Raw genomic sequence first — 288,358 nt, forward strand, 5'->3', positions numbered from 1 at the left:
TTCTGGCCTTGTCCTCTCATTCTAAATTTTGAGGTAAGCCTTAAACGCCCACATTTTCAAATTACTTTAAAAATGATATTCAGTAGTAAATAGACCACAGTCCTTTTCCTCTAGTAAACAACAGAAAATTTCCAGGGACGGTGTTGTTACTCCAGGTGCCTATAAAAATCTACATGATCAAGTAGTTTGTTGTAGTGACATCAGATCAGTAAGTTGAAGTAATGAGTACAGAAGCTCCTATTTCTGCACTGGGTGAACTTCAAAACTCTGTTTTGTACTAGTCTGCTAAACCTAATGTCAAAGGTCCACTCCTTTGTTCAGACCCAAATGCTTCCACATCATCAGGAATATTGTCAATGACTTCAGCAGCAAGAATGGGATTTGATTTAGTCCCTTTGTTTTCTGGTCACACCTATATGTTTAACAAGGAGATGTACATTTCTTTCCAGCATCATTTGTGACATTTATCCTTCTGAGAAACTACTATACACAGAAGAAGCAGTTTGTTTATATGATATGACTTGACTTTCAAGATTCTCCTAAGAACTGAGTTTGTGACTCAACACACTTGTGAATTTCAGAGATAGGCTTTGTGCAATGATAACTGCTGAAATTTGTAACCAGCCTTATTTAAGATCTGTTTAAAAAGGTCACACTAAATTTCTAAGTAACCCTCAGGGAGATGGAATTTTGAAAAACAGAAAAACAAGAAGCATCAGACAGCACGTGATATTAAGCATGTGTTATCAAATACGTCATATGTGTTTCTGTTCTCTTTCTAGGTGTGGGTTTTTTAAACAAAGTATTTTTCTGGCATTTTAGAGTGAAATTCTTCCTTTCAGTCTATAGCAAATCTGAGGATACTTTTCTGCAGTTTCCACATCCAGAGGCCAAATTCATGCCTGAAACTATGCTCCAGCTAGAGACCATAACTAATGGCTTCTAAAAGGACAGAGATTCCCACTATACTTGATGGATTTAGGATCAGATTGCTCAGTGGTACTACTGCATTGTGCCAATCTTCTGTATCAAGAGGTATGTTGCGAAATCATTTGAATTTTCCAGCAAGTATTGTTAGCTATGGCTTTATTTTTTTATTCCTGTTTTGCTTTGGGAATAGGTAGAAATGCCCAACGAAGACATATTTGCAAAACAACAAACGATTGATCAAACAAAATTTGCTTGTGAGACAAGCAATTAAGCACCTCTTATCTGCAAGAATTTAGTTTATATTTTAAAATGTCTACATCAATCCTTATAAGTACAGGAAACTTAATTTTCTACAGGAAGCTACAGTTTTTGTACTCTGATTTTGCTTTTTTGTCATTCTGTGCATGGTGCTGCACAATTCATTGCATGTCATTGTAAAGAAAATAGACTGAAAACCTAACAGGCTGGTTGGGCAGATACTGTGCAATACACACTATGAAGTGCATAAAGCTTCTGAATATACAAATTAGAACATTTTGTTGAAATTATGCCCTGCATGTCCAAGAGAACAATACTATTTCTGAAGTCTTCTTAAAAATATGGACCTACGCTGTGGGAAAAAAATTACTTAATTTAGAATTAATCTTTGAGCCATTTTGAAAGGGGTTTGCTAATCAGAAATTATGTATTACTTGTTCTCTGTCAGTGTATCCATGATGGACATTATTTAATTAATTAGTAGAGGTATTCAAAATTATGAATGGCTTATAAAATGGAAAGTATGAGTACTTCTGTCTTCCTAGAGATTAAAATCCTAGTTGAAGAAATGCAATAGGGAAGTAAATTAAAGCAGAGTGGGATCTGACTGCAAATAATGTGAATGCATTTCCTGGTATTAGTGGTGTATCTCAGTTACTTGTAAAAAGTATATGTATAATAATTGGTTATTGTGAAAAATGTGAAATGTTAATTCATGTTCTTATAGTTAATGACATATTAAAAACTATAAGTTACTGTATAAGTATATGTGATACATGAAGACGTGAGTCCCAGCATGTCCTGTAACATTATGTTAAGACAAAAAGCAGGTACCACCCCAGGTCCTTTTGTTCAGAAATAGAGAAAGGATGAATGGAGAGCTCTGGGAGGAAACTCGATAGAGATAAGAAATTAGCAGGGCCATCAACACAGCCAGACACCTCCCTCCTCGAGCATCAGCGACTGTAGCAAGAATCATCGACAATATCTCGACCATTCATCAGCCATGGAGACCTATAGAAACTGGACATTAACATCTGAACTGAGAGAGAGAACTCTTTTCAGCCTAGCCGGAGACACCCATGGACTTGAATAGCTAGCATGAACACAAAGGAAAATATGGGGAAATATTGCCAAGGGCAGAATAAAGTGTATATAAACCAAGCGATGAAACGGACAGATTTGTGAACCTAAGGGGGGACAGCAGGCGGCCAGGCTCTGTGTCCCAGTTCACCCTTGACGATTCCCGGGTATAATCGTCAACTATCTCCGCTTTTGGTGGGTTTACCGAAATTCTGTAATTCGATCTTTTGTTAATAAACCAAATTATTATTTTAATCGGAATATTGAATTGGCATTTATAATAGTTATTTAAAGATCGTAACCTATAACTTTCTTAGGCATTAGCAGCCAGAAAGTTGAGATGCTTAACAGTAGACATTCAGATGGACCTAAGACCTGCCCAAGTGTGATCAGCAGCAGGATGGACCTTAACTTTCATGAGACCAAAAAGGCTTTGGGTATTTGATGCTGCCCAATGTTGGCATAAGATGCATAGTCTGACATCCAAGATAAAACAAAACAGTAGAGTTGAAAAGAGAGAAGGTATGACAACTATTGACAATTTACAATCAATAATTCATTAGCTAGGGCAATATATAGAATGTTAGATACCATTCTCACCTGGAAAGGGTTGAGCTTGTTTAATTGATTTGAACTTGTGTAATTAATAAAATGGACTTCAAACTATCTATTTTTTGCACTCAGATTGTCCCAGCACACTTCATGCTTTTTGTAGAAGGAAACATTTCAACACAACTCACAGCATATGGTTTTACCTCTACCAGCAATGTGTGATAGATGATTTTACAGCTTTGTATTTTTTCTGGCTCAACTTACATTATGCAAAGTTTTTAGGAGTGGGGGTTTTTTTTGTCTTATTCTGAAGCCCACATGGTAACAAAGCACCTAGATTTATATTAAAATGACTGCCTTTTCTTCTGTAACATATAGGTGACATTTTATAAATATGATGAGATATTTTTGTACTGGAACAGTGTCGTGAAGCTGTGAGATTGATGAATACAGAAGAGAATCACCTTGTGCTAAATTAATTTAGTACATAATTTCTTACACTTTTTGTCTTCTGACCTTGATTGTATGTAAATCTATCTTAACGTGAGGTATGTTCATGACCTGCTAATTTTTAGAATGACCTAAAATATAATGTATTTATTGAAAATCAAATATGCATAAAGGTCAGTTCTCCATTCACTCCAGTCATAGCTCTATTCTTCTTCCAGTAATCTAAAGTCTTTCCACTTCAACACTTCACTGAGATTTTAAGGTAGAATATGATTTTTTATTAAGGGGTTTGTTTTGGTTTTGGTTTTGGTTTTGGTTTTTTACTTGTGGACAGAAGTTCAACTATGTCAGTAAGTCTATCTCCAGCAAACTGTATACTTTGAAGCAGCAGCCTTCTTTCATCTCTTATGACATCTGCATTTTGGAATGTGCACAATACCCAGATTGCTGACTGCAGTGTGGGTGTGGAGAACATCTGGTCAACCAGCAGTCTCTTCTCTTTTTATGAAGTCTTGGGAGCTAGATTTTTTTTTTCCTTCATTTCCTCCGCCCTCTAATCCTCCTGTTCTCTTTAAGTTCCATAAGATTTTTATTGTCAGACCACTATATAATGTCTATCTAGTACATAAAAGATAAGAACACATCTCTGGATAAGAGCTTTGTAAAAGGAAACCTATTAGCTATCTACCCTTCCTCTATTTATGTTTAACAATATGTCTTAATTAGTAAAGGGAAGGGTTTGGTAACTGTTTCTGCAATACCATTTATACATATGATTTCATTATGTATGTCTGATAGCAAAGAAATGTCTCAATTCAGTTGACTTCCCAGCAAAGCATTTATTTCCCCTTTGGTTTCCAAATTTTACCTACTTTCAAATTCAGTTTGTTCCATCCCACTCAATTCAGATTGCCATCTCAGACAAGCAGCACAGGGTAGCAGTTGTGAGGAATCCAGTTGAATTTGGTTTTTGTAAGCCTGCACATGTGGCGTATGAGTCTAAAGAGCTAGAAAACACCTGACATGGTCATGTCTAGCCCCAAACCAGAAGGAGGTCTGCAGGAAATTTTCATTAAATTGTGTTTTTACAGACAGTTGACAATGCTGAGATTTTACTTCTTGCGTTTGAGAAAGCAGTGATTTGCAATTTTTTTTCAATTAAGTATTATATCAATTGACTTAATTGTAAATCTGAATATTCTTCCTCTGAAAAACAAGAACATATTTAGGAAATTCTACTTTCTCTTTACGTCAGAAGTTTATTGTACATAAAATTTCAAGGTTGGCAAAAAGAAGACCAGAGATACCAAAATTAGGGGATACTTTGTGAATGAGGACTTAGCCCTCAACCCAAGATGAGCTATGGATCTCTAGATTTTTGAGAAGGTTTGTGGTTCAGTTTGAGGTTGGTTTTGGTTTTGTTTGTTTTGTTTGTTTTTCTTTGTTTGTTTAGGTTTTTGGTTTTGCTTTTCGGGTTTTTTGGTTGGTTGGTTAGTTGGATTTTTGTCTGAAAAAGGAAAAAGGTTGCCAAGTAACACACATTTTAAAATAGCATTATAAGGGAAGCTTACATTCTTGACAGTTATATTTTGGATGCTATAACCACATGTACTACAAGGAATTACACTAGAAAGTTGGGATTGCTCCATAAAGTGACCAGGAAGCTGAAAGTAGAGCTACTTCAACCACAACTCTGTTTGCCATATTTTGTCCCTGTAGCAAATGCAGCCACCACAAAAACATACAAAAAGGTATGAATTCAGTTAAGGCACTAGAGAAGAGAGCTGAATATGAAGAAGGTGGGAGGATGAAGCGGAAGGGGAAATAAAATACATTCTTTTTGTGCTTCCATAATGTGGGACGATATGGGATTTCCTGAAGCACAGTGCCTTGCAGTTGTTTCTCTTCTGCTTTCTATTGTTTAGAACTGACTGTAGATATTCAGTACATGACTTTTGCCTCTCCCTCCTCTCCCAGTAAAACCAAATAAACATGAAAAAAAAGCAAAGCCTCTAGAATAAACAGCACAAGTAAATATGAAAATTCAGATTTGGTACAGGTTTATAAACATTACTATTTTGCATATTTAGCGCTTGATCTCATTCAAGTAAAACAGTTTCATCAATAATACTAGAGATTGGGATGTAAGTGTAATTCTGTTCTATAGCTGTTAGCTATAGGTGCATATTATAAGTGCATGTTGAGGTTTTTAGTTTTGTTTTTTTTTTCTTTATAAATTTCTAATCTGACTTTCCAGATACCTTGGTATCCATCTTGTGATTGCCAAGTGCAGCTCTGAACCAAATTCTGTCATTCATATGACTATTTTCATGCAGTGCCCTTTGGTTAAGACAGTGCAAACCGCTATGTTTTTAGCAGAAGCCATTAGACTGACCTGACCTCTGACACATCACTGGCTTTCTCCTTGCAAAGGTGATCCAGCTACATCTTTGTTGGTGTTAATTTTTCATTTACAGTGCTTTTGGTCAAAATGCCTTGATGTTGCATTAATCTTGATTAATGCTATTTAAAATATATATACTAAGTTCAACAATTGTGTATTAAAAAAGGGTGATTTCTTCTATTGTGTGACATTGGATATATCTCCTTGAATTAACAGGACTTCAAAATGGTGCACCACCGCTTGTGTAACATTATATAAAAAAGAAGAAAAAGGAAAAAAAAGTCTTTCTGATTGTGAGAATAAAAATTCAGCTTGATGAAAATGCTCTTGCCACAGTCTGAAATACAAGTTACGCTGGTATCAGTGTGTGAGGTGTACAACTCTGGTAAGGAAAAGCTTGTAGTCTTTCCTCCCATCCTCTTTTCCCCATTTTACTTATGTTCTCGCAGCATTTCCTATGCACTTTTGTTTCAGTTTTGAAAGCAGCATGCTATAAAAGCTCACCCCAATTGAAAAGATACCTGTATACATACAGTGTGAAAGGAAGGCCTTCTCTTCCTGCTAGACCTAATCTGATACATGCTACCAGAAAACCCCAAACCTACAAAGAGTTTCATCACCTACAAACAGTTATTAAAATCAAAATTTACAAAAAAGTAACAGCAAGTTTTCCTGCAGTAGTCTGGGGAAAACCCAAACCAAGCCAAAAATCCAATCTGAAACAAAACTTCAACAACAACAACAAAACTCACTGAAACCAAACATGCCAGGACACTGGGCTTGATCAATTCCCCCTTTGTAGACGGGCTCGTGCAGATGGGGAATCTGTAATTCAAACCTGGACAAGCTGCGACCTCTTTTGGTCAATTAACAAAGTGAGCACAAAGACAAAAGAATACTGAAAAGCCTTGGTAGTCATCAATCCGGAAGCAAGGCTGATCTCTCTTCTAAAGCATCTTTAATTTCCTGAAGAAAAGTGTCTACTCTTACACCATATTATTCACAAACAAAACCAGATAATTTTTATCTTGCTATGTACAATGCTACTTTCAAGATGCTATTTGCAAGGTATAAGTACTGAATTAAGAACAGAGAAAATTGAATAGGTGATTCTAATTATCTAAAAAAAAATTGACTTGTAAAAAGTGCAGCTTTCAAGATTAACAGTATCATCGCCAGTACTTTGAGCAATAACATATCTACTTCTCTCTTCCACTTGAATTTTGACACATTTGAGCAGCTGATGAGTAGTTGGAAGATCAGCTTCATTGTTAATGATTAAGGAGTTGAAAGCAGAACAGTAGCCTGGCTCATCCTTCCCACGGCAGAACATATTTGTATAAGCCAGTATCTGTGAGCATTGATGTTTTTATTTCTCATGAGGAGCAAGCTTTTGTGACTGAAACACCATATATTTGTCTATGTATACATCTCACCATCCTCTTCCTCATGAGAATGTAGTAGAGCTTCAGAAAGAATGTTTACAAAATTTGGCATTGCCAATTCAGGTTTTCTCAATCAAAGTTAAGCCAAGTTAATAGGGGGAGCAAAATATGCCTAGCGAAATGGGAAGAGAATTTGCAGTGGCCTGAAGACAAATACATGCATTGTGCAAAATCCACATAGAATTTTGATGTTGGGAATTTGGGGGGATAGATTGTTTATCTTTCTGTCCTAGATTTGTGAGGACATTGCAGTGGAAACTGCTTTCTTATATATGGAAGGAAAAGTTTCAAGAGTACAGAGAATACTTAAAAAAAAAAAAAAAAAGTTAAGGGAGGCACATCCACGAAGATGGGGCAAGATACGGACCGAGTCCCTGTCCAGAGACCTACATCTTGGCAAACTTGGCTGGGGTGCTTAAGTGTGTGGGTGTGGTCATGCACATACATTTCCCCCCAGACTTCCTTGGAAGCACACCTGTCATGTGAGCTGTACACGGGTGACAAGGTAAGCTCCGAACCTGCGGGCGGGCGGGCATGTGCGAGCCCGAGCACGTGAGCACCTTCGCCAGGGCCGGGGCGCTCAGCCCCAAGATGGACAGGATTGTAGCTAGGAGTCCAAAAAGGGGCGCTGTTCGCGAGCTTCTCTCGCCGTTCTCGGTGCCAAGGAAACACACACGGTCACGGGGAAGCGCACATACATAGAGAGACCACTTTTTCTTGAAACCAGAGACACACGACCCAGTCTCCCGCTACAGCCCTACCCCTCACAGCTGATTTCTAAAACTGCCCATAAACCCCCGGCAGTGCTGTGTCCCCCGCCTACTCCGTCTGCACCGCACCGCCCTCATAGCCCTGCGTGACCGAACCCTGGATCCGGCGAAGGCTGGCGCTCCCTGCCGCGCCGCGCCGCGCCGCGCGTTATTCATGGCGCGGGGCGGGCCGGGCCGGACCGATGACCGTGGCACTATATAGGGTGGACGGACGGCACGGAGGATAGTCGGGTACGGAGTGGTGGGGAGTCGAGCAGGGCAGTGCGGCTGGCAGGCCGGGAAATAAAACGAAGGGAACTTCCATTTTTCTTTCCTCCCGTCTCTATTCTTCCCTTCTCGGTACTTTCTCCTTCTTTTCTGAAACGTTTTTGGACTAAGTTTTCTTCAGACCGTCTGACGGTCTGGGCTTGGCTTTTTTGGTTTTTTTCTTTTCACTTTTTCAAAGGGTTTTATTTCCTTTTTTTTCTGAGTGTTGTGTGTGGCAAAAATAGAGAAAAGTTACTGTCGAGCCCAGTAATTCAGGCGCTCTGCAGGGAGGAGGGGGAGAAGGAAAAAGTTGCCTTTGTTGCTCGTGAGCTTTTGCCGCTTTGATGTGACTGCGGGCAAGCGACTGCAGAGAAGGCCGGTGTGCGAGTGCCGGCAGCTCGGCTCCCCGCCTCCTCACGCCGGGAGGCTTGCGAGCGGCACGCGGCTCCGCTCCCCGCAGCCCCTCGGAGGCGGCTCGGGCTGTGCCGCGCCGCTCCGGTCCCTCCGCCGCGGCGGCGTGTGAGCACCCTCGCAGGGCTCTGCCCGGCCCCCGCCAGGCCGGGTTGCGCGGGGGCGGCTCCCGGCGGCCCCCTCCGACGGTTGCCATGGTGCTGCGGCCCGGCGTGCTGTGGGCAGTGGCGGCGGCAACAGTGGCGCTGCTGGTCCGGTGGGCGGCGGCGGCGCTGGTGGGGCCGGTGGTCCGCTGCGAGCCTTGCGACGCGCGGGCGCTGCAGCAGTGCAAGCCCCTGCAATCCGACTGCCCCGAACGGGTGCGGGAGCCGGGCTGTGGCTGCTGCCTCACCTGCGCTCTGCGCCCGGGGCAGCCCTGCGGCATCTACACGGAGCGCTGCGGCGCGGGTCTTAGGTGTCAGCCGCGGCAGGGAGAGGCACGGCCGCTGCAGGCGTTGCTCGAGGGCCGCGGGCGCTGCACCAACGCTACGACGGGCGGCAAACTGCGGGCCTTCCTGCTGCCGGGACCGCACGGTGCAGGTAAGGGGCTGCGGCCGGGGTGGGATGCGAAGGGGTGGCTTTCCGCGCGCCGCTCTCCCTCTTCACTGCTTTCTTGTTGGGCTGTTTTGGGGTTTTTTGTTCGTTTGGGTTTTTTTTTTTTTTTTTTTTTTTTTTTTTTTTTTAATGTTGTTGTTTGTTTGGGTTTGGTTTTTTTATTTTTTTTTGGGGGGGAGCGGGGGGCGGTTTGTGTGTGTCGCTTTCTTTTGTTTAAAATTACAAAGGGAGCAGTACAAGCGGGGAGGCGTGGGTGAACTCGCGGCAGGGCCCTGTCTCCGGAAACGATCCTCGCTCGCTGTCCGTTTGCTGCCGGCCCGTGGGCGGGGGGCTCTGCTGCTAGCCACGTAGCCGAGCCTGGGATCGTTTTGAAGGAGGTATACCTTGGCCGAAGTAAAGGACAGTTTACCTCTTCTACATTACTTATGTATATACCGATTTCCTTTAACACCGATGCTGAGCAGCGCTCCTCGCAAAAGAGGCAAAGCTGCTGGTTATTTTTTTTTTTTAATAAAAAAGACTGGGTGGGGGAGGGATTGCATGTGTCTTCTGCGTGTGCATGGGACTGAGGCTACAGAGCCTGGATGGAGAGAGAGAGAGGGTGTAATCTTCGCCGTTTGTCCCCGGTGTACCTGGAAAGAGTGAGTAAAAAACTTCAGAGTGAGGTCTAAGTCCAGCACAAGAGCGTAGGGAAGTCTAAGCACAGAGAAGAAAAGTCAAAACACAAACCACAAATTTTAACATCCCTTTGGCCTGCAAAAGTGGTTATTCAGAACAAAGCGTTTGCACGACAGTGTTTGAGAGGATGTTGTTTTTTTGTCTGTGCTGCAAATAAATCCTTAGTCAAATGAAGGTTTGCTGTACCTCTTCCATGTCTTGTAAGTGATATGTTCACGGAATGGATTTTGTTTGAAAAGGAAGGGATGGTTGGAAAAAGTTCTGTTAGCATGCACATTTTGAAACTTAAGACAGGAAAACTTGGGATTCAGATTGAGAGAGTACAGTCTCGCTATGCAAGCATTTAAATAAACTCTTTGCTAACCAACAGCAAGGACGTTAGTGTTTATTTAATAGAAAAGTATGTTGAAAGGCTTTCCACTGTTTGCATTTTTAAAAAGCCAGATGATTTTCTGCCAGGTTTTAGGGACTCTTTGACTAACCATTCCTTAGGTGAGAGAGTGGCACCAATGCTCCAGTTAACTGCCTCTTAGAATAATAGGAGATACCTTATTATAATTATTTATGTGCTGCTTCCAAGCTGTGACAATTTCAGTGAGAGTTTGGAGACATTAACTGAAGTTTTTAATCTCCTTGGAACACTGAGTTGCTTTCTTCGTCACATGAGTTTGCCTCATCTTGTTTATCCTTGGAGTAACACTGGAAATAAGAAGCGGTACCTCAGTACTTGGGAGTTGGTGGCATTTAATCTAGGGGGTAGTGCTTTCAGCAGGACTGTTAGAGAAGGAGAAAGGGAAAGACAGAGTTGTACTTAGCTGAAAATCTTGCAATTTCAGCTGAATTCTTATTTCTGCATTCTTGGCTGAGGAAGAACTCTGATTTTGAAATCAGTTGGAACTTTTGATTCCTTAAAAAGTGCACAGTAGGACCCTTACAGCTCACATTCAAAGAGTGAAGCTTGCAAACCTGGTGTGCAAGAAGGAAGAACTGCCCAGAACATATATAACTCACAGTGCCCACTTCCTCATGAGGATCACTCCACTCCCAGCTCTCAAGCCAACCCTCCCTGTTATACACCTCTCTGAGTAGGATCACATCATCTCCTTTACATGCAGCTAGGTCCTGCATCATGTGCTATCCTGTTGGTCCTTCCTAGTTCACAGAAATTGCTAGAAGTATAGTATAGGGTAGAGGTATATTACAGTAGTAATTACTGTAATATACTCTACCCTATATGCTATAGGGTAGAATATATTACACTAGCATCGTAACAGAAATTGTAGTTGGCCACTGACTTTCCAGCTGTTTTTTTTGGGCTCAAAAGTGTTAAATAGGAGTGCACATTCGTAACCCTTTAAATTTCTTAAAAAAACAGGAATGGGTAACTCTCATGGCAATTGTATTTCTCTTATGATGATGTAGAACTTGCACATGGCACCAAGTTTTTTGAAACTGAGTTAATCAAATACTTAAACAGTTTAAAATGTGACAATATGACCATTTTAATCTGAAGTGTAACAAGTGCTATTGAACAATGTTGGTTTCTAAACTAAAATGACCAGACATTGTCATGGATACTCAATCCATGTTAGGAATATTTTCTGCTTATTTTTTGGTAGGAGACAAAAACTAACATATTGAACTAGACTGCAGAAAACCTAGATTCTAGGTTTATAACATTTTAATGACTCATTTCTTGCAAATTTCATTGAGAATGGGGGGAAAAAAATACTACTGTTTCAGAATAGGACATTAAACCACCAAAAATATGTTTAAATACTGCTGAGAGTCTGAGTTAAACCCACGAAAGCCAGGAAATTTGCATTTAGGACTTAAACTTCCTTAGTCCATTTGCACTGTGATTTCGATTTTCCTGGTCAGTTATGTCCATTGCCAGCAGTGGTGGCACTAAAACCACCAGTACCAACATGTTAACTCAGAACCCTCTTGCTCTTATGTTCCTTCCCCCATTCCTGTGTATTGGCAGTGTCATTAGACTTCCTGTGTTGAAATATTTAGCATCAACGAACTATGTTCATTGAACATGGACCTTTAGCTCTGAATTTCTCAGCTTTTGTGATTTTTTTTTAATTGAGTCATCAAGTATAATTTTAGTATTGGATCATTGTGTACTCACAATAGATTTTCCTAAAAAAAAATAAAAAGTGGTCAGCAGCTAAGACAGCAACTAGTGGGGCTCAGCTATTACTTAACTGTTAGGAATACCTTAATTGGAAAAATTCCCTGGAGGAAATGCAAGTAGTTACAGTTGGTCTGCAGGAATCTCCTAGCAGAGAGACATGTAGCATAGACAAAAACCTTAGAAGGTACAGGAACACTGAACTTATGAAGTATGTTAGAAATATGTGCTTATTCTGACTTTTTGTGAATGATAGTTTAAAGAGAAAATATTTTTGAAGCTCTAGATGAAAACAGTGTTTGTCCTTGGAACCACTACAGAATGAATGGCGGTTTTTGTCCATTACCTTTAAAATGTTTTGTACAACAAGAAATTATTTTTATTTTAATAGCAGAGAAATGAAAGTGTGCTGTTCTTTCTCTTTCCCGATCTGTGTGTTGAATAAAGTAAAAAAAAAAAAAAAAAAAAAAAAAAAAAGAGCTAATTAGAACCAGGAAACTCGACAAGCTAGAGTTGATAGTGTTAACGTTTTAAAAAAAAAATTACGGCTCTGGGACAGGCAGAACTACACTGCAGCCCATAAGTGCCCAACGCCAGCCACGTTTTATCTGGGGTTAGTGAAGTCGGCAGTGGCGGAGGGGAGGGATCCGCGCCCCAGCGCCAGTGGGGCTGCGGCGGACTGCCCTCATGTGGCGCAGGCCTGCCCCCTGCCGCCGGCGGGCGGCACTGCAGCGGGCAGTCAGGGGCGAGCGGCCGGCGAGGCTGTGGTTCCCGGGGCAGTGATCGCGGCTGGCTTCCCAGTCTTGGGTACAGCCTGCGCAGGTGGTGCGGCTGGGCACTTCGCGAGGCCGCGCTGAGCACGGGAGTGCTTCAGTTACAAAACTCATCGCTTGGCAGCAAAGGTGCTGACACTTGCAGAATGCTACAGAGTTCATATTTTTATATATTGCTATTTTGTAAAAAGGAAAATTAAACACGTAGACTAATCTAGTAGCTTGTTGATTAAGGGGAGATCTCATTGTGCTCTACAGCTTCCTTACAAGTGGAAGCAGAAAGACAGGCACTAATCTCTTCTTGCTTGTGACCAGTGATAGGATCTGAAGGAATGGCATGAAGCTGTTTCAGGGAAGGTCGGAGTTAGATATTAAGAAAAGTTTCTTCACTCAGAGGGTAGGTGGGCTCCACAGGGAAGTGGAGATACCAGCAACACCAAGACTGACAGCATTAAAAGAACGTTTGGACAATACTGTCAGATGTGTGGTTTCATTCTGGGTGCTGTCCTGTGTGGGTCTAGGAGTTGGACTTGAGGAGCCTTACGGGTCTCTTCCAACTCAGGATGTTTTATGTTTCTATGTTTCTATGCCCTTGCAGACACAGCTGGCGGCCAAGTAACATTGTTTGTTTTGCATTTTTTCTTTATGAAGGAAATTTCAGTGATTCAGAAGAAGACAGGAGTACCAGCAGCATAGAAAATCAGGCCATTCCAAACTCTCACAGGGGGCCAGATTCCAAGTTACATCCACCACACATCAAAATAGATATCATCAGGAAAGTGCAAGCCAAAGATACACAACGCTATAAAGTTGAATATGATTCGCAGAGTATGGATACTTTGAATTTCTCTTCTGAATCGAAACAAGAAACTGAATATGTAAGTATTTTTGTAAATAGGAAGGCATTTGCCAGCATGTGAATGTGTGCCTATATATGCATATATATATATGCATGTTGTGCATATGACAAGGTAAATAATTACACTAAATAGCTAAAGAGTGGTAATTGTTGCAGCCTTTTAGGACATTCTGGCAGTTTAAATCTGTTTACTCTGCAAATGCGTACACAGTAAGCAGACCAAGAAGATTGTGTTCAGGAAACACATAGGGCTAATGTTTTGCTTGTATTGATATTACATCAATATAAGCATGACTTTCGCTAAAGTTTCTTAAAGGTTAAAAGTTCTTGTTCCTCCCTGTAATTGTCATACATTTGTGTGAGTGGACTTGGGACAGGTTTAATAGTGTCATCATTAAACTTGGTTGCAAACAGTGTAATTGAGTTGCAATAATGGAAAAAAGATGTTTCACATTGAGTGTAGTGGCCCTGTGTTCATACACTGCCTGGTGCAAATCAAGGGAGATGAATTTAGGCTGAGCTGAGGATTAGGATCTTGACTAGTCAATCAACGTATGACATGCTGAGCACCACCTCCACTTGGAGTTGCTGTTTGCTGCTATTGCCTAAATACAGAGTCTTGTGGTCACATGAGCTGTCATTGCTTCCCATTGACCGTGCCCAGTGAATTTGCAGGGCGGTCAGAGTATCATTAATCTAAGAAAATTCTCTTCCTGGACATCCAGCTGATAACCTGTGCCTTAGGCCAGATGGCTTGAAAAATGCATCTGGATACACTTTGGCATTTTATCAAAGCAGGCATGATGAAAGCAGACATGGCTTCTCATCTTCAAAAGAAGGATTTGAAACTTGTATGAGGTGAAAACCTCTACCTGAAGAGAGTGTGGCTTCTAAGAGAAGCTTCGTTTTTAGTTTTTCATTGATGTCCAGCCATCTAGTTATATCACTTCAATATCTGCCTTCCAGTGTGTCCTCCTCCTAAAAATGTGAAGTAAAAGTACCATCACTAAAAGAATGAAGGTTGATCGCTCTGAGGAAATAGATTCGTAACTAGGATGAGTAGTGATAGTTGGGTCCATGAGCAAAGGTTTACCAAGGCAGCTGGTGTCTTTAAGAACCTGAAATAAGTCCATCAGGGACAGGTGCCTTTGTCAGCAAATGCTCCTCTAGCTGTGTCTGCATGTTAGTTTTTGATACTGGTCTGGCTGACTTTGGAAGCTTCCTTCAAAATAAAAATTTTTAAAAAGCTGTTGATCTTTTTGTAGGCCTAATTTGGGACCAAATCTCTGAATGTTTGTCACTTGAAGTCAGTGCATTTGAGCAGTAAGAGAAGCCATTTAAAGCCCACGTTTAGAACTTGTGAGATTGGTACAGAGAGAAAACGTGAAGGCCACAAGAGAGGTCTTTACTGACCAAAAAACTCCATTTTAATCTCCAGTAGTACTATGGAGATTGCTTTCAGACACTCACAATAAAGGTCCTTTACATGAACAAACTATTAAAACTACCACTTGAAAGTATAAATGGCATTACTTCACTAATTAAAAACAGCACCAAATGAGTGTTTGTGTCAATTCAGCAACTTAAATATTTTTAAACCATGAAACCATGCATAGAAATTTTTTGTATCTCTGCTGAAGAAGTGAGCTGGTGGTGCAGTTCAGTAATACACCCAAATGGCAGTGTAACTAAGTGCAGAGTTTGTAGGCTGTGACTCATGAATCCTGATCCCACTGCTGACACTGACTATCTTCTTGGCCTCTGGCAAAATGTGAAATCCTCTGCTTTTGATTTTCTGACTGCAAAGTGGGGCTCATTATACTTTACTCCCTACCCTGAAGGGCTGCAGTGAGAAATAATTAGTTGGTGTTTGGAACATGCTCTTAGAAGTGCTTCTGGAAGCTCTTTTTGGCTCATTGTCCTAGAGCTAATCCTCACTACCTTGTTGGCAGCCTTTTGCAGATGAAGAAAGTGAGGAAAAAGGTGACGTTCTTATCTAATGAGACTGTTGTGTGCCACTGGTCCTCTGTATGACTGTGTTTATTTGATTCAGCTGAAATTGGGAATTGTTGTCCAAAGTTGAGGTATTTTATATATACATTATGCCAAACCACTTATTTTCAATTGACTCAATTTCATTTAAGCTTTCAAATCCAGCAGAATCACAAAAAATGTCATTGGGGATGGTCTATGTAGTCGAGTATGCCCAGTGGCCTACTTTTTTCTTTTCCCACTTAGTGCAAGGCCAGCTTTTCCAAACTTAAGTTATGTTGTATGTGACTGATTTACATAGTGGTTAAGCCTTCCCAAAGGTATGTGTGACTTTGATTTCAACTGGAAATGCCAGTGTCCCTCAGCATTGCATAGGGCCTTCTGTCTGTGGAAATCAGTTTATCTTGATGTCATGGGTTGGCACTGGCCAGATGTTAATGCACTCATGAATATGTTTTTTCTCTAACAGCTACTGTGGGATGTGATCAGGAACAGAGCAGAGCAGGCTTAAATCTTGAAAACAAAAAAAACTCACTAAAACTTTATTACATTACATAAGAACAGGGACAGAAATACTCTTAAACACACACAGAGACAGAAATAAAAACTTCTTAGAAGATTTCTTTTCCTAGTTTCTACCTCTCCGCACATCACTCTTCATAGACCAACCTTTGGGTTTTAGATCAAACAATCACTACTCAAAAACAAACTAATCTTCAATTCAGCAAGGGAGAGAGGAGTCTCTCTCGCACTACAGACTGTTTTCTAGAAAACACGGGTCTACTCTTTATGTGTTCTTATGTCACCTATGGCACTGCCTGGAGAAGTCTGCCAGGGTGACACTCTCTTTTTCTTATGTCTAGTGCTCTCACTGCTGTCCATAGTCTAAGGCTGCATACAGGGCTCTTTTAAGGATACTTGCATGCCGAGCTCTCTCTTTTTTACTCAGGGGCCGGGGTTCTAGGAGCAGGTCTCCCCTGAGGGCAGAGGGCACTACTTCACTCTCTCCCTCTCTTCTCTGCTTGCTCTACTCTTCAAGTGCCAGTCACTGTAGCAAAAGCAGGGGCAGCTGTATCTACTCAAAAATGCAGTTTATGTTCAAAAGAGACTTAAGTTCAGTCTATGGCCGACATTATGCAAGAAAAGTCTAGCTCAGAAGGCTACTCCTCTCATTCTTTGCCCATCAGGTTCCTTCTAATCGTGCTTTATCACTTCGGTCTCAGGCCGCTTCCTTCTCTTTTTTTTTCTGAAAATCACTAGTCATGAGAATCAATGTCTAAGAATAAAGTTTCTTTCTACTAAGCAAGAATTAACAGCTTCTATCTCCCAGCAAGGGTGCAGGCTCAGGCACTCCTAGGCTCGGCAACCCCCACGTGGCTGGGCACCTTCTCCCAGAGTTTGGGGCTGGAGGGGGGTGAGCACACACAGAAAGCACTTCTACAGTTTTCTACTCCTCCATCCTGGACAGGGCAGCTCAGTTCTAGTCCTGTCCACTCTCTTCTCCTCCCCGGGGCTCCAGCTTACCTGAGCCGACCACGTGTTTCCCCTCCCCCACCCAGCCTCGTGGCTGGGCAGGGGAAGGAGGCCTGAGACATCTCTCTGCTGAAACCGGGATCTGAAAAGAGGCCGAACCCCCTAGACTCCTGCTTTTAACTCTTTGTGTCCTCAGAGGCGTGTCTAAACCTCTGAGTGACTAATCTAGGTGCCAGCAGAAAAGCTGATTACTAATTGGCTTGCTTACCTCTCCCTGGAAAAATTCACTTCCCCCAGCAACCACGACACTTGAATAGAGCAGAAAGTCAGATTTTTTTTTTTTTGGTGAATGATCTGCTTTTTACATATTCAGCCATCTCTTTGTTTTAATGGATTTGTTTTAGTTTGTGCTTTTTTGTCCTTTAAAGATTTATTAACTCTTGAGTGAAAAGGTTAATGGAACTTGTGAGTGAAGTTTCGTCTGTGTTTTCTAATACGTGCTTGTTAACAGGGTCCATGTCGTAGAGAAATGGAAGACACTTTAAACCACCTAAAGATCCTGAATGTCTTGAGTCCCAGGGGCTTTCATATTCCAAATTGTGACAAGAAGGGATTCTACAAGAAAAAGCAAGTAAGTGCAGTGTTTTGATAATTTCAGTGAATGCATTTCAGCTTTTCTGCGTCTTTGTTGAAGGATCTTGCCAGCAAGGTGCATTATGTATCATTTTGCAGAGGAACTAGTTAATTTCCAGTTTTAGGACCTGATCCGATAGTGCTGAAACTTGTCAAGTGGTGATAGTATTTTTATTTTCTGTTGATCATGGCAACAGATTCATTTGAGAAACTTCATACCTAATCACGCATGAGTTGATTGGTGTCCTAGATACTAATGCCCTTTGGTTTAAAAAAAGCAGTGCCTCCACAATAACCCACAGAGCTAATGTTGCAGTCACCATATGACTGCAATAGATCAATGCTTTGAATTGCAAATAGCTGCTTGAGAGTTCCTAGAAGAACTACACTGGATCATATTACATAAAGTAACTTGAGAAAGGTATATGTCTGTCCTTTATGTGCTACACAGGTCGCTTCCAAAATCCAAGTCATATTATCATGAAAATGATACTTCAAGTAGTTACTCTGCAGCAAGGATGGCTTTTCAGCCCTTTCTGGTTCTGGGGTTGTAACCTTTCTTGACAAATGCTGAACAAAACTGGATATTTATGCTTTAGTTGTGTTGAATTGAGCTACAGCAGCATTCTCCACTCAGTGCTGCCACTGAAGTTGTTCAGAATTTGGGGAAGTGCAAGATGTGTCAGGTTCTTTGTTTAGTGTGCACATCCCATCTAATTTCAGTGTTTGGTTAGTGGGCTGCCTCCAACTATATATTTCTTGGGATAATTCCAAAATTTCCTGAATTCAAAGGTTTCTTTAAGACTTTTCTCAAGGACAGATTTTGTTTGTGGACCATCACGTCTTTCCCTTCGGGTTTACATGAATCAGCCTCTCTTTCTCTGGTAACCAAAGGAGTGGTTGACTTGCTAGCTAATGCAGTTCATTGGTTGGAAGTGAGAGGTCAACCTTCGATCAGGCAACCTTATTTTAGGAATGGTATCTTTCCATTTTTTGGTTTTCAACTTTCTTAGAAACAGTTTTTTCCCTTTCTAGTATTCCCTGGAGCTCTGCAATAAGCTGTCAGTGTCAGGTGGGGCATTTATAACAAGGGTGAAATTTCCAGCCTTCCTTTCTGCCGTCAGTTCAGCATTGATGGTGCTGTTTGACCTTTGGTACATACTGATGAGCTTTTCTATGCTTCGCAGCTTTTCCTGAGCAAGTGGTGGCAACTCCCAAGCAGGGGTAGTTTCTTTTTGTTGCCTGGAGCTTTGGGAAGCCTGCATCAGCCATGTTGTGCTCCATGTAAACTAGAAGAGAGCAATGCTCGCTCAATCTGCTTGTTTTCAGAAAAGGCATTGGACTGCTATGCAGAGTGAAACTAGGACTGTATTTTGTGCCTGTGTCATAAAAGTATTTTCTTAGCTGCTCTAGAACACCACATAATTTGACTGTGTTCAAGACACTCAAGTGTGCTGTAGCCCTTTTTCTTCTCTGTGTGTTATAGAAGCCTGTAGACTAGTATTTACTTTGTTCAGTAGATCTTGCTTTCATCTTTCTTCATACTCTGAGGTTTTTGCTTTGTCTGCAAAAATGTGGTGGTTTGCAAGTAAACTCTGGCATTGTGTATAGTAAATCAGATTCGCAGTAAGCACGTAGTAAGCTGGTTTACTTGAAAAGAGGACTGTACTTTAAAGTTAAAGATAGTTTAAAGATAGTTTAAAGAAAGTTTAAAGATAGTTCTATCACCAAGGCAAAAAAAAAAAAAGGAAATACAAAGAAAAAATAGGTATTTGTTTGTAGAAGCTGATTTACGAGACTAAGGCGTTGGAACAGAGCACATAGACACTTTTATCCTCTGTGTATTGTCTGTGCTGCCTGAAACTTTTAAAACTTCCTTAGGAAAGGTTCCTGCACTATATGCAATAGCCCGTCTGGCCAGCATATCTAGAGAATGAAGGGACACTTTCATACCTAGCCAGCCTTGTCAAGCACTGTGCCAATTTACACAGGTCCAGTAGTTTCAATGGTAGTTTGAGATGACTGAGGGTCTTGCAGGAGATGCCCACAAATGGAGCCCCCATGGGTAAACATTCTACATGAAATTCACTTGGGTTGATTCTGTAAATGAACCTTGATCAACCCTGGGAACTAGCCCTCAGAGATGGGGCTTACAGGGGCGGTCTGCTTCTCTCACTGACAAAATACAAACCAAAAACAGTAGTTTCCCTCATAGAATTAACTCTTAGGAAAAAACATCAGTTTGAGAAGTGAATCCTGTCCAGATCAAATTAACTGTCCTCAAGAAATTGTGACAATTGTGTTTGTTTGGTTTTCTTTTTGAAGTATCAACATGTAGGTCTGATATTTTAGATACTGTGAGCAGCTGTCTAATCTCATTAACAGAATGCTGTGCTGTTTTATTAATTACCTTCATGCCATTATTAGCCATGTTCAATCTATAATTGAATTATATTCTATTGTCACAAAATTCAGAATAATAGCTTGGGGAGTAGACAGTAAATTCATTAAAAAATTAATGCTAGCTAGGCATTTTGAATTCTAGAAACAGTTGCCAAAACCACTGTCTAGGATGAGAATGTAGTAGGTTTGGGATGGTAGGAATCTGACAAATTATGATCACACTGGCACCATTAAAACTCATTCAGGAGAGGCACTCACATATTCTGCCTTCCAGGTCATCTAGTCTTCCAGTCAACTTGAAAGCACTTCTCATTACATTTGTAGATATCTAGAAATTTACTTTTCAGGAACAGCCATGGAGAATAATTTGTATACTTGAAACACTTCTAAGAACATCAATTTATATGTCAGGATGTAACATAAAAAATATTTAATGCCTTTTGTTTATATATAAACTTTAAAATCAGACCTACTAAAATTTATAATTCTTTGTTTTAGTCACACATGTAAGGTTGTACTATTCAGCTGTGCTGTCAGATATAGAGATAGATATATAACTGTCTGGGTGGCTGGGCCCAGAGAGTGGTGGTGAACGGTGCTGCATCCAACTGGTGGCTAGTCACTAGTGGTGTCCCTCAGCAGTCTGTGCTGGGGCCAGTTCTGTTCAATATTTTTATTGATGACATGAATGAGGCTTTCATTAGTACATTTGCAGATGACACTATGCTGGGAGCGTGTGTCGATCTGTTGAAAGGGAGGAGGGTTCTGCAGAGAGACCTGGAATGGTTGGATGAATGGGCGAAGTCCAGTGGGATGAAGTTCAGTAAGTCCAAGTGCCAAGTCCTGCCAAGTTTTTCCACAATAACCCCCTGCAATCTTATAGGCTGAGGGTGGTGTGGCTGGACAGTGCCCAGAAGTAAAGGGACCTAGGAGTACTGATCAACAGCCAGCTGAACATGAGCCTGGTGGCCAAGAAGGCCAAGGGCATCCTGGCCTGGATCAGGAATGGTGTGTCCAGCAGGAGCGGGGAGGTCGTTCTTCCCCTGTACTCGGCACTGGTGAAGCCCTACCTTGAGTGCTGTGTCCAGTTTTGGGCCCCTCACTTTAGGAAGGAGTGTCCAGAGGAGGCAACGAGGCTGGTGGGGTCTTGGAACAAAAGCCCTATGAGGAATGGCTGAGGGAGCTGGGTGTGTTTAGCCTGGAGCAAAGGAGGCTCAGAGGTGACCTTATCACTCTCTACACCTTCCTGAAAGGTGGCTGTAATCAGGTGGGGGTTGGTCCCTTTCACCAGGCAGCAACAGACAGAATGAGAGCACACAATCTCAAGCTGCGCCAAGGGAAATACAGGTTGGATATTAGGAAAAATGTTTTTTACAGAGAGAGTGATAAAGTACTGGAATTGTCTGCCCGGGAAGATGGTGGTCACCATCCCTGTATGTGTTTAAAGAAAGACTAGATGTGGCACTTGGTGCCATGGTTTAGTTGAGGTGTTGAGGTGGGTTGGGCTTGATCTTGACAGTCTCTTCCAACCTAGTCATTCTGTGATATAGGGATATTTATGCATAATTAGTTGATACAGGCACATTCCTGTCTCAAGCATGGGAAAAAAGGTTTTGATGAAATTAGAATTATTGTATTGGGCAATCACTGCAATTGCCCCATGTTTGTGTACTGGAGCCAGATACCTAAATGTGAGCTGGCATTGTTCCACTGAAAACAGCTGTGCTTGCCGGGAGCCAGAATGGCCTGAGTATATGTCAATGTCGTCTGTAGTCTGTTCCTGAAGACTATGTTATAGCTCCATGGAGCCCTCTGGACTGACCAGGAATTCAATTAGATACCATATGCTTTCCTGTGCCCCATAAATACCTCTGTGGCATTTCTTTGTGAAAGGAGAGGGGCAGGTGGCATGGAAGATGGCAGCTGGTGTTTCTGTGAGAAGTAATTACTGTCTCCACTGCTTGGGCAGTTTTCCAGCTTTTTAAACTTATGAAGTTAAACTTTTTGAACAGCTGGACAGAGCCGAGAAATCTATGTGGAATACAAAATTTAGATATATATACTTTTCAGTATGACCTGTCTACCACTTCTGTAGGGAGTGTTGGCTGTTTCAGGATAAAAGCATTGCTTTTTGATCAGAAATGCTTTACTATTGACAGCATCACTGAGTGGGTAGAAAAAAAACCACTTGGAAAAGATAAATTGTTTTCTCATAGAGTGTTATTTCAGCTGTAGAATGATCTAAGGGTTTTTCTTTTCAAATGGATTGTCTAGAAGAAGTAAAAAATGGTAGGAAAGGTGTTTCTGCAGATTAATTTCATGTAGTAATTAATTCTGAAAATTGATTGCACAGCCATTAAAAGCAATCAAAGCCTCCAACAATATGAGAACTTAAATTGATCATTTGTTTTGAAAGTGATGCAAGCCTATGAATCAATGAGAGTTGTGTACAGTATTTCTAAAAGGGGAGGCTATGTTACTATTATTAGCAGAAATGTAGTTTCATTGCCAGAGTACCAGGCTGGCAGCCAGGAGTCCTATGCTTTTTGGGCTCCATCTGTGTCTACTTTGTTGGGAAAACAACTCCAGAAGTGCTGGCTCAGTTTCCTTTTTGTAAAATTAAATTGTGCAAAGGCTGTTGTTTATTAATTCCTCTGTTTTGAGCATGAAGAATTTAAGTTATTAAATGTTAATAATACTTAAGCTACAGTCCAGTCCGTTCACCATCAACATCGAATAAAAATTTCCCTTGACATCAGTGGATGTTGAGTAGTCCATCCATGGAAATCCTGGAGAATACATGCAAGTTCTAGTCAGGCTTTTGAGACAATAAATATAAGTTGTAGGACTTATGTTTAAATATTTAGTAATAGATAAGAACTGAAATGCAGGTAACCATTTAGTTCAGTGAATTATTAATGTAGCTTTTCTCTCAGTAGGTTTGAACTTCTTCACCCTCTTCTAAAACTAAGCTGATACGTATGTTAAGCTGGATCTTCTCATCCTGCTGCTGTCTCATTTTCATAGGGCTAATGCAGGACTGCAGATCTGTAGAAGAGAAGACATTGCATTATTTCTGCATTGGGCTTTTTACTTTATCTCAGAAGGGTGGATTAATTTGCAGTTATGCTGAATAACATTACTTAATTTATGGTAAAATAAAATAAACAAGATGTTGACTTGTTTGAAAAATTTGTACCTAATGTGTGGCCTGCTTCCATCTCTCTTTCAGAAAGTCTTAGTGAAGACTGTTTACCCTACTCCATGCTGCCACAAATTCGTTGGCTCGTGGGCCAGTGTGCTGGTGCAGGCTGTCCCAAAGTGATCTATATTCCCTATTCCATCCAAGACAGCACCATTACCTGAGATACTAAACTAGACATGGAAAGCATCAGTCACTTCGAGCAGCATGTGAAGCCCAAAACTTGCTTTATGTTTTCTTGTGTACCTGCATATAGAAAAGGCACTTATGTGAGCCACTGCTATAGCCTCCTGAGACATTGGGCCATGCCTAGAAGACTCTGGAGAGCAAGAAGTGGAGGGATAGTGGTGAAGTTTACCAGATTGTACCACTCTGAACCTCCCACTCTGAACCTCTGAAAACTTGAATTACTCTGAATGTGATCTCAGAGGCAACAGTTGCTCTGCTTGAATAATAGGCTTGACAGTGTTGAGGGACATAAGTAGCAGTCTAGCCAATCTTCCTTCATATTGGCAATGCAATAGATGAAAACGCAGAAATGGGATGTGCTTATGTCACTGCCTCTTTTGTGTATATGTCCTGAGTAAACTGCCACCTTTGTTTGCATTTGAAGCAAATCCTGTATCACCACATCTGAAAACATGAGCTGACAGGGAGGCTGTCTTGACAGTGAGACTGACCATTGCAAGCCTAGTGAGACTCTGGATATGTCTTATGAATGAGTAAAACCCTTCCAAGGTCACAGTGGTACATGGTAATGTAACTGTGTCCAGGGTTACATACTGAATGCAGCCTGCAGCATGTTATCTCCTTTAGTCTAGTTTATGCCATTCTTGGTTCCTTGGGAGGAGCATTACTTACTTAGTATGTAGTAGATTTTATAATGCATATTTACTGCATTACTGCTTCTAAAGAGGTTTAGTGTTATTACCTATTATTGTTTCAGGTTGGTTAGCATTGTTGGCAAATTCCAGCAGCTAACTTAAAGCTAACACATTATAGACTAGTAGATACACAAACTTTTTAATAGGAAAATATACATGTAAAGTTCTAGTTCACCTAGCAGTTTTTGCAATAACTACACTACAGATGGATTATTTATCTGTTAATAAGTGTAAGCTACACTGTTGAATTTCCTCCACTAAACAGAAACCAAGTGTGTTTCTTGCTGCAATGGTTGTCTTTGCCAGACCTGTGCTTTAGTGTAGAACATATCAGCTAAATTGTTTTTCTAAGGATGGGTCCCAGTCACTAGTCCATACTGTTGCACGGTATTCAAAGGGGGCAGCTGTGCTGCCAAATATGATAGGGAGCACTTCATAAGCCCATTTTCTGGTAGTTCATGGTGCAGTTTTATTATAGAGTAGTTAGACCCAGAGGGATTGATGGGGAGAGAAGTTAAGGTACTGAAATGCTTTATAGTGGTAACAAATACTCTGATTCTGTCAGATATGGTCAGGATATTGAAGTGCAGCTATCAAAGGAGCAGGAATCCCTGCTCTCTAATAATATAAGTGTAGAAAACAAAATTCATGCTGAGTGTTTTATTATATTTCAGTGTCGCCCATCCAAAGGCCGAAAAAGAGGTTATTGCTGGTGCGTGGATAAATATGGACAACCACTTCCTGGGTATGATGGGAAGGGAAAAGGAGATGTACACTGCTATAACTTGTAAAGCAAATGAGGGCTGGATGCCATCTCCTTCGGCATCTGTGCATGGCCACTGGACCTCACAAGAGACCTTGGAGGGGCTCAGCGAACACTGTGGGACTGCACTGTGTGTGAAGTAACAAGCTCTGCCTCCTGCAGCAGATGGGGAGTTGCAGTCTCGGTGGATGCTGCTGCAGCTGCACCCTGCCACTGACACACATTGAGTTTCCTATGGAACGTGTAGGGAGCTCTGAATTCTCATGTAAACCTGCACTGTTGATACCCAGAGAGAGAAAAACAAAAGGCACTTCAGAATGGAATCAGGGAGTCTCCACTGACTTTTTCAAGAATGGCCTGTGACCAATTTGATCCCAAAAGATACAGATTTTTTTTTTATTTTAAAGAATTTATAGACATTAAGCTTGAAAAAGTATTAAAAAGAAAAACAAAGCTGAAAAACACACAAAGATTTAAAGGTAAAGCTTTTGTTACAGGTCTGATGGGAAACTTGTCTTCACGGGTAAAAAGTTTTATAAAAATCTTGAAGAACTTTTTAAAGAAATGTATTTCTAAAATAAAGGCATGGCTATTTTTTTTCTGTAAAATATATTATGAATATTCTGTTAGTCTATATTTAATATAATTGGTTTTAATAGATTTTATTTAAATGTAACATATGAATACCAAATATTACACAGTAATTATAGTGTATATGTCTGTATGCAAAGAGAAAGTAAGTATGGAATGATTCACAAATATGTATAGATCTGTATGCATACACCCATGATCTGTTCTAAGTAAGAGAAATGAATTTTTGGAGCAAAGGCAGTGTTTCCAGAAGGGACTGAGTTTTATTATGTGATGTAACTACAAATACCAAGATAATAATTTTTAAAAATTATTTTATTGATAATTCTAATGTACCCATCACTGAATTATGCCACTGGAAAGAATAATAGTCGCACTGAAGCTCTTGGTAAAGATTTCTTCTGTCTGTATATTGCTTCAGTTTGTGCAATAGGGCTTACATTTCCTCCATTTACTGCTCACACTAATACAGAATATTCATGGACAAAAAAATGCCATTATAGTACTACTCTTTGTATTTGGTTATTTATTTTGGAAAGGTGTATTTATTCTGTGTTGTCTTGGTACATTCTACCAAAGCACTTACTCTGTATGAGGAACTCCTGTTGAAAACAATGTTGACAAGATGGGAGGATTGTGGACCCTGTGTGTTGAGACTCATGCATGTGTTGAGACTTCATTTATATGACACACGATTGTTGCTTGGTTTGACTATGGTAGAAATCATTTGCCTGCATCTAAGCATAGAAAAAGAACCATTGGGTTTAAATAGTTTAACACACTGTCTGCCATGGTGTTATATGTCTCTTTAATTGGAGGAGAAGTAATTTGGTTTTGTTGTGGTATGTGATGCTTTCACATAAGGAAGGCTTTGGCAACTTTTTTTTTTTTTGAGGCTGATTGTTTAATATACTTTGTGAAAAATTCTGTATGACAATGAAATCTGGATAAAGAAAGGTGGCCTGTGAAATGTATCATCTCTCTGGAAAATAATGCCATATTTTGTATATGTATTTATTTACATATTTTATATAAATATTTTATATATTTATATAAATATATATTCTTATATGTCTCACTATAAATGTTTGATGTCACTGTAGATAAAAGAAGCCATCAACACTGTAATTTCTTGTTGGATTGGGACCTCAATGAAGACTAAGGACAGTGGGATTTCAGCCAGTGGGGCTAGGTGTTGTGTTGATGGAGGAGAGACTATGGTGCTGAGGAGTGCATTCCTCTCCCACTGCATGAATTACAACCATCTTTGTTCCTGCTAGCAATGGCAAATGTCTAGAAACTTGGATGTGGAAGGGTTTGGATATGCAGCTTGTTAGGATTGGGATAGCCCATCATGTAACTCAGATGTTTAATGCCTTACCCTGAAATGTATTAGCTGAACAGCACTACAAGTGTTCTCCACATCCTTCCAATTTCTGTCTAATGAAATGAGTTCATATCATCATTAAAATTAAAATTTTATAATCTCATGGTAAGAAAAAAATTGTACATGAAGTAGTCCTGATTCCAGGCTAATACAGATTTCCTGACACATGGTTACAGAAAGCTTTGTGAGGTGAAGATTTATTGCAATATTTTTATTGCTGAAGCAGATCTAATGCCTGCAAAAATTTGTTGGCAAAATAATAAATGCTGCACTTTTATTTTATTTTTTTAGAGTTGTAAACCAGTTCTTTTCAAATAATTTCATCGAGAGAAAAAAGTTGTATATACACCAATATTTGGGCATATAATCATAGAGAAGAAAATAAGGGTTGGATTAATTGAAGTGAGTTATTATTTTGCCTCTTTCTTTTTAATAACTGATTTTTTAATATCTGATGAGCCATCTGAAAGTAATCAATTTCTTGTCAAAAGTGATGGCTGTTTTGCAAGGCACATTTTGCAAGTATGTAAGATGTTTTAACAGCTTGTGACAGGCTTTATGATTTGGGTATTTTGTCAAGTATTTTATTTTTTTATGTTTTTCCTACCATTAAAAACAAATAACTATAGAAGAAGCTGGCTAGTAGAGGTCCTTAAGTCATATATTTTATGAAAAAACTCCAAACAAACTACATTTCAAGGAACTAAACCTAATTTAAGCATGCAATCTGTCACATGAATATTTAAGAAATGACATTCAACGCCTTTATTAGTTCTAACGGTCTTCAGTTATGTAACAGAGAAAACACATAGCCATAAGGGGAAAAAAAAATCTCTGTGTAAATTTGTTTTATTTTGCTTCCAATGGACATCTTTAAAACAGAAATTGTTTTAAAATAGCCCCAAAATTGTAATTTGAATCACTATCCTTTTCAGAAGTTGCCTTTTAAGTATTTTTTACAAGCACAGTTACTTGCACTAGTATTGGGTGCTTGCCATTGTCAATCTGATGTCACTGGTATGAAATGCAAAATAACATTATTATCTCTCTCCAAAAGGATAACTTTTTTAAAATTAAAGAATCAGTGGTGGGTTGTTTGTTTTGTTTGTTTTTTTTTCTCTTTTTTTTAGCATTTGTATTTCTGTGAATACAAAGGTCCAATTCAATAGACAAAAGTACTTGTAATTCAAAGATTTTTCTCATGGCTAAGGGCTCCATAATTCATAATTCAAACAAATATATGTATCTGTGATCTACACACAAGCAGCAGAATGTGGGCAGCACAAAGTAATATGTGGGTCAGTATCAGTTCAGAGAAAGAAGAGTTACCTCCAGGTACAGGTTAGAAATTATCCCTGCTAAGAGCTCCAGTGAGTGAAGAATTTCGGGTTTGGTGACAGAAATGAAACTAATGCATTAGAAGCATCCCTTATGTATTGGTGCCTTCACTGTCTTCAGCTTCAGTATTTTATTAAGTGAACTTCTTCAGCTTTTTTCTAGATTTTAATAAATCTTTCAAGAAACTAAGGTGGTCTTAGTTTAAATTAAGTTAATATTAAGAAGCCTCAGAAAAAAATTATAACATTTACACCTCAAATATTTGCATGGCAAGGTGTTATAAAAAGTCAAAATATGTACTGCAAAACTTGCTGAATTCTTCTTGAGCAGGTTTTGTCTCTAGACAGTACATGGGTACCATACGTAACCCAGATGAGTGTATTTATTTATTTTAACAGGTGTGATAAATAGCTGCATAAATTCCTTTAATTGACCAGAATACAAATTAAAGTTGCCTTGCAGGCAGCTCTATTATCTTAAAAACTCTGAGAAAGTTGCCTTTTTTAATAGGTCTGCTGTGCTATAGTTTTTGGAGCCCAGAATATCCTTTTACACCTTTTTGACATGCCTGCTTTTCAGGGCAGTGTTAGCTATTTGTGCACGAGGGAAGGAAGTTTCATTGAATGTCAAAACTACAGAATTAATTCATTTTTAGTACAGTCTGAACTTTTTATGACTAAATTTCACAGGAACCATACACAGTATTATTCCTTGTTGAACTGAGCCCTAAATTTAAGTAGTGTTTTTTTAAACTATTTGGGAAATCATCTTTGTGTATCTCAATTCACTCTCAAACTGTGTAAGCAAGGATGTCTCCACAGAGATTTCACATATTAGCAGTAGGAATTTTATTTAAAGTATGAAAGGCACTGAACAAGTTTCCTGGATGCCAAAGCATATTAGTATACAAAATGAAATGTTTATATATGTAGCTGTTTTCTCTGTGGTCCTGCTGTGCCTTTAGAAATCCTTCAATTCTATTAACTTCTAGCAGAAGAATATGCTTGCTTCCTCATTAGAAAGGGCTCCTTTTTCTTTCCCAACTCCCACTTTTTTTTTTTTCTTTTTTTTTCTTCCCCTTCCTGAGAGATCTGAAAACAAGATCCAAAAAGGATATCCAAGTATTCCAAGGACAAGATTTCTGTAATCAGTAATAGCTTCATCTGTAAGCATGCAAACTAGGTTCAAGGCCTTTAGAAGAGAAGTCCTTTAGTATGTCCTGTGGACCTGGGTATCTTCTTCTAACTAGAACATATTTAGCCATTTGGTTTTGGAGTCTCTATCGTTGGAAATACTCAAAAACCATCTGGACACAGTCCCAGGCAACCATTCCCTGGTGGCCCTGCTTGAGCTGGGAAGGGTGGACCAGGTCACTTCTAGAGATCCCTTCCAACCTCAACCATCCTTTGAGCCAATGCATATATGAGCCAATCAGTAGCAGTTTGGTGTCCCAAGTTCCAGCATGTGAGATTGTCTACACTATGCAATGTATCGATTGAGAAAATGTTACAATTTTTGCCCGAAAGAAAATTTTCTGGGAAAATGGCAAGTAGTACAAATTTGTTGTTCACCAGAAGTTTTAGTTTTAAAACTGCATTTTGTTTACTTCCAGTTCAGATTTTGCAGAAGTAGAAGCATATATACCAGCCTTACAGAAAATCCTATTGAAAAAAGCTTTCTTTTTGCTTTTACCCTGTACATATGTTAAAAAATGCAATTGACTTCAAGGCAGACTGTTGCTGCTGAAAAAATAAAATGGAGACCAGGTATTAGCAAAAGCAGAGGTTAATGCTCCAAATCTCAGTTTATCCTTGCAGAATTCATGTCCTGCTGCTGTATGCATCCTGGCTTTTCACTTCTGCTGACCTATCCAAATTCTTTAAGAGCCTTTCTCTATCAAGGCTTGTTTTACCCCACTGTTCTCTCAATGAGTGGGGATGGAAAGAAAGGTAGCAAAATTATCTCTGCAGAAGGAAGCTGACGTTTCATGAAGAAAAATCTCCTAATCTGAAAAGCTCTAAAGAAAAATACTGCTTCCCATAGCTGTTTGTGGTAACTCCCTCCAAAAGTGGAGTAGTGGAGGGACTTGCTTACGAGAGCCAGGTTCTGTGCATTTCCCTCACTCCGTGCAACTGGAGACCGGAGGTTGTTTTCGCCTGCTTATGCCATATCAAGAATATTCAAGGTGAAACTTGTTTCCTATGTCTACCATGTATCATGTAATTTGCACTCAGTAAAAAAGATCTAACTGAGCTTGGACAGTTGATTATTGTTTTATCACAGGGGTACTGCACACAACCTTCAGCCTTCAGATTCTGCCATACATTTCTACAGCTGCTGTTATCAACCTGCCAGTAATATGTTGCTGATCTTTTTCTGTTCCCTTGGTGGGGCTAAATGGTAAGGGCTCAGCTGCCAAAGCAGCAATAAACAGAAACTGTAGGCAAAGAAAAAATATGAAAGATGATTATTATAGCACCGTTTGCTCTTGGCTGTAGATGCTGAATGTGAGAAATCAGGTAGCAGCACAGTGCCTCTGTGAAACAGTCACATAACATTCTCATATGGGCCTGAGAAACTATGAGGAAAAACAGTCCTTGGAGAGGGAAAACAACCTTTGCAGGTGGTGTTTGTCTAACTTGTTGTTTACTTGGAAGAGACGGTCGAGGAGTATTGTTCCTAACTGTCTGTCTTGGTTTGGAAAGACAAGTATTTGTCATGGAAAACTGAAGTTTCCCTTGGAATGGAGAGTGTAAAACCCCCCCTCCTTCCAAATTATTACAATTTTGCAATTAGGAGCTTTCAGGCAAAAATATGGGAATAGGAATAACAGTTGTTTACTAGGAATATTAAAAAAAAAGAAAAAATACAAATGCAGTAGTACAAAACCACAAACAAGCAAACCAAACAAAAGTCCTAGAAAACCCTGGCAGGGTCAGAGATACTACCTGACACCCTGTTGTCAGGGTGTTGAAAGTCCAAATAAGTCTTTCTGGAGTAACAGATGTTGTTCTCTGGAGTAGAGATGATCCTGTAGAACAAAGGGTCCAGTGTTTCCAAGATGGGTCTGGTCTTCGTCTGAGAATTCAGTAGAAAAGCAGCTGCAGTAGTGTTTGGGGTTGCAGGTTTTATGTTGGTGGAAAGGCTTTGGCTCCTCCCGCTGAGTGGAGCATCTCACAGTGGGTTGAAGTAATCTTATCAGTCATGTGAGAGGCCTTGAATGGCCCATTCACAGGTGATGTCCCTCAGAGGAGGAGGATGGGTGCAGGAAGAGAGAAGAACAATATCCCCCAACAGGTTTCAACAGATGAAAATAGAATACACATTTTTGGTTCCATTTTCTGACCCAAGAGACTGTCCAATGATGGTCTTGTGTTGGTTTTCTAACCAATGAACCTTTACTCTTTTGGAACTGTCTATGAAAGAGGATTTTGAAGAATAAAGAATGCTCTCATCTTTGCTAAATAAGCTGGGAGTCATATCAATATTTCCACGCCATCCTTAAAACAATAACGACACTTTGACCTCCACAGACATCCCACACTAAGATGCTTTTCCAAAGAACCTCAGCATCTCCACATCAGCCTGATGAACTCCAAAGCACTGTCAGTAAGAGAAAGAAAAAATTACATGTCACTATTTGCATAATTATGCAAATAAAAGCCTCAGTATAGGCACAAATAGGCTTCTCTTTTTTAGCTTATGTCTCAGTTGGAGGAGACTGAGAGCAAGAGGAAGAGTGCTTATGCTGTGGTCAGCATAGCAGAACTGCAGCACAAAGGCTGTGCTGGAAGATCTGTGTCTGTTAGTCAGGCACTGGCCCCTGATGGAAAATGTGGCAGATAAGGAAGCAGCAAGGAGTCAAGCATGTGCAAAGCCCCTGGCTTCCCTTGTGTGCCCTTGTCTCTGCTGGGCTGCCCATGCTGTCACTTAGACTTGATAATCCAAGAAGGAGTCTGAAAAGATGAGCAGAAACTTTTTCAAATAAAACAGCCATGATCTGGAATGGACTAAATTTAAATTTATTCATTTAACCTTACTGTAACATCCACAAGCACCTTGCTCCCATATCTTTCTCATGGGATGCTGCCTCTTTCCCTGCTACCCTCACAGTAGCTTCCTTGCAGATGAACTTCACTCTCTGAGGGTGGTTGTAAGTCAAGGGAGGAGAAAAACGGAAAAAAAAGCCTTTGTTTGTTGGCAGAGCTATTTTCATTACTTAGAGTGTAAGTGCTGGTATGTATGGGCTCCTGCTCCACTGCTGGTTTTTTTGGTACTTACTTACTGGTAATACAGAACAAAGCAACTATTCCAAACAAGTCCTTTCCTTCTTTGTCCCCTCCCACCTTTCACCTAAAGATGACTAGGTAATATAGGGTGATATGTCAGTAAGAGAAACCTTCCACTTGCACCAACTCTGCTACTGTTACTCAATATATACCACCTACCCAAATCTCAAAGAGTCAAACACAATTAGGTGTTTGTTAAGATGCTCATGTCCCATTTTCCTGTGCAGTCTGGATATCTGCCCAATTCTCCATGCAATGTACCGTAGCAATTGGTCCATAAATGTGAAATGTGTCAGCAAACAGAAAACACTTGAGACCTGTCTTCAGTGCAGCCTGGAGAGACTGTGTAGGTTGCTGGCTTATCAGTGGAGTGATAGCTGAGGAAAAGTAGACCAACATCAAAAGTGTTGTCTAGAGATACACATAGAACTTGGCCACTCAATTTGCAGCATGATTAGAGAGGCTAGTGAGTAGTTTGGATATTTTTAAAGGCATTTTTTCTTTATCATTTTATTTTTAGTGTATTATTGTTATTATTATTAGTTATCATTATTATGGCTTGAGCGAGAGTTAGACATTGGGGTTGTTCTGCAATAGCAAAGCAATGATGTGTGTAGAATAATAACATAATTCTGAAATGTCAGTGCTGTTAGACTGCCGGTAAAGCACAAGCATCTTTACTTCTGAGAAAAAAACCCTGGTTTGGCATTTTTAGGGTTCCCTTGTAATATCTAGTGCAATGGGAGCTGAATGCTTTCCAGAAATGCATTAAATCCTGTGACAAGTCTCTGCCATGTGCCATTCCTTTTCATCCCACTTTTCTTCTTCCTGAGGAAAGGAAACTATATAATGATGCATTTTCCATTTACCTTTCATTTTTTTTCTCTGTTTAAGACTCACATTAGCAAGTGCAAGATCAAAGGAATATGTTTGTTTGTAAAGTAAAAGGCTAAATTTTCATGTGCTTAATACCTGTTGCATTTTGGACTGTGTCTGCAGGAAGCTGTTCCCTGACTAAGTTTTTCTTTTCCAAAGCATGTGTTCTTATGGTAGAGAAGTGACAGAGATGTTGATAAGCTTTCAGTGTTAGGGTTGGCTGCCCTTCACCACCATTTTCTTTCTCTCTTCCTTTCTCTCCCCTCACTTTCTGCCAGTTCTAGCTGATATAAACGTGTCTCTGCTGTACACTAAAGCAATGAGCAGAACTGGCTCAGGATGAGCACAGCCCAATACCAGGGGACTTTTGGTTGTCTTTGGACAGCTTTGGGGGAAATGGTGGGTAGAAAATGAAGTGACCTCAGAGGACAGTGACCTCATTTCTGTGCCATGAGCATTTTGTAGCTAGCATTAAGCCATGGGCAGGAGGAGGCATGGCTGGAAAAAACTCTGCTGCAGCAAACCTGACAGGGGTTTTTGCATGAAGAAGTACAAACTGGGTAAGTAGGGTTCTCACATGACGTGAACCAAACATCACAGATGCTCATCAGAGACCTTCCCACCAACTGATTTCTTTTTAGGTAGAGTAGGAGGAATGCAAGTGAATATGAAAGGACGGAGTGGAAATAACAAGGATCAGTACATACCCTTTACAATCCAGCTAAACACCAGGTGACCCAAGCTGCTGAGTATCCTGTGGCACCTTCCTTGTTTGCCCACTCATTCCCACCAGGCTTGGCTTGTCAGCACAGAAAGAACCATTGTGGCAGGCACACACTGAAGCCAGCACTGTCAGCTGGCACATGAAAGGAAAGGAAAGGAAAGGAAAGGAAAGGAAAGGAAAGGAAAGGAAAGGAAAGGAAAGGAAAGGAAAAGGAAAGGAAAGGAAAGGAAAGGAAAGGAAAGGAAAGGAAAGGAAAGGAAAGGAAAAGGAAAGGAAAGGAAAGGAAAGGAAAGGAAGGGAAAGGAAAGGAAAGGAGAAGGAAAGGAAAGGAAAGGAAAGGAAAGGAAAGGAAAAGGAAAGGAAAGGAAAGGAAAGGAAAGGAAAGGAAAGGAAAGGATAAGGAAAGGAAAGGAAAGGAAAGGAAAGGAAAAGGAAAGGAAAGGAAAGGAAAGGAAAGGAAAGGAAAGGAAAACTATCAAAACAACAATCACACAAAAAACCCAAATCCCACCAAAACAACAAAATCAACTGCTCCACAAACAGAAAAAAAAAGCAAATTAAAACTGAAAACCTTTCATTTTTCACCCTGATATTTGAAGCTGATCATAAAAAATTAGGACAAAAGCAAGATGTGTCATCTGTGGTGTAAATGTAGTCCAAGTTCCTGGCAGCATTTTTATAGGGAAGATAAAATTCGCCTGCTTTGCTTCCTTGCATTAGTCCTAATCCCAGTATATGGAAGAATCTGGTCCTAGTCAGACAGCTCATACCAGAGCAGCTGAGAAGATGTCTGTCCTGGTGAGTCCTGGCAAGATGTCATTAGGAGGCCAGATTGCAGATAAGGAGGCACTCCTCCCCTGCTACTTACAGTGGTAAGTAAGGGGCTAAAAACTTCTTAGAAATTGACCAGTCATTCCTGAATGTTGTGTAAAGTAACTTCTGCTTCTGGTACTTAACAATTAGAGGAAAGAGTATCTCCTAAACCCCTATCTCCACTGAAAACTCCAATTTTTTTCAGCTAGGATTGGAACCTTCCACCCTGCAAAACACTGGAAGTAGCTGTCCACTGGATTGCTATTCTGGACTATTATTAAATAATAGTCCAGAATAGCATTATTAAATGCTATTATTAAATAAACTATGAATTCTTCCCCTATATATATAACAAAAAGAATCAATTTCTGCTCTTTAGAGATAAACCTTTGCACAAGGTCTATGGGGTGAGAGCAGTCGGAGTACTCATAAGAGTGTGCTGTAGCTGTGAGGCTTTGATTTCCCCTTCTTTCTTCACCATTTTCCCTTAGCAATGCCATGACAATTGTTCAGTGCTGAGTAGATTCCCTGAAAAGGACTCCAAAACTTGCTGCTTCTTCATTATTTTGATACAGCGACTGCCAAGCATTTGGACATAGTGAATGTGGTACTGTAACACAGTTTTAGCCAGGTCTCACAGTAGGTCATTACAGACATTAGTTACTTACAATACCAATACCATTGACTGCTTTTATGTAGTGCTTTCCTTGGGAAGATCTCAAAAGACTTCACAAAAGAGGTCAGTAGTATATCCCTACTTTTAAATCTAGAGTGGTTTAATAGACCTCCATCGGATTGGCGGACATTGGCATGCAGATACAGCCAACACAGTCAGCAAGCACAGTATGAAGCCACAGAAATATGACAGGGACAGCAGAGATCTCCACGCTTTCACTTTGCAGTTTCAACAAGCAGCTTCCCTCTCCCATTTAAAACTCAAAGTTTGTGCCAAGAAATGGCAGGAGGATTTTAGGCTTTCATTTCTGCTAGACTTAGAAAATGGTGTCACTCTTCTCCCCAGCTGTTTTTATAGGAAGGGTTGATGCTGACTGTTTTCAACTGTGGGACTTGTTTACTCTCACATCAGTTTCTCCATGGACAAAATCAACTTTAAGCCAGAATGGCAGTCACTTGCATTCTCTTTTTCTCTGCAATCACTAAGTCAAAGGAACAAGTACGGTAGGGAAATGGACCATATCCCAAGCCAAGAGTACCCTCTTCTCTACTTTTAGAAAAAAAAGTGTCAGGCTGGGTTTTTCCCAGCCTCCTTTTTATAACCTCTGACTTTCTGTGCAGGAAATGGCTCTTTCTAGTCTTGATGTTGTAAATGTACTAATACTGCTGCCTTGGGCTTTTGAGTGGAGAAAGGTATCCAGCTTTCCTATCCAGAAAATTTTTTAATAACTTCCCTTGGAGGCTGCTGTTTTGCCCAAGGCAGAGGCTTGCATGGCACAGCTGGGACTCGAGGAGAGGACAGGCCTAGGGGAATGGGGCAGGAAGACCAAATGAAGGAAACTCTTTGAAGGTAAAATGAGCATGGCATTCAGGAGGCAGATTGCAAGTCTTTTGCCTGTTTTCCTGCTGAGGTCAGACTTTCAAAGGGAAACTCGCAGAAAACAAGAGACAAGGGCAGAGCAGAAGACTTTTAATAGCTCATTTTAAATAATATTGTCAATATTATGAATGACTTACACCTGTCAAAGGTGGTGCAGGATATCATATTGTGTTTTGCCATTTATCCAGTGCACATGTTAAAAAAAGAGATACAAATACTATCTCATCAGGAACTTCAGTATATAGTTTTTTTTAAGAAACAGCTTGGCATTGAAACAGAGGTGCAAAAGTAACATAATATGTTTACAAAACAGGTTTAAAATAAGTTTCTAAGCATGCTTTCTACTGAAAACTATTTTTTAAAGTTCACTTTTGCATCTATAAATACGTAGTACAAAAATGCAAGTTTACAAGCCATTTTTTCCCAATAGCTATGCCATTTGTAGTCTCAAGTTGCAACATTCCTCCAAGGTGATGCATATATTTAAGCTCAATAATATTAAGTATTTAAATATAAAGTTTTGAAGTGTTTGAGAATATAAATTAGTAACAACACATAGAGACAAAAATACATGCAGTGCACAATAAATAATTCATCAGCTTTACACATGTATATAATGTTATACAAACAAAATATACAAGATTATAGGATTTAATCTTGCAGTTGCTTGCATTTGTCACTTCAACATGTAGGCAATCTCAGTGCGGTAAAAATGTTATTTTATGGCGTTACTCATACACTCAAAATCAGGTGCACAAGACTACCTTAATGAAATGGCTCCTGACTGGAATGGTTCCTGACTATAACAGGCCCCACAGAAAATATGATGTGAAAAACCTTGGAGTTTAGTTTTTTTCTTGTGAGCTGACATGCTGTTGGCATTCTGGGTCTCCTTTAATTTCTGGAGATCCAGGAATTCTTCTACCGTTTTTTGGATAGACACACCAGCATACAGCAGATTCTCCATCCAGTGAAGTTTCACACTAGTATATTATTAGAAAAAAAAAAATCACAATAAGTAACTGTAAGATTACCTGTAAGGTACTGCCATCATAGAGATGTTGGACAGAATTAGGATCAGAAGGTGGAGACCTGCCATGCACAAGCTTGTTTTGAATGCAGTGGCCTGCAGAGCCTCTAAAAAACACACTTGATTAGGGAACCAAGACCTTAGCTCAGCTATCACAAGAGCAAGTTCAGATTTAAACTGTCCAGTCCTTGGTAAACAGCAGTAGAAAACAGCAATATCTTTCAGTGCCAGTGTGAGAAGTGCAAGTATGGCAGAATATACAATCTCATAGGGTGAGAGCAGTGATTGAATTGTGCCTCTTCACACAAGGAGACAAATAAGGTAGTATGTTTTTGTTTTTTTCTTGAGGAGAGGCTTAAACAGGTTTCTGTTTGCACTTGATTAGAACCCAGGTCACAGTGTTCATGAGTCACACTGTGATTCCGTGCCTAAAACCAAAGAGTCTTGGTGACAGGTTTATGCAGATCTACAAAATTTGTGTGCACAACCTGTGTTTACAGGCTGTGGCTTGAGTTTCAGAGCTTTAGTTAGTTTTGCAGATTATTCTCACTGTAACTTGCAATAGATTTTTTTGAGAGTATAATGGGAATGAGCAAATAACCTAATCCACAGGTGGCACAAATCAGTATTTTTGTTAGGCTTTCAGAAGGTTAATTTTGCTCCAAAGAGGTTTTTTTTCACTGTCTATGTAAGTTTTCCACTGTCTGTGAGCTAAGAGCCCACTTTTTACATAGTGATTGTTATATATTCAATGGGTTTTGGCCGGTAGTATGGCAGATATTATGAATTAATGTCAACTAAAGATATGCTAAGCAATCAAGTACATGGGAGCAGACAGGGTTAAAATATTTTGGAAAAAGCTTTGAGTGCACCTGTTCTCTGAAGGGAAAATACTCCTGCCTCTATTGCTGACAGCCACTGGCATGCAGCTCACCTTGAAGAGAAGGACAAACCATCTGCTTTCGCTATTAAGTATTCCAGTTTTCACAACCTGCTGCAAACTTGTGAGTTTGGGAGCAGAGGACTGTGAAAGTGTTGGCTGTATCAGGCTAGTCACAGCACTGCTGTGAGCAGAGAGGAGGAAAAAGGCACGCACCTGTTTGCTGTGGTAAAATCCATTCTTGTTGCAGTTGGGCAAGTAAAATTTGTAAATCTCCCCTCTGCTTCTCTGCTGAGCCTTCACCAATTTATATAGGGCTCTGTAGAGCTCCTTCTGACAAGGACCCTGCAAGAATACCAAAATCACAAGGAGGTCAGCTACACAAAAGGAGATCAGAATATAGACAGTAAAAAGCTGAAAATATTTATTAGGCATAAAGTCTGCACTAGACTGTTTTGCATGTAGTTTTTCTTCTTTTAGTAGGAGCACAGCCAGAAAACTCTGGTGTTGCATTCAGACCTTTGTTTTTATTCTTTGAGGGTTTTTTTCTGTTCTCATAAATATGGGGATTTTAGTCCTGAGGTTACAGTCTCTCCTGTTATGGGGAAGTAGATGTTGGAAGACTGGTACGTGAGGTTGGTCACATTTTCCAGGTTGCTGCACCCTTGTGCTCTGTTGATATATGGAGTATAGGTGCAAGACATTGATAGATGGTGCAAGAACAAACATCTGAATGTTATCTTTTGTACAGGACAGAACTGTTGCCAAAGCAACATGGAGAATTCTGTAGCTCTGGGACCAAACCCCACAGTTCTTGGAACTGCGAATGAAGAAATGTTTGCAATATTCACTGTTTGCACAAGTTGCTGGCTCTCTATTTCAAAGTCACAATTTCTGTACATCAATAGTACCTAAAACTTTTAATCGGTACAAGAAAGGAAAAGTGACTGAAAAAATATTTCTACTTTTGAGTGAAAACATAACCTCTGCTTTTGCAAAACCTCCCCATATTATCCTCTCGTATAAGTTGTCATATTCCAGTCTGTGGGTTTATCTGTGGCTCTGGGTGAGAAAAGCAAAAGTCCTAAAAATCAGAACTGCGGCAAATAGCACATGTGCATAACACTTCAAACTAAATCAGTGATTAAATCCCATTCTGGATATGGAATGAAACTTCCTAAGGTAGGGTTGTGATTATTATATTTTTTCTTATCCATTTTGTCGGTGACCATAACGAGCCCAGGTTTCTGTGCTGCCCAACTAAGCCAGCTCCATAATGCAGCAGTGCTGCTGCCTGGGACTGGCCTAACCGTGGTTCTTTGGTGCCCTCAAGTGGAACACAAACCTGCTTGCGAAGGCCCTACGCCCTCATTACCCATTAGGATTTTGCAGTGTTAACTCCACTTGAATTGTTGAGCTTTTTGTCTTTCTTCATGAATGTACTTAATAGTGTTTCCTTGTGATCAGAGAGAATCACTTTTTTTTTTTTTTTCCCCATTGGTATTTTATCAATAACTACATGGAAGGACTCCCTTTTACTTCACTGTGTGTTGGACCAGTGACAAATGTCTTTTCTTAACTAAAACAAAAAAGGAGTCCAAGAATATAACATAGATTCCTGTAAATTAAGGGGCCAGGTTATAATCTGATCATAAATATGGTGAAACATTCAGCCCCTACATGAAGTCTGTGTAGGATACACCTGATGCACACCTGTTATTATCTCTCCAGACATGTTGTCTGTTCCTCAAGCATCTGATGAGAACATTACAAAAGTTGGTTTGCCAGCTATTCAAAATACTGACATCTCAATGTTGCTGCTAGAATTTTTTTGTGAGGCTCTACTGAAATGGTCTCTGAAAGTTTTACAAAGAAAACCCACCTGCTCTTTCCATTTCTTGAGTTCAGATATTCTCTTCGCTTTCATATTTTCATATGCAGTGATGGAATTCCAGGGAATGGATTTATCCTGGCCTATGGGAAACATCAACTGATAGTTCAGCAGCTGATCCTGTGTTATTTCAGTGCTTTCCAAAGGCATATCATCAGGTTCTATAGAATCTGGAAATGAATGATACTAAGGTGAACATCTTCAGTGAAATTTTGCATTTATTTCTCAAAGTTTAAACAGGTGAAGAGAAAGATCAACTAAAAGGTAAAAAAGAGTAATATCTAAGACAGATCCATTACAGTAGGAATTTATTTAGGAATTTATTCCTGTAGGAATAAATTACATGTGCAGCATAGCAAATTATACTTTGGTAATAAATTCATAGAAGGGCTCAGCAGCTATTCTCTAACAAGTTGGTTATTTTATGATCCTTCAAAATTACTTCAGTCCCAAAGATGAAGCTGCAGCCAGTCTGTTAGAGGTGAAAAAACACCATCTTGACTACAATGGATTGTAAAAACTTGGCTAAATGAGAAAACACTGAAGTTAAGCTTGTAATGAATTTAGATTTTTGTCAGTGTGATGTATTTCTGGTTTTATTCATGAGAGGAAATGGTCAAGACCTCATCCCATGGTATCCTGTACTTTGTTCTTGTCTCATAAATAAAAAGGGGTAGCAATTCACAGGAGCCAGAAGTAGCTCATGCTGGCCTGCATTACACCAAACAGCAAAGGACTGGCAGAAAATATTTGGTTCTGCCTGATCACGGCCTTCATGCCAGTGCCTAAATCAGCATGTGTGAACTCTTCCACTGAAAGCAACAGAAGCTCTCTGGAACTGCAGGCAATTCATCATAGGATAATTTTTTTATGAGTCTAAATTACATGCTAGATCAAGGTTTTAAACAGGCAATGGACTAAAAAAACACCCTTTGACAATGTTCAAGAAAAAATGAAGAGAAATTGAGGAGAGAAAGAAAGGAAGAAAGAAAGAAAGGAAGGAATGAAGCAAGCAAACTCTGGAAAGAATCAAATCAAATTAAATGTAGGTAGCCTAAATACGCTGTTTAGTCACTGTTCTCTGCCTCCCCCATCCCTTCAAGTACAAGAGAAACTCCATTTACTTCTACTAATGGCTACTGTTATTTTGAATCAATGATGATGTTTTGTAATGCTACCGAGTTACCTTAATCACCACTTCATGGACATAGCAGTAGTGATGATGGAAATAATAATAATAATAATAATAATATTTTGAAAATGATAAAAATAACACTGAAGAAATTCCTGCCCATCATATAGTCTAAGATGCTTGAGAAGCCATTTTGACTCAGGATAATTTGGCTAGCACTCCACTACTCCAGGTACATTTTGCACCTGAAATGAACAAATGAACAAGGCACAAAGCCTTTTCATGCTCTATCATGACTTTTAGAGATGGACATCACCAAAGCATATAAAACATTTGTCCTACTGCAGCTACTGTCTACTACTGATGAAAAACTGTCTGCACCCTCCCAGATACTTTATTGTAGCTATTCTACATTGTCCCATAACTACGCTTTAGAGTTTTCATGCTTTCAGACTGTAGCATGCCAGCTTGTGACGAACATCTTAGGCCAAGCACCAGGATGCACCTCACCTCGAACAGGGTAAAGCACGTTTCCCTGGAAAGTGCATTCTAGCCTCCCTATTTCTCAGACGCCTGCCTAACTTCGCTCATTGTTCCCAGCTTCTGGCTCCCAGAGCCCGCAGCGCCGTTTCCAGGTGCGGCGCGTCGCTCTGCCGATTACCCCGGCTGCCCTCGGCGAGGGCTGTCCCGCAGCGCCCGGCGCGCAGCTCCCGACCCGGCCCGTGAGGCTGCGCGGAGCGGGGACCCGATGGCGCGGTACCTGCCGGCTCTTCCGTGCCCATCCTTCCGACCTCCCTGGTGGGCAAGCACGTCCCGTGCCCCTGGATGAGGGCGGAGAGGGGCCGGGGCTCCCCCGCCGGGACGTGGCAGCGGAGCCCCAGGCGGCAGCGGGCGGTGTAGACCCCACAGGGCTGCCCTGGCCCGAGGGCGCAGATCTGGCAGCAGTTGCAGCCCGGCTGCCGGGCAGCCTCCGGGCAGTCGGGCGGGACAGGCGGACACAGAGCGAGCCTCTCCGGGATGCAGGGGGCGCAGAGTACGGGATGCGCGCCGCGGGCGAGGCGAGCGCCCGGCAGCAGCAGCAGCGCCGAGAGCAGCAGCGCCGGGAGCGAGCCGCGGCACGGCGCGCACCGCAGGCCACTCATGCCGGTGAGCAGGGGCCGGGAGAGGGCAGCTCGGCGGCCTGGGCAGCAGGAGGCACTTCACATACATTCGGCTTGCCTGGGCCATTTATACAGTGCTTTGCCTGGGTATTACTCTTTAACCCCGAGTTAACTATTATCTGAATAGGAGGACTGGATCGTTTCACTGGCAGTTCAAGTCCCTGGTCACTCTTCCCCTCCCCTTTCACTTTCCCCCTTTATCTATTTTGTTTCCTCCGGACATGCAGGAATGCTTTTATTCCCTCACTCCCACCTCTTTGCCCCAACACAGTTAAGGAAAAATGTGGTGGAGGCTGGAGAGAAAATTGTCAGAAGGGAATGGATGGGTGGCGGATATCCCCTCTGCTTTTGCTCGTCACAAATGTCTCCTGTTCTTGATTTTTCATAAAAATGTAAATGTTCAAAAAACAAGGTGGCTGCAGGTTAGGAGTATACTGACATACTGAAGAGGAGGCCTCAGGGTAATAAAGCCATAGGGATCTTGTAACTACTGTGCACGTGCAAGTATGAGTTGAGTCCTTGCATGAACCTCCAGGAGTGGCTGCGCAGCTGAAGCAGGATGTCCTGTGTCTGGGCTCAGTTTTGCTACTGCTCCTGGGGTGAGAGGAGGATCAGTCCTCAAAACAGGCACTTCAGGGAAACCAGTATTTGTCAAACAGTTCAAAAATAAACGAGATACCTGCTTTTCTGTCTGTCCTTTTAACCCTCTCCATCTCCTCATGTATCATGTAGTGGAGGCATAGGTGGGAATTGTTTTTTTCTCCTCTGCCTGCAACAGTTGTTACTCCAGTGAGACAAAAAGTACTCAAACTTCACTACGCCGAACAGATTATTTTATCTTGGTATTCACGGCATGTACCAAGCTTGAAATAGCACATTCCACTGCAAAGTCTTCTAATACAGCATGATTTTTCGTTTAGTTGGCGGTTTGGTTTTTTTTTTTACATTTATCTTCGTTTGTAAATACATCATTTATGTGAAAGAAAGTGAAGCAGAACTGCAAAGTTTAATGTCATTATTCACTCTGTTCTCTGATATTGATGCCAAAGTTTTTATTTATTATGTAGTGATTTTTACCCCTCTATATTCTTAAATCAGTTCTCAAAAACATTCTCATTGATTACAGACTTGAAACGTTTTCACTTAACTACTTTCTTTTTTTAAAAATTCAGATAATTTCAGGCATCTCTATCTAGATTCACCAAAGTTGAAACTCACTTGCATTTTAAGTACTTTAAAGAAATCTAATTTTACAAATTTTAAGACAATTCTGTGGACTTGGCATGTCGGACTGGGAATAAATTTTGGCTGAAAATTTAGGGCATAACAATTGCAATTAGATTTTTCAAAGTCTTTCCTCTCTTTCATTTCTACTTTTTCTTCTACATCTGTCTTGGAAAACTATGACTCTCCTACCATTCAAAGTAAAGTGAAAAATATACAGAAATATGGCTAATTCCTCTCCCAAAGAGAAAAAAGAAAACCATGTAAAACAAAGTCTCTTTCATGAAAAAATATGAAAGAATACAAATGGAAAGTAAGCCAAGTTGTAAAATGACAAAGATCCAAAGAACTCATATGCATTTGTGTATGCATATGCATGTGTTCATTCACTTATCTATTTATGGATTTTGCTGTTTAGACAGAATTTATTAATAGAATTGAGGATCATCAGCCTATGCTTAAGCTATGCTTAACATAAGCTACTTGCCTCTGAAATTACTGCACTCCAGCCTGCCACTCTCCTGCCTGCAGTTTTTCTGTCTAAAAAAACACGGAGGTGAACTGAGAGTAAATAGCTTTTAATGATATATGTGAAAATATTTTTTAAAAAGGATTTTTTAACTCATCACCACTATTTTTAAGTAACCAGATAAAGGCACAATGCTTATCTGATATACAGGCTTACATAATAAAACTCCCATTCGTTTCAAAAAAATCTCATTTTTCCCATGCACCATCTTGTTTTCAGGTCTTTGGCAAGTTTTTCATTGCTGTCGGGCAGCTGGCAGTATCTGAACTTCTCAGGCAATTCCTAACAACTTGAGCCTTTTACAAGTCAGATCTTTTCAGTGTACCCAGTAAGATAAACAAAAGATAACACTCCTTCCCACAGATTATAAAAGATTTTGAAAGTGGTTTTGGTTTGTTTCCTTTATGGTTCCTGGTCCACTTGAAATCATGGCCCAGCCCTTTTTTACTTGCTATCTTTGGTGAAATCAAATTGAGGAAACCTAAAAGTCTGCTAAAGACTTTGTGAGATGTTCTTCTGTACAAAAGGTAAGCCCATAATAATCAGGCCCTTCATATTTCATTTACATAAATATAATGAACATATATTAGAATAGGTTGTGATAACTTGGGGCAGTGTCAATCAACCAGGCAATGTGCTCATATAGGCCATGGGACATCAATGACATGAAACTAGTGTATATGTTTATGTAGACTCTGTTTGAACTAATATGACAACTCATCTAACCAATCTCCATGTCTGACCCTGACATTGCTTTAAAGAACACAAACAGCTAAGAGTCAGAAGGTTAAAAACATTCATGATGTAAAGTTGTGTTTACCGAAGAATTTTGACAGTAATTTTTAGGTGTTCCAAATCTTGACTCCTAACTTCAACCACTTACATGAATCCTAGGCAAGGGTTACTTTCTCTGCAAGATTTTCCCATTGGATTCTCAATAATTCTTAGTCAATGACCTCACTTTGAATGATAAATAAAGTTTAGGATTTTTTAATTCTTTTTCTTTAAAGTCATATGGAGTGGCTCACAGAATGTTAAGTTTTATATACATTTGGGTACAAGTCATTTTTATCTGCTAATTACCAAAAATTCATGTAACTTGCCAAATAATTTCCCACTGAGACTGCTTATCTGGATATGTTTTAAAAAACCCCAAATAACCAGTAGAATATCCTCATTATCTTTTTTTAGGTAAGAAACAAATTTTAGGCTTAATATCAGAAACCTCTATGATGCACACACACATACCACACCACACACAAATGGCATTAAGCATATGAAGAGAAACAACTGATAGAAATAGAAAATCCCTAGTTTCTTCTCTGAATTTATTCTATATTAAAAATGCTTTACTTCGGCTGTGTAGATTATTAGGAATTCCAGTCAATTGATTGTGCTTAGGTTATGGATGAATAATTTGATTCATACATTTGTTGATTGTTGTCACTTTGTAGCAATGACATATAAGCCATTGGTATTATGTATCTATTCTGATTGGGTAAATATGACTTCTGGAATCAAATTTTGGATGCAGAGAAGGAGATGTTCCAAGTTTGTGTTGCACTACCTTTTGGATGCAGGCTGACTTCTGCTATTTCGCCCCAGCAATTAATTTGGCTAAAAGGTGGGAAATAGCTTATAAATACCCAAAACTAAATCTGCAGAAACTCTAGTGAGAGGCTGTCTCATGGCAAGTCTAGCTAGGGAAGTGCACTTTCTGCATTAAATCATGGGTCATAAAAAAAAAGAGAGAAAAAAGTAGTTTATCTCCTTGGTGGCACCCAAAGTTTCAGTGCACTTAGTAAAACACCTTAATTGCAATGTTATGCATACATAGACCAGCCAGAAAACTATTTTCTAGAAACTGTTGCACTCTTCTGGTAAAAGAGGTTAAAGTCCTTTGTCTTCCTACCATGGGCGAGCTGCTTCTCAGTTTGCCTAGCTGGAGAAATAATACAGAAACATTTTGATTTACTGTTGTATGACAAAGCTGAAAGCAGAGTTGAGAGTATGTTCCAGAGTATGAGTTCCTGTGTGGACAGTTAATATAAAAACCCCCTTCTGCTTCACTGCTTCTGCTATAGTCAGCATAACTAAACCCAGCATTACTAATACCCAGGTAGGGGTATTTCTGTGACCAGCCATGGAAATCAAGGTTTTTCAGTGCCTACTGTGGTGAGCTATAGCTTAGAAGGGACTTTAAAAATGTAAATTACCCCCTTAGCGCCGGCTCCAGGCATCTAAACCAGGATAAGCTGTTTAAATCTCTTTGTATTTTTCAGCTGCTGTGTCTCTCTGGGGCCAGAAACAAAAAAGAACACCACTAACCATATGATACTCCCTTTACAACAGTCCCTGAGGGCTGTAGGTACTGATGGAGTGAAACTCCAGCCCTTACCACCATTAGGTTTAAGTGAAAGTGGCACGCAAAACAACAATGCGGAGGCAAGAGCTCTGCAGTGAAAAGCTGCTCCCCAAAAAGAGGGCAAGCCTGTTTATTTCTTTCATTTTTATATATTTGTGGGTCTGGTTGTGGATTGGCTTCTGGGGTTACTACCCCTTCACCCCACTGTCCAGACCAGCTGTCAACCAACATTATTTTCAGGCTAGAAATATGTAAACAAAGGACAGTGAACAAAAACAAGAAAGGTTGTTTATGTTCCAAAGTGTGAGAAAGTGAAAAACAGACCCTTAATATTGTGCAGAAACTAAAGAACTGACTCCATCTTATGAACAAGTAAAAGGCTTTAAAAAAACTCAGAAAAACCAGGGCAACAGGTTTACTTCCTAAAGTTGTTGCTACCCTATGCCAATAAAGGCAAAGGCAAAAAAATTCCCCAGAGATTTACTATTAAAAAACAATTTAAACATAATAGCACTTTCAAATAGATATTCAAGCATCTCATGTGAAGTTTGAGACAGTAACAAAAGACTACCACTTGCCTTATGTCTGGGTCTGTCACACGGGTTAAATGCCAGAATTCACATGAAACTCTCCTTTCTCCCTGAACTAATACATGGCTTTCCAGGCATAAGCACTACTACATGTAGCAGGGAGAAAAGTAAGCACTACTGATGGAGAAAAAGGGAGATCCTGACCTGGACCAGAGCTATCATAGTCACAGCCACTTGAACAACTTAGAGGAAAAGTGCCTGGAGGACAACACCCAGCAATAATGTATATTGGTTTCTACCTTATCAAGTGCAACAGTGGATAATCTCTTTGACAGTAAATAGACTGTATCTTGAAAGAAACTTACTGCCAACCCAAAACTGGAGAAGCCCCTGATGTTTCAAATTTCTGATGTTTTCTTCTGAGGTTTTATGGAGCCTCCGTGAATATATTTGACTCTTAATACTTGAATATTAAGTGCCATTCTTTCATATTTTCATCTTTTAAAAAAATGCTAATAAAAATAGGAATAGTCATAGGACCCAGACCAGAGTGAGTCAAGAGGTCAGTTTTCTCTGGTCATCTGTCCCATGAAGTGAGAGGCCAAAACTAGGGGACAAACAGTGTCCAGAACTGTGCTTGCTAAAGGAACAAGGCCTGGGCTGCAGTCAGAGAAGAAGACAGCAGCCTGGAATTCTTAGCAAGAGAGCAAGAGGGTTGTTACCAACAGCAAAGTGATAAATCCTGTTAAAACAGGAGGACACCTTTTTCACTATCAATTAAAATTATTTTTCACATTTAGGCTATTCAATTCTGCACTGGTTCTTACAAAAATTAGGCAGTTTGCCCAGCTGCTTTTGTCAGGAAATCTGTCCTTGCCTTTTGTCGTGGGGCAGTTCTGAGTTCAGCAGTATTATTTGTATTAATAATATTTATTGTTATTATATTGTTGACAGTAATACCAATAGGGTTTTTTTCACATTTCAGAGCCTCTGTTGTTTCCTCAGTGGTCAAGAGTCAGGACTCTGGGACTTCAGTCAGTTCTAGAGAGCCTGAGGCTTGCACAGAGAACTGAAATCAGGTAAGCTGCTGCTAGGAGTCAGGTTTGCCTGAGCTTTAGTGTCTGATAGTGTCTGGTTTCATGCTGGTAAAATGCCAAGCACCCACTAAAGTCACTCACTCACTCTCCCCTGCCACAGGTTGTGCAGAGGAGAGAAAAAAATTAACGAAGGGTTCATAAGTTGAGATAAGGACTGGGAGAAAACCCTCCAAGGGCAAAACAGGCTCAACTAAGAGGTATAAAGTGAATTTATTACTAAGAAAATCAGAGGAGGATATTGAGATGTAAAATAAGCCCTTAAAAACACCTTTTCTTACTCCAGCTCCTCCGACAGCACACGGAGACAGGGCATGGGAGTTTGGTCAGTTTGTCCCCTGAGATTTTCTTCTGCTGCTCAGGGAGAGGAGTCCTTCCCCTGTGAGACTGTGGGGTCCCTCCCACGGGAGACAGTTCTCCATGAACTTCTCTGGCATGGGTCCACTCTCACAAGCAGCAGTCTTCACAAAACTGCTGCAACGTGAGTCCTGCCCATGGGCAAAAAGTCCTCACAAAACTGCTGTGGTGTGGGTCACTCTGCCACAGGATGCAGTCCTCCAACGACAGGCTGCCCCAGGTTGCAGGCAGGGGCCTCCTTTCTTCACTGGTTCTCCCACTGGGTCACAGCCTCCTCCAGGCATACACTCACTCCAGCATGAGCACCTCTTCCACAGGCTGCAGGTGGATCTCTGCATTCCCTGTGGATCCCCACAGGCTGCAGGGTCACAGCTGCTTCACCATGACCATCACCATGGCCTGCAGAGGAATCTCAGCTCTGGCACCTGGAGCACCTCCTCTGCTTCCTTCTCTACTGACCTTGGTGTCTCCCATGTTGTTTCTTTCACATGTTCTCACCTGTTCCTTTTCTCTGACTAGAAGAAAAACCTGTGACTTTGTTTTGATTTTCTTCTTAAATATGTTATCACAGAAGCATTATCAACATCTTTCATTGGCCCAGCTTTGGCCAGCAGCATGTCCATCTTCAGAGCCATCAGGGATTGGCTCTGCAGGACATGGTGAAAGCTTCTAGCAGCTTCTCACAGAAGCCATCTCTGTGGCCCCCCGCTACCAAAAACCAGGCCATGCAAAACCAGTCCAAGGGGTTAATACAAATCGTTATTATACCAAAATCACACTGGAGATAACATTGAATGTTGCATGAGTGTTTGCCTACCCACTGTATAAATAATCTCTGCCATCAAACACAAAGATCATGCAGAGTTACTGGATTTAAAAAAAATCAATTTAATTAATATATAATGAAACAAAGCAAAAAGCCAAGATTAGATTGTTAAAGCACTTTGTTACAGATGAAAGCAGAGTGCCTCTCTTTACAAATAAGATTTGACTACCTTTGGTAAATCACTGTGATTTTGCCTTCTGTAACAAAGTCACATGGAAAAGAGTCAAACTTCTAGTGACCCATAGCTTGGTGATGATGGAGCAGTTGTAAAAACTAAGATACAGAAGAATTACTAGATGTGTCAAAAGGTTTTCTCTTGAGGAATCTGATTAATCAAACTGCTGTAGAAATGCTTATATGGATAACTATAAAAGGGGGACTTGGATTTTATTTTTGTTGCTGCTGTAATTACCATCAGACTAGTTGACCATGAAATGGTCAACATAACAAAAATAAACAAGCACCTCCTTCTTTTTAATGTAATTTTCTGCTTTTTCATGTATAGTACATTTCTCCTATGAGTTGGTATTTTTTTCAAAGATATCTATCTGATGAAAAAACCTGCTTCACAGACTTATTAAGTATATGCAAAAAAAGGACATCTTTTAAAATATCAAGTTCAAGACTTATTAGCCTTTAACTCACTGATTTTGCGTTCTGAGAAACTATACTAGCCAACAGACCTTTTTAGTGTCATGAATCTGCTATAGTGTTTTTGCTTCTCTTATTCATCTCTGCTCCAAATGTGATCATTATAGACTTTTCATTTTGCTGGTCTTACACAAGGAATTTGCTCTGTGATTTGTTTTCTTTTATCAATTTTTGTCATCTCCCAGCTGTGGCTAAAAAATCTACTATGGACATACAAGTAAAGGTCAGGATACACTCTTGATTTGCATGCTTGCATTTCAACTTTTGTGGTATAATTGCCAATCCTGTAGTCTTAGTGAAATTTTTCTCATCTACCCAGAGGTATTCAGAATGCCATACAACACTTCTTTCTCCACTACTCCAGTTCCACCGCTTCTTTCTTCCTTCTAGCACAGTTTCAATTATAACACATAGCCAGAGTAGCATGTGTTGTACACAAAGTTTTTGATTGCAATTGCAAGCCTTCTATCTAATTGCAATGTCTTTCCTCTTATGTGGCAAAGCTTCTTGCTGTTGCTGAGCTATGGTTTGTGCAGGTTTAGGGGGGTTTGTGTAATTTATTTCTTCTAGAGGAGTAACAAACGCTAAAGCATCCACGACTTCTGTATGAATACTCTCATGCAACACCAATTTGATTTAAGTGCAAGAAATTTAAGATACAATGAGTTGCTTGTGCTCTCTTGGCTGGGAATTTATACTTTGAATACTGAGAATACTTTGAAACCCGTTTCACCTGGACGTCTTTAAATGCTTTTTCTGGATGCAGTTCCTCTCCAAGTAAATTTGTCAGCAACCATGTATATACTTTCTTTCTTATTTGAATTTGCATCAGCTTTCCATAGTATAAAATTGAATTATTCCATTTCTAGGAAGAGAACCTTTCTTTCCTATCTTAGAGGTATATTTCCTTTCTCCTATCATTGCTGACACATCCTCTTTGTGAGAAAGTGTAAGCTTTAGGAGGATTATGGTATCTGCTTGTGGAAGAAGGTCACTACAAAGGGCAGACCTGCAATGCCATGAAGATTTGAAAGCAGAAGACAGTTATAGTAGGACATGTAGAGCTAGGAAAAGCCAAAAGTATGAAGTAGAGGACAACAAAAGGGATCAAAATGGCAGCAACAGTAAGAAGCAGAAAAGATAGGAAGGATATTTTTCCCCTTTCTTCTTTCCATTTCTCCTATAAAAATGAAGAAATGGGGAAACCACCCCCCCAAATCCACAAGAAAATAAAACCCCACAGATTCAGGACAGTGAAGACAGAACAATCATGCAAGTTCAATCTTATTTTTAGTAAAAACTTAGGCAAAATGGAACTACTTTGACAGGTAACACTTAAAAGCACTGACTTCACAGTAAGGCTAGAAACAAGGGTTACTGCCTTGTGAACTAGGACATTTGGTTTCTAGCTCCTATCTCACATGGGGAGGGGATTTGAAAGGCAATACATACTTCCAGTTTTGTACTGTGGGCTGCTGGAATTGAAATCGGATAGCTAGAACTCCTATCTCACTGTTGTCTGCTATGTGTCTCCATGCACATATACCATTTCATGATGGAGAGGTGGGGCTGCTGTCAGTGCTGCAAAGCCACATGTATGACTAAACTCAGGAGGCTGGCCACTGTCAGGCTCTACAGGATTTGCATGCTTGTTGGGACTGACTGCACGGTTAAGCACCATTTAATTGAATAGGAGCATTAAGTACCTACATAGTAGTAGAAAACCTGAGCAAGGTTTGGACAGGGTAAGGGTGAGCAGCTCAGGTCCAAGTCCTAAGGGAGGTGGTAAGATCTGTGCCTAGTTCAAGTTTTTAGCAACATTTGAAAACATTATCCAGTTGCTTCAACTGCTCTAACTTTTCTAGGTGCTGCTAGGCTCAGTGTTTTTTCACTTGTTTCTAATAAGTTGGAAATGTTGAGGAGGGAGCTGTTTTAATAGGCATGGTGGAATTCTTCAACAGATGTAGCTAAGGGAAACTTTTGTGTTTGTATGTCTTATAGAACAAAACACAACCAAATACAGGTCATTGACACTGTTGTGTGATTTATTACTCAGGATTTTGTCTATAGCAGGAATGTAACTGTTGTAACTTAAAGGGGGAAAAAAAATCTGGTTTTATTTAAAAGTTTTCCACTTTTTCTAGTTATTCTAAAATTGTTCAGCTGTGATGAGCAAAGGAAGGACCTAATTTTGATTTCTCTGTTACATAAATCTAAAATATGTTAAATAGACATGCTAAACATTTTTTTCTCTTCAAACTGGCCTCCTGCAGAAGCACTGCAGCTGGGCAGAGTACTCTCAGCTCTGTGAACAGGAGTATTACCATTGCTTCAGCTGGAACAAGGCCATGCTCATAAATCCAGGATGAAGACATTTCTGTCTCTTCCCTCTGTTCTTGGTAATGTTTTTGTTCTTCTCCCTCCAACATCATGCTTAGTCACCATCAACAGGTAGGTTGTGTAATATCTATTCAGGGACAAGTGTACTGAAAACAGTTCCATGGGACAAGGTCATAGCTTCACTCCAAAAGGAAAAATACTGCCCTAAAAGAACATTGTCAATGGGAAAGCTCTTCTGAACTTACAAATGTGTCAATGTTGCATTTGAAAGTCAGGATGACACCAAAGCTCAAGAGTGTGTTGCAGCTTGGAGTCACATTGATTCTTGCAGGAAATGGGCCTTTTATTTTACAGAACAGGATGTCTTGGAGATCTGGTGTCTGTAGCTGCTAATCTTTTCAGCCTCAGCACCCAAAATCCATGCTTAAGGTCTGTAATAATTAGGAAGATTTCTTTTTTAGAGGTGTTGGATTTTACAACTACCTTTAAGAATTCTCTTTTTTTCACTGTGATGATACTGTAATATAAATATTCATAAAGGAAATTTGTGCATGAAGAGAAGTACTAATCAAACAGTAATTTGCTATTGTTGCCACTAGAGGATGAACATTAAACAGGAGTGAAACAGCATACTAGTAGTGCTCCTCTGAAAGTCTATTCCTTTCAAAGTGTACATATATTGTATGACAGAAAACTAGCTGTATCATGTATCATTTAAACTTAAAAATATAATTCCAGTAGATTTGTGAGTGCACTGGAGAAATGAAAAGAAGTTCAACTCTGTAAACAAAACCACTAGGTGTTTGGTTGTTGGTTTTTTAAAGTTTATTTTTGCCTATGGATATTCTTACATGTGAAGTATAATAACAGCAGTATAATTTTGTAAGTGCAACTTGATACATTTAGTTTCACATTTTCTAACATCCTGATTTTATAAATTAGACACAAACCGTTCTTCGGGAACACCATTTACTAAGGTCTGTACTGTATAGGCTTGGTTGAAGTCCCATGGAATTGTTACATGCAATTAACTGTTGATGATGTGGTTGTAGAACATCAGACACATGTTGCAAAACCCCTGAAGAACCAGTTGATTGTATTAATATTCTCATTAAATACCATAAGTAGTTTTATAACTTTTGCAAACTCATGAACACCTGAATTATTCCAAAACAAATGCTATATATATTTTTTCTATTTTTTTTAAAACTTTCTAGAGAGGAAATAGAAGTAGTTTTCAAAATCATGAGGTTTTTTGCGTCTGTCTGCCTGATACAGCTTGAAAACTTGGAAAGACCCAAACATTAGTTCTCTGTTACCATTTGGTAGAATTTGTTTTCCTCCACTGAGGAAAGTCTTTGGGATTTTATTGGCTCCAACTAGTTCCATGAACCTGACAGGGTGGCAGCCTTGCTGTCTGAAAAACCTTTCCATCATTTACTGTATTCTGAATTTCAGGACTTTTGCATTGCACTTGGAATGAAGCCAAAGATACCTTAGACATTAAGTAGCCATATTCACTGGATTCCTTTTGCATTTAATATAGCCCAAAGCAGGGCCTTAGAAGGAATTTTGTAGCAACTACACTCCTGGCCTCCTAAGGTCTGGAACCTGTCCCACGTGAACTTTCAACTTGGCCTAGCATCATGGAAGGCACCAGCCTGAATAGACAAAGGCACTTTGGATGTGACGACAAAGTCTGAATTTTGGCAGAAGACCAGTGTCAGATATCAGAGGGTATTGGATAGGCAAGGAATCCAGCAGTGAAGAGCAGGCACTAAAGGAGAGAGTCCCATTTAAAAGACTAAAAGACACTAAAGACAAAAGATGTCTTTGTCTCATAAAGAAGGAAAGATCTAGAGGCCAGATTGGAGAAGATATTAGATGAAGACATTTGAAGACCAAGAAGCTGGACAGACAGGAGCCAAGAGTGACTTTGAGAGGCAACAGTGAGAAAGAAAAGCAGAAGCAGTATCAAGACTTCCTGAGACTAGGAGAAGACAGAAGAAGGAACAACTGGATCTGAAAATCTGGGAAGGTACAAATAAACAAGAGGCAGAACTGGGTCATTTGGATTAAGCATTGGGTCATGCAGCCAGACTAATCTGTGCTTTTCCCAGGGGTAGAGGAAGGTTTTATGCTAACCTTTCACTTGCCTGATTTTAGTTCAGCCCCTGGCACAAATCACAGATACTGATGAAATGCCTGCAGGCTCAAGGGGAATAGCAGCACATCTGCAATCATGCATATTTTATCTCAAAAGCATCTTGGGATGTACACCAGCCAGGAGCTCTCTGGTTGCCAGAGGAACCTGGGAAGGCCAGACAAGCAGTCTGGGTAACACACAAACAAATTCCAGAACATTAACTAAACATGAAACCAAGTGAGCATGACCTGGCTCCTGACCTGAAGGACAGCACCACCCCACTGCCTGGCTACACAAAAAGCCAGGTCTGAGGATAAGGCTGTTCTCCTGAGAAACTGAAGAATTTCGCTTGAAGAATCATTAGCAAAAACATCCTAATTCTTTTCAAAGCCTGAAAGAGGTTGTAAAACCACAGCTCCACTCTTACATTTTGGAGTGTAACACAGATGCTATTGATTGGCCCATCTCATAATGTTGGCATGTGACATACTTCTCCTTCTCTGCCACCTTGGATGTGAGATATTAGAAGTTATACTTTGTGGGAAGGAAATGCAAAAGTGTACCTTGCCTCCATTCTGAACAAGCAGCTTATTTTAAATGGGACTCTCTCCTTTGGGGTAATTAGTGCCTGGAACAGCTGCAAAACCAGTATAAGCCAGGAAAGTGCACATGCTGGAGCCACACAAGTGCAGAAATATGTGTATATAGGTGGTAAATCTGTTCTGGATTCCTGCTGCTGACATACTGACACTGTACAGATAACTGAGAAGTGATAAACTCTGCCTGTTTAATCTAATGTTTAAATAACAGACAGCAGTAGGAACTAACATGAGTATTGTGCTCTTTACATCAATCTTGACTGATGCTTCACAAAGTTCCTTTGAGCTAAATCACCATTTTCACAGTACAGCTGTCAGGCAAGACACCCTTCTTGACCTGCATGTAGCAGCTCCAGAGGAAAAAAAACCCCAAAACCTAAACCTCATACTCCCTCAAAACACACAGCCAAGGAATAAATATCTCCAATACAACAGTGAGTTATATTTGCAATCTAAGGCTGGGACAAACTGATTTTGAACCAAAACTTAAAAATAGGCTGTCATTATTAGTAATCTCTAAAGAATGGCCTCCAACCTTGGTGCCTATCAGTATTTCCTCATTTCACCAAGTAACAGCAAATACACTCTGGATTACATCACCTTTGGTTACCCTTAGGATGAAGAGATTCTCCTTTGGCTAATCAGAATTTCACTCTATGTGGCCACTAGGACTTTGTCTAGTGACTTCATGCTAGGAAAGATCAGCAACCCTATAAGACTTGAATGCTACATGAAAGATTAAGGCCAGGAAGAGTTGTGGCAGTATGAGGAATTATTCTTAAACATTAAGTTCTTCCTCCCCTCTTTGTTCTAGGCCTTTCAGCCATTATAAATTCATGTTAACTCTCATGTAGAGGCTCCTCTTAATTTACACCTGACTTATCCTAGATTTAAGAGGAAAGAATGACAAAACAAACAACTGAAAAATAACATTTTGGAAGGAAAGAGGAAGTCTAACAGGCACTATAGTGAAGAGTGTGATTTATTGGAACTTGCCACTCCCACATGATGAGTGTGACAGCACTTATCCCACAGGTAGTCCAATCAAGCTTCTTCAATTGTCAGTTCATGTTTAGTTGCCTCCTCAATGTTTTTAAGTTGATGAAGCAGCCATTCTCTTTCTTTCTTTCTCTGTTATAGAAGAAAAAATATTTTTAATCAACCTAATCCTTTCAGATACCACCTGCTTTCAAAAACAACCTACACAAAGGACATATGACCCAACTCAATTTTGCCTTAAGTTTTTGATTTTTTTAAGCAAAGAAGTTTTACTCTCAAAACTGGCAAGTTTTCTTGAGTTTTCAGCACACTCAAGAACAATATGGTACAGAGAAAAAACAAACCAAACTAGAATTTGAGGACTTCACACTGACTTGACAACCTTCAGAGTCTGACTCTGCTGCCTTCCTATTCTTTCTATGAGCTTTCCACAGCCTCTTAGCAAATAATTAAAGCTTCAGAAAATTGAGTTGTGTACCACAGACAACCAACATCTGCAGAGCATCTGTCAATTCAAGCTTTCCCCAGGAAACCCTACATTAATCAAAAGGACTGTTCACAAGATCACATTTGCAATGACTGTCATTCTTTTTATAAATCATTACAAGTTGGATTTAACAGAAAAAAAGAGTAGATTATTATTTTCTTGAGTTTGAGCTGACTTGCTAACATTAAGAAGCTTTAGACTTCAATGACTGATTTCTTCTTATTCTTAAATATCTTCTAAATAGAGATATATTTTAAAAATATACTTTCCCACTGGGGTACACAATGAGTCATACCAGCTCACAAGCTGAAGCAAAAGCTAGTTTGGAAGTTTACACGGCATCCCATCTGTGATTAGGAATGGTATGACAGAGTCTACCAGGTTATGACCCAATTCATAAACAGATGACCTCACTGCTAAAGTTGTAGAAATGTTCAAGTAATAAACTATTCTCACTTTATTGGAAAAATCTGTATGTATTCAGCATTGGTAGAAGTTTGTGTAACTTAGTTATTGAATAACTAAATGAAAGCCTTTACCTGAAGAATTTTATCAATTTTCTTCTTTCTGGATTTTGCTACCAGGGGATCTTTTATCCCTGGTATTCCAGAAACAAGCCATGAAGGTCCGCTTTTGGGAGTTACTGCAGCATCCATAGATGCTCTGGTGGTAGCTTGAGTTTCTGTGTTTGGGACAACTTTGTGAGGAGCTGGCTCTTGATTTGATTCATCAGAGGCCAACACAGTGGAAAGCCTCTTTCTAGAAAATACAAGCCGAGAGTTTTGGCTTTTCTCTTTATTTAGTTCTTGCATATCAGATGCTGTTGAAAGCATTTTCGGGGACATATGAGGGATGTATACATTAGCACGTACTGATGATACTTGAGATAATGATGTACTTAGATTTGATTTTGGCATTGGAGATCCATAAACTCTCTTTGTGGCTTCTTGGTCCTTGATTGACTGATTTGTCAGATCTATAAGAGATGGACTTTTTCTTGAAAGCATTGAGTCCACTGGGGTGCTGTGTGTCACCATTCTCTTTTTCAGAGATCTTTTAACATTTAGAAAAGAATAATCGTCCTCTGACATCTTGAAGTCAGGTTTATTCCCTTAAGAAAATAAAAAGATTGTGTCATTGTTGACACTGTGAGAGATGCAATACAAGCTGCTTTTTAGCAGCAAGCTGTTAAATCAAATCCAAAGTGTTTTTATTTTCATGTCTATATTCTGTCATTACATAGAAATTATCCTTTATATAGATCAGTGTTCAAACATTCGGAAGAGCCATTTTGAAAACAGAACATGAGCCAACAGCTGTTCACACATCCAACACTTACTCCTCTCCCAGCCTTCTGCATGAGGAGCTCCAAGTGTGCTAGAATTTTTAAAGACCTTTCATTAACTGCAACATCATTAAGGTGGTGTTTCCTCCTTTCAAGTATATAAATAATATACTTTTGAGGTTTCAGCTACTAACACTCCATATGCATTTGAAAACTTGTATGGCAGAGAGACTACCATTTTGTAGCAAAAATCAAGTGCCTTAAAGAGATGGGCACAGAGTTTCTGGATTCATCAAGGATCTCTTAATCAAATTGCCATTTTGTTTCCCTTACTTCCTTGAAAGGGGGCTCAAAAACTTCTAATTCCCTCCTATTTACTTGACATTTGTCTCACTTCAGCTGATCCTCAGGTTTGATTATAAAAAAAATATATGTTCTGTGCAAGTCTATTTTCAACTGAATTTACAATGTCAAGGTTGTTTTTGCTAGTAGCATTATTCCTATCCATTTTCAAACCCTCAATAAAAAGAAACTATTTCTTACACTTGCTACTTGTTGGGCAGAAAAGCCCAAGATAAAGATAACCATTTTAACATATGTTGAAGATAAATATCTAAATTAGGTGAGCAATTAAGTACTCGTACTAATTGTTGAACTCCTTGCTTTCATGAGGTTGTTCAGATACCTCATGCAGGTTAATCGCCTTATATTCTAAGTTGTATATAGATTGCGGCCTTGGACGGGCAAGACAACAGGACTACCATGAAGCATGGCTCAGGAAGACAGGGAGGTATATTTGCTGAAGTAAAAGATATTAGTTCTCCATCCCTTGTCAAGTACCTGTGTAGCACCTAAGTTTTCTAGTAGAGTTGCACATTCACTTTGTGTTTCTAAACACAAAGGTGGCAGGAGAGAGAGCACTGACTCTTCAATACAGCAGAAGTCAGGTGTTTTAGGTGGTGTTTTTTTTTTTGTTTTTTTTTTTTTTTTTTTTTTTTTTTTTGTTTGTTTGTTTGTTTTTTGTTTTTTTCCCTCAAAAAGATGGAGGAGTACTCCCTAATAATTTTTATTTGGATACCTATTTCTTCTCTCACTTCATAGCAGTGCCAGCTTGTGTAAAACATAGGCAGCACTCAGTCTACAGAGACTGCCTTTTTCCTTTCCTGTTTAGATAGATTGACTTCCTTTAGTTTTTATCATAGAAGCTTACATGACTTAGCTTAGAAAGAGAGTAAGAAGGAGTTTGCCGCTACCACTCCTCCCCCAAACCTATCCTCAGCTAAGTATTTTAATGCTTTTCCCTTCACCATTAAATAGCCAATTAAAAGCTATTTCTTACTTAAAGTAGTTTTTAACTTTTTTTTTCAACCAAAGCTTTTGTGGAAAAAATAGTAAGTTTTTTCACATTTCTCTATGCTTTAGAAAATAAATCTGTATAAGCAATAGACTTTTCTGCTCTAACACCACTATAGATAAAGGAGAGAACTCTGAAAACAACAGAGAAACATAGAATATTTGAGATTATCAAAGTGTCTCACAGAGAATGCATTTCACAGGCAATTTGACAAAATAGAGCAGGCTTACCAGACCTACCAGATTCTATCTGATATCTTCCTTCCTTCCTTTTTAAACTAATCTACCTTCAGTTGCCAATTCCCTTTTTATACACCTGTCAATCCTGGCCAGCCTTTGCTGCAGACACTCCTTAATTAACACATTTAGTAATTTTGGGGAATATCAGCAGTGCTTCTAAATTAATAAATAGCTAAATAGAAATCTAGAATAAATTAATCATAGGAAAATGGATTAGCCAATTTATCTATGTGCTATGTTTGTCGCTATTTAATCTCTGCTCTTTACTGCCTATTTCAATCACAAAAATACTCTAGTGGTTAATTGGCTTCACATGGTTTCTTAAGGCACGTTGAGGATCTGCTGCAAGATGGATGTATGTTGATGGAGTATATTGCCATCCTTATTTTATTTTCTCGATGCTTTTTTTGCTCACAAATAAATGGGAAATTAATGTTAAATCTGCCATGAAAAATCTCTTCTTGTAGGAAAATAGAAAGTGAGAATAAACTTAAAAACTGTAAATTTCAGTGTGTATTTCATGGTGTTTGCAGCTAACAGCTAATGACAGCATTTTATCTCGAAGCATGTGTTTTCAAAGTATCAGCTCTTAGATTAGAATTCCATTGGTTTGAAATGGTATGGTTTCGGTGGAGGACTGCAATTTTTATCAACTGAAAAACAGCTGGACTACACCAGTTCTTCTGAATTGGAAGTCAGCTCCGTGGTAGCTGACACTAAACAGCTGTTATCACAATGTTGTAGAGCAAGAACAGGTGTGAGGGAGCATGTACACAAATAGTGGGGTAGCCCATTTTGACAAAGCATGACCTATGGACTTTTACGCTGATCAGACAGACTTAATTTTACAGCTTTATGTGGATGACCTAGAGTGCATTCAGCACAGAGGGACAAAAGCACTGATCTTGCAGGAATTTGAACTTTTGGTTCCAGGGAGTCTGGGTATTTCAAACCTAATCGTAAACTGCTCTCTCTTGCCACATTAATAGTTGTACTATGAATAGAGAATTGGAGCTACCAGTTCAATATTTATAAGTAACAGTCTGTCAATATATGGATAAAGTTGCTAGGTTTAAGTTATGAGCCCCTAAGGAGCTGAAAGAGAGCTTGAGAAATGGAAGCACATTACAATCATATGGATTGCATGAGTAAACATCTTGGAAATAAATAGTCTGTCCAGGATAAGCTATTTATTTCCTAAACTCCCAGGGGAAGTTCCTACAGGAATATTTTGAGAATTAAACAAAAAGTATTTTGAGACACTTGTGGCTGGGGAAAAAAAAAGGTCTCAGTCATTTATAAACACAGATCAATCTTTACCTTATTTTGAATATTTGTAGTTAGTTTTCATACCTTGTGGTTTCGTGAACAAACTGATCAGGTCAGTCATGCAGCCTCGCAGGCCTGGCAAGCCAGTTCTTTATATAGTACAGAGGGATGTCTTGACATGATGTCATAATGTTTATGGTGTCCTGCTGTACCGTGCCACATAATATCACCTCTCCCAGCAAGGCAGTGATGCAAACAACTCTAAGCAGCATGAACCTGCATGAGAAGCTTTTTGGGGTGCTGAAAAAACGGACCTAATTTCACTGGACCCCTTCAAATCCTTATGGCCTTGCTCCCAGCTGGTGCTTGGCACCCCTTGCTTGCTTGTCCTCACTTTTTGTGTCCTTTTCCGTGGTATCTCACAGTCTGCAAGGGCTGTCTGTAGCTGCATCATCTTTATGTCTACCTTCCATGGCCTTTTCTGTGAAACTCCTAAAAAACAACCTTCCCCTTTTCTAAAAAGCTTTTACTTTCTATTTTTTTTCTAGAACCTTGCTAAATATTCTCAAGATACTAATTAAGAGACTTGCAATTTGTTCTTGCTGTTTTAATAATGGTTTATCTTATGTCCTGCAGATCCATCTCTTTATCAAGTTGTGGCAGGATATTACAGAGAACCAGAAAGTCATAACTGTACAGAGATAAGACAGAAAAGAGTCCAATATTAATGTAAGAATCAGAGCTCAGCAGAACATCTGCAGGGATTATAATACCTTGGTCTCAGTGTATCTGTAGCCATGTTCTATATCTGAACAGGAAATACCCAAACTGTGATTTGAGTGATACCTTGAAAGCTTCTTGCATCTTTCAAAGAATGACACATACTGTGTCCTGCACTCAGACCTATTCATTATGATTAATTTCTTCACTAAACTTACATTCCTTGGAATGATCATCTTTATCCTCAGCATTGTCTACTTGATATTTTGAGCAATAACCTCAAAGATTTGGGTAGAACCTTTTGGTTCTATATTTGGTTCTATATTTACACACAGTCCCTCTCATTTGTTGCGTAATGCAAGATGGCACTTAATTCTAGCAATGTTATTCTATATCTCCATTTATATTCAAGCTCCCACTGTTTTAGGTTTATGTCTTGAAAGATTCTTTTGTTGATCTCATTGTAGGAGATAATTTAATCTTTCTAAATTTCTTCCAAAAATCAAAACCTACTTAGGTTACTGCATTTCCTTAAATTAAACATTAATTCTTAAAATTTTTACTTCCAAAACTAACAAAAGTGGGGAATATAATAACAGCACTGTGTTTTGTTCAAATTTCAGCCCCTTCATTCCAGTTCCAATACATTAATTCACTTCAAAATCATGGAATTTTGAGGAGGCTTTATCTGGAAAAGGGAAATACTGAAATTATTTTTCAGTTTACCAAGGAATAATATACATGGAGAGACAAAAAATGGACACCTTTCTCCCTTTGTTTTCTGGTTTGTTTTGAGACATGCAATTCTTCAATTGCTGCTCTTTTAATTTCTTCATTTTCTACTCTGAGGATGTTGCCAAACAGTTCTTCTGAAAGGAACTTGTATTCTGAACCAATCCTTAGCTCATATGCTTCCCTAATGTATTTTCTTGAATTGGATATGCAATTCTAATTTGTGAAGTCACTAATCTTGCATAAGTCTCCAAGTTAGCTGCTCTCCAAGAGCTAGGTGCAGTCTCTCCCAGGCAGAACACAAAGAAGCCCTCTCCCTGCTCTTGCAACTAGTCTGATGTTTTTAGGCATAGAGGGTGATTCCACAAGGAAGTACATAATAAGAAATAGGAGCTGATAAGTACAGCTCAGCATTCTACTCTGTCTGATGACCCAAGGTGGAATGACCCTTATTCAAAGCAGTATAAGGAAGAAGGAAGAGCCAGAGGAAGCATGGAAATGGTAGTGAGGATCAAAAGAAGAGCGAAAAGAATAAATTAAGAGAGGGACACAAATGTGAAAATGTTTTCCTAAATTTAGACTTGTGTAGAAAGAATAAATTAGAAGAAAGATAAAAGGAGTGGACTAAACAAAATTAAAAATGAAAAAGAAAGGAAATTAAATTGTTTCCTAAGTGATTTAGAAGACTTGGGCCCAAATTACAAGCTGTTTATGGATGAAACACCATAAAAATACAAATCTGTTTCAAATTCACTTAAAGTATTCTTCCTGTGTTTGAGTTTTGTATATAGGCAAGTAAATCAAGAGTGCTCTAAGAGTGCTGATCAGACTGAGCTCCTTAGTGAAAATAAGACTGAAACATTTATTTGCTAATGTGAAGTCTAAAATGAACAAAGAGCCTCATCATTAACTAACCTCTGCAGAATAATGCCTCCTTTGGGACTGGAAAGCATTATGGTATGGTGGGTGAATGGAGAAGTGATTGTGTCCCAGTAAGCTCCTTGGACAGCCACAGACATTGAAATGGAAACACTGCAACACATTCTGTGGACCTAATCTCTTCAAGTGCATAGAGCTGCACAGAGGAAGCCAGTGGAAGTTTTCAAAAACACCTCAGCACTATCTCCACTTATTTCACTAGAAATTACGTGTCTGGACACCAGTGAGAATCCTGAGTTTTGTGACAGGGTGAACAGTGGGGACAGGCATTTTATGTATGTGTTTGGAAGACACTTTAGAGTGTAACAGAAAAGGAAAGATTGGAATAAAAAGGCATGGAATATTCCAGATCCCAGGAAGGGATCTTTAATGTTTATCTAGTCCAACTGCCTGACACTTCAGACTGACTAAAATCTAAAGGATGTAATTAAAGGTATTGGCTGAATGACTGTTAAACACTGACAGGCAGAGGGAATCAACCACCTCTCTAGGAAGCCTTTTCCAGTGTGTGACCACCCTCTTGGTAAAGAAATGCTTCCTAATGTCCAGACTAAACTTCCCCCAACAAATGTGGCTTTGAACACTTTCTGGCACTGGGTACCAAGGAAGAGAGATTGGTACCTCCCTCTCCCTTCCCCTCCTCAGGAAGCTGTTGGGAGCAGTGGGATCACCCCTCATCCCCCTTCTCTCCAAACTAGACAAAACCAGTGTCCTCAGCTAGCATGTCTGCCAGGCCCTTCACCAGCAAAACCTCCACTGAAACCTCCAGAAACCAAGGACAATGTGAATCCTTTGTAGTCTGGTAAACAAACTTTTCAGTGCCTGAAAACATTGTGTACAATCTTGTTCTTCAGCAATTTTAAAGTGTTTTGCCTTTTGGAACACTTTCTTCACATGTTATTTATGTTATGGTGGTAGTGTGAAAGTGGTGGTACCTTTGCAATTTTGGAGCTTCCCATTTTTCGGTTTGTCAATGCCGTTCTTCTGGCCAGAGGCAACATCAATGTCTTTGTCTACAGTGTCCAGGAACAGACCTATGTATGGCATAATTTTCATTCCAATCTGATCAGAGGAGCACCTCATAAGGAGCCTGAGAGGAGGGCTTTAGGGAATCCTGGATAAACAGGTGTAGCGATTTCATAACCTCTCAGTAAAAAAATAGCTTTGAACTAGCAATACACAGAGTCACGATGTGTACTTCAGGTTATGTATTTCTGCAGGTTTTGATTATGACTGCTATAAATGGACCTGTCCAACTGGACAACAAATCTGATTTTGTGCATTCAAACCATGATCTTGAACTACTTACTGGGTTTCATGGCTGCTCAGAAAGTCAAACCCTTATTTTAATGTCTAAATTATCTTCTATGATTAATTTCAATAAGAGTTTGAGGAACTGTGAGATTTGTCTCTTTGAACCATTTCAAATAGTCTTGAAAGATTTTAATATGGGTGTTGATACAAATTTTTTACTGATGGCCACAATTGCAGGCACTTGGAAGTAGTATTCTAACAGCCATTTTTTTCCTGCTTTAATGTAATAGGACTGAAGAAACAAGTTCCTTAAGGAATATACCTTTACATCTTATAGAAAAGTTCAGTGCCATGTCCTCCCTCAGTTTAAACCAGGTCTGCACTCAGATTGAGTGCCTGGTGTCTACATGAAAGGAAGAGCTGTTTGTACTCATATAAAGATCCTACAATATTAAAATCATTTATAAAAGTTTAAAGCATTAAAAATTGTTGTCTCTCTTTGTTAAACAAGGTTATAATACACAAGTAGGCAGTCTAAAACCATTGGTGGGGGATTTCAAATAGAAAAAAACACCTTTTTTGTGTAGAAGTCTGGAGGATCAGTATTTAACTTCAAAAAAATCTGATTACCTCAGTAGTAAGAAGTCAGATATACTTTAATAGCAGCAGGGATCATTGACCTTGATAAAATCAATGTGTTACCACTACTTTTGTAATTACGTCAATGATTCCTCTTCATTACACTCTTGTCTCACAGGAATGCCACAATGTGTTCTGTCTGCCTGTTGTTTATTCACTAGTCGGTGTCCTATACACTCTCTATGTGTTTCTACACTCCACTAGTCAATCTGAGTTAATATTCAACTTAGACCTTTCCTCAGTAATTTGCTGTGTCTTTTCTGATACAACTGCTCCTTTTTAATTATGTGGCAGAGCTGCTGAGGAGCACATAACGGTATTGCCAAAGTTCAATAAACATACAGAGTAACTATAGAATTTGGGGGAAAACAGTCCATGCTGCTTTCATGACCTTTGGCAATAGTATGAGCCCAGTTTGACCAATGCCAAACAAATGTCTAGCTTCAAATCTCTCAGCAAAATGATGGATTTGTTTTACTTTATTACATCCAATAATAAATTAAAAGTGCTGTGTTTGTGCAGTGCAGTAGTATGGCCAGACTGAGTATAGTCCTGTGTAGGAAGTAAGGCCAGGTGAATATAAATGGCTCTTTCTTGTGGCATTAGAATTGTGCAGATGAATCCCCAGGTGGTCTAAGCTGAGGAAATGCTAATTAATTATTCAGAGTCCCCACTGACTTAGTGAAGCAGAGCACTTCTAATAGGGAAACTTATCTGCTTTGTCTGTGATGGTGTAGTAATTTATATGTTACACTGCCCCTGTGAAAGCTATCATTGACACATTTGGAGTGTGCCTAGTAAATGAAAAGGTAAATATTCCTGATAATAATGACTACTTCATCACTAGCTTCTTGCTTTCTAGCTCTTTATGGATAAATCTAATAACAGTTAACCAATGCCTGCTTTTAAATAGAGGAACAATGTAAACCTGGGAGACTCATATTAGTGTAATATTAAAAACTAGTTTCTGTTCTCTGAGCTTTGAGCCTGGAAACCTATGCAAACTACTGTTGAAGCTGATAGAACTATTCTGCACAAGACTGGATAATAGGATCAGACCAGGATTCTAAGCAGCCTGACAATACCTCAAAATCCCTATCATTAAATGCTCTCTTGACAGTTTAGAGAGTTTCATGAGAGCAAAAAATGTCACAGACAGTCTCTAATACATGGCTCACTTTACAGCTATGACTCTTTTTTTCCATCATAGTGACCCAAGCAAGAATATGGTACATGATTTGATACCTGTCTAATTGAACATCATGTTCTGCCAGCAGAAACAGCATTAGGTGACCCACTGCTCTAGGGAATGGCTGCAAAACTGGAAGACTTTGACATAGATACAATGGCAATGCACCAAGGTACACAATGGAAAATGTACACAATGTTCTCTTTTTCTATTCTCCCCTTCTGCCTGTTTGAAATCTACAATATCCTCTGGTAATATTTTTGGACAAGAACCTCAGTTTCAATCCTGTGCAGTTTATGCTATGGAAATGTGTTGGGGGTTAGATTTGGGTTTTTTTCTTCTCACAGAATTTTTTCCCATAAGTTTCCAAGAGGCCTTGATGACTCCTTAGTCAGAACAAAAAGGAGTACTTGAGGGATATGGCAGCACAAGGCTACACCTATTGTTTTTGAGTCCCTGGGAGTGTCCCTCAGAGGGGAGAGATGATGAGCTTTGGGAAAGGCAAAAAAACAGATCTGGGGGAGGGAGAGGCACTCTTGCTCTCAGCTCCGAGGAGGACGGTCAGGCTGCCCTCTGCCTCTGCCTTGTCCTGGGAAATCTACAGTCATCTGCTGTGTACCCGGGAATCCTGAGCTCGCTTTCTCCAGCCTCCCCCCCACCGCCGCTGCTTCTTCGGAGCTTTGAGGTTCCCCTGCTACTCTGTAGCCCTGCACTGCCCAGCCCTGCCGGGACACCCCTGCTGCTCCAGCTGCCAGCGCAGAGCTCCTCATCTCATCCACCGGTCCGGGACTTTCCTTCCTTCCAGTTCGGCCTCTCGGAGTCCTGCAGGGGCGCCGAGATCAAACTGCTCTGGGCTTTTGTAAAAGAAAGCCCTCAAGGTTCTCGGTTCTGTTTATTATTGATGCTGTAGTTGTTGTTTGTTTGTCGTTTTGTCATATATACTAGTAAAGAACTGTTATTCCTACCCCCATACCTCTGTCTGAAAGCTCCTTTAATTTTTAAAATTGGAATAATTTGGAGGGAGGGGATTTGAATTCTCCATCTCTAGGGAGGTCCTGCCCCCTTCCTAGAAGATATCTGTCTTTCAAACCAAGACAAAATGCTGTCTGGAATTCCTCATGTCCAAAAGGGTTACCAGAGGTGTAAAAATCTAATGCTGATACTGCCTCATTCTTTAAGCAAAATGAATTCTTATAATGTCTCTGAAGTGATTTGGCTGTGTAATGTGGCATGGCAGAGGAAAGTCTTCAAGTAATGACCTGAGTCATTAATCCAGAACATACACTATCTCGTTAACATATGTGTCTGTGAGTGTACATATTTTATACACAAGTATAAATAGCTCTGTGTGTATTCATGTACATAGAATTCCCCAAAACAACACTTGAAGTGTTACACATTTTAGTATTATGAGAAAGCCTTCAAATACCAATGTGGCAGAATAGACAGAATGAAAGATGAAGGACAAATTTTCAGTTTATTTATGTCCTTTTGACTTTAGTGGAGTCATTCTGATTTACACTTAGGAGGGTCTGGTATGTTGTCTTTCAGAAGGGAAAAATGCCTACATAAGGCCACACAAACACTTCTCACTAAGGGCAAACCAAGAACAGTTCCATCACACTCCCTGAGAACACTGTAATTCTGTACAATTCACATTGTGCTATCTAACCTGCGAGAAAAACATCTGGGGAGACTCTGTCTAGCATTTGGGTTAAAACCCCTTGCATATGAGCCCAGGCTGTTGTACATCACAGGGGACCCTGGATTTCCAAGTTATCTCAGGGCATATCTTCATGGGCAGGGATTAGACACATGAGCACCTATGCTTCTGCTCTGAGCTGGGCAGATGGGAATCTGCTGTCATTTGGAAGTGATACAATCACATTACTTTGAACTAGCCAAACTTAGTGATTCTCATGTGAGGCATGTTACCTGATAAAACTGTATCAGTTTTAAAATCAGTTTTAAGTTAACCTATGCAATTTTGCTCTCAGGTTTGCTCTGTATCTTGCACAATATAAACTGCCTATAAAATCTACACTTGGCCCAAATTGACTAATATTTTCTGCCTTGTGGAGAGATAAGCTTACCCTAATTGTCTTCTGGTCTGTGTGGCAGGTATTTAGCTGCTCATTGCATATTTACTTTCCTCTGCCTGCACAGTGAATGGTACACTTGGCCCAAGCTGGCTTACACTATGATCTATGCAGAAAATCAGTGAGACTCACAAGAGAGCTGAATTGTTCTCATGAGATTCTTCAGTTCAAAGCAATTCAGAAGGCAGAATTGCAGCATTTCTAGAGGCATGTTCACTGCCTGAAAAATGAGATGCTGTAGCAGGACCCTCTGAGAGGCATCATGGTATATAATAATGAATGCAACTTGATTTAAAAAACAAACAGAAAAACCCCAAACAACCTCCCCTCCCCCCCCAAAGCCAAACCAGAACAAAAACAACAGTCTCAAACAGTTGTTTATTCAAGCAAATTTTTCCTTTATTTTTAATTTGATTCCAGAAATTATAATAGTGCAAACACTCAGTATAAAAGTTGCAATAAGAAATTTACATTCACATTTAACATTTCAGTCCATTCACTTTTTAACATAAAAATAGGACAAATATTCAATTGCTCTTCTCAATTTAACAATCCTGAAAAAGACTGGAAGATACTCTATAATAATATATTTACATAAAAATAGACCCGTATTATTAATGAAAATCTATCATTAGAAGTTACCCAGTGTTAAGTTATTGTATTGTACTAAGTATATACATATACATATATATATATATATATATAGTGTATAGCTATAAAGATAAAAAATTATTTATGGGTTCAGTGGGCTATAGCAGTTGGAATAATGACATCTTGACTCACTAGTTCTTTCTCACTTCTGGTCCTTTTGAAGTCACTCATCACATACCATTTGACATGGCAGAGGAATAGATACTAGAATAAAGCCTAATCTAAAAGCTCAATAGTTGTTGAAGTTAATATTTTCATTCATTTTACTGGGCTGTAAACAAGACTAAAAGTTCTACTGAAAGCTTTTATGCTAATAAATACAGAAAACACATCGGTTTTCCCATATGTCTACCTGATGCAAATAATTTTTTTCCACAGAGTCTAAGCAAATATTCAAGTTAGTTCAGAAGCAATGCAAAATTTGCTGCAAATGTCTGCAGGTTAACTAGCTGATAAGGTTCCTCTTGCACAGTCTTCTTCCTGGATGTTTCAATTGAACCAGCCCTATAATACTCTAAGCCTGTATCTTTCCACTAATATTTTAGTGGTATCCAGACACAGACAACATGACTGCTCTTGAAGTGGGTTTGCATGCTCTTGTTAAACTGCTAGGGAACATGAATTAGGCTACACCACGCTTTCTTACCTGTGTCTCTTTTTTGGGCCCTTGAACAAAGATGCTGCTCTGCTCGCTGATGGCAGATTGAAGTCTTACTGCCTAGCTTGCTGCCAGCTGCTGGTGCCTGCACTCCCTCCACAGGGTATGTTTATGTGCCCTTTCAGATTTGTTGTCACATGTACTGCTTCCTAATGAGATTATGTTAAATGTATTTCTTTTCCCCTAAACATCTATTATATATTAAAAAAGTCAACTTTTTGAAAATATATTTTCTTTTCTAAAAAGAAGTTTGACAACCAGGTGACAGAGGACCTGCAGAGGGAGATGGTGAAGCAGGTCTGAGTGTGTAACACTCAGTTTTGGCTTCGTTTCTTTTCTGCCAAGGTCGGGACAGTAAACACCTCAACAAAAATATGATGGCACTGAACAACTGAGGGTAAATTAAGGGTAGAAGGGGTATCAATTTCTTAAGAAGCAGTATTTTATGAGCTGCAGGTCATATTTTACATCCAAAGACTTATTTGGTGTTAGGGGCATGCAGGTATGTCTAGCTCCATCTCCTCTAATTGCTATGGTATTTATTAATTTAAATATTTATAAGATGCTTAAAATTATGGATAAGCCTATAACAGACTCTCTGTCATCATGTGTAGGAAGACTAGTTTTGTTTGTAGAACACAAGCTCCGTGTGGTCTTTTGCTTCCTACTTTAGGCTACTGAACATTAATTATAAAACATAAATTGGAAAAATGCTTAGCTTTTTATTTCCAAGCAGAACCTATGTACATGTGCCAGCAGGGCGGAAGTTAACCTCCAGACAGCAGAGTACAAGGACTTACCAGCAGGATAAAATCCAGACACATGTTCTTTGCGACACAAGTTTTAAAGACAGGGATTTTAAGATTTGTTCAAATTTGACTGAATATGCTTGAAACTGTGAAATGTGTGTCAGAATTTAACCTCTGTCAGAATTTCAAAGAAAATAATATCAGTGCTCTAAGATTCTCTGTATTGAAAAAGTAGCTGTCCTTGGATTCTAGTTTTTAGACTAGTAAGCATTGCTTTCATTCTCACTGTATTCTCTAATATTTTTCAAAGCTACTTCTCTGTAGTAACCAGGTGTTTGAATGCAGAAAAGAAACTCTCTTTTTGCTTTGTCTAAGTTCAGCTTTGTACAGACAATTATACTTGTAAATGGGAGCAAGTTATGCAATCTCTTTTTTTCTTCATTTTTCCTTATTGAGTCGTAGTAATGTTACTGTAAAAAAGCAGGAATTCTAAGTTAAGAAGAATCTCTACCATAGCAATTAAAAATATAATTATCATGAAGAAATTTTGATGGCACAAATTCATTTTTATTTACATTTCATTGAAAATTCTTGATATATTGCTTGAATGTCATTTGAAATGTAAGAACATACAAACTTAGCACCTGTGTGCAGTAAGGAGCAAAAGACGTGAGAAATGACCTAAGTAACTTTAATGTGCCAGCTGAAGGTTTTCATAACTGACGCCACTACAGACATGTCTAGGATTAAAGCAGAAGGTCAGGCACTGCTTTAAAGTAAGACACAATAGTGTGCACAACCACAGTAATTAAACTCCGCTTTAGCCCACAATAAGAACTGTTTGTTAGCTGTTTTACTGCCAGCAGGCTAACCTACATCTAGCAAACCTGAAAGTGCAGTTACAATGTGTTCTGGAGAGGAGAGCAGCCAGCTTTGTAAAAGGAGCCCCAAACTATCTGATAATATTTTCTGCAGAACTCAGCTCACTGTATGTGCTAAGCTTTCTAGGAAACCTATTCTTCTTCAGCTTGGACCCACATATATCTGTGTATGGCCTCCCTCCATGAACAAATGGAGCACTCCTTGCATCCACATAACTGTACTGGTAGTAAACCAACTTAGGAAAGGAATTAATAAAAAAATCTTCACAGTGATGCAGCATTTTTTGTTCCTTCAGTTTTATGCAGGTGTGTCATATCTGATGCCACAGAAGGCATAAAATGGGGATCCTAATATAAAGAAGTAGATCCTCCAGCATGCAGTAAGGCACAAGCAAAACCAAGTCCGTTCAGGACATACACTATGTATGTTAACCAATGTTAATTTGAATTCCAAGGTGTTTCCTTATGATCAAAAAAGAAGCATTGAAGGTGACAACCCCCAACTATTTCTAATTAATCCTTCTGAAATTCTGGAAGTAGTTCACCAGGACATCTTAAACATTTTTTAAATGTGAACTGACACACAACCTCAGAAACTGATTTGACCGTGCAATTAAACACAAGCCTTATTTTTGTTGCACAACAAATCTGGTTAAGTACTCCCAGATCAGATACTCTAGACTTGTCCCATGTCACTGAGTTTTACCACTGACTTCAGAAGAGTACTGGCTTTTCACCTTTTTCTTTCAGCAATGACTATCTCACAGGCTACTTTTTTGTTGTTGCTTTGTAGTCTTACTAACTTTGCCTATTCTTTCTTTCTTTCTTTCTTTCTTTCTTTCTTTCTTTCTTTCTTTCTTTCTTTCTTTCTTTCTTTCTTTCTTTCTTTCTTTCTTTCTTTCTTTCTTTCTTTCTTTCTTTCTTTCTTTCTTTCTTTCTTTCTTTCTTTCTTTCTTTCTTTCTTTCTTTCTTTCTTTCTTTCTTTCTTTCTTTCTTTCTTTCTTTCTTTCTTTCTTTCTTTCTTTCTTTCTTTCTTTCTTTCCTTGCACCAATCAGATTGTAAATCATATCAGGCCACCCAAGCAGCATGATATTTTGAAGATGAGTTAAAGAGCAACAGGCAGCCACTCCCTTACATATACTTTTTCAATTATTTACATGAATATATTTATTAATGACTTAGATTTGGCCTGAGAACTCAGTGAGAGATGGGATTAAAATTAACAATGATATAAAAATTGCCTATACAGAGTTCTGGAAAATGGCAACCCTAAATACGATTGGGTTACAGGAGCAGTGTCCAGATTGTCATTATTCACAACAATTACACTACACTGAGATGTAAAACCCACTGAATTTGAGGTGAATTAGTTTATGACAGTTAGAAACCCTTAGCTACTAGAATGAAGGTACCGGTACAAGGTAGTGGTTTTTCTATGCAGGCAAAAGGGATATATTTTATTAACCTGCCTCTTAGGATGACAAAAGTACTAGCAGAAGCTGTACTGCTTAGTTAACCCTACAGTCACTTGATTAAACAAGCAAATTAACAGATTTCTGAGTCCTATTATAAAACTAGCTCAAACTGTAAAATGCAAATCCTTATCCAAAGCAGAAAGTATTCACAGTCCACACCCTTTTCTCTTTGCCACAAGACTCAGTGTTATGCTAGTCAAATACTCCTTATTTATCATACAGCAATTATATAAGTAATTTGAAAAGTAATCCTGAGTTGTAGTGGCATGGATATGACAACTTTAAAAATGAGGTGTGCAAAATACCTTCAGAATTTTAAGTTTTGTTCATCGGCTGTATGGGGAAAATCAGATAGAGGATTGAATATTGATTTCTTATTCCAATGTCACTGGTTGACATCAGCCTCAAGCTATGGGTTAGGCTTTGATGCTTAAAGGAGGCATCTCTGGAAGCACGGAATTAGCACAGAAACCAGATGGCTCAAAGCCAGATAAACCCAGTTAACTTTCTCTGGATAGTTCTGTTAAATGCTTTCTACTTAGCAATAGAAATTATTTGGAAAATAAGTAAATAAATCTAACAGAAATAAGGCAAAAAAAAAGATTGAGATATATATATATATATATATATACACACACACACATACAAATATATATATATATAGGCATGTATGTATCCAGGAAAACCACCTATTTGCATTATGTACTTTTCACATACAATAACTTATTATCGCATTAGAAATATACTCTGGGTAACATTAATGGGCCAAATTCACCTTCTTTGCCTTCCATAGTGTTGCACCTGCATACAGCAAAGATGGATTTGACACCTGGTCCTTCTTGATGACAATACTACATCAATTGCAGTATCAGAGAATAACCACTGAATATCAGATACTACACCATTTTGAACTAGAGTATTGATTTGCTTTTTATATTACAGGAAGTAGTTTATTGCTTCTAATGACCAGAAGGTACCTTATGAAGACAGCTTAGGTGTTGATAACAATTTTCATCTACTGTGTTATGGACCTTGAAACACTGAGGTTGGCAGTTATTTTTCTTTTTTATTTGCTGTTTGTATCTTGATTTGCTGAATGCACATGCATCTAATGATTTAACTGTGCCAGAAGTGATATGTCAAAAACATTTAAGAAAACTTACTGTTTTGTTTTACTGAAGTCAGGCATGAATGGCATGCAGTAGATTGCACGGAAAACCAAAGAGACATCCATTTTAAAAGGATATATAATCTCCATGCACATGTAAAATGCCTCTTACAAAAATTATTAATTTTATTAAAAGTGTGCCTTTTTGCCTCTTTTTATACAAGTGTACATGCAATTACCAGTCCAAGCTAAAACTATTTACAAAATTTCATAGTACAATACATCTTTTAAAGTGAATAATACATGAAAGGCCAATGTTTTCTGTTGTTTTGTAACATTGTACAAGATTAAAAATAAGGCATTATAATACAGGTTTATCACAAATTAAAAAAATGTTTTTCACTGTAATACAAAACTCTAACTGGAAAGAATATTATGGCTAAATAGTCCTCCTGCCTGGGCAGATTACATACAGAATCTGGACTTGCTGATGTAAAGAAAATGCATTCTTTCTGCTACAAGCAGGAATCCAACACAGGAAAATGATTCACTTTACTTACTAATGTGTTCAGACTCTCGAAAGCACTGAAATGGCACAGGTCATATACTGTTTCCCTTCAAACAGTGACACCCAACTACTTTATTTTGCCTGACAGATAAATTACAGGCAAAAGTGTGAAAGAGACTTTGGTGCATGACCTACTCTTGGTTACTAGTGTTGTAAAATATTGAATTCAGTAATTGTCATGAGACATTCCTATAACCCAAAGCAGAACTTGTACAGAAGCTCAGCTCCTGACCTTTACAAGCATACTAAACTGATGATTGCTGCAGGCCTTGTGGATATATAAGGGGATGTAGATTCAGCCCTAACAAGCTGAAGCTTTTGGCTCTCAGTCTCACCTAGGGAAAGAAAGGGAAAATCTGTGATTGGTGAAGACAAGAGAGTGTCACTAGCCACAGTGCAAAGCAGCAACAAAAAGCTATGCATTTTACAGGCTGGGTAAAATAGAATTCTAGTCAATGTAAATGGAATATGTTTGGGAGTATCTAGCCAGTAATCCAAAGGAATGCCAGTTTGCAATCTCTGCAGAGAATAATAATTTAAAAACCATTTGAAGAAAAAGGTAGCATAGGAACACTTAGAAATTAGCTCTCAAGCCTAATGATCTCTGATGCTTATATGCTCATATAAAGAACGAAAGACTTCAATTATCACTACTATCTGAAACAGGAAACATGCAGACTGGTGTGAAATATTGTGCTTGCTACTGAAGACATTGACATGCCAAAATGGCATCACGTTGTTGTAGTGCTTGTATCTGTTAATAGTTGCATGCTAACAGCTGCACAAAACAGTGAACAGAAGTACAGGAGGCTATTCTGTCCACAAATCAGTAAGTTACTATCCTCAGATGAACACTAGGGACTTGCAGTTGCTGTGGGGCTGCAGCAGAGTTACTCAGGTGAAAGTTACAGTGCTTGAACAGAAAATTAATGTATGCAAGACGGGAAATACTACTGCATGTAATAAAATGGACACAACACGAATCCCACAGAAAACCAGGGAAATCCTTCTGATGATTTTCAGGGATATAGGAATGGGCCACATACCACCTTAGGACAACTGCCAATAAAAAATTTGCTTACAATCTTTAATTTGGCAGAAAACATGCATTTATGAGGTTTTCAGCGGTATTACTTTCATGTATATTTCCCCTCTTTCCATGTATAGAACTCATTAAACATGTCAAAGAATGCAGAAGAGCTGAGAGATTAAATATGTCATTTAAAGCTGTCACACAAGAGCTGAAATTTAACAACTGTGGACAGAATAGGGAAATGGGGGAAAACTATATGAATAGGGAGGGAAAGCATAAAGATAAGAGCACAGCTTCATTATATCATTATTCCAATGGGCACTTAGCTTTCATTATTGAAATGGCTGCTTAATCCTGCCTATCATTTTTACATTGTATTTGACTAATTCATGCCTTAGCTCAACTTTCTTCATAAATTTGTACTGCTCAGTTCAGGACTACAAAGTAATATATAGCTTTCCCCATGGTAAAACCAACAACAACAACCATAATAAAAATATAAAAAAATATTAATGATGGGATAATGATGTTAATGATAATGAACTTAATGAGAGTGATATTAACTTGATCTCTTGGAAGGTGTCCCTGCCTGTGGTAACAGGGTTGGAACAAGATGGTCTTTAAGGTTCATTCCAACCCAAAGCATTCTATAAATCTATGACTTGAAGTCTGCAAACTAACTCCAAATATACCATAATTGATTCTGTAAGCCAGGACATACACAACAGCTTGCCTGTAGTACCAAGAAGCCATCCAGTCCACTCAACCTGCTCTGAGAGGCAGAGATCTCCTCCAAAATTGCAGAATGAGAAGCTGGTGATGGACTGTGCCTGTCAGGTCCTTTCCATTCAACATAGAAAACATCCTTACAAAAGTCTCATGCCTTATTTGGCTGTTGGAAAAGAGGATCAGGCTTTGAAAATATTTGGACCAGTTCTAATTAATTATAACCTGCTAATAATTTAAAATGTTAACATGAATAATCTAAATGTACCTTGTTACATGATTTTCCACTGACATTACCAGGCAGGAAATGGGTCTGGGAAGGAGAACAGTCACAAAAATATCAGCAGAGGGGATAATTTATTTGTGCTCACTGTCCACTTAGTCAAAGACCAAAGAAACAATGGCAAGATGCCTATATCTTGAGCCTAATAAGAAGAATAATAAGTAACTTCATTGAAAGCTTTTGGGTGAGCCAATGGGTATGTTTGGTTGATGTGTTCACATACTACCAGATCTACTGCTACGTTCTGAAGATGCTTTTATTTTATTATTATCAGTGAAATTATACCAAATTCACTGAGTTCAAAAATTGTGTAGCATGAGGTTTTGAGAGTGGAACTGAGTGATTAATGATATTGCACATAATGCTTTCCAACTTGGTTAAATATTTAACTTACCCATGCGATGATTTAGTTCTTATAAACCTGTTGGAGAACATAACTATGCAGTGTGCTTTACATGAATACTACTTATTTAATTTAGCTACATAAATATTTGTTCTTTTAAATCTGTATTCTCTACATGTATATTTTTAAAATTATTTGAATGTTTCAAAACCAGGAATAAATAATTCTAGAAGAATATCTGTGAACTGTGTGACTCTTAGGGAAATAAAGAAATGCAGTGACTTTCTTCAGTTCAATCAGGGTGCGTATTACCTGTACAGTACAATTAGCAAGCAGTTTTCAGGTTTTTATAGTCACTAATCATAAGACTAACTATCCTAGCTTTGTAATGAAGCACCATGGAGACTAGGTACATAAAACTTAATTTAAATCTGCTGAAAAACACTGGAGTCCCACAGTATCCTAATGTGGAAAACAGAAATTCCTGCAACATTTCTATAACCATCTGCATCTACTGACATAGTGCTGTCATATACTTTTAACACAAAAAATTACTGCTTCAAAGCAAAAGCTGTTAAGAGAGGATTCTCTCAGAACCTTCTTTCCACTGAAATCTGTAACAAAATAGGCCCATCAAAGGAAAGTGTGACACCTAGTATGTGAAAATATTATATTGTACAATCTGTACAACTTCTACATTCTGGAGCAGGATTTTTAGTTTTGTGGGTTGTTTTGGGGGTGGGTTTTTTTGGGGTTTTTTTGGCTTTTGTTGTTGTTGAGTTTTGATCCTGCTTTCATTTTTTGAGGGGTGGACTATTTTGCTTGTTAAAAGGGAGTTTTGCATGTTTTTAGACAATGTAAAGTTTTACTTCTCTTTTGGAAAGCAGCTGAGGTTAGTTAGCCTGTGAATCCCCATCAGGACAATATGGCACATGTCCATGAAGTACATTTCCCTCAGCAGGATGACCTTCAACTGATCCCCCCTTGACTATGGAGTTGCACTCAACATTTCACAGGCAGATCATTATTTCAGTATGAAACTGTCAACCATATGATATGGGCAGTAGTAGAGAAAAAAAAGCAGCCACAATATATTCCTTTTTATGCAGATTAAGAGCAGGTCTTGCTCTCCTGGCATATTTACCAGTGCTTTTCATTTGGCAAAGTTTAACTGTGCTTGTTTCTAAGAACTGTAGCTTTCTATAACTGTACAGCTTTGAAGACTGAGTCTGGATAGAATCAATGTATAATAAAACTGTATGGCATAAATTTAAAAATCAATTAATATATAAAACTATGTTGGCAAACATACAAATGTCACAAAACTAGAAACAGCAGGTTTGTCACCAGTACTGGACTATTCTTTGAGCTGTTCAGAACAGTAAATCCTGGACTTGAGCCACAGGACTTGTGCTATTTCTAAAAGCCTGAAAAAATACCATCCTTCTGCTCCTCAGTAAAATCAGCACTGTAAATACAGGAATATTTCTATATTGCCTAAGCATGTTGGTGTGCTTGCAGGGTGGCTCCTCTGTTTTGCACAGAGTCAAATGACCTACAAAAAGGCAGGAAATTCTATGCTTTACCACTCTTTTTTTGATGGAAAAAACATATACCACCATATTTTTTTGATGGAAAGAACGTCTATTGTTTTTTGCCTAAATTTTAAGCTCTGTGGTCTGTCTACTGTATATCCTAGTGTAATGGTTTGATTGAAAGTTTCTGGAAGTTTTTGGAGCATGCAAGGAGAACTTAAAAAGATATGCAGGATTCTGTAATTAGCTGAATCCAGTCTTCATTAATCTGCCATTGACAGCACAATAAACACTGTTCTCATTGCATTAATTCATGCACAGGGAGCACAGTTTCTCAAAGTCTTGCTGTAGCCTTGGAGGGTCTCCAGGTGTCCCACATTCCATGGTTAAATGCAGCTTTGCTAATTGCAGGCGTAACAATTCTGGCTATGACAGAAAGAGAAATCTCTTTGCTATGTAGGTGGATGTGTAAATAACTACACATTTTTATGTTCATCTCTATAAATCTCTATTAAGTCTACACAGAACTGTTTGTATGTGTGTATATATAGATTAAAACATATATATATATATATACACACGTACATAAATAATTGCTTGCACATTTATCTATTTTTTTTCATTTACTGTTTAAAAATGCCAAGAAAATAGTCCTCCTTTCCAGAAAACCCCATTTTGACTTTTCATAAGAGAATTGCTAGCCCTTATATGTTCCATCCCAAGAGTTCATTACACAGTCCCCAAGTTCTCTTTGGTTGGGTTGTAGTGGTCCTTGGTTAATGACATGGCCTATGACCTCTGACTTCTTAGTAAAAATTCAGGCAACCATTGCTTCCAAGTTCACTGCAAGTGGCACAACCAAATCTCCTTTGTTCTATGCCTCCTTCACAGCTGGCACAGAAGGAAGATAATGCAGTGTTTGGTTTGTGTGAGTGGCAGATACTTGACCTGCTCCAAGACCAGGTTTTACAGTAAAGCTAGAAACTGAGGACACTGATGGACAGCTAGTGCCCAGTTTTGTTTGAATGTTTGCTCTCCCATAAGGATACATTTTCCTCTCTAAGTTTAAAGATCGTGTTTGGGAATTATTTCCATCAGCCTTTCCTTCCAGGAAATAGGTCAACATTTCACCTTTCCCCTTTACACTGACTTTACCCCTGCACACAAATTCATAACTGCATCTTTTTAATATCCGCTGAACTTCTTCTGTCACCTGAGGACAGAAAAGAAACAAACCCGTTATTTTTTTCTGTTTATGTAATTGCGCACCCCTCTTTATTTTACTTCTTGGTCATGAAATATGCATAAACAGGATGGATTAGCACCTACAGCTGCTCTTAGGCTCACTTAGAATTTTCTTAAAGAAGTAAAGATCACTGTTAAAACAGGAATTTGAGAAGCAGAATTTCTGGTCTTGAGTTAAGTAAATAGACAGATTAAGCTCCATCTAACAGAAATATGTAACCAAATTGTACACTGTATCAATTCCAGAGATGTTAATTTATTGCAGAAGATCTTTTGATCCCTGGAAATTAGACAGGTATTTTGGATAAATGACTGCAGGTGTTCACTGAGCTTTTGAGGGGAACACCATAGGTTCTAGTAGTAGAACAACAGTGTTCTCTGTCTACATCACCTGTCCGATCCAAGGTATCCAAGCAAATTTTAGAACTACATAAAATGTAGTAAGATGCAAATGAGCATAGATCCTTTCCTTGCAGGTCTTATTTAGGCAAAATTTCTACAGTACCAAGACTGGTAGTGTTAGCATTCCCAGGCTTACCTCCAACTGTGTGCAATGAAACAGAGAACTCTTGTTTCTTCTGATGGGAAATTATTTATTTGAGGATTTCATTGTCTTTAAGGAGTGAAGTGTATAAGATGGGAAACAACTACATCTGTGATAGTGAGTCATCTGGGGAGTGTTGCCCTCTCCATAAGAACAAAGTGAGGCTGCGGTTTTTTAAGTGTTCTTGAAAACGTAACCACATATAAAACAGGAGGTATGCAAAGTTTGCAAAATTGTCTTAGAATGCACTCACCTGAATCTTTCCCTGCACTCCGGTACTATCCATCCTGCTGGCAACATTCACAGTGTTCCCCCAGATATCATACTGTGGCCTTCTGGCTCCAATGACTCCTGCCACTACTGGTCCAACATTAATACCTAAAATTAAACAATGAGTTTGGTTTTCACTACAGCATAATATCCAAAGGAAACATGAATCCTGCAAAACAGATTTGACACAAGTGTCTTAGCTTTTGTTTTGTTTTGTTTTGTAATAGAGTAATATATGCTAACATCATAAAGCTGAGTTAAGGGAGGTTCAGGTTAGATGTCAGGAAAAGGTTTTTCACCCAAAGGGAGACTGAGCACTGGAACAAGCTCTCCAGTGTTAAATGGTCCTAACAGTAAGCTTGACAGGATTCAAGAAGCATTGGACAATGGTCTCAGGCACATGGTGTGTATTTTGGCTGCCCTGTGCAGGGCCAGGATTTGAGCTTGAGGATCCTGATGAATCCCTACATATTCTATGATCCCTCAGCATATTCATGATTCTATGATTAAATTAATGTCGAGTGGACTTCTGCATTTGTAAAAGTTTTAGAAACACAACAGACATTCCTCGATGTCTTATTGGAAATGTAATATGATAGACAAAACAAAAATTTGATTCTTCGGTGGATTTTGTTTATTTAAAGAAAACAAGAAAAACAGTGGTAGTGCAGAGTTAGTTTCAGCTAACTGAAAATGGGACAAATGGTTAAAGATCTTTAATTGTTTCCTATAATTTGCATTGCAATTGCATATATAAAGCCTTTTAATAGAGGTTTTCCAAGTGGAACAGAAATAGTGGTCTGGAATACACAAAGATTGGGACAAGAGAAGTGTGTCAGGTTGGTTGTTAGTACCAGGCAATTCAGATTCCAGACACAGTGGAAGAAGACAAAAGTATGTGAAAATGGCTCAAGTATATTTTTTTGGAAACTGCAGAGCTCAATTCTACATTTCTGACTGATTTCAACACCTTGTTTGCAAGATAAAAGAGGATGTTCCTTCTGAGTGCCCTGAAGAGCTGCAGATGCTAAACCCTGCATGACATTCTGTGCAAGGGCTTTCCTAGGCAATTTATGTAGAAAAATGAGGGTTAGATATTTGATCCTTTGTGAAGCTGGAAAGACAAGTTATAACAGAGTTCAAAGATAATTTGAGGTTTATAATTATTAGGATGTACAGGAGGTCAAAGATGTATAACTCTCCTATTCCTGCCTTTGATGTCTTTGGTCTTTCTCAATCTTCCACTGCTAGTTTTCCTGTTGTCCAGCTCATTCTCACAAGTCAGCCATGACATATAGAGAAAGAAGCTGCAGAAAACTATCAGTGTTAGAATATGCAATAAAATGAGAACAGCAGTGGAAGTATCATGGGAGAGGAGCAAGATACATGAAGAAAGGGAAGCAGGGAACTTGATTTCTAAGAAGGCTGAGAGAAATGAGTGGTAAGACATGTAATAACATGTAATGGATTGCATGGGAAGGGTTGTGTTGTGCAGACCAGAGGATTTGATTTGTTGGAGAAAACAGGACTGGTTAAGGTGATTTGGCATCTGTGGAGAAAAAGCTCCCATTGTACTTTTAATGCCAACAAAGCTTTTGCAGATGCAACTTAATGTAATACATTAAGACTCAATTTTCAGCAGCTTATGAAGGCAAAGGAGTGTAAGCCACAAGACTCATAACATTGTATAAAATTAATGGTGCACTTTCCTTTTAGGGGTGCACAGATTAAGTAACACACTGGAATTGGAGGGAATTACAATTTCTTAATACTAATGCATACCATCCGGACTGCTGACCTTTTGCATGGATGTGACTCCCTCACTAATGGAGAATTTTCAGTTTTAATCATGAGTGTAGGACAGGTAATCCTTTGCTGACAGCACAGGAAAAGATAACGAAAAGCTATCTTCTGCTTATGTGATAATAGTAGAAAAATGACTTACCAACTCGTAGGACAAAGTCATTGTAAGACTGATAGTTGATTTCATCAAGAACGTCAAACATCTCTATTGCAAAATCTGCCAGTGTACTCAGATGGGAATAAACTGATTTTTTAGCCTAGAAACAAAATAGTGTTGCACATTAAATTTCTGTGGTACTGAGATGCAGGTTAAATACTAAAGTGAAAAATAATGTGAAGTTCAAACAGATGCCTTAGGAAAATACTCTAACCAATTTTTCTGTTTTTGTAAAAGGAAACTTCTGGTGGTAGCTGCAGAACATGCATTCTTTTTTTCTGCTATTTTTTTCTTCTCTCTCTCATTCTGATGTCTGGGAAGAATGGAAAGAAAAGTTCCCATGGTAAATTGGTTCTGTTGCTAGAGAGCTGCCAATATTTGTTTTCAGTGTGGCAGGGAATGTAACCTGCTTTCTTACAAAACTACTTTGCCTGATGATTATTAATAACTATAGTTTTTGCCCTGTTTTCCCTTTGGGGCTTTTGCTTGCTCCCAGCTTCCATGGGTTGCATGCTGTTCCCATTGACAAAATTTCTGCTAGAATTAATCCCTTGAGGTGCAGAACACCCCTAAGTTTTTCCTTTCCAGGCAAGTCGAAGGGAGCTGTTATCAAATGTATCTAAATGAAGTAATGGTTTTTGCCCAAAAGGGATCAAATGAAATGGTGAAGTATTAACTTGTAAATAAAACCTCAAACATAAAGTCATTTTTACAACTGCAGTCTAATTATGCTGTGCAACTGATTTTCAGAGGATATTGTGGATTCCAGAACTTAGCAAGCTTCTAACATAATCCTCAAGATCATGAAAGAAATATTTCCTACAAAGTAGTAAAAATCTAAGCAGCATATTATTAGAATGTGGAAAAGAGAGGTTTGCATATTTGTTCTGTAAATCATGCTCACCTCCCCATTACCCAACTTTGGTTAGTTAAAGACAAGTTATTAGAATAAACCTTTGACTCAACTCAGTATGACTGCTCTTATGTTCTGCTCTTATCTGAATAAGAAATATGAATTTTGGAACAAATCTGCAAAGTGAAAATGGGCTAAAGGTAGGATATGGTGAAAGAAATGCAGGGTCAGTGACAGCTTCAGTAGGGTATTACACAATAGGACTGTACAAGCTGGCATGAGATGAAAGCTTCCTGTGTTTTTGCCATGATAGTGAGATCTTATAAATACAGCACTAAATGGTGGCTGAAAAACCTGAGAAACAGGTTGCTATTTCTTTCATTCACCCCAGTTTAAAAGGGTTGCTTCATGTGGCTAGGAAATTTACAAAAAACTATGAAAGTCATCCTTGTGCCAGTCCCAATTTTTGGGAAGGACATTTTTATTTACCTGCCTGGATGTTTGGCATTCTGCTTCTTGCAATGTGAACTAGTTAGTTCTACTCTTTTCCAGAATCAACAAAACAAAGGAGAACAAGAATTAAGCTTAAAGAGCTGATGGATAAATTTCCAACAGAAGAGGAAAAAAATCTTCAGTGTCTGGAGTAGGGAGAGAGCAGTGCATAGTTTTATTTGTTTTCTAATCTTCTTTTCTTTCCTGTCTTCCATTTCTTTGCTGTCTGATGAATGTTCTGTTTTCCTGCAATGCCCTTCAGGGTTGCAGGAGAAAGGACTGGTGACAAATACTGAGTGTGTTGCAGGTGATAGATACCTCCAAATAGGATTAGGGCAAATTCTTTTGAACCTGCACTAAAGAACATCACAAGGTTAGGACCCTGGTCAAGTCAGGATCCTGGTGAAATATAGATACAACGAATTTATATTGTGCAAAAGATCTACAAAAGCTTGGTTTGTGTGCTGCCCTGTTGATATAACTGGCAAGCAATTATTTATTTAAACATCAGAGGAGTTACTGGAGAAACTGCTCAAAGCACCACAACAAAGTCACTGCAATAGGGGAAATGTGCATTTCCTGTACCCACCTGCTGAGTTAAGGTGCAGAAACAGGAGTCCAGTAAAGTATGGGGCTTAAATATTTGACTTCATCAGGGTACTGGGTTCTCAAATGTATAAATATCCTCAGTTAAGAGCACAATTAACTCCATCCATTGCTTTCTCTTAATGTCCAAATCCTAGTATGGAATTAGTGATTCATAAACAGAGGCTGCACCAGATTTTTGGTTAAACCTGGAACACTTCTGGGAGAGGGCAGACCAGAGGCACTTGAGTGTCTTATGGTTCCCCAAAGACACATATGACTCCACAGGACAGCACGGAACTGTGTGAAGCTGGCAGTGATTGTCTGTGCATGACAGGCCAGCCAAGATTATCAGACTTCCAATATACAGGTGTATGCTGAACAACTACTGGCAAGAGGATGTACGTAATTTCTATTCATTTGCATCACATGAACAGTAGGGAGAGATCACTGAAGAGCTGAAACCCTAAGTTTAAGTAAAAATTAATATCTGTTTGAGATATTTTATTCTGGAATACAGATTTTTTTCTAAAAAATTCTACATATATAGAAAAGATCAAAATTTGCCCCAAGATTTAAAAGAAAGAGTACTGTACAAGATTTTCTTTGGTGGTTTAAAATGCATTACTATCATAGGCTCAGAGCAGTATCTTCAGTACTGGATTAAGCTGACCCTTCCCTCAACAACTATAAAATACAAGAGACAAACATGTTTAGGTTTTAGAACATATGCTGTTGAGGTTATCCAATAACATACTTGTTTTGAGGAATATAGTTCAAAGAATGTTTATGGCAGACACAAAAGTATGCCATTTCCTGTTTGCCTCAGATCATACACTGAAAAAATTCTAAAGATCAGTGGTTTTTGCCTGTCTCAGAACCCATGAGTCAAACATTTTAAGAGAAACAGATTTTTAAAAATAACTTTTTTTTTTTTTTTTTTTTTTTTTTTTTTTTGTAATGTAATGTATACATTTGTTTCATTTCTAGGAATGATACAAAGGAAGGCATCAGGAAATACTTTGCAGACCAAAAGGTTAGTTTTTATTTACTTAGCAGGGATAGTTGTTGCTAAAAAGTCCACAGGGTATCTTCTGGCCTTTTTTGCTTTTGCCTTCTAACTTCTAACTTAGTACTATTTTGCAATGCTAAACCATATGCACTAATGTATTCAACATGTGTCTGCAACATATGTACATACATATCAGAACAAGGGAGAAGAGTCTGAAAACTCCAGGCAGATGAAGTGAATGGATTGCTTTCATTTTCATTCTATTCTTATATTATTAGTTTTATAAAATTTTAATTATTTCATTGTATTAAAGTAATTACTAACCTGCATAGTACTCTGTATACTATCCATTTGATGCCTACAGGGTTTTCTGACTTCCCAGATGCTGCTTGGAAATCTAGGAAATCTCTGTTCCAAGATAGTAACTTCAGGTAAGAATAACAGTCGGGGTAGAGATGAGGATACAGAAGGACTTTGCCCCAGAGTGAGTGGGTTTGAAATTGCTTTGACATTTTTTATTGCTAAGTAATTAAATCACTAAATAGAATGCTAATGGTAGAGACAAAGAAGAGCTGATTTGGAGAGGACAGGTACAGTGCAGCACTGTACCTAGTACAAAGTTCCTGTCCATAATGGGAGTTGGGAGAGGATGTTTATTTTAGTGTAGGTTACATCCAGACATCAATATTAAAAATAAAAGTAAAATTGCATTTCACTATTCTTCTGCTAGTTTTGCAGCAATTCACTACACCTAGAGTCTCCTTGTCCCTACATCTTACAAGGCTATCTAAGATTCCAGGTTTAAAACACTACCACTGATTTAGAGGCTTTCATACATCAATTTGCAGGGAATCCAAAGCTGCAGACAGTGAAATCAGAAGTGAAGCTACATAAGCAAGTGTGGCAGTTTTCCTTTTCCAGCTACACCTGCTCTTTGAATTTCAGATTCAAAATGTTGTAAAGAAGTCATACAAGTTATCAATAATCTCACAGAATTAGTTGTGCTTCTGATGTTCCTCTGGAAATTGAAGTAAAATAATTCCTTCACATAAGACTGTTACCTAAAATCTTCTTACCTTAGTTCCTGAAGTAGGTACAAGTCCCACAGCTGCCATATATGTACTTCCAATTGTCTTGATCTTTTCAATATCCTTATAATATTCTTTGTCCATAAGCTTTGTTTAAAACATAAAACTGTTAAATATTACATATTTTAGACAAGTAACCACAGTTATCAGACAATATTTGCAAGTTCATTAAACCATGTCATTTGCTAAGTTTAGGCTTGCCCAGTTTAAGGTAATTGAAAAAACTGCCATTAACTTCCATATTTGATAGTATTCCTATATCAGGGAAATTTTAAGTCAGAGTCATGTGCCTAAAGGTACAAATTTGGCACTTTGGAGAAGCCCAGTGGACATCAACAATGATTAAATAGGAAGCTTACATTCCTTTTTTATTGAACAGTTCAAGATACACTGATTTACTTCAGATAATCTCAATGATAGTTATTTGGTAGAACTGATATGGTAAAAAGACAAAGTGTTTAGACCTTACCTCATCAAAATCAGCAATGATTTCATTTAACAGGCGTAAACATTCCACTCCCATATTATTGCCATCCAATTCTATGTAGAAATCATTGAAATTTGGGATGGAAGCAAACATCACTCCCACTTGTGAATATGACTGGTAATAAAGGTCCTGTAGTTCATAAGCAGATGTAATTTTTAATTTAAAAGATTAATCTAAACTAAACATCATTATTAAAATACTTATTCTACTGTTAAGCAATAGCTAGGACAAAGGCCATCAGTTTCTCTAGATGGAAAGCCAGACTTCTTAAAAGAACGTTGAAAGATGTCTTCACTCAAGACCACAATAGAAAATTAAAAATTAATGTATTAAACCAAATTAAAACAAATTATGGGTACTTTTTATGTTTAGACATAGAAGCAGTGAGCCAAAATTTGAAGAAAGTTTTAACAGTTATAGAACTTCTATTGTACAAGAAAAATAATTATATTTTCTCAATCTTGTTTTACAAGCAAAATAAGAGATAGACCAATTTTATCCTGTGGTACATAACTGGCCTCACTCCTTCAAGTCTTTACATGTGTTGTGGATTCCTATATAATATAATGCTGTTCTGTATGGTAAGGTTTCTGTTTAAAAATTTGGAAGGCTCAAAGAAAGCAAAATGACCCTTCTGTGGTTCAAATACTTTGACCTAAACTCTCAAGAGCAGTATCATGGACATTATGGTTACTCCAGTGTTAAAGGTTTTCAGATTATCAGAAGGACAGGATTCTTATGAGGCCTTCTGGAACCAATTTATTTAGTCAATGCATCCTTTTTTGTTAATCTGTGTCTTCCTTGAGTATGTACTATTCTCTGTTTTTAACTTTAAATAGATGGTTTGGTAATCATAGCATACTTTCCAGAACTAGAGTGGTTAATACATAAGTGCCTGCCACTTCATACACTTCACCATTCAGAACCAAACTGAGCTCATGCAATACTGTGCTAAACTTCAATATCCTACATTGATTGGAAAATGGAACAAAAAACCAGAAAACCAAAAAAAACCAAAAAAACAAAAAACAAAACAAAACAACAAAAAAAGAAGATTTACAAGGAGGTACTTGCTTATATTGAAGCTGAATGATAACCTTCCCATATCCTGAATTTTATTTAAATTTTTCAGAGAAGGAAGGCCATGCAGCAAACAAAAAAATTCTCAAACTAATTCTTGAATACAAGTTTTTATGAAGGTACTATTTTTACATGAGCAAAGTTTTTTCTAAGGCTTTCTTGCAAACATACAGGTGGAAGATGGCTCAAGCAACAGAGACCCATAGCATACAGCATGTATTTAAATTTTATCTTGGTTTACCATATTTCTTGGATTAGACATAAGAAAGTGCTGTGCAACATGGGCTGGCAACAGGTTGAAAAGAATTCTTTTATTATCCAGCTTGACTCTCTCCATATCATCTCTCTCTTCTTCTGCCTGTTGGGACAGAGGAAAACAAAAACCTTTCCAAAAAGCAAAAGATTAGATGAGTCTATTAAAGAGCTTCTATTAATTCATCCTTTCAAATTAAAATGAACAAAATGCACATTAGCAATGTAGATTGAGAACAGTTCTCCCATACCATGCTCCTACATTAGGCAAAATCCCTTTACATCATTACCAATTCAAGCTAAAATCTCTCAGCTGTTTTCAGGGTTTGATCAGCTAAGTGTATTGGTATCTTCTGTAGTTCTCTGTTCTTTTAAATAGAAGCTTGATTCTGTTTACACAGTAATCCAGAATAATCCCACTTGAGTCACATTGGCCTTAGAGGCCAATTACTTTCAGGTGCTTCAGCACAGTAATAGCAATATTTGATCCACCTTTCAGACAAGAGAAGCCAGTGTGAATCTCCAGTGTTTAAAGCAAATCTATGTGTTTAGCAGTAAATTGAAACAAATCTGGCATGACAGTAAATTCAATAGAGAAAAAGATTTTAAAATTGAGCATCCTTAAGAATGATATACAATTTTTAAAAAATGATATAAAAATAGTTAACATTTTTAGAGACAATTTTAATGATGCTATGTTGCAGCCATAAGGCCTGACAGGCCTCTCTGGCGGTCAGTTGCCTAAAGGCAAAGAAATGCCTAGTCATGGTGACTAAGCCAAATAACCCCTCTCTCGTGCTCCGACCCTCTCTTATCTCCCTGTAAGAAAATAGATCACTTTCTACCCCAACTCATACCATTGGACCATTTCTCAAAACCTTGGTACCCTATATAAACCCCACTTTTGCCCAGCTCAGTAGAAGAGCTGTCCCTGAAGCCCTTCACAGAGGATGCCAATAAAGATTCATCTGTAGAACTTCATACAGCGCTTCTCCTCTCTCTCCCTGCATCTGCCAAGGCACTTAGCAAGCTTATGAGCTGCATATCACTAGAGCTGAAAGTCACTGCAAAGAGCTGAACACTGCAAAGAGCTGAACACTGCAAAGAGCTGGAATCACTGGTAACTAAGCTTGCTAAGTATTGCCTGTGCCTGGGAGCTTCGCCTGAGGTACTTGGACAGGAGGTATTAACAGTACTCCCTATCCAGGAACACCTAAGGCAGCCGGGAAGGACTGAAGCATTCAGGAAAAATAAAAATGCTAGTGTTTGTTATGAAAATATATTTAGTTCCTTCACAACGGGATTTCTGATATTGATGTAAATGACAGCATTCAGAAAGAGTGCCTAGGAGTTAACACATCTGAGGTCCCTAACCCAAGATATTGGCTATTATTACAAGTGCTTGACTCATAGTGTGAGTCATACAACAGGAAATTATTTTAAAAATCAGACCCCTTATTTGAAAAATATTGACTACCTAGGAATCTCATTTGAGACTCCTAGGTTTGCAAATTCCAGCCTAGTCTTTCGTAGAACAATCTGCAAAATTACTTTTCTGGAATTTGTTACGTGTTCTTAGAGAGACTTCTGTCCTTGTACTGATTACAATTAGTATCATATCAATATCCATATACATCTCACTGAAATTGCAGCTTTTTCTTTGTTCCTCAATCATACTCACAAATCTTCTACTGTGATCCCAATGTGATTTTGTTTATCTATTTACAGTCAGTAGAAGACTGGACGGTCAAATTATCAGGCATTGTTGAGAAACCTCAGTCACATAAATCATTGATGAACCTGTTCTAATCTTTCTTGCTGTCTCATTTATATCTGAAATTTGGTATCCTGATCTATTACAAAGTCCACCTCATTTCTCAGTATCCATTCCTATCTAAGTAGGAGAAAACCAGTCACCATTTGCCTCCATATAGTCTAAAAATATTATTTCATGTGATTTTTTTCAGGAAGTTAAGTTTTATTTTCCATGACAAAACTTAGGAAACAACATTTTTATTCAAATTGCACAGTCTGCTTTGTCCTGCAGTTTAGTCTGTATTTTTAAATTTTTTACAAGTAGAAAGAATTCTGAAAGAGAACTGATTTTATAAACATAAATTCTTCAGAAATTGTTGCCTTTTAAAATAAATTCTCAGCTCCTACTCTGATTTGGGTAATAAGAAACAGAACCTGTTCCAGAGGCGAAATATCAGTACATTTTAAATAACAATTAAGTTTTGCAAGAAATATACCTGAAGCTTTTATTCTAAGTATCTATTTCCTGTTTGTGAGCTGTTTTCTTGACACTTCTTTCACTTTTTAAATTTCACATGCTCTTTTCTTAAAATATCCTTCCCCTATTTTGATAGTATAACTCTGACTTACTGTTTTCTATAAACATGTGAAATGGCCTCTAACATTTAGTTTGTTGGAATTTAAATGTTTTAATAGGAAAAATGAAAATATTCTTTAGTTGAAAATCCAAACCAAGTTTGCAACTCCATTTTACTTCACACTGAAACATGGAAAGTTTTATTCTGACAAGAGCAAAAAGGTTTGTGAACTGAATTGATGACCTTAATAAAATATCCATTCAGGTCTTCCTTAACCATTCCTCCATTTTTGAACAAGAAATTTTGTTTTTACTTTCTTCCTAGGAATGTTAAGGTTCTCAGTTAACCTACCAATACAATATGAGGCAGAATACTTCCCTAAAGAACAGTAGTCTTTTGAGTCAAGGTGTGATTTCTGGACTAATCAAAATAATCAAGTAGGTGAAGTAAAGAGTTTGATGCATTGTATGGGTAGTGATGTTGCTCAATTACTGGCAGCTGCTGCTCATTTCTGATGCAGAAATGTGTGATCAAATTCCTCTACCTTGCCCAATTGTGGACCAAACTGTTCATTTCAGAAGAAATTATTGAAAAGCTTCTCTAGTACATCCATCATTACGTGTGAACCACACTAAAGGTTTCAGAGCAAGGCACATCTGTGACTAAGAAGTAGAGAACTGAGCTCTTGAGTGAAGAGCTAATGTCACAAATCAAACTATCAGAATTATGTCTGAGGTGGTAGCAAAATCATCTAAGAGCAGGGAAAGGCATTAATGATGTCACCATTGCTAATGATAGAATGCAACATTTTCAACCCACATAAGAAGTGTCTCTTCCCTTTTTGGATGCAAAACTGTTAACTACAATTTTGGCTCTGAGAGGGCTCAGTTGCCAAAAATGAGATTGTGGGGAAAAGACTTGAGGTAAAATTAAAGATAGCAGTATAGAAAATATACGCAGAAGTTTGGTTGCTACTCCCTGAGAGGAACACAGTCAGTACACCCAACTTTCCACACACAGTACAGTCTAGGGGGGACTGAATGGAGAGCGGAGCGGAGTGGAGCGGAGACACTGCAACCAGGCTCTGTTGAAACCCTTGCAGAAGAGGGTACTTGGTGGTAATTTTTAGTAGATAAGATGCACAGCAGCTGGAAGCCAAGCAAGATAAAGAAAGATGTCCTGCTGTTGAATCAGCAGCCATGGCAAAATTACCCTCCTTGGATTGACACATAGCCCCTTCCCAAGATTATTTCAGATACTACACTGATGTTACCCACCTCCAAGGCACGACCACTCCTTACTGAGTAAGTTGTATGACTAATGTCACTCAGGCTTTGCATAAATGTAAGAAAGAGTTAAGAAAGGGGAGAAGACTCCATCATAACTTCTGGGATTAGCTGGTAGGCTGAACCTCTCTTCTCCCCCATATGGCCACCTATGGGGTGTCCTCTCACTGGGGATTAGAGCTTGTCTGTACATTGCTTTGAATACATTTTTGCAGTCAGATACTATCACCAGCACTCCTAAAACCTTAAATTCTTACTATTTTTTTTTTTTATTTATAAAGTTTGTTATTTACTGATGCCTTAAGTCTTAGCTTTCATGTTTTTTACATTCTGTGTTGCCTAGGGGTGGAGTTCTGAGCCTCATACTAAATGCTGGTGAGCTCTCTTCACAGAGTAGGTAAACAAAACAAATCCTTTTACTGCTGATGACCAAGGGCAACTTTCAGGCACAAAAGCATAAACAATGGCGGACTGAAGGGAGGAACAAGAAGGATGGGACCTCATAATCTGAAGCTATAATTGGACAAATAAACCCCAATATGCAAATAGACCAAAACTTATAAAAATGTAAGACCTCGTGACCGGCCAGCCATTTTTGTGACCATTCTAAATCTACCTTGTGTGTAGCCCTGGTCAGGCTCTTCTACTACCCAAGGTGTACCCTAAAGGCCTTTCAATAAATAAACCTATTTTAATCTGTAGCTCGGTCCAGTCTCTGTTTCAGGTCAACCTTTCTAAGGCATCACTACAAATTGTTAATGTGGGTTCTTCAGGGCTCTACCAGTCAATGGTGGTGGGTAAAAGCATGGAGACCCAGAAGGCGAGCTCTCTTTTGGCATGTGACCCTGAACATATCAGTTGAACTGCACTCTGATCTAGCAGACTACTCTGTGAAGGGTCCCTATAGCTGGAGGTGTTGGCAGACTGCTTGCGCACAAGGATCTCAGCTTTCCTGGGTCACAGTCAGACTAATCAAACACTAAGGGTTTGAGAAAATGGTAATTTTCACATGAAAAAAACCCTATCATGGAAATGGCTTGAATAATACCATAGCAATTCCGTGATTCTGTGATTTATGGTGAGCAATGATAGCAAACCCAAAATAGGGGCAAATTATGCTAACAGCAGAACAAAGGGAGTGCTCTTACTTTTTTGTCCCCTGACCTATTTGTGGCCAAACACCTCCTAGCTAACAGAGAAAGGAGTGCACTCTCTCCATTTGTTCTGGGAGAAATTTGCACTGTCAATGCCCATGTGGGGCATTGCAGTGCCCTGAAAACTGAGCTGTGTTATCTCTGCCTGACCTAGCCCCAGAACTAGAAGCAGAACATTCATGGAATTAGCATAGCACTCCTCCTGCGTTACTCTCTCGCGCTGAAAAGCAAAGGCATATTATCTTAGACCACACACTGGGTCAATACTGTTATATTGTTGCTGACACCCAAGATAGAGTCTCTGCATGGACTGCACTTAATCCATCCGCACACCATGCCTAACATCCTGCTTAATCATTGAAGTGATCCGTTAGGAATATGAACTGAAGTGTACCACTCTACTACTACTGCGCAGAGCTTGAGTTTGTGTCCTCTTGCCTTGTACTGCCTAAGACAGCTCTCATTTATTCAGTTCCTCAGGAGCTGCTTAGGAAAGAGGAAATGCATCCTTGCAACTCTCACAAGGGAAAATAAAGGAGGGAAGGTGAAGTAAAAAAAAGATTTGATTATGTCTAACAGTGAGGACTTTAAAACTATCCCATCACAGAGATAATATGGGAGGGAAGTAAACCAATTACTGGTATTTTCTGGACCTTTTCCCAGCTTCCTGCTTTCTGCCCTTTCTGTCCCTCCTTGTGACTCATGAGCTTCTAATGCCTACACTTGAGCAGATGAAATTAAAGGATGCATAAGCATCATCCTTTCTCAGGAAAAACAGACACTGGGAAGGGACAAGGAGTACTTGAGGCTGAAAGATTAAAATAGCACAGATCACAGGTGGTGAATTCCTGGTGGGAATATTATCCAAACAGCTAAATTGCATTTAAACCTTCATCTATTTGCCCCTAGTCCCATTGGTTAATTAAGGAAAGCTGCCAGCATGATATATATGCAATAGTAACTGGCTCAAAAAACAAGACATTATTGTGAAATAAATAAGAAAGAAAAAATAATTTTTCTTTATATATGATCTATATATGACCAATATAATTTTTTGCATTCTGCTGTTTGCTTATACCTGTTTGGTATTTGTGGCAGCTATGTAATTTTGTGGAACCCAACTCTATTTGCAGAGCTGCAGTATTTAAAAGCAGGTCTTATTTTTCCACTGGACATCGTGACAAAATTTAAAATGTTTTTAGTACTATGACTTTTTATATCAATCTGATTAACATCTACTGCATTTTATATAGTTACACATGATCCTTCAGTTTTTATGATGCTGATAAGTGGTTACCCATACTCTGTCTCTGAAGTGGTCTGAACACTTGTGTCACTTGAGGGTTTAATAAGCCTAAAAATGCTGTAGAAAAGTCACTGACGAAATAGACATCACATGAAAATACAGTTTCAAGATTCAGTTAAAAAGAAGCTGGGCACCAGTGCCATGGAAATCTCATTTTTTGTACCTGAAGATGGCACTACATCCACAGGGAACAAACACATCACACTGCTTTTGCAGGGCCAGGTTTCTGAGTGGAAGTGCTAAGACACCTGGCAAGTCTTGCCAGGAGTTTGTAAAATTCATATTTCTTACAAGTATAATGGGCTACAAAAGACAGCAGAATGATATTCTAGTATTCCCTAAAGAATGCACAAATTGAATGCATCAAATGAAGTCATATATTGTATTATTCTTGTTTTCCTCTTGTGACAAATCCTGGGTGAGTGAGCAACTACATTTTTTGTAGTTTTAGGATCTTCATGAATTTATTACTTGTATTTATTTGTCCATTCTTGTTTTTACTCCCAGCTTTGTTAAATAATTTGCATAATTAAAAGTGAGTATCAGTCACAAATAAGTAAAATCTCCCATATTTGCTATTCATAGTTATTGTCATATGAGGAACACAGAGTTACTCAAGAATGTTATGCACAAAATGAAATTCTACTCTCACTGCCTATTAAAAATATCAGGAAAACAACCAACAGATGTTTTCTGAAACACTGTGATATTCCGAAAGGTTAAATCTGGCACAGAAAAATCCCATAGCAAATCAACAACACCAGTGATTTGTGAAAAGAAAGTACAAATATAAATGTTTTAACAAAGTATTTTTCCACACAATGTACATAAATTCTACTGTATTATCACTGTTGTGGTAATGCAACCTAGATGAATGGAAATTGAATTAACTTGAGTTGAAACTGTGTAATTTTTCTAAATCAGTTTTTCTTATTTGAAACTGCTCTTCTTCAAAACATTTTTTCCCCTGATGGGGTAAAAAAAATGTGTGGAAGGTTTTTCCTCAAGTCTTAGCACAGACCACTGAATATGTATCTATCTATTCCTACTGATTAGTTCCAGGATACTTTCATGGTTTAAAATATAATTTAGTAGTACTAGACTGTTGTTCATGATGAAATAAAAGAAATTATCTATGAAATCCTTTTTATTGCAGCTTCTGCCACAAATGCTTTTATTCATTTGGAAACATTTTTACAGGATTAGCCCAACAATGAATGCTACTAAAGTATGCAAACAAATTGCTTGAAGCTTCCAGAATAGCCCTTGAGTCTGAAATTCCCCATATGTAAGCCAGCAATTGAAAAGCCTCCTAAAATGACTGGCTGAACCATGCTGGAATATCTTCACACAACAGGGAATGGCTACTGGGAGATGTGAATCTAGCTTTAGCATTTGGTTCATGCAATTCAGTGTTTGCACAAAGAATCAGCAAACTCACTTTGAAAACAGAAAATCTCCATAGGTCCTGTGCACTAAGTCAATGGTATTTCTGAAACTTCCGTTACCAGAAATATAACCAAGTTAAGCCAAAATGGTTTAACAGTAAGTAGTACTATGACTGTAGAGAAACACGACCAAGACTGCTTTCAGCCTCATAGAAGGCTCCTGCAGTCCAGCAGCTGGAGAAAACTGGCTGTCACTTGTCCCCTCTTAAAGGCTGGTAAACAATTAGTAGCCTGGAGTTTGCTAACTATTCAAATGCAACTTTAACATACAAATATTTCCAATAAACAGTGTTTCCTGAGCCTTTAATACTCAGATTTTTACTGTGCTGTAGAACCTAGCAAGTTCAAAGACAATATTTTGGAGTTTTTTTGGGTTTTTTAAATCCATTTGAATAGGTAAGCACAACAATCATTCCCATAAAATCCATCACGAACAGTATTCCTGGTTGTTATGTTAATTACTCCTTGGACTCAATAACATTTAAAACCAATAGACGGAGTGGAGAGCAAAACAGCATTTCTTTTAACATGTTATCCATTGTTACTTACTGTACACGGAATAAATCTTGCACCTGGAATTGAGAAGATGAAAGGTATATACCCAGATAATCTGAGAGGCCAAAAACATAATCATTGAAATCATAATAATTTGAAACCAGCATACTGATTTCAAAGAATGGTAGTTATGTTGATCCCTAAATTCTGAATTTTCTAGCTAAACTTTTTTTTTTCCTGTCTCATTATTATTACACAAACCTCACACACAAGGAGGCACCACATACATCTCTGACTTGCAAGTGAAGAGATCTGAAAACAGCATTTGATCTTCTCAGATGAAAAGCACTTTCTGAAATGGTACCTGAAAATGCCAGTGGACAATACTGAAATTTCACATCTTATCTCCCCTTACTGTCCCTTGGAGAAAGTATACAATGTTTTTAACAATAGTGATGATGACTAGGTATTTTATTATAACCTATCTCCTAGAAAACAGAAAAAGTTCATATTTCTTCTTTTACTACTGTCCAAGTCCAGTTCTGGTCTTTCATTAGACAAGCATGCCATACACCTGTACTTAAATTTTTTAAGTTGATTAATTGCTAATTAAAAGGTAACTTAAAACTAAGAATCTTTAAGCAGTACTTCCATTAGGGATGCCATGCGAGTCTCAATAGCTGGAATGATGAAAAGTATTTAAAATGCTGAAACTCACTCTTGTCTGTTGAAAGGTCATGGGATAGCAAAACTGGTACATTAGTCTACTGCTACTCAATGTTAGGGCTAGGAATAACATACATAAGGTTTTGTATTCATGGGTCATATGGCACTCACATAGTTCCATGGTGTGTCAACCCATATAAAGTTAGTGACTATCCAGCAAGGCAGGTGCTGCACTGAATTTCAAAATCAGGTGATCTTTTTTTTCATTTGAAAATTGTATTTGGCACCACAGCAAACAGAAACTAGTATCGGTTTAACTAAAACAAGCTTCTGAGGCTGACAGGCACAGCAGTTGTCAATACTGCAGGTCTTAAAAATTAAATTAAATGATCCTGCTCAGCTGAATTGTACAGAGTTCATAGAAATTATAGAACAGGATAATCTTAAAGCATAAAAGAGGGGAACACAGTCTTGGACATCAAGTCAAACAAGAAATCCCTACACAGCTTAACTGCTAGATAGAAAAACTTTTCAAGCAGAAGGTAATAGAACTAAGTCATAACTGATTTCTCCATTTTATGTAATACAGTGGAGCCAGGGATATGTTCCAGTCAACCAGTAACCCATGTGTTCCAGTCTTTATGTTGTGTGTAAAAGCAAGAGCTATGATGATTTAAATGGTCCTCTTGAAAAAATAGTTCACAGGGTGCAGGTGAGAAAATAATATGACCTCTGTCATATTTTTACACAGGTAAGAATAAGCTTAACTGTAAGGATAGCTTCCAAATTCAACCAAATAAACTTACATATTCAACTTTCTCTTTCCCTGGGGGGACAGTGTAAAACACTTTGGAGGTGGGAATTAGACTGCTGAGAGGTGTGACAGGAGGTAGACATATCCTGATGCCTGTGTTATGGCTAATATAACTTCTATAGGTTTTTGCTGTATCTGATAGTTAGGAAATATATTTTTAAAAAAGGTCCCTGCACTTGGTATCTAAATAAATTTTTGATCTTCCTCTGGGAAAGAGTTTCATAGTTTCTTTGTATAATATAGAATTAAATATTTCCTTTTATCACTTTTATTTTCTTCTTTCCACTTTACCTGAATATTGATTTACTTTCACTCCTTTTTGTAATATAAGATTAAAAAACCCCATGGATTTAATTTTTTTATCTTAAATTTATATTAACAGTTTATTCCTAATGCATTTTAGATATAAATATATTATTTGATTAATTATATACAGGAGCAACTGCAAAGGAACCAAAACATCACTTCTCCAGGAAAAATTAATTTTATATAGGTCTGTGGAAAGAAAGCTGTAAAATAATCTTTCTCTATGAACTCCAAGAGACGTGAAAATGTTTGTGTCTGAGCCCAAGTAATTTGTCCTGAAAGTATTTGAAAACTAGACCAAAAAATCAGACATCATTTTGTGTGCATGGATACTACAAAATCCTGTGATTTACCTGCACTGCCCAGAGGTAGTCCAGACGCAGTTTCAAGTCCACCTGTCTTGAATGCAGTGCTAAAGCACAAGAAAATAACAAAATAGCTAGTATTGGTTCATAGCCACGCATATAAAAGGAGCCGCCCCTTGAAAATAAGAAGAAAATAAATGGGTCATTCCAGGTCTAATACCTAACACTGCACATTTTTAATACCAGATCCTTAGTTTAGAACAGATGGGTACCTCCTAATCACTAGCTTTTTCTCTGAAGAGGCTCATCTGGGCAGGGAGATGGGTGATAGTACATCTGATTACTACATCATACCAACACGCAGCTTCATAAGGATTTTTAGATGCCATGCATTATTGTAATATGTGTGTGCATATTTTTAATTAGGAAATACAAAAACATTGGAAAGCTCAAAAGCTTAATTGAAATCGGGATTGGTTGAGGTGTGCTGAAATGTGGCAGTTAAGTTTTTAACTGTGTTTTTCTATTCCATATGATAGTTAGACTGCAGTGTGTTCAGCTGGGGTACATTACATAAAACTACAGAACAATGGGGCGACAGTTGCCAGCTCCCAGAAGCTGATCACCTGTTGATGTTACTAGATGCTACAATTGCTGAGGAGACAACTGATGTATTTCTTATGCTCTACTGAGTCTAAAGTCCTTGGCAGCACTGAACACTAGAGGATAATTCAGAAATAACTAGTCAATATGTGACTATCTATAGAGAATTACCCATTGTTTAATTTTGCAAGATACCTACCCCACTGCTTTTCTGTAACCACTGAGTTCCAGAATAACTATGTACAAAATTGTAACAAAAAGCAGGAGAATCATTTTTGGCAAGGAAGATACACGTAGAAATATTGCCAAGGTGAGAGTCCCCACTACACAAGAAAGGAAAGCATAGTGGGCTGTGTCACATGGAAGTTCATTCATTGTTTTATTTGTTCCACCAGGAGAAATTATAACTATTGAGCTGCTGGAATTGGTATTCCAAACCCAAGGCATACAGCCAACCTAGAAAAGACAGGAGAAGTGAGAAGGGGAGAAAGTTAAGTATGAAATAAACAGAAATGTAGTTACTATGGAGGCTGACTGTAGTTAATTTCTAATTGAAAAAATATGGCTGTGGAGTTCCCACTAAGCTCAATGTTGTATTAGAATCTCCTTTTCCTACAATACTACATTGTTCTAGGGGAGTTTTAGGGGAGAGAGACAATTTGTTAATTAGATGTCAATAAGGGGAACCAATTGAATTGTGGGCTTAGTTGAAAAGTTTCCCTCTCAGTACTCAAACCTAAGAGATTCTCAAGCCAGGACTTTCCTGCAAAATTAGAAACTTCAGTTAGCATTTTATGTGGCCATGCAGGTGAGAAAGATTCTTGTACAGAGCACAGAAATAAATGTTTGCTTTATTGACTGTGTAAATCATAGAAATTTCAATTACTTAAATAGAAAGAAAAACATTTTAATTGAGTGCAAAACTAAACATGATATCTTTTTCCATCTCACAGCTACTTCTGCTGTCACATATGTTTCAAATACAAGGGCTTTACTCCTGTCATTTCAGTTACCAAGGAGTTCCATTTCCTTCTTACACTGGGAAATAAAATTTTTTTAGTATATTTCTTATGGGAAATTTGGGGAAATACAAGCTGCTCTTCCTAGAGACAATGTCATATACATATCTCAGAGCTGTTGCCCAAGGAGGAGAGGAATTTCTGGCAAATACTGCAAGACCCTAGAGCTCCAGTTTTAACTGTAGTCCAACCTTTATCCCTTATAAAGAAAACGGGTAAGAGTTAATACAAGTAGGGGAGAGTGGGATGGTAGTGTGAAATTAATTTAACAGGCACCATCACATAAGCCCTGCCCAGTACTTAAGCATCTCTTTTGAAGTGCATTGTAAGACCTTTTTACTTCATCCCAACCACTAACAATGAGATTTTATAGCATGCTGTAAAGTAACTGACATCCTGAAGGGTGATTAAACCATGTATTTTAGAGGCGGTTATATCAACTTAGAAAGATGCGACATAATAAATTAAAAAATGTGAGTTAAACTCAGGATGGGTAACACTATGAAATGAGATTGAGAGAGTGAAATGAAAAATCACTTTAATGGAATTTTGTTCAATATCCTTGAAAATGCTTTCATACTAAACTCATCCAAAAACATACACATGCATGAGGGCTTCATCTGCAATCCATCCAGGGAAACATCATCTATTATACAACCAGTAGTGGAACAGCAATGCCTAGCTCTTCCGACAGATGAGAATTCTAGAGGCATTACTGTGCAGGAACCAATAATTTCTACTGATTAAACATTTCTCTTTAGGTTACAAGTTATTTTTGTTTAGGAATGGATAAAGTTATGTTCTAAATTATAACTGAATGATCACTGCCTTGTTGGAGGTCAGGGCCTCTGAATTCTAGTCTGTCTTCCACTGTTGTTCAGCATTGCATTAGGCCTTACAATGTCTGTTTCTCATCCTCTCTATCTTTAAGTGGCAACAATGGTGCTTGTTTCATTTGGTCAAAGTAAGTGTCAAACCTGTGGAGGCTGATTCACAAAGGTTTTAGCTGTCATAACTTTAATCTCAATCCTGAAGTCAGATACAAAGAATTTGCTGAGAAGTCAGCCTGGAATCACTGCAAAACTCTATGCATTTTGTGCTTATGTGTTCCCACATTAGGAACCATATATACATCTGCATGTTATTAGGGTTGTGTGTAACTCACACAGATGATGTTCAAGAATTCCCAGAAATGTCTCAACATCAGCAATTTTTGGTTCCTCTCACTGGAATCCACAGAAAAGGGATCCTTTACCCAGTCAGTTCATGGGGATAAGCTAGTTATTGTGTTCTCAGGGAAGGTCCAGGGATGAGTCAATACACATAATACAAGGCTTGGCATCTCAGCACTGAGAATTGCTAATGTCTTCTTAATGGTCAGAACCAATTGTTGAATTCCTGCAGAAAGGCATGATTTGAAATATCCGCCTTCTCAGCATTTCCAATTTTCATGTTTCCTGTGCTATTTTTGTGTGGATACTTTCTTTTGAGTACTGTAACATGTTTAATTCATTTGCATGAGCAGCCAAAATGCTAAAATTGAGCTCTAGAAATTTGTCAAGGCAACTGACTGACAAATACTTAGGTGGAAGTTTGAATTCCATTTGAATACAAGTCCACCATGTTGAACTCTCTGCCAATCTACAGTAAAGGAAGCTCAATTTCCAGAAGTATTGAACATATTCATTTCATACAACAGAAGCTTTTTAAACATTAGATGTGAATAGATCATATAAGTAGTACAGTGTAAGCACTTCTTCTTGTTACACAAAACTGTCAATATTTTAAGATCTATCTTTTCTGATTTGCCTGGACTAAAAATATCACCATTATTAAACAGTAGTCTGTTCTATAAGTTGCCACATAGAAAGAGAACTCTTGTTTTAACACCATACCTTGTCTGTCACAAAATATTAGCCATTGAACTAGTAAGCAATTTGAACTTTGAAAAACAGTTTTTCCATAAAGTACATGACACCAGGAGTCTACATGATGTTAAGCTTTGACATACAAATTGATATTGGTTTTGAATAGGTATTATCTGTGTAATTTGCTAATAGCTTTGCCATTCTTAATTCAATACACACTCTCAGGCCAGTGAAAGTTCAAATTGCAGCAAAGGGGTTTAATTTTGAAGAAGCATGCCCTGCAAGTATGAATAATAAAACAAGTAGGAATTCATCAGATGAGAATATGGTATGTTTAATGGATCTGCACCAGCTTGTTCTTTAAACAGAATGCGAACTTAAGTGAAACTTGATTCAAATACTCACCACACAGCCTTGAGCCACAGAGTATATTAAGATCACAATAGAAACACACAAAATGGTACGAATTTGTATTGTCAGGCACCCTGGAAAACACTAAGAAAGAAAAAAAAAAGATTTATAGATAAAATATTTAAAGTATTTTAAAGTGGAGTTGCTATTTTTCAGTAGTCTATAAAGAGAAGTGAATAAGTGACACAGAAATTTCACCTGTACTGCAAATTATGAAGTTGCAGTTATTGTTGTGTAGTAACACAACACTTGTTAGTGTGTAGATGTATTTTAATGGTAATCACAGTTTTGAGGATAATATATGTGAAATTGATATTACTCTACATTATTTGTCACTATAATTAAAACTCTTGGAAATTCTAGTTGTATGTCTACTCATGATGCAAATAATATTCTAGGATGGCATTTGATTTTGCTGTCATGGAGAAAATACCCAAAGCAACTTTTGCCCTGCAAATTTTCAGCTCCTTTGCCTTGCAAATTATGATCCAAGAGAACATACTGTGATAGCACAGAATTTTTGAGTGGAATACATGTCTTCTGTTATAATAGGCAGGCTAAATTCCAGGCTAGTTTTAATCATTGTGACTCACAAAAACATTGAATTTGTCAGAAAAAGCAGTACAGAATAAAAAATATCTGGAGGAATGGAGTCTTGTGAACATTTTGTTTATCTCTACTTTTACCCTGATTCCATTTATCACGCTATTAATTGTCAAGACCTTGCTGCTATGAAGCCTGTGACAGAATGTGAGAGAGGAAGGGTAAGTCTGTCAGGCTGTATACTTAGGCCTGTTCCAGTCATTCTGATCAAATCTGCTTCCAGGTGAAGCTGCTTTCCTTCCTTTCCTCTTGCACTAAGGATGTTTGGGGCATCTATTATCTACTGGATACATCTGTCAGACCACAGAATTTCTTCTAGCGACTTCAAGGGTCAAGAATAAAATCCAAAAAACAGTCAGATTTAAAGTGGGGACTATCCTGTGTCCTTTAAATGGAGGAAGCTCAGATTTATCAATGTTGAATTTCACCTAAGGTCAAACGGAGCAAGCAAACACCTGATTTTTGGATGAAAGTCAATAGTTTTGAAGAAAAGCTTTTTGCTTCATGGGTATCACTGGCCTCAAAAGCATAGTTTACAGCAGGCAGCAAAGTAGACATAGAGAGAAGCTACTGTACCCTTGTCAAAACAGAAATTATGTATTGAAATGCATCCCCTTCTGTTCACGTATGCAGAAATATTTTCTCTGTATGTACAACCACATTATTAAAAGTTTGACATAGTTATAGAGGAATCAATTTCATATGGGCTGTGACATATGAGAATACAGTAATTACAGAAAAAAAAAGAAAATATGGTCTATAATTATATTCTGGGTTCAGTATAGGTTAAGTCCATGTAAACGTAGGTGTGGAGCAATCAATATAATATCAACGGTAGATTTGTATTATGGATCTGAGTTAATTTTCTATACTAGTGTAAGTATTAGCATCAATAAAATAGATTGGGATACTTGAGGTGTATCACCTTTAATAAAACTGATCATGTTGTAGAACAAGTAGCTCAGATTATAGGAATCTGAGATTGAAAAGCTGCCTCTCAAGGGAGAAGATACATCAATGTCCAAAATTACACTATGGAGAAAGACAGACTATGTCTGCATTTGTTCATCGTTATCATACAGTTCTGGAAGGGACCTCAGGGGGCTCAAAAGTACTGTCTGCCTTGACCCCCAGAGTCTCAGGGCCATTTTTACCGAGTTGGTACTCCTCCTGTGTCATTGCAGGGCATTATTTCTTATCAGGGCCTGGACTTTGCATTTATAAGATTCCTGTTGGCCCATTCTATCAACCTGTCAGGACTCTCTCAATAGTCAATCCTGCCAGGTGTTTTCACAAAACTGTAGACATTTGAAAACTTGACATGAGTATATGCCATGTCCTTCTCCAGGCTTTTGATAAAAATGTCTGACGGGACAGGGTTCAGGATAAAATACTATAGTATCCCACTTACTACTGGTTTCCAGGTAAAGTATAACCATAAACTACTATGCTCTGAATTTGATTATCCCCATAGTATTTTACCCATCAAACTGTCCACTTAACTAGATCAGAATCCTATATACAAATGGGGGTGAAACATATGTGGTTTTATCCATATAAATAAAATACAAAATAATTCTGTTTGAAGAAACAATATATATTCCATTATCTCAGTTTGCAACCAAATAAGCTGTCTACTACTTATTAAAGACAAAATACCCATGATTTGAAGATGATGCTGGACGGTTCATAGGGGCAAAGCAAAATATAGGTTCAAAGACCACATGTCCTGACACATTGCACAATATTTTTTGTCTGTGTAGTACGTATACATTTTAAATGTTGACGTGCTAGGGTATTGGATTAAAATGGAGAACAAACTTTCAAAAGATATGGTAGGAGACACATCTGAATAAAAATTCTAACACTAACAATATTTATACTTCTGACTAAGTCATTCTAAGATTGCATCTGCATTATGATTTATGATAGCATTGATACATTTATGATAGCATGGAAATTTGGGCTTCATTTTCTTAGTTTTCTTTTACTTGTGGAATTTTTATTAACCAAATAAGTAGTGTCAGATTACCAAAATTCTAGGTAACTGGTACAATGAAGTATTATCAAAGTGGTTTTGTGACTGAGGTATTTAATGCTAAAGCATGGAAAAGCTTGAGTCAGTTGTGCAGTGTGAAAGAGCAAGTGCCATAAGACTGATTAAAATAGGAAAGTGCGCATTTTACAATTGTATATCCATTATCCACATGATATTAATTTTATTTTATTTATTATAAGACAAATTTTTGCCACAAAGTTTTAAATTGTGATATTCTAAGGTTTTAGGTTTCTTTATTTTTCTAATACTGGATTTGATCCTGTATAATATTGAATTTCTGGGGAAACTGGAATAAATACAAATTTTCTTGACTGACAAAACAGATGGAACACTTCTTATGTTTGTACAAGCCCCAGAGAAAGGTATAAAGAGCAGTTACTTCCTACAAACTTTGTCTGCATTTCTACCATTTATAGAGAGTAGAACAGATGATAAACTACTCTGCCCCAACAAAAAAAAAAAAAGAGATCATCAAAGTTACTGCCAAATAATTTTTGTAAGTTCATAAATAAAGTCCTGTTCAGCACTTGATACTCTGCTAATATACTACTTATGTTTCCAAGAAAACACACACTTTCTTCTGCTAAAGGGCACTTTTTAAAACTAAAATATGTGTGTGCGAATCAGCAAAGCTCATTAACAGTGTAGGTGTTTTTTCCTGATATTTGTCTGAAAAAAAAATTATTTAAATCCAATACAGATTTCTTTCATCAGAAAATTAGCCTGTAGATGCTTTATTCTGATCTGGCAGACCTATTTCTCCCCTAAAACAACCAAATGTCCTTCTGCATCATTACTGTTGTGAAAATATAATGCAGAAGAATTAATCATTACTGAAGGTTTTGAAAAGGCCAATGACTGTGTGTGCAAAACATTGTGTTTTACTATCAAAACAGCTGCTGTTTTGGCAGGAAAAATTTTGAAAACAGAAGTGAAGTTAGTAGGACTTTACACCCAGACAAGCTAGAATGAAAGAGAGAACTTGTGTGCTCTGTGCTCAGAATGGAGTAAAAGTCAGGTTAAAGCAGTTTATCTAAACACAATATTTAGTGGCAGGTGTTCAGGGAGGATTTAGTGGCAGGTGTTCAGGGAGGATTTAGTAAGAAAGAAAGCACAGAATGGCACTGAATTTTACACTGCTGTAATAATTATACTTATGTAAAAAGCCTGCTTTCAGATGATTGATCTTTGGTTTTGAAGTGTATAATACATTACTTACCAAGGAACTTTAAAACACGTAGATTTCAGACTCTGTGGATATGTGAAGTATAAACTAATGGCTTCATATTTCAAAGGACAAACATAGCATGGCCCCCAACTGAAGAATAGTCACGAAATCTTAAATCACTTACTTGTACTCGTGTGACATGTAGATACATAATACAAGCCACTAGGAAGCATATGCAGAACACCAGGAGAACAAGAACTACGGTACTCCTAGAATCAAAACACAATAGAAGTAACGCAATGCAACTCAGTAATAGAAAAGAACTCACTGATGTTAGGGATCCTTCTGAAATAGTATTTTAAATAACTGGTGCGGGTTGTCCTCCTCAACATCACTGTTATACTAACCATCACAGTGCGAATTTAGCAGTGATGTCCACTGCTCTCAAGACCATGAAATCAGTAAACGCGCTTGTAAATGGTCCCCATTCTGACCTCAAAAATGAGATCAAAGCACCTCAAAAATTCAAATGTATGGTCATCAGGAAAGATGCTTTCTAATTGTAGGCTAGTGCAGAATATTCAACATGATGACTCTTGTAAGAGAAGTGTGTAACTCAATTACTTGGCCTTGGCAGCTGTGTTAATAATTACCAGATGCTTTTTTCTGTCTTGTTTCTCTCTCTCAAAGATTCAGAAATCAATGGTCATTCAATTCAGACACTTAGCAAGTCAAATAAAATCAGACCAGATTGCCTTCTAATGAAACAGAAAATCTCCATCCTTTTGAGTCTTCCTCAATGGTAAGACAAATCTTAAGTTTCACAAATATGCTGTAATAATTTTTTAATTCTAAATCTTCTGTCTTCTGGTTTATCAAAATAGGTTTGTTCTTAATGACAAGAGGGGTGCAAACAAAGGACTTTCTTTCTCCGGAAAAAATTCTCTTGGAAAAGTGCCTTATGGATGTGAGCAAGCTGACAAAAATTAGTCCACCAGAGTGGGTGCACTTGATTTCTGCTCAGGGGCAGCCCGGGCCCATGCCAACCATAGAATCAGGGCTCTATGACAGCAGCATAACATGATCTTCACACCTTCTTTTCTAACTTGTGAGAACAATCAGTCAGTCCAGAAGCCATTTGAGCAATGGATTTAGGCATACATGTATCTGTGCCCTTGACAATTACTCGGGAAAGATTGTTTATACATGGTTTCTAACAGTAAAAGTGTTCAATTCTCCTGTAGTGACTTAGATTTCAAATTCATGGAACAGTCTCTACTGATCCAGGAACAGGGAGAATTCTGTGGTGTACCCAGAATGGGAAGGTGACTCCGGGTGCTGGATTCTGAATATAAGTAATAATCAAGTCAGGGTCTCATGCCTTTAGAGAATTCACTTGTATTCAGGATGGTAGCATGCTAGAAAAGAATGCAGGGGACATATCTGCAACAAAATCTTATAATGCAGCAATAGCTGACAACTGACAGTAGTGCTGAGTGGGACCCTGACAGATATTTTGGGTTGGCATCTAAAAAGGGCTACATTGCTTTTTTGCAATTGCACAGATTCAGATATTAAAAGAATTGATAGGGCTTTTAGCGGCTACACTGCATATGCCTGCATAATTGGACAGCTTAGGTTGACAGGAATATAGCCTTACTTTGATCACCTCCATCTGGGAATATACATCTGAGAATATAAAATGTGTCTAGTTGAGAAGCTGTTTTTCTCAAATGATGATAATTGTGAGAATGGCAAGCCATCATCTCAATAGCATTGATTTCTGTATATTTATACAGTAATTGACTTTCCTATGACATTTTCTTGTCTAGATGATCAACCTCCTTCTTGACAAATAGTGATATATACCTTCTCCCATTAGGGTAACATATTACAAGCCTTGTCTTGGCTTTGGCATTCTCTTGCCATACCTATAACTACTTTGGCAATCTAAATAGCAGCTTTCTGGAAAGAGGGGAAATTTTCCTATACTTCCAAACTTTTAATTTAGCACGTTTGCATCTGTGTCAAAGCAAGGGAAGAGCACAAGAAGAATAGTAATTTGGCTGTATGAAGCCACCACTCAGACACTGTAAGGAAGAACTTAGGAGCATTTAGTAGGTGGCTTTTTTAACTAACCCAGGCTATCTTCATGACTTTCTGTGGTGATTTCTTCTGGAACTTGTGTGTCTCTCAGATCACTACTTAAACTGAATCTCTGCCCAGCTCTTTTTAAGTGACAGTAGTTTTTTGAAAGGCTATTATATGATTCTTGGATATTCATTCTAGTTTCAACTGTGCTAATACACTTTGTTTCTCCTTGCTCAAAACTGCTATGTACTGCAGCTGTGGCTTAGTGAAGAGGCAGGTGAAAGGCTTCTTAATGCTCTTATTAGTCAGCAGAGACATTACTCTGAAAATGATGACATAAATGATGATTCTTGTCAGTGACTTTGAATTCTTTAGATGAAAGGTACTAGCTTAGAAATTAATTTTGTATTTTATTAATGTGAATAAAGTGTTTTCCAATCTTTCAACTAGAAGTAAAAGAATATAGAAGTATTATTCTAGCTGCAGATTTGTGAATAGAAAAGACCATAATTTAAATAGAATTTTCAAAAGCATTATCTTGTGGCCCATTCTATTCCTATTGAAATCGTTATAGTTAGTAAAAGTGAGTAAAGTTTATTTTAAATGTTTTGATATTCTAAACTAAAAAAAGTTCATTATTAATATCTTTATACCTTACATACAATTCTATCTCCCTCTAGATTTGAAAGTGATCTAATTATTTTTTATTTAGTAAGCTTGCACACAGAATGGATGAAATATGAGGTAATCACTAAATAATCACTTAACAATAGGCATAGGACATGTCCCAAACACATAATTTTGTTATATTTGCTTTAGTGCAGTCAAAATCGGACTGCAAGTTATGTGTGCATAGCCAAAACATGCTCTAGGCAGTTTATGTAGGGATGCCAAAAACTTCAATGAATGCTATAAATGCAGGCCTCAACACACCTGGATGGGTACTTTCAGTACTTTGTTACCATTAAACCATGTATGGTTTTATCTATGTTGCTACCAATACCTGAAGTACTTAATCCAAAGTAGAACAAACACTTTTAGAAAAGCCACAGCAATGTTTTTGTTTGTAATGCAGAAATGCTTTAAATAAGTTAAAAATAAGAACTGAAAGTTTACATAAACACTAAAATGTACTTTTTCCTCTAAGTGCATACTACTACAAAAGAAAAAAAAAAATAAAAAAGATAGTGAAAATGTCTCCTGTGGACAAATGAAAGAGATAACAATTAGACTGAGGGTGTACTAACAGAGAATCTCCCATGTGAGAAGATACCAACCTAGGTACCCATTCCTGTTCCAAAGACTTTAATTTGACCCATGCAGGATGTCTGAGGATGTTCCACTTTGAGTTATGAGGGCAAAAGACAGAAACTTACTGTGGTATTATTAGAAGATAGACAAGGCCAAATAAGGCAGCTAGAATCAGTGAGAGAACTACAGCACTGGTGAAGTACTCATCCTGAAGCTGGTGGTACTGTTAAAGAAAGGAAGAAATGAAGACAATAAATATTTTATATATACCCAGACACCCGCACTTTTCCATTCTCAATAAGAAAGAACTGTATCCTAAAATAAAACAACTATTTAGTCACAAACATGATGGCTTAGTTCACATTGAAAAAACAGATGAGGGAAGTCTACACAAGATTTTCCTTGACAGACTTCTCTTTCACCCTCTAACTAGTCAAAACTGGTTTAGGCTCAGATATGAGTTTATCTTTTTAAGAAAAAAAATCAAGCACTTTGAACTAGAAGGGGGTGGCCCTTCCTCTATTTACTCATCATGATAAAAGGCCAAACACCTCTTGCTGCTGCTATCAAGAAATCCTGTCACCTCAGCTGCTCAGGACAGGACACTACTGAGGGGACTTGGAGGCAGCTGCTAATGAGATACATGAGCTCAGTTTGGACCAGCTACTGTCCCTGATTTCACTAAGCTACAGTATTAACATGAGGAAACTTTCTAAGTGTGGAAACATGAAAGTGTTTTCTCAGAAAGATATAAAGTTCAATATCATTTACACCAGAAAACTTTTTATTTGAAAAAAAATGTTACAGCCAACTAATAAATTACTTTGGAAACTTGAAATCAAAATTTATGCTTAAAACCTTAAAAAAATTGGATCCAATATGGCATACAGCCTTCTAACTTGAAACAGTAATGATATGAAATCTTAGACTTTAAAGTTACTTACAGCAGAAAAATAGATTCTACTGCCAAATTAATTCAAAATCTTACCACTTTTGCTTTTTCAAGCACATAAACTAAAGGCTGTAAATACAAATAATTTGTATTCACAAAGAAATTCCTACAATTGTTCCTAAAAGGTAGGAACAATTGTTAACTGATATGCATGCTTGTACATCTGAGTAAATCCCCTGCTTTCAGCACTGCCACACTGGTGTAATATTGCAACCTTGTCCTGAGATTTAATGTGGGGTTTTTTATATTATCTAAAATTTCTGGACCAATACTTATCAGGCTATTTGTGTGTCTTCTTGTCATTAACACCTCTCCAAAGCAGATGAGTGAGTAGGCAGACACATTGCAATGAGATAGCATTAAACAAGTGACTCAGGCAGTTTGGAGAAGCAAAAGAAAGACCAAAGCACAGGATATATAGCAGGGAGTAGGATTCTGTCAAGTAGGAAAATACCATTTTTTTTTTTTTTTTTATGACCTTCAAGTGTTTCCACAGAAGGTAGAGATAATGTCATTCTCTTAAATGAGAGACAGTCCAGTGGAGTATTTGAAGATAGTGAGTAGAATTTAAACATTGCATGAAACCCAAGCAAAAACCCCCACGCTAGCTGGCTTATGATCAGTGAAATCAGTAAAAATAATTTTAAGCCCCCTTACTTTATTCTCACGCTCAATTTGCTTATACTTCAGGGTAATGAAGTTCAAATCAGCCATCTCAGACTCAGTTTGCCGGGCCTCTATCAAGCGGCTGATGTATCTGTTCACTCGAGTTCCTGGAGTGTTGTATACAATATTGGTAGAAAAAGAGGAGCGATTCCTGAGTTTTTCAGAGGCTGTCCTTAATGCTCTCCTCTGTAATATGGATGAAGAAAGAAGTACAGATTTTACTATCATTGTGATTTTTAATTGCTGTTCATATTACTTCAAGTTCACAGAGAGGATGTAGAATTCATTAAACAGAGCAACTACAAAGGATAGATTTCTTATCTCAGTGTGAATTTCACCTTTTTGAATTTCTTTACCTGAAATTCTGATATCATTCAAATCAATGAGAAAACTCCCACTTCATTACAAGATTTTAATCCAGAAATTCTTTCCACATATGGCCCTGACACTCTTCTGCCACTGAGGAAATAATCAGTTTGTTCTCAGTCGGGGTGACTTTACCTTGCAAAATGTTTTTTTCTTTTGATTTGTTTTCTTGACAGAAGACATGGAGCTCTGGGCATCTTGAAGACAAGATAACCAGGCTCTTCATAACACAAGAAAAGTCCTACTGTCTAGGTAACAATACGTTTCAAAAAGATGATTTACCTTGAAGTCTTGGACAATGACCACATGTGACTAGAGGGTCTGAAATCTCAAGTGTTGTGCTATCTTTAACTCACCCAGTTGGCTCTCTTGTAAGACCCCTTGAGTATGCCTCAAGCGCACTTGCAGATCCAGATGGAGCCATCCAACAAATTAGCAGAACAAACCTGTGCCTAACTGACTCCTCCAAGGCTGAGATAGCACAACTACAAGATGATTACTCATAGTCCTTTCCAGTGGAAAAGATTTATGACAGACCATATCTGAAAGGCATTTTAGACAAGCTGTCTCACTTTTCACAGAGAGTACTCAGGAGACAGTGAGCAGCATCTCATTTCCACACTGGTGGAAGCCTTCAGTTGAGGGCACTTAAATCTAAACCATAATGGCTAGATCTGTTCTGTGACTGGACAAGGGTCAAGCCTACTTTCCAGAAGAGTTTTGACAACAAAGCTCAGTCAAGTTCTATTTCTGTAAACTTAAAGGAATATTTTTATCTAGCATCTGCAGAGTCCAAGTTCAAAACATTATGAAATAACAAGTGTACTGAGAATATAATAAATAGAGTCTGTCAGAAAGATGTTAAAGAACAAAATTTCTGTCTTCAGAACACTCAGTCCTAAATAGCCCACTCTAAAGGCTATACAAAAAATCCTTTTAATCCAGTTGGTAAAAAAGATGGTGATCACTATCTAAGTAATCTTGCAGAAATGGCAGTTTCTTTTTTCATTTCACAAGAAATTCTTAGGAGTACCTCATCAGTTAACAAATTGTGAACTACAGCAGTTCATTAGCTCACAGTTTATATGTATATTATATGTAAATCCTTATGAATAGTGAGAAGGGTTATCTGCTGACTGATACCCTAGTTTTCTGTTTGTGAAGAAAAATGGACTTTAGCAAAGATAAAGTAAATTTTCAAGCCTTGTTTTGCTGGTTTTGTATGTAGACAGGAGGTTACACAAGCAGTAAACAATTATAGGGATACATTTTTCTTCAAGCTATCAGATAGGATTACCTGGTAAATTGTCTTTGGTGTAAGAGCTAATTGTTTCAACATGAAAAATAGTCTTAGGACTATACATTGATTAGAGATCTTAAATTGGCAGCTAAACAACTATTTTCAGTGTTTCTGAACAGAGAGAAATTTGTGTTTAAAGAAAAGTATATTTCAGTAATTTATAGGGAAATAGAGTGCTTTTAGGAATATTATCAGAAATACATGATTTTGCCTTCAATAAACTATAATTAGTTAGAATATGTATTGCATTAGTTGCAGCAGAAATACATCTTCAAGGATTTTTAAGGTTCAAATTTAAGCCTATAGGATAACAACAGGGAGGAGGAAAACATTGTTTAAATAAATGTTTCTTTGAATTAAAACCTGAAATGAGGGTAGATGAATATGGGTGTTATTCTGATATATGGAATAAATTATATTAGCTATTCTGCCATTTTGAAACAGGGTTTAAGTTTCTCTTCTTAATCAAAATAGCTGTTTCTTACATATAATTATTTTCTCTAGGTCTCTTATTTGTGTCTCTATTATTATTTTGCACAGTAAACTTGTATCATATCTTGCATATGATCAAGAGCCAGTATTTATGTTTCTCAGAAATGTACTGACTTCAAGCTTTTAAAGACCCCACTTGTTTTACTTTATTTACATGATTTGAGGACTGAAAACTCTAAATAAATCCTACATTGTAACACAGTGTATTTATATTAGTATCATATAATACAAATCCATGATGTGTTACATCAAAGTTACAAAAGCCCAGAACAACTGTTTCCATTACTGATGGCATTGCAGAACTTAACTGCTGTTGATCTGGCATTAAAAAAATTCATCAGATCACTAATAAGTCCACATGGAGATTTTCTGTGTATATTACCATATTTATACATACATATACACAAGACACAATGAAAAATATTGCATATGCTTCAAAGAATGTGTGGATTATTTTTTAAAAAATACTCAAAGTTAACACTAAATCCCAACTGGAAGGCCTTGTACATGGCCAATTTCAAAATCAAATCTGGAGTTTCTGAAAGTCTTCACTGAAGCCGTTTTAAAGGAACTAACTGACTTTTCTCCCATTTTTCTGCTGAGGAAGAACAGGCACATATAAAACTCAAAACATGAAAGTTTAAATGCTTTCTGAAAGTAAGATTTAGACTAAGTCTTCAATAAATGAAAAAACCAGGGGGGAAAAAAGGTGAAGAAATCAGTCAAGCTGAATTACTGATTCCAATGCTTGCATGCCACCACTCACTGGTGGAGTGACCTGTGTAATATTGCCACCTGCTGTCAAAGAAACTGGAATGAGCAACTCTCACAGTTTTTATCCATAAATTTACAGGTAGATTCATATACAGAAAAGAAGCAAACCAGACTACTAGTATGTAAAGCAATTTTGATTTATGGAATTACCAGGCATCCAAGAAAGCATAATTTGTATTTGTGTTTGGGACTTTTATGTTTAAAATTTGTATTAAGGACAAGTAGACGTTTTGGCTAATCAGTTGCCTTTCATATTTCAGAGAACCATGTAGAGAAACAAAATTAATCTGTTGGTTTGCATTTGTCACCATCAGCTTCAGACTAGGATGGACAAAAGATGCAAAAGAATATATGTTTGAAAGAATGAAAACAGCCTCCGGAATTCTAATTCTGGTGAAAAATACCCTTAATAGAAGCCACATAGGACACTTATGCTGGCTTTTCCAAGAGCAGCTCCAAATTTGAGGCCTTTTATAATTAAATTTTGTCTTTACTGTGGGAATTAGATTGCTCTAGCTCCAGCAGCAACACCATAAACTTCTTTATCAGTTGATAACACCACCCCCTATGTTCTCAAAGATGGTCTGCTTGATGCAGTTCTGGAATTGAAACCCAAAAAGTGCACTTGGCCCACATGGACTACCTTATCATCATCCTCACACGTCATGACGTTGGAGAAAGGGATCTCCGCTTTGAACATCTTGCGACAGTGCATGAGCTGAACAAGCAGATAGCAGACTGTCTTGAACTTCATTCTTTTGGCAGGCTTAATATCTGAGAGAATCAGTCCAGGAAATATCTGTTGGACAGAAAAATAATATTTATAGCCAAGACATTGCATTCCCATACAGACATACACATTTGCAGGCATTTGCACCCCTTTATGGTCAGAACAAAACAATAATCTAGTCAAGAAGCAATGTTTTTTCATAAAAATTTCACATTTGCAAATGAAGATTACTTCATCTTTCTTCAACATGAGATGTAAAGAATCTATTGAATAGACTTTACATAAACTCATACTTAACATTTTGGAACTGTTATCTTCTTAGAAATGTGAGCTATAAAAAAAGTACATTAATGACAAACTCATAAAAGAGTTGATATTTTTATTTCCTTAACATTAAAATAAATTTTTGAAACTACAGGAAAAATAAGGAGGCAATTAGCATTTTTATTAGTTGATGTTAAAAAATATAATTTTGGTCTTCTTCTTTCCTTATTTTGTTACTTCAGCCATAGGTTGGTTCATTAAAATCTGAAGAGGACAGCTTTTGCTTTAAAGATAGATACATATATGCCTTAAAAGAAGAGTGTGAGGCATTTACATTATAATTCACATCTTATTTCTACAAAGCAAGAAATGTTATACCACAGAGAAATACTCTCCAAGGGTTAAGTATAACTATTCCTTTTACCACTGAGCTCGCAGTTCAGCAAGGACAAATATTTCCTTGGTTAACTCTTAAATATATATTTAAATACTGCTGACTTCAGTAAAGCCCTAGCACATGCTCAGATGCTTTCTTAGATCAGAATATTATGCCCTCAATATTTATACCAAACTTATTCATGCCTCTGGCATGTGGAAAGTGCTTATGAGAAACATGGCAGGACTCCATGCCTCCTCAGTATAGGAATTCAAACTTGTAAAATTTATTTCTTCTGGATCAACAAAATAAAGAAGCACAGAGCAGATGGTCCTAAGTTTTCCTAGGTACAAAAGACAGAGCAAATCACTCTCCAAAAAACTTTATTCAAATGTTCTTAAAGTCCACAAATGACAATGAGAATTTGCTGTGCATTATTCACAAGAATATGTTTTACTAGAGCTGTTTACATCATCACTTCAATGATCAAAGAATGAAGAAAAAACTGAAAGCATTTGTTTAATGCGTGTTTTCTTGGACAACTAATTTTGGATGGACAGGGTAAATGACACTGATTATATTTTGAATGGCATCTCAGATATTGGTCTGCTGTTATGTTTAACCCATAAAGCCATGCACTTGTATCTTCTTGAAAATCAAGGTTATACATTATTGAACTTTCGATACCTTGTTTAGTCAGTTACACCCTAGCTATGAAAAACAATAATGACCATAATGTTGCACTTGTTATTTTTTTTCCTACCAGACAGCCATGTTCTCAACAGGTGACAGGCTTCAAACGTGCAAAGGTGCCTAGGTGCTGTATTCTACACTGGAATATTGAATGAAGCCAGCTAGCATCACTGCACTGCACTACACTGCATTGTGGTGCTGGGTTTTTGTTACATTATGGTTTGCTCCTGTTACCCTCCCAGTGTCTGATTTATCTTGGGTTTTACTCCAGGTTTTCCCCTCCTCAGTCCCTTTGTCCCCCTTTCCTGACTCTGCCTTGTGTTACCCTGGGGCAAATCACCTACCCACCCCACCCCTCTGGCCCCTGGTTTAAATGTTAAGCACACGGGACCCCACCCTCTCTCTCCTGTACCATCTAAAAGAAAAAACATCTGAGAGAGCCTTCTCTAATTCCTCATTCCAAGCCTCATCACTAAAAAGACCACCACTGCAGAGACAGCCTGTTCTGCACTGTCCCTTGGACTGCTGGCATTCCGAGAGCAGTACTCCTATCCCTAGGGCCAGAGTTTTGAGCTAGCTGGGTCTCACCGGCCTGCCAGTGACACTGCATGGTCAGCAGCTGAAATCTAAAAGGATATTTGTGCATCTAGTGCGTAGTCACTTGTGTAAGTAGTAGTTTAACAATGGCCTGCATGAAGAGATTCCCAATATGAAACCTTTCTTTCAAGGGCTTTCTGGCAGCAGACGTACCACTGAATTGCATAGAAGATACTGTACAAGGATATTCACATACTAATCCTCCTCTAGGTATTCCTAAGGACACCAAGTAGATAGTTGTTTGGCTTGAGTATGGCAGATGTGATCAGTTTTTGAGCTACAATTCCCAACAGCTAAAACATAGTTTTGGAGAAGTATTCCACTTACAAATCTTCGTAATGTAGCCATAACTCCTCTAGAAGCTCTACATATTTTACAGTCTCTCTATCAACCTTTTGATACAACAAAAAATGAGCAACTTTCTTGAAACTCCCTCCAGTTTGGCATGTAATTTCATTTTCAGAAATTTACCGGTGGACCATATCTCAAGAGATCATTAGCTCTTTCTTTGCTCAAACTTTCACAGTGGACATTGCATTAATTAAGTGAACAATTTTGATGATTTTAAATAAATTCAGAGACCCACAAAAGCTTCCTGACAGCCGTCATTATGGAAATGCTACAGTATAGATGCAAGAGTGGCAAAGAATTGCTAGAGCATCTTACTAACAAAAGATCCAAGTAGGCATGATTGCGAAAGGTGAGGATATGTGCATGACTATATCCTCCTACAAGTATTAGAAGTCCTATGAATAGAGAATAATTTAGACTTTCCTCCATGCAACCTTTTTATAATAGATGTGTTTCTGAGTACAACCTGCAACTTGAAAACTTGGAATGGACTCCACTTCAGACTGTGGCCCTGCCACGAGCATGATTTTTCTCCATCTATATGTTTTCATTCAGTTTCCTGACTTTATCTTCAAGTCAGTAGGTAGAACATGTTTAGCTCTTACCATCTACTGGCTTCTTTTAGCTTAGAAATCTTACAGGCAGATAATACATCAACAGTATACACCATTTATGTGTTGGAAGTACAGTGAAATTTTCCATCTGTTTCAGAGTTAAATAGAAATTTCAGCTCAGGTCACTGAAAAAAAATGGAGTAGTGTAAGATCTCCCATCAAAGAAAAACAATGACAAACTGTAGTGAGTTTAGCAAAGGTTCATCAAAATAATTAGGGTTCTCAAGTGTATGACATACAAGTAGAACCTGAGGGAATTCAGTTCATTTAGCTGGAAGAAGAGAAGGCTAATGAGGGATCTACTTGCTGTCGTTAACCACTTAAGTAGTAGCCGCAGAGAAGACAGAGCCAGAATAATCCTAAATACTACTCAGAAAAAAGCACAAAAGGCAATTAATATAGTCTGTATCAAGGAAACTTCCTATTTGATACAAAAAAGTTTATCTGTGAGGATGATCTCTAGATCTGCCAGTCAGGGAAACACTCAGCATGTACTCAAAGGTGGAACTAACTGCAAAGCCAGCCCTGCTTTGAGCAAGGAGGTCAACCACTTGACCTCCAAAGGACCCATCCAAATTCAGCTAGTGTGCAATGCTACGAATATTTGTGAACACACCTATGGTGTAGCTACTGTTCTTCATGGTTGGCCAAGAACACTCAAAGGACACTGCATACAAACAAGCTGGATACACTGACAGTTGTTAGAAGTTCCATATAATTTTATTTATTATTTTGGTTGATTGGTTGGGGGTGTTTTTAGTTGGTTTGCTTTGGGTTTTTTTAATCTAGTGTTTCAGAACATGTAGATTCTGCACTGTGACTGAGCCTTTTTCATTCTACTACTATATATACACAATATCAAAAATAAAAAGGAATTCTCTCTCACCTTCATCTCGCAAATCATATCCCTTTTTTATTCTTGCTTTTACAGCAGAACAACACTTTCAACGCAGCAAACAGTAAAATATTTAAATAATCTCAACTTCTGCTCTCAGTCTATGACAAAGTCATGAAATGCAAAACAGTCTGTTCAAACAGACTTAAAAACCCCCTCCAAATGAAAAACCCAACCCCAATGTCTTTTACTCTGTTTTTCCTCTGATCTTGCTTTGGACCAGTATTACTGGAAAGCTGTACTGCAGCATTTCCATTCCATCTCATTTGGTCAATGCATTTGTCGAGTCTTTTTGACCCTTGGCATCATTGCTAATTCTGTTCACTTTTCATTTAGCTCATAATTTTAGGAAGGGTTGGCTGTTTGATGCAACACAGCTGACAAATAAGGTTAAAAGCTGGACTTTTCTAACAGAGCATCCTGAAAGAAGACAGGACTATATGCAGCTTTTTTTCTTCTTCCTATAGTTAAAATAATCAGATTTTTTTCCATCCTTTTCTACTGCCCTTATGACACATTTTACTTATTAGACTCCAGTTATCCAGTAGGAAAATATATTAGCAATTTTACCAGGAAATACAACTTTGTAAGACTAACTTTTAAAATTCAGAATAGTGTGACTTCTTTCTTGACATAGATGTAGAAAAAGTTTTTAGCAGTTGTAAAAACTAAACCAATGTCTAGGAGATCAACAACAGAGAAAAATCTTTTACCAGTGCCCTACATCTTTCCTTTTACAGACTCCACATTTATGGAGGAACAAAAAGAGAGAATTATATTAAAGCGCATAACTGGTTCTATCATTGACAGCCCAAACTGCAGGCTTTCACACTGATGATGATGATGCACTAGCAGCTTCACAACTGCTGCAGGAGGAATCCTGAGGATGTAGAGCAACACACTGTGCAACATAGACATCATTCTTCTGTTTGTGTTTGCTGGGTAGCAACACGAGCAATTAATTTCCAATGTTTGTGTTTCTATATTCCAACAACTTTAGCAATGCAAAGTCTCAGGCACAGAACAGCCCCTGTCCAGATACAAGCTGAGCTTCTGTTAAAAAGCTGTGTGCCTATCTGTTAAATTTGGTCTGCTAAGGTACATTTAGGGTGTTAAAATCTGAAACACCCAAAATATGCATTCAGATCTCTAGTTAAATTCCTTGGAAGAAGCTGTGACCCATTGAGTGAAAAGACCACCCCTGGGCTCTTAAAGTCATGGTAGCAGTGGCAGCTGCAGGTAGCTGTCAGTTTGAAAGAAGCAATCTGCAGCATGGGCACAGATATGGACTCAAATGCCTAATGTGCAGCATTTCAAATTAGAAAAATTTTGTCAAATACATTTTTGCTTGCAATATGCTAATAAGGGGAAAAGTTTTTATGAGTAATGGGTAAAGTTTTTACATGCCCTGCATTAAATAGAAAGTTCTCTCTGTCACTACTTACAGTGTAAGAGTCAGAGCACTAGCACTCTATAAGGGCTGATAAGCATTGTTGGGGGTTAGATCTCTTTCTTTTTTACTTACAGATTTTTTTTCCCATAAGTTGCTAGGAAACTAACTACTGGGTACATACGGGTACTTAAGCAAAACAAAGAAGCGGCCAAAGTCAAGAGAGGAGTGTAGCATCTGGCTACACTTCTTTTGTCTCAGGGAGTTTCTCTTGGAGGGAGAAGCTACCACGAGTTTTGGGGGCAGGTAAAGGGTGGAGTGGGGGAAGCCGCTCCCTCTTGCTCTAAGCATTGGAAGAAAACCAGTCAAGTTGTTGCCTACTGTGGGGAGAATTCACTGTCACCACTGGAGTCTAGCCCTAAGGACCTACCACCATTTGCTCGTGTGTCCAGGAATCCTGAGCTCACCTTTTCCTGCCCTGCTGGGAGCCAGACTGCCACTGTCCCGCCCCTGTCACTTCTCTGGCACTGCTCTGGGTCTTTCTATGCTGTAGTCCCACACCCCCTGCCCTGCCAGGGTGTCCCGCAGTTCCAGCTACCACCGTGGAGCTTCTGATACATCTTGGGATAAATGATGTGGGATAATTCGTGTTTATAATGTATATGTAATATAAACCAAGTTGTGCTCTTTAAAAAAATGGTAAAAATCATTTGAGACTGGGGATAAATGGATTTGGGAATTTAAGACAACTCTGCCAGGAACCCGGGAATGGCTGAATTTACAACAGAAAGGAGGGAAGGTCCGAGGAAGATGGGTCTTCTCTGGAGATGGAACTGCGAACAACCCAACCATTACCACCGATATGGATCTCGCTCCACCATTGGGGATGCACATCTCAATGAATGATTCCCAGAAATCGTATTTAATATTCAGCTCCCCACTTGACTGGATGCCGAGGATGAATCTACATGAATATGAAGAAGAACTGAAGGGACAAAAGAGAGTATGAAGTAATACCCTGTCCCACTAAAAAACTGTATATAAACAGGACTCACAAAACCAAAGATGTGAACAGGGAAGCTACAGTCCTATGGAGGCCGCAGCTAAGGTTCACCCAGTGTCGATCCTGGGACTTGACACTGATTCTTTGATTGTTGGTTTACCTGAAATTCTGTTCAGTGACTTTTTTTAAAAAATCAATAAAATCATTTATTAATTTGGAATTGTCTTAACATTTATTACACATCTCATCCACCAGCCCAAGATTTCTGCTTGTTCCTGCCGTTCCAGCTTGGTGCTCCTCAGAGTCCTGCAGGGGCACCAAGATCAGACTGCCCCAGGGTTTTGTGAAGCAAAGCCTCTTCTCCATCACTTTCTGCCTCAGTCGAGAAGGCTGCCATGAGGTTCCTGGTTCTATTTTGTTGTTAATGGCATATTTGTTTGTTTGTTTGTTTGTTGTTTGTTTGCCGTGTTACACATATTAATAAAGAATTTTATACCTACCCTCATATCCTTCCCTGAGAGCCCCTAATTTCAAAATTATAATAATTTGGAGGGAAAGGGTTTACATTCTCCATTCTAAGGGAGGCTCCTGCCTTCCCTAGACACCTGTCTTTCAAACAAAGACAAGCATACAGTCACCTAAGTAAAAATAGCACCAGAGTCTATTTGTCTAGAAAATTCACAGCTTACAAGATGTGGATGCTGAAAGCCTGGTCAGAGAGAGAGATTAGGCAGCAGCAGAGTCTGTGGGAAAGCAAGTCACATAACTTTCTCACATTGGCCTGAGAATTTGTGAGGGGGAATCAAAACAGTCCTTGCAGGTGCTGTTTTTCCAACTTGCTGTTTACTTGCAAGGTGTTTTCAAAGGGTGTTGTTCCTGAGTAGGCAATGATGGTGAAGTGTTGGTTTGAGGGCCAATCATGTCTTATTCTCTTGGAACTGTCTATAAAAAGGACAATGTACAATAAAGACTTGCTCTTGTCTTTTGGAAGAAGACCAGAGTCATGTCGATATTCCTGTTGTCTCTATATACAGTAGCAACAGCAAGAACTATGAAAACTTCATTGAAGTAAAGTAAACTGAATATTTTTAGAAGAGTCAGATGCCAAAAAAGACTCAAGGTTCTGTTAGGCATACAGGTGGATTTACTGGGTCATAACTGCTCTGTGGAAAAGAGAAATTTTACATGACTGGAAAAAGAAGACTATATGAGAACAGTGTGATATGCTCCCCCAGACGTAACCCAAATGATTAAATCAAATTCATTTTGCAGAGAAAAATATTTCCCACAAATACAGATGGAATTGCATTTTGAATGGAAGTAATAAATTAAAAAGACTAGGTGTAGCAATTATAGACCTATTGTATCACTCAATTACTTCCTTCTGTAGCCTTCTTTTTCTTCTTTTAATCAGGTCAGAAAAAAATCCAACTAATTTCTATTAAAAACTTCTAGTAATACATGGATTATAGGCATCAAATTCTTTCACTGTTAAAAGGTCAATTAGAGTATTCTTAAGATATGATAGAAAGCACGCCAAAAGCAGTTCTACTTGTGAAACATTCCAGTTGCTAACAGTAAATTAACAATAAAGTGAAAAGACAAGCACTTCTAGTTACTATATATTTCATCTATACAAAGCAAAAAAAGTCATCATGAATCTAAGTTGTTTTCTCTCTGTTATATTGCATAATGTTCATTCCATGCTGGGAGGAAAAGAATCAAATCACCCACAGAAAAGACATAAGTAGACAAAACCTGTTGACTGGTGATGGAAAGATATAAAGCCTAGTAATTTATTATAATATAGAAGGCAAATAATCTGCTTCATGCAACCAAACCATATTGATTATCAGTAAAGGAGGATGTACTCCAAGACAAAAATACTGCCTTTTCAAGAAGAGTGATGAAAATTTTGTTTGTTTTCCAGTTACTCCATGGCGATAGGACTGCAATGCAGGATCTTTAAAATCTGCTCAGTTTATGCTAGATAAAACAACAAAATAATGAAGTGATGTGACAGCCTTTGCCACTTTTCTTGCAGCTGTGGCATGCAAGTTAGAACAAATACAGAAAGGGTGGCATTGAAATGGGTTGCCCAGAGAAGTGGTGGACTCACCATCCCTGGAGGTGTTTAAGAAAAGACGGGATTGGTACTCAGAACCATAGTCTAGTTGACATGATGGTGCTTGGTCATAGGTTGGACTTGATGATCTCAAAGGTCTTTTCCAGCCTAGTTGATTCTGTGTGATTTTGTGTGCTTCTGTGTGAATCTCAAGATGCTGAATTTCTTCCTATTTGATCACGAGCCAGAGAAATTGTGATCAAACTTTTGAGCTGTAAATTCATCTGCGATTGACAATAAATTATGCCACAGGTGTGCACTGTAGATAAGTGCTCTAGATAATTCTGACATTTCAAGAGTTTTACATCTTAAATAGAATTTTGCAAAGGACGCTCCTAAGCTGCATTTGCTTATTAAGAATCATCAATCTTTCAGCTAATTTTTCCTGAAATTCAAAAGACTGAAAATAGTAATTTCCTCTTTCTCAAACATTGCTTTAATTTCTCTTTTCAAATAAACTACTGGGGTTTTTTGTGTTTTGGTTTAGTTTGGTTTTTTCTATGAATAGTTTTTGGACAAAAATAAAACTGTGGTTTTAGTCATCTGCATTGGAATGTTTAGAACATGATTCAACACAGCAAACCAGCCAGGACACAGAGCACCGTACCTCTAACCAGCATCCACTTCCCTCTAGCTGGATAACTAAATAAGGATTCAGGAAAAAAAGTGGTATTCACCCGGGTTTTCAGAATGTTCATAGTATTGCTCAGAGACTTCGGATAAGAAAGCAGAAAGAATTTTCTGAGACTGCTTGGCATGGCTTTGTATGTACATGGTAAGTTAGGAAAGGGAAATGTCAATCTCTTCAGAGAAACAGCTAGTTTCCAAAGGTCAAACAGATATGGTACTCACTTTCATGGATTTTTCATGGCTGTCCACTTTTATGTGTTATTCAAATAATAGATGCAGATAGCATCTGATTTACACTGCTACAAATAAAAGATAACTAATATATTTGAATACCCCATTGGTGAATAACTCACTAGCACACAAGAAGAAATTTTACAGATGGTGATTTGCAATTTATCGGAAGGTAATTACTGATGTTTGAGGCAGACTGAGACACCTCAAGAGACGCATATGAATATACAGGAATAATTTGTAAGTTTTATCAATAGTACTTCCCTATGATTTTTGCACCCTATGACCTCCATTCCTGGACACAGCTCTATTGCTGTTAATGATACACAGCATCATATGTCTTTGCCTTGTCTCTGGAGCCAGCAAAGTTACACCATTCTCTTAAAGGTTCTCTTAAAGCTGGCAATGGTTAACAGTGATGGCAGGCCAATTTCTGTAAAGGCAAAAACTAACACATTCTGAGAAATCTTTCCCTTCATGAAAACTTGATCAGTTCTCATCACTACTTGGCTATCTGTAGAAGTACTTTTAGTAATTTTACTTAGCTGGCTGTGCTGGACTGTTTTCTCAGCTGACGAAATAAATGAGTCCTTTCAAAACTAGAGAGGTGCCGCCACAGAGTGAATTGCTGCAATAAATACAGAGAGGTGAGGCCAAGTAAAAAACCACTCAGATATCACTGAGGTTGGACACAAACCTCAGAGGCATTTTACTGCAGGAGAATCAGACTTTCTAGAGCAACCAAAGAAATGAGGTAGACAGTCTAGCTAAGCCCCCTACTTCTGCTGAGCTTCTGGGAGTCAGCGATTGCAGTAGGAAAACGGAGGCAAAGATACACTGACTGATGTCAGTGCTGACAATGAAAGAACAAAGGATTCTGATGAAAGCCAAACACCGTCTATTTAAAAAATTAAAATAAAGTAAGTTAAATTTTAGGCAAACAGTTTGAAAGGCATAACAGGATTAGTTAGGTGGAAATCGTTAATAGAAAAACTTATTTAGGTGGTCTAAGGGGCTCTGAGATTAAGAGATATGGTCTAGATATTTTTTTCTTGAAATAAAATCCATCTAAAGTAATATTTACAACACTTCACAAAGCTATAAGTTTTTGAAATTAAGAGAATGATCATGTTTCTAAAGCATGAAGTGTGAATCATGTGAATGTTTAATATAATAAATTTTATATATTAAATAGAAATCTATCTCTCTTTCTATCTGGGTCAAGTGTCCTGTAAAAGCCCAAGGCATTCAGGTGTATGGTCAGATTTGTGGCTTCTTACACAAATCAAAATTTTCATATTTTCTCTCAGTGCATTTTATAATGCTTTGTAATGTAATTAATACTTACATGACTGTAAGTATTAATATAATATAAAATATCAAGAAGACATAATCCAACTTTACTTAAGAGAAATGTGATGGCTTTTTAAAAACTAGTAACTCTATCAGGGTATGTATCAGGGAACATGTATTAAAAAAGCACATTTACATAAGTTTTTAACTATGAAAGTCAGCAAAAAAGATTCTTTTAATTAAAAAAAATTCTGCCTATGGAAATCAGATTAATTATTTAAGTGCCTTTAGGAACTGAATATAATCCAGTAAATTATGCATAAATAGAATTTAATAATAATAATAATAATAATAATAATAATAATAATAATAATAATTGAATCAAAAAATGGTTTGGATTGGAAGGGTTCTCAAAGATCTTCTAGTTCCAAACCCCTGCCATAGGCAAGGACACCTTCCACTAGACCAGGTTGTTTAAAGCCCCATCCAACCTAGCCTTGAACACTCTCAGGGCTGGGCCCTCCACAGATTCTCTGAGCAACCTGTTCCAGTGTCTCTCCACTATCAGACTATAGAATTTCTTTCCAATAACTAACCTAACCAACTCTCCTTCAACTGGAAGCCATTACTCCTTGTCCTATCACTACAGCTCCTGCCAGAATCTCTCTCTGGCTTCCCTGTAGGCCCCCTTCAGATACTGGAAATTGCTGTGAGGTCTCACACAACCTTCTCTTATCCAGGCTCAAGAGCCCAAATTTTCTTAACCTGTCCTTGTAGAGGAGGTGCTCCAGTCCTCTTGTCAACTTTATGGTCCTCCTTTGGACTTGCTCCAACAGTTCCTTGTACTTATGGTGGGGGTACCAATACTGTACACAGTACTCCAGGTAGAGTCTTACAGAACAGAGTAGAGAGGTAGAATCATCTCCTTCAACCTGCTAGCTACTCTCCTTGTAAGGCAGGACACTGTTCGCTTTCTGGGCTGTGAGTGCACACTGCCTGCTCACGCAACTCAGACTGAGTTTTCATCAACCATCATTCCCCATTTCTTATCCATAGGTCATTCTTATCCAGTTCTCTATTCAAGCTGTAGGTGTACCTACAATTGCCCTGACCCAGCTGCTGCTGACTTTAGTGATCTTCATGAGGTTCAAAAAGCCCCACCTCTCAAGCCTGTCCAGGTCCCTCTGGATGGCATCCCTTTCTTCCAGTGTGTTGACTGCACTACACAGCTTGGTGCCATCAGCAAACCTTTTGGGGGTTCACTGTCCATGTAATTGATAAGGATGCTGAACAGCATTGGCCTCACCACTGACCCCTGTGGGACACCATTTTTCACTGGTCTCCAGGTGGACAATAAGCTGTTGACTGCATAGACTAATAGATAATTATAGATTATTATTTTCTAACAAAATAAAAATGGTAACAAAACAAAGAAATTTATTCCTTCAGTGGCTGCTTAGCAGGTCTCTCACATCAAACCAGCAGGCAGATCAGAGCACAAAAGTTAGCCGACTCAACACAAGATTTAAAAAATGGGAATAATCTACAATTTGTTCATATTTAAAATGTAACAGGTATGTGAATGAGTCATCTTACACTGTTATCATTCTTGGCTAGAGTGATAGTGATGAAAAATTTTCCTGTCTGACCAAATATAGTAGATGTGAAGCATGTGTCTTCTAAACAAGTAATTTTTAACAAACCTCCACATAGTCTTATTTTTCTTCAAATTCAATGTATTCTTGGTCATCTGTTGCTCGTAACATTGATTTTCATTCCACTTAGTATCATACTATCCCGAGTCAGCTCATGTTAATGTCAGAGATTATATATAAAGAATTAAAACTGCATTTCAGCTGCTGAGGTGCAAGAGGAAGGAATACAATATTAAATCAGAAAATACCTGAATTCACCAGGTAAAACTCTGTCTTGTCTATGCCTCATGGGTAGTGTTCTATTTTTATGTCTCTGAAGAGGCAATGAATGAACTGGGGTAGGAGGGACATCAGGCAGTTATTTAGAAGGCAAATACTCTATTATGTAGCTCATGGTCAGCGATCAGTATGCAAGAGTACAAAGACTGGGGATGGCTGAGATGGACTGCTACAAACAGCATAGTGGCATGCTGATTGACCTGCAAGCCCAGTTGAGAAGCCAGTCAACACCAGTAAAATTCATGAAGTGTTTCTTTCTTGGCTGAACCGCCATTGATGCATGTCAGAGAGCAACTGTTAGTCGAGCTGTAGATCAGCATTTGCCATTTCCACAGACTCATCAGTGACACCCATGGGTAAGATGGCATTTGTGTTTATGTAGCTGATGACAAACCAAGCAGTCCTTTCCCTGCAGTCACCAGTAGTTTCTCAGAAATCTTGCAAAGACAAAGAAATGTGTGCTCTCACAGCAGTACACTCGCATTCTTGCACATTAAACATGCATTGACCTGGCTTCCTTCCATCATAGATTGTCAAGTTTCTGTTCCTTAGTCACTGGTTTTTGTAGCACAATTGACACAATACCATTTCTCTATGTAATTCCCTTTTGTCTCTGCTTGTCTTTTTGCACCAACCTATGGAACAATTTCCTGGAATTCCTCTATTTATTTCCCCAATATGAAATAAAACCTGATACATTGTAAAATAAAAACGAAATTATACATAATGCTGAAGGAGTGAAAACAACAGGAAACCAAGACAAACAATCTAGCAGCAGTAAGCAAAACACCTACCTTAAATAAACTCTTCCCTGCATTTTCTTCCTTATTGGATTTATTAATTTAGGAAATATTGATTTCCTAAAAAAATGCTAGTCCTGATTTCAAGAAAGCCACGAAAAACCACTCTCACTGACTACCAAAACAGAATTTAACCCACTGTTTTCCCACCTGTTTTCTTTCATATTATTTAAAACTGAATTTAATCATATATACCAGAGGAACAAAATGTGAAATTCCATGATTTTCACAGTGGATGAGAAAACTCCATCTCTCTAATAAGATGTTTTAGAGGAAGTACATAAAATCACTCCTGTAACAGCCTTTCCAGAATAAAACAACAGGATTTTCAGTCCCAGAATCAAACTACCCTGGTGACTGGACTCCCAACATTTCCATTAAAAACTTACAGTCATCAAATTAAGACCAAAAAACTAATTGCAGATATGATATTCAAGATGACCTGTTTCTCTATGGTTATGTTTTTCTCAGACACTTGATGGCTAAAACCCTCAAATATGGAGTTCTGACTCCTTAAAAACCTGTTGTGTATAAAAACGTCACTGTAAAACCCGACCAATGCTTTCAGAATTGGGTACCATAATTTTCCTCTTGAAGGTTAAAACCTCTGAATTAAACTTATTTGCAAAGAGTTTCAGAAGATAAGGGTCCAAAAATCTGTATCCCAAATTCTCTGGCTGAGATAAAAGGCAATAAAATTTCTCTTGGCCTGTTAAGCATGTTATGATAGATAACTTCAAAGATAAGCCTCATCTGATGTAGAAAAGGTTTATCAAATTGAATGTGTTTACACAACAGTTATGGACTTTCAAGACTCCTACTGAGGTCACAAGAAACGTTTTTCAGTAGAACAAAAGGCTGCACTCAGTAACTAGTTGAGGAGGAAAGGTGTGACTGTAGGCACACTTGTTGGTAAACCACTGTCACTACTTCATCACATACTGAGACTCAAAATGTTATCATTGCACTGCTAAGCCTTCAAGAGTGTTTGAAGAGCTTTCAGGAAAAAAACCCAACAACAACCTAGTATTGTCTGCTTTCAGAATAACACAGAAGAGTTTTTAAATTGTGCAAAAGTATCACTGAATTAGCTCACCTTCCTACGATGGGATGGCACAATAAAATACGTTTCAATATTATGCTTCTTCAAGAAACTATTCCTTTCGTGACCATGTCCTGGTTCTACCTCATAGTCCCCATTTAGGCACTCTAAGGTGGTCTTTGTAATGTGAACTTTCCTGGAAAGAAAAATTAGACATTGTTTAAAGCAAAGATACATTTTGAGCTACTTACTACTGAAATACACTCCTGTACAGAAGTTCATAAAGAGGTCAGTAGATCAATTTACATGCTAGACCACAGGGGAAAAAAAAAAAAAAAAAAAAAAAAAAAAAAAAAAGAAAGAAAGAAAGAAAAAGTTTTGTTTTCTACTTTTAGCCAAATTGAACATAGAAAAAAATTCTATTACATTATTTTCTAAACTTGGGCAAAGTGAACAATAAGATAACTGTTGACTATCCAAACACTTGCAGATTTGCTGATTTGTAGAAAGTGAGTGTCTGCACATCATCTTTTATGTTGTGTGGCTTTCTTAAGTTTTTATCTCAACAGCTGCTTGGAAAAACATCCTGGTATTTTAAACTTGTGAAATCATGCTCCAAACATCTCGTGTGTATAAAGCAGAAACTTCTTTTTTTGTTTCACTTCACATCTCTGACTCATATAATTCATTTACTCTGTTTTGTAGGCAGATTTCTGATTCACTTTGTTTTAGCAACACACACATCTTTAATATTGTTTCTGAGTTTTCTTATCCTGAAAAAGTTTTCACATTTTCTCCTGAAAGACCCCTTATATTTGAAATGTCTTCAGAGAAGGTATCTGAAAAGACTTTACTGCTTTCCCCTAATAAACATGTGGTCAATTTTTTTTTTCCACTGGGTAACTTTAAGGTAATGAATACCTAAAATATGCTGCCAAAATAATCTAAACCAGATGTACGCAATAAACAGAAACTCACTCATAATTACTACAAAAAATAATTGATTCTTTGTCCTTATTTACAACAATAAAGATCTTGTAAAAATCAAAAAGAGGATGGCAGGTCCTAGTCCAAATGTAAGCTACACACAGAACACCCACGCTCCTTTGCAAATGTTCACTGTGTGTATTTAAATTGTGTCCAAGGCTGTCCAATGAGTACCTAAAGTTCCAGGACATGCCCCATGGATTGGCTGCAGGTTTGTGTGCTACTGTATAATTTGCAAATGTCATCAATATCTGAGTTCATAAACAGGTATATCTTTTCTATAGCACTTGGTTAGCATTGGAAATCTCGTCATGTAAAAGGAGCAAGGCATCCCCCTCCCCCCTCAAGGTATAAAGCTATTTAAGGGTAAAAATTTCCTGGAATACCTACATGCTTACTTTTGTAGCATGAAATGATCAAAGTCTAGCATTCTTACATTCCTAGTATTGTCTCATTCCTACTTTTTATATTGGACAATTCTAAAAACAATTTTGTTTGAAAATGTTTTGCTTCTAATCTAACCTCTTACACAAATGTTGCCCTGAGATCTTCCTAGTTTGCTGAGAATTCATACCAAAGCAGAAGTGTGCAGCTCCTCACGCTCCTTACTATAAACACTGGCCATGTTTTGCTAACTCTTTCATTGTTTACATATTTCTAGGTGGGAGGAGAAAGGTGATTGACAGTTGGCTTGACCAATGTGGATTGAGAGGTGGAATTCCATCCTTCAATCCACAGACCCCATAGGAAATGTATAAAACTGAGTTTTATAAATAAACTTTAGCTCTTGGACTCTCGGGCTCTGGCTCTCCTGCCCTGCTGCTGTTGAACCCAGACCTCTGTCTCCTGAGTGTGTCCTTATCTAGCTAGGTTCGCAGTGATACACAAATATAATTTGGAAGATTCCACAGGATAAATCACATAATGCATTGATTGCTTTTGCCAAACACAATCCTTTTCATCAATAGCAACTACATTGCAAATGCCTCAAAAAAGGAAATAAATTCTTCACTCATATAGTTTTCTACTTTTTTTTGCTATGTTTTTTTTTCAGACTTACCCAGGCAGTCCTCCAGCTTCCATTACATTAGCTAATGTCACATCATTTGACCAGACATCATATTGCCATTTTCGGAGACCCAGGACGCCACAAAGCACCCTGCCTGTATGCAATCCAACTCTCATGTTGAGATCAACCTCTGTGGCTTCTGCAACAGATCTGTAATGGACAGCATCAGAATGTTAATATTTAGATGATGACTGCTCTTCATTTTCTGTCCTCTTCAAATCAATATTTATACATGACTGAATAGAAAGGATCTTATAAAATCTGAAGTGGTATATTCAGGTACTGTTGTCTACCTTCACTAGTTTCAAAGCCCTAATTGAAATTCTAAAAAAAAAAATTTATTGGTTATATTTTAATTACTGTTAGACCCAAATCTCATTATTTCCAAATTTCTTGACAATTTCTGAAAGAAAAGAAGTACAAAGAGCCACTAGTTGAGATGGGCAATGTAAAAGTAATTATTCCCAATCTACTAAGTTCTAATTGGGTCATTACCCAGTTTCCAGAGTATAGGACAAAGAAAATGATGGAAGTAATGGAATCATTGTAAGAAGAGCAGAGTGATTATAAACACTAATATCTTTCCAAAGCTCCTGTAAGAGTGGCACTGAAACAACCTATAACTAGTCTTGCATCTGTAAATTAAATCTAATGTTCAGAGATTCTCACTGCCTAGCTGGTAAAGGATGAATTAACCTGCAAAATTGTTATTAAAAGAATATTTTTCTGGTGCCACAAGGAAAAATTCTTAATTTCTGTGAACCAAGGGCATGTTATGACTTGCACTCTGGCCAAAGCTGTGAACACTGAAAAGGCACCTTGAAACTAACAGTCTTAAATATCATGTTATGTAATAACATTGTAGATAGATTTTTTTCAGCTCTTTCTGTCAGAGAAACACCTGTCATTCCACAGTCCAGTTGCTGTACAAAAAGTGATTATATCTCTAAATAACAGAAACTGACTATTCAGTGTAAAAATTTATTTTCTCTTGATTTTCTTAATCTGGATTTTCCAGTGCATTTAATTGGAGGAGATCTTAAATGAGACTTTAATTATAATTTTTCCTTGACCCTCATTGACCTTTTTTTTTTCAAGTATCACCCAGTTACACTGGATTTTGCAGAGATACCTTTAGAAAGACTTTTCAACTATTTCAGAATTTGTACTTGTTTAAACACAGTTAACAGAAAGATCAGCGTAGATCAAGATGTGGGGTGTGTAGCAAAGATACCTGTCCCCAATTTAAATAAGTTCTTCACCTATGAAAAGTGCATATTATGTCAGCCATCACTAATGTGAGTAACATGGTGATCTCTTTTGTCCCCATAGGGAATCTGGGCATAACATGTTTTTCAATCATATTTGATGCAACAGTACAGAAAGGCTTTTGCACATCTTTCTGAAGGATTAAATATTTCCTCGTCCTCCTCCTATACACTACAAGTCATCTCCCCCTTACTCAGTATCTGTTCCCAGTCAAGCCTTGAATATGACTTCAAGAAGTCCTAAAAGGATTCTAGTGTTACAAAGCTTTGTTGTGCACAGTTTGACGAAGCTGTCAAATGGAAATGAAAGACCCTAATAACATAAGTCACCTAATGATAAGAGACCACACTTTGTATCTTCATCTGAACATGTGTATTGTGTCATTAACAGATTGAACTTACACCGTGACCATACTTTGCAAGTGAAAATGCTTCAGGATTACACCTTGTCTACTTATTTTACTATTGCCTGCATAATTAAGAACTTATGTAATAATATTAATTAATGAACCTGCAAAAGTTGGAGTTTCTCTGTTCACAAATGTGTGTGGTTTTTTTTTCTTTGTGGGGGGTTCTGTCCCTCCTCCTCCATTTAAAAAATTATATAAAACCCCAGAATAAATGTATGTGCAAAGACAGTGAAATTCAGACATTAATAAAGTCCACTCAAGGTTTTGACATTGCTTTGTCTGACTGGGGTAAATTTAATCTCCTTTTAGAAACTTTAATAGAATAACAAAAAATTAAATGAAAAAAGATGAGCAGAGAAATACAATATGGCTGACCATACTCATTGTTAAATAAGCTGGTGTATAATACACCAATGAACCATATAAAGCAGAATCTGAAAACACTTCATGTTTTGAACAAAAATTTTCCATAAGTAGTCACTTAGTCAAACATCTGAATTGAGAATGCATTTCTACATCTTCCCCAGAAGCTACAGTGTGCTTCAGAGATGCTTTCATTATTAAATTTGAGTAGGAAAAAAAAAGCTCAGTTTATTACAATTTTTGAATTTATCTTGTAGACCTCTGTGCTGTTTATGCAGACAATTTCCATAAATATTCCCCACTGAGCTGTCAAAAATGAGGAATTAGGTAATATAGAAAGAAGAGACCTCAAATTTAAATTCAGAGCAGTACAATGATCGTGTTCCCAAACAACATCAACATATCTACAATGAAATATCATAAAATGTCAACTGATTTTTTACAAAATTTATAATTTTAAATTATAAATACATTTCTGAGAAAATATCAGCACTTCACAAACAAGCCAGGAATAGAAGTTTCTCAAATAAATTATTCATTATACCTTATTATCTCATGGGTTCCTATACTAAAGTTTTCCAAATGTAACACAAAAGTAGGCCCAGAAACAAATGGAAATCAAAAAAACATTTTCTTTTTAAACCATTTTTCTTCAGAGTCTATGCAACTGACTAATAAGAAAAGCATCTACCCTGATAGCTCAAGTATCCTACAAAATCTTTACATTTTAGTTCCCTCCTTAAGTACAAATATTTTATGTGCTGCTAAAAGCCATAAAAGTAACTTAGATCACCTGCCCAACAGCTCCAGACCTGTGCTCCTGAACATTTGAGGAGAGAAACAAAAAAGATCTGCATGCCATTTCTTATAATTATTTAGGTCTTTTCTTTAGGTCTAAAAATATCTGCAGAAATGAATCTTTCCTGGTTAAAGGCATAGATATGATTTTTGGTTCAATTGCATATACTCTTCCCCTGAGTATTGCTCAGCTACACAGAGCACTAGGACTAGGACAGAGAGTTGGGGCTGTTGAAGGGCTGCAGGCTTTCTTTGGCAGAGATGCAAGGTGACGAAGCTTTCGCCACTGGTAGACAGCTTCTTTAAAAGACAGCTGTTGGTTCTCTAAAAACTTGAGGTCAATTCACTCCTGCCAGTTCAAACATCTCAAGGCCCTGAACTTTTGGATGACCAGGGGAAAAGCTTCAAGAGTGTTGACATTATGGAAGTTAATGCTTCTATTTCCTCAGACAAAAATCACACAGGAAAACTTGATATTTCCATTGGACTTGTGCAAACCAACAACTGTAGTTCTTTCTCCCTTTCCCTAGTTCTTTTGGTCAGCCAATGAACAAACGTATCAAAAGGACACAGTTTGAGCATCAACCTCTCCAATGCAAAAACCTCCTCAGGTGCAAATAAGGCCAGCTTCCATCTGTGAGGTTTTACATGATGACTGATGGAGTCATTCACATCAGGTGGAGTCATCCATTCAGGATAAAGTTACCTGTGTCACAGTAAATAGCTGATAAACCCTACTGAGTTTCCCAGTTCTCCAGAAGTAAGGGTTCATGGACAATTTCCTTCAGACCTTTTCACAGCCCACAAGCAGCAACAACATTCAATCAGGTCAAATGATACTTGTTCTAAAGTAACCCTTCCCTTCCTCACCACAGTACATGTAGGTTGAACTAAAGCAGTCAGCACCAGTTGCTGTAATCTGCAGATGTGCTCCTACTGTGCCTTGCTCATTGCTACTACACAGTCAGTGACACAGCTAGTGATGCAATTCCCTTTGAGTCAGTAGTAAAATGGCATACTAGTAAGGTGTTAATGGAAGAAGCATCGTGAAAATGTGCTGTCTGTATGACAGCAGGAATGATTCCGGATTCCATTAATGTTTTGAAAAATTTATGAATGTTAACCTGAGTATTTTGACACAGTCTAAAATCTAGAAGTTATATACTGCTCACTCAAAATCTCTCCTTATTTCCAAATGGAAACATTATGGATTATTTTTTGCTCTGCAGCATTATTGGATGCTGTTAAATGAGTGTCATTTCACCACATTTCATCTCCTAAGATGAGTTGGTGGGCTGAGTCAAGGAATTGTTTAACAAAATTTATATCCACTGATGAAGGGCTCTCTAATGAAAACTAAAACTAGTAAGAGTGTATAAAGTTTCCCCCATAACACTTGCTTAAAACAGAAATCTAGACAGCTTTTGGAGGAGAGATGGAGGGAAGAGCTTTGTTAGCTGGGCATAACTTTTCTACATGGCAATTAGCTAACAAATATATCTATTTAGAAGATAAAACACAGTAGTACATGAGACTGAAACTTTCAAATGTGGCAATCAATCTAAGTAAGTGGAAGAGAGTAATTGGCCTAACACAATGTTCATAACCAAGGTGAGGACACCTGCCACATTAGAGAAATACATGACATATTAAAGGGACTAATGGATATAATAATTTTAATTGTATTACTAAAAAAAGCCTGGAAGTAAAAACTCATATAAGTAAGAGTGGCATTGGTGGTATTGAGCACTTCACTCATTGCCATGGTGCAGTAAGTGACTCTAAAGTAGAACAAACACCTGTCCGGTACTGAGGCACTGACACAATGGCTGCAAAAATTCTTTTGGAATAGCAGAAGAATAAAACGCTGTTTTGTCAGTTTTTAAGAATAAAAAGCTCATCCCATAATTATTTTGGTTTTATTCCCTTGAATAAAACACTTTGACGAAGGTGGATGAAATTGTGAAAATTGTAATTATTTTATAATACTTCAAAAATTATGTTCTCAGAAGATACATTCAGCACCATATTGTAGGATACTTAAATAACAGTTATGCAGAACATGAAGAGAATGGAATGCATCAGTTTATATGAACATATTCAACTCAATCCAATCACAGAACCATCAATCAGCCATAGAAGTTTCTACTCCTTGATTTTCCAGAAAAAAAACCCCATCTCTTTTTAGTACATATATCTGGGATGAACACTTTTGACAGATCCATCACATGAATCACAGTTTTAATTATTTTAATTTATTTATTTATTTATTTTTCCCAGGAAACATGATAAACCTATCACTAGGGGTGACAAATTCCAAGCATAAATTTACAGTGCAAAGACCTGAATTCTACAATAAAGTGAATAGACTTTAAAAAGACTACCAGCTGGCATCCACTTCTGCATGAAAGGGGAAAGTTTAGAAAAAGTGACTTTGTATCTCATAGAACTGATAAACAAAGCCTAATAATCATACCAATACAGTATAAAAAGCTGTATTCCAACTTCACTGTCAGAAGCTCCTGACTTCTTTAAATTTACTAAACATATTTTAAAACAAATTAGTCTGGGGAATCTATCTTCTAACTTTGTTTTCTGTGAAGGAGAGAGACTAATTTTGCTCATGCACAAAGAATGCAGAATAGGTCCCTAGCTATCAAACAACCCTAAGTAAATTTGGCACTGTCTTAAAATCTTGCTTCTTACACATCTTGCCCTTTCACCATGCTTCGACCACTAACTAAACAAAAGACCTAAAATTTATGAATTCTTAAAAAACTAAAATACTGAAATGGTCAGTTATCTTCTACCACAACCTCTGACTAAATATGTCTAGATAACGTACTCTAGCTCATCCACTTAAAACTGCAAAGTTGCTGCAAGGGACCTCTGGAAATCATCTAGACCAATATATTTGCTCAGAGAACAGCCAGCTACAAATGTTTGCCCAGAACTGTACCCAGATGGGTGTAAATCTCTCCAAGAACACAAATACCACAACTTTTCAGTGGAACCTCTTGAGTATATGACTACCTCCACAATAAAAGGAAGCTTTTCTTCTACTGAAATTGAATTTCTTGTATTTCAGTTTGTGCCCATTTCCTCTTGTGCTGGCACTGGATGTCACTGTGAAAAGTTTGGCTTTGTCCTCTTTACTCCCTCTCACTAGGTATTATCTGCATTGATAAGAATCCCTCTGAACCTTCTCTTCTGCAGGCTGAACAGTCCCAGTTAATTCTTTTCCAATTCAACTCCTTTTTCAAGTTTACATTACCATCAGTAGCCAATAAAATATACCCTAAAAAGGGAACATGTTCATTTCAATAATAAAAGTGAAATATTCTTGTCTTGGGTTACGTAACCAAAAAAAAAAAGTGTATTCTATTTCATCTGTTGAAACCAGTTGGGAAGACGTTGGTTTTTTTCCCCTTTATCTCTTGTAATTCTGGGGGGAGGGGAGTGGATGCCTTCTGATGGTAGACCAGCTGTTAAAACCAGGTGAGGCAGTGTTTCATATCTCTGCCACCACTGTCCACCCTCCAAGGGGATGTCTTCTGTTAATGGGCCATTAAGGCTCACCAGTAACATGACACATTACATCATCCCATTGTGAGATGCACCACCCGTTTCTACCAAGATAAAAACTGAGATGTAGGAACACCAAGCAGCCTGTTTCCAACAGGATTCTTGGAAGAAGACCAGACCCGTCTTGCCAGCATTGGACCCTTGTTTCTACAGGATCATCTCTACTCCACAGAACAACATCTGTTACTCCAGGAAGACCTATCTGGACTGCTTCCAACACCCTGACCAACAGGGTGTCAGGTCATATCTCTGACTCTGTCCTAGGGTTTTCTAGGTTTTCTAGGACTTTTGGGTTTTTTTGTACTACCACATTTGTATTTTTAATATTCCTAGTAAACAACTGTGATTCCTATTCCCATATTTTTGCCTGAAAGCTTCTAATTGCAAAATTGTAATAATTTGGAGGGAGGGGCTTTTACATTCTCCATTCCATGGGAAATTCCAAGGGAAACTCCAGTTCTCCCTGACAGATACCTGTCTTCCCAAACAAAGACAGTTCGAAAGAGGAAAGTTCCAATAGCTATCAATACCTTACTTGTATACATGAAATACAGCTCAACTAATGAATTAAAAATTAATTCTAGGTTTAAAAGCAGATGAGACCATCTTTTATTTCTTTCCAGGGATTAAAAAAAACCCCAAACAAATCAAAAGGCTTTTGAAAAATGTGTACAAGACCTGTACATGTAATTATGTTTCTAAAGGTCAGGATTTCCTTATAATTGGAGAATCCATATACTGCTGAAAGAATACACATATTCTTTTAGGCTTTTATATTAGCATAGACCATCATAAATTACAGATCAAGAGATTATGAAGTATTTTACAAATTTTACAATGCTTACAAATGTGATGAACTTGCGTTGAATAAGGGAGAAAATGAATTAATTTACCCAGCTCTTCACGCTGAGAGATTTTGATGATGTTTACGTTGATGTTTAGCAAATGAAAAGGAGAAGTAGTAGTTCTTCACAGTAGTGAAGAAATTTTCCATCTTTATCCTTTCCCTCCTAGGTAATGAACTAGATCTCCAGCTTCAGCTAAAAGCTCACTCACAGTTCTCTCCCATCCATATTTTTTGCCTTGGCAAAATAATGATCAGTGTAGACCTCTCATGCATCAACAAAAATCTGAGCAGCAAATTAAATTTCATGTTACATTTCTGAAAAGCAGAATAAATGAAAGCTTTAAACATTACATTAAAAAGGAATAATCAGTAGGCTATGATTTTGAGACTACAGACACATATACAACAGGCATATATCAAGACTGGTTTTGAGTTTACATACTGGTGTGCAAAATGAGCAATGTTTATCACTGATAAACAACAAAATTGACTCCTTTCATTGTAGAAATAGGCAATAGGGTATATTTCCTTATTTTCCATTATCTTTCTGCCACCTATTCAGTTACATGTATGATGTACATACTCAGTTTGAACACTTACTCCTTATAGTGATTAAATGGAGTGAAAAATCAATGTCTAGAGTGGCTGTTCCTGAAATCAGGGTCCTGTGGCCCGAATGCAAATGTGACTTGCCATGTTCGTAATGCTAGCAGACACTGATGTTTTCTAAGAGCGCACCTCCTGAACACCACACAGGAGCTGTTGCAGCACTCCTGTCTGCATTCACTATGCATGGTACTTACGTTATGGTGTCAATCATATCCAGTCCCATTTCAACACAGCAATGGGCATGATCTGTTTTGGGCTGGGTCAATCCTGATACACAGTAGTAACAGTCCCCTAGGATTTTTATTCTTCTGCAATGATTTTCCTTTCATAAAAACAGAATGGGAAAAGTTTTACTATTTATATAAATACTCCAATATTAACAGGGTAAAAATCTTCTCCAATACTATGCAATAATTCAGGGAATCTTTCGGTGATCAAATGAGGTGATTTACAGTTCATGAAATCTGGGCTTCGTGTACACAGCTGACACAAAGAATTGTTTATTTATTTATAAATAGATGCATATATACTAGACATCAGTCCTGCATTGTTCAACACACACAGGTTAACACTGTTTAAAGATATAGTTCTGAACAAATGTTATAGCCTTGCCCTCATGCTAGGTTACTATGAATTCAAGATTTGCAATGAGACATCATTTCCGTGTGAATCCAAACCAAAGGACTGAGGTCAAACAACTGCTGAATATTGGGAAATGTTTACATTCTTAAAATCTTTGTTTCAAATTCAGTTCCAATTCACCAGGAATGATTGTTTATTTATCTGTAAAGATACACACATTTTTGCATTACTTATTCATAAATCATAGTTTGCAATACAGCATGATCAGTATGACAAACATGCAGATAAGAAGCTAGTCAGTTTGCATTACAATCAAATTTATCTCCTGTTTGCATTAAGTTTAATTTCTACAGCCAAAGAGATCTCTCATTTTAACTCTCCCATTTAAAAACAAACAAAAAAAAATGATGGCATGAGATAATTGCTACAGCCATCTGAGCAAAAAGTTCATTTCTAAACAGAGAGCACATAACAAAATGCCTTTAAAAGAGCAGTACCTTTAACTAATAAACTGTGAGGAGATGTGAAGAGATGATGATATCTTTTGTGTCTTGACTATGGCAACTTCTACCCATTTAAAGTTTGGCACAGGAAAGCAAATAACCTGATTAAATGAATCCAACTTAAAAATCTGGGATTATTCCAGTAATCACCATGAAAAATTAACTATTGTGAATATGATGGGAGAGAATTCACAAAAGTCTGATTCTTTTCCCAGCAGTGAGTAATATAGACTTGACTTCAGCAACATAAAAGGGGACAAAAAAGAGAAGGTGGCGATGATGAAATTTCAAATTTCTGGGAAAAAAAAAACCCTAATCATAGAATCACACTTGTTCAGCTTCTCATGCAGGCGTATATTTTCATCCAGTCTCCTGACTACAAGAATTAAAGCCTTCCTGAGCTGACCATATTCTCCACATCACTACTCACATTCCAGCTCAGAAGCAAAGATTATGCCTACATGATCCTTTTCTCTGTGACATGTTACCATGTATACCAGCATTTGGGGATTGTTCCTACACACACTTCCTGCTGCAGGCATTCTCACATCTCTCCTCTTCGTAAATGGTACTCAGTATTGAACAAGCACTATAAAATAAAGACTACCTCTGTTCATGCATGGAAGAAGGCACTGTTTGGGAAGTTGGCTTGTCTACTTCTTTTTATAAATTAAGTAGCAAATTCAGACCTCAAATCAAGGAAGGAGCTATCTTTTTGGGTATGCAAGGATAGTTCTTTTAGGAAGATTATGACCAGGGCCCTAACAGTACTTCTGCAGCCTTTAGCCAAAGATGTCTCACCAATTTTACTCAGACTTTTTTTTGAAGTCCTCTGCTAAATGCCATTATATAAGTAAAATAATAATTGATACACAAAAAGTAATATGCAGATCTCAAAATCTACATTGACACAGAACAGTCCTTTTAATTCAAGATTTTTGGACACTAATCACTACATTTTTAATGGAAACCACAAAGTTTTTTACTATACATCACTGGATTATACTGTCAAAAAAAGGCTTTCCCAACTCCCTCCCCCCCCCCCCCTCCCCCTCCCCTCCCCCCACTTCTGGGCAGATCTTGAAGCACTAGAGTGTACTCAGTAGTTAAAGCTGAAGCTTGCTTTCCAAAATAAATTCAGTTTTGCTCATACTTCAAAATCTTCTGTAAGGCCTTGTCCTGATTTAGTCAACCCAGGACAGATCCTTTTCATCTTCAAATTTAGTAAGCATGATTTGTGGCCAGGCAATGCCTATTTGACCCTTAGGAAAGCTATTCAGAAAAGTCATTTCAGTAATCCAGACTGAACAACACATCAATGATCTCTCCTATTAGTGTCTACCTCACAAATGGCTCATTTCTAATGACTTGATAACAGCCTGGCAGACAGTTAAAGAAAGAGAAAAACCAAACCAAACCAAACAAAACAGAGTTTACTCCATTACCACTTTTCCGAGTAAATTTCCTATTTGTGCAGGAGAAAAGTAAAAGAAGAAACTAAGCGCAGCAGTTGATGGAAGACATATGGCTAAATCACCTGCTGGTTTGAAATCACCAGGTTTTTGTTTCTTATCAGATATTATCCTCCCTGTCCTGATTTATCAATTAATATACAGTAAAAAATACTCTAGAAAAATTGTTTGTTTTCTTTTTCTTGACCTGTGAGATAGACTTCCAGGAAAGAGCCACAGTGCAGCTTTGAAAAAGCCATCTTTTTAAGGACTGATATGCAAATTAATAAAACAAGCCCCTTCTCTTTATTTCCTCAGCAACTTCCAGAAAATTCTTCTCTTGTCAGTATTTTTCACATTTGTGATGCTGATAAATTCACGTGTGTTAGTACAAATTCCAGTCACAACTGATACAAGCAATGACTGTTTAGAAACAACAGATAATTTGGTTTTATGCACATGATAAAAAGCACTAGAGATGGCCCGCACTGCCTTGGCCAGGCAGCTTGCTCACCTGTGGTGCCTTACGAAGGCATTTCCAAGTGGATCTGCAGAAATACCTCTGGCACAACTGTCAGTCACAAGGTCAGTCAGTGTGTAGTGGAATTCCAACTCAGAAGGCACAGGACAGTTTGAAGTTACTAACAGCTTTCTTCACAGTTTCAGCAAAGCCCTTTATAAAGTACTTTATTCTATCTTTGTTATGTAAGACTAGGGGAGGGGTCTTTGTTTCAAACTACTCTGAGGTTTTGTTGTTGTGGTGATTCTTTATTTAATGCATTATGAATAATGTCTGAAGTCTCTCAGCTCAGACTGAAAAACTGAAAATTCAGAACACTAACTTCACATTCTTGTACCATACAAAACAAATGTTTGATATATCCAGGATAAGGTTATTTTTTAATAAAAAGGGAAAAGATGTTACAACTTGTAAAAAAAATACATATATATACACTTATATATGTTGTCTCAAAGAAATTAAAAAAAAGGTGTCAGACTTCTCCCAGCAAAATCTGTAAGTATGACAGTCAGATGTTCTCCAGAACAGAGATTTTGTACTGAATAAGTGCCAAGACTTTTAAAGGAGGATCTTTCTCACATGTCATATTGCAAGAATCCTTATTATTACTGCTGGAACTTTGTTTTTATTAGCAGGCTATCCAAGTAAGTTTTATGTGAATAGATGCAAAATCAGGATCAATTTCTGTTGCTTATAACTCTGTTTCATAGGGTAAGAGTTTCTTTAAAGCTTTTATTTATTTTGGAGATGGCAGATTCTAATGCTGGAATGAGTCCCTGGTCTTCCTTCTGTCATTGCAACAATCTATGTATTGGAACATAGTCATGTGTCATCATGGTATGTGGTACCTATAAAAGTGAGCCAAAAAGGAAGGTCAGATAGACTACAACTTTAAACCACAAGATTTTAAAAGTGTAAACACTGAACTCTGTCTTGTAACTCCATTGACTGCAGTGGAGTTGCACCAAGGCTGTCTGACACTGTGTAATTTAATTGCAATTTATTTTATGCTTATTATATTCATCCATTTCTTTGTCTGCAAGTCTGAAAGCAACCTGATCTGCAGGTGCACTTTTCAGACTTTTATTGCCCTAACCTCCTGGCATCACAGTCTATGACTAGGTAGGACTTTATTTATCCATAAATTAGAAAGACATTTTTTTGCCATTCCTAATAAAAACTGCATCATCCAAGATTCAAAAAGTTTCTTTTCCACATCCAGCCAATGTGGATTTGGTCATACTTTGCAAGGTAAAAAAAAAAAGGATTAATAAAGCCTACATAAAAATGCATAAGTAGTGGTTCGCATTTCCCCCAGCTCACATCCTTCCAGACTTATACTCCCTCATAATGACTTTAGAAATAGTAACATTTTGTTTTGCTTAGTCTACATAAACAGGAGTTCAGCAGTTTGATTGCTACCTACAATGCTTACTGATTGCAAAGTTAGAGTCTTAAAGGGAAAAAAAAAGAAAAGAAAATACAAACCCAAAGCCAATACATATTAAGGTTCAGCTATTTAAATGTTGGGGCAAAAGGGAGGAGATTTTTTAGGCCTGGACCTACAGATGGCTTTATGGTTTCAGGGCAAGGTTTTGACATCCTTGCTCTATGTCAGATTTCAGCTATGATGAGATCTCTGTATACTGACTGGGCACAGCTGCAAATTAGTAGAGGAGCAGCCCTATATGCAGCAGAAGAGTGGAAGGAGATGCATGCACTGGCAGCACAGGAAACAGTTCTGGAGCTCAAAATCCCTGCATGCTTCTGTGGGGGAAAAAAAATCCCTAATCCCTGAAAAAGATTTTGCTAGCTCAATATTTTCTTCACATATTGAAGAGAAGTTGTGGATAGAGTGAAACCACTAAATGGCTCCATTTTCACTGAAAAATAAGGCAAAATGGTAAACTATGAGAGCTAAAGAAGAAACACAGATGAATCTTTTAGCTCTGCTGTCAGAGCTTCATCACTGGGGCCAGGCAATGACTCAGAGGGGCAGGGTCTCCCTCTCTTACAGAGACTCTCAAAGAGACTAAAGGAATATCAGTGACCTTCAGGAAAGGAGCCTCCATGGAAATATTTGTAGGTTTTTTTCCCTTTGTATTTGTCTTCTCTATTTCTTTCTTCTTGGATTATCAGTCACTTTCATTTGGAAAGCCTTGTTTCAACAGCTTCCTTTGTTGGAGGAATCCTATGAATTGTTTCTATCAGGTAAGCAAAGGAGATCAAATTTTCAGTCCATATTAATCACCACATCATTATGTGTTTCAGGGAAACTACACTAATTTATACCAGCTGTGCCTCTTATCCTCAGGGACGCAAGACATAATTTAATAATCCAGGCTAACCATATGACAGTGACAGACATTTCTTAGTTACTACTGTATGAAATGACTGCTGGGTGGGGGAAAATATTCAAAGCATCTCTAAAACTCCCTGAAGACAAAAAAGAATGATTAAATGCATTCCTTATTTATCTCTCTTCACACACCTAGAACTTCATTCTGCTTCCAAAGAGGTCTTGAGAGAGGATAAAATAGGATTTACCACTGTTACCACTACATCTCATTTCCAATGTGTATAGCATGTGCAGCATATTTAACATTTATAGCACTTTCAGACAAAATGTTATTAATCTCAGTAGAAAATTGGATAAGAAAGCTCTGAATCACTCTAGAAGTTATCATTTACTACAGATATGTGTGTACATGCAAAAGACTTGAGAAAGAATTATACCTTCTGCTACATCCTCTGAAGATGAAATTATGTCTCTATTCAATTCTATTACAGTTGTTCATTAGATAGGAACAAAACCATAAAAGCCTACATATTAGCTGTCACACAGTACAGATATACGCATCCACCCATTTATATGTGCATATGTGCATGTATGACATGCAGACACACAGTTCTGCAAATTTACCTACACCCTCTTGCATATATACACAGCATATGAGATAAAGGCAAATTTTAATATTTATTCTCTGCAGGACTAACCAATGTGGCTCAGATGGATAGTTGTGGGCCAGATACCAGTTTTGAGCTCCCCGCTTCCAAAAGATTTGAATACAGATTGGTAGAAGATATCTGGGTGTTGTACCTATTTCTGGCATTACTAATCCACTCCCTCCTTTAAGCAGAGATGTAGTGACTGTCTTACTGCTCCAGGTGCCTTTGGAAGAACACAGTACCATGTTTGGCTCTTATGGAAATGAAGAAGGACAAATCAACCTCTTTCAAGGTCATAAAAGAAAAGGCAGTGAATCCAATGGTGTTAGTTGGTGTTGCCAGGAATCAGCCAGAGTCAAGACAGCACCCAATATGAGTTAAAAAATCTTGCTCGTTTATTCAGCTATTTGGCTTACATTTATACTGTGCTAAGTATATCATGCACCTAACTCTGAACATCATTGGTTAAACCATAGTGTTCACGCATCCTTGCAGTATACATAATTGGCTTAGAAGCTCTGTCCACGTGGCTGGATGCTGTGAGCCTTCTCCAACTTATGGTCAACACATCCTGTCTAGCATCCTGTTACAGCTATTGCTCCAAACTTTACTTCATCCTTTTCCCATCTAAAGAATGGTTCAAGGATGTTTCAGCTTCTACTCATCCCTTAGGCTAAGAGCAGGATTGTGCACTTGTCCCTGCTTTTCTAGCCATGCATCCACAAGTTGGAAGGCTATATAATGTAATTAAGCAATGCTGTACCAAGTTAAGTTCAGTGCATGACAGGAAAAGATTCTTTGTAACCAATCACTACGTTTTTTACTTTTACGCTTTCTTAATATATCTAATTCTCTTCTGAAGTCAAGTGAAACATAAAAAAAAAATTCCTTTTTTCCCCTCAGCTGTAACAGTTTTGTGTATCAAAGAGCTTTAGAGAAAAAACTGAAAGCATTCCATGAAAAGTACAACCAAGTGAATGTCTCCTAGACTGTAGCAGTATTCTCAAAAGACACAGCTAGGTGCAGAAAAAGAAGAAAACATGGGTTTAGATTGAGATGAAAAACTTTTGAATTCTACCTTGATACCCCTTTTAAACTTTCAGTTTAAAATCTTTTGCCCCTTTGTCCTACTGACCCTGTTAAATTCCTTGCTGACTTCTTTTATAAGTCCCCTTTTATATATTGAAAGGCTGCAGTAAGATCTCCCTGGGGCCTTCTTCTCCTGGCAACCCTCCCAGTCTTTCTTCACAGGAGAGATGTTCCAGCCTGCTGATAATTTTTGTTACTGTCTTCTGGACCCACTCTAAGAGATCCAGATATCTCCTGTGCTGAGACCCCCAGAGATGGATACAGTTTATTCACACCATCTGCAACTTTCATCAGTGACAGACAATAATTTCACTTATCATATTTCTTTTTTTTTCAGTAAAACAAGAGAGATCTAACAACATGGTTTCTCTGAGTAGCATCCAAATCTGGTTTAATAACTATATTGAATGTGGACCACAGTGTGAGAGATTACTGAAGCCACCTTCTCACACAAACTTCATCGTCAAATCCTAAGGTGTAACGAAGTGACATGGATGTTATCACTAGCTCTATTATATTGCAGTGTGTCATGGGTTTGGACTGGCTAGATGTTAATGCACTTATATGTTTTTCTTAGCAACTACTGTGGGATGTGATCAGGAACAGAGCAGAGCAGGCTTAAAACTTGAAAACAGAAGACAAAAACTTTATTAAATTACATAGGAACAGAAATAGAAAGGAAAACTCTAAACACACACACACAAAAAAAACCCCAGAAATTAAATGAAAACTTCTCAGAATATTTCTTCTCCTCTCTCAATTTCTACTCCTTACACATTACCCTCTATAGACTAAAACTTTGGGTTTTAAATCAAACAATCACTACTCAAAAAACTAATCTTTAATTCAGCAAGGGAGAGAGGAGTCTTTTTCACACTATAGACTGCTCTTTAGAAAAACACAGGTCCACTTTCTATGTGTGTTTGTGTCACTTGTGGCTACTACTTGGCTGCCATGATGACACTCTCTTCTCTATGTCTAGTGCTCTCACCACTGTCCATGGGCTAAAGCTGCATATAGGGCTTTTTTTAAGGATGCTTGCATGCCAGGCTCTCTCCATTTTCCCCCTGGGGCCAAGGGTTTCTTTTCTGAGGGCAGAGGGCACTACTACACTTTCTTCTTCTCTTCTCTGTTTGCTCTACTGCAGCAAGTCAAGTTGGCCACATCCACCCTAAATTGCAGTTTATGTTCAAAAGAGTCTCAAGTTCAGTCTATGGTTAACATTATGCAAGAAAAGTGTAGCTCAAAAAGCTACTCTTCTCATTCTTTGCCTATCTAGGATTCTTTTCATCTTCTGACTTTATCTTTTCAGTCTTAAGCTGTTTTTCTCTCTCTTCTGAAGCTACTAGTCATGAGAATATTGATTCTCATTACTTGTCTGGAAAATGAGTCTCATGAATGTCTGGGAAAAAATTTTTTTCTGCCTCAGAAAGGGTTAATAGTTTCTGGCTCCCGGCAGGGCACTGCAGGCTCAGGCACTCCCAGGCTCAGCAACTCCCACGCGGCTGGGCACCTTCTCCCGGAGGGGAGGGCAGAGGTGGGGGAGGAGACAGACAGGAGGCACTTGTACAGTTTTCTACTCTTCCATCTTAGATAGGGCTAGCTCAGCTCTAGTTCTGTCTATTCTCTTCCCCGCCCCGGTGCCCCAGCTTACGTTAGTTCGGCCGCATGGTTCTTCTCAGCCCGGCCACGTGGCTCCCCTCCCCACCCAGCTTAGTAACTGGGCAGGGGAGAAGAGATGTTTCCCTGCTGAAACCAGAACCCAAAAGAGGCAGACTCTCTGAGAGTCCCTGCTTTTAACTCTTTGTGTCCTCAGAGGCGTGTTTAACACCTCAGTAGTCACTGAAAGTGCTAATATTCAAACTTGACCATTGATTAGTTTGCCTACAACGCTTTGAAAAATTTACCTCTCCCTTAAACCGAGACACAGTGTTCCAATAGTGATAAAACACTTATGAAAACTGTCCAGCCTATCAGAAAACTCCACTGAACCCCAACAATTGCTACATACATATTTTACCATTTTCCCCCAGGTTTTGAAGGATTGTCTTAAAAATTGAAACAACTATTTTAATAACCTTTTAATGGAATAAATCCTGCAAATAATAACTTCATAATTAACATTAGTTCTTGTATATCTGCTAGTCCCAGCATAAAAAGCCTTGAGAATGAGCTAACTGCAATAGAGTTTCATTTAGCAGAGTGATGGAAACATACTTATTGCAATAAGAGTTAACATAGACTTAAAAAGAAGAGTTTCTACAGTGGCAGAAAATACAAAAAGAAAACAAATGTGATCTAGGAAGTACAGGAAGTGCCACAGAAAATTACTTGATAGGTTCTGATTGAGGAAAGCTGGCCATCTCCAGATAAGCATTTGTAAGCTTTTAATTTAGTAATGTGTTTTTGAAGTCATTACAAATTATCTACCATCATGGGAGCCACATTATACACGCACAAATGTAGAATTACTCAGGATAGCTATAAAAAGGACATTTGTTTCAAATGCTTTCCCTCAATTTCATTGGCAATTATATATGCTGACCTAAAATGCTCTAACTTTGTCTACATTCTCATTCTTACAATAAATTCTTTCCTTACTTCACATGGAGTGTAATTTTACAAAACTAGAATGTTAAAATGTTTTTATTTCTGGAGAGTGAAAACCTATGCAACAGTCATATATATTAATTTACTTGGAAATGAAAAAGGATTTTAGCAAGAATATTTTATACAGTCATGACTGACACACATACTTGTCTCCTTCCTAGGTTTTATTAAGTATCTTTTCAGATTCTGTCTTTTTATGAAGATATATTCCAGGAGAAGCAAACCTAAAACAAATACACTATAAAATGCTGAAAAAATAACCTCTAAATATCAGGAAATTATTATTTTCCAGATTTCTGAAATACTTTTCTCAATGCTAACTGCACAACAGGTTAAAACAGTAAGTGTCAGCACATAGGCCCACACTTCAAGCACCTGAGACTGATTGGAACAATGCAATACAGTCCTGTAAAAAGATGAAAACTTCAGATTTTTAGTATAAAAAATCAGGAACAATTTGTTAATTTACTATAAGTATACAAATTATGATAAGAATTGTGACAAAGAATTAGCCAACCAAACACAGTATTCTCCTACCTAAAATATATTGTAAAATAGCAATATTTACTCTCTGAGATACTTGCCCATTTATACTTTCCTACAGTACTCACACTGTGTAATGTTAATTTTTTCCCCTAGAAAACTGTTCCCAGACATTTACTTCAGCTTCACTCCACTCCACACACTCTGATCCTATAGTTACAGGCATGTTGATTAAGACCACTTTCATTTAAGAAAATTTATTTCCTTAGGTCTATCCAGGAGACATCTCCAGATGGCTGGTCAGAACTGGGTTTAAACTTACAGGGTGGTCTGCCTCTGTGGGATCCTGTGTCTGTGCTGACTTTCAAGCGGAACTGAGGAGACAAGTCTCCTTAAAATTAGTATTTATAAATATCCTGCCCCTCAGTGCACACAAATTTTCACAAAGAAGGTTTACATGCTGTAAGTTTGGACTTATGCTTTCCAGCACTAATTTTCCCATCTTAAACAGTCCAAAAAACTTCATTCATTTTATATTTTAAAAATACATCATTATCTTAATATAAACTAAAAGCATTCTAGAGATGGAATTTAAACAATTTTTTTGAATGATTACTTCTAGGAAAATCTAGTTCAATGCTCAGCAAAGAACTAACTGTTCTTGACTGTGGTAAATATGTATGTTAATTTCATGTTTTTATGGATTATAGTATGTTAAAATCATGTTTTGGTAAATGCAAACTGTAAATATGTTCTGTAGAATGTAACCTTCAGTTTCAGCCAGCCACGGGATTGACAAATTCCAAGGCAGGCAACACCCAGAAACTGCCATTCAGAGGAAGACAATGGACTGCCAGGAACTGGAGGCATTGCCTGCCATCGACATCAGAAAGGAGGACACATTAAGATAAGCAATCAGTTCTCCTCCCAAAAGCAGCAGAGCCATCAGAGCTCCACCATCATGCTGATCATTGGAGGAGAATGTCTGTTCATTCAGAATTTCGTCTTCCATTCACCCACCAGAGAAAAAAAATTGACACCTCTCCCTCCCACAAGAAACCCCATTCAGCAGACCAACGATGGTGATGCATTCAAATAACTATTCCAAGAAAACAAAGAACTATGGGGAAATCTTATGCCAGGGGCAAAATAAATTGTATAAAACCTGGACCCCAGACGGGGCCAATTCATGAACTTTTGGGGGGATGGCAGTGCGCTAGAGGCTGCGTCCCAGTGCACCCTTTGATGATCCCGGGTTATTGTCACCGTAACTCTGTTTGTTGGTTTTATGGAAATTCTGTAATTTCAATTTTTTTAATAAACCAAATTATATTTTAATTGGCTACCTGGATTGGCATTTATAACATTGACACAGTTAAAAAACACAAGTTGATTAAAAATATTATCTCCTGATTCTTTGCCTAAGACTCAGAAACAATGTTTTTCAGTTCAGTATCTTTGAGTCTGAACTGAAGAAAGAGACATTTCAGTAATGTTGAAATATGCAAAGTAAAAATTGTTAAATGCTAAGAAGGTAATCAGGGAAAGATACTAAATTAAAATAAAAAAAAATAGACTCAACCTGACAAAGCCTGGAGGTATACATAACTGTAAATGGAAAGAACAAGGAAGTGTGTGTGTCAGTCTACCTAACAGATGAGATACCAAAAGTGGCATGAAGAAATAAGAACATTCATTCAGTATATTAAAACCTTCTTCTGTGGTGTCATTTCAAAAGCCCCTAAAATTCTTTAATCCTAGTCAGATTGTAAATGAAAAGTCTTAGAGCTCCAAGATGCAGCAAGATGGATGCTGAAAGGAAAATATCTGAATCTCTAAAGACAAATAATTAATTCTCCATATAGATTAGATGCAGGAAGTGTGTGAGAAAAAAAAATCTACCAAAGAAAAAAGCAATTAAAGAAAATAGAAACTTCTCTCAAAATCAAACTTGTTTCATTAAAATTCAGGGTGCTGTAGAACTGCCTCCTCTTTTCTGTTCAGATGATGTATGACAAGTAAAATATTTGGAACATGTAAAAAACATACCAGAACTTTGACCATGACAGCATAATGCAATTGATTATATCTCATTAAAATTTGTCACTCTTACAAGTAAGCTAAAGAATGACAAACTGAAAGCTAGTTATAGTATCAAAAGTTGATTGCCAGGCATCTGAAGACCTCATTTAAAGATCAGTTGCTTGGAGCATTTATTGATAACATTTATTGATAACGGAATGACTATCAGCAGGGCCAAATCTGAGAATGCACAAAGCTGTTCTTGTTTAATGGGAAGAAACCAAAAAACTTCAGCGTAACGGCCAGAACTAACTAAACTAAGCCTGAGCAGCAGATCACATGCAATAGAAATCAATCCTTTTGAGCTGAGCTATTCATGGGCCTTATGAGAAACTCCACCAACTCTATGTTCAGGAAGGTGGCTTGTTTTCATTATGTCCCAAGGAAAGCCTTGCAGGGACAAACTTACCCAAAATGCTTGTATCAGGGTGCCTAAAGATTGACTTTGCAAAATGTTGGGGGTTAGATTTGGGGTTTTTTCTTACAGATTTTTTCTCCATAAGTTGCCAGGAAACTAACTACTGAGTACTTATGGGTACTTGAGGAAAACAAAGAAGTGCCAAAGAAGAGTGTAGCACCTGGCTACACTTTCTTTTGGTCTCTGGGAATTTTCTCTTGGAGGGGAAAAGACACAACAAGGTTTGGTGGCAGGTAAAGGACAGGGCTGGGGGCAGCTACACTCGCTCTTGCTCTCAGCATTGAGGAGAGGACGGCCAGGCTGCTGCTTGCTGCAGGAGGAGTTCATTGTCACCACCAAGTCCAGTCCTGGGAAATCTACCACAGTCTGCTCGCGTGCCCAGGAATTCTGAACTCGCCTCCTCCTGGCCTGTTGGGCTGGCCCTGTCCTGTTGCCACTTCTTCAGCACTGCTTTGAAGCTTTCTGCTACGCTGTACCCCCGCACTGCCCTGCCTTGCCAGGACATCCCTGCTGTTCCTGCTACCACTGCAGAGCTTCTGATACATCTCATCCACCAGCCCAGGATTTTCCACTGTTCCAGCTTGGTGCTCTGAGAGTCCTGCAGAGGCACCCAGACCAGACCACCCCAGGCTTTGTGAACCAAAGCCCCTTGAGGTTCCTGGTTCTGTTTATAATTAATACTGTAGTTGTTGTTGGTTGTTTGTGTAATAAATGTGGGATAATTTTTGTTAATAATGTATGTATAATATAAATCAAGTTATGCCCTTTGAAATAAATGGTAAAATCATTCAAGGCAGGGGACAGGGGTAGACAAATTCGGGAATGACCCTTGCTGGGAACCGGGGAACGACCAGATTTACAAGAGAAAAGGAGAGGGGGTCCGAGGAAGATGAGTCCTCCCCAGAGGTGAGATTGTGAACGACCCAACCATTACCAGTGAGATGGGCCGTGCTCTGCCACCAGGGGCATGCATTTCAATACACGAGTCCCAGAAGTCATACCTAATATTCATCTCTCCATGGAAGGACTATTCAACGGACCAAACGGCAAAGATGAACACCCATGAATATGAAGGAAAACTGAAGGGACAAAGAAAGCACGCAATAATGCTCTGTCTAGCTAAAAGAACTGTATAAAAACTGGGTTCATGAAACCAAAATCATGAACAGGGGAGCTGTGGTGCGATAGAGGCCGTAGCTGAAGTTCACCCAGTGCCAGTCCTGGGACTCAACACTGATTCTTTGATTGTTGGTTCACCGAAATTCTGTCCAATTATTTTTCTAAAATTCATACAATTATTTATTAGTTTGGAATTGGCTCAGCATTTATTACATTTGTCTTGTTAGACATGCTAGTAAAGAACTGTTATTCCTAACACCATACCTCTGCCTGAAAGCCCCTTTAATTTTCTACATTAGAATAATTTGGAGGGAGGGGATTTGAATTCTCCATTCCAAGGGAGGCCCTGCCCCTCCCTAGCAAACACCTGTCTTTCAAACCAAGACACAAAATCAGTAACCAGACATACAAATGAACCCAAAGACATTCATAACAGCACCTTCCTGTGTGGATTCTCTGATGTTTGTCTAGGATGAAGTCACACTTCGTCAAGGATACTAATGACACTCCTTTTTGTTTATATTTTTAAGACTCACATTCCTTCAAAGTAATTAAAGTTGGCCTTAGGACTCAAAGGTTACTGAGGAAACCACAAAATCATATATGAAATATATTTACTTATGATGGTTTCTTTAAGAAACCAAACAGTGCTGTTGTGACAAAGAAAACAAAAATCATGCAATCATTTTCAGGGAGCATCTCGGCAATGCTCTTAGTCATATGGTTTAGTTTAAGGTATTACTGCAAGGAGCAGGGCTTTGGATTTGATGATCTCTATGGGTCCCTGCCAGCTCAAGACATTTTATGATTTTATGATTTTAAGTACTACGTTCTGATCATTTTTTTCCCAACACTCTTCCCAAGGACTCAGTGATTTGGAAGGTAAAATAACGTGTGCAAGATAAGTGTTTAAAAAACATACTTTCTCTAGAGGTGAATAGACATGAAAGGACATGATAAAAGTACAAATGAATTCTAGGAGGGACTAGTAAGATCAGAATTTATTTTTTTCCCCTCTCTACTAACAAAATGCTGAAGTACATTTTTAAAGGAATTGAATGACTTTACATTGAAACCTAAGGTTTGCTTCAGAACTCCCTGTCATGAGTTGTAACTATATCTGAAGCTATTGTGATTTAAAAGAATGGGCGTAGCATTTCAAAGAGAACAAAACTTTGTGCCTTGCCTAACCCCCCACACACACAACAAAACCCCACCCCAAACCAACAAAAACCCACAAACCACCATAAACCAAAAAACATCCAAAGAAACAGCATATGGAAAGAAATAACTAATATAAAAAGCAAAAACCAGTGTAGAAATGGGGAACAAAGCGACACAAAGCCCCTTATGCATCCGAAGATCTCTTTATTGAAGAAATCGCCCCTTTTTATACCTTTAGTCTCCATCAGACATACCTGAAACCAAACTGAGGGCTAAGAGACCTTAACGGAAGCAGGGCACCCATTGGCCGGCTCAGCTGTGGTGCTGGTGTCCGCATGTCCTCTCACCCAATCAGCTTCCCGTTCATACGGGACCTTTGTTCAACGCCAACCATGCGTTCCTCCAGCCAATCACAATCTCACTTCCAACTGTCATTCAACTGACTCTCCCCTCACTCCTCACTGCCTCTCACCCCTCAGCCAACCTCCAGCCATCCAGCCTGCACTGTGCCTTTCCTTCAGGGCTTCCTGGTGAGTATAAGCCTTAATAACTTTAACAAATATAACCACATACTCCATAAACCAGCTTCCAAATGTGATAAGGACAAATTTTAGCAGAACTATACTGTCAAAAACCAAAGACTTACTATTTTTACAATGTGTCAATGTGCTCAAATGCCAAGATTCATCTTGAGGCTCCCAGCAAATATATGCTGCCTTAAACCTATTACACTTTCTACAGTGGTGATAGGGATTCTTGTAAAGCATTATATTTTTAAGACAGGGCAATTGTTTCAAGAAAGGTACTCATAAACTGCACCTTCCTCTTGACATTGCTTCTTGAGAAACAGCAGCACACAATCAGCACACTCACCGATCACACTTTAGTAATCACAGGGACCCTACCTATCACTGCTAGACTCTTCTTTAAAATCTCTGCAATTTCCTCCTTAATCATTCTGAATACTCAAGCACAGCACAGTTTTAAAATCAACCCCGTCCTCTGTTTTGACCTAATAATGAATACCTATAAGCTGCTTTAACCAAGAGATCAGAATCCCTCTGAAAAACTGTATTTCTCAGCAGATTTCTCTGACTGCAGAAGACACAATTACAAGTCTCCCTAAGTCACATCATAAGGTGCTAAGGAAAGCTTGTACATCTGTCCTTAATCACACTTCAGCGAATTACAATCTGAACTAGAAGAACCCCTAAGGAGCAAATCTTCCTCACATAGCTGAAAGAAACTGTGAGTTTTTTTTTTAAATCTGAAAAAGAATTCTTGCAGGCTGAACAGAAAAACTAAGGGGTTTTTTTGCTCTTCTGCTGTCTCCAAACTGCTTCTTCCATGACCAGCAACCAACCTTTCACCAAAAGTTGGCATCTGCCTGGTACCTGCCTTCAGGTGTAAGTGGCACCTTCAGGTGGCAGCACACGGCCAGTGATAAGGGAGCAAGCATGGTAGGGCAGCCATGTCCCTAGCTTCAGTGCCAGGGCACATCATAGGCTTATGCATTTCTGTGTGCACACATATGATCTTGTGTTATATTACAGTACTTCCCTTTTATTACACGGCTCTGTATTTCATGGCTATAAAGACTCTACAAATGACAGCATTACAAGTTTTTAAAAGGGCTTATTAGATGTCTGGTTGGCATATAATGGATGAAATTCAGTAATAAAATTTAAAAGAAATCAAAGTAAGTATATTTGAACTTATTAAACCATTTAAGCTCTCATAAATTACTATCTAAATGGAAGTCCATTTTTATTTCTAAGGCATAATCTATGAAGTACTCTGGGCTGAGGACCTGTGCTCTCTATAAGACACTGCCAGTAGTTTCAGCAATGAATTGGCTACAGAAATTCTTGCCTAAACCCCCTGGAATTCCATTGCATCTCTGCTAAGTATCCAAGTCAATCTTCTGCCTTTCTTGAAAAAAAGGAACACACAAGTTCTTTTCTGTTATGACTCAAACATCTCGTGCAAATCAGAACATAGGACTCCATCAAAGGATAACCCACTTGACTAAGAATAGGTCTTTCTCAACCCTAGCACCTTGTGGAGCAGAAAGTTTCTTTCTCCTTGGGGTCCTTGAAAGCTGTTTATGTAGAGGAACATTTAGATGCAGAATGTCCACATGTTTTAGATCTCTCATGTGGAAGACTGAGTCAAGGAGAAATGAGTTTGGACTGAAAAAATATGAATGCTGTCAAGGGCCTAAAAAATATTTTCTTTAGACTGCTGCACAGTCTGACAAAAAACCAGCTAGACAGTAGAGCATAATTTATGAGGAAGAGTTACTTCTCAGCAATGAAGGTTTTAAGGACAGCTGGCAGATAAGATAAACTTTATGAATTTCTGCTTTATTCAGGGCAAAAACACGTTTTCAGCATCTTATAAAATGCAACTTGAAACAAGATGTGTGACTTTTTCTGGCACAGCAATTCCTCTCATTTCCAGTCAAATGGTTCTTTGTCAAATTAGGCTACTTGGAGTTATAGGCAAGGAACATTTTCTCATTTTTTCTTCTTTGAGAAATCTAGCTCTATTTAAGTGCAGCAACAAAAACATAGGCATCAGTTTATGATATTGATCCTATTTTGTCTACAATAACCTCTCTGAAAAGCTACCATCATTTCTGTTTTAAGGAGTGCTCTCTGTGAAGAATGAATTTTACTCTCTAACTTTCTAATATCACAGAAACTTTTATGCCATACTGCCAATATTCATATTTTCCACTGTTCTGATTCTTTTTTTGATGAAGAATAAAAAATGTAAATATTGAAAAATTTTCACTATTTTGTACAAACAAAACCAATAAAAAACACTGATGGACTGCATGAAGGGGGAAGAAAAGTATATTTAAAAGATTTAAAAGAAGCACATACACTTTTTCCCTAAACAATTAAAAAAGATTTTTTTCTCTAGATATTAATAAAAGATTGAAGCTTTAGAAAATCATGACATGTGGGGCTAAATCAGTCTATTACAGATTTCTAACACGTATAATTCATGCATCATTTTTCAGAAGGAAACTGAAATAACAGAGTTGTACTTACTGTAGCTAATTCATCAAATTTTCCAAAAAGTTCATTCAGCAGCTTCACCAGCTCTTGGGCAGTACACTGTGATGCTAAACTAGTGAACCCCACAATGTCTGCAAACAAGATACTGTAAAGAAGGAAAAAGACAGATAAATCAGTAGAGAAGATATATTCACATTCTCATTATTCTCTTTCATAGCACAGATGTAACCCAAACCATTAACTACAATAAGTCCTGAAATATTACCAATAAAGTGCTAGTTGTAAAAAAACTGGAAAAGATTCAGAAAAATAGGCATTAGTTTGGTGCCGTCTACTGTTTTGGAGACCTGTCAGACACTTTCAATGGCTACATACCTATCTGGCAGATGAGGCAAAGCACCTCATTCATGGAGTGCCCAATGAGTATTCTAGGAGCATAGTGAACAATTTATTCTCTTTGCAGCTAGGATCTCCTCAGTTAAATTGGTTTCAGAGACAGTTTTGTACTGCTAGAGTTTCACAGCCAAACAAATAAACCTTGCATGAGGTTTAATATGTACTGAAAGACAGGGGTTAGTAACTTAGGTGCAGTAGCTCCGTGATGTAGTCTTATAGTAGCTCCCTGTGAGGAGCTAGAATCCACAAAGTCAAGCCAGTATTCTCCGCACTGTGCTGCCTGGCTCAGATAAGTGTCCAGCTTTCATTAGTATCAGCAAGGTTTTAATGTCCAACAGTTTAATCTGCTTTAACCATCCCTGATAGTCAGTGTTGATCAAGGGAGATATTTGAAATAAGTGCAGGTACCATTGTGACTGAGAGAATAAAAATTCTTGAATAAATCACAAAACTCAAGAGAGTATGGTGCTGTGTGATCCTTTCAACTCTTTAGATTCCTTCTGTTGGTAGAAGCACAGAATCAGCTGCAGGAACACATTGCATTTATCTCCAGTACCCAGACTAGAAATATCAAATAATTTATGAAAACACTAATAAACCATCCCATGATATATAGCCTAGGTATACTTGACATGGTGTAAAACTTAGTTTGCTAACTCTAAGTCGAATTAAACATTATGTACTCCCATTCACCTCAACAAAGCTTCACTCTTTAGATAAAAAAAGTAATGCTAGAAAAGAAGGCCTAATAAGTCCACTGTTTTCCATTCTCCAAAAGCAAGTTTCAACACTTGTACTATGTTACAAAAAATGGCAAATGAACTCCTGACTCAGGTCCTGCTTCTATAATTTCATTTAACCCAGTTGTTTACATCCCTTGTCCACCACAGAAGATAAGTAGCATATCCCAGCTCAAAACCAACTCATCCAAAGTTCACCGACTTTGGTCTACAAACAAAGCCTGTATGTTGTCATGTTAATCCTTGGGGCAGTGTCTCCTCTCAGTACTCCTTGGAGCATCCATTATGACAACATTGCTCAAGATGGCCATGGTTCAAGGAAAAAAATAGTTATTCCATTCCCATGCTGTTTAAACATTAATAAAAAGTCAATATTAAGTTAATTTTACTGATTTACGTCTCTGCTATCATAAAAATGAATCAGTCAAGTGATGAGTAAAGTAAAATGCATTAATAGAACACCAGCAAAGTGACCTGCATATTTGCCATGAAAGATCTACTTATTCTCTTAATTCTTGATTGACATCCTTGCTGTTTGATGACCCTAGGTTGGCCTTTCTGGAAATTCAAAAGATACCTAAATTCCTTAAAGATTTTTAAAAGTCCTTAAATGTGCATCAGTGTCTTTCATACATTTTGCTTTATGGCTGTTTTTCTTTATCACCTAAATTCACATCAAAACTTATACAGTTTAAAAAGACACAGAGGAAAAAACAACTACAATTCTTGCAACCCAGTATGTTGTGTAGTTTCCCAGTTTTAATCCAATACTATCAGTATGGAGGGGGAGGTGGAGTGTGGATGTTACTTTATAATAATAGCTTCTGATAGCCTCTCTGCCATTTTACATCTCATCAATTTTTACACATTTTATGTTTTTATTTGTTTTACTTTTCTATTTCCTTATTCAATATGGTGGTCCACATTTTTTCACTGTCTAACCACACATACAGTAACAATAATATTTTCAGCAGCACCAACAATGTCCACTTGTAAAAGAAAAAGCCCATGGGGTAGGAAGGGGGTTAGGCCTTTAAGGTAATACAATGTTATCTCTTTACCAAGGTCTTTACCAATGAGGAACATCTATATACATACAAACCACAATGTTCTGTGTTTATGACAAATATTCCTTAACAGCTAACAGAGCAACCATTACAATGCTGACATGTGTACTTACATCAAAACCTCTCTATTAGTGAAACACAGAGAATAGAAAACAGGTTCCTGCATAATCATTCACTTAAGAAGAAAGTTATTTTACATATGGGTGTCTTGATAGGTCAGTATGAGATCCTTGCTAATCCTTTAAACATTTAAAGAATAGTTAGTTCTCCACACTTGATTCAAAACACTGGAAAATGTACAAAAATGTGAAGTCCATAAAAGTATTCACAATACAGAACTGAATATGCCTTTGAAAATCTAAGTAAAATATGTAATTATTGTATGCTGAGAGATTGATGTAATTTAGTTATGCTTGTGAAATTTTTAATACTGTAGTTAACTACATGAATACATTTTAAAGCTAATGGAATAGTTTAGGTAATAGGATTATTGTTACACTTTCTTTTGTTGTACAAAATTCCCAACTCTTTAAACACAATATTCTTAAAATATGCAAAGTGTAACTCTTATGTCTGGACATGGCACAGATGGGGAAATGTTGTAGAGGTTCTGCCTTTTATCAATGAAAAATCTCCTTTTTACCACCATTAAATGTTACAGTCATAGTAACTGCTGCACTTTGTTTGAAAGTAGGCTGAAATGCCAGTGACCAAACCTGAAAAACAGTGACTAAATCAGTGACAGGTAGGAAACAGCCAGTGGAGGAGCAGGGGATTTTCATACCCAAAGCGCAACTGGCACTGCAAGCCTGCTGCTTCCATGGTCTGTTCTCAGGGGTGGCAATGCCGAGGAGAGTGACACCCCCACATGCACACACAGAGCTGTACTATTCTAAAATGTGGCATTGAAACTCAACAGATGGTTCATTTTATTTTAGCTGGTGAACTGGCCAATATTATCTCTGCTACTTCTTCACCCATCTGTGTCCATCTATATTCACTTCCCATACTACTTGTACTACAAGTATTGTGGGCCAGCACCAACACATACTCTCATTGTGCAACATCTAATAGAAATGAGAGCAGCATCTTGGTCAGTGATGTGGAGTCAGATTACCCAACTGATGCAATAAACTTTTTTTCCCTCTTATGTTCTGCTCAGGTTTTTGGAAAGTAAAGTCAAGAAGGCCTTTATGAGGAAATAGCAAAGTCAGTCACAGGGAACGAGAACAGAGAAGAGATTTGAATTCTTCCTATGGCCATGAAATCATAATGGCATTAAAGAGAGAAATTATAAGATATATAGTGGCAGAATTCCAGTCATAAACCTGAACTGTTTCCAGGGCCAAATATATTCAAATATTCTCAAAGTCAAAGGCCCTACACTGGCACTGAAATACCCTTTCTTTTTTTTTTTTTTTTTTTTTTTTTTTTTTTTTTTTTTTTTTTTTGATATTTTATTTACACAAAAATACTGAAAGCTTTAAATTTAGGTCATGTCTAATATACTCAGAAAGGCTAAAACAAAGCAGCTACAGGAGTGACATCAGCGTTAAAGCACATTAATCACTCCTACATATGCACTCATTCAAGAGAAAAGTAGTCTTGCTTCACAGTAACCTAATCTGTGATTGCTATGGAGGTTCACATCCTCAGAGAGGATTAAGCTAGAGTAAACTAGGACTACCTTATTTATGCATGAAAGATTTCTCATATTGGTATGGTAGACAAAGGAACACTTCATAATGGTTGCCAAGTAATTTTATTTTTAAAAATTTAAATGCTGGCATATATAGAAACAAGAATTGAGAAGCTACCAATTAACAGTTGTTTCTCTTAATGACCACTGAGGGATGTAGCTGTCCCTTCTTTAATTCCACACAATTAAACAATTTGATTCCACAGAATTAATAATGCCAATGGTCACTTTGGTTAGAAACCAAAAAAACCCCAATCTCCTTTAAACTATTAACGAAACAAGAGACATGAAAGTGGAAAGAAATTGGAAACAAAGGACAAATGTTACTTCTGCCTGCTCAGCAGCATAGTTCACACATGGTTCAAGGACTGCTCTTCCCTACGAGCAATGTGAATGTGTCAGGAAGGCTAGGTGATGAGGCTGCTGTTGCCTCATTGCCCAGGAGCTCAACAATGCTCCACGATCTCGCATGGCACAGAGATGAGACTGACTAGACTATAGCTCTCCAGATTTTCTTCTTTCTCCTTTCTAAAAATGAGGGTTATAGTTCCCTATTTCCAGTCAATAGGGACTTCACCTCACTGCCATGGCTTTTCAAATATGATAGATAGTGGGTTAGCAACTTCATCTGCCAGTTCCCTCAGAGCTCACAGATGAATCTACTCAGGTCCCATGGACTTGAGTGCATTTAGGCTCCTTAGATGGTCTTGAACCTGATCCTCTCCTGCAGTGGGCTCATTCTCTCAGTCCCTGCATTTGTCCTTTATGACCAGGGTGCCATGGCTGGGGCACTTGCTGTTGAAGAATGAGGTGTAAATATTGTCAAGAACCTCAGCCTTCTCTTTGTTCTAGGTAGTCCTAGGAAATAGGTGTCCTATTTCCTATGGAAGAAGTCCAAGTTATCCCTAGTCTTTCTTTTGCTTGCAATGTATCTATGGAACCCTTTCTGTTCTCCTCAATATCCATGGCCAGACTCAATTCTGTCTGGGCCCTGGCTTCCCTAACCTTGTCACTAATTTCCTGTACAATTCTCCTGTCTTCTTCCTAGGCCACCTGTCCTTGTTTACACTTCCTGAAAGCTTCTTTTTTCACTCTGGGTTTACTCAGCATCTCCTTATCCATCCATGATGGCTTCCTAGCATTTTGGCCTGATTTCTTCCTTGTTGGATGCATTGCTCCTGAGCTTTCAAGGACGAGGTGATCCTTGCAATTCAGTCAGCATTCTTGGGCCCCTTTGCCATCCAGGGCTCTATTCCATGGCACTGTACTAAGCAGGTCCTTGAAGAGGCCAAAGTCTGCCAGGGTAGTGAGGTTGCTGTATACCCTCCTCATTGCCTTGAAGTTCTTGAACCCCCTCCATTTTGTGATCACTGCAGCCAAGGCTGGCTTGGAGCACTGCATTCCCTACCGGCTCCTCCTTCTTGGTGAGCAAAAGGTCCAATATGGCACCTCCCTGTTGGCTCCTCAATTGCTTCTGTAGAAAAATTGTTGTTGACATATGTGAGGAACCTTGGGGATTATGTTCTGCTGTGCTGTCCCTCCAAGAGATATCAGAGTAGTTGAAACTCCCCATGAGGACCATGGCTTGCAAGCATGAGGCCACTTCTGTCTGCCCATAGAGGGCTTTATCCACACCATCCTCCTGACTGGGTGGCCTGTAGCAGACCCCCCCTATAATATTCTGTGTCCCTACCCTCCCTCTACTCTTCATCTACAAGCTCTTGCCTGGATATTCATCCTTCCCCAGTCAGAGTTTCATACTATCCAGCTGGTTATTGACATAAGGGCTACATCCACTTCCTATGTCCCTTGCCTGTCTTTCCTAAAAAGCCTAAAACCTTCCATTAAAAACTGCAGGCATAGGAGCCATCCCACCACATCTCCATGATGCTCATGGTATCATATCCAAATTGGTCTGTGCACATTTATAGTTCCTCTGGTTGTTTCGCCATAATATGTGCATTTATGTAGAGGCTTCTGAGCCAGAACCCAGATGAAGCTGATGGACTGGCTGGAGTATCTGGAATACCTTTGCACTGTTATGGGCATCCATTAGAGGTGCTGACACCTGAATGTCAGGACTGGGAGAGATAGGTGCCTCCCTCCCCTGCCTAATCTGGTTTAAAGCCACCTGCACTAGTCTGGCAAGTCCCTGATCCAGGATGGTTTTTCTCTTTGTCAGATGAACCCGATCATCCTCTAGTAAATCTGAGGCCTGGCAAACTTAGTCCCATGGTCTGAGTAAGCAAAACCATGATTTACCAATCATACTAGGATTTCATCAGTAAACTCACAGGATTAAAAAGTTTGGCTAATCTGGTAAAAACTGAAATCACTTTGGTTTTTAGACAGACAAGTTGTTAGCAATTGTACATTGCAACAGCACATTCTAATTGTATGCGAGGGGGAAAAAATAATCAGTCGTTGAGCAGAATTTTCTCAAACTTCTGCTCTGCACTTGATTTTAAAGTCTGTGTGATACCATTGTGTTTCATTAGCAGTGCTGTCTCGGGTTAGAGGCTTACTTGCTCCTACTGCTGCCTGCTTGCTTACAAAAACTGAGAGAACATAAACTGAGTGTTACTGAAGTGCAAGAGAGCAGCAGAACAAGACTAGACCAGTTAGAAATATTTCCAATTGCTTTCACATGCAAGACACACTTGTTTCACTGGTTTTCTCTCTCAAAATGGTTACTCTTTCTGTGACTTAAAATCTCCATTGCTCCTTGAAGCCGAGCTCTGGTAAGACCGGGGACTAGAGCGACGTGAGACCAACCAGTATGGTTTCCAGCACGTACTCCGCTTTATTCCGCGAGATGGCGGGTTAAATACAGACCGAGTCGTTGACATTTAGCAGGTGCACTGTGATAGGCAGTGGACATACAGAAGTATGTAGACAATCCAGGGTTAAGGTAGCTACGGAGACTTAGTGCCATTACCTCTATGCTGCAAGTGTCCATACCTTAACACATTCCTAGTAGCAGATAAGTTTATCTGCTACTACGTATGCTGAACGTTCTGCGGCCTACTAGACCCAGGCCTGAGGCCTAGTTCGGCCTAGTTTGGAATAGCTCAAATGGTATCTGTGAGCATATCATGCCCACGATACCTGAGAAACTCGGCCACAGCTCCTCTAATGCCTTGTGCTCATAGATAATCATAATCACCACTTGTTGATGCAGTTACACATGGATAAGTGTCGCTTTTCCTCTTCTGTACAACCACAGCAAGGCTGAAAGTTTACTCTCCAGTCTTACTGTTCTTACTCTCATCTAGTAAAAGAAGTGTAAAACTACTTGAGTTTCTAGATTTTATCTGTGTAATAGTACTTAGTATAATTTTTTGATCAATTTTTAATTGATACCTATAGTGTAGCTAAAAACATGGCCTATTTTTACATAGCTACCTTCTACATTTTATAGGAAAATAAGTTTATTTTTGACAGAAAGCAACCCATTTTTTATTAATAATATTTTATACACAAATTGTTTGGTGTTTTAGTTTGTTTTAGTTACCAATAAAACAAAGTGATCTTAAAATAATTGTAACACGAACATTTTGAAATATGCATAATGTGAAGAGTGGGATTATGCAACTGCAAAAGTAAACAATTTTACAAATAAATTTCTTCAGAGGAGTTTAGTTTGCCACAGAACATTTCTTGTTGCAATGTGCCCGTCCCTCTGATCTTATGATACTTCTTTCATAATAAAAGGCACCTAGATTTCTGAAAACATAACTTTAAAAAAATATTGTAAAGACAGTTCTTTTAAGTAAAGTGTTACAAGGAGTCACATCTACAGTTGCTAATGAAGGGCTCCTGCTAAACACTACACACAGGAAACACATATAAACTAACTAAAACATAAACTAAAGTAAAATTGACATAAATTTTGTATGACTGCATACCCCACAGACTACTGCAACAAAGCACATATGATAGATAATGTGTAAACATAGATTTGTACGCATTGAAGTGCAGTGGGGTTTTTTTGATTGTTCATTTCACTCCTTATTTACTAATGACATAGACAGGGATTTAGTGCGCCATCTACAAGTTTGTGAATGACACCTAGCTATGTGGTGTGGTCAACAGCACTGTAGGGCAGAGATGCCATCTAAAGGGACCTGGACAGGCCAAAGAGGTGGGCCTGTGTGAGCCTCATGAAGTTCAACAAGGCCATGTGCAAGGTCCTGCACCTGGGTCGGGGCAATCTCAAACGTGGATAAAAATGGAGGCATTAGTAAATTAAGACCAGTACTGCAAAAGAGGGCTTGGGGGTACCAGTGGATGAAATATTGGACATATGTCAACACTGTATGCTTGTGGCCCAAAAAGCCGAATGTATCCTGTTACACATAAAAAGAAATGGCCAGCAGGTGGAGGGAGGTGATTCTGTTCCTCTCATGAGACCCCCACCTGGATTTTCAGCATAAGAAAGACATGGACTTGTTAGAGTGTGGTTGTTCAGCCTGGAGAAGAGAGGGCTCTAGGGAGTTATAGCAGCCTTCTAGAGACTAAAGGGGGTCTACAACAGAGCTGGACATGGGCTTTTTATCAGGGTCTCTACTGATAGGACAAGTGGGAATGGTTTTAAACTAAAACTAGGTAGATTTAGATCGATGCAGGGAAGAAATTCTCCACTTTGAGGGTGGAACAGGCTTCATAGAGAAGCTGTGGATACCCCATCTCTGGAGATAGTCAAGCTCAGGCTGGTCAGGCTTTTGAAGAACTTTATGTTGTGGAAGATGAGCCTGCCTCAGACATAGAGACTGGATAGATGGTCTTTAAAGTCTCCATCCTACTCAAACCATTGTATGATTTCATTATTCCAATGTTTAATGGAAGTTTCCTAAGGACTTTTTTTTTAAAGCTACCTGGACTATTTGGTTTGAAACACCAACAGCTATTTCTAACTTGTTCTGGTATATAAATTCTGAACAAAAGCCAAACAGCAGTAGAATGAGCAAGTTCAGGAAAGGAAACAGTATAAACAGACATTTCTCTCCTCTGTCACAGAGACAAGCTGATTCACCACTGGCATACGAGTTACATATATGGTTATCTCATACTCCTTGACAATCTGAAACACTTCTGTGTTAACAAGATCAGAGTTATCACTCCAGGACTTTCTGTATTCCTGTTTTCTTCCCCCCCCCACAGTGATCCCTGCAGGCAGGCATAGCCAGCACCTGCACAGTAACTTCAGCCCTCCTGCATCATAGCAGGAAGCAGCTGCACCTGCTAGAACTGAGTACAGAAAGCCTGTGGCTTGGTATAAGTGATTAAAGCTGCTTCCCGAGTGTGAGTATTGACAGAGCAACTCTTTTCTATGACACTCTATGGGGCATTCAGAAGGAGAAATCCTGCCGAGTTACACAACAGATTTGACAGCTTGTAGGTATTATATGTTCACTTTTAACTAATTCATGTGCTTTGTGCACTTGAATAGTCCTGCTGTTTTCAATGGAGCCACTAGTATAAACAAGTACTCTGCAAAATAAGGAGGGGTTGTATGCTCTGTTTTTTATTTTCATTTGGGCCATTTGTTTAATTAAAGTACAACTTACAGTAAAAATGGTATTTTAATGGCACATGGTGCCTCCGAAAGGAACTTATAGGACTCTTTTTGGCTCAAAGGTCAAACATAAGGGAAGTTTATTAGTAATTTTATGTATGACTTACTTCAATGTTTAAGAAAAAAGTGCTCTCTAAAATTAAAGAGGGCTGTTAAAAACAAAGGGAGGCTGTGTTTTTTGCATAATAATCATTTACAAAAACTAGTTCACTGTGAAGTCTTACAAGTTCAGAAAAACTACATACAAAAGTCTGTTTGTAGGCATCATGATCACAGCTTTTTAAACTGTTGGAATGAGTAAGTTAAATTTAAAAATTGTTTAGGTTCTGATGTTCCTTGAAAGGACAGACCAGAAATATTTGTTCATAAATATCTGCAGGTTGTGTTCCAGATTCAAACTGACTCTCAAGAACCTCTAAAATGTTGCAAGGAATCTTTTTATTAGTAGCTTTGAAATCAGGCAGTGTGTTTCCTAAAATTAATATCTCTTCTTACAAAGCATCCAGTTCTATTTCATGCTTGTAAAAATAAGGCTAGATGAAACTGCTGTACCAGAAGCCCAAGAAATTTTAGCTGTTCAATGTTCACTTTCCTTTTATTTCTTCAACATTGTTAGAGTCACAGAATGAAGCAAGAAGCTGTGTGTTAATATAGGAAGTCAGCCATATGCTTATCCATCCATGAGTTGAAACAGTTTCATGAATATGTAATGTCCACTCCAAAAGAGACAAACAACAAAATGTGTTGAGGTTTCCATACAGGGCGTATATTTGTGCTGAAACTCAATTTGAAATTTTCTTAATTGAATTATGGGTGCATGGAGAGATTCAGTCAGAACTAGTGAGTTTTTACAATAGACACTTTATCTGCATATGTGATCTGTAAATTTCTCAGCCCTGTAGGAGTAAGGAAACAAGGAAACATGAATCTTAAATTTCTTAACCTAATCTTAGAAAAAGCTTGTCTCCTCCATGTTACAAAACATATTTCTGAGCACCACAGAAGAGCTGGTCATTTGGGTAGCCTTTACACGTAACTTGACCTTTGGTTCCCACATATTTCAAGGTGTCCTTGTCTGGGACTACCCCGGTAAAATAACACTTGTACTGTGTTGAAACAGCTCGTGGACTATATACAGACTATTTCCTTCTGATAAACCACAGATTAGTTGCAATTATTTTAGTTATTTTAGTTTCCTGATTTTTAAGTTCATTGTACTCTCTGGGCTAATGCTATATTGGATGTGTATTTGCATATCTTGTTTTGCATAGTGCATTTACATTAGGTTATTTGTCTCCATTTAAGATGCATGCCCTCATTTCTTACTGCACAGCCATTCTGTTCAAAAATTTTACAAGGTAGCAGATATACTACAGATGTGGGAAGAGCTAATAAAAAGCATGACACATTCCCTTCCTGAGACTCAGTGAGTTGCAGGCAGTCATTCATCAGCTATTGGGTAGTTGGTAAAATATTCACCAACTGATTGAAAAACCAGGGCTGTTGCCATGGTTATCTGAAATATGCCAGGGTTTTGTTTGTTTGTTTGTTTGTTTGTTTGTTTGTTTGGGGGTTTTTTTGGGGGGGTTTTTTGGGGTTTTTTTGGTTTTTTTTGTTTTTTTGCTAGTACATCATTCACTTCATACAGAGGTATGCACCTCCACTCTAATATGCTTTTCTGGGAGGAGGTAAAGAAGGTAGCCGTATGAATGTCTTATTTTTCACATGTAAGATTAAATATTCTTTATCCTTTTTTCAGGCAGCTATTTAGAAGACTGGAACAGATGCTTTCTGATACTTGTGAGGGGTTTTTTTTTTTTTTTGCTGTTAGTTTTTCAACAGATAAGGAATGGAAAAATCATGTATTTTACTAATTACATGCCTGCCTACTTCAGACTGTCTTTTCTGAAGAATAATGCTCTGATACTTCTAGGTATTTGCAGGGAGAAAAAGAAAGCATTGCAAGAGGAAAAGTAAAAGTGCAGCTCATTTTCTATTTTCATTGTGTAGCTCTGGAGTTAACAAAACCTGGAATACAGAATTATAGAGGAGCTTTCTGTTGGTTTAATAGCAGCCTTTTTCAGAACCCTTGATGTGAAGAGGACAATTCACAAGAGTATAGGAATGATCTCTCAGGTTTACCTGTTATAGCACTGGACTGCCACTACCCAGAAGAAAAAAAAAGCTGTTTTCATCTCCTTAAGGAAGTAAAGTAAACACTTCTAATTGGCACTGACCACTAGCAGCCTTGCCAAAGGGATGCTGTAGTGTTGTTCTTCACATTGGTGTCAGGGTGGCATCTGCTGGGAGTTCCCCTTTGTCCTTCAGATCTATACTGTCACAAAACTTGCGGGGTGAAACTCTGGCCTATTGGGACAGGCTAGCCACATATTGCTGAGTATTTACTGGACACTATTTCCCCTATTTTTTTTTAATCATTATTATAATTATAGATTAGTTGCATTACTGAAATAAAAGACAATACAGTTTCTTATAAGTACAGATGGTGAAGGGAGGTCTGCTACTTTCATTTTTCTTCACTGATGATCTTAGTTGTAACATTAAAATGACCCAATCTTACTTGGGCTTCTATTTGCTCCAGAAGTACCTTCTTAATATCGGAGAATGAATTTGCCTCTCCAGACAGGGAGTTAGGATTCAAAAACTTTTATGAACTCCACATGGAAACAGTGAATAAGCCACAGAAATTTTAGTAGTTATGTAAAAAACATGTCATGTAGAAAAAAAGACTAGTCCTGAGGTTACATTTCAAAAAGATCTTAGCAACAGAGAGGACTCAGAAGCACTATAATCAATTGCAAAGCTGTCTGAGATAACTATACACAGTGTAATGAATGCAGAGCCTTGTGACACATATAAGATATAAATATACTAATCATGATATAATTATCAGTTTTACCTTGACCCTGAATATAACAGCAACAAACAGTAGTATACATGTGTTTCATAGCATTGTGATGACATAATTTTAGACACAATTTTTATAAATATATTAAAGAATGTGATCACCAAAGGATTAAAGTAGAAGACACCCAAATACCAAAACCTGGCATACCTGAGACTTGATTAGCAAAACTGACTGGAAATAGACAGACAGGTTATCAGTCAAAGATGGCAAGAAAAAGAAAAAAGTGCAAATGTTGTTCATGAGGAGTGCAACAGAATAAAACTGTGATATAAACAAGGAAAACTGAAGGAGTAAGACAGCTCACTTAGATTTTGAATGTGTCCTTCAGGAGCTCTCAAGTCAGACTCTCACAATTGAAAACCATCAGATACTGTAAACAACATCGTCATTTTCAGCATGAGCTTTGGGGTAATGTGCACTTAGAACCAACTTTAAACTGATTGTTGAAGACTATGTTTTGTATGGAAACTGATGACGTTGATATTATGCAAGATTTAACCATTAACATGAAGTAAACTACTAATTTTTGATTCAATAATATTAAATTTTACAGTGTAAAACTGACCTAATTTGGCAGTCTTCTGACCACTCCCATCACAGACATCTCTGGTTCCCCTAGTGACAGAAATGCTTTTAGTTGCAACAACTTAGTCACTAGGAAGTGGTCCTTGCATATGTTAAAGACCGCTCAATGGGAGATAGACTAAGTCCTGGGAGAAGAAACTTAGCAGTGGATGAGGGAAAGGAGAATTTTTCTCCTTTGCTACGTAAGTACACCATACAAATTAAGGCAGTTCTGTGGCATCACTTACTAACACTGCACCTTGTTTAGTAAAAGGATGACACCAACTGAACTTCTTTGATGCTGTTTTTGATGTGGAAGCAAGGCACTTGGCAGTAGTGTGATAAAACACAGACAAGGTCTTTAAGGAATTTGTTCTGGAGGCAAAGAAGAATAACAAATGAGAATGCACTTTTAAAAAACCAATATAAATGATGGCACTTGCACACAGTCAACTACTGAACAAGAGTAAGAAGTAGAACTTAGTCAATTTCTGGGGTGGAGGGTAACACTCATGATGTGGAGAAATACACATTACCTTAAGTTTACATTACATTTTCTTTCTGTGTTCCCATACTATTACCCAGGAAAATCTATTAATTTAGAAGTAATTCATCTTACGATCAGAAAATATAACTGTGTAAAAACTACCATGCAGAATAAATATTCCTGTTCACTCAAAATATAATACAGTACAAAACCAATGACTAGTTATTTGGAAAAAGTTGTCAGTCTCCCAGCACTACTAATTCTAAGACATTTATTGATTCAGACTTATCTCCTGAGAAGATTATTAAATCTTCCAAGTGCACCCATTCTTCTACACTGTATAAATGATAAATCTTCACTATATTGCTTGCTTTTTTTCTCTGAAACCCAACTGTAATTATACATCACTATCCTTGTACTAAATATTCTTAGTTCATTTAGTGGGCTACATCAATCCTACCTAACATTGTCATGCCTTTGAATGTAAATCTTGTGGAAAATCCTTTCAGGAGGCTTCAGGAAGTCTTCCTTCATTTCCATTGCAACATTCCTGGGCAAAAGGCTCATCAACAGACGTTCCTAAAAGAAAACATAACATCAGTTTTGTGGTATAGTGTGTGACAATTTTTCAAAAGTTTTAAACTAGAAAACTGGACAATCTTTTCTTAATCTAATTCCTTAAAATGTCTGCTGCATAATTATTATAAACCATTTATCTCAAACTCCTGGCAAACTGTGTAGGTGTCTTTTTTTAAGTGTTCTGCACTAAAAAGAAACACCCCCAAAAATAAAAATAAACCAGAAAAAACAAACCTACACAGAAAAAGCCAGCTTCAAGAGCATATATTGTCCACATCTTTCATTAACATCACCGTTCTAATAATAATAATTTATTTTATTCTTAGCAGCATTTATCTGTCTGGGAAAGACTTCTCAGAATCATTTGCTATCCTTTTGTGTCTTATTTCTTCCTGGATATAATTGGATATAATTCCTGGAAGTGTTACATTGCAAGGACTATGGCAGCTGATTATTAAGCAGTGAGGGTGTATGATGGGTTTATCCACTGTCAAGTTTGGTGGAACTGTATTGTTGGGGGTTAGATTTGAGGTTTTTTTTCTTTTTTTTTCCTCTCACAGAATTTTTTCCCATAAGTTTCCAAGAAGCCTTGATGACTCCTTAGTCAGAACAAAAAGAGTACTTGAGAGATATAGCAGCACGAGGCTACACCTATTGTTTTTGAGTCCTTGGGAGTGTCCTTCAGAGGGGAGAGATAATGAGCTTTAAGAAAAGCAAAAAGACAGATCTGGGGGAGGGGGAGGCACTCTTGCTCTAAGCTCCGAGGGGGATGGTCAGGCTGCCCTCTGCCTCTGCCTCGTCCTGGGAAATCTATCGTCATCTGCTGTGTACCTGGGAATCCTGAGCTTGCTTTCTCCAGCCTCCCCCCACCGCCGCTGCTTCTTCGGAGCTTTGAGGTTCCCCTGCTACTCTGTAGCCCTGCACTGCCCAGCCCTGCCGGGACACCCCTGCTGCTCCAGCTGCCAGCGCAGAGCTCCTCATCTCTTCCACCGGTCTGGGACTTTCCTTCCTTCCAGTTCGGCCTCTCGGAGCCCTGCAGGGGCGCCGAGATCAAACTGCTCTGGGCTTTTGTAAAAGAAAGCCCTCAAAGTTCTTAGTTCTGTTTATTATTAATGCTGTAGTTGTTGTTTGTTTGTCGTTTTGTCATATATACTAGTAAAGAACTGTTATTCCTACCCCCATACCGCTGTCTGAAAGCTCCTTTAATTTTTTTTAATTGAAATAATTTGGAGAAAAGAGATTTGAATTCTCCATCTCTAAAGAAGTCCTGCCCATTCCTAGCAGATATCTGTCTTTCAAACCAAGACAAGTATGCACAGTTTTAATGGCATCTTAGCCAGTGTGACAATATCTTTAATGAACTGCATCAGTACAAAACCCTGGCTAAACACATCTTCTTGCTATACTCACATAGAAATTTTTGGCATGGGTCACTGATCTGCATAAAAGGGGTCTCTAGTATTATGGATCTTGTCATGGATTGACTATAAAGGCCCATGTAGTTTTGCCACATATTCTGGCCCATTCACAGGTGCCATCTGGAAAATCTGCACCTGCTGTGCTTAAGTGTTGTAAGGTGTCCTTAGATACCTACTGAAGTTGTGTTTTTCACCCAGAAAATGCTTGCCATTTAAAATGCATTTCCAAGTTTATCCATCAGACCTGCTAGTTTCAGCTATGGCAACAGTCTGAATGAATTCACATAACCACATCTGGTCTGATTCAAGAATCTCAGGCTCCAGACAACAAAGGATGAGGCTAGAGCAAGGAAGGTGTACTCTTGGTGGAAGAGGATTAGGTCATTGAATAATTAAGCAAACTGGATAGATGTAAGTCCATGTTCCCTGACAGGACGAATCACAAGCTCACTAAGTGAGCTGTCAGATATTACTGTAAGGCCACTCCTGACAGTCAAACATGGTGATTGGGTGAAGTGATGCGAGACTGTAGAAAGAAAATGTCACTTTTCTAGCCAAGAAGGCCGAGAAGGAAGACCCAGGGAACTTCAGGCCAGTCAGTTTCACCTTGAGTCCTGAAAGTGATGAAGCATCTCATCCTGAAACCAAGGTCGTTAGACCAGATAACTTCCAGAGTGCCCTTCCTGCCTCAGCTATTCTGTGATTATGTTATCAGACAATCGAGAACCACTGTAATGGCAGCTGCAAGATGTGGCAGAAGTGCATATTTTGCCCCAATAGCATCCTCCTTTTCTTTAATTGAATGAAATAAATAAGGAGCAAAAATTAACACTGAGAAAAGGAAATCTGCTAGTGCTTTTGTGTTGCTAACATGCACACATTCACCAGATAAAGCCATCAAATAATACTCAAAGTTTATCCATAGAGTTTTCTATTTAACAGTTTCTTCTGGAACCCACATTGAAAGAAGGAATAAGTTAAACTTTGCAGAACTGCCCTGATGAACTTTAGACTAAAGTTCTGTCATGTTTGTAGTGGTCACATTGTCTTGAGGCTAAGGATTATTAGCTAACTCTATTTCCTACTCTTCTGTGGTTACTTTCCACAGTGGATCTTACGAAGCTTCATTGATAGCTACTTGTGTCTTAAAGTTGATTTACATTTACTGTGTTAAGAGAAATAAACTGGGGTTATAAAATGAGCTGTCTGCCTCTCAGACAATAGGGAACCCATACAAGAGAGGAATTTGGACTGATGGTTAAATTCTCTGATACTTAAGATGGCAGAGGTAATGCTGGAATTTCATAAGTATTGCTCTGGATGAGAAATTTACAATGTCTAATAAGGACTAAATGTTCTCTGTAGCTTCTCTTTCAGTGAACACATTAAACAAAATCTCCACCATTTTGCTGAAATGGATTAGTAAATTTCAAAACTGGTATGGAGAGGGTGGGTTTTACACTTCTGTTTCCTAGAAAGTCAGACTTAACCAGACAAACAAGCAAACAAAAATTATACTGACAGACTATTCTAGAGAGCAGTACTAACTGAACAGTTCTCCTATGGTCTGCAAACACAATTACAATATGTGAAGAAAAAGCTCACAGATAATGTCTGCAGTGCATGGCAAATAACATGGAATCTAGGAAAGTAATAAGAATCATTACTGTAAAGGCAGCATTGGAGAGCTGTAGGATGCAGCACCTGACAGCATTGAAATGTGCAGAGGTTGGATGTATTAAGGGAAGCTACAAAACAATGATTCCTATACATATTAGCTTGACTATAACAAAACCTGAAGGGAACATAAGAAAATCCTCTATCAAATTGTGATAGTTTGCTTTTTTCATTAGGAATGAAAAAAAAAAAAATATTACTGATGAAGAATTGTAGAGTCTATACAAAGAGGGCTGGCAGACTCAGACTCACCAAGTGAGGAAAGACTCAGTTATGGTTTTCTCAAAGGGGAGCCACTGCTGACCTATCAGACCAAGAAGGGAAGCAGCAGCATGACTGTAAGGATTTGTCCCTGAAGAGGAGACTGGAAAATGTAAGAAAGAGCCTTGCAGTGCAAATTATCAAAACACTGAACGTAAATGAAAGACACCATGAAGCTCTCTAGAAAGAATATAAGAAAAGTCTCTTCTATTTACACCAAAATCCCATTTGTCAAGCAAAGCAGTTGTCGTGGTTGAGGGGGAAGTAACTATTCCAGGAAGTTGTGGGCAAACCAATCAGTGATCAGGTTTTGTGCTGGCACCTGGACTGGCCACTGTGGGGTTGGACACACCTCTGAGAACACAAGGAGTTAAAAGCAAGGACTTCAGAGGGAGTAGCCGTCTTTTTGTTTCTGGTGGCGAGGTGAGCACACATCTCTCCCCTTCCCCCCAGGTTGCAGGGCTGGGTGGGGGAGGGGAAAAGCCATGCGGGGCCTCTTCAAGATAGAAGGGTGGAGGACTGTGGAGGTGCACTCCGTCCCCGTTCCTCCTCCCCAGGAGATAGACTGCTGCTTCGGAGCTTTGGAATTGATATTGGCGTCAGACAGCAGCGAAGAAAGAGCGGCGGGGGGCGGGGGGGGGGGGGGGGTGGGTGGGTGGGGGAAGAGAAAAGTTCCCGGCTGTGTAGAGATGTGCTGAGCCCACAACCCTGCCGGGAGCCAGGAACTGTTAACTCTTTCTTGGCAGAAGAAAACTTTTCTAGACATAGATTCTTGTGGCTGGTGGTTTGTAAGAAGAGAGAGAGAGACAGCCTGGGACTGAGATGACAAATAAGGTGAAAAGAATCTCAGATGGGCAGTGATGAAGAGGAGTGGCTTTTGGGCTGGACTTTTCTTGCATAATGTTAGCCATAGACTGAACTTGAGTCTCTTTGAACATAAACTGCATTTGGATGGATGCAGCCGACTCGACTTTGCTGCAGTGACTGGCACTGTGGAGCGAACAGAGAAGAGAGGAAGAGGGTGTGGTGGCACCCTCTGCCCTCAGGGAAGATCTCTGTTCTTGGAAACCCTCAGCCCCAGGGGAAAGATGGGGAGAGCTCAGCATGCAAGCATCCTTAAAAGAGCCCTATATGCAGCTTTGGCCCATGGACAGTGGTGAGAGCACTGGACATGGAAAAGAGAGTGTCACCACGGCAGACTTCTCCGGGTGGTGCCATGGGTGACATGGAAACACATAAGGGGTGGACTTGTGTTTTCTGGGGGGCAGTCTATGGTGCAAGAGAGACTCCTCTCTCCCTTGCTGAATTGAAGGTTAGTTTTTTTTGAGTAGTGATTGTTTGATTTAGAACCCAGGGTTTTGGTTTATGGAGGATAACGTGTAAGGGGTTGAAACTGGGGGAGGAGAAGAAATGTTCTGGGAGGTTTTCATTTCTGTTTTTTGTGTGTTTAGGTGGTTTTTTGGTTTTTTTTTTCTATTTCTCTTCTTATGTAGTTTAATGAAGTTTTTTTTCTGTTTTCAAGTTTTAAGCCTGCTCTGCTCTGTTCTTGATCACATCCCACAGTAGTTGTTAAGAAAAACATGTATTCATGGGTGCATTAGCATCTGGCCAGTGCCAACCCATGACAGCAGTATTGCCCTTCAGGTCAGCCTAAGGAATGCTGAAGGACTATAGTTTCGGAGCAGCAGGAGTGAATTCATGTACACAAAATATAGGTGCTGGAAGGTTTGGAAAAGGGCACTGCTTGGATCTATTCAGCAAGTCCTACAATTTTTGTTCAGTTTTTTCATTTGCTCCTGTATGACTGATCTGATTATAAAAATAACCTGGAAACCAGGCTACAAGGAAAGCTAGATGTGTAGGATATTGCATTGAATGGAGCAAGTGACAAAGCTAATGGAGGACCACTCACATTTATGGTGACATTCATGCTTGAGTGGTTATTACTTCTAACAGGATGGGTGATGACAGGAAAAAACTAGAAAGAGTAACACAGGGAGCACTGATCAATTAGTAACAACTTTTAGCAAAATAAAACACTCATGTTGCAAACCTTCTAATTGGTCAGAAATTATTTTGTGTTGAGGTAGCCTCAACATGTGACATATTCCTAAACACAAGTTCTACTAGAAACAAAATGTTACATTTTAAGTTTTCTCGGTGTTTCACAATGTTTTTTAGGATTATTATAGCTATTTTCTACATAGAACATTAAATTTTGTGCACACAACCAATTTACACTGTTTTAGGAATTTGTACACTCTTCTGCTGTAAATCTTCACGCAGCATTAAAAGAGTCTAAAGTGAAACCATATGCTGAAAAAAAAATTCTTTTCAGAGATTGTAATTGTCAGTCAATGATTTTGCATTCCCTGCAGAAATCTCACTAAGAAAAGAAAATGATAGATGAGAACCTAGATCTCCTTCATTCACAACATTTTACATTCCCAGTCGTGTTCTGGGATTTGAAATGCCAAACTGGGCTGCCTCTGCCATTTGTATCATCCTGATTATTAATGATTACCACACTAGGAATGAAGACTTAGCTATTTTGAAAAGGACAGTCAATTTAGAAAAACATTCACATTTCTTTCTCCCACAGTCATTGAGCATCACTAGAAAACAGAGGAGGAACAAACATTCATTTTGACCCCAAGGCAAGTCAAAATGTGCATAGCAAACCAATTAGGAATTGCTCAGTGTTACCTTGGCCCCTATTCAACAAATGGTACCATTATGCACATGACAAAGAACGAAAATATGCCAAGGCAACGAAGTAGATATAAAAAAAGTGTTTCCCATTGTTAATGGACAAAAAGACCCTATATTACTACTTGGAACATTCTCAACCTTATTTACAAGTACATAATCCTGGACTGCAACTTTCATTCTAGGTTGGACCCAAGGAAAAACTTGAAGTTATTCAAGACTTGACTAGACAAAGCCACAGTCAACCAGACCTGGTGTTGCTGGAGGTCCTCTTTGAGGATATGGTTGAGTTTGATGATGTCCAGAGGTCCACTTCGACCATTGCATATCAAGGTGTCTCCCTTGGTACACAAGGACCAGGAGAGGTGGGTGCCTGAAACTTCCTAGGGAGGCCTGAAGCTGTCTCACAACCTCACCACACACAAGTGGGGCTTCTAAAATAGAAGAGAAGCTCAAGGCTCAGCACCCTCTAGGAATTGTGTGATTTCTCATTTCTGAGAAGGGAGAGGAAAGAATAAACAGACACTATTGAAGAAAAAAACCACCATCATCTGCATGCTCTCTTCTGCCCCAACACTCTTCAGCTTTCTCCAGTTTGGAGGCTTCTCACCACAACTCCTTTTTCCGTCCCCATCCTTGCCCTGGACAGCCTCCCACCAGCATGCCAGCTCTGCTTTTATGGGAGTTCCCAATGCATATTCCTAATATGTTTCTCATGCCTGCCTCCAAATGAAGATGCATGTCCCCTTCCCATTTTGAAAATCATACTCTTTTCTCATTTTACTGCTCATTCCAAACACTTACAAGTTACTCAAAGTCCTTTGAAATTTTTAGCTTGATTTAGAATAAGTTCATGCAGTTGTTCAAACATTATGCAGTTATTCCTATTGTGCAAAATGATTCATTTTGACATCTGTATGGGAAATGACTGTGATACATTTTCAGATTCTTTCAGCAGGCTGTAAATGAATCCGTATTCCCTTCATCGGAAAAGAAAGCTCAAAAGCACATTAATATCTTAAGTGTTTCTAGCCAGCATCATGTTCTTTCTTTCCAGTTGCCCAGTGTGCCGTTGAAAGACTCCTTACAAATTTCTATGCAAAAACTGGGTACATTTATTGTGCTTCCCCATGCTAAGTTGTGTTCCTGTAGTTTATCATGTGATATATAAAGAAAACAAAATGGAAATATTAATTTTAGTCAGAGCAGACACCTTTATCAAAGGAAACTGTTGTCACTTTTTTCTAAGATAAGCAAACAAGGGAAAGGTAACGTTGCCTCAGTGCTGCAGGCTCTTGTGTCTCTCTGGCTTCTTGAATGTCATTGTTCATTGACCTCTCATCCTACTGTGCATGCATCTTTTGAAATACATTTTGAGAATGAAGTTACAGTCTGGAAGGGCCGTATAGAAAACTGTACTGCTTTGCATGTTTTTCAATCCTGTGAGAGCTGTAATAGATACAGCTCCATCTCTTTCAGCCAGCTTCATTAAATTCCCTCTCAACTGCTCCTTCCAGCCAGCATGCTGGCACTACCTTCACCCGTCAGGGAGTCTGGGCCCCACACCTGGATGGCAGAGAGCTCTGTCATGTGGAACTTGCTCTAAATGGGACTTGTTGGTTCCAAATCTCATGCTGGGTCAAGCAATAAGTCTGGATGGCATTCCAGATCCTGGTCCTTTTTCACCTTCCCTAGCACTGAACCACATTATTAAGGATAGACTTCATGCCCATGTTACCTTGTTTTTTGCATTTTTCATAGTGACTTTAGGAAGCAAGAAAGTAAAAAAAAAAAAAAAAAAAAAGCCCAACAAAAAATAACTTGTGACAAACCTAGTCCAGCAATGATGAGAAATAGGAAAAGGAGCTCACAAAAGAAAGGAGATTTTGATCATTTACCCTACAAAATTATTTCGCTATATGGAACATGAAATCTAACACAACAATTTTTGCAGTCTATCACAGACCTTCTTTTGTTATGCTATACTTAAGAGGAAAGTGCCACCATATTTTAAAACAGATTTTTTTTTCCCTAGAGAAGACAAGCATCAGATATGCATGTAAAACATTAATAAGACTGTTTCAGAGTCAACTCATCTATGTAATTTTGAGATTCAATTTCTAGTTAGTCAGCAGGGATGCCAGAGTACATCCTAAATGTTACCACCTGCTACCTAATAATACCATGCTCAATTTTGTATAATTTTAAAAACTACGTCTTAGTGGGTTCACAATCACTGTCCCCCTTACATTACACTTCACAGCCATTTTAATTCCCTTTAAGGAAAAACAAAAAAAGGAGAGTGAAAAGAAGCCTAATGCAATGCATAGAGGAACAGTTTTGTGTAGGACTATTAGGATTCATTTATATTTCTTGTAAGCTGGAAAAAAATGCAGCCAATTTAATTGGTGAATTATTGGAAATTCAACTATGCTGTGCACTCTCTTCCAACTAAGTACATGAAATAACACTGTTAAAGATGGTAATCTTCCAGAATCCACAAGGTAGCAATGTTTCAGAACAGTCCTGAGATTTCTTGGAATATTCTATTTATCAGCAAGTCATTAGACAACAGTAATCATAATAGACCATCCCTAAAAGACTGATACCTAATACACAGATTTTGAGTAGTAAGAGAATGGCTAACCACACAGTTATGGTAGATGATCAATATACTCTGTATGAACTGCATGGTGCATTCAGTCTGAATACAACTATACCAGACCAATTTGACATATTTCAATTGCTAAGTGATCATTTTTATTTAAATAAAGGAAAGGAAGGATGCATCAGCAGAATAGTGTTTAATAAGGCATTGATAGTTTCCACATGGAACATTGCTAGTCACGATGGAGATGGTGAGGCCATGAGAAACAATTAGGAGAATATGAAGTCTTGGCTAAAACAGAAGGCAATGGGCTGCATGGAGTGCAGAAGCATTGGGATGGAGAGTGAGCATAAAGAAACCATGAAACTGCTCGCATTTATAAAGTTCATAAGACAGCATTCACGAAGTAGCATGATAAGAATGAGAAAAACTCGGTAGCACATTGTATTTTTAGGTACCATCCAGAAAAACATGTGAGCTATATAAGTGTCAGAGATTGAAGGAGTTTTACCCATTATAGCAAAAATTGTATAAAGAAGCTAGAACCACAGAAGCTCACCCCTCCTTGAAGATGTATGATTGGAATTTTGGACTGTGAGTTCATCCATTCAGATAAGATAAAGCAGACACTATTGTTCAGTCATCTCAGGCTGAGGGAGAAGAATGCATCCACAAGAAAGCTAAGCCCAGCAGCTGTGCTGAGAATCATCTCTGTCTGAGTTTGGGGTGTTGAAGACCACAGCACAAAGGTTTAGCCAGACTGCCCCTGCAACTGAGGGTGGGGGAAGATGTTTCAGGTGCATGGCATAACCTCTGCTCAGAAGGCACGGAGCACCCATGCTCCCTTAAACAAACTGGCCAAGCTGTGAAGCCCCCAACCCACAGGCCACATCCAGGGGACATTCACATGGGAGGCAGCTGAGAGCGTGTTATAATCCATCAAAGACACACCCCTCCCCGGCTAGGTATTCCTCATACTTATTCCTGAGGCCTTGCACCACAGGACTGCATGTGATGTAAACTGATGCAACAGACCCAGAGTCTGCTGCAAGAGACTCTGTCAAACTGTCTCCCCACCCACCCAGGGGAGGTACCTGGGCATTCCCACCTGGCCTGAGCATATCTTAATTCATTGGATTCTATGTTTTTCAGGGTGACCTTCACCACTAAGGAGACCAGCTGGAGAGGATCAAAAGGATGATGGTGGGCTCCACACAGTGGGGATATTTTCTTTATTATGTCTCTGTCACTCTCTTTCTGTCCTCCCACCTCTTTTCTATTTCTTTCTCTTCCTTTCTCTCTCTCTCTCTCTCATATTTGCTATCAAATAAAATCCATATTATTGACTTTGGCATATGGTCTTGTTTGTACCTTAATTCAGGCAGAGGCATTTCTAACAATTTTAAATCTGGACTGTAACAATAAGTTAGAAACCTCTGCATGTAAAGAAACCGCAGATACTCTGTGATCACAGAATATCTATGGAATACGTACATGACACTATCCTAAAAATGCAAGTGTGATTCCTGAAAGGAATTTCAGGAAGATTATTAGTAGCCTAAGTTGAGATCAGCTCTACAAATCTTGTTCAAATAGGACCAAGAGCTGGGAAAGGTCATGTGAATAAACAGGAAAACTGAAAGTATAAATAGCACAAGCTGTCTTCCTAATTATCCTTATATATATTTAAATCAGAGTGCTCTAGAAATACATCAATAAAGATTAATCATCAGAAAGGCTAGCTAACAGTTGATACCAGATATAAACTGGCAATGAATAAACCATGCAGCTTCCAAACTACTGTTAGTCTTTTTACTTTCACCTTTAATATTCACTCCCTCTGAAAAGTCACTGACAATATCCAATGTGACCACAAGACTATTATAGGAACTTCACAGGAAAAAGATTATACTCATTTCAGTTAATAGAAATCTTCCTACTGGAAGTAATCTTGAGAGAGAAGCAGCTAAATTCTCACAACCAAATAGTGCCTTTATAGTTAAGACATATTTATTTGCCTCATTTTAGTGCAAGCAAGTAGCCATACAGATATAATCAGACCATTCTCTAGAGCAGATGACTTGAAAGTTTCCTTATGCTTGGAAGGAAACAAGGAAGAACATTTCTGCCATACATTGCCAGGGACAGGTATTTCTCAACTCCAGCAATGTTAGCTTAATAAATAGCTTTGTTTCTATCATGCTTCAGTAGGATTTTAATAAGTAGATTCTTTAGGCTATATTAATGAAGATAAAATTTTGTGTGGCACAGAAGAGCCAGCGACCATACTTTTCTAAATCTTCCTGTATGGAAAGAAAACCTTCCCCCTTGTACTGCAGAGTCAGGAAGGCTAGTTTTCGTCTTTTGGTGAAAAGATCCCTTCATTGTAGCACTGACTTTATGCAGAGGTATTTTGAGTATATATGTTAAAAACAAAAAAGGCACACTTAAAGCACTAATTCAAAAACTGTAATTTATTAATTGAAAGTATTTTCTGATTCAAATAAAGAGAGGTCTTAAAAATTATCACAAAGCACTAATCATCTGCTAATGTCATGATCCGAGGGAGCACAGAAGTGCTAATGCAATTTCTAGGCTGGCCTGCAGATGAGACATCTGTGAGCTCAGGTTTTCTAGAGGCTAAAGTGCTACACAGAGTCCTGTGTTCCATCATGAACAGGACTGGGACAACAATCCTGTTATTGTATTTCTTCTTCTGAAATGTTAGGCAGATGGACTCACAAGCAGCATCACCTTTGCCCAAGATACCCCTTCCAGGGTAAATGGAAGAGCAAATGGATCTTTACTGGCTTGCCCATGGTGTACTAAGTTTTCTCTACAGTTACAATAGCACCTCTTTCAAATCCACAGCCCTGTCTGGTTTGTACCATCAATGTAACATTGAATATCTTGATTAGGCAAGGATATATTCTTGAGGAAGGGAATGTCAGAGACCTCAGCCTTCTGCAAAACGGACACATCCCCCTTTTCTGCCCTCATTAATGCTCCAGCCCTCAACTAGTGGAATTTTTCTTGAAGAACATACTACGTGTTACAGTTCAAGTTGGTACTGGAACTGTGTCACTCTCTGATTTTCCTGCGGCCCTCTCCTTCCCCACACTCCTCCAAAACCCAGATGTGTCCACCAACTCTAAATATGTGGCAAATCTCTGTGGTCTCCTCTGGCACCTGGTTGAGAAATGGAGCCAACATAGGGAAGCAGTGTGAGAAAGGCCATTAACATCTTCAGTCTTCTTTTCTTGCTGCTGGAGCCAACGCAATCTGCAGCTGAGACTCCAGAATCAGTGGAACTTTGAGGATACAGTGCTGTGCTAGTACCAGTGCTTTACACAACTTCTACTGTCTGATACAGCATCACACACTTTCATTTAGAGTTGCGGTAGTGACTCAGTATCAGCACATGCTCCTTTTCAGTACAGATCTCTGCTGCTGGCAGAAAAAGCATAAAATCTTCACTAAAGATAAGCTTTTTGATTGCTAGTGATAGATATTGAGCCCACTAGTGGGTGTAAGCTAACTAAGGAATTAAAAAAAAACCCAGGAACCTGAAGTCAATAAAATTAAAAATAATGAAAAAGACATATTAAGTGGCAAGCAGTTAGCATTTTCTTTTTCAAAGACCATAAATGCCCTTAGTATAGCAATAGGAAAGAAAATCATGGCATAAAATAGTGAAATGGAATAGATGTCTGAATCTCCAAAGATTGATATAAATATGGTTTGCTTTGAAAAATTTAGATGATTCTCTAATTTATATTAGAAAAACCTAAAAGCCTTTGTTCTTTGCTACTTTTCCTCATTTTGTCTCTTTACAGAGCAGGAAAGTGAGCCTAACCCATAGGGGAAAATTTCACTTCCTTACAGAGCGGAAAAACAAGGACCAATCAGTAAGGGATGCAATGAGTGTTTTCGCCCACTTAAAATAGCAAGTGTGACTCAGATTTAATTCATTATTTCCTTGTCAAACTGGGAGACTCCTAATCAAATGTGCCTGAAGGGGAGCTAAACTCCAGATGAAATAAATTTATATTGAAGAGGTAACGGAGAACAGAATCTTGGAAAGAATTTAAATCACACAACAGGCAGAAGTTAATTTAGAATGGCAAACCTGACAAAAAATACTACCTTAGAATCTATTTCTTTTGCAAGTTAATGGGGTGTAGTCTAGCTCTTTTTCTCCATAAACAGTTAACCAAAGGAAACAGACAAAAAAATCCATAAGAACATGTGTCCCAGCAGCATATACTTTCATATATTGGAATGAAAGTAAAGTGCCCAGCTCAGTATCCTGTCCCAGGAGATACTCTTTGTTTAAGTGGTAACATATCATTTGGCAAACTGCACATGTGGCAATGTCAGCTACTGTGACATGAAACACTTATGAGACAAAACAGTTCGTCTATGGAGGAACGACCCTGTGTTTGAAGACTGACACAGGAAAAGTGTCAAAGTTGTGTTCTATGTTAGCTAATTTTTTATTATAGTCAAGATTATTCTACAAGGGAAAACAATTTTGTGAACAGCAATAAAAAAACATTTAAGATGACTTTTCTAATGACATTTTAAAGCTTTCTATGAATTCCTGCTGCTGAGGGAATAACATCCGTATTCACTACTGAGGTTGTTTTACTTCACACTGTGGTTAAAAGTACCTGCTAGTTTAAAGTCACAGCTAAACCGAGGTCTGTGGCTTCCTACTAAATGCATAATAACACTGCACTACTGTTCACACAGCACTTCTGTCATGGATATTACTCTAATTTAGAAATCAACTATAAGAAACTCTTTTAAATTATTTTTCTTACAATTTAACTACAGAATGTGATGCACTATAGCCAGTGTGTCTAATTATGATAATTTGTCTTGGCAACTGTTATCCATGATGCTATCTGCTGAAAACTGTTATCTGCTTAAAACTGTTATCTGCTTAAAACTGTATGGTTGTTTGTGTTTTAATCATTTGATACGGGCATGTTTATGTGAGCTTGTTCATCTCTTCTCCTCAGTGCTCTCTAATTGAAAATACACAATGCAAGGAGGAAAAATAAGCTGAAAAATTCTGTCGAACACTAGCATTTTTGATTGACAGGTGCTTGAAAGATCAAATTATAAGTTTTCCATTGTATATTCCAAAAATCCTAATAGCTAAAGCATGAACAGACTCAGAATAATAGAATTAGAATTAGAATTACCACTAATTTTTAAGTTAACAATTTATTGCAGAATCACCTAGGTGTGAAAAGACCTCTGAGAGTCCAATCTCTAGCCAATCATGCCCTTGTCAGCTAGACCATGGCACTGAGTGTCACATCCAGTTGGTTTTTTTGAACACCTCCAATGATGGAGACTCTACTATCTCCCTGGGCAGCCCATTTGAGTGCTTGACCACCCTTTCTATGAAGAAATTCTTCCTAAGGTCCAATTTGAACCTCCCTTGGTGGAGTTTGAGGCCATATCCTCTCATCACTTGTTACCTGGGAGAAGAGACTCCCACCTGGCTACAATCTCCTTTCAGGCAGTTGTAGAAATCAATAAGGTCCCCCCTGAGCCTCCTTTTCTCCAGGCCAAACAACCCCAGCTTTCTCAACACCTCCTCACAGGATTTGCTCTCCAGACCCTTCCCCAGCTCCGTTCTCCTTTCTGGATGTGCTCCAGCACCTCAATGTCTTTCTTGTAGTGAGGGGCCCAAAACTGAACACAGGATTCAAAGGGTGGCCTCACCAGTGCTGAGTACCTGGGGACAATCAGTTCCCTGGTCCTGCTGGCCACATATTTGCTGATACAGGCCAGGGTGCCATTGGCTTTTTGGCCTCCTGGGCACACTCTGGCTCATGTTCAGCTGCTGACCAGCAAGCTCAGTTCTTTTTCACCAGACAGCTTTTCGACTACTCTTCCCTAAGTCTGTAGCACTGCAAGGGCATGTCCTAGCACTTGGCCTTGTTGAACCTTGACCCATAAATGCAGCCTGTCCAGATCCCTCTGCAGACCCTTCTATTCTCTAGCAGGTCAATATTCTCACCCCAAATTATCTACTCTACTCAAAGTAAGCCAGCATACATTACATATAAGAGCTTAACATGGGTAGCAAGACTGTATAACATGCATACATGTATGAGAAAAAAACCAAACTGCAACTAACAACAGTCCAAGACATCTTCCTGCTTAGCCTGAATATGACTGAATACCTGTGTAGTGGAAAACAAATTTAATGTGCCCTTTTTTTATAAATCTATAACAAATCTTTATAAAGAAGTATTTAAATTTATAAATCTATAAATTTTGACACCTTGTGACATAAAATAGAATGGCTGATAACTAATTTAACTGACATATTTAATTTGCCTTTTTTTTTTTTTTTACACAGAGTTAATAGAGTTAATTTTCTTCACAGTGGCTAGTAGGGTGCTGTGTTTTGGATTTGTGCTGAAAACAGTGTTGATAACATTGGGATGTTTTAGTTATTGCTCATCAGAGTTTACTCAGAGCCAAGCGATTTTCTGCCTCTCACACCATCCTGCCAGCAAGGAGACTAGATGGATAAGAATCTGGGAGGGGACAGAGGTGGGACACTTAACCCCAGCTAACCAAGGGGGTTTTCTATAACATATGGTGTCAAGCTCAACATATAAGCTGGTGGGAAAAAGAGGAAGGGGGGAAGATGATATTGAGTCATGGCATTTGTCTTCTCAAATGACCATCACATGTGATGAAACTCTACTTTCCCAGAAATGGCTGAACACCACCCTGAAAATGGGAAGCAGTGACTTAATTTCTTGTTTTGCTTGCATGAGTAGCTTTTACTTTAGCTAATGAAGTGTGATTATCTCAACCCATGAGTTTTCTCACCTTTGCTCCTTCTATTCTCTCCCCTATCCCAGCATGGAGGGAGAGAGGGAGGGAGGGGCTCTGTGGTGCTTAGTTGTGCTTGGGGTTAAACCACAACATTTACTAACATCAGAAAGCTTTCAGGGGATGAAATAAAGTTAAACCAAATAGCTATAGTAATGATCTGACCTGTTCTTATGTGTGGTTTTTAAAATGTTTTTATAGACTTTTCTTGAGTTTCATTTTGTAAAAATAAAGGCATGCAGCTAGAGTAATAAAATTGCAAGGCAACTAAAATATATGAACTTTATATGATTTACAACTGTGTTTTTATTGTATGTTACCCACTTTACTATATGTTTCTCTGCTTTGGAATTGGAAGTCTAGTAGCAAGGTGCATCTCTCTGTTAACCTACAGCTATGCAACCCTAAATTGAAGTGCCCTCTTGTAACCACTCCCAAAGAAAAACCTCATTTCTGTTTCATAAAGAGTTCAGGATAGAAGGGTTGAACTACCCTTGTATGTGCCTGTTATTACCAGGAATTACTGCTTGTAGGTTAAGGGGTTAGATTACAAGCCTCACTTTTACTTGGCCAAAGTCAGGTAAGAGGAGTCCTGGTGATATGTCAAGCAGTGTAGCTTCTTGCACTAACTGGATTCAGATGAGATGTTTATTCTGCAAAACAGCAGGTGCAATAAATCTGTAAAATTAAACCACATTTATATGTTTGCTATACATTTCCTTGCAAGGGTTACAAGCAACTCCTAATGACTTCAGGTGGAAGCTGAAGTCTTCCACCTGGAGGTTCTAATTGTATCTGAGTAGGCCTCGGTTTTATTATCAGTAATATGAAGCATAGACACATGCACAACTATTGCAAGACTGGAGATTCACAGACGCTGGTCAGTAGAAAGTTTCTGGGCAATTATGGCTCTGTGGGAGACAGAAATGTGCCTTCATGACTCATTTTACCTGAAAAAGGTGAAAGTTGGACCAGGAATGCTGTGTTTTTTATTTTTCTGTGTAAGGATCTAAGCAGTGAAATGGAGCAAATGAAGCAGACAGCAAGACAATTTCCAGTCTCTGATTTGGCTAAGAGACACTGGTGGTCAGCCTGTACAAGTAGGGCTGAAGCCCAGTAGTTCAAACTGACAGCATGAAATTTCTTATTTCCAGTTTTTCTTGAGCCTAGTAAAATACAAATAGATTTTTGAAGATAGAAATTCCTATGTAAGACTGTGATTTGATGACAGAACATAGAATTTTAAGCTGCCCTGTAACACAGAACATAGTGGTACAGGCTCAATCTACTACCTAAAATTAGTCCACCTATGTTTTTCAAACATCACACTGTCTTAGCTTTTGCAGAGGATCAGGTATCATCATACCTTGCACTTTGTGCAAAATCAGTATCACTTCCCTGCCACACACTAGATAATTTGACAAGAACATGGTTTTGCATCCACACATGATCCGGGTGAAATTTTTGCTGCAGGGCAATTTGCTGAGCCACTCAGCCAGTATGACCAGTTATGGAAAAAAGGCCTGTGTTTTAATGATAAATTTCATATATTCTTCTGCACTGAATAAAAAGATGCAAGATTCTGAGGATAAAAAGTATAGAGAATGTGAGAAGAACCTGATAAACATGTTGTCAGGCACTCTAGAAGTTACTTCTGCCTGGCTCCGCGCAAATAAATAATTCCTCAGTTTGGTTGCTGAATTGAAAGGATAAAAACCTCTGCAATCTGTTATCCACTACCAAAACAAAATACAAAATGATTTGTTTTATTCAAAGTTAATGTAATTTTTTCCCTTCATTTCTTAGTAAGGACTTGAAATTAAACACAACAGACAAAACCACTGGAGGATTTCTGCAGGTGTCATCTTTTCGCTCAAATGTACAGAAAATAGTACACATATCCAAAATATGTAATGTCTAGATCAAATTGTTTTGAAGGAGAATCTGAATGCAGCAGAGAATTTAAAGGCAAGACACTCTAAACAGTAGTTCCAAGTATTGTGCAGTGAGAGTCATGTTTTTTGTTGCCATGTTTTCCATTTCTATGAATAGTTATTAATCAAACCTCTCACTCAGTGGTGACCCAGTTACCACATGCAATGTCAAGGGCATTGCCCTAAATTGCAAAAGACACTTGGAATGCAGACACATATGCATGCAGATATTTGCACAGAGAATTCAGCATTGTATAAGAAAAATTTAGCTTGCTGCAGATGATCTGGTGAACATGTATGGAGGAACTGCAGACCACCACCAAAGTTCTAGTCTGTCTCCCAGAACCAGTGTTACTGCAGTAGCATGGTGTTGAACAATACTTCAGCAAATATGATTAGTCTAGCTGAAATGGCAGTCTTGTGGTCCTGCAGCTAGACACCGAGCTGGCTCTCTCAGCTCCATGCTTCCTAACTCCCTGTCATTTTTAAATGCTTCTTTCAGTTTCTTATATTATATAGATACAAATTTCATGCATTGTAGTGAAGTACACAACTATTTCTTGAAAGACAGGTACCACCAATTTCTGCAGTCCCAATGGCTTGAAAAACTAGATGTGATTTCACAATTAGTTGTTAAGATAGAAAATCCCCCATGCTGGAGACTGTTATTTTCCAGTTGATTTTCCACTTCCACAATTCCACAGTGGAATTGTGAGGAAGTACAAAAGTAATATTTAGGAGGGAAGGAAAGGTCTAACCACTGTCTTGAAAGATGTTCTTTATTTTGCAAACATATTTGCATGTACTTATGAAATTAAGTAACCAGTGAAGATATTTCAGGTGGGTTTGTGGGCTTTGAAGGTTTGCATGAATTCAAATGTTTTCCCAGCCTGCCTTATATGAAAGCATCAGGCTTTCATAGAAAGCAACATTTCAGAACAACCTGTTCTACACAAGTGCATTTCACCAAGGTGAATTATGTTTTATCCCCAAATTCAATGCATGAATATGCATAAAAGTATTCTTATTGTCAGGGCAAGGAAGAAAGGGAATATGATTAAGATTCATTACAAGATTGGCAAGACTAGGGTAGCATATAGCTTCCATACATTAGGAGACCAAAGAGATGACAGGTCTTCAGCTTGGAAAGAGAAATGAGCAGAGTTATGAAAGTCTACAGTGTTGTGAGTGGCATGGAAGGGGTTACTGTGGGATGATTACCAATGTCACAAAACAAGAGCTGGAAAGCACAAAATCAATTAATTAGACAACAGGTCTATGACAAATAAAAGGAAGTTGTTTCATACAGTGCATAATTTGAATATTAATTAGTACACAGTTAGAGTGATAACCACAAAACTGTGAGGACAACAAAACTATAAAGATACTGAAAGAGAAGCTTGGAAAATAGGAGTCTACAGGTGTTTGAAGAGAGTGGTCCAGTCGCTTTTCAAGTTAAGGTGGCCTCAGAAGAACAGTGGTATCTCTCCCTTGGAGCACAGCTCTACTTCAGGGGCTGCTACTCCTGGAATTAATACATGGTGAGCCACATCTTCCTTATTCATATCCCCTCTTAGTCAAATGGCAATCTGTTCAATCAGCAACAGACTCCCTCTTTTTCTATGTTGAATACATCTTCCATTCCCAATCCCTGCTTGCTCCTTTCCTTCTTACTCAAGAAGAAGTGAAGTACTACTGGAAGATCGGTTGGGATAACTTAACACCAGGAGTCCTTTGGGGAACTGGGTGACAATGGTTTTTCTGCTGTACAGGCAAATGATGATCTTGAAGTAAGGAAGTGAACACAGAGAGATGGTGCAGTGGGAGTGAGGGGAAGTGCTCACATGCTCTGACTGAGCAGGAACAAAAACTAGAATTCCAGGGAAAGGTACCTACCTCACAATAATTATTCTTAACTGTTTGCTCTGCAGAGGATGGTTTGCTGCTGAGATTTCTAGATAACAAGAGAAGAAGCTTATCCCAAGTGGATGATTATAATTACTTGTTCTTTATCTAAAACTTGGTTCTTGGCCTTCACTTTTGGTGGAATTGCAGTCTAACATTCAGCAATGCAATAAATGGATGTTGCCACCATCAGGGCCAATTATTCATGGTGACCACAGAGCATAGATAACAGGGTGAGCGTTACACTGAATTTTAAAATAAACAGAATCTGTCTGCTCCCTTTCTCCCCAGGAACACTTTCAAGGCTGCTTGCATGAGTCCAAAAATATGCCAACACAAGATATTTACTCTTGCTCACAAAAATAGTTTTATCAAAATCATCATATGGGACTATTACTACAAATACATCCCATGAGGAGAATTCACTGTAAGTAGGACACAGAGGAAGAAATCTCAGTTACAATTTCAGCTGTGTATTTGTCTCACACAGCCAACACTTTAACTCCAGAAAGCTGTGTATGTTCAAAAGTCAAGAGTGTGTTCTTTTCTTTCCAGTAAAAGACTTGCACAGAAATGGGAGTAGTTTTACCATTTTAGGTTACAGTTCTCAGTGTTAAAAGGCTATGTTTTTTAGGGCAGAGCATTTGGATGAGACAAGAAAGTCTGATGAAAACTTTCAGTCCTTTTTAACATGTAATGTTGATAATTCAGAGAACAAAAATACAGGACTGATCACAAAAATTGAACTAGGTCAGCAGTGTTTCTTCTCTCAAAACACTCTTGAGTGTTGCCAGCTGTAAACTCAGAGTATGTTATGCCACAGCAACTGCAAAATAATTTTGCAGCCTGTAATCATGTCTTAATTCTCACTCTGGTTCTAGAAGTATGCTAATATAGTGTGAAACCAGCCACAAGAAAGTATTTTGGTGGTACTTTCTGGTGGTGGCAGCTAATTAGCATATTTCACAACTGCATCGAGTTTTACACGGTAATGCATAACATCAACTTCTGAAGTGTAGGAGAAAAGTTTATTTTCTTCCCTGAACTGTACACTGCATGGGAAAAACATTTGCCGTATTATCTAGATATACAATCAACAATAATGGTGTTTATGTGTAATGTTATTGCTTTTGTTGTTTTTCTATATGCATGGATAATAGAAAATAAGACAGATTGCTAATGTGTTAACAAGAGAAACACAAAAAATAAATTTTGTTTTCATGCTGGATCCCAGAAGTAGGTTTTCAAAAGCACAAATGGCAGGCTTGTTTAAATCCCATGGAAATTCACTTACAACACATTTATGCCTTTTAAAAATCTGTACCTTTGAATTACAAAAGACCAGAATTAAATCAAAAGGCTTTGATCCTAATACCATTTTTGCACAGCCAGCAAGGATATGCAGTGTTCAAAGAGATGTCTACTTATTACAGAGTACATTCAGCTCATAAAAAGATATTCACTTAATTCATAACAGAAAGTAGTTATGGACTTGTGTTACTTCACACATAGGAATAGACTTGCTAAAGAAATTGCAAATGAGGGGCAGTAAAATTCTATGAGGTACACGAGCTTTGAGACCCTGAAATCTTGTTTGGCATAAGTAATCACCACACCAGTGTCACCCTCTATTATCACCTATACAGAAAGAAAAAGCTAGTCCAAACCTTACAGACCAATAGATCATAGCATGTTGAAGCCTCAGATTGTTGCCTTTTTCCCAGCCTGGAAATGAAACTCAAGATAATTTTAGTTATGGAAAGATGTCCACAAAAGCCCACCCCTCCCTGCAGGGGTGAGTACATTTTTATAGGTTTTGGGAAATTAGCATAACTGATAAAGAGGACCAATTAGGAGGACAAATGGTGATGCAATTTCCACCCCCCCCACCTCCCCCACCCCCCACCCCACCACCCAGGTCAAGCCCCTTCTCTGGAGCCCTCTCTTCAGCACTAGTTGTACCTTTTCCATGAAATGTATTGAAGAAAAGTTGTTCTCAGCCTTTGTTCCCAAGAAGAAACAAGACTGCAGGAATCCTTGTACACCCCAGGACTTGGAGCTCTGGAATTTTTATTGTCTTTCTGCTTAGGGAAAGGTCGTGGAAAATCACTGGGAAAGCTAGCTACTAATACTATAGGTGACAGAGTTACAAATATATGTGTGAAGAACTCAGAGAACATATAAAAGGAAAAAAAGACAAAACCCAAACAACAATAAGATCTGTGAGTAACAACAGCAAGGTCTACAATATAGCAGGGGTTATTTTTCTATTGTTTCCAAGTATGCTTGGAAGGCTGATTGATAAAAATGTATGAAATAACCTATCAAATAACTGAGGTGATGTTGGGGGTTGGGTTTCTTTCCTTTTTACTTATAGAATTTTTTCCCATAATTTGCTAAGAAGTGAATTACTGGGTACTTATGAGTGCTTAGGAAAAACAAAAGAAGTGGCCAAGATGGGGAGAGGAGTGTAGCATCTGGCTACACTTCTCTTATCTGTGGGAGTTTCTCTTGGAGGGGGAAGATACTGAGATTTTTTTGGGGGCAGATAAAGGATGGGGATGAGGGCAGCTGCTTTCTCTCATTCTCAGTATTGGAAGAAGAATGGTCAAGCTGTTGGTTACTGAGGGGGGAACTCACTGTCACCAGTGGAGTCCAGTCCTGTACTGCTTCTTCCTTTGCTGGTGGGTGCACCTTTGCTGGTAAAAGCAGCTGTTGAGCTGAGACATTATTAATACCCTACCTCACTAAAAGAGGGACCTACCACCATCTGTGTCCAGGAATCCTGAGCTCACCTTTTCCTCCCTTGTCACTTCTCCGGCACTGCTCTGGGTCTTTCTACACTGTAGCCCTGCACCCCCTGCCCTGCCAGGACATACTGTAGTTCCAGCTGCCACCGCTGAACTTCTGATACATCTCATCCATGAAGGCAAACAGGTTATAGCACACTCAAGAAGTTACAGCAAGAAGAAAAGTATTTACAGTACATCTAACACCCACCCAAAAACATCCATGCAGATAAATAACTGCAATCTTATATTACAATAGTACATTGGCTTTGACTCTAAAATAGAGCCCTAAAATAGATCTCCTCTGGCACTGGAGGTGACATAGCTGTGCAGTCAGCCTGCACCTTCTCTGAGATCTGCAGATGAAGAGAGAAGAGTGTGCATGCTCTGGGGAGGAAGACCTGAAACAGATGGGGGAAGACAGCATTTCCTTTGCAGTGGAAATGCACACATGCCCTAGCATACATTTGGCAACAATGTCTTAACCTGTTGTCATCTCAGGAGAAACAGAGAAAAACAAATAAGGCTTAGAAACTGACCTGTTTTTCATTTTCATCCTCCAGTCTCAGCCTGTCCTCAATGCAGTTCCTGGCTTGAAGGAATGCCTTCCTCTGAGCCCTTTCTGTCAAAATCCTCACAAAGACCCCATACAAATTTACACTGACAAAAAGGATTGCATTGGCCACAAGCTGTAAGAAAGAAGGAAAAATAAATGAAAATTTTAAAATACAGATTTTTAATTTACATTTCTGCTCAGCAAATATATATTTAAAAATTGTTTGAAAACTGTGCCTCACTAGCCACATCACTGATACCCCTTCTTGCAGTGAAACAATTACAGCAGCTATCACAAATGTCGACAAGCAATATTGCATAATACAGAATTTTGCATCTGCTGGAGTTAATTTCTTTTAAGATGATCTGTAGCTTGTCATCTTCATTCATCATTTCTTTCATCATCCTGGATGGCAGATCTGTCCATCCAATAAGGAGAGCAGTATCATCAGTATTTGTCCAAAATACCCTGAAAACTGAAATTGTTTTCCTATGCCTTCATAAAGTAAGCATATTATTGTTTGGTTTTTGATAGTGGAGAAGAAAGGCACTGACAAACCTGCAAAAAACATGTACCTAGGTACCCCAAGCTTTCATATTGTGTAGTTTTCATTTGGAAAATGTTTCTCTTCTCCTATCCACTGTTAACAACCATATTGCACTTTCTGAGAAATCATCCAAAATATCATTTATGCTATCCTGCAGCAGATCTCTCAGAAGGTGCTGAGTCCTTTCAAATGATGACCCTCAGCACAACCCAAGGCCTACCACTATGCAATAATCAGTGACTATAAATTATTTTGGAACTACTTCTATAAACAGTGTTTTTATGAAGGATACAAAAATTACTCAACTGTCCTTCTGGGTTTTTTAAATGTTTTAACAATATGTGATAAAGTTTCTTAACTAACATAAGTAACTGAACAGTGGTTTGTACACAACCTCTGTGTCAAAGGCAATTCTGTCCAAGTTTCTCATCACATCTCTGAAACATGTCTTCAGATCTTAATTTCTGCAATGCAAAGTATATTTAGTTAAGAGGAAATAAGACTTTTTTACCCAGTGTATTTTGGGTCCCAGTATCTTTATATACCCTAGAGCCTACCACAACATCATGATAAGGATTCATGGGACTCACCAATTCCCAAAAATCAGAAATGAGCTGGCATTTAAATTGGCCAAGAGTGAGCAAAATAAGAACAAAGAAATGCATTAAATCAAGTAACACAATTCATGTTAAGTTCCTATGCACCCAAAATAGTTCAAAAAGACCATATAACTGACATTTGTTTCCTAAATCAAAGTATATATTTCAAGGTAGTACACCTCTACTCCTGCACAATCTAAGCGTAAATTGGAAAGGAAACCATTTCTTTTGTTTGCACAGAATAATGAGTCAAAGTGTGACAACAACATAATCAAATTTTAAGAAAAATAAACCCACTGAAATAGTTCTAGAGAATGCTTCCTAACAGGACTAGGATTGAAGGCTTTGTGGTAAGTCAATATGCCAATATGGTAAACAAAGATCCAAAATGACATCCCTGATGTTTTTGAAGAGACTTTGGGAAATGTTCCACTCTGCAAAAATAATCAGGAAATCTGACGTGAAGAACTAAAGGTAATAAACATCCCACCTCTTGTGACCTCAGAATAGTGGGAAGAATTGAAAAAAGTAATTCAGGGTCAGTTTTTCAGACCTTCATGGATTCACAAGTCCTCTAACCTTGACCTTCAAACATGTTTTTTATTAGTTAACAGGACATCAACAACAAATTCTCTGCAAACATTCTCACTAGCACAAAATCCAAAGATCGCCTGTCACAATAAAAGGAACTGTGCCTAGCATTAGTGGTACTTTTCTCCTCAGTTATGAGAAAAGAAACAATTATCTCACAAGAGAAAAGTAGTGAAGAATGTTGTTATAGCTTCCTCCTGAGAATGGCAAAATGCAGGTTCAGCTGCATTCAGATGAATTTTAGCCTAAGTCTCATATACCACTTACTTATATGCTATTTCTGATGATAATACAGATAGTAAAACTTTGAAAATGAAATGCAGTACATGAGCATACTATTTCATGATACAGGCTGAGCAGAAATAGTCTGCAATTCCTACTCTGCTTTATTTTGCCTGATCACAGAGAACTGTTTGACGTATATCAGTTTTTAGCACAAGTTAACACCTACTGAAATTAAATGACTGTAGAAATTCCAATGGAATCCTATTTTTAGAGACATGAATGCAGCCACACTCACCTTATCCCTGCATTTTATCATGCCAAAGTGTAGTGACAACAATATATTTTAAAGCTAATTCTTAAAGTGCAATGGTATAAAAATAGAAAGGATTTTTAAAGGTTGTATTTAAAGACAGTGAAGAGAGCCCGCAGAATGAACAGATCTGACAGTTACAGACAGTGCAACTACTTGACCCTGTCTATATACAAAACAGCTGGCAATAACACAGGGTGAAAAACTATATTTTTGTGCTGATATCAGAGTCGCTCAAGACATAAATAATTACCTCTACAGACAATTTAAAAAAAAGTCAACTCAGTTTCTGGATTTCAATTGGAAGCAGTAAAAGACCAAAAATTGTAACAATCTGCCAACTATTCTGGGACTATCATTATGATTTCACTCAAGCAACAGATATCACCTGGTCTAGGGGTAACCAGTAGGTGGGTTCCTGCTACTTTCAGGCTCAGCAGGGTAAGTAATTTTCTGACATGCTTTGAACAGTTTAAGATAAAACAGAGGCTTAGTTGTCAGCTCTGGTCTGCAGGGAATCAGGAAAGCGGATAAAGCAAGTAAAAGATTCATAGATTTCAAAATGTGAGAAAAGAAAGTAGGGCAGATTGTCTCCTGAGGTGAGAGTTCCTTTCTTCCACAACATTTTTCTACTGAATTATTATTTTTCCCCCAATTGCAACTAAATACTAGTCTTTCTCTCTAGGTTTCTCAAAGTCGTGCTATTTTCCAGTCCTCTAATTTTAATATGTACCTCTATATCTATACACATACACACTTTTTTTTTCATACATTATGTCCCGTAATTCCAGGAAAGATTGTGAGACTTGCTGTCAAAACTAAGGAACATTGAAGAGATACTAAGGCATTAAGAACTGCTGAAATATCAAGGATTTTCATTTTAGGTCATTCCTACATTATTTACTGTACTACAGCTTAGTGGCAAAAAAAGCACTCTTCAGGTTTCACCATCATCTTCTATTTATAGAACTACCAAAAACCAATTTACCTGATGCAATGCAATATGATTCAAAGACAATTTTAAACTTTTAAACAATGTTATTCTTTCAATCCATAATGAGATTACAGGTCAGCCAGAATATTAAAAAAAGGTATCAGTGTCATGAAAGCATGTTTCCATTTTTTTTTTCTCTATCAATGAATCTCGTATCATGCATTCTGCCTGTTGAAGCATTTCAGTATGAACATCCTAAGTTTTAAGATTCCCTAGTCCTTAGTAGGTTACACTCCTTGTCAGTGGATGAATTCTGGTATGGTTACTTGTATGAGGGTGTTACCAAAGGCAGACTTCCAATATAGCTAATCTCTGTGGACTGCTTAGAGGCTGAAATCTCCAGCAGCTGTCTCAACCAAATGTCTGTCTCTCTCTCCTGTTTATTTTTCCATTGCATTTTTTGGGTCTCAACTTACTTTTGGAAGGCAACTTGAGCTGTGCAATACAGCAACACCCATCAAAGAGTGAATAAATAATTCTAGCAGCAGACATAGGTAACATGTATATGCATACACAGAGCTTGAGGAGTTTAAATAAAGATCTCCTTTTTATTCCCCAGGTTCATCTCCCTCTTCTTGAGTCTCCCACAGGATTAGTTGAGAGACTCTTTGAAAAGTCTTTTGAAACTTTTTTCCCTATTTCAGTTAGGATTTATTTTCTCCTTTTTCTTTCAAAGCAAGAAGGCTTATGTGTGCATTTATCGGTGCAGTTGCTCTTTCTCAAATAAATAGTGAAAAATTCTTCTATATATTATTATTTTCATTTTGAGAGGACTCTGTTTACTCAGCAGATGTTCTGGTATTAGGTTAATAGTTGCATAGTAGATGGTTCAAAATTAAAGCTGGTTTTCACCGCAGAGTAGCTTTCTGTTTGTAGTAGAAGATTGTTTTAGAAAAATGTGGCTGTTTCACAAAGATGTGACTTCTGAGTCACAGAAAACTTTTTTACAAAGTGGTATTCATATGTATAGTTATTGTAGTGCCCAAATAATATGCTAAATAAGAAATGAAGGAAACTTCAGGAGACTCCCTCAGAATTTCATTGTGCTTTCTAATAGGTGGACTTGTGGTTACCACTCCTAGAATTATAGTTTAGTGGCTAATATCAATATTTGACTTATTCTCAGAAGCATGAGTTCTCATGACAATATATGAAGTAGAGTGGAACATGTAGGAGATATGGCCAGCACTTCCATATGAAAATCGAAGTTTGCTGGAAAAGGAAAGGTCAATGCAATTCCTGTATATATTAATCCTTATATACCTGATGAGAGGTATGGTAGGTCTAAACTCTACTTCCAGTTTTCTCCATTAATTGAATTTTACTGCAAGTAATTTCTGGGCCACTATAATTTTCCTGTTAGGATCATGTAACATTTACTGATTCTGTCAAAATACTTTGAGATACAGCAATGCAATGCATTACTTCAAAATATGAAAGTCTGTTGTGAGGTATGTCTCTAAAGAAGGAGTTGTGAACAGCTTACAAAAATAAGTTGGTGCCTCTATCATTAAAACCCTTGAAAAGCAAGGCAAGACTGTGCTCTTTATGAAAATTGTTGGTATCATGAACAAGAGTTTAAACAAAAAATAGTTTCTCCTGTTATGGAAAATACTACCATTAGACCAGTGCTTTATTTACAGTGCTAGACTGTACAGAGGAAAATGCACAACCAGCTCTTGATTCTGACATGGTTTTGTTAAGTTTAGAAATTCATTTAATCAACTAACTTGGAAACATTTTGAGCATGGTTAATTACTAAATCTGCTCCCTCTAATTGCTGAAGTAGTGTAAGAGAGAAAAGAGAGGTTCTCCTTAGTTCCTGACATTGTCTCAAAAAGAACACCCTCCAAACAGAGGAGGCAGCTAAACAATTTTTCTCCAAATAAACATATTCCCATTTTAAATAAACATTCCTCTATTATTTTTGTAAAGTTTTGGTTCCAGCTGGCTTATATCATATGCTAAGGAAATGCTGTTCTGCTGTGCTATGAGCCGTGGTTTCTGTGTTCATTTGTAACCTCCTGAATCTACAACATGCTCTGAAAGGAGTTTAGTGAGCAGTTATTTCAGTGATAGTGAGTGTAGATGTCACTGTTGAGGAAAAGACAGTAGCCCTGGGATGTCTATAACCATACAGGTAAAGAGAAAAATTTATGATAACTAGGATGCAAAGTCCACTAACCACAGACAGTTTTTCTGAAGTGTACATGCAAAATATGTAACTGAAGAAATCCATTCTGTGTCTTTCCCTTTGTTTGCATACCTGTTTGACCAAAGTAAAAGACACAATTTAAAAATATTGTTTAAAGTACATGTCATACACCTTTTAAAAACATTGGCTCTACAAAAGCAGAGCTATTGAGAGCCATCAAACACACCAGTCTTAAGAAATACACTTGCTCCATCTTTCTCCAAAGGAGATGCCATTTTAGCCTGGAAGCATGCTCTGGGAGAAAAGTTAGTGCACCTCCCTCTCATGTTATAGATGGTTGGCTGTTGCTCTTGTCCAAAGCATTTATCTGTGGGATTAAGTAGCAGAGAATTATGATGGAATAGCAGGAGTAGAGATGATTGAACCATACATTTTGAATCCTAAACCTTATGCAGCACTGAAACTTTAAAAAAACCTGGTAAATATATGATTATGCAAGATACCAAATATTTATTTTGAAGAAGTTGTAAAGTGGCAGCTTTCTCCTCATCAATACACTCACTCAAGTATATAACATGAATATATGACATTAATTTCAGGCTCTATTTTTGAGATTCCTAAATTCTGAGCCTTTCTTAAAAAATTTCTGAAAGAAACTCACAATTCTATCATTTATACCTTTCCCAATAGCAATAAATAAAATCTTTATTTTTATGTACCAAGACTTCTGGGTTTGATTTTTTTTGTTTTGCTTTGGTGGGGTTTTGTTTTTTTGTTTGAGGGGTTTGTTTTGTTTTAGTTGGTTGGGGGCTTTGGGGGGAGTTTGTTCAGGGGAGTTTTGTTTGTTTGGGGGAGTTTTGTTTATTTTTTGGGGAGGTTGTGGTTTGTTTTGGGGGGGGGATGTTTTGTTGTTTTCTTGTTAGAAAGACAGAAAGCAGCACTTACGCACAAGAACTTTTGTTCTTTTCTCATTTTTTGATGAGGAAAGAATGCTGATTTTTAGGGAATTGGAAAAATTCCATGCAAAAGGCTTACAGGTAACCTACAATAGAGCACTGATACATAAAATTTTAGAAAAAAGAGATAAAAAATTAGATGGAAAATACAGGCTGAAATACCTTTCTAAATTACTTCAAACCTGTCCAAATAATGAATGACTTCAAAAAAGCCATAATTCTGAAAAAAAAAAGAAGAAAAAAGACCAAAACACAGCAATATTCTTTTACAAATTGTTGTCAAAAGTGTCCAATACTGTTTGAAACTTGCCAATGATAAACACTGGGCTGTTGCACTTCAGATGTAAAAAAAAAAAAAAAAAAAAAAAATTAAAAATGGTATTATTTGTCTCCACTAATCTCTGATTTTACATAATGTGTACCTTCTGATACACATCTGTGTTATTGACATCATGTGAACAATATTAGTTCTCTTGGTCTCATATTTATATCCACAAGCCCAACTGATGTTAATATGAAAAATCTTCTCATATATCCAACTAGAACTTTAGATAGATAACTGAAGGTTACTTCTATATAAAGCAAAAATTCTCTCCAAAGCCCACAGAGTGGAGCTATTCTGAAGAATATTACCTGTGAGGGAAAAATAATTTCCTAGTCGTTCATATTAATTTCTAGGTAGGCAGGACAACTGGCTTTCCACAGTTTTTCAGTATATGAGAGGCTATGAATGCCTGTCAGAGAAGATATGATAGATGTGATACCTCAGCTGTAGCTTTCTCTTGGTGTTATTGTGTACTGCACTCCACATTTTGTAAGGTATGTGTTCACAGCACAACACATACCTTAAACACAGCAATATAGTCTTAGTCACTTCCATCTGTGGAAAGATGACACAATGAGCTACCCAGAAAAATGCCAACATATTCTTGCTAATGCCTTACATGTCATATCCCACATATTTCTTGGGTCTGGGAAGATACATGCAAATGTTACTGACACGTTTTAGGAATGGTATTCCCCAATTTAGTGCTTTCACCGAAACACTCCAAACCATGCAGAAATACTCCAAACCATGTGCAAGCTCTCTCACTCACTCCCTCCCTCTTTCGCCTCCCTGTCCTACTGTCCTCCCGCAGCAGCTGGAGAGGAGAATTGGAGGGACAAAAGGCAAAGATCATTGGTGGAGATAGGAACAATTTACCAGAAACAGCAATGAAATAAGCAAAGTAACAGCAGTAATATCAGCTTAGTGCACAGGAGAGGCAAATGATTCACACACAATTTTTCACCACCAGCAGTACCCTGAGCATGGGGAGGGAGCCCTTCTGCCCCTGGAAATGATGGGAAGTGGTATAGGATAACCTCTGGGTTCCAGCCATGCCTCTTGTGGCTACTGCAAACATTAACCCTCCCCTAGCTGCAATCAGGGCAGTTACAGAATCACAGAATGACTAGGTTGGAAGAGACCTTCAAGATCATCGAGTCCAACCCATGCCCTAACACGTCAACTAAACCATGGCACTGAGTGCCACATCCAGTCTGTTTTTAAACACATCCAGCGATGGCGACTCCACCACTTCCCCAGGCAGATCATTCCAGTACTTTATCACTCTCTCTGTGAAAAACTTCTTCCTGATATCCAACTTATATTTCGCTTGATGCAGCTTGAGACTATGTCCTCTCGTTCTGTCAGTTGTTGCCCAAAGAAAGAGACCAACCCCCACCTGACCACAACCACCCTTCAGGAAGTTCTAGAGAGCAATGAAGTCACCTGTAAGTTTTCTTTTCTCCAGGCTAAACAACCACAGCTCCCTCAGCCATTCCTCATAAAGCTTGTGTTCCAGACCCTTCACCAGCCTTGTTGCCCTCCTCTGGACACATTCAAGTGCCTCAACATCCATCCTAAACTGAGGGGCCCAAAACTGGACACAGCACTCAGGGTGTGGCCTCACCAGTGCCGTGTACAAGGGAAGAATGACCTCCCTGCTCCTGCTGGCCACACTACTCTTGATATAGGCAAGGAGGCCATTGGTCTTCTTGGTCACATGGGCACACTGCTGGCTCATGTTCAGTTGGTTATTGACCAGTACCCCCAGGTCCTTCTCTGCCTGGGCACTGTCCAGCCACACCGTCCCCAGCCTATGGTGCTGCAGGGGGTTTTTGTGGCCAAAATGCAGGACTCGGCACTTGGACTTACTGAACTTCATCCCATTGGACTCTGCCCATCCACCCAATTGTTCCAGGTCTCTCTGCAGAGCCTCCAACCTTCCAACAGATCGACACATGCTCCCAGCTTAGTGTCATCTGCAAATTTACTAATGAAAGACTCAATACCCTCATCCATGTCATCAGTGAAGATATTGAATAAAACAGGCCACAACACAGACCCCTGAGGGACACCACTGGTCACTGGCCACCAGCTGGATGCAGCACCGTTCACCAGCACTCTCTGGGCCCAGCCATCCAGCCACGTCCTAACCCAGCAAAGAGTGCTCCTGTGCAAGCCGTGGGCTGCCGGCTTATCTAGGAGTATGCTGTGGGGGACAGCGTCAAAGGCTTTGCTGAAGTCCAAACAGACAACATCCATAGCCTTCCCTGCATCCACCAGGTGGGTCACCTGGTCATAAAAGGAGATCACGTTGGTTGAACACGACCCACCCCTCCTAAACCTATGCTGGCTGGGTCTGACACCCTGGCCATCCTGTAAGTGCTGCATGATAATTCTCAATATAAACTGTTCCATAACCTTACCAGGGACTGAGGTCAGGCTAACTGGCTTATAATTACCAGGACCCTCCTTACCACCCTTTTTGTGCATGGGTGTCACATCAGCCAGTTTCCAGTCGTCTGGAACCTCACCAGTGAACCAGTACTGTTGGTAAATGATGGAGAGCAGCTTTGTAAGCTCATCTGCCAGCTCCCTCATCACCCTGGGATGGATCCCATCTGGTCCCATAGATTTATGAATATCCAAACATCTCAATAGTTCTCTGACTGCCTCCTCCGGAATAACAGGGGGACCATTCTGCTCTCTAATACCATTTACCAACTCAAGAGGACAATTGTCCTGAAGGCTAGTCTTTCCACTAAAAACTGAGGCAAAGAAGGCGTTAAGCAGCTCTGCCTTCTCCTCATCTACAGTTACTAAGTTCTCTCCTGCATCTAATAAAGAACAAAGGTTGGTCTTACCCCTCCTTTTATCATTCATATATTTGTAAAAACATTTTTTATTATCCTTTACAGAAGTTGCCATTCTAAGTTCAAACTGAGTTTGGCTTCCCTAATTCTTTTCCTACATGCTCTAGTAGCCCCCTTAATTTTTTCCCAAGAGACCTGACCTTCCTTCCAAAGATAATGCATCCTCTTTTTATTCCTGAGTTGCTTCAAAACCTCCATGCCCAGCCAGGCTGGACATTTGGCTCCTGGACTCCTCTTTCAGCACACAGGGATAGTCTGTTCCTGTGCCCTCAAGATCTCTGTTTTGAAGCATGTCGACCTTTCCTGAACTCCTTTGTTTTTAAGGACAGCTTCCCAAGGAACTCTTTGGATAATCCTCCTAAATAGGCCAAAGTCTGCCCTCTGGAAGTCCAGTGTAAAAGTTACTTATATTTATTTTCCGATTTAGCTGTTGCATTCTTTTGCAGTGGATTTTAAGCCATCATAGAACAAATAAACCCATAGTTCTTCAGTATACTGGAAGTATACTAGTATATATTTCTGTACACTGGGAATTTTGCTAGGGGCTTGGTTTTTTTGCACATTGCAATTGCTCCCAAGCACTAAGATTAGCTGCCATGTATCACAAAATATTTGGAATATGCTGCTAAAGCCATTTCAAAAAATTCCTGTAGAAATTGTGGACACTATTTTTGTTTATTTATGGATGCTAGTAGCTTCACAGAGTCCAGGCCATCAGCCTCTGAAGCTATTCTATATCAGCTGGAATTCTCAGCTTTCTCCCCTTTTCCTAGTTAGTATAATGCTGTTTTGCAGTTAGAGCATAGTGCAGCAATCTGTTGTCAAAAATTTATTTGCCTTTGCTATATGCAATACATGGTTCCTTCCCACCCCAAAAATTAATCTGAATGTCTTTTTTTTTAAGCTGCAGTATCTAAATATATCAAGATTGTGGGGATAGACAATCCAAGCTAGTTTGAAACTTTTAATGTTAAGTTGCTATGTGACTGGACCTTCAGATCTTAAGTGCAATTTTTCTTCATTTGAGTCCAGTGCATGGCTGAGAAACAGCAGGTAGTGGCCACAGTCTGGCACTGGCCGCTGCAGACAGGAAACATTTCTTATCTTGAGTACAGCTCTTAGGCTACAGATGCAGAGTGAGGCCATGGTGGCAGTTCAGCAGGGGCAGACACATTTTCAGGTTGCACCTGTAACAACCCAAAGGGGAAGACTGCCCAATCTGAGGGGGACAGCCTCTTTTCCAGGATCCCTGCCATGCACCCTGGACAGCCCTTTGTGTGCCACGGTTGGAGTGAACTCATTGTTGCCTCATGCTGCTGTGGCATGATCTGGTTACACACACAAAATATGCTTCTCCTTGCAGGGCCTGGCTTTCTGAAGAGTGACAGTTGTGTATTGAGCCCTATCACATTCTGACACCTGGAACACATGTCCAGCTTTTCACTTAGGTGCTCTCAGTCAGCAGCTTTAGTTTAGTTTTCAAAGTGTTTTCGGTGAAAACTCAAAAGTGCTAAACAAAGTTTTGCCAGTAAAACAGTGCTGGGACAGACAGCTATTCTGCCAGCCAGTGACTGAGCTGGTGACTAAACATGAGTTTTCAGAGTCCGAGCTCTGTTCTGTAGTGTTCAAGCGTGAACATGTCAAGCCTAGAAACTGTGCTGCTGGGGATGAAATACTACGGAATACTGGATGAACTATCTATCTGGTACTGAAATGGGGTTCTTCTGTGCTGTACACAGGCTATTTCCAAGGAGGATTTGAATTTTGCACCTGGAAAGTTGGGTGCGTAAAACCTAGGAAATACAACACCAATCCTTAAAACCTCTAAGTGCCTTTTTTGAGTTTAGCTTCATGGTACTTTTATGAGGTATAGGAGATGGCCATGGATACAATCAGGTTCCCAAGTCAGTTAGGTATAATCACAGACATATCAGAGATGAGCAAATAAATGAAGATTCAACTCAAGCAGCTGTCCAAATATTAAACTGTAATGAACTCATCATCAGGCTGATCATGAAATCAGAAATCATGCTGAAATACATTACTTAAGATCTTATATACGAAAATCAAGTAATTTGAGGTGACCCAAGTAGTGACAGGTACACAGTTCCATATCAAGTGTGGAATTTCATGTTTATTTCATGCCACTAAAAAAAGTTTGCTCTCAAACTATCCAGAACTATAAAGAAGTTTTCTAACAAGTCACCTCAAAATTTAATTGAATGACTAAACTGTGAGGACTTGGTTCTCCCTCACTGGTGAAACACCTGGTCCTTTTCCAGATGAATGAAGCCAGATGGAGATAAACAGAGGGAAAAGTGCATGTCCTGTTGCCCTATCTGTGCACTGTTAAAATGAAAATATGACTGCATCAGAATGAAACTGATCTCAGTCAGTTTTCCCTTGCACCAAAAAATTTGCCTGCTAGACCAGACAACTGTCCTCTTGTATTACTTTTTTTGGTCTCTGTGCAGATATTTCATGCAGTTGGTGAATGATGTCACATCTGGTCAACTGTTCTGAAAAGATGAAAGTGTTTGTCATGAGGAAATAATTTTCTATTACACAGAGCCCAGTTACTTTTCTCCCATTGTGCTTTACAACTTGCAAGAGTTGTCTTTACAGATAATAAGATTTTCACTCTACAGGGTCATTTAAGCTACAGTGTGTTTTGTTAGTCTTGGCATTTGAGAGATTTAATACTGTCAGAGTTGTAAAGGAGGAGCTTAAGAGAAGATGGAGAATGTTAGCCATTTTCTTGTTCAACTTTGAAAATTATTTTGGCAATGAGAAGCCAGCTATACAATATACCACTAAGAAACTGATTAAACAAGAGATTGGTAGGAGATTTAACCAAACAAATTCTGGTCACATTTGCACTTGATGGACAGATTGATTAGGAACACAAGAGAATATTCCTCTGTTTAATGACTGTAATTAACAATTTAATCAATCAACCAATTTTTTCAAGAGAAGCCAAAGAAATTCTAAAGATTTAGGATCAAAGGATCAAATCCTACTGATTTTCAGTTACTGATCCTAAAAATCAAGTTTATTGCTGGAACCTCTGCATAGTAATGATTAAAAATAGTCTCTGTGTGCTAAAAAATGGAGACAGGATTCCATGATTGCGAGTTTGGGTAGCATTCCAAACTGATTCATACAAACCTCATTGCTGGATCAGAATCTTTGAAATAACAGTATGCCAATTTTGTGAGCAACAGAGTGTTTTGAAAGGCATATCGTAAGGGTATAAGACTAATAAATTCTTGTATTATATGATTGTCTTGTTTTGTGTACATTTTCTGGTTCTGGTTTAACTGTAACATCATTTAAATGCAAAAAAAAGATTTTGGGAAAATGTCAGAAAATTGTGAATGCCAGTCATATAAAAACATGGAGTTAAACTGCGGAAATAAAGTATTAACTCAAAAACTTGAAGGTGTAACAGAATATAAATCACGGGGTTTTTTTAGGAGAAAGGAGGATTAAATGGCAGAAAAGGCAAAATAAAAATAGGAAAAAGTAAAACAATGAAATGGAACTGAAATATGCCTACTCTGAACAGAAGAGTAGAAGAGTAATACGGGGGCTAAAATTAGAGATGTGATGCCAAACTAGTATAGCCTTGAAGACTCTGCTATTTTTTTTTTTCTTTTCCTTTTGTTGGATGTGGGTTATTTTCCTATCTTAATTTTCTTTTTTTTTTTTTTTTTGCCAATGTCATACTTTCATCTGCCTTGTAAAAGAAGGTTTTCATTTAAATGAAAGAGACAGGTAAAGATCATAGACTGCTATTCTTTGAATTCTGAACAAGATGCCTTTCTGGTATGGGGGTTTTTTTGGGGGGGTGGGAGGCTTCTATAGCTATCAAAATACTCAGAAACCCACCCAAACTTACATTTAATTTCCTCCTGCCTAAAAACTCTCTGGTGGGCCTATTTTCTGCTTTGAATATCTTTTCAGTTCTGGATAGCTTAAGGTTGTCCCTCAAATTAAGATTGTATGATCTTAAGAGAAATGGTGTTATTTCTGTGTACATATTATAAGAGATTACAAACAGCAGAATTTTATGCCCTGGGAAAGACAAGAGTAGTATTTAACTGAGTTACTGAGTATCCTGAATATTTCTTTTCTGCTCCAAAACAAATGAGAAAGGAGAGATAATATGTTAAGCCCCAAAGCAAGCTGTTCACTGGTAACAAAATAGTAAAAGTCAATTGCAGCTACTGTAATATGTCATGTTATGTCAATTTTTATTTCTTCCTTACCTGTATACAAATCCCTTCTTGCTGATTGTACTCTTTATTGCACAAATAAAAAAATAATAGGTTTAGAATAGGATATGTACTGTACAGTACTGCTGTACTTTTGCCTTCTTTTAGTACAGGCTCTTCTTGTTGTCTGACCTCAAAGCTGAAGAATAAATCCAGGACTGCATTTGGCTATGTTTACAACAGCAAGCAAAGTGCCCAGCAGGGGTGGCTGTGCAGTTGGAAAGAGGAGGTGCTCAGGATGCCCACAATAGGTGCATTTTGGAAGAGATTACTTTGGACCAGCTCTAGTTTGCCCAGATTCCAATCTCTGGAAATGCAGTTTCTGCTCTTAAAGACACAATATGCATTATCAGAATACAGACAAGCGATTAGGCTTTTTCTTCACCCTTATCCCCTTCCCAATACTGCAAAAAGTAGGGACCACTTTTTAAAATGATCCACCGCCCTTACAAGTCTCAAAGGACTTGTATCATAAAGACTGCACAGGTAAAGAAAAAGATGGCACATCACAAAGGTATGTGCTGAATCATGCTAGTGTAAATGTGTTTAAGAGGAGTTTATAATAAAAGCAAATACAGTACTGCTGGTTATACTATGTGCGTATGAAAAATCTACAACAAACATAAGAGCCTGAGAGATGTTAATTACCCCATGACAAAACTTTGATGCCCAAAGGAAGATTAAAATACTTCTTACCTAGTAATTCGAAAACTTATCAACCATTTCAATAATTTCTAATGTCTGCTGATAACAGTAGACTCCTGAAATAAGTAGTTCTTAAATCATTATATGATAACACCAGAAACAATCCTGGAAATTACAAGTGTGCAAGAGGGGATTTAAAAAAAGTATGTGGTACTGAAGTAAAGCTTCTTAATAATTGTGCAAACATTTAGAATTTTTTAGACCAGAAATGTAAATAAGTAAGTATTATTTGACAGTAAATAAGAGACTCTCCATTTTTTGATTAATTTTTCCTTTCTGTACTTAAGAATAAAAATATATGTGAATCATACATTCCTGAAGCAACTGCATATTAATTATACATTCTTTTTTATGACACTGAAAAGAATTGTGCATATTAGGTTATTCTAATGAAGTCTGCTTTACCTTTATAATTAATAGACTGTTTTTATGTATATTTTGAAGTGTAGCTAAAAATTATTTAAAAAAATGTTTTATGTCAACAGCTTCAAAACTTTTCTTGTGTGATTATCCCAATGGTCTGACAAAGTATTCACTTTAACAGTCCATGAATCCTTCTGTGAGAGACTCTAATTTACACAGATTCATTAAAGATCGTTCTCCTGCCTTCAGAACTAAATACCAGTGATCAGATCATAATTTTCCCAATGAAGTACTTCTTAAAAGAGCATCAAACATTGAATCATGCAGTACCTGAAAGCTGATGTGATAGGGTAATTTCAGTGAAAACCCTTAGAAAATGGAGCTGTTGAGTTAGTGATTTTGAAACAGGATGAATGTTTGCAAACAGGATGAACTTCAAAGAAATAAAAGATGAGTGAAGACAAAACAAAAGAACTGGGGAGTTTTGGCAGGGTGAAAGACCACACAGATTAAGAGTACACATCCTTAGCAGATGAAGTAATAACAGATTACTTAGAGTAAGAACAGTTGCAGGGAGAAGCAATGAAGCAAATGAAACAATAAAATGAACAGCTTGAACCAGTTAAGTTCCATCTAAACAGTGTAGAAAGTAGGTAGTAAGACCAAATGTGTGTATGACAATATAGAATGGGGAACTGGGATGAACTAAAACTGACTAAGAAAGATCATATTAGAAGGCAGAAGTAGTTATTGGTTTTATACAGGAAAAAGTGACAAAAACTATGACAAACAACTGAATCTATAGGAAAAACATAGTCAGGGAAAAGGCAGTGCAATGCATAAAGGAAAGTTGTGTCTGTGAACATGAAGTCTGTCTCTGTAGTATTTTTATTTCAAAATTAATCTGAACTAACACTAGTGCAAATCACAGGATCACTACTTCTGTTCACTTTTAGGCATCTCCAGCAAATTCTAGCTCCATCTAGAAGTTGGATTATCTTTCATTCAGTCCAAATGCCAGCTAAAACACTAGCTGAGATGATTCAGAGATGAAATCCATGATGTTCACGCAAAGCTCTGTCAATTTGAGAGATATAACCCTACTTTTTTCATTACAGAAATAACAATTGCCCCAGTGCCATTACTTTCACTAAAACCCCAAATGTATAGTCTATAATCAACTAAATTCTGACAGTAGTCACTTCACATGATCTGGTTCACTTTTGTATCTACATGAAAGTCAGAATGATAGCAGATTTTCTGCTTTAATAGCTTAGGTTTCCACACTGTGTTCTTAAGATTTAGTTATTATACCTATGTTATTATAGCCAGGCTATCTACATGTCTCTAATATTTTGAACATTATTTTAAATTCTGGTTTTTATTATGTTGCATTTGCTATACTGCCTTGCTTTGGCATGTTAAAAAACAAAACAAACCCAACCAAACAAAAAAAACCCCATATCTTCCCCCACATTTACTTAAAAGAGGAAAATTTTTATATTGAGTAACTAACAGGTCTATTTTGATGTAATTAACTAAGCACAGAACTAAGAATCAAGTTTTAAAGAGAACTCTAACTTCATTCATCTTAATACGTTTGTAATTGTGTTCAGATTACATAAATTATATACAATTCCATGCTTCAATACCTATACTAATAGGGATATTGAGTGAGATATATTTCCACTGTAAGGCACTGTGTAATGAGTTCAGTGTAAAAAAATACACCAAGTAATTATGTGTTTGTCTGCCTAAATTACCCCTGTAGGTTCAGTGGATTGTAGGAATCTGCCAGCTGCTAAACAGCTACTGTGTTTCACTTCAAGTAGCAGCTTTTCAGAAATGCACCAGGCAAAATAATTCCTCTAAATCTGTAAAGTCTCACAATGCTATCAAATGGGCCAATATATCTAACTCATCACCTGTATAACTGCACAATTAATGAAGCATAGTGGTTGCTGTCTCCAGTAATACATTATACAGCACCAACACACAACTGCCATCCGTTGAGGTAGGGGACACCATCAGTTCTCTGGGGGTTTTTTAGTAAGCAGTGAATGCAAAATATGGCATACTGTTTTGAGTAATCAAGACAAGACTACTAATACAAGGATCAAGGATGCAGGATACAGGTATAAGTGGAACAATAATTTGATCTAGCAAAGCAACATTTTACAAAAATGAGTCTGTTTATTCAGGGACTTACGACTTTTTTGCACAGTCAAGAGAGCCAGTCGCCAACTGCCTTCAAAAGCATATATCAAAAAGTTAAACATTGCTTGTATGTCTCCTGAGGATGGCACAGTGCTGCAAAGACAATATCTGCTGAGCTCTGAGAAACTCTTTTTCCATGGAAATGCAATCTCTCTGCCTAAGAGACTTGAAACTCTCTCTTTTGAGTGTTTATCATACCAAGTGCAGTGCTGCGCTTATATTGCTTCTGGTTTCAGTGTTTGAAAGATTCTTGAAGCTGTGTGATACATTCTCATAAGTGCTACTATGAAGACATGAGATGGGGAGTGGGTGGGGTAGGCACAAAGGCAATGTGAGCCAGCTGAAGTAGACTGCTCTGATGCTACTTTCTGCTGACTCTTGTTCCTGTCCTGAGTCTGCAATCACAAGTTTAACTGGCTCGGGGAACACACCTGACCAAAAAAAAAATCCCCACTATATACAAATAATCTTACTTTCAAAGTTGTACCCCTTGAGAGATCACATTCTTTTCAACACTTAGCAACATGAGAATCACCACTGCATGAAAATATGTTCCAGCTGAACAAAATTAATTAAGCAGGATGCTACAGATATTGCTGTTAAGTCATAAAATGTTGGCCATGGTTATTTCCACAGGGAGGTGGGTAACAATTAGGAAGATGCTGACTTTAAAGATACTTAATTTAATTTAGTTATAGTAGTAAAAGAACCTAAAAAAGGGTTTCAACCATCTGGTTTATTTAACAGCACAGGTGCAAAACAGAAAGGTGGAATGAATAGCCTTTGCTAAACCTCAGCTCTATTAAAAAGGTCCTCTTCAGGAGAATAGTCCAGAGTGTCTTGAATCAATAATACACCTACATTCTGAACCTGGCATTGAGTTTTTAGACATTTGGTTTCCTGACTGCACAGCTGTCATCCATATTTTCCAGATAAATACCTCCAGCCTCCAAAGAGACACCAACTATGGACTAAGTATAGTAACTGTCTGTATTGTTGTCTATGGACTGGGAAAGTTTTGGATCCACTGCACTGGATCTAAATTCTAAAAAGTTCTAAAGGCTCTCCAGAAAGATTGAAATATGCAGAAATCACAGAGTCAAAGAATGGAAAATAGTTAACTACAAAGAGAATTAGCAATTTTTATCAGAGCTGCAGTCTGAACACTACAGTGGGAAGCTACACAGAACTAAGGGTAAAAGGAAGGAAAAACTTAGATTTCCTTACAAAAATGTAGATATTTCTGGGAAGGAAGATCTGAGGAGAATGTTAGGTTTTCAGCCTGTGGGGAGTTTTTTGTTGGTTTCGTTTCTTTTCTTTCTTTTTATCTCTAGCTGAAGACAAAGAGAATTTTATTACTGGATTTCAATGGAGAATATGGTTTGGCCCAAAGTATTTGAAAGCTACAGAGACTACCATCAAGTCTGCAGTCATGAAACCACAAGTAAAAAGGTAAAAGATATTATTACAAACAAAAAATATCCCTGCCATGTTCTAAGCATAGATAGACAAGCAATAAACAGTGTGCTCGCTCCTAAGACCTAAAGACAGGTGAGCAAGAGTGGTACTACCAGTTAGATAGTGTTCATCTGAAAAAAAAAAAAAAGCAAAACCAAAAAAAAAACCCAAAAAACCCATCAACTAAAATTCAAAGCCTTTAAATCAGCCATCCAATGTAGATGATGGAAACAGTATCGCTATGAGCCAGCTAGGAAACAGGGCAAGCCAGCCACCCCTTTCGAGGACTGACAGAACTGAACAGAAGACCAACTAACTGCAGTACATTTTGACAGGCACCTAATCGTTGCAGAGATCACACAAAGAGTTAAGAAGTGAAACAATCAAAATCACAGTTCCCAGATGGAATAATTCTTCACAAAAGCACAAAGCTCAAAATCAATGTTTTTAGCAGTTGCTGAAAGTTATCAGTATCATGCAATATTAGATGATATTTTTCTATTTAAATAAGCATCCCAGGAGAGGAGTACAAAAATCAAATGTCTCTTGCAAAGATGTCACACAGTTCCCATTCAGCAAAATTTAATTCAACTCCTGCAAAACTTTTATTCAAAGAAAATCCACATCTCCAGCTTTCTTTCTCAAACAGCAGTTTGCTCTGAAAATTTTTACCACATAGTGGCACTCTGGTGAACCTGGTGAGGAATTCAGATGTGTTGTAAACTAGAGCCTGGCTTGGAACTATTAAGAATGCTAATTTCAGGTCCATCCACTGTGGCATTAAAGCTATTGCACAGGCTGTTGGCTGATTTGGTGATGCAAGTAGTGGCTAGTACACACTAGTAGCTGAACACATCCAGCCTGTGTCACTGCACAACAAAGTGTGGGGTATTATCTCTGAAAAAACAAGTGTGGTTTCACAGTGATTTGTACAGCCAACCTGATGTTATCATATATACAAATATATGCTAGAATCCTGAAATGCCACTGTGAGATGCTGCATGGGAAAGGACCAAGACCAACATCAAAAGATATCAGGGAGAAAGAAATTATGCCAGCCCTGTAACTCTGTCAAGAGATTTGAAAAAAGCACATTAGGAAATCCATAGGAGGCAAATCCCTTTCATCCCGTACAGTTATCCCTTGTTACATTGTTGGTTTTGGCTATCGCCTTTCAAGCTGTGAAGGCCTAGACACTTCTCTGTAGAAATTAGAAGTCTGCCTGGGTATAATATGTTAATTAATAATTCTGAGTTATCTAAAATGGAAATTAGACTGTGAGATATGTTCCACTAATGATCCTTTTAAACTCAGAACAGTATTTTCAGAAAAATTATTTCCTCAAAAATGTAGGTCAGTGACTGTATTTTACTGATCAGATAACTGAACTATCTTAACCTACTTAAAGGAGTTTAAATTTAAACTTACTTCCAAAGTCATCCACTGCAAAGTGATATGTCTCGGTCTGGCTCTGTGTTTTGTGTATGTCATATATACATGTATGTATTATATATGTGTGTATATATATATATACCTGTATGTTCCTAACTCAAATTTAGCATGACATTCCAAATAAAATCAAAACATATAAAATATAAACCATCAGTGCAATAGCCCTTGATTACTTCTAATTACTTTTAATTACAATTCAACCCAAATTTTCATACTGCCCTGCCATATTGCCCATTTTTTTACAGATTTGCAAGGGAGTGAGAGATCCTAATCCATTCATATACAATGCACCTTGACATGCTTTATTTGGTTGTCTATTTAAGTGCTTAGCTAATTCATGCAGCAATATAGGAACTCATGTAATTTGTTAATGTTAGGGTACATCATGATTCTCTACTCGTGCAAACGATTCTCAACTTCTTTGAAATACACATGATGCTCCTAAATGCAGATGATATTAATCAGAAAGTATGGAAATGCTTACAACAGGGACTTAACATTTTTATCAACATGCTTCTTTGTTTAGTATTATTTAAAAAATAGGCAAAATAAGGGCAGTGTTTGCCAAACTAGAAATAGAAGAAATGTAAATCTGAATTTTTTACACAATTCTGCTTTAAACACTTATTAAAAAATGTACTCAGTGCCAAGGGATTTATGATGCACTCACCCATTAAACAAAGTCCAGTTTTTATACAGCAACCATGCACTCACTGTAATGAACCATGTCTCTTAAGTTCTACCCTTGTTTCTAAAATAAGAAACCAGAGGATGTCTAATCAGGGTGAAGAGAATAGCATTGCAGAATTGTCTACAGTGTACTATCCAGTCTGAGGTTGTTGCATGTGGTGTTGGTCCTTTTAAGAACTTCTGAATTGGAACAGAATACCATTCACAGTGCAAAAACCTGAGTTCTCAGAATGTTGAAAATATAAGCTGATTTGGTAGTCCTTGAACCTGAACAACTACAGGGCACAGATAGTATCTACCTCACCACTGACCTCCCATCTCAGGGGCAGTAATGACTGTGGTGAGCAATGTGGCACAACAGATTAGATTGTGGAATCACAGAATCATGGAATCACAGAATGGCTTGGGTTGGAAGGGATGTTAAACATCTGCTTCCAACCCCTGCAGCGGGCAGGAAGAACTTTCACTAGACCAGGGAGCTCAGAGTCCCATCAAAACTGGCTTTGAACACTTTGGGGAATTGTCCAAGTTTTGTTCAGGACAGGCTTAATTTTTTGCAGTAGCTGGGAAGGGGGCATGGCTGAGGGGACATGGCCAGGACACAGATGTTATTTTATACCAACTCATGTCGCTGCCAGGGGCAGGGGAAAGGGACTCTTCTTTGGCTTCAGAGGAGAAAGGCATTCCTTCTGGTGGGAGAAAACATGGTGGGTGGAACAGCCCAGTAATGTTTTATTTTGTATGAAATAATTTCTTTGTCTTATGCATTTTGTTATTAATATTGTTGCTGTTCATTTTCTTACCTCATTGTTGTTTCAAGTGAGTTGTTATTATCTCAACTTGTGATCTTTGCTTTGTGTGCCTCGTATTGGAGGCACACAAAGGGGTACAGCTTAAGGTGTTTTTAGTGGGAGTACTAAACTGGAGAGAACCATTCCTAAACCATGACCGGCATCTATAGCTTCTTTAGCAGTCTTGTTCCAGTCTTACCACCCTCACAGTGAAGAATTTCTTCTTAATATTTAATCTAAACCTGCCTTTCTTCAGTTTAAAGCAATTGCCTCTTGTCCTATTTCTACATGCCCTCGCAAAAAGTTTTCTCTCAATCTTTCTTGTAGGCTCTGTTCAGGAACTGGATGGCTGAAATTAATTTACACAGAAGCCTTCTCTTCTCCAATCCCAACTTTCTCAGCCTTTGCACATAGGAGACATGCTTTGTCCCCCTAATCATCTTGGTGGCCTCCTCTGGACTCCCTCGAAGGTCAGTGTTCTTCCTGTGCTGGGGACTCCAGAGCTGGATACTGTTCTGTAGGTGAAGTTTCACCAGAGCACAGCAGAGAGGTAGAATCACTTCACCTTGACATATTTGCCACACTGCTTTTGATGCAGCAGAGGATAGTCATGATCTGCCCTGCTCACTCTGCCACTACTACTGCCCCACCAGGATGGCCAGTCTGCAAGGGGAATTGTTGTTGAACTTTGGAAAGACTGGGGACTAGAGTAACGTGAGACTAAACTAGTATGGTTTCTAGCACGAACTCTGCTTTATTCTGCGAGATGGCCGGTTAAGTACAGAGCAGATAGTTTACAGTAGCAGGTGCATTGTGATAGGCAGTGAGCATACAGAAGTATGTAAGCAATCTAGGATTAAGGTGGCTACGGAGATCTAGTGCTATTACTTCTATGCTGCGAGTGGCCATACCTTAACATATACCTAGCAGGAGATAAGTTTATCTGCTACTACGTATGCTGAACGTTCTGCGGCCTACTAGGCCCAGGCCTGAGGCCTAGTTTGGCCTAGTCTGGAATAGCTCAAATGGTATCTGCGAGCATATCATGCCCACGATACCTGAGAAACTCGGCCACAGGGAATGACAGTTCATTTTAATTGCTGAACTGTATGGCCAGCACATACAGTCATACATACATACCCATGTTTACTTGGTGCTGATTATGGGCAAGATTCTCACTAAACCTATAATTTCTTGCTATTAAATACGCAGAACCTTAACTGCACCTAATTTTTGCTGCTGTGGTAGATCAAAGTGCAAGATTTGCTAAGCCTAACATAATTCCAGTGGCCTGAATGGATTTCATTGACAGATCTTCCCACGATGATGTAGAGAGAAGAGGAAAAGAGAAAAAAAAAATAGAAAGAGAGTGGGAAGCAATTTCCAAAACATACTACCAAGAGTATGGGTATCAGTAAAATACCTAGAAAAACCTCTATAGAAAACAACACTGAACATTGTGTTTAAAAACATGTGTTTAAAAAATGATTGGATGTGGCACTTAGTGCCATGGTTTAGTTGATGTGTTAGGGCATGGTTTGGACTCGATGATCTTAAAGGTTTCTTCCAACCTAGGGATTCTGTGATTCTGTGAATCTGTGATTCACCCAATACTAAGCACAGTGAAGCAGGCACAAAATTGTGAGTGGGTAATAGGCCATAAAAAATAGTTTCTTTGATAGTTAAATGTACAATATTCTTGACCATAATCTCCATGAAGGTAACTGTGATATGAAATTCTATACATCCAAACACCTATCCAGAGAATACTGTCTCACTGAGAAAGTACAGCTTCCTATTCTCTAAGACATGAGTATAGATCTCCCTCTGTAAACTGTTGCTTACGGTCTAAATACCTGAGGTGAGGTTCACTTCATTCCAAATGGAAAAACAGCAGAGTACTACAGTCGTCCTCTAAATCAGCTGGTTTATTGTATGCTTTCCTTACACCACTCAGTTTGAGATCAGCTTTTCTTCTTTCTGCTACAGTCCTACTACACTCTATTTGGCCTCACTTTCTGCTGCATAAATCTTTGTACTTAGGCAGCTGTAACCATTCCTTGAGCTGCAAAGAGACATTCTTTTCCTGGAACAGATCAGCGTCAGAGAGATATACATGCAGCAAACCCTTCAGCAGAACCAGCAGTGCTCTGCTGAAATGCTCTCTACCAAAAGCATACCTTCAGAGGAAGGTGAGGGACATGGTGTCATGCTGACTGATAATAAAACTAACAAAGAATTATTTCCAAAAGGCACAGAAAGCTTTTAAACAGATGGAACAATTCTTTGCATCTGTGAAATCAGTTCCATTCTACATGCACGTACACGTACCTTAAGGAAACATGGGTGCATTAATGATGCAAATACCACGATAATTTGTTATCCTACTTCAGTGCCTTAATAATTACTGTTTACCACCATGAACAAGAAAAAGACATTTATCTGTGAGGAGGCAGAGATATCTAGGAAGAGTCAAGGTCCATCTTTCTTGTTCTCACCAATACATCACCCATTTCAACAAAATTCTGATGCATATCTTTGCTGGGGACTTTTTAGAATTTATTTTATTAAATTTAGTTTTCTGGGAAACAGTGCTGAAGAGGTATTGAAAAAAGGAGAGTAGAAAGTTTTTGTAGGGGTTGTTTTTTCTGTCTGATTAAGATATTACCTTCTCTTACCCTTTTATTTGTCTTCCTGGCATTTATTTGCATAGGGATTACTAAATGAGGGGTGGTGCTAAATACAGTTGAGTGGGACACAACTAAGGAACAGCCTGTATTTATTTTAAAATAATCTATAGTCCATGTTGTCTTTTCTCTATCACAGTTTGAGAAACCCTCTCCTTTCAGGAGCATACAGGCTGTAATGCTGCTTCCAAGTGGAGCCAAATAAAATTTTAGAATAAAATTTTCTCCTTTTTTAAAGGGAAACCATCTTCATACCAACTTAACTCATCCAGAGCTTCAGTTCCCACCATAGTGTCTGACTTCTTAGCACAAAAACTTAGCATGTACTTGTCATGCTCATTCTTCAGTCCATTGCTAATGCTCTGGTAATCCCTGGCCTTCATGCTGTATTGCTTGTGCTCAGCAGTGTGATTAAGAAGAAAATCATAAGCTGCACAGTTGCAATCGCATGATAGCCCAGTCACAACCCCTCCTGCAAAGATCGTACTTATCTGTGTGATTCTGTTTGATAAAATCTTTTTTCCTCTTTCATCATAGAAAAATATTTTATTCTTGCTACTTAGTAAAGACCCAGGGAAAAAAAAGTCTTTTAAAATATTTTCAGTGTACTAATTCAATGTATTCTGGGAATATTTGATATATAGTTATAATCAAACATAGAGTTACCAAGGAATTCCTTTATCAAGGAATAAAGGTAAAAGCTTCATTACGGAACGCAGAAGTATACCTTTCTCTCCTGTTTCAATAATACAACAGGGTCTCATAATTAATGAAGCACCTATCACTGTGTTTTTACTGCCACTGCCTGAGCAAACAGTTGCACAATTATGCTGGTACCATTTTAGTATACGTCTGTTTGGTACCAGGTTTTTCCTGTCTTGACCTTTGAAACACATCTTACTATTGTCTAAAAATTAGTGAAGGCCAATCCCAAATTCAGTAGTTCTGCAATGCACAGCCAGTGCTCATGTTCACATTAAGGGAATCACCAGTCTGTAGTGCTCATGGAGACACCTGTGGGGACTGCAGTGTGGCCCAAATGGCAATGCAGCAAGGACTCAGTCCCACGAACCTGCCACGAACTTCCTATGCAAAACAAGACCTCAGGTTCATGAAGTTCTTTCTGAACCTTTCTACCCAATTTCAAAAATTGATGCCTAGAGTTAAAGGCTTAATTCTGCCAAGGTCAGGGGGAGTTGTATGATGTGGTATCTTTTGGATGTTTTGACCTAATTGAAGTCGACAGGTAAGGCATCTTCAGTGTGTAGTCCTGACAGGCACTCCTGGAACAGCTGGAACATTATTGTAACACAGCTTCTGTGACACAAGTGATCCAAGGGTATCCACCTCAGGTGCAAGTATGAAGCCCAACTTTTTTTTTGGCATGGAACAGGGAGAGTTGGACCCTTCTGCAGTGGAGAGGCAATCAAATCCATTTGTCAGAATTTGACCACGTTTGCTTTACTGTGCCCATTATATGCCCTCTGTAATAGGGACACTGGACCATTTCTATTTTCATCCATTTGTAGTTTACAACTTTTATGTGTCCCACCTGATGTGGAGTCTGAGAAACAGCAAGTGATTCCTGTGTTGACATTTATCAAACTAAGCTTTTCCAATAAAAGAGTGATTTCCTGCCTATTCTTGTAATTTGCTTCCATGTGACCCAGTTTCCATCACTATTCAAGGTTTTCTAATTGTCCACTAGTAAAGACTTGATTATAGAGAAGTTGTATGAACCAGCTGAAAGCAATCAGCCATGTGCTGACTTGAGTGCAAAACCACGCATGCTGTTTGGTGCCTAATTGTCTCAAGATCATGTAGAGGCCTTAACCTGTGCCTTGCAGTCTAAGTCTCATTGAATATATGGATAATGCAGTATTCAATAAATGATACAGTCACTTTCATGTCTTAAATTTTTTCTAAAAGGATCTTCTACTCTAAGAGTGAGTGGAAGATAGTTTTACACATTTATACTTAAATGATTTTACATTTACTGACTAGTAGTGATAAAACCTGAGCAGGGGTCTGCCTCTCTGTGAGAAAAGAACCAAAGAATTTGTTTCAAGCAGAAATGAAAATGCTTTAATCCGTGAAACAGAAGAGCAATTATTGAAATCTGTACTTTACTTTTCCTTAGGCTTTTCTAGTCAACATTCATGACACTGAAAACATTCCTACAGAAGGCCACAGAGTCTAGCCCTATAAAATTATCTACAGATTTTCCAATGTGTTAGTCTTGTTTTAATCATTATCTGAGCAGTGTGCATGAACAGAGTGAAATCAATATTTAGGGGGAATAAAATAAATGAAGACAATAGCTAAGGAATATTTTCTCTCTCCTATCACCAGGCAGGGGTAAGGGGAGGAGAGGACATAAATATGGAGAGGGGGAATTGAAGTAAGAAAAGTGAGGAGGAAGAAAGAGTAAAGAAAAAAAAACAAAACAAAACTCAAAACCCAGTCAACCAACCAACCCAAAAAAACCCTAAAGAAGGTAAGAAATGGATGGACAGACAGACAGCAAATAATGAGAAAACAATGGAGTCTTTAAACCTGTTTGAACTAACTTCATTTGCGGCAGTTGTCTTAACAAATAAACAGTTCTCATCTCACTTAAAATTAACAAAAATATGAAGTAACTCTTTAAAATGTACTAATGAGTATACATAATTAAAACAACCTTCTAATCTAGGTCATTGTTTTGTATACTACTTCAATATGCATGGATGGATTTGGTGCAGAAAAAAGGAAAGTTAAGCAAATATAACTGCAGACAAGATCTGCTTCATTTCCCAAAATTACTGTGCCTAAAAGATGATTTTTATTTGCACAAGAAAAATAATAATAAAGTTACCAGTTTTTACCATGTTCTCTAAATCTTACCAAGACTAATCACACTGGAAATACATTACCCAAAGCACAATTAGAAAGTCACTCAAATAGTGTCTTTCATCTCTTTTTTGGTCTTGACTTTTATTCTATCATCTTTTAGTCTATCATTAAAGTCCAGTAGAGTCAAATTATATGCTGCTCATACACTACATTGATTCCACCATATAAGAAGGGTAGAATTTACACACTGTCTTTTGCTGCTGTATTAATATTAGGCCGTGCAAAAGCAAGTTTGTAAGGCTGTTATCACATGAAGTAGTATGTCACAAAAAGGCAGAACAACAACAAAGAATTCAGAGCCCAAAGTCTGAAAATGCTGCTGTTCAATTAAATTGTTCAAAGAGGATGTTAGTCAAGTGGTGTATAAGTGTACATGGAGATTGTGAAAAAAGGTCATTAACACAATCACCTCTTCACACAGAAAGTATACATGTTGAATTCAATAGCACTTTTTCATAGCCAAAGCCCAAATACATTTTATTAACCAAAGAAATACCCCTTTCCACAATTGAATGGCAATAAAAGCCTGATCTGAGACTAAGCAGTGATCTCCCAACAGACAGGAGTGGCAAAGCACATCACACTGAGAAGGAGCTGTGTGTCAGTCCCTGGCTAGGTGATAAAGGAAGGATACTGCTGCAGCACACAAGGGACTCTGCCAGGTCTCTTATATCACACTAATCATATTTACAGCCCAATCCTCACTTACAAGTGCAGTTGTACAATATATTTCCATGCCTTACTTTCAAATAGTCCAGTTCTGAATGAAGATGATACTGGTATGTTTTCACAGGGGGAATATGATTTTGAAATTAACATGCTTAAGTGTAAAGTAATCTTCCAGCAGGTAGACAAATGTTTCTGCTTGAGAGAGCAGTTTACGAAACAGGAGGCCCTTTAGTTGCCCTGGAAACTGTATTTGTAAAGGGCTGTAACTTATATTTTCCTGAAGGCTTTTAACATTTGCATTAAAGCTTCAGAGGATAAGAACTGTCAGAGAGTATTTATTCACAAAAAACCCAAGCTTCATTTTAAGATTGTTGAGTGGTGTATATTTTTTTTCCTAGCAAATGACAAATGATCTTTCAAGAAGCAAAGCCAAAAAACCTCAGGTTTGATATGTCGGCAGAAAGTCACAAGTAACACTTGCTGGCCAGGGTTACACAGAGCACTTCAAACCAAATAGAAGGCAAAAAGAATTCGTAAAAGGAATAACAACAGTTTAAATATTTTCAGCATTTTCTGTTTACTGCTGTTCAGTAATGACCCTCAAGTTGCATCCAGAAACTTCCATTAGATTAGGACACACTCTGTAATCACAGATTTAAGATCTCCTTAGAAAAAAATATAAGATGCAGAAAGTTAAAATTACATATTTTATTTCAAATACTTAGTGACAAAATGTTCTTTGTTTCAAGAGCAGAAAAGCTTTTTATTTTCCAAGAACTATGAAATGTCCCCAGCCCTTCAGCTATTATCAGAGCTTCACAAACTTACCTTGTACAAAACACCTTGCAGGAAGTGCCGGCACATTTCCTATTGTTTTCTGACCTTAATGCTCATACTTAAGCAAACCCACCACTGAAGTTACTGGTTGAAACACTTATTGCAGAATGAAGCAGTACAGTCAGAGGGATACTATTTGATTTTTCTCATTTCTGCATAAATTTCTATTCTTGAAAAGTATAAGGAATAGAAGCTGCCCCAAGATGAATCCTCGTTTGAGGGTCTTGCACAAGCAAGAGTTGAAGACAAGATGTAGACATTTATATTTATGACTTGCATAATAAAAAATGCAAAAATATAATAAAAAGAGACACTTTCCCCTGGTCATAGAAATTATTAAAGATGAGTTGAGGGAAAAATTTTATGAAGTCTGTGCAAGAACGCTAACAAGGAAAAAGAGACAGAATGAGAAATTGAGTGTCCTGTGACTCATTTCCTTTGGGAGAGAAAAACGGAATGAGGAAAGAGAAAATAAAAAACAGGCAGGATATTTCTTTCAATAACTTTCAGAATAAATATGCTTTTTCTTTGTATAAGTGACTGTGCACTACAGACTCTTTGCAATATTCAAATGTATTATTCAAATAGCAAAAAGCAAGCATAGTGAAATTTTCACAAATTAAATCAGACAAAGAGAGGAAATGGTATTTTTTCACAATATTTTATAAAACAAAGTCACTTATATTCCTTGCATTATAAACTTTTCATCTATTCTTTTGTCATTTTGATTTTTATGCTAAAGTATGCTTCAACCATGTGCTGCCAAGCATGCTGACACAGGTAAAGTCTATGATGTACATGGCAAAGTTCTTCTAACTCACAGGATTTGTGAAGATGCTCCTGGGAATTATAATCTGTTAGCAATGGGCTACAGAACAGTTTACCTCTTTTTTGTTTGACTAACCCCTTAAGATTCCTCTCAAATACACCCATCTTACATATACTTCTTTTATGTTGTGGAAAAAAATGAAGCCTAAATCCTCTGCAGACAAACCAGTGTACTGCCTCCAAAAAGCCTGCTAATAATTCTTTAGAAATGGCAAACAGGAAATAAAATAATAAGCATTTAAGGGTCATTTGAATTTTTCAGATTTTCCATTGCTTAGTGTAAGTTTCTTAGCATTATCATAGTTAAACCACAGTATGCTCTGGCATAATGCCATCCATCTTTATCACACTATGTCTTGTACAGAATTATCACAGATAGCCATTAAAATGTACAAATTATGGATGTTTTGCTCTAAAAACCAAAATGGAAATTTATTCAAAAATATATTTGTAGCTTCCAAGAGAGTTTCCAACTAAACAGGTGGAAAATGTTTTTTCTGAGGTTGTGTTAGACAAACACATAGCAAATACATATCTAAATTAAGGCACATATGATTAGGTATAAACTGAAAAATTAGGCTGCATTTGCAAAATGTAATCAGGCTAACACTATTCATGCTGAAGTTCATGCAGCAGTAGATCCAATGTGGCTGTTGTTACAGAGGACCTAAACAGACAAAACTGTAAAAAAAACCCAAAAAAAGTTTCTGGACCCTTTTTTCCACTGATTGCTCCAATCTCATCATGCCAGCACAGAAGCCTATGCAAGTGTGATGACAATTTTGGAAAGCATCCATCTGGAAGCCCATCCTACCTGGTTCTAATTCACATTAGCACTCTACTCAGTGCAGGGATTCAACTGTTATTGTGTTGTAAAAACTGGTGAATAAGGGGATGCACCCATATGCATGAGATTTTTTTTTTCTCCTGTGGTAATGGTAATTTAAAATATGATTCAGAGTAAAATTAGGCTGTTAAAAGCTGGTTTCTGGAAACTCATAAAGAAATAGCTAACCTTTTAACTATTGTTTAACCCAAATCATTCACCTATGAGACTTCCTTCTTACTAGACTCTGGATATCTGATATTCCTGGAGTCTGGGCAAAGTCTAGTCACTGCCTTTCAATGTTAAGAGATTTCTCATTACTATTCAGAGGACATTACTTGAGCAGCACATGCCATCACACCTACTAATGGTTTCTAAGTTTACTATTCAGGACATAAACAGCAGATGTGATGACATCACCAGTTACCACCAGGCTTCATGACCTCCTCTTTTATCTGATCTGTGTGTGAGCACTTAATTGCCACTTTATGATCCATACAGAGATGAGATGACAACACAGAAGGCTGTATTGATAAAATACACCTGGCAGTGTTACAGAGTTTCTAAACTGACTAAGTTTGACTGACACATTCCCATAAGCATGCCTTAGGTGGGACAGTACAGAGTACTACGCACCCTTAGGAAAGGCACAGGCACAACTGACCTAGAACACGAGCTACTCCACAGTACAGAAAGTAAGTGAATCAAGGTCTGTGACCATGTCTCTCCTCTTCTGAATGTAAAGAATTGTGCTGCAATTTTCTTGAGTCAGATGACAAAATGTACCACCTGGAGTTCCTGTTCTGTTTGCACACACTATAAAACTGCAAGAGTTTGTACATGGAGCACCCAGCACTGGAACAGTGTGTTTCAGAAACTGAAAGCATCAACAGGCTGGTGCAAAATCCAGTTAGTTTCTTGTCTTTGGCATTATGTTTGACCTACATTGACATTTCAATGTGTCCAAGGACTAAATTAATCCTCAAAATGGATAGTGGAACCAAGACTCTGCTGGTTATTAATTGTTAAATGGACACCTACTAGCCATTTACATGTCAGTAATTTTGTCTTGATAAGAATTTCCTCCATTCATTGTGTACCAGACTAGAAATTCCCTCATTTGGAGAGGTGTAAGAAGTGAAGCATTCTATCTGCTGGACAACGACTGAGAAAGCTAACTAAATCTTATTTTTCCTATGGTACTCCTTTGTCACATGGAAGTCCTCAAAGTTTAACCTGGAAACTGCTCAGACTGATAATACTGATCAGCATCTGCAATAGTTAATACTGCAATAGCTATGTGATGCAGTGATATAGTATTATGTCCAGGCCACCAGTAGACATCTGACATCTACACCAATCAATCCTAAGAATATTTTCAACTGGAGATAGTTTAACCAACTCTGAAAACAACTGAGAGATTTTCAGATGCTAGAGAGAGAAACTCTTGAGGGTTAGTAATCTGACCCCCAATGAATTTCCTTCTTTGTCTATTCCTATACAGCCTGCTTTGTGCCAGCTTTTGAACTATTATACCTGCTTGCTTCCAGATAACTTCAACATTCCTTGCAGAAAAACACCCACACCCTCTAAATATTCTGCATTTATTGCCATGTTACACAGAATTGTATCATATAGCTCATACTGTACCCAGTGTCTTCTTACATGTCATACTGCTGGCATTTGCTGACAAGTCAAAGCCCTTGGGTCTTCCTTAGGATTGATCTAGGGTCAATGTGGCTTTACTCCTGTAAGAATAATGATATTTACCCAACATGTTAAGATTCAAATATGGAAGCAGACTCTGTAATGCCCTGGAAATAGGATTGCCCCACTTTCTGTTGTTCTTCATGCTAATTGTAGGTGCAGAGGTCCTGTGAATTTCCATTACAATTTCACATAAGACATACATATTACCTCATAAGCAATTTTAGCAAAACAACGTTCATGTTTGCCCACAGACCAAGGAAACAACTTTATGTTTGCCAGGCTTGCTGAGATACCAACAGTAATTGTATATAAATAAATCACATTCTCATATCAGAAACTGGACTAGTGGCATCAATCTGTCTTGAACATTTTGGTAGTGATGCTTCAAGTTTCAGCTTTCATGTTTTTCAGATGCTATGTTGCCTAGGGGTGTAGTTCTGAGCCTCATATTAAGTGCTGGTAAGCTCTTTTTACTCTTTTTACAGAGTAGATAGACAAAACAAATCCTTTTCCTGCTGAAGACCAAGGGCAACTTGCAGGCCCAAAAGCATAAACAATGGTGGGCTGAAGGGAAGAACAAGAAGGATGAGACCTTACAACCTGAAGCTGTAATTGGACAATTAAACCCCAATACACAGATAGACCAAAACTTATAAAAATGTAATATCTCATGACCAATCATCCATTCTGTGACCATTTTAAGTCCACCTTGGGTGTAACCCTGGCCAGGCTCTTGTACTGCCCAAGATGTACCCTAAAGGCCTTTTAATAAATATCTACTTTATTCTCCAGTTCTGTCCAGTCTCTGTTCCAGATCAGTCTTCCCAAGGCATCAGTTGATCATCAAAATATCTTTAGATACTAAAGAAACTTGAACAACATAAATTTGACATGTGGCTTTAAAGAAAAATAGAGTTTTCCCTCATACACCTCTGCTCTTGAACCCTTTAGTGGCAATAAGGAAGAAAAAAATCTCTTTTCCAGGGTTTGTACTATTGAAAAGAGCTATCTCCATTTAGGATTGTGCAAAGTAAGATCATTGTAACCCAGCAGTGTATCAGCTTTAGAAATGCATTTTTTAATTACAACTTCAAGAAAATGTTTTCATCTGTACAAAGTAGCTGTAAATCTTTAATTTTTCTTTTTTTTTTTTCTATTTTTATGAGTGAAATGGCAGCAATGATCATACACAAGGGAAAAGGAGCTGAGATAGCTGATATATCCCTGTGAAGAGAATTTCTTTGAGAATGTTAGATGATGGTTTATTTATATGTCAGATCCTTACGTTTAAAGAGGACCAGAAACTCTTTACTCCAGTAAACTTCAAAGACATCTTTAGGGGCATGTAAGACATTTTGTAGGAAAGACAACTTCTCCATAGTTTAGGTATTACATCTTTTTCCCAAGTGAATGAAAAATCTTTATGATTGGTAGCTAAGCTCAGTTTTTCAGTATACACTTGTGCTGGAGAAATGGGACTTTTGCAAATGATGACAAAAAGATTTGGAACAAAGGTGCATGACTGCAGACTTGTTAATGGACAAGAGAGACAAGGTCTTGGGGCTGAATATCATGTACCCTTAGGGGAATTAGGCAAGATCATCCTCCTTTTTGCAGCAATCTCCATCCCAGAAGAACGTTATCTCTTTTGTATCTGGTTGATGCTCCTTTTTGGAGGAAATTCAGTAGAGGGTACTGCACCATGAAATGCAGTAATCAGGAAAAATCTGACAGGGACTGGTTGCACAAAAGCATCAGCAGGAAAAGACAAAAAAAGCAAGCAAGCAAAAAAAAATTAAGTGATTACATCCTCTGATGATACACTAGCACTGCTACAAAAATATCAGTTAAAGATAGAGAAGTGTAGCTTTACAAGTGGACATTGCCCATTTCAGTACTTCTGTTCATCCTAACAGTAAAATACAAACTTTTAATTTTTTCAGAGTACTCCTCTAAGACTCAAAAGTAAAAAAAGTGCATTTTTCATTCCCAATAGGCAAATGCTAAGAAAAGCCGGCAAATGATGCCCACTCTTTCCTCTAAAACATCACTATTCTTCTCAGTGATGGATACTTCAGAAGCTATTATAAAAAGAGTGTGCACTCTCAGGTAGAAAATCACACTGCTCTCCTACCAAAGCCATTTCAGCCATTGTGTTAACATTAATCGATGTTGTGAAGTGCAGTTTAGAATAGGAAACCCCTGTTCAGGCTGTAGTCTCTTTAAAGGCAAAAACCAGACAAATCTTTTTAGTAGTGCAAGCAAGAAGAAATGGACTATTGATAAAGCAGTTTATTTTGACTACCAGATGAGGCAAGTTAACTCATCTGCAATCTCCTCAATCTACTGCTGCCTAAAATAGGGAGAGCTGCATGGAGAAGGTCAAATAAGCTGCTGTAATCTTTCCATCTGGGAAAACTCAAGCAGCTATCATTCACCACTGTCATTTACATAACTGGTGAAGCAAAGAGGAAGCTCCCATACTGAACATGGAGATAGTGCTCTGTTTGTTTCTGTGTTTTGAAAAGCATCATTATTTTTTATATTTCAAATCAAGTAGGAATTCACCAGAACATTCATCATAGCTAATCCAACTACGAACTTAAAACTAGGGTTCTTCAAGTCCCACAGACCCTGAAGTGACAGCAGATTTACATTAAACGAGCATGGATCAGCAAAGAGATCAGCACAATAGCTTGCAGGGTGCAGTACCAGGAATCACACAGGAAATTCATGAGGGGTAATCCTCACTTTGCAGAGCACAGCACACAGCACTGGGATCCATAATACCAGGTGAAAGTAGGTGATTCAAATCATTGACAGCCATGGCAGCAGTGACCAGGAGTCCACAGAGCAGACTCCAGAGACAACCTGCAATGGTGGAAATTTGATCCTGGTACAGCTTCTGTCTCTTGCGTGCTTGTTTGGCCATAACTTTACACTGCCATTACTACTCTCATGTCATTTCAAAAAAGGGAAGATATTGACTTTCTATATAGTTCACATTAAATGATGTAGCTGTTTAGTTAAAACATTCTGGGATGAATTTACAACAGGCAAGAATAATTTTTGGCACAACAAGTAAATCTGCCTGAAGCCCTGTGAGATGCTTTTTGGCATTTAAAAGTGAAATGAGGCTCAGGCCAACATTCTCCACCTTTGAATGAACAGTGATCAATTTTAATTTAAATTCATTTTACTACATTGTATTTTATACAGATGGAAGGAAGGAAGGAAGGAAGGAAGGAAGGAAGGAAGAGAGAGAGAGAGAGAGAGAGAAGGAGAGAAAGAGAGAAAGAGAAAGAAAGAAAGAAAGAAAGAAAGAAAGAAAGAAAGAAAGAAAGAAAGAAAGAAAGAAAGAAAGAAAGAAAGAAAGAAAGAAAGAAAGAAAGAAAGAAAGAAAGAAAGAAAGAAAGAAAGAAAGAAAGAAAGAAAGAAAGAAAGAAAGAAAGAAAGAAAGAAAGAAAGAAAGAAAGAAAGAAAGAAAGAAAGAAAGAAAGAAAGAAAGAAAGAAAGAAAGAAAGAAAAAGGAAGAAAGAAAGAGCAAGAAAAAAGCAAAAAGCAAGCAAGCAAGCAAGCAAGAAAGCAAGCAAGAAAGAAACTCTTTAGAAGGCATAGGCATCTTTTCAACTTCTTATGAACAAATTTCATAAATTTTGCTCAAGCACAACATTCTTTTCAGCCTTTTTTCCTGATACTCATGGATATATTTTATGTACACCTCTTTTTAAAACTTTGTTTATTAGTGTTGTTTCATTTTCTAATTTTGTGTGGGTAGATAATTGCTTTCATCTTCTAAGAGGTAACCATAACCAGATTTATGGCAATTGACAAACATTTCTACATTGAATGAGTAACCTATAAAAAAAACCCACAACGGCAAAGTTAAGCACACCTTGATTTTATGTGCTAACCACTGTAAAAAGTTAATTGTGTTTACTTCTATGAAGTTGTATAGGACGATGCACAACTATTTGTTACTGAACCCAATAATTAACATCTTGCTCCAGAACAAATATCTGAAAGGTAATGATAAAATGAAATATGGCTCTATAATATTTTTCATACTAGCCACACATTTCTTGCAACACATATCTTGGGATGACAAAGGATTTCTGTAGTTCCTGAGCCATAGCTGAAAAAGTACCCATCTTTCTTGTGGTTTTTTTGCACTTTATTGCTTGCCTTAGAGCCATACACTAGATCCACATTTCTGGGATTTTTCACTATTTCAAACACTGATGGAGAAAACAGCTTTTCTGTATATATAGACTGCAGTGGGATTTTATTTCAGGAATCAGCTCATGTGGTAAATTCATGCAAAATATATAGCTGGACAAAGTAGTAACTATGTTGTTTCCTCAAATTTCTCTAGGTATGTATCTTAAAAATATGAAGCAAAGCAAATCTCTTCCATGAAAAGTTTCCTAGAGGGAGAAAGTAAGAAGGCAAATCACATAATTTGAAAATTTTGAAAGAAAATTAAATTTTACTCATCAATAGTCCCTCAGACCCGTCCATCATAGCCAGCCAAAGACAAAGCTCAGCTCCAAAACTTGAATCAGTCTCTTCTGTTTGCACTCTTTCCTCATCTTCCTAACAGCAAGAGTCTTACAGGAGTTAATACTATCTCAGTTCTTCCTATCATAAACTACAAACATTTCAAGTCCTAGATGAAATTTTCTTATAACTTTATGAACTAATCAGAACATGATGTCTGTGTGAAGCCATGCCTTTCCCACACTCATAATAGATTTTCTAACAATTATTGCCTCTTGGCACCACCAAGAGCTTACAAGGATCAAATAACAATGCTTTTCTGGCTCATCTCTGGTTTTCTATACATGCCACCTGCATTTAATTATGTCTGTACCAGTTTAGGGTAACAGAGAAAAGAGATGTAAACACAGGAGTTTATGGCCTTTTGCATCTGAGAAAGTTAAACACAATAACTAACCATGATGGAGAGAAAACATTATTTTATGCTAGCTAATGTTTTCTGGAATGGCAAGAGAAGGAATACACTGCATATAAACTGACAGAAGTGATAAGATGCTAGAAAGAACACTTCTGTTCTAGTTAGTAAGGCCCATGTACAGACAAGCACACATTCAGGGCTGTGCTTAAAGCAGATGAAAAGAAATTGAAATCTGCACTACCTAGTTGTTGTATTATACTGGTTCTGTCTAGCAAAGCACTGCACTATTCTAATAACTAGGGAAAACAAGATGGGGAAATGTTTAGAAGCCTGAATGGCAGAACATATCAAGAACAACTACTCCCTATAACAAACATTTTCTCATAGTAGTTTAGCTCTGAATATATCCAAAATTACATGCTCAATAAACAAGAAATTAAGGAAGAAAGGAATAGAAACCCTTGATAACTTATCCCATAGAACCACCAAAAATCTTAACACCCAAATTGGCAGCTCCTGAGCTCAGAGCTGCACAAACACATGTGAAAACTACTTTTCCACACAGTAGACATGTAAATTATATACAGCCCATAATCAGTAACATTATGTGCAATGTTTTGCTGTAAACTAGGGTGTAGGCAACAACATTTTGTCATTTTGAAATGAAAACACCCTTTGGCTTACTTTAATAGCATTAAAATGAAAGCAGTAACAAAATGTGGAGACAGTCTAATACACAGGTTAAAAAGGAATGCAACCATATGGAGCTGTAATACTGTACTGCCATTGCTCTTACTGTATTCCACTGTTATATAAAAAGTTGAAGGTTATGCACTAACTTTGCAAGGCCTCCAGACTGAGTCCTGTCAGGCTTGTTCTTGGCTAAAAGTTTAGCTTCTCTGGCTGAATATTTTTTTTTTACTTCTGCACACATTGTTTTACCTGGTTTACACATTTTCCCTAATTGACCAGATCTCTCTAGTTAATTTGTTACTTTTGCTTATCTTTATATAACATTTTTATGACTAAAACATAACACTGTACTATGCAGAAATGTTCACCTATACGAACCCAGTACAGATCTTGAAAAGAGGAGACACAGGAGATGGTGTAGAGTACAAGCATGGCATTACAAAAGGTGCAGCATAGGCTTAGTATTGAAGGTAACACCCATAGCTATAAAAAAGACTCCCCAACAGTCAGTTAAAGAAATGTGAACATGAAGATAGACAGATCTGGTACTAGCTGTAACAAAGAGAACATAGAACAACTATTTAACATACATAAAAGAAAACTATTTTAAAAACTTGGAGGAAACATAGAGCTGTAGAGCGACAAAGGAAGAGAAATGCATATTATCAACATTAACATGAACATCCTCTTCTGCCCTGTGAAAGACTCCAGATGCTACCAATATAGGCACCACCAGCAGAATGAAAATTCCACCCCTAGAACTTGGAGAAGCAGGTGAAGGGAAAGCCTAATGTCCAAGAAAGAAGGGAGAAACTGAGTGTATAACAGTACTACCTTGGTTTTTTATTATGATTTTTGAATATTTTTTGAATAGAAACCCTCTTTTTCTTCAGTAGTAATGGGATCTTACCTATTAATAACAACTAAACTTCTCAGATAAACTGTTATTGACTATGTCTCCAAGTCATATGATTCTTGACAATTTCTCAAAGGCTTCTTGTTTCTCAACCATGCAGAACCATCAGCATGCTATTAAATTTTGGAAACCCACAAAATGTAGCAGTGTCAGCAGTCTGCACACTCAGGAATCCAAGAGCACACTAATTTCTATGTGGAACAAGGTCCTGAACTCCACATTCCGTAGAAAATTGTACACTTCAGCCCCTAGATAAAATGACTATGGTCAACACCTGGCAAAGCTTATGCCACAAATTAAGATAGCACTTCAGTTAGGAAGGAATAAAAACCCCAAAACCCCCAAGCTTTTAAGAATCTTTCAATATTGACTAAATATGAAATGAAACCTAGAGTTACACACAGATATTGAGAAACTCAAAAAACAGTATTCCCAGTCTTTGGAAACAGAGACTGAAATAGTGAATTGAAACAGATTATTAATGCACAGATATGTCTGCAATTCTAGAGATATTCTGGTACTAGTATTAGAAAAGCATCACAAAGAATTAAGTAGTACTGTCCCTCAGCAGTATTTTATATGCATGAAGGAGAAAACTGGAACTTTGCACTGAATAATAATGACAATGGAGCTGAGCTGTCTTTGATTTACAAGCTCTTTTATTAGGCTACTAGACTGCCTTCTCTCTGATAGACAAAGGTATGGAGATTACAGTTCTGTCAGTGTGTTCATTAATTACCTTTTATACACTAGCAGAAATAAGATTAACTTTGCCATGAAAATTCCTTGTGATAACACACTAACCTGCAAATAGTTAAGATTATAAAATAAACTTTCAAGTAAAAAATTAAACATTTTAAATAAATTATATCGATTTCCCCACATTGTCCTTTACACAGTCTATTTAATCCCAACTAAAATTTTTGGTACTTGATAAATTGATAAAAATGCTATCATACAGATAAATAAATACATGCATAAAATCAGTTTTAAATATAGGCAGAAAACCAACCAACCAAACAACACCACCAAAAAACAAAGCAAAAAACCCCATAAAAAACCACAAGCCCAAACAAACTAATCCAAACCTACTCTTTTTTTTACCATATGTCTGAAAAAATTTTGCACTAATTTATGTTAGCACCATTCTTTTTTCTGACCTTTGTTACTCATGTTATAATTCTGTTTTTTGTGAAAGATTTGCTGTTTCACAAAAAGAGAAAATGTGATGTGTGAGGGTACTTTGGTTGTGTATGATTTGATTTTTAATTTTCTGGAAAAAAGCATACTTTTTTTTAAGAGGACAAAAATATTTAGAGGGACAAAAAAGGTTATTTAACAGTAAGACATGAAACAGTGTATATGCCACCACTGAGTAATTTCTATGAGCAGCTTTGCCTTCCTTACCCCATCTGGTACTCCAGTCTCTAGCACCCACTCACTGCACTACAATAAAAATTATATTAAGATCTTTTGGGCAAGATTATGTATTTCTGTAAGGGCTCTGAAGCACCTTACATATATTTGGAATCTGTAAAGGGAAAGAAAAAAAAAAGAAAGAAGAAAAGAGAGAAGAATCCAAGTTTTGAAAACTTAATTTGTAAATTCAGCCATCTGTGGATACATTGTCACACAGCAGGAGCATTTTCTTCCGTGATTCCAAAGGAAAAGAAAGTGTCCACTAACCTGATCAATATGATCTTGGTTATATACACCACTTACAACATTATCACAATGTCAGATAACACATGCAATATCAGCTGTGAAGTCAGCATGTCTTTGACATGATCCCAAATGGGATCAAGGATGCTCCCAAGTACTTTGCATATTTTTTAGATTGCACTTATATATATTTATATAATCAATTACTGTATTTATATGTAGAAATGAGCAGGACATATTAGTAGATTGGAATCTTTAATTTGATGAACAAACACCTTATTGAGTGGAAAGATGAAGCTCAAGTTCTATCACATTACTCCCCTGACTCTCATTACATTCCTGTACTTGTTTTCCTGCTCTCCTCTTCACTTTATACATACCTGCATCTCACCTGTGGCATGGCATGGCATGGCATGATCTCCACAGAAAATACAGTGCCATCAGAAGACTATCAATTGCAAATTAAATATGCTTTACTTAATAGAACCTTGCAAACCTCTGCCAAAAAGAACATTGATTTTACTACATAGATAATTTCTACATTTAAAAGAATGCAACTCTTAAGCATGCCAATGGGGTGCACTTGGGTTCTGAACTGGCTCTATTGAAGTTAGTGAGGCTTTTGGTATTCAAAGATTTGCAAATGGGGATTCCTCAGAGTTCATGAAATAGATGTGCATCTAAAAGCTCACTTCAGAAAAAATCCCTTAACTTCGCTATGCCTGTTTTTTAATGGGATGAACATGAAACAACATGAACTGTTTGGTCTTGCTGGCAAATTTCCAATTTAACTTCAAAAGAAGTTAGTAGCTCTGCAGTTTCTTAAAACTCAAGCTAAACAAAAATAAAATTTATTCCCAAGTTGGTTCTCTGCTCGAATCACAAAAAATTCAAAGAGTTTTTCAGCAGAGTATTGGTCTTGTTGATTAGGGCAGGAGTTTCTGCACTTTTGGATACTTCAGATATCTGTTTAAAACTCTTAATTCATCCATTTTCTTGGGGCTAGGGAGCAAGGGGTTGGGAGACAGAACAGAGCCTTTCATGCTTTTGGAGCTCTGCATAGAGCAGTCCCGCTTTCCTGACACAGGCACTTCATGCTGTGTCTACATGCATGGGGGCCATCATGATAATACCCAGTGTCTGGGAAGCAGATCCCGGTCACAACGAAAGGTCCATCCTAGCCCTCACAAAAAAGGCTCAGCTACTCTCAGGCCAAGCAAATAAAATGCAGATGATGCAGTCTTTACATGTCTTTAAACTTCCAACCATTGCTAAGTTGTTGTTTGGAAAAGGAAAAAATCTTCATTGTAAGGGAAATGTCCCTTCCATAGATGGAGATTGTCTTCAGATCAGAAGACTTATTCCTTGCCAATAAGCTACAAATCAGTGTGCGTTCCTGTGTGACACAAGTTCACAAACCAGTTATTTTGCTTGACTCTGAGCTGGTTTCTGCCTCTTGTTATCAGCAAAGCATACTGCTTTAGGGATTGCATGCAAACCACTCAAATTACTCTGGTGGGGGGGAAATGGTGATGAAGAAAGATAAAGATATGTTACATCAGATGTTAGTCAACTATTTATACGCATTTTCAAGCCAGTTTCTTGCCAGTTGAATAACTGAATTAAACTAGTGTGAAGGGAGAGAGCTAGCAGATTTTTTCTCTTCAAAATGTTTCACATTCATGACCTTGGTTAAATAATTTAGTGAGCAGACGTTATTGTCATCTTCTTTTTATTACTCATCTAGAAGAGCAGATGCCACACTGAGCTGCAGCTTGGCATCAAGGAAAATCTGCCTGTGTGTCAGGGTAGCCAGGATAGCCTGGACTCCCATAAGGACTAATTGGTACTCCAGTAATAAGACCTATCTTCATCCCTATTCAAAAAGAGTATTCTAGTGGTTTTAGTATCCTTCCATATGCTTTTTAGGAAGGCTTCTCTTGGTGCTCCTGCATTTCATCAGCTCTTCCTCTCATGGAAACTCTAAATCACATATTTAAAAATAGACCATCAGATTATCTGGGTAAACCATAAAGCTCAGCTTATCTCTCTCTTCCCCTTCAAAATATACAATTTATTTTGTCCACCAGCTCAGCAGCGTGAAGCCATCAATAATCCTGTTTGCCTCAGTAACCCCACTCAGTGATTGTCCCTGTGTTTGTCTATTCTGTGCATGTGTGTCACAGTAGGGTGTGTGTATGTGTCTGTGTGAGCATGGAAGAAGGATCCAGGAATGCACAGCTCTGGGCAAAAAGGCGTACAATCCTGCTGTGTTTACGCCCATGTCAACTGTGTACATCCTAGCATCACAACACAGCCTTACACAGTATGGAGAATATCAGCATTTTGCAGTAATAATGTGCTAAGTACTTCAATTATGCATTAAATGATTGTTTAACACCAATCTGGATGACAGAAGGTGTGTGCTTCTCCGGAGGGCAGGCGTAATCAATGCATGCAAGGAAGGACACAAAATTTTTTCAATTCCTCTCTTCCCCTGGTTCAGACGCACTACATAATAGAGCCTTCAGTAGCAAACCCCGACTGGGAGCCCACACGTTTCCTATACATTCATCCCCTCATCCTCCTCCCCCTGCCAGTGCGGCCCATCAGGCCACGAGAGCCGAAGAAAGCCCTGCAGGGATATAAATAGCTCCTCGGGGGAGGAGGGGAGAGTGCAGCAGCACGTTTCTAAAGATGCTTGCTGCAGAGGAAGGTTTTGCTGGATTAATTCAGAGGGGAAAGGGAATCGCTGGGAAGTTCACTGCCATAGCAGGTAATGTCTGTGGAAAGGGGGCAACAGCTGCCCTGGGGAAGCTGAAGGGGGAATGCCCCGCTTGCTGGGAGAGGAGTGAGGTGGGGTTCCCCCTCTGAGTGTCCCACCTTCGAATCGTTTCCTCAGAGTGTCCCCACAGATGTGCTACGTATAGGCACGAAGGCCCACGGCTGAGACAGACAGCGAGGATACGAACCAATTCGGTGGAGGTGTTATTACCACACGCAGCTTATTTTCTGTGCCAAGTTTGTACAGAGCCAGGTGATGCTACTGATATGCCCTGTTTTGCGCTGACTGTGCATGAGATGCTCTGAACTTGCCCCATGACCAGGGCGGTATCCCTGGCTTCCCTGCCTGTTCCCGGTTTTCCTTGGAGAGACAAAGCCGAGAGGTTCCGTCTCCCCAGAGCCGCCCTATCCCTCCCTGCCTCCCGGAAACTTTCGGGGACTACAGACACAGACGCCTGAGGCACAGGTGCGCGCTCGCCCCTTCCCCGCCAGAGACAGCCCGGGCACTGCTCAGCCCGCCGGGCTAGCTGCGCTGGGGACGCTCAGCCTCTGCCGCCGCCCAGGGCTGCTCCTCACCTCTCCGCTCTCCCTCCCCCCGGCGGGCCGGCACCGCGCGGCTCTGCGGCGCTGCAGCGCCCGGCCCGGCCCGGCCTCTCTCACCGTCCTCCAGAGCCGCTGCCGCTTGGCACTGACGGAGGTGGCGGTGACGATGAGGTGGGAAACGGACACCACCAGCCCGAAGACGATGGCCAGCAGCGTCCGGACGGGAAGCAGCGAGTAGGAGACGAAGGTTACCAGCATAAGCTGCCACATGCCCTGCTCGGGGGCGCTGGGCGGCTCCATGCCATAGGCGCCGAGAGAGAAGGGGCAGCAGAGGAAGGAGAAGGTGAAGCTGAAGAGCAAAGTGAGCTTGACGATCTGCTGCAGCTGAGTGACCTGCAGGTACTTGACATTGGTGACGATAAAAAGGGAGAGGAAGATGATGCAGTGTACCGGGTGCGAACCTTTGGAGATGGTCAGGCTGGGGCCGGAGAGCAGCTCCACCAGGGCTAGGCTGGCGGTGAGCACGATAAGGACGGCCAGCGCCTTCAGGGTGGACGTCTGCTCCAGCTTCAGGTTGTAGCTCTGGAAGAGAGCCTCCAGCTCCTTGCAGTCAAACTCGTCCTCGCAGGCGATGGCATCCAGCAGCAGCAAGGGAGGGGGATCCCCCAACCCGGCTCCCGCTCCCGACGCCGCGGCAGCCGGCGGGGAGCAACAGCAGTGGCAGCACTTCTTCCTCTTGGTTTTGACTTTCTGAAACGGTATTTCCTCCATGTCAGTGCCATTCATAAACCCGGGAAAGAAATGCTCCTCCAGGTGTCCCCCGATGCCGCTTTGCCGCCTCGCTGCTCATAAAAGAGAGGAAGGCTGCGACCAGGAGCCACAGCCCCTCTCCCGCTGGCAGCCCCCGCCTCTCCGTGGGCGCGGGTCCCGGGCGCACCCGCCAGCAGCCGTCCGCAACCCGCCGCGCCAGCAGACGCCCCCTCCGCTGCCACCCAGAAGCCGGGGGTGGCTGGGACGGCGGGAGGAGAGTCTCACTCGTGTTAATGTGCTAACCTTCCCGCCTGCAGTCTCGCTTTCCCTCCACCCTCCTCCTCCTCCTCTTACTCCTCCTCCCCTGGTGCTCCAGGGATGTTAATCTCCTAATGACACCAAAACACCATCCAAAGGTTTGGAATCAAACAGAGGGAGGGGTGGAGGGAAAGGGTGGGTGGAAGCTCAGAAAAGGGGAGACTAGGATAATCAACAGGAGGCTCTCCATTCAGATAACGCTATTTGGAGGAGCGGGACCTACAGAGGAAAGCAAATGGGCTCCCGTGCAGTGGGCAACAATAAAAACATTAAATAGCCACTAGGGCGAAAAAAAAAATAATCTCAGCCAGGAATCTGGAGGAAAAGTGCTGCAGATGGGCCGGAAAGAAAGCAGGGGGCAGGGAATGGCAGGGCTATCCCCTTTCCAGGTCCGAGAGCATCTCACCGGAGCTGAGGATTGAGAGGCGCTTGCGCGCCGATCGGACACCTCCCCACCGGGGCCCCGCGACTCGGGAGCGGCGGGGGCCCCGCCGCCCCTGCAAAGCGCCCCGCGTTCCCTCCGCCAGCCGCCCGGGACTCGCAGGCCCTCCGGGTGCGTCCGGCATCGGCCGATGGCTTGCAGCCCCGTGCTGCCCGCCTGCCCTGGCAGCTATTCATATATATATATAGACACATAAATGCATATATAGAAAGATATAGATACACATATATGCATATATACATACATACATACATATGTGCTTGGATGTATGTGTATAAAAATACACAAAATGCACATACCAAGACATAGAAATACATGTAAATATAAATATATTAGTAAACATGTGAATATATATATATGTAAATGAATCCTGCTTCCTTTCAGAAATAAAGTAGTATCTAACTGAATAAATATTCTGATGTTACATGTGTTGCCTCCTAGCTCTGAAGCAGTGGGAGAGAGTGTAGTTAGTGAATGGGAAAATTTTCAAGAAAACACATTTCTGTGAGCACTTCTTCCTGTCTGGGAGTACAAATCAGTCAGTGGCTGTGGAGGGTTACTCTTGTGATAAGAGTTGAATATCACCCCACTCAAAATTGTACTTCATGTCTCATCAAGAACTTGGATGTGTTGTTTTAGAAGAAACCTCTCTAGTTCTGCCTATAATGCTAGTATCAGATACTATTACCAAGTTGCCATAAAAGAATACACTGCAATATGCTTTTTTGTAATCATTACATCTAATTTTGGGATTATGAGATTGATTTCAAATTCACCAAAGACTAGGGAAAGGACACCAGTATTTCTTTTAGGTTTGGGTCAAGCATTTTTAAGATTCAAGCCTAGGAAAATGTCAAAGTAGAAGACTAAGGTTATGAACATTTATTTGGCTTTCCAAAGACAGGGCAGGGATATTTTGCAGAATCAAAGTAAAATCCTACTATCATGCATAAGCTGAGGATCTAATTTTGTGTCACTGATTTTTGTGTCAGTGATTCTGGTTCCAGATTTGGGCTGAAGAGTGTTGAGATCAGCAGTAGGCAGGGATTCTTTAAGACTTCTTATGACTGTGAATAATGTTGGTACTTCACTTCTGAATAGTAAAGTAACATTAAAAACTCTCTGATACATAATCTGAGGCAACATATTTTTTATATTAATATTTTAGTATTTGATGTTAGTTCATGCCCTACAGACTCAGTATGCAGTAAGTCTTTTGAATCTGAACAGACCACATCAGGAGAAGAGAATTAATCAACACTGCTGGAGTTTGTGTATTACATATTCAAAATATTCCACGCTTGAGACAATGTGTGTTACTCTGTGTTCATGGGATGCAACTCATGGTGGTTTCCTAGACTGTGACTTAGACCTTTAAACACTGCAGAACTATAAACACAGCTGATATTTAGAGTTCTGTAACATCCTTCCAAGAGAAAGTAAAGGGGTTGGATTTGCTGGCCTGAGTAGTGGAAACAAGAAGAGATGTTTAGCTGAAATTAAATTGAATCTGACAAACAAAAAGAGGCTGCCTTTGTTTTGCAGGATCTCTAGTGTGTTTGAAAAGCTTAATAAATTAATCTCCTTATTCAATTCAGTGCATAAATTCACTTTGGTGCATAAATTCACTTCAGTCACACATATAATCAGAAAAACAGACACTGCTGTGTTTTTACCTGTCCTCAGCATTTTTCTGAGCTCATATATCCTGAAGGATAAACTAATATTTCACATCTCATGAAGTATAAGAGGTGCCACCAAGTTGCTGAGCCCTGGGAACTCTTCAGTGAAAGAGTTGTCATGCTAGCAGTTATCATTTCTTTCTTCTAGCTCTCAGCTTGTACTGAGGAAATGGAAGGTGAGTGACTCCCTACAGGGCACCCCATGATTTAGGCTATTTTCATGCTTCTTATAGCCTCAGGTTGGGTTAGTTAGTGCATACATAAAGCAGAGAAAGATGATGCACACAAAACATATATATCTTCATTCTTGCTAGGTCAATGGGAACTAGTGAACTGTTGAAGCTTCATCTTCTTAGACACTGTAGAAGTATGGAAATGCCACACAGTGATTAATGAAACTCTGCCATCCTTTACACACTGTTTCACATCACAGGGTGAATACTTTCCCATACCCTCCATAGTGAGGAGCCCAAATTTGAGCAATTGATGTCACAAATACAAGGAGGAAACCTCAAAGCCTTTGTCTGAGAGAGACATATTAAAGCAAATAACCATCTACAAAACTGCTGGAATACACTTGACACAGGACCATATTTTCTGACTTATCTGGTGCAGATGACACTAGTCTTCCTGGGGTTTCTCGAATGATAAACAACACTTTGTGGACTGTAGTACTCTTCTGCCTCATTTCTTAGAAAGATATGAAGTTGATTTTGATAGTTATTGCCCCCAAAATTCTGGATGTTGGCCAGAACGAAGTCAGTTCTTTCTGTGAAATGCTCTTGCATTTGTAATCAGAGACTACTCTGGGAATGAATGTAGTATGGACAGGAAAAAGTGATTAGAGCCTGGCTTTATCATCTTTAGAACTGCAAAACCTATTAAACCTATTTTCTGCTTGCTTTTTTTTTTTTTTTTTTTTTTTTTTTTTTTTTTTTTTTTTTTTTTTTTTGTGTCAAGAGGCAAACTGTCTTGGTTGTTTGAGTCACTGGAAGTCAAAAACAATTTTTATGGAGAGCCAGGCAGTATATGGTCATAGGTTACACTCAGTACAAGTCTCAGTGCCTTTTACTGGACCATAGTCTTGAACTGAAGACCTACTTAGATCAGACTTTCAGTTCCCACTCAGTTCCTGCTTCCCAAACTATTTTTGTTTACTTTGTGCTTGTAGAGTCCCCACTCAATAATTATTTTTCACTGTAATCTTCTTTTACTTTACTGAACTCAGTACTTGTTGTTTGTATCTCATCTTCTATAAGAGTTTCGAACATTCACTGCCTGGTGCATTAGGTGGAGATCATCTTTAAAAGCAATACCTTTCATAAAAGTGGAGCTCCTCAGATTCAGGACAACTTTAGAATTAAGCATAATGGAAGTTTTGCATTGATAGATTTTTGGGTTTTTGTGGTAATTTGGTCTGAGTAAGGATTGCAAGGATTTTTGCCTTTTATCCATATTTAGTGTTGCTTACCTGTAACAGAATGCCATGCTCTATCATCTGAGACGGGGATAGAAATCTCTTTTTCTTCTCACTGTCTCTGACAGTAAGACTAAGGACTCTGCATAAATCTTTTGAGAAATTTCTGCAGACTCATTCTAGCAGGCACAGCTTGGTAATGCCACCACAGAAATATATCTAGTGAGAGAAAAGCATTGATATGGGCAGGACAGAAAATGTCCAGTCCAAAATGGTAGGAGTAGCCAGGTTTAAATATAAAACTTGAACAGTGTTTTCTTCCTCTCTTGGATCTCTGAAATGGATTCCCAACTTCTAGATTTTGAGGAAAGATTTGAAAAAGTGAAAGGATGTTTTTCCAAATCATGCACAGATTTCATTTGAAATCCATCTGGGGACTCCATTCACAGTCTTATTTCAAGAAATTATTTCTGTGAGGTTGCTGAAAAATTGTCTGAACAGGTCTCATAAGCATTATAATGACTGTTCCTGAAAATTCTTTGCGATTTAAAAGTTTGACTTATGGTACATGTATTTTGATGGAGAAGAAATGAAAGAGACTGTTCTGATACATACTGCTTCCACAGTTAAACAACTTTATCTGAAAGTTAGAATTCACCTAACTAGAGCACTTCTGCTACAGAGATGAAATAAACTTTGCCCACCTACAGTAAGTGAAAACCTCATAACACCTACAAGTTCAGTCATTAGGAGACATTGGCTCTAGCCTCAGCAGTGTTCTCCAAAATCATGTTTTGGTTTCATCATTTTCTTTCTGCTTCTTCATACGAGAATCAGTTTTAAGAAAACAGAGACAAATCTTTCAAGCATAAATTTAGGCTGTAATATGAATAACTCAGTGACAAACCTGTGCCTTAGCACTGCTCAGGTGTAACAGTAGCAGTTTTGTTCAATTTCCTTTGGACTGCACAGTGTTTTTTCACTGAGATTATTTTAATCACTATTCTATCTGTATAGAAGTCTATCTAATTATGTAATCTATTGGAGAGAAAAAAAATCAGATGAAAAAAAGTTACATTAAGGCCTTGACCTGAAGTCAATTGTCAGACAAGACTGCTGCTGAAGCAATTAGGACATTTGACAGAAAAATAATATGGCTAAAGTGGCTTATTTGCCAGCAGAGAAAGGAGATGGGTTTTCTCCAGCTCTCTGGTGAGCAGAGACTACCAACATTAAGAGCATTTTAATCCTTTACCTCTCTTCTATTTTAAGCCTTCCAGGACAGCATGAGGCTTTTGTGACCTACTGAACTTCTATATTAATACTAATGAATCTCTTCAGTGAGCAAGCAAATGTGCTTTTCAGCCAGAATAGATGCATAGCAGGTCAGCCAGATCCTTCCAGCTTTTTACCAGTCATTCATTTTCTCCATCAATACTGTATCAACTCTGATTTATATATTTATTCTTCATCTAAGTTAGAGCCATCTAATGTCTTTTATAAAGGCAAAATTTCAGGACAGAAATTGCTTCATTTTTATGAGGAATTCATTCACTGTTTCTGTCATGTTCTCAAGTAAGCCACAGTTCTCAGGAGCCTTCCCAAATACCACACCCCATCTGGCCATGCTTCTGTCTCACCACTTCCTACTTTATCCTCCCTGTTACCTCAGAGAAATGTCAGGATTTTTTCTTCATGAGTCTGTGGATGGTAGGAGGGTGGAAATGACACAGGAAAGGTTTCAAAGGTTTAAAACAATTTGTTGTGCACTTTGCCAAGGCGTATACGACCATGATATATATTGATTAAAAAACATCAGCAAAACAAGAAATCACAAACCAGCTGCAAAACCTACACAGCACTTGCAGCACCTCCTTTTGTTATCTCACTTTACATGTGTAAGTTAGAGCCTACTTTTTTCAGCACAGAATGTCATAGTGCAAGATGCCATAGTGCAGCCATGAATGTTCTGGTACACCCTTACACCCTCACAGTGCCATGGAACTGCATGCAGAGAGGTACCAGCTCAGTTACTTACATTGATGTCACCAACTCAATACACTTGTATCAGAGCTTGCCAGCTCAAGCTTCATACTTTATTTACATGTTTGTGCCATAACCAGGTCTGGAGACAGCTTCTTCAGGGCTGCCATGGGATCTTTGCAGTGCAGTCTAGAGACTAGAAATAGCATGTTTGCCTTCAGCAGCTGACAACTTTTCCCTTGTTTTCTTTCAGTAAGGTGGATCTTTCAATACAAAGGTTATCTTCAGAATCACATTCCCATCCCAGGCTAAGAAATCACCCAAGCAGTTGTGTGGGTTTCCTCTAGTAAGGCTATTATTTTATCTGTACCAGTCAGCTTGGTTAACAGACTTTCTGAGCCAGCTTCACAGTCAATATATAAAAAAAACTTGAAGCAGCAAAACCCAACTCCCCAAAATTATGTAAAGCTGGACCAGTTCTCAGGCAAAATACGAATGTTTCTGTGTTCCCACAGACTTCCTTTTGCAAATCCTTTCAGAAAAACCAAGAAAAGAAAACAAAACTGAACCCTTCTTCCCCAATGTTTCAGTATTTGTCCCTGCAATAGAACAACAAAAAATTCCCAAACCAGTTAGCAGATTTGGTGGAAATTTCTGTTATGTAGGTGATCTGATCGACCAAAGCATTCTTAAAAGTCCTTCAGCTGTAAAACAAACTCAGTAAAATTCAGACCAAGGTCAAACACTCCATTCTTGTTGTAGGAGTTCTGCAAATGTCTACCATCAGGGTGCTAGCAATGTCTAACAACCTTACATGAATCTGATCCTGTTCCATGAAATCAAAGGAAGTTTTGATATTCACTGCAGCTATATTAGCCCTTGTATTATAACCGTGCCTATTTTCCAAGGAAAGCTTCTGTTCCTCTCTATATTAATACTGCTGTTTCCTAAGGTAAGAGCATGGCTCTTATTTATTCTTGTTTGCCTAATGAAATGTAGTTTAGATGTATTTCAGAATGTGTATAAGGACAAACGTTTTGATTAGTGTAATCCCTTGAATCTCTTGAAAGAAAAAAACAAGACGTATGCAAAAATAAAGACAGAAATTAGAGCAGTTTTTAATACACAATTCACTCCTAGCCGTATTTCTGATACATCATTTTTTAAAAAAATATATTAAATAGTAATTCATATTCAGCAGATATGTTTTCCTCCTATTTTACTTATCTCTAGGTTATATGGCGCACATATTCTTTAATCACTTGAGCATGGTATTATAATTTATATACTGAAAGTTCAGTAAATAAATGTTTTTTTTCTTTTTCTTTTAATGGAGCCTGTCAGTTGCTCAAGATTTTTTAATTCCACGTATATTTTCTTTATGTCAAGTTTCCATTATTGGTAATATGCAGAATGTGCTGTGCTATGACTTTTCATCACAGTTCACTCATTAGAAGTTCTGTAATAGCTGCCTCAAAGTGCCAGGCATGAGGCTTCCTTCTGGACTTCTGATTTAGGCAGAACTTCACACCAGTTTCAATTGGGAGTTTTTCTTGAGTAAACGTTCTGAAAGTCTGCATATTTTCATCCTTTGCAGAGCCTCCTGTCAAATAATGAAAAGTACATTGACAATATGAATTTTACAATAACAGCAGAAATAAATTTATTTGTAGTCACTTCCTACTGGAGAAAAGAATTGCTCCTTTATACTAATTTTATTGTTTTCTGATGATAGCTATAAAACTAACAATAGTTTCAAGAAACAGCGTACTACGGACAACCAGAGTGTTCTCTACCAGTTAGTACTTGTACTTCATCACTGAATTGAATATAGATATAGCCCTTTGCTGTTTTTTGTAAACCCAAGGAAACCATCTCCAAATCCAGTGGAATTAAAAAAACTTAATGATGTTTTTCAAATAGAAAGCTTGTTACAGAAGGCTAAGTCACAGAAAATACTTACTAGAGATTCACTTCCTATAACACTCCCTTGCAAAGAACAGAGTACCCAGAAATAGCATGTATCAGAAATTAAACTACTGTTCCAGATGACCTCCACCAAGGGCCAAGATTCCCTCTATTTTATTTCTAATCTATGTAATGGGATTCTTCATGTAAATCCTGCAACTAGCAGCAACTAATTAGGTCAAATCAACAGGACATATGTTACTGGATCTATTTTGAGTTTAAATCCTCAAGAAGGAGCTACCCTCCTCTTTAAGGTAACAACTACTGGGTGTTAAAGTAAAATGACAACTTTATGTTGTGGTGTGCTTACTATTTCTTTAGTCAAAGCCTTGCTCAACATAAAGACAGATTTCTGGTGGACTTCAAAACTATACTTATTTTCTTATCACCTATGCTCCTCTTTCACCCTAAACAATTTGCATAAGCCTGCATAATGCTACTTAGCTTATGCCTCACTGCTACTATATATAGATAAACAGGAAATTCAGCTTGGTAAAGCAATTTAATTATTTTCTTATTCCCTTGTTTCATCCAGCCTACACATTGTGTATGTGGTTTTGTGCATGAAGGTGTGAGAGATCATGTACTCAAAAGGAACTTTAAATGCTAAGTGTTATTGTTCTTATTAATTACTGGAGGAATTTTTTTTTAAACTGATGCAAAAATAGGAGCCATAACAATCCTAAATATCACAGGGATTCCAATATATGTGTGTATACCTGTGTGTGTGCATGTGAGTGGGTGTGTTTGTAAATGAGAAGTAGGACTTTTTTCCTTTTCAAAAAAACCAACAACAACAATAACAACAACAAAACCCCAAACCAAACCAAAACAAAACAAAAAACAAACAAAACCCAAAAAAGCCCCCCAAAAAACCAAAACAACAACAACAACAAACCAAAAAAATATTTTGCATTTTCCTTGTGACACACGTTGAGAGTTATGTAGTCAAGTCAGGTGCTGATATTATTAATAATACATCTCATACATTTCATACAGTCTTCTTTTGGTTTTCTGTGTTATTATTTATTTGCTTAACAATATGTTTGCTTTCAAGTTTATATTGGCAAATTAAAAACCTAGAGGTGAAATTAAAAATCTCATTGACTATGGAATATCTCTGGTTGCATAGGACTCATACAGAAATAAAACCAATACTTATATTTTAGTTAAAAGTAAACCTTTTTCTGACAACTTTTGTTTGCAAAAAATCGTAAAAACATACAGTAGTTTAAGTATAGACCTGCTTGCCTAAAAAAAATTAATTTTATATTTAATGAAGCTAATTTTGTAGCACCTTAGCAATTAATACCTGAGAAAGCTTCCTCTCCTCAGCCCTGATGGGACTTTAAAGCAGAGTGAGGTATTACTCTACGGAGAGCTTACCAGCCTGTTTAACTCTAGACTGAGTAGTACAAGCCTGACTATATTCATTGTAGATTGTGTCTTATCCTATTGTCTGAAATATATCTTGCTTCTCTAAACAATGCTATTTTTAAATTGCTATTTTTCTTCCCCTAATCCTGTTTAGCAAGTTAATGGGTAGACTGGATAGTTTAAGTATTCCAGTAAAGTGGGAGAAAGGTCAGTGTAAGATTACTTAAAAGGTGTCAGGGGGTGCTAAAGGCTAAATGCAATTTTTCAAACGATTTCCTAAAGGGTTTCCAAAGGATTTTAGAGAAGGCAAGTCAATACTAACATTAAAATAAAAAAACTCTAGGAATTTCCAACTACTTTTACAATGATAAAACTTTTGTGGTTTTTTGCAAGTACATTTTACAGGTTTTTCCTAGCACTCACACACTCTCTTGGCCTCACCCCAAACTCACCAAAGCAGAAAGCTGATGGGAAACATCGACTTCCTTTAGCCCCGGTTGCTGCTCCTCAGTGTCCAGTGATGAATGACCTCAAGGTGGCCAGCTCTGCTCATTGCACTGCCTAAGAAAAAATTCCCTTTCTTCAGTGGTAACTTATCCTAAAAGGTTGAATCCAGAGGTTAAGGAAACTGACTAGGTATTTTCCATCAACTCTATGAAAAAAAATCTATACAATTTTATGCCTAGCTTGTAAGTTTTGGGCCTTTGCATTCAAGGTATGTTTGTGACTGCTGAACCTCCTCAGTGAGATTTGCATCTGCAGTTAGCAAGGTGCTTGCAGAGATCTGTGTGTCCAAAGACAGATTATCCTTTTGGCAATTTGTTGCAGTGCATTCTTGGGGGTCCCCCGGGGAGGTTCCCCAGGGAGCCCCCTTAGGCTCTGGGTTTGTTGGTGGCAGCAGGCAGGCAGTGAGGCTCTACGTGGCTTCTGGGGGTGCCAGTTAGAGGAGGATTTATTTGAGGTCCCATGCTGGGGAGCAGCATGGTTTCTGAGGGAAAAAGGGAAGGGGGGAAAGGGGAAAGGAGGGGGAGAGAGGGAGAGGGTAGAGAGCAGGGGAGCAAGAGCAAGAGGTGGGGAGCCAGAGAGACACACAGAGAGAGAGAGAGAGAGAGAGAGAGAAGGGCTTCTTTTCTCTCTGCACAGCTTAAGAGGGAGATTCAAAATGCGTGTGGAAAAGGACTTGGGCCAATGGAATTACAGGTACATGATACTTCATGGGAGACTTACAGATTTGGAATATACTGTACACATTTGAAGGGTGACACAGAGCATACTGTTTCACAGAAATGCAACACCTCACCCTTTTTTCGTTAGAAAGAAAAGATGAAGAGAAATAGGACAATTAACAATTTAAAAGCAATTGCCATGGAAATTTATCAAGATCAGCAGCTTTACCCTTAGGGGGCACAGGGGCAGTACAATTGCACCACAAACTTGAGTTTCTGTACCCAGGATGATGGGGAGTAGCATTTAATTGCTGATCACCCTGATCCTGAAACTCAGCACAAAATTCCATTGACATAGAACCAAGAATTTCCAATTCTTGAGATTCAGAAGGTGCTTTAAAGAAGATCAGGGGCCCAATGATGCCAATAGGAATCCCAATAGGGATTTGTTTTTTGGCAACTTCACGCCAATAATTGTCATTGCGTATTTGCCACTGCTTGGCTGGCACTGGCACACCAACTAAACAGGTTGCAAATGGTTTGTCTGGGCTCGAATTGGTTCAGCATATAGTGTCTGAGCCTGCTAACTTGGCTAAAGTAACCCAAACATTCGTTTTTGGTTGATCTACAGGTATGTCTGCACTGCAAAAGCAAGCAAGCAAAACTAACAAATTTACCCAACAAGGAAACCTTGAAGAGAAATGCCCTACTGACTAAGCATAATCCTCCCCTGCAGATTTTGGGAGGTTTTTTTTCCTGCAAGAACACCATGGGAATTTTTCCAAGGACCTGATGGGGAGAAAAATCCAAAAAGTGATGATAGCACTTTCTGAGGATAAAGGTAACTCAAGTACCATCCCTGACGGTAGAGAGATTTCATGCACCATCTCACAAATGGTATATGCTGGGGACTCCCCTGCTGGAAAGGGGCTTGGCAGTAATGGACCTGGGAATCCCATCATTTTGCATAAGCCAGTGATATGGCTTTATGACAAAGGTGACTATCAGTCACACAGTATCCTGGGATGTACTGGAAAAACTTCTGTCAGCAATTCAAGGGTAGTGATTCTTTCCCTCTTCTCAGCACTGATGAGGTCTCATCTAGGCACCTGTGCCCAGTTCTGGGCTCCACAGTACAAGAGAGCCATGAATGTACTGGGGATGCCAGTACTGAAGAGAGTCCAGTGAAGGGCCACACAGACGGTTAAGGGACTGTGAGGAAAGGCTGAGAGACCTGGGACTGTTCAGCCTTGAGAAGAGAAGGCTTCAGGGGTATCTTATCAATGTCTATGAATACCTAAAGGGAGGTGCAAAGAAGAAGGAGCCAGACACTTTCCAGTGATGCCCATGGACAGGATAGAGTCAATGGACAGAAAATGAAATACATCAGGTTCCCTCTAAACATCAGAAAACATTTTTTTTTGCTGTGAGTGTGACTGACCACTGACACATATCGCCCAGAGAGATTGGACACCTCTGTCCTTGGAGATAGTCAACAGCCACATGGACATCGTCCTGAATAACTGGCTCTAGGTGGCCCTGCTTCACAAGTAGGTTGGACTATATGACCTCCAGGACCCACTTCCAATCTCAACCTTCTGTGATGCTACCATTCTGTAACATACATGGGGAAGGGACTGTTAATCACTCTGGTGTAGGCCCATTCCAACTGGTAGGCTATTAGTATGTGCACGAAGTGTCTCCTACATTTTTTACACCATGTTAAAAAGAGAAACTGAAAAAGTCAGTCTCTCAAAGAAAAAGCAGACTTGACAATGCACGATCTGCCCTAAAAAAACATAACTAATAATTGCAAAATGTGGAAGTATGGCTGTATTTTCTAATACACCTGATCCTGAAGGGTTATTTGTATTACCAGCTTCTCATGAGAATAAAGAACAACTAAAGGACCAATTACTTTAAAGGTGCTAACCATTAAAATTCATAGCTTCAGTGAAGAAATATCCTCAACTCTGTCAAAACCACTTTTCTCAGAACTGGTAGTTCCAAGAAAACATGTGAAAATCCCTGGTCCCTAGAAAATATGCCAGAAGAAAAGAGGTATGGAAATATTTTAGCACTCCAAATTGACATATCAGTTAAATGGACAATTTAAGGACTGTAACTTGTGTTTAAGTTACCTTGGTTGTCAAATCACTCATGGGATATGACCTATAGTGTGAAAATTTGTGTTCATGAGCAGAGAAATAATCAAATTGATCACTATCAAGTTAACTTTCAAAAATTCTGAAATATCCTGCCTGGAAATTATTCCATAGCCTAGCCTGCAAAAGTTTTAATGTATAATGATCTGACTTTGTAGCCTTTGCACTTTACAGACAAGTGAGTATTATTTGTCTTTTAAATATATTGTGATACATGGCACTTGTAGATTTTCACTATTTCTTCTCCCCCCATTTTTATTCAACCCTATGATTAAACTAACAAAACAATTAAATTAAATGAAACATGAACATCATTAGATATATTCCCTCACTATGTCTGAACAACATTTGTTTTGGTTCAGTAGCATCCTTGTTTTTTACTTCATATTACTGCATTTCTATGATTTCAGTGAAACTTTTCAGAGACTCCTTTATATTTAATGTTTCTTTTCACCTTTTACAGTACTTCAGTTATACACAGTAGATGAAATTCATTTCTAAAATTTCAGGTTTTGAAATGGATCGATGTGGCTTTTGAACAAATTTGGAAAACCTATTTATCATGAAGGAGAACTTTTTTAACCTAAGTAATTTCATACATATATTTATAGTACAATCAGTATAATCAGTACAAGCTATTATGCCTGTCATGATACAAAGCAGATCAGCTGGTATAATTTTCATAAATATTTAAAAGTTAGCACACCTACAGTGTAGGCTAGGAGTATTATAATAGACTAAGTAAAAAGGGGAAATCTATGTGATTTGATTTAAACAAACTTCGTTAAAATAGAAGTGGACATGAGACACTTGGGCTTTATTTTGAGTTAGCAAGTTAAACTCAAGTTTAAAGATCATTAGAATAAAAACTTCCTACTTTTTTCTTCTCTGTCTTTTAAACATAATTTAACTAGTTCAGCTTAGTCACTTGTCCTTTGGAACAAGTTCTTCTGATACAGTGTAGACACAGTTTATATGAGGGTTTATACATACTATATGTCCCAGGAGACTGCAATCAAGGTGCAGTCTTGGACATGGCTTTGATCAGCCTGATCTAGCTGAGTATGTCCCTGCCTATGGCAGGGGGGTATATTATCTTTAAAAGTCCCTTCCAACCAAAACTATTTTATTTGTTGATTGTATGTTCCAGTGGATGATTCTAATAAGTACAGAAAATATCAAACTTGGTCTCCTGTGTCCAAAGGTGAGAAAAGGCATAACTGGGATTCCAAACCACAGCAGAATTGTGTGGAGGGAAATGTAAAGCATATTTAGAAACTAGTAGATTGCTCCAAAAGCACTTCCTTTTTTATTTTCCTTCACTCTTCCAGTTTTCTTGTGTTTACAAAGTTCATATGGCTAGATTCATCATAAAATTTAATTTTACCCAAGTTAAGAAAAAAGAAGTTGCAGAATCTTTTGGTTGCCTTTTTAGGTGTCTCCATTTATTGCTCACTTAACTCCATAGCCTTGGACAGGAACAGAAAAACACATTTTATTCACAAAGATATAATATAACAGTAAATGCCCTTTTTCTACTTTCTGCTTTGTAAGATCATTGCTGTCTCCCACAAGAAACTAGAATAGTCTGTTAGGAGCTTTTGTCAGAGGAGTGATCGTATGTATATTTAATGTGGTTGCTAAATGGTATTGCATTTATCATTTGTGGATCACTGGAACTTGCATCTGTTTCTTGTGCTGGGTTTGGGACCAAAAGGGTTATTTTAATGGCCCATTAAACTCCCACCTGGCTATTTTGTTGCTTACACTAATCTATTTGTAGGTTCATTTGTAGATTTTTTAAGGGAGGTAAAAGCATATATTCCCTTCTACAATCCACCTCAAGACACAGCAACTGTCACCCACATAAAATACATAAAGAACTCGTAACAATAACTACTAGTTCAAAGTGGCAAAATGGTGGAATTCCTTTAGTCCTTAGCATCTACATCCAGAACTAATGAAATGTAAAGGATAACAGGAAATGTCATAATGTCCTAAGAATTATGTGAAGTCTGAAATGTCACAATAATAATTTTTATTTTTCAGTCTTGGAAAAGATCACATAGAATGTTGTTTACTCATACAAAAATGTTAGCATTAAACTATGGCATTATTGCAGATATTACTCTTTAGGATTAATTACTTGTACTTTAATAATATGAAAGTTAATACCATAGAATAATAAAAGGGTTGGAGTTGGAAGTGTTCCAACACTCTCCTCCTTAAGTTGCTCCTTATTAGTTTGCAACAGGTAGTAAATACCTAAAGAAATATTCTGTCAAGCCATTAATTTTGTAAAAAAAAAAAAAAGGAAGGAAGAAAAAGGGATTTCAAATCATCTGCCGCCTTTTTTTTTTTCCATGTCTATGCTGTTTATAGTCAAGTACTGATGGTAAAATAATGAAAACCATGGGCTAGAATTGCTAAATATGTGTGAGGTTTGCCATAAACACAATGGATTAAATCATCCACTTAAGTCTGGTCTCATTGTGGTCAACTGCTATGTGAATGAGGAAAGACTTAGAGAATATGGTCTTTTTCATGTACTGAAGAAACAGAACTACAGGGAACTAAAGCAAATCCATTTGTTTATTAAAACACTGCCAATACCATTACTTTGCTCTCTGTTCTTCTGACTGAAGGATTTCTGGTGGTATATTCTTATAATTGCAATAATTTTGCAATTTATTCCTTAGAAACTCAGCTTAAGAAGACGAGAACAAACTGAAAAACATGTATCCTGCTTTTAAGAATCCAGTGTTCTGAAACATAAACATATGGGTGAACAAAAACACTGGGAAGGGTTCCTTTCACTTTCCTGATAGCACCTCTTAAGTGCTGGAAAACTTGTGAATAAAAGAAATCCTAGAATCCTCTCTATCAAGTTACCTTACACAGGAAAAACCTTTATTTTATTTATACATAGGAAGTAATTTACTTCAATTTAGCTTTGGATATAGGGAAATGATTTTTAAAATTCATCTGTGATTTTGCAGGTGGTGGTGCTGGGCCACTGCTTGAACTTTCTCTGCATTCTCTCAGTATAAAAACTGCATTTTCAGACTGCCACAACAGCCACTGATCTAGAAACTATGTTTTGTAGTAGGACAATACAGAGAGAGGGGTATAGATCTATACTGGGGTGGATCAAAGACAAGAAGAATAATGTGCAATATTATTTTTGCCACTTTTACTCTGTGCTTTCATAAATGTACTACAAGGTATTCAGTGAAAGGAAGGAAAAATTAGAGTTCATTAATCTTTGGAGACTTGTTTGATATAATGACAATCCTTAAAATGCACTCACTAACATTTATTACCAGCAATAGAGAGATTGTTTTGCTTCATTTTTGTATGTGCATATATTACATGAAAATTATCAGAGAGATGTGTCCATGCCTATTAAGCTCACATAAAAAAAACCCTTGAGATAACAAAGCAGCCTCTCTTTAAAATAGCATTCTTTTTCCTTTGGCAGAGATCACATTATGCTATTATTTTGTCTATAATTAGACGTATCATATTATTAAGACCTGGCATACTGGTTGGATAGTTTTTTATTAATTTATCAGAATATGAAATACTGACAATTTTCATGTATATATCTGCTGGCAAAGATAACAAAGATGTCTATTTTCTATAGAAAAATATAGAAATCTATTCTTCTATTCCACATCTATTCCTCTCTAAAACTTCTTTTCTCCTCTATTTATAATATTTTTTTAAGATCACCATTGTTCAGCAATCTCCAAACATGTCTTCTCTTCCATGTTCCTTTCCTTCCCCTTACTACACTGATTGGTTGGTGCACTGTAGAATGAAGCCCTCTTTCCTCTGCTCACAGCTATTTACTTCTGGCCGTGCTTTGAAGGTTTGTCTGCTCAGAGTACAATGACTGGAATTTCGTGCTGGTCTTGCTGAAGACAAGGAGACATTGGCCCCTTCCCAATACAGCATTTTGCACCCATATCTTGCTTTGAGACAATTTAAAATGTAGGCACACTGTAATGTATTGCCTGCCCCTATGGTATTAACCAATTCCTTTCCACCAGTAAGGAACAAATATGAGTAGATAAAAGTGAAAAAATAAGTTTACTGACATGTGAAAGAGAAACAAGCAAACTTAGCAGTAAACAATTACTAGATACAAAATTGCCAATTGCACAAACCTCACAGGAACAAAGACACCTGGAATGGTGGGATAATCCCCACACAAGAAGATGCTCTGCAGCCTAGAGCATGGCTCAAAAGAACAAGGGAAAGATGGAGTCTGCTTTCTTCCCCCGTGTGCTTATCTCTCTGGCAGCTGGAGCTCTGACTGGTATTGTCCAGATCAAGGGGCAAGAAGTTATGACAGAATACAATCGAAGCAGTTGGCTGGAGCATCTCAGGCTCACTGCTTTTCGTGTTTTGTCCAGGCCTTGCTTGTGGAATGGAGCAACTCAGACTGGAGCAGGGCCACCCCATCCTCCCTGATACCATAGTCCTTGAAGGCAGGCATTGCAGAATTCACTCCAAAGCTGTCCAAAAGACAAGGGAGGAACAAAAGAGAAGGGAAAAACAATCTGAGGTGGAGTCTTTCCCTTGAGTAAAGACCACCAGGCAAGACAGAGAGTCCAGTTCTGGTGCTTCCATCTTTTAAAGGGACTGTGGTCATCCCTCACCTGCCCTAAGATCCCAGTTCTGTTTTTCAGCTACAAGAGTCCTAAAGACACAGTAACAATTTACAGCATATATTGATATAGAACACAATAACAATTTGGATTACCCACATCAATCCACAATCTTCTCAGAAACTTCCCTTGAGATGGCAGGGCCAAACCAGAAAAAAAGGGCTTGATTGGCTGATATGATAACATGTAGTAAACCAGACAAATGAGACTTCATTAAACCTGAATATCAAATGTGCTAAATCTAAGTCTGTCTCACAAAGAAGTAACATTACAATCAGAAGCAAGCTTTGTTGCCAGAAGAAAATCAATACACTAACTTGCCCACATTACTGAAAGTAACTTCCTAAGCTGTATTTCATAGGATTAAAGTGTATACAGAAAAAACTACTAGTCAATGGGCATTTTGACTCACTAACATTACCATATTTGCACTGGCTGGTACACATTCACATTAAAAATCTGGCACATAATTCTAAGGTGAATCAATAAAAAGAAATCTCATTGAGAATGTTATGATCTCTATAATTTTAATAGTTTATCTTGAAAATGAACTTTTAAGTGAGTCTGTGACATTAGGAAAGAGCTGAATTAGCATAGTCCAGATTTGGATGTCAAAACTACAATCTATGTTTCTCTCTTCACTTTCACTAACGAAAATAGTAAGTTCTTAAATCTTAAAAAGGTTCCCATTTTGACAGATCAATCTTATTGGAACACAGACACACATCCGTCTGAGTTCCATATCAGACTGAAGCAACAATACAAAACTCAGCAAAGGGTTCAATTAAATGACTACTAACATAGCTACAAGTGTTGATGGTGTCCCTAATGAGATGCAGATACAGCAACTCATCTGATGATGCAGAGTTAAGCACTAGGTTTGAAGAGACCAATAAAATACTCTACAGCTCATCTCTGAAAAGGATGATCAGAAAATCTCAAGGTAACAAGGTCAAAGTTGAGTTTTCTGATGGCAACTGATGTTTTCCTTCCACAGCAGATTCACAGTGCTTCCTTCTCTTTCAGCCTCACTCAAGCTAAAGAACATTTAATTTCCTGTGCCTTGAAATGGTGAGACATATGAAGTTCCTTTGGGAATTTTCATGACTTTGAGAGGCAGTGCAGTTTGCATAAATAAATAAGAGTGGTAGTTGCAATTGCACCACTGATTTTCTCTTTATCCTTATGAGGTTTAAATCCTTCTGTGTTCAGAGTATGGATAATTTCTCAGGTGGGCTGTACATAAAGACTTATCTTTAGGCTATGCCTATGCTGTTCTCTTCTTGTGTACACACACCTGTAAATACAAGGGGTCTGTGGACAAGCTAGCGGGTGGTGTCTGTAGATAGGTATGGACAAAGTTTGCTCAGGTTACAGGGTTGCTACTATAAATCTTGGGAAAGAATTACTACAAGGCAATTCAAGGTCAGGCATCCACATGTTGGAAGTAGGCTAAGTAACCAAAGATGAGAAAGTTTTCTGGTCATGGAGGTGAAGTTCTCAATCAGTTTCTTCCTTATCTTACTTACCTACTTTTAGATTTCCAGAGCTTTCCTACTTGCTCCAGTATCTCTTGAGTAAAAGCATTTATTTAATTTTTCTCAAACTCCTTTGATATCTTCTTCTCTCTAATACCTCCATTTATATTGCTGTATGTTCTCCATTATGATCCAAGGACAGAAAGCTGTTAGAATACTTCTCATCAATATTATAGAGGGTATTTTGTAACTGTCCCCATTTGTTTACTGTTTTATTTTGTTAGGCTACATGCTTGCTTTATTTGTAAGGACATAAAAAACTTGCCTCTTGTTGACTAACAGAACAGATGTCATTCTCCCAAATATTGATTACCAGCAGTCATCAAATTCTGCATAATCAACAGCACTGTAAAATCTCTTTGACCTTCAGCTTTATTCTTCATAGCACAGGTGTGATTTAAGGCAGTTTGTATTGGGGTTGTTTTCCTGGGAAGAAGGGGTTGTAGGTGTCTGTTTGATTTTGATTTGCCCTGGAACATTAAAACTTTGTATTTCTTGCTGAGTACAACATGATGGCTTGCAACATCAAGGCTACAGATCTTGTCTTCACTGACATAGTGGAGAGATGAACCTAGACTGAAATGGTATATGTAACAAATGGCATGCTGCTATCAGCCATATAGTTAACATTTCAATTGGAGACAACAGAAGTCTTCTCTTCAACCGACTGAACAATCTCAATTCTCCCAGCCTTTCCTCAGGAGAGATCCTTCCTCCCTCTAATCATTCTGGTCCAACAGGTTGATGTCCTTCCTGTGCTGGGGGCCCCAGGCCTGGATGTAGCACTGAAGATGGCATGTCACCATAGCAGAGTGGGTGAATCACCTCCCTCACTCTGTGCCCATGCTACTTTTGATACAGCCCAGACACAAGGCTTTCTGGACTCCAAGTGTATGTTGCCAGCTCATATTCAATATTTCATCCACCAGCACCCCCCAGTCCATCTCAGCAGGACTACTCTTGATCTGCTCTTCCCCTAGCCTGTGCTGATAGCAGGGGTTGCCCCAACCCAGGTGCAAAACCTTGCACTTGGTCTTGTTAAAACCTCATGAGATTCCCATGGGCCCACTTCTCAAACTTGTCCAGGACTCTCTGGATGGTATTGCATCCTTCAGGTGCAACAACTGCACCACTCAGCTTGGTGTCATCTTCAAACTTGCTGAAGGTACACTAGATTGCTTTGTCTATATCATCAATGAAGATACTAAATAACACTGGTCCCAGTACAGGCCTGTCCTGGTTTGACACTGGCCAAACACCAGGCGCTGACTAAAGTCACTCACTCACCCTCCCCTGCCACAGCTGGGCAGAGGAGAGAAAAAAATTAACAAAGAGTTCATGAGTTGAGATAAGGATCAGGAGGAAACACTCCAAGGGCAAAACAGGCTCAGCTTAAAGGTACAAAATGAGTTTATTACTAACAAAATCAAAGGAATATATTGAGATATAAAATAACCCCTTAAAAACATCTCTTCATCACCCAACCTACCCCCTCCTTCCCTCCAACAACACAGGGAGACAGGGCATGGGTGTTTTGGTTAGTTCATCACCTGAGATTTTCTTCTGCTGCTCACGGAGAGGAGTCCCTCCCCTGTGAGACTGTGGGGTCCCTCCCACGGGAGACAGTTCTCTGTGAACTTTTTCAGCATGGATCCACTGTCACGAGCAGCAGTCTTCCCAAAACTGCTGCAAAGTGAGTCTCTTCAATGGGCAGACACTCCTCCCAAAACTGCTGTGGTGTGGGTCACTCTTCCAGGGATGGAGTCCTTTAAGGACAGGCTGCTCTAGCCTGGAAGCAGGGACCCCCTCTCTCCACCAGTCTCCCACTGGATCACAGCCACCTCCAGTCATCTACTCCTGGCATGGGCACCTCCTTTACCATGAGCTGTAGGTGGATCTCTTCATCCCCCATGGATCCCCATGGGCTGCAGGGGAACAGCTGCTTCACCATGATCTTGACCATGACCTGCAGAGGAATCTCAGCTCCGGCGCCTGGAGCACCTCCTCCGCTTCCTTCTCTACTGACCTTGGCTTCTCCATGTTGTTTCCTTCACGTATTCTCATCTTTTTCTTTTCTCTGACTAGAAAAAAACTGTGCCTCACTTTGTTTTGGTTTTCTTCCTAAATATGTTATCACAGAAGCATTAGCAGCCTCTCTCATTGGCCCAGGCTTTGCCAGTGGCATGTCCATCTTCAGAGCCATCAGGGATTGCCTCTGCTGGACATGGTTGATGTGGCAGTGTGCAAATTAGGTTTATTAGGTTTATCGTATTATTCCTTTGTTCTCTCTCGCACGTGAGTGCACCTGTCGTTATGTAACAGTCCGTTACCTGTCATTCATTCTGCCCGCTGTTTTTGTATTCCTCCCTGCTTCCCTGGTTGGTAAAGTTAAATTTCCCGCGTGCTTAGTGGTCCCGGGGATCCCCTTCGTTGGTTGTTGTACCCTCACCCCTCCCTCTCACCTATCTGGATAAAATCCAGCGCAAACTGCTTTCGCGCGCAGTCGCGGCGCAGCCGGAACGCGTGTATACTTACAATAAAACCACTGCTATTCACTGCCTCCCTCCTCCTGCCTCTGTCCAAGTCATTTTAACACCGCTGCTGAGAGGATCTCTCAGGAACAAGAACCCCGTAGGAATCAGCATCGTTTGCGCGGCGTACGAACTGATCCTTCAAGCGATATTCACAGTGCCTGGGCTAGCTGGAATAGACGCTGAGGTCTCAAAACGCGGCACAGTGACAGGTTGAAGCTTCTAGCAGCTTCTCACAGAAGCCATCTCTTTGGCCGCCCCCCCTGCTACCAAAAACCAGGCCATGCAAAACCAACACAAGCTCCCAGAGAGACACTGCTTGTCATTGATGTCCATCAAGACACTGACCACTAACTTCTGGGTGTGTCCATCCAAAAAATTTTATCCATCTAACAGTCTACTCATCAAATCCATCTCTCTCCAATTCAGAGAGAAGGATGTTGTGGGAGACTGTGTCAAAGGCTTTACAGAAGTCCAGATAAATTATACCTGTAACCTTTTGTTGTGCGTATAGAGAAATGGGTGTGGAGTGTTCATAAATAGTGATGTTTATACAATTCCATTTTACGTCACAGCAATGGGAGTGGTTTCAGCAGAGGGAATGCCATGAAATGGAAGCAGAGCCATTTTGTCTGGCTCACTTCAGTGAAGAAATTATGGACATGGCATCCCATGTTTTTCCCCCACTTCCTATCTCTCTGAGATGTTTCTTCAGGACAAGGGGCTGAGAAGAGGCAGTGGGGCTGCTGCTGGGGTATGGTGCACAAGCTCTGAGAAGCAGCCAAGATCAATGGGGCTGGGGGCACAGTTTTGCAGTTGCCCATTAGACCTTTTCCCCACATCCCAGTGAGACAAGGACATGGAGCAACAGTGTCAATACTAACCAGCTGAGCCAAAAAACAGTCCAGCAGGGTGGCACTGAATTCCACAGGTAGAGACATATCTATCACCACTGTCACCATTACTGTCACAGAGAGGGAGCAGGAAAACCACTACCATAGGCAAGCAGGTATATGGTACCATAGGCAAGCAGGTATATGGTACCATAGGCATTGTAGGCAATGCCAGCACCCCCCATCTACCATTGGAATCATCCCATAAGCCCCTGCCATCCCATTTTTCTCTGGGGAGGGGGGGCAAATGGGCTGTCCAGAATGGTAGTTGTGTTGTCTTTTGTTCCAAGGGGACAACATACTAACTTGCTTGTTATCATTCTCTCTTTCTTACATTTTTCTTTTGATTCCTGTGTTTATTGCTAATTTATTTTTATTTATTAGTAAAATAGTGGCTCCAACTTTTTTAATCTTTCATAGTTTTATTTTTGTTCTTTTCTTTTTCCCCTCCATGGTTGTGAGGGAGGGAAGGAGGGAGGAATTCATGCCACCTTGCCCTTTTGCTCACTGTAAAACCATCATGGTCTTCCCTTGTCTACTGATGTAGTTACTCCATCATAGACAGCCACTAGTTTGGTCAGGCACAACTTGCCCATGGTGAAGTTGTGCTGTCTGTCCTATATCACCTCATTGTTTTCCATGTGCCTTAGCAGGACTTCTAGGAGCATTTCTTCCATCATATTTCCAGGCACAGAGGTGAAGCTGACAGGCCAGTACTTCTCAGGGTTGTCTTTTCTACCCTTTTTAAAGATGGGTGCAATGTATCCCCTTTTTCCAGTCACCTGGGACTTCACCAGGCTGCCATGACTTTTCAAATATTGTGGAGAATGGCTTGGCAATTACATTAGCCAATTTCCTCAGGACTCTGGGATGCATCTCTTCAACTCTGGGCTGCATCTACTTGTCAAGAGTACATCATTCTCGTAAGAGTAGGCATCATCAAGAGTATGCATTTGAGAATATTGGAAATGCTAAGGAAACAGATTTGTCAGCAGACAGAGATCTTTTTTCCTGGAGGAGCTCAGCTTGGTTACACTCTGTTTAAGCATCAGAAACACTGTTCACATTTGACATGCTTGGAATGTGTTTAGTAGACTTATGATCCTTGCAGCAAGGGTGGCATTTTTCCTTTGGAAAAAAATTTACTTTGAAAATATATCAAAGTACTAGGAAAGGTTTCAATCTAATTTCCTGGTCAAGATACTGTATCATCCTTATTTCTTTAGATACATGCTACTTAACATAACAATCTATCACAGAGACAATATGGAGCGATGTTTCCAAGTATGAAGAATGTTTTGTCTTATGACAAGAGCCATAAAGACAGCAATATACCTCAGTGAGGCCAAGTGAAAAGTGATACATGCAAAAGAGTAGGAAATCCCAATCTTTCTCATTACTGTCTTTGGAGAGCTGGGAAAAAAATTTGAAAAGTAAGATGTAAGCAAAGCATTTCACATTCAGATAACAATGGAAAAAAGACCAGTTACCCAAAACCACAGACTAAAGCCCAAGGATAAGGATGATTCAAAGTGAAAGTGTGGTTAGGACAAAGCGTCAAAACACTGAAAGCCTGGCTCTCAGTCTGGGAAAGGAAGCAAAAGTAGTAGAAGGGAATGGCTGAGGAAGTTTAGCCCTTAGGCTTCCTTTTAGGAAGGCTGTAAAAATTGTAAGATGTTTTGCTAGTCATGCAGAAGCCGCACACAAGCTGTAGATATCAGCCAGAATAAAAACTTAGATAGTTTTCCTATTGCTGAAAATTTCCTTAAGAACTATCCCTTACTGGCAAAGTTTCCCTTTCCATCAGTTCCCCCATCTTTAAAAGCAGACTCTCCACTGCACATCAGCTAACTCCCCAGTATTTGAATTCCTTCTTTACTGCTCCAAATTTTGAGTAACTATATTAAATTTTACTCATTTTGGAACTGAACCTGGTGCAGGCCAACACACAGAATCACCAAGCAAAATTCAGGTTCTCTATATCCCACCCATTCCTCCAGGAGACAATTCTTGCATCCTTGTATTCAATGTATGTTCCAGTAGAAGGAAAAACCCAACAAGTCTAGTTCATTGACATCACTAATCTACTGTGACAACACAAGCCAAGCAGATATTGGCAAAATCCAGCCACTCAGAAAACACTGAGAAAAAAAGGTTATGGAGAGAGGAAGAGAATTTAAGAAGGGAGAGTCTACCTAACATAACTTCTCCCTTTTTTGCATAACACAGTCAAAAGAGTTGACGTACCACTAAAGTATGTTTTCTTTTGAATAATAAATGCATTTCTCTCAGCTTCTGGCCTGGAAAAGTGGGTTCATTATATGCAAAGCATCTTTCCAGTGACTGGCACCTGCATAATGCATTCCAGCATGTCTGTTTGGTGCAGGGATGACTGTCACTAGTGACTCACATGAAGAATTCTGTTGGGACCCTGCCAACACTAATACATTAACCGCTGATCAGCAGCAGCATTTCACAGGCTGGCTATACTTGCATTCTACAGAGCAATATTGTCTGCTAATAAAATACACCTAGGAGCCATATGAAAACACAGGTTATGGAGAATTTCAGGAAACAGTGGACTAAATGCTGTCTGTTTCTCTCTGATTCATCTACTTTAAAGCTGAAATAACAGAAAATGGGCATAAACTTGGTTTTCCTAACTACATTTGATTAACAGAAGAAAGTTTCCTAAACAGCAGGAATAAACATTATTCTGTCCTGCACTCTGTGCCATGCAGCATGGACAGTTTAGCAAGTAAAGACAGCATAAACCTTGAATCCCAGCTATTTCTGGATAGCAGAATAAGTTTGAACTTATGTAAAATAGAACCCTGTATTTCTTTCAATTTATAGAAAATACTAAGAATTCAAAACAGAAAACAGGAGCCTTCAGAGACAAATGTGACCATCTCATTACACAAACCTACACTGAGCTTTTGTCATAGGCATAAAACATGTCACAGATGCTTTTGTTTGACAGCATAATGTAGAATGATGGCATAAACTTGAAAAAAAAGAAAAAAAAGATTGACAATAAAGATATGCAGATATGTATACGCATCAAAAACTTTGTTTCACAGGGACTTGAAATAGTTTCAATGACATGATTCTTTTTAAAAGCTTTCTTTTTTTTTTGTATTATTTTATTCAGTACCAAAGCAACCATATTACTAGGTGTGTGCCTTTTTTAGGGGTGAATCTGATGGTATAAACCTCTGGAAGAACCACAGCGGTATGAAGGTGTTCCTCTGTTACACAGTATTCAGAATCTTAAAGCTGAAGGTGAAAGAACAAAAAATTCCTCCTATTCTTGTAGTCAGTGTGCATTTACAATCATGACATTAGCACTGTGAAATATTAAACCATGACAAACTTCATATGAATTTGCAACCTCCACCTGATTGGTAACTAAAGTTTTGTCAGTCGAGCCCTGGACACAACTTGAATAGCAGTACTGCACACATGAATGAATGCATGTGCCTGTTGGATCTTCAGTTGCACGTATTAGTAATACAAGAGAGAGTCCACCATGTAAGGCAAAGAAATAGATCTGAAAATGGTAGCCAAAGAGGATAAAAATTATCACATGCATATAAAGATTATAGCTGGCTACCACTATAACTATTCAATTTGCTATCCTGCATCTCATTTAGGTAAGGGTACTATTTGGTATTTTCATTTGTCCTATTTTTCAGTTTGTCAGCGTGTTTATTTAGTGTTAATTTTAATTTTTCTAACATGGCTTTGGGAACAAGGCTTCTGTCTCACTCTTTTTTTCATCTGCCTGTGTGTGCACAACCTGTCATAATTTTATAACATTCAACCATTTTTTAATGCTCTCAGGAGTAAAAGGCTCTGGCTCTATTGACTCTGTAGCTTTGGGGAAGAAAGGCTCCCTGGTGTAAAAAAAAGACAGTTTGTTTAAAATGTTTGTTTGAGAGAAAAATGCCTCAATATGAGCCCACATTTTTAGGACATATCAAAGAATACACAAAAGAGAGAAGAAACTCAGGCAGCATGTACATCTTCTTAGGTGCACAAGCTTCACTAGTACTTCTAGAAGTACTCAGAGTTAGCACTGTGTTCTCAATTTATCATTCAAATGTTTATTAAAGTCTGCCTGTAGATACCTTTATTAACCAAACTGTTGTAAGAATGAAATGAGGTTTTTTTTAAGGAGACCTGTGTTCCATAGTATTATGTGTCTGGTTTCAGCTACAGTCTGATCCCTTTATTCTTCATCAAATTACTCCCATATCTGCTTTTCAAATTTTGCCTGAACTGTTAACAAGCTTTAATTCATTATATCGTTTTTCTGCCCTTTTTTAGCATAATCACAGCAGTAGCTCTTTTGCAGTCTTCCAGAATTTACCAATTAATTTAAGATTTATGAAAATATTGAAGTATTTCCTAAAGAGGCTACAGCTTGTGTGAAAATCTGAGGGATTAAGTCACACATCATTCCCAAATGCCCATCTTGGACAGGCATTTTGTATCTTCCAGAATTACAAAATCATCAGAAAAATGTATGCCATCCTTTCAGTCCAAAAATACATCATCTTGCTCATTTCAAAGAGATTGTCTGTGTTTTCTTCGTCACTGAACCGAGGATGTTAAAGAAATGTCCATTGTTGATAATACATCAAATACCCCTACCCCCCAAATAATTATGAGCTGTTTATGTCAGTACAATCAGTGCTGCCAATTATAAGTTCTTCCCCTCTGGCTGCAATCTACTCCCCACTTGCTTTGTATTCTTGGTAAGTTATTCATAGTCTGCCTCTTATCCAAACTAAAATGCTGCATTTCCTGACACAGTATTCTGAAAAGGTTGCACTGACACAACTAGCATAAACTCTCCATCCTGCTCAGTCAACCTTTGACAAGAGGGGGCTGAGCTCAAGAAAAACATTTTTGTTAACACTGACTAAAGTGCAATAAGTTGCAGCACAGCATGAAAGTTTTTCATAGTGCTAACTTCAATGTACCAATCTGTAAACATGATCCTTGCATTTTGTTTAAGAGCACAGTGTGTTCCCGGAAGGCAGCTGTTCCTTATTTTTAAAATTTTGTCAGAATTTACTCAACTACTGATAGTATACGATTAAAAGAAAATATCCATACATAGAATAGTTCACAATAGGTGTTTTCTGGTTGCCTTGTTGAAAACCCAGTTCTTGGTTGTTTTTTTTTTATAGAAAGAAAAGTCTGTAACAGAAAAAAATAGGAGCTTGGTCACAACTATCCATTGCTTGCAGCAACCTTTCTGTTTAAGGATTCTCTTACAGTATAAGTGTCTATGACACTGGTTACCTACAGAATATGTGTATCAGCTACTTTATTGCATATCCCAGCACACTTACTGCATAGTCTTGGAAAAGATGCCAGAAAAAAAGCAATGAGATCTTTTTTTCCCGTGTGTTCTATTTCTTTGGTTCCTAGGTGTGATAAAATTGAGATCTAAACCAAATACTGTGAATTCAACTCTGATTTTATTTGTAACATGAATGTTCTACCTCAACCCACAATCGGTCACAGAAATTAAAGATGGAAGAAAAAGATTTTTTTCAAAAGTACATAATTTCTATGACATTGCTTACTCTATGCTATGTGCATATTGAATGGAACAGATTTATGGAAGGCAAAGTTCCATTGCTTATTCCTCTGCATCACTTTCTGTGTCCCAGCTGATAATAAAAAGAAGTTGTGGAGAAATCTTAAGACAGTACTTGCTGGTTGATCCAGGAAGTTGTGCAAAAGATAAAACTGTTGACAGGATTATAGTGTTATCTGTATATTACTAATTCCAGAGCTGAAAGGATTTGCCTTTCAGTTTGGACTACCTGCTATGAAAAGAGAGAAAACACAAAGGCAAAAAAATTGTTTATTCTCCCTTTTAAGTTTTTATAGTCAGTGTGCTATAAATCTTTCTTAAAGCTAAAATTCCTGGAGTTCAGTGACTGCATAAAAATCTTTAAAATCTTAACAAAAAATAAACAAACAAACAAAAAACACACTAAAAACAAAACCAAAAAAATCTAGTCTTTGTTGTGTCACAGGAAGTTTGCAAACCTGCTCTAAATTCTCTGCAAATTGAAGTAGGGAAACAGCAATCAAATAAACAACAATAACAAAACAACAACAACAACAACAAAAACACTGATTTGAGTACAATTATATTATTGAAATTGTCTAGGCTGGCAATATTTGTAAATACCTATATCAGCTTTCTTATATGCAAGCACATGACAAATAGTCTTTGCCTCCTTCCTTCAAGTCTGCGACTGTTAAAGCAGCAGTCCAACCCTGCCTCTTCTGATGGTGAGATATAGCCACACACTCTGGTGTGGGCTTTGCAGCTCCCCACTCATCTCACCGTCATGGACCGAATTCCACAATTGCTGGTGTTAGTGAGAGACTTCAGTGTGCTGGCTGACATCCTCTCCCAAGCATCTCAGCCTATCCTTTCACTTGGATTTTCTTTCTTTAGTTCAGTGAATGTATTTAGTGCTGGCAGAGCCCTCAACAGTCTAGGTAAAAGGCAGGGGAAAATACCCATTTTCAAGCAGTCTCCTACACAAAGGAGGACTTAGCTAACTCTCTTTGGATGACTACAGACTTTTCTTGAAAGTACACCTAGATGCTGTAACAGCAGAAGTGCAGTTTAGATGTCTTGTTCTTTCCTGTAAGCATCCAAGAATCATTGTTGGTTTGCATACAATGAAACATTGTTTTACTAGTTGTTCTACAGCAGGACTTACCCTTTTCTCAGAGTAGGAAGTGAAAAAGCTGTGGAGACAACAGAAATCAGGAAAATAATAGAAAAGGAATGTCCAGATTCTGATACTTAAATATAATTACATATATTATTACAATTATGAAATTAACTTCATAATTGTTAGAAGCAAAAATCCTTGTGTTCACATTAAATCTCATCAATTTGCTTAAGATAGCATTATATTTTGGAGATTGGTCTTCTGAGTCGTTGGTCTTGTTGGAAACAAACAATAGTCAGTAAGGTTTTGGGAACACCGGACTTTGTTCAAAATTTGTCTACTTCAGCTTTTGTCTACTCCATACTTTCATCCCTTACTGTCTAAAAAGGTTTTGTGGAATATAAAGGTTCTGATATGAGAGATATGGTATACAAATTAACAAAAATGAAAATTTACTCAAAGGGTAGCTTGATTTAAAAAATCTTGTGTCTCTTGCAAGTATCTTTCTTGTTATTCTGAATTGAGTAACTAATTCTTTCCAGTGTTCTTAACCTCTTCAAATTCTCATTCAGGCCTCAGAATCCTCATGCATGTTTCTTAGTTAAAAAAAAAAAAAGCGTCTACTAATTATATCTATGAGCAGTCTCACAAGCTATTTCTGAAATATGGGCACTAGAACTGTAAAAACATGATATAGAAATTTTTATGCCATTACTCAAGAACAGCTGAACTCATAAAACTTCAAGTTTAGGCAATGATCTGGGCCTGGTCTTTTTCTTGTTCACCGTATTTCCTTGACTGCTTGGCAAGCTGGAGGCTTCTGTAGCTATTTATATGACTAGATGGATTTTGCAAGGTTTCTGAAGAGGGACATTAGTCATGACAAATGGCCAGCGCTCTCACCACTGTCACTGAGGGTCAAAGCAATCCATTGGCTGGACACTCTGTCTGCATCTCCTCTGTGAAAGCCTTTTATCAGTTCTATTCCCCGAGACAATTTACCAGCAAGCCACAAAAATATACTGGTAAGCTTCAGTCAAGATCTTGAAGGAAAAGTCTCCCAGTGTTTCCTACCATAGAACTAGCTCCATTATACCATAATAAGACATCAGAAACTATCTCTTAGAATAGTACTTATATCTCAGCTGGTTATTTCACTAGAATAGGAGAAATAAAAAGAGAAATAAAAATAATTAAAACAAACAGAAAATATAAACCAAATTAGCTATACTGTAATGGATCTCCAAACAGAGAGGAAGTAGGTCTTCTAATTTCTTCTTCATTGAAGCAAATCACACTTACTGCTGAAATGTCACACAACTGACAAATTCAACTTCAAAATACTTTTCTGGCTTCTCCTTTCCCTGTAAATACATCATTTCACAGACCATAAAAGTAGAAAGGCCATACTGGGATTCCGTCTCTTAACTTTGTTGGTAATGCTGTGTGGGAAAGATTTTTGTTTCATCTGTATTTTGTGCTAAGTTGCAGTGGAGACAGTGCCTGTGCTGTTGTTTCAGAAGCTGCCACAGGCATACATTCTGTCATTACAGTTTGAGTCCAGTGTGTTTCCAGAAGCATATATCTTGTTTCTCTCCTCTTTTGTTTTCCTCCTTCTCCCAAAAAACAAAGTGTTGTGAAGGTACAAATCAAAAGATCTGAGTTAGTACATTATTATGCTGTGGACAGTGTTTCAGTGATGGCAGACAAACCAGGACATTTGGGAGCCCAGCAGTAAGTACTGCTTTGTCTTGAAATATCCAGTGAATGTGCAGTCCAAGATATTTTTCAGAGGTATGCAAGGTTTTTTTTTTTCTTTAGTGCTGGATGCCCTCATATGTATTACTTACCTAATAGATGAGCTTAATTTTCTGGGTCCTATTAATGCTTCACCTGCATGCCACCAGTTACATGCAGCTGGGTGAAGTGGTTAACCCCTCTGCATTTATTAGTACACCAGTACCTTTGCTCAGCACAGCCAGTGGGTCATTTTCCTCTATTGAGGATAACCTAATACAACCAGAAAACTTTGTGGTTAAAACAACCAACTGACTAACCAACCAACCACCAAAAAACCAAAAAAACTTTATATATGGGTTAACAATTAATATCTTGATCTTCCCTCTTCCCTTTCTTTCTGACCAATATTATTGAAGGAATTATTTTTTTTTTATCCTCTATTTGCATAAAAAAAGAACAGCTCAGACTAGAAAATTCCAGGTTAGTTTTGAGCCTAGGACCCTGAAAAACCGTCTGGACTAGGCTTTAATTCAAAGTAACTCATGGACATTATGGCTTAGTCATTACTTAGTTCTTCAGAATGGGGATATAAATTTTAGGTCATGCTGGAAGCTTAATAAAAGACACCTTGAATTTTTGCTTATAACGAGCTAAGAGTGGTTGAAAGATCTATTGAACTCACTTTTCCCCACACCCTCCTTGCTTGTACACTGTACTGTTTGCTGCTCACAGAGAATTCTTAAAATTTTATTTCCTGCTACATTCTACTCTGTCACTGAAAGATGACACATTTGCAATGCAAAATGTATCTACAGAGTGGATATCCTAGTTTAGATCCAAATTTGTAACAGTTCATTAGTCTTTTTATTGAAATTATGTAATATTTAAGCTCTTCACTTTCTCAGTATCATTGTAAATTATGGTTACTGTGAAACTCCAGCTATATAAATACAGGATGAAGCTTCGGTGTAGTTTTGCCAAAAGTGCAGACAGGGTTTACAGTGAAATGGAAGTCCAACATGAATTAATACTATTAGATTTTCAATAAGTTTCCTCCCAGAGACTGAGATTATAAACCACAGTTTTACAACTGAGATATTTCCTGCCTATTTCAACTAAAATAGCATCTACTTTGGGAAAACACATTTTAAGGAAGATGTATGAGAAGTGAAGAAATCCAGAGGAGTAAACTCAAAGGCCTAAAGAACTGGCACATACACAAAAACCAAACCAAACCAAACCAAACCAAACCAAAACAAAACAAAACAAAACAAAACAAAGAAGATATGAAGATGAAAGAAGAAAAATCACAGTCTCTTGTCACAGATGACACGAAAAGAACCACACGAGGACACACTGGTGAGCGAAGAAGGAAAAGGGGCAAGTTTATTTACAAAACTCAATTTTATATATTTCCTATGGGGCTTGTGGATTGGAGGATAGAATTCCACCTCTCAAACCACATTGGTCAAGCTAAGTGTCAATCAACTTTCTCCTCCCACCTAGAAATATGTAAACAATGAAAGACAGCAAAATATGGCCACAGTTTATAGCTGAAAGTGTGATAAAGTAAAAATTCTGACTCCAATATGAAGAACATTACAGAAGGCTTAGAAAAGTCTTCAAAACCAGAGTGAGTGCTTCAGAGGGGGAAGGGAATAAGCCTCACTCAAATTCATGACAATGGACCAAGAAATAACAGACCATAATCAATTTATTTTAATAGTATTCAGGGACTAGTATAATTAAACCAAGGATAGACACCTAGCCACATTTAGGAACTATACAAAATTCCTATTCTACATAGCTTACCTCTAGTTATAATCTGACAGGGGAGGTATGGGGTAGGAGAGAAAGTTATGCATGTGTACTGTACTTAAATGCTCAACTTATTTTCAACAAACCTAGTCAACATGTTTTCACTATACAAAAGTATACATAGCATCAACTCTGCCACTAAAGGAGCAACTCATTTTCAGAGTGGTCCAAGAGAGATCCAGATTCCCTTTTTGCAAAATGCAGCTGTATGTAAATTCTCCATCAACTTGTTTGATAAGACTTTTAAAAGGGCTTACAATGGTTTGTGTAATCTAAGATGGAAGCAGAGGAAAAATACTGACAAGATATTCTTAAGAGGTCAAAATAACACAAAAGTTTACTTGGAAACTTGGAAAATCAGAGAAGTTTGGCAAAAGGTTTAGTATAAAATCCAATCAACATTAAGCACTTCTCACAGCATTAACTTGGCCCATTGAAGTTAGCAAACTTTTAACCCGTTTGATGTAAAGTTGCTCAAAGTATTCCAAGTAGAGGGAATTAAGAGAAAGACAGAAAAGATATAGAAGAGGAGACATATAACTACCAATTCCTGGGTTCCAGTGGTGTCCGGATACAAACTGCAAGAGGAAGGTAGGGCCTAGAGAAACATGATGTCCTTGTGTTTGACCCCTTGGCCCTCCTGGGCCCTTCCCTAGGTGGGACTTCCAGTCATTTGGCCACTCAGAAGTGGAGTAAGAGGACAGTAGAGCACCGTGAGTGTTTCATGAATGGCAGACACTATGAGACTTGGGTCTGGGGGGTGGAGGACAGTTCACTGCCTCACTAGGGCAAGGCTTTGCCTGCCTTTCCACCAGACAGAGAAGATTATTTGGCCTCAGTGGTTCTACATTTGTCCCATCTCTCAGTACACATTGTACTGCTAAAAATGTATCAACTACAATACGATTACTCCCTTCCTTATTTTCTTTCATTTCTTTTTGAACAACTGGTAAATGACACTGGAAATTAGACTGTCTGTTCTCTTGATTTTCTGCAAACCCACCAACCCCAAATGAACCCTGTGTAGAAAATTCAGATGCTGGGATGAAATACGTCCATGGATATTCAGGCGTTTCGGCACATTTCAGCAGAATGCTGCTTTCAAATTTGAGCTGTCCCAAATGGTAATCACAACACAGAGACATTCTGGCACAAAAATATAGATAGCAGTACATGAGGTTTATACAAGACAAATGGTAAAAAGGTCTTTCTTCAGTAACAGTTATAAGACAGCTTTTTTTCAAGCTGTTTTTCCCAACAACATTTATGCACTTGCATTAACCTCGCATGCAAGTTTTTAGAAAGGCAATGAAGACTATTAGATTTGTCAGCCTGTGATCATGTTTTCTGTTTGATAATTAGATTTGGAATCTCTGTTGTATCAGCATTTCTGCCTAGACTTGAGGAACAGAAGGCCAAAACTCTCCTGTGAATGAGGAATAAACTCACACATCTTTCTAAAGGAAGCACAGTTTTCTGAAGAGAATAAACTATTAGAGTTGGGATTAGCCCAGCTTGCTCATCGGAACCTGAACAAAATCTTTCTGATATCTCACCAGGCTTTTACGAAGTACAGAATCAAACCTCAAACTTGAGCAGCTGCAGTGAGGGGAGCAGATTTCTACCTACCCCTGTGCCAAGGTGTAGTTCAGTAAGCTTTATTTGTTTCTACTACTACTCTGTACTCAGCAATCTGAACAAATTAGACAGAATTAGGATGTATCTCTGTATGCATTTATCTTCCAGTAGGTACTTGTAACTCACCCAAAAAGTTCTCAAATTTATGTGAAAATCCAACTGATATAAACAAATCAAAATATTCAAGAGATAAGGCTGAGTTTGAGTTATTTTAAATGTATTTTGCCCACAAAACACCTTTAAGCACATCAAAATATTATTGTTTTGTTACTACTAAGCTGTCCTTGTAGAGCTTAAATCAAGGAACACTGAGAAGATGGATTTAACTGAAACAAGGCCTAAGAAATATTGACCCTCAGAAGCTTCCCTCTAAATAGTTGCTGTTTCCAGAGTGGGAATTTAATCCATCTCCATCTTTTACAGTCATACCTACCAATTAAATGGAAGGGATTCAGAGCTGTGCATGTCACCTAATGCACATTTCTGCGACCACAATGTCAAAACCTCTGCTCTTCTGGAATTAGGAAGAGCTCTTCTGGAACCTCATCTCCTTGGAATTAGGGTTGTAACTTCCAGCACAAAAGTGAAGATTATCACACTCAGCAGGAAAACTATCATGTCTCTGATTTACCAGCGCCTCACTGCCTTGCTTTCAGAGTTTTCAAGTATGTATTCCTGTTGGTATGTATACTTGAAAAAAAAAAAAAAAGGAATGTAAGAGAGGTTTTTCTCGCTGTCTGGGTTTAAGACAATTTAAAGAAGTGGACACTCTAAAATGACTTAACTCCCCTTAGTTTTAACCAATTCCTTTCCACCAATAAGGAGAAATTAAATACAAGTAGATATGAGTGAAAAAATAAGTTTTCTGACAAGCAAAACAGCAACAGGAAAAAAAAAATAACAGTTAACAATCACTGGATACAAAATTGCTGAAACACCCTGAGAACAAAGAGACTCCTAAAATGGCACAAATACCCTTTACAAGATGGTGCCCACCACAGGCAACCTCAGTAGAGAGACAAAGAGAAAATGGCATCTGATCCTCACCCCAGGATAGTGCCCTCTGTGCAATCATGCAGTCTGGGAGACAAAGGGAAAGGATGGTGACAACATTCCTGGGAAAGTAGGAGCTTACACAGTAGTTCTAGTGGCAGATGGGAATTGCCAGCATGTGTGGCATGAGTGCCACCACCCTTCACTACTTCCTGCCACCCACTGGGCTCTGACAGAGTTGGTGCTGCTCTTTCTGAATCATGGTTGTGTCAGGGTGGGGGAAGAACATGTCTGTCAGCACCCTACCCCAAAATTCTGGTTCTGGCCATGGCACCAGGTCTTAAAGGGACAATATCAAGGGTGGAGGGGAGACAGATAGATATGGAATACAATAATATTTTGGGTTACCCCTGGCACTCACCTATTTCAATGTTAAATACAAATATAATGCAAGACAGGTACGGCCATCATGAAATTAGGTTGAGAGATGTTTGCAGGTCTTATTTGAAGATAATTAATGTGAACAGAGTGACATGCTGTGGAAGTAAGATCCCAGGATTTTTTAGCTATCAGATGCAACATTTACTGTGGTGACTTAAGACTAAAAATAATTCAAGTTTTACCATGACAAAAAGTCACTAATATCATTGTAAGATCTTGGCAATGTCCTTTACCTCCTTCTTGTAATTTGGTATAAAATAAAAGCAAGTGTCTGGAACCCTTCTCCTGGGTATCGTACAAGCCCTTTTGATAGAAGTCTTTGGCATTCCACACAAGTGGAATGGGAGATGTTACAAAGTTTCTGGGATTAAACTAGTTACAAGCAAACATACAGCATGCAGTCTATTAAAGGAGTCCCTGCTCCGCAACAGTGTTTAAGGTTAAGAGAAGCATGAGGAAGAGAGGGCAATGAAACAGCCTTGTGCAACAAAAGGGATGAAGGAGGGTATGAAGGACAGTAACAGACACAGGGGTAGGAGAGTCTACAAACAAGATGAAATTGCTAATACAGTGCTTTCGTGCTCTCTGTACAGATTAGCAGAGTCAATTTGCAAGCCATCACTGTCCATATCTAGATAGAAGTGATGTGAAAAAAAACCCCATCTATGACTTTTTATCTCCTCTTTTCATCCTCAAAGAAAACTTTAAAGATACCTGTGGTTCACTAGCAGTTTAAGCAAAACCAAAGTGCTTTCCTTATTACTTCCAGGCATTCATTTAGAGGAGGGATATCAAACTCCCTGTCTGCAAGTTGCAACTGTGGAATGGTCTCTTTCAGCTCCCAGACTTCTTGCCACACTTTGGTCACATCTTTGCCATACTAGACCAAGTCATGTTAAGACTCCAGTAAGCAACAGTGAAAAGTACAGTGTTTATACAGTGGCAGATGTTACTTTGGAACACTGTCCAGGTCTATCTAGAAGCAAGACTAACACACTGACTAATTTCTCTGCTAGAGATTTCTTTTTTAGTCTCTTAGACACAGAGGAAACAACCAAGGGGTTAGAAAGCACCAAAGGAAAGGAGATTTTAGATCAAATTCTTTAAAACAAAATATGGAACAGACCATTTCTCTACCTGCAAAGATCACTGATTGGGATCAGGTTGTGAGAAGCATACCAAGGCATGAAGGAAAGAGCAATTATTCTTGTTCAAACATGAGCAGTTCCATTCTGCCTGTCTCTCATCACTCTCTGGTGAGCCTAGAACTTGCAGCTCAAGTTCTTTCTGCAGGGCAGGACATGCATTGCAGAACCTCACAAGCATCTTCGTATCACATTAAAAGCCCATGTCATGGCTCAGTATTCTTTCCACAACAGGATTGTTGAGTTACATTCTCATCAGGGAGTGGATCACATATTTGCTTCTGTGCTAACTGATCATAATTTTCATTAGCTTCATGTAAGTACCCATAATCAGCTGCTTTAATATTGTGCCAGAAAGACAGCTGTGTTAGAACTGGTTAATTTCTTTTCATACCTTAACTTGCACTAAAAACAAGCTATCACAGAAAAGTCACTGAATTAAATATATTCCTTAGGAGGGGTAATTGGGTCACAGAAGACCTTTTGCATTGGCCAAGGTAGTCCATTTGGACTTTGGCAGAAGACAGAAAAAGATGTCCACACTGCCACCACATCAGACAGCATCTTGGTCATGTAGGACCATGCTCTTCTTGATTTCATACATGCAGGGACAGTTCATACAGAGGTTGTTTGTCCAACATCTGGAGAAGATAGGGAAAGAGGGACAAGAGGAGGAGAAAGAAGGGTTGAGTGGGGAATCTTCCAAAAGAAGGTATTTTATTTTTGGAACATAAACAACAAGCTCTGGTGCAGCCGACATGGGAATATGGGTAAGAAGGCCTGGAATCTATTCATAGCTTCTGCTTCATGCTGTGTGTGTCAGCATGGCTTTGAACAAACTAGGTTAGCGTTCTGCTTCTTTTGCATCTTAACCTGGGTCACCCAGAGGTGATTTAACCTAGAGATTAAAAATCATGAAAGCACAGTTTGGGGGAGAAGGAAATTATGCCATTCAGCAGCAAATGAAGAGAGGCATGGCACCTCTGCACTGGGTGCTACTGGCCTTGATGCTGCCACTGGCAGGAAGACATAGAAGAGATCTCTCATCTTCCACTTGCAGGAGGCTGGGAGGCAGTGACAGCAATTTTAAAGGTTGTTTGATGAAGTAGCAGCCAGAAAGCACATTTCAGATGACTGCCTTACTGTATAAAGGCCTATTTTTATCCAGGCATATAAGTTCAAGGACATTTCTCTTGCAGTTGTGGCACTCTCTGCTAGCTCTTTGCCCTAAATTATTAAAAGAGAAGACTGAGCCTCCTTCTTACAGTCAAGCGCAGCATGTATAAACCAAAAATGGATTTGGAATGGGTAGCATATGTTTTTTTTCAGCAACAGATGCCTAGACGAATGGTACCCTCTATGCAAACACCCCTGAAAAAGGCCATACCAAAGTGGCCATTGGCAATGCAAGCTGCCTCTTCTGTCATCCAGGCTGCAATGCCTTGGAGAGTGGAGGACTAGAGACAAGTATAAAATAAGTAAAGGCTGCAAGCAGTCCTATATTCTTGCCAAAGGACTTTGACAAGCACCCTACACAAGAAGTCCAGTCCTCCCTCTATGCTCAAGGCTGCAGCAGCTTGGATGGAGAGGCCTGAGTGTTCAGAGAAAGCATTATAGGTACCTGAGACCTACACACAAACTGTCTTCCTGAGATCACACATTATATCTGTCCTAGTAGTTGACTGGATAAATTGTTTGAAGCATTTTTTAAATGCTCCTAAAATAATATGGGGAAACATCTACTTACTTTGATGTTTTAATGTACAACTCTCCTCAGCTGCTGTTTTGATATCTGCACTAACGCTGCAATGTGGATCACTGTTTTCTTTTTGAAAGGAGTCTGATGTAGAGGTAGGCTGTGTGAAAGCCAGATAGCTTCACTTTTTTTTTTCTCTTTGATATTTACACTCTCCTTGACTCTGATTTCTCTCTTAAAGCCTCCAGAAATACATCTTCTAATCTATGTATAGAAAGGAAGGAACAGAATTTTAAAAAGAACAATGACTGAATGAATATGTAACATAATGTGTGAATGTATTTCTTTCATCTTGGACAGAGAAGAGGTGGATCTCCAGACATTCACATCAACCAAATAATCTACTTTCCTGTATGTTAGTAGCAATGAGCACAGAGGTAGATTGTACCCTACCAAAAAAAAGGGGCAAAAGGTGGTATGATCTCAAGTCAGAAGGTCATATACTTCTCTGGTTAGTGAAGAAAAATACTTCACTAAAAGAGGGAAAGGCGGTAATCCTATAGGAAAGCCAGTACATCCTTTAAAATTTTATGCAAAATATAATTTTTAAACCATACAAGTCAAGATTCATTTTCCCCAAGCAGAATACAGTGCGAATTAATGCACAGATGATGTCAGAACAGGTGCTGTATAAATCACACACTTTTTCTTAAGCATGAGATACCAAATGTGCTTCATTCCCTTGGCATGGACATAAAAATTGGTTGAAAAGGTGAAATGAAAGTCACTGAGCAGCTTTCCATCTCCATACATATCTATGTCTTGTTGAAGACATGAACAAGAATTCTTCTGTATTATTTGGTCATCATCCAAATTATGCTTATGCAGCATTTTTCTTATGGGGAAACACTAAGGGAGACATGTTCTCATGCACCATTTGTGCAGTCATCTGCTGTTAATTATCTCTTCTGTTTCTGGAATATTTTCCATGGGAAAGAGTCCAAGTACCTTATAGACATAATTAAATTAAACTTTACAGTAGTTCTGTTAAATAGTGAAGTACTAGTTCTTCCAGCTGAAATAACCAGTAATGAAAGTTTGAGTTATTTGTCCAGATCTGATAAATTTTTACACAGTTTATCCCATCTGGTAAATAATCTCAGGCCATTTTCAACCTGTTGCCACTACACTGAACCCAGGAGTTTTGTGCTGATAAAAGAAAGGTGGCAGACTCTATCTGAGTATATCAAATGGCAGACAATCTATCAATTCTTTCAACATTTTTTCTTCTGGCTAAAGACTACCATTACTAAAAAAATATATGCTATCTTTCCTTTTGAATTTGTAAACCTTCAGGTTCCTTTTCCTGACAGATCCAAGAGACCTTTGGTAATGACATCTCCCCATGGAAACAGAACTTGTTTTTTGGAGACAAGGTGGCCTAGTTACACAGTAGTCTCCTGAAAAACCTTTCTTCAACAACTTCATTTCCCAATATTCCTGCTTCTTATGTGAGGAGTGTTATTTTACAGGAAGAACTTTACATTCTTCCCTCTTACACTCACTCAAACTTTATCTGGAAATGTCCAGAAATCATCCCTCATTTTAACTCTGTACTTCAGTTACTATTAGCTTGACTGTACCTTTGAATGCAGGATTTTAATCCCGTCACTGTATCTTCTCCAGATTATATTTTTCAAGTCTTTCTTCTTAAGCTAGTATTTTCTTCAAACCTCAAATCTTATTACTATCTTTTAATAATTTGCTGCAACATTTCAGTAAGTTTTTCTCAAATGCTGGCATAGGGGTTTTATAGGTTACCCCAATATTATTTTAGTCAATGCATTTTCAACTATGTATGCAGCAATAAAAAACATCTCTTTGCTATCCTGTTTATTCACTGAAAAAGCTCAGCTCAAGCATTACAGTGAAAGTTAAACATACAAAGAAAAATTTTCCACCTATAGCTATTTAATCATATTATGTCAAATACTTTGAAATTTTTGTACTGCAAATACTACTCATATTAACTATCCTATTTAAATTACTAGAACTACTCACTAAAAATGCACAAAAATTTGACTAAGAATTATAGACATAGCCCTGGTCTAAACAATATGATAACATACTTCCTTTTTTTACATAATTGTAACTAAAGATGTTTATTTTAACAGTAGCTTCCTGGCTGCAAATAGACAGCTCTCTTGATTTCCAGCCTATTTGCATCCCGTCATGTAAGTTTACACTGTCCATATCAACTTGCACAAGAATAAGCTCTGATTCTCAACAACAGCCCTCTTATACTGGTTTATAGATAGATATAGATATAGATGTAGATGTAGATGTAGATGTAGATGTAGATGTAGATGTAGATGTAGATGTAGATGTAGATGTAGATGATATAGATATAGATATGTATGTATTTCACCCAACTTCTTGATTATAGAAAAAAATTATAGTGGATGTGAGATGGAAAAAAGTATGGGATGATTTAGTGTCTAAAACATTTAGATACTCCAAATCCTATTCTTGAATAGATGAGAAGCTTACTTTTAAGCATATTTTTACATCTAATATATATATGGAAGGCCTAAGAAGTATTTCTATCTGAAGAGACATTTTTCATGGCCTTGTCTAACTTCTAAAAGCTAGAGAAAATTGTTACAGAAAACATGAAATCTAAACTTTCAAAGAAATAAAACATCGAAATAAAAAGTTGAAGTACAAACCACTAGATCATTATTTAATTGAGATATATAGAAAGAAATACACTTCTGCCTTTTTTGGAGCCACAAACACAACAGTTCAATAAGGACATTTTTACTCTTGCCTAGAACTGTTCTGGAAAGGGTGAGAAGGTGGGGGCATAAGTCTGAGAGAGATGATTGAATGAAAAAGTAGCACCTCATAAGCACACATTGCTTTCTGTCTGTGCTGAGATATGAAGGTTTTGTGATTTCACGGGAAATTCAGATTCGTATGAGCTTCCTACTATTCTACTGGAACTTGTGCAAGATTTTGTGAAAGCTTGAGAATAGAAAAAGGAGAGACAGAAAGACAGATGTGTTCCCCTCTGTTCATCTTCTTAGAATCACTGTAATAAGGTCAAAGCCCTGTGATTGCCCACAGATCTCTAGTTCATTGTGGTTCCCCATATTCCATATGCTGGTGTACAGGTACTTCATAAAAGTATTTGATTATGTCAATATCCCAGCAGGGGTGCACAGGAATGCTCTTGTCTTGTGGTTATGTCTTTGGCTCCTTGTGCTTGATCAAGGTATTCCCTCTTAAACCTCCTTTCACTTCTTGGGTGGTCACTATAGTCCTCCCTGTACCAGGCTCTGTCAAGCCTGGCTACATCCCCGGAGTCCTTCAAATGTGGTTTAAAGCTCTCTTAATGAGCCCTGCTAACTCAAGAGCTATGGTCCTTTTCCCTCTTTGAGACAGGTGGACCTATTTGTTGTTAGTAGGCTCAGTGTATAAACTGATCAATGACAAAAACCCCCCAAATTCTGCTGGTAACACCAGTCTCAAAACCAGGTATTCATCTGCATTATTTAACTGTTTCTTGCTCCATCATTCCCTGCAACTGGCAGGACAGAACAGAGTTTGGAGACAGAGGAGCTATCATTTAGTTTCTTTACTGCACTTATTAGTATTATGCAGTTCAAATATTTTACAGTATGTCAGTCATCCTCAGTAGAAAATATATTAGAAGAATTTATTTAACTTGTCTTCTAAATTGTTATTATGGGAAAAGAGGTACATGTGAGGCAACTAGTAAGGAATTCCATAGCACTGTTTATCTTGGGCATATTAGTGACACAGCTGCACATGTCTGGAATAGAAAGGGTTGAGTTACAATGGACCTTAAGGATTACTTGATCCAAGCTCCTCTGCTTTGGACAGGGACACTTCCATAAGATCCGTTTGCTCAAAGGCCCATCCAGCTTGGCCTTGAACACTTCCAAAGGTGGAGCATCCACAAGTTCTCTGGGCAACCAGTTCCAGTGCCTCACCATCCTCACTGTAAAGAACGTCTTCCTAATATCTAATCTAAACCTACCCTCTAACGTCTACACTCTATTCTCTTTCAGTTTAAAGCCATTACCCCTTATTCTATCACTACATGGATTTGTAAGAAGTCCCTCTCCAGCAATCCTGTAGGCTTCTTTAGGTACTGAAAGGCTCAGAGCCTTCACTTCACTTCTTCACTTCACTTCTCCACTGCTCCAGGATGAGCAATCCCAATCCTTTCAGCCTTTCCACAGAAATGTTCTCTCTCTCTAATAATTTTTGTGGTCCTCCTCTGGATTCAGTCCAACAGATCTATGTCCTTCCTGTGCTGGAGCCAGGTCCAGTGCTCAAGGTGGGGGTCTCATGAGAAAGAAGTGAGATAATCACCTCCCTCCACCTGCTCGCCATGCTGCTTTTGATGCAGACCAAAATACACTTGTCCTGTGCTGTGAGCTCACATTTTGAGTTCCTTGTCAATCAACATCTTCAAGTGCTTGTCCTTTGGGCTCCTGTCAATCCAGTTTCTGCCTAGCCTAGGGATTGTATTGGCACCAGGGATTGTCCTGAGCCAGGTGCAGCTCTTTGCACTTGGGCTTGTGTCATGGTTTAAGCCCAGCTGGAAGTGAAGCCTCACCCAGCTGCTCCTCTCCTCCCAGCCTCTCTTCTGAGAGAGACAAAAGGCAGATATCCCAGGCTGAGATAAGAACTATTTGCAGGAAACGGTAGTGACATAAGAAAATCAATAGTAACAGCAATAATATTAATAACAAAGGTATAAAAAAGAGGGCGATTTGCATACAAAAAAATGCTCACTAACTAATCAACCCAATCTGCTCCACACAGCTCTCCAAGACAAAGAACAAAATGGCCCCTGTAGCCTCTGCACACTCTTTTTTTTCCCAAAGCCCAAGACAATGAAAAACAGTGGTGGAAATTCCCTCCAGTTGGGATCAGTGTTAACCCACCATTTCATTTGCTGCTTGCTTCCCTGGAAAACCAACAAAATGGCAGAGGACCCTCCACATGCTGTCTGTTTCTTCCATCTGAGGCCAGGCCCACCTTCTTCTTGGAAGTGAGAATCCCTTATCTTGGGGCTTTGGCAATGATGTAAGTGGCATAGAATAACAACATAGACATGCCCACACAGCCTCAGGGTCTGCACCCTGATGGCTACTGTGAAAAATTATCTCTGTCCTTGGCTGAAACCAGGATACCTTTTTATCCTTCATAAGGTTCACACAGACCCACCTCTCAAGCCTATCAAAGACCCACTGAATGGGGAGCTGACTGCACCACACAGTTTGGTGTTGTTGACAAGCTTGCTAGAGGTGCAATCAATCCCACAACTTCTCAAATATGGTGGATAGCAGCTTAACAACTTCCTTGGCCCCCTCCCTCAGGACTTGTGGATGCATCTCATCAGGTCTCATGGACATGTGCTTCTTCAGATTCCTTAAATGGTCTCACACCTGATCTCCAGCAGGAGGTCCTACATTCTCCCATTTCCTTCCTTTCCCTTATGTTATTTGGGAAAAGCAAAATTACTGAAAGTAAAAATGCCTTCGTCTATATAAAAAGCTTCCCTTATTGGAGAAAAACTATACAGAAGTCAAACAAATGGCCCTATTGACTGCTAAAAAAGCTTGTTCTGTTCACACCTGGTGTAGAAGGAGGAAAACCAAAAAACACCAAGATTTGAAATACAAAGAGTCAACTGAGAAGTGATATTATTATTATTACCTTTATATGGTGTTGTCAAGACAATATTATTTGCAAATAATCTTCAAGGAATTTTTATAAATCCCCCTTCAAACTAAAGAAAGACACAAATCCTGAGACAAGCATTTTGTCCAATTAAATCAGTTATGAAATTCAACAAATTAAACAAACGTACTACAACCTTTTTCTTCCTCTCTTGATTTCTCACCATTTCAACTACAAAGACTCAGCTTACTCAGATGAGCAGATGTCTCACATTGTGAGAAACAGAGCATGTACAGCATTTCTAGAAACACTATGCACTGTGCTCAGGTTTCTTTTTTGTTGCTGTTTGGATAGTAAGACAGTGTTACATTGATCCTGAGGGCTGTCTTTCCTTGTCACATAGCTTTCACTCTGAACTTTGCTAAAACATGCTGAAAAGTTTGTTCTGTATTCATTAAGGTCTTTCTATGTGAGCAGCCAGACATTAGCTGTTATTCCCACTCTTTCCCTAATTTTCAGCATGACTCTCCTTTGTATGGAGTGAATTTATATCCACAATACTCTGTTTAATGAATGAATGAACAAACAAATAAAATATATACATATAATCAGAAATATGATCTGAATAAAATTAACCATGGTGCCAATATTTGTATTGTTCAAATAATTATATCCTTTATCAGTTTCATACTTCATAGTTGTTCCTGGATTTACTTTAGCATTAGACCACTGCATACTCTAGAATAATATCAATTAGAATTAGAAAAGAATAGGTGTAACATCTTGCTTAGGTTTGCACCTGAACAAACAGCAGGTTCTACAAGCTTATTCTGTCTGAGATTCTATTACAGCATTGAATTCCTTACATCCTTTGTAACACTTACATAAATTTTAAAAAGCAAAGTTATCAAATATCTATTGGATAGAAACAATGAGGAAAAAAAAAAGAATGTACCTGTATAAGAACATTAGATAATGTTATCAATGCTAATACAATATTCCAATTTAAAATAATAATTTGGTTTATTAATAAAAGATCAAATTACAGAATTTCGGTAAACCCACCAACAGCGGAGATACTTGACAGTCTTTTTCCCGGGAAAATGCCAAGGGTGAACCTTGAGACACAGAACCTGGCCGTCTGCTGTCTCCCCCTAGGTTCACAAATTTTTCCGGTTCAGGGCTTGGTTTTTATACACTTTATTCTGCCCTCGGCAATATTTCTTCATTTTCCCCTTTGTGTCCAAATTAGCTATTGAAATTCATGGGTGTCTCCAGCTCAGCTGAAAAGAGTCCCCTCTCTCAGGTAAGGTGTTAATTTCTGGTTTCAGCAGATTTCCTGGCTGATTAATGGTCCAAGGTATGGATGATGATGCCTGATGCTCGGTGAGGGTGTTGGCTGGTGGTGTTGATGGCCCTGCCGCCTTATCTTGATGGGTCTCCTCCCGGTGCTTAAGGAGACTGCCGGTTTTCCTGTAAACCTTTTGTCTATTTCTGAATGTGAGCTTCTGGGGTGGTGCCTGCCTTTTCATAATTTGGTTTAACAAAATGTTACAAGGTATCCTGAAACTTATACTTTCATACAACACACAGATATATACAGTTTTATAGTTTTCAATAAATTTCATTAACTATAAGAACATGAATTAACATTCTACATTTTTCACAGATAATATGGTAATATGGTATCTATTTCTACTTTTCTGCTGCTGTATAGAAAGAAATACAATTTGCTGTGCTCAAAACCTACAGATCATTTACTGCTTGGTCAGTGAGCTGAACCAGTTCATTATGAGACTATTATGTGTCTTAGTGTAGGCAAAATAACTTTAAATAACAAAGTTCTGAGATAAATTGCCTATTCAAAAAAGTTGAGTATGTTTTGATTTGTGAGTAGGCTGGAGCAGAAACAACTACTTTTGTCTAGGAATTGAATTAGAAGATTTTTCTCTTCTCCATTCCTCCTCTTTTGTCTTGGTCACATGGCCCTATTCTAGCAAACATTTTATTTCTCATCCTACTCAAGTCAAAGAATAATAAGAACATAATTTTTTGTTTATATACATATATATTTATATATATATTTATATATATATAAACAGCTCTCAGTTAGCTGTTTATTGGGATAGTCTGTTGAATTGTTTGTTGAAAGGAAATGGACACCAGTTGATTCAAGACAAGTGAAGCTCTAGTTGTTATGGTCAGGAACTCCAGTACACAAGCTCTTACATTCCTTAGAGGTATACAAAAAGATCAAAAATACCCCCAACATTTACGCTAAGCTCATCTTATTATAGGTCATGCCCAACAATAAGACTAAATGGTAAGATAAAGTTGTTACAACAGGTAACAACATTTCTATTTTTGTTGTTGTTTTGTTTTATGTATTCTTCTGTACACTCACTCATATCTAGAAATATTGTTTGATTTTTAATTCAGACTGACAGTGCTGTACAGATGCATTTCAATCTACTTTGGAATAAAAATTTTAGTTCTTTATGCTCAGCAATCTTCTACTCCACAGGGGGTTGAAAGACTACGTTGGCAACATTTTGGCTTGCTACAAACAGTGAAATTTAACAGAACAGCTCTTCTGTCTCATGCTAAATTTTGTACAGAAGTAAAATCACTCATGCTTATGTTTCAAAAGGACTAAACCAAACATTTTTTGATGTGCTACAAAAAATTTACACTGTGTCAAAGTTGCTTGCAAGGTATATTAAACAACACTTCTCATGGAAAATGTGACTTTAATTGCCCAAATATCTACCTGTGCTGCAGTGAGAGTTACTTTCTCCAAACAAAGTAGTACACATATGCCTAAACACAGCTCAGAGCTCAAAGCCTTTGAGGAAATAAGTGACTTACTGATGAAGGAGATAGTTTGGCCTTCATCACTAGCATATGTCTCCATTGGTGAGCTGCCGTTGCAGCTCACAAGAGTATTGATTCAGGGTAACTTTTAAAGTGCTTTGTTATCAAGTGGTAAGTACCCGGAGCAATTGAAGACAAAAAGTAGTGTAATTAAACTATGATGCTGTGTCACAACACCTCTGAGGAAAAAAAGCTCTCCCTGAGAACTTCAGTTGTAGTAAAAAAGAGAATGAACTTCATGAACTTCATGAATTTCCTGAGAAAACCACAGTAGTCATAAGCCACAAGAGCAGACTACAAGTAAGGAATTGTGAAGAAAGGCAAGTAAAGAAATGCTGTTTTAAAGATATAGACAAATCTGTCAAGATAAATGTAGAAAAAGGAGGAAAGTATCTGTGTAAGAAGATGGGGAAAATCAGAATGCACAGCCATATATGTGCAAATCAGTGTAGTTCTACTGACTTAAAAGGTGCTTCCCAAAATAGGAAGCTGAAAAGATTTGCAATTAAAAACTGTCAATTCCACTGAAAAAAATAGCTATATTTGTAACTGTGTGATTTTCTTTTCCTCCTTCAACTCCTGTGAATTGTGTATCAAAACCAGCTGGAATAATTATGTATGGTTTTAAATTATTACACACAAGCCACTAATACTTCACCACTACAGTCCTAAACTGCTTCACTCTAATATGACATGAACTTCATACCAGCTTATATATTCTGTTATTACCCAATACCAATATTTTTCTCCCTTGTTACAGTAAATGAACTGTTAAAGAGCTGGCTGGTTTTGATTAAAGGGTAGCCACACTGAATTACTTACAGCAGCTTGGGAAACTCAATTTCTCACAGTTCAAGATTTGTATTGTGTCTTGAGAGCCTAGTAACCATTACTATGTACTTTTTCTAGCAGTAAGCCATAGCAAAAGGCAAGCATACGATACCTGCATTTGAGCTGCCAGAATTTCAGTTATTTTAAGAAACTGAGTGAATATCCACCATTTATTGGTTCTCCTCAGACCTCTGTTCAGGTTTCACTGCAACAGAAGAGCATTTGGGGGGATCTGGAAGAAGAAAAACCTTTTTCAGCAAAATACATCTGCAGGGACAGAGATTTTTTTTGTGCAGGTCAGACAAAACCTTGCAAGAACACTGCTAAAAATCTCAAGAGTCAGACTGTCTGTTTTAACAAAACAGTTATTGGGTTCCCTCAAAACTTCTTGCTAACAACTTATCACTTCCCAATGAACAATCACTTGCAGTTTTACGTTGAATACCTCTCTGTGCCTCCTTTCACCACCTGAAAATTTTAGTGCTTTGATGCTTTAACAAGGTACAGGAAAATGACAGTTCATTCACTTGATACTCAGATACAAGCTAATGAGAATTATAGAAAATCAATATAAGATGCTTGAATATGTGGGAATTCTGTGAGAAGAAAGAGAGCACTTTCTGTCTTCCTGAATGTACTGCGGAAAAAAAAAATGCAACTATTATGCATGGGGAAAAATAAGATAAGTGTAAAGTCCCTGGAGATGACTGGGGACCTATTATAATAATGATTATTATATATAATTATAATATTACAACTATATTTGTCAGTGATGCAGTGTAACTCTGCATCTTTTTCCAGGTCTAACCACCCTTCTTAGGGCAATGCTAAGGCAAGCACATAATTTGAGTGCAGAGAGGGAAGGGTTATTTAGCCCTTATGTATTCTGGTTGCATTCACTTAATGGATATTGGTGCTTGGGGGGTGTTAGGTTTCACCCCTGTCATGGTTTAACCCCAGGTAGCAACTCAGCCCCACACAGTCACTTACTCACTACCACCATGGAGGAATGGCAGAGAGGATTGGAAAAGTAAAACTGAGAAAGCTCATGGGTTGAGGTAAAGACTGTTTAGTAGATCAAGCATAAGCCATACAAACAAGCAAAGTAAAACAAGGGATTGATTCACCACTTCCCATGGGTAGGCAGGCAGGTGTTCAGCCATTCCCAGAAAAGCAGGTCTCCACTGTGTGTAATGATTACTTGGGGAGACAAACACCATCACTTCAAAGGTCCTCTTCTTCCTCCTTCTTCCCCCATCTTTACATGCTCGGCATGATGTCATAAGATCTGGAATAACTGTGGTCAGTTGGAGTCAGCGATCCCATCTGTGTCCCATCCCAACTTCTTGCTCACAACTAGATGCTTCACTGGGGTGAGAGGCAGAAAAGGTCTTTGCTCTTTGTAAGCCTTGCTCAGCAGTAATGAAAATATGACTATGTTAATAATGCTGTTTTACAGCACAAATCCAAAACAGCCCCATGCCAGCTAGTCTGAAAAAAAAATTCTATATCTAATGCAGCCAAAATCAGCACAACCCCAAAGACAGCAAGTGCATAGACCCTGAGACTCCTTAGTAATGTTGGAAAGAAAGCATGATAGGTGAGGATGATTAGGATATTTGTTTCAAGAGCAGATATCCAAATAAAGATAAAATACTTACGTAGAGATACTTTGGATACTCTTGGCATTACTGGGTTTGGATTTTGTAACTAAAGCAACAAGAGTCCTTTTCTGTACTAATTACAGCACTGAGAGCCTTTTAACATTGCGCCTTTGGGATCAAATAATCCCCATGGATGGAAATACACTCTGGATTTTCACCATCAAATGTTTTAATTTAAGTGCTGCATGGTTACATATCCTAATCACTATAATATTGCTCTGTTAGAGATGTCTGCTGAGATACTTCTACAATATTTAGTTGAATTCCAATAAAGAGAATTCATAGTATTCTCAATACCAGAAATAGCTACGTGTGGGGGGGGATTAACAAAGGGCTATCATGATTTTCTAGTCCAGTCTGTTTTATGATAGCAGAGGCATCCTTAAGTTACTCCCTCATCTTCCTTTTATGCTTGTGGTTATCATTGACTATTAGTGATTTTCTAAACATGAATTTCCTGACAGATAAGACCTTTTGACATTCTTAATATCCAAAAATATTAAAGCAAAACATTAAAAGGCAAAATGAAATCTAAAATTCAAAGAAGACAACAATATATTATTTAAACTATTTTTAACTTTTCAAATTTTTCTTTTACAACTGTGAACAACATGGCATTCTATGGTTTTACATTCCAATTAATGTTTCATTTCACAATGCTTCCAATATGTTAAGTGATTATTACTTAATTGCTGACAACTTATCTGAACTGTAGGTGACATTTGCCAGCTACCAGTATCTGAGTTCATTGGCCAAATTTGACTTACACGCTTTGTAGCATAATTTTTACACTTCTATGTGTTTGGCAGTCGTTTTTCAGCTGCTAAACTATCCCACAGAACTGAAGCTGACTCAGAGTAGGGTTAATAAGGTGGCACTAGGAACAGATGAAGAGGAGATTATTTTAGAATTAG

The 288,358-nt window shown here is 38.4% G+C and overlaps 3 protein-coding genes and 1 long non-coding RNA gene across 6 annotated transcripts; 2 read left to right on the forward strand and 2 right to left on the reverse strand.

Moving 5' to 3' along the window:
• Positions 1 to 4,327: 4,327 nt before the first annotated feature.
• LOC134554249 (uncharacterized) lies at positions 4,328 to 131,226 on the forward strand. 2 transcript variants are annotated; one of them, XR_010081211.1, is made up of 3 exons: positions 4,328 to 8,123; positions 48,243 to 48,336; positions 131,100 to 131,226. It is a non-coding gene; the product is annotated as an uncharacterized LOC134554249 (long non-coding RNA). The 2 variants fall into 2 exon arrangements; XR_010081210.1 differs by lacking the exon at positions 131,100 to 131,226 and adding an exon at positions 85,426 to 85,790.
• IGFBP3 (insulin like growth factor binding protein 3) lies at positions 8,130 to 27,932 on the forward strand. Of its 2 annotated transcripts, XM_063404713.1 has the most exons (4): positions 8,130 to 9,128; positions 13,386 to 13,612; positions 17,570 to 17,689; positions 24,855 to 27,932. In XM_063404713.1, the coding sequence occupies exons 1-4, from the start codon at positions 8,744 to 8,746 to the stop codon at positions 24,969 to 24,971; spliced, it is 849 nt and encodes a 282-aa protein (XP_063260783.1). In that variant the 5' UTR covers positions 8,130 to 8,743; the 3' UTR covers positions 24,972 to 27,932. The 2 variants fall into 2 exon arrangements, with proteins under 2 accessions (XP_063260783.1, XP_063260791.1); XM_063404721.1 differs by lacking the exon at positions 17,570 to 17,689.
• Positions 34,568 to 42,591, reverse strand: IGFBP1 (insulin like growth factor binding protein 1). Its single transcript, XM_063404734.1, has 4 exons — positions 42,210 to 42,591; positions 40,309 to 40,487; positions 38,643 to 38,771; positions 34,568 to 37,499 (listed from the first exon to the last, which is right to left on the reverse strand). Exons 1-4 carry the CDS (start codon positions 42,589 to 42,591, stop codon positions 37,362 to 37,364), a joined length of 828 nt encoding a protein of 275 aa, XP_063260804.1. The 3' UTR covers positions 34,568 to 37,361.
• ADCY1 (adenylate cyclase 1) lies at positions 79,361 to 238,046 on the reverse strand. The gene is made up of 20 exons (XM_063404701.1): positions 237,376 to 238,046; positions 193,743 to 193,892; positions 170,914 to 171,032; positions 157,027 to 157,138; positions 139,189 to 139,316; positions 131,106 to 131,264; positions 129,113 to 129,254; positions 114,734 to 114,889; positions 111,150 to 111,344; positions 109,666 to 109,763; positions 106,383 to 106,467; positions 102,363 to 102,452; positions 99,270 to 99,526; positions 98,516 to 98,642; positions 88,344 to 88,460; positions 87,005 to 87,151; positions 86,524 to 86,622; positions 82,491 to 82,605; positions 80,529 to 80,653; positions 79,361 to 79,699 (listed from the first exon to the last, which is right to left on the reverse strand). The coding sequence occupies exons 1-20, from the start codon at positions 238,042 to 238,044 to the stop codon at positions 79,361 to 79,363; spliced, it is 3,429 nt and encodes a 1,142-aa protein (XP_063260771.1). The 5' UTR covers positions 238,045 to 238,046.
• Between the last annotated feature and the right edge of the window lie 50,312 nt (positions 238,047 to 288,358).

Source organism: Prinia subflava, chromosome 1 (genome assembly GCF_021018805.1).
Source record: "Prinia subflava isolate CZ2003 ecotype Zambia chromosome 1, Cam_Psub_1.2, whole genome shotgun sequence".
Taxonomy (NCBI): Eukaryota; Metazoa; Chordata; class Aves; order Passeriformes; family Cisticolidae; genus Prinia; species Prinia subflava.

What these genes read in the sequence shown, in the direction of transcription:
- IGFBP3 (XM_063404713.1), top strand. Translation starts at nt 8,744, where the DNA reads ATGGTGCTGCGGCCCGGCGTGCTGTGGGCAGTGGCGGCGGCAACAGTG. An exon ending in CGAAACAAGAAACTGAATAT is followed by an intron (nt 13,613 to 17,569) that starts GTAAGTATTTTT and finishes GCTTGTTAACAG; the next exon opens with GGTCCATGTCGTAGAGAAAT. An exon ending in GATTCTACAAGAAAAAGCAA is followed by an intron (nt 17,690 to 24,854) that starts GTAAGTGCAGTG and finishes ATTATATTTCAG; the next exon opens with TGTCGCCCATCCAAAGGCCG.
- IGFBP1 (XM_063404734.1), bottom strand. Translation starts at nt 42,591, where the DNA reads ATGAGTGGCCTGCGGTGCGCGCCGTGCCGCGGCTCGCTCCCGGCGCTG. An exon ending in GGGCACGGAAGAGCCGGCAG is followed by an intron (nt 40,488 to 42,209) that starts GTACCGCGCCAT and finishes ATTCATTTCCAG; the next exon opens with ATTCTATAGAACCTGATGAT. An exon ending in GATTTTACCACAGCAAACAG is followed by an intron (nt 37,500 to 38,642) that starts GTGCGTGCCTTT and finishes ATAATATACTAG; the next exon opens with TGTGAAACTTCACTGGATGG.
- ADCY1 (XM_063404701.1), bottom strand. Translation starts at nt 238,044, where the DNA reads ATGAATGGCACTGACATGGAGGAAATACCGTTTCAGAAAGTCAAAACC. An exon ending in CGTGTGAGGATGATGATAAG is followed by an intron (nt 111,345 to 114,733) that starts GTAGTCCATGTG and finishes TCCATATTACAG; the next exon opens with AGGAGAGCATTAAGGACAGC. An exon ending in TCATTGCTGATTTTGATGAG is followed by an intron (nt 86,623 to 87,004) that starts GTAAGGTCTAAA and finishes TTTTAAACAAAG; the next exon opens with CTTATGGACAAAGAATATTA.